Below are 214,422 nucleotides of genomic sequence, written 5' to 3' on the forward strand. Positions count from 1 at the left end.
AGAACCAAATTATCAATTTAGCATGATTACTCAAGGATAAGGTGTTGGAGTGATGGCTGCTGGAAATGGGGTCTGTCTAGATTTAATCAAAAATGACTTTTTTCAAATAGTGATGGTGCTGTTTTTTACATCAGTAATGTCCTGACTATACTTTGTGATCAGTTGAATGCCACTTTGGTGAATTAAAGTGCCAATGTCCTTCTGAAACAGCTAAATCTGTACATTATTCCAAACTTTTGGCTGCCAATATGAAATTTCAGTATGGTCCACCAGCATGCTTCCTGAGAATGAACCTCCTAAATAATAGCTATCACAAATGAGTGATTCTCAATCAGGGTCACTACTTGTACTACTTTACATTTACACTTGTACGTTTACTTTCCAGTCAGAGCCTGTCTTCGGCCAGGGTCAGAAAAAACAGGCAGCCTTTTCACTTGATCCATTAGAAGGTCATAACCCTATCCCATTAGTGTTTTATTCTACAAAGCATTACTTTGTTTAAGTGGACATGCATTCCCTGCCTTAATCTGACTTAATCTATGTTTTGTTTTGATTTTCAAGATAAATGTACTTGAGAATCAAAACTGCATAAGATATTAAGACTTGTTTACAGAGAATATATTTTTCAGTTTATTTTTCATACCCATGGCAAATTGCTTTTATCGTTTTAAAATTAAATCAAAAAATTTTTTTTGGTGAGGTTTATGCCCTAAAAAAAAAAAAAAAAAAAAAACGATTTCCCAGTGGGGTAAAATTATTTTAATTCTAGATAACTTCTGATGAATACAAGACTTAAGTTAAGTTGCCTCACAAGTAAAATTCATCTAGCTGGTTTACTGGAAAACATGACAAAACACTCATTAACTGAATGTTTTGGTGTGTTTGGACACACTTTTAATACATGTGGCTGATTTAAAAAAAAAATGGCTTTGATTAAATCAAAGCTCAAGCATACTGCCTGAGTGCTAACTTCCTGTCTACACTTCATGTGGCTGTCGCTTTTGCTCATGAAATGCTATAAACGCAAGAGAGGAAACCAAGCCATGGAGATACACTATAGGGACAAAAGACACTCAGCTTTCTTGAGAGCCCCATGACATCAGTGCTCTCTGTTGGCACAAGATAAGAGAGGGTTAAATAAACAGAGCCAATTGCTAGCCGCTAACAGCTAACAACAGCAGCAGCAGCTTCCATACGGATCTCATCTTTCAGCTCATTTAACTGTGCCGGACAATAGTCTGTCTGGGCTGGTTTGTAAAAAGAAGAAAATGTGGAAAGTAAGCTAGCTATTTTAAACTGTCTAGAATGTAAACTGAAACGTGTTGGTGTTACGCCTGCCTGATTAGCATCCGATGTTTTCAACAGGTCGTTAAATACAAACGTGCAGAGCAGAGGGGCAAATGTTTCTAGATATTCAGGGTCTAACTCGGTGAGGAAACTCTCACCAGGTGCAGATAAAGCAGTTTGATGTATGTTTGTAATGTAGATCTGCTTGAGACTCACAAATAAAACTCCTAATAAAATAAAATGATGACCCTATTTTTTCACACAAATCTGAGTAAAACAGCAGATAATCAGTTTATAAACACTTACATTCTGCCCTGTTCCTCACACAATGCTACCTTATGACATCTAAACACTTTACTGAAGTAGGCAATACATTTTAACGTTTGCATTACATAACCAACTACATTTATAAGCTTGTTCAAGGACAATCATATTTGCATGGTAGCTCAACTGATAGAGTGTTGCATTTGCGATGAAAAGGTGTCCTGAAGAGCACACATGAGTCGACACATGAGCCAAACGTGACATAGAAGCACCATAAAATGATGTGGTAGTTTTTTTTTTATCTCAGATTTCCTTAAATGACACTATCGGTTAGGTTAAGGTTCATGGTTTAGGGTTGGTAGGTTGTTTTTATGTAAAAAAAAAAACTTGATTGGGCAGTGACCTTAAAAAACCTGTCTGTTTGTAATATGTGTAATGAAACACGTGTTATAATTTTGTCAAAATGTTGCCAGAGTCACGTTGCTTTCATTATATCAGGCTCATTTGGTACAAAAACAAAGTTAATAATGATAGACATTTTCTGGATGAACCATTACTTTAATATATGAGCTTGTTTGTTGCTCCAAAAATTGACAAGTATGTACTCCTGATGATGTGTTTTGGGTCACAGCAGGACAAGAAAGACAGGAAAAGGATTTGGATAACCTGGGATGTTTGGCCCATATGATTAGTTTGCTTGTGGTCTCCAGGAAGATCATAAGGATGTTGTCCGCACTCATGATCCTGCAATCCTGTTTTTAACTTATCCAAGCCCACACTAATCGCATCTCCATGCAGTTCTGATTTTAACTTGAAACTTCTCTCAGTTTGGCTGAAACTTATGTAAAACAAACAACCACACCTTCAATACGCTGCCGGGCACAAGGAAAGTGTGCTCAAGGGGTGAAAAGAGGTGGATGGTCGACAGTTCGAAGGTGTGAACTCGTTCATTGTCCAGACCCCTGATGCTCAGCCAACCTGGTGTCAATGAGTTGGAAACTCTTTTTAGAATTCGTCAATGAAGTGTGGGTGGGGTGCCATAAAACACCAAATAGGCTGACACACCTTATCAAGTGAAGAGGAATAGATTATGCATTTACAAATGCCTCTACATGGTCGGCTTTTAAAACTCAGAATCAAGAGACAAATCAAAAAAGTTCCTCACTGTTCGTTGTGTGCTTTCACTTTAGGATGCATTTGATGCCAGAGATGTGGGTCAGAACATATCAGCAACTTAGGATGCTGCTGTCACATTGCACAGGAGCCGCAGATGGAGTGTGTGACACACATCAAACAGACTGGAGACCCCCCCTTAAACTTTGTTTTACCATGCCAATAATATGGTGACTAAGGCAGTGGGGAAGTCCAAAAGTAGAAATCCAATGGAAGTCCATATTGAAAATCTAGGATTCAAAATGTAATTTAAACATGTTAACTCTATACAAAAGGTCAGACGAAATACCAAGACGTCCTGAAATTCATGTCAATATTGTACTTTTACACTCATATATACTGTATATATCACTCACTGAGCACTTTAGGGAACACTATAATATGAAGTGCCAGACAGAGCTGTTCAGCTCACTACAATTGTACAGAATGGTTATCTGAGTTACCGTAGCCTTTCTATCAGCTTAAACTAGTCTAGCCGTTCTCTGTTTACCTCTCTCATCAGCAAGGTGTTTTCGTCCACAGAACTGCCGCTCACTGGATATTATTTGTTTCTGGCATTATTCTGAGTAAACTCTAGAGACTGTTGTGTATAAAAATCCCAAGAGATCAGCAGTTACAGAAATACTCAAATCAGCCCGTCTGGCACCAACAATCATGCCACGCTCCAAATGACTGAGATCGAATTTTTTCCCCATTATGATGGTTGATGTGAACATTAACTGAAGCTCCTGACCCATATCTGCATGATTTCATGCACAGGGTTGGGAGGGTAACTTTTTTGTATTCCACTACAGATTACAGAATACATGCTGTAAAATGTAATTTGTAATGTATTCCATTAGATCACTTAAGGTCAGTAATGTAATCTAAATACTTTGGATTACTTCTTCAGCACTGGTAGATTTTTTCACTTGTTTTGACTATAAAAACTCTGCCAGTACAACAACACAAAATACACAAATTAAAAATACATTCTCTGAAAAACCTAAATAGCTTATTTTTTGATCTTGTTTCTTAAACAATATCAATCTAATTTATCTTGTTTTAAGGATTTTTAAAATATTTTTACAGGAAAACGACACAAACATTATTATCAAGAATAAAACAAAATTTGCCCTAATATCAAGGTCTTACTAGAAAAAAAAAAAATTAGGATCCAACGAGAATTTTCTTGATAAAAAAATATGATCGTGTCTGGTAACATGTGCATGTAAAATGGATAGAAACAGCATTTTAGCTTAGTGTAAAGATGACAATTTACACAAGGCTTATTTCTATTTCTTCTGCTCCAAACTTAAATTCTCTGTCTGCTCGTATGAATGTAACACATCATAAGAAATTGTTTCACCGCTGTTCAAATGCACTTTGAATCACATCATTTAAATGTATAAATGTTTTCCATCTGAAAGGACTAAATATTAAATTAAACTAATGACAATAAAATGCAAAGTAATCTCTTCAGTAATCAAAATACTTTTTGAAGATAACTGTATTATAATTACCAATGATTTAAATCGTAACTGTAGTGGAATACAGTTACTTATATTTTGTATTTTAAATACGTAATCACGTTACATGTATTCTGTTACTCCCCAACCCTGTTTATGCATTGCACTGCTGCCACACGACTGGCTGATTAGATAACCGCATGAATAAGTAGGTGTATATATCTTCCTAATAAAGTGGTTGGTGAGTGAACTGTATAACTTTATAACACTAAAATCATGTTATCAGGTATAATGTGGATACTTTTGAAACAGTGTGTATTTTAGCGTTAATGGACTCGCCCCATTGACATGCTTTGTAAGTGCCTTACTGTAAGGGATGAGATGAAATAATTTTTTCGGGTAATCAACATTATGCCTATGCATTATGTTGTTAACTGTGCTTACATTTTATTGAACATTCTTTTAAGTAATGAAGGCAAATGTAAATTGCCATCTGGTCACTTCTTTTTTAGTAAGATTTTATTTGGCTCTAAAGTAAATACACACAATTGTTGTCCTCTGTCAAGAGGCTCTAAATGTTTTCTCAGGTGTCTAGCATCACAAATAGGCTTATTACTCACCTACATCTCTGTAGCTCTCACACAAATGATTTGTATAGATTTGCTCTTATCAAGTGGTGCATTTGCAGTGCAAGTTGAGTCAGTTAACTCATATTATCCATGGGCAAGGTCGAGCAGCAATGATCAAAGAGGCTGTGCTCATTCCAGCTGCTCAGAGAGGTCTGTCTTGACCTCTTTCTCTCTCTCCCTATGTGTGTGTGTGTGTGTGTGTGGTCTAACACTATGCTTGCCTTTCATTCCATGTATGGTTCGCACATACAGTACAAATGTTGAATTCCAAGCCACATCAAATTTTGTCATATGTCAACAGAGCAGTTTCAGTCCGGTCATTTTACATTTAAACAACACCGCACTATTTAGAAATTAATATAACATGCTTTATTTTGGATAGAGGTCACTTGAGACTTACTGGAAATACATTTAATTGCAGAGTAATATAGAGCTAGTGAAAAACCTGTGCAAAACATTTAGATGGTGCTTAAAGGGATAATTCACCCAAAATGAAAATTCTTTCATCATTTACTCACCCTCATGCCATTCCAGATGTGTAGGACTTTCTTTCTTCTGCTGAACACAAATTAAGATTTTAAGAAAAATATCTGAGCTCTGTTGCTCCAGTTTCCAATTCTTCTTTAGATTTTTGGCAATTCACATTCTTCTTACATATCGCCACCTACTGGAAAGGCTTAAGACTAAGACTTAAATATGAAACTGTTTCTCACCCACACCTATAATATTGCTTCTGAAGATATAAATGTAACCACTGGAGTTGTATGGATTACATTATGCAGCCTATATTTGCTTTTTGGAGCTACAAAGTTCTGGCCACCATTCACTTGCATTGTATGGACCTACAGAGCTGAAATATTATTCAAAAAATATTAATTTGTGTTCAGCAGAAGAAAGAAAGTCATACACAACTGGGATGTCATGAGGGTAAATGATGAGAGAATTTTCCTTTTTGGGTGAATTATCCCTTTAAATTATTTAATCCATTAAACTGCAAGCAAATACAAACTCTTTACTCCCCCAACCATCATCTTTGCATTCTGCAGCACATGTTAAGCTCTGACACTTGAACTTCCAAAAAGCTGAGCCTCCCGTCCTGGGCTTGATCAATGCACATGTGAGTGTGTGTGTGTAGGAGCGGGTCAAGAAGGGATAGTTGTGTCTGAGTGGGTCAGGTCCTTGGCGCCACTGACGCCTCGATGTTGAGAGACGAGGAATGGTGCCGAGTGAAATCTCCAGTCTGCTCCTTCATTCAGTCCTAATACTGCTCTGGCTCTACATGTCATTTAAAGTTTGGCTTAACTGTAGAAACCTCACTATTCTCATGTCTTTGTTATTTACAGGATGTATATGATAATGCAATATATAATGGAATATCCTATAGATTACCTTTTCAAGACTTCATTCTAAATATGAATAATACGTTTCCCTCTGTATCTCCTTTAATTATCTTCCAACACTTTTGCCCCTTTAGACCTGATGCAAGAATAAGGCATATTATATTTGGACTATATCTCACAATCAGACATAAAGTGGGTGGGATGTTGTTATAAATTATGTAGCAATATGAATGATCTGTTTCATTAGTTTCTAGAGGATAACTGGGTTCATTTACTATGTGAAATCCTAATAAAAGCTGAAAAAGTGGTAACAGTTTATTGGGTTTAATTAAGCCATTAGTATTAAAGTATAAAAAAGAATAAAACGCATGCATTCTGCTCTTAGGCTATAATATTTTTTTTATTTATTATTACTGACACAGTGGCAAGTTATGAGACACAGTCAGTTAAGCACAAAGCATAAATAGGATATTTTCATGTGTATTACATTTAAATTAGGTTATTATTTTATTAAACGTATTTGGAATTTTACTAATAATACTGACAATATATTAGGCTTCAATAGGCTATTTCTAACAGGATTGTTCATATTGATAAAGTCGAAATTTGTAAGCTTTGCTCAAAAACTGCGTTGAGAACTGAAGAATGGTCTTATGCGCAACCAATTTGTATTTTGGATTGACTCGGAAATATTTGTGGACCTGCTCGGGCAAGTCCGAGCGCGAAGAGTGCTGAAGCATCTCAAACGCATTCGGATGGAAATTAGAGCGCTTGAATCATCCAATTAATAGCCTGTTGTTCACACGTTCACATCCCCGCATTAAAATATAAATGAACTTTTATAAGGCTAAAACTCATGTCCTGACATGCCATGATGGCCATCGACAACAGTTTCTTATGAGTCGCCTTTATAATAATAATATTAAAGTCATTTTAAAAGTAAAAACACCCGAAAATCACAATATATCGTGAGAACAAACGCTTTGAAAACACCTATATAGGCTAATTTATATAGAACACACAAATTCTTCCGAATAAATATAAAAACCTAAATAAAAAAGTATCAAGCGAATTTCTTCAGTTCCACCTTTTACGACACTATTTAAACTTTACGTTAACAACTGATAATTACTTTACGACATTTTTTTGACGTTTTAAGTTGTTACGATTTTCAGTTTTTCTCTAAACATATATATAGAATATATATTATTCAAACTTACTTCTTAATTATTATTTGTATATTTACTAGGCTAATGTCCTATGTTTTCCTTTGGAGATGGAGCAGAGGCTGCAGTCTCAGGACGTTTCCTTTTTGAGGGGAGGGGTCAGGATGACTTTGGGGAGGGTAGTGGAGGGGGGTGTGAGATTGGGAGGGTTTAAAAGCCAGAGTTTGTCCGATTTGAGAAACATTCTGACCTGAACACATCACAAGCAACTGGATCATTCCATTAAGACTACTTCTAAGATCACATTGATCTAGACATTTGTTATACTTTTTTGCATTTTGTCAACTGAAATTTTAGACAACAGAGACTATTTAACGTTTTAATACGTTATAATTTTTTACATCAGTTGGAGGAATGAACGCTATGGATAACATGACTTATGATTTCAGCCAAGATGACTACGAGGAGTCTGCAAATAACTCAATGTGTGACTTTGATGAGTGGGAACCATCATATTCTTTGATTCCAGTGCTCTACATGCTTATCTTCATCCTGGGCCTCACTGGCAATGGTGTGGTGATCTTCACCGTATGGCGGGCCCAGTCCAAGCGTAGAGCTGCCGACGTCTACATTGGAAACCTGGCTCTCGCTGACCTGACCTTTGTGGTTACACTACCCCTGTGGGCCGTCTACACAGCCCTGGGCTACCACTGGCCCTTCGGTGTGGCCCTCTGCAAGATCAGCAGCTATGTGGTGTTGCTCAACATGTACGCTAGCGTCTTCTGCCTCACCTGTCTGAGCCTGGACCGCTACATGGCCATCGTTCACTCCCTAACCAGCACACAGCTCCGTACCAGAGGACACATGAGGGCATCGCTGGCTGCAATCTGGTTTCTCTCAGGTGTGTTTGCTTCACCCACTCTGCTGTTCCGTACTACTGTGTATGACATCGAAACCAACCTCACTTCCTGTGCCATGGACTTCAGCCTGGTGGTGAGTAAACAAGGCCAGGAGGTGTTCTGGATTGCCGGCCTCAGTATCTCCTCCACGGCTCTGGGCTTCCTGATCCCCCTTCTGGCCATGATGGTGTGCTACGGATTCATCGGCTGCACCGTGACACGTCACTTCAACAGCCTGCGCAAGGAGGACCAGCGCAAGCGTCGCCTGCTGAAGATCATTACCACATTGGTGGTGGTCTTTGCTGCCTGCTGGATGCCATTCCATGTTGTGAAGACCATGGACTCACTCTCGTATCTGAATCTGGCACCTGACTCCTGCACCTTCCTGAATCTTCTACTGCTGGCCCATCCCTATGCCACTTGCTTGGCCTATGTCAACAGCTGCCTTAACCCACTCCTCTATGCCTTTTTTGACCTTCGCTTCCGTTCCCAGTGCCTCTGCCTCTTGAACCTGAAGAAAGCTCTGCACGCCAGTCCACCCAGCTCCCTTTCTTCACAGAAAACTGAAGCCCAATCGCTGGCTACCAAGGTGTGAGAAGATGTGTGGAAGGGTGACACAGAATCGGGGGTAAACAAGTTGGCAACTACCCTCAAACTGTCAAATCCTTCCCTTATTGGGGACAAACAGACTTTCCTTTTGTATCTGACTGTGGGAACTTGAGGAATCGGCTTATTTTGTCCTGCAACTACACTTTGGTACTCTATGAACTAAGAGTAACAAATGTAGAACATTCTGGTTCTGAGGAACTGATGCAGTCACTTTGTGCTGGTGTCTTTAAGAACAGATGCAGACTCACAGAGATGGAGCTCTTGAAAACACATCCAGAGAGCAGTTCCCCTTCCGACAGCTGCACTCCAGACGTGTGGAGTTGAATGTATGGGTTTTTGCTGCACTCCGCGTCTGCACCTCATATTGCTGCCTTTGGAGACTGAGGTTCATAGACTTAGTTGGAGTTGCAGGGGAGGGCGGTGGGTGGTCCACGGAAGGGTTTTGAGAGCAATTTGTGAAGTCTTTACTTTTGACACTGCATAAGTGTATGTAACCATGCTTGTTTTTTATTTTTCAATTGGTTGTTTATTTTTGTCCTTTTAGCACTTGTTAATAAGTGACAGAGATAAGAACTCTGTTGGCCAGTCGGTCTAATCTTAACCGTTACAGTAGGGGAGGGAGGGAGGGATGGGTGCATAATTTGAGAAGAAGTGTTACAGCTTGATTAAAGACTTTTTCGTAGGAGACAAAACCATGGGTTGGGGGGTACACTCAGACAGACAGATGGCAACTGACAAATGTTGTCGGGGAAGGAGGCCCAATTAATAGGTGGCAGTTTCGACAGATGAGATACTGATGCTTGTGTTTGTGTGTGAGTGTAAGCTAAAGAAATCTGTGTAGATGAACACAAAAAAAATATTTTTATTTTGGCACATAATCTTTTGGTGAAACACTGCTGTATGATGCTTTTATGCAGTACTCTATGAATAAAATGTGTATTAAGAATTTCTCTTGTTTGTGCCTCATTTTGTATCAACTTGAAATTCTTGGATTCATTTGGAATATTTGTTGAATTGCATCATGTGTACGGTTATCCTGTTAAGTCTGGGGTGAGGATGGTTGCTTAGCCTCTTATTGTCCTCTGTCAGTTCAAAATCAAAGCAAGTAACTGAAAGGAAATGCATGTTTATGGCTGATATCCGTTTCTGTTTCTTGTTTTGTACTTGGCTGTCTTTATTGCTTACACAGACTTAACAGTAAGGATCAATTTAGTACACATTTTGTTTTTACACTAGTACAGGGCTTCCCTACAGCCTAAAATATTTACTTGAAGTACGCTCAATGCAAACCTTTCATTACATTTTAATTTTACAAAAAAAATTAAAAAAATATATATATATATAGATTTTCAAATAATTAAAACAAGCTATTTAATTTGTATTATGTTCAAGTAAAGGGTTCTTTTTGATAGTTTTGATTTTACATTATTATTTAAAAATGTATGTTATTATTTAAATGTAAATAAAATGTATTTATTTAAAACAGACCTACATTTATTAAATAAAAATGAATAACTGACAGATATTTAAATAAAAAAACTTTTTGTATTTAAGGTTTGTGATTTTATTTAGAACAAATCATTTTTAACACTTCTTTCTCCTTCAAAAGTTATATTTGTTTTTGCATTGATTTTGACCCTCATTTAGTAGCAATATTGGGCTATATTATAAATATCAGATTCATGATTCATTGAAAATCTACAGTATCTTTTTTCCCTTGGTATACATTACATATATATATAATGCCTATATTGCTGATACAATTGCTTACTCTTTTTGGCATTTTCCTTTTAAAAGATCTGCTTATGGAGGGTCACCAGCCCGTAAACAGGGGCTCTAGTAAGCTCTAATAAGCTTTGAGCCGGACATAATCATTGTCGGAGGGACTGTGCTAATCTGCAGTAATTAGTGCCACTGATGTCTCAGTTTGGTTTAATATATTTCCTTCATAAAACAAGGCTCTGGTTATTATAAATGACTGAAACAGCATTGGAAACTATGTGTACAATGGTTATTTCAACATAGACACTGCTAAATACAATTTTAATTGTATTTAACCAAAAACGATTGTTTTCAACAAGATCAGAAATGTATTTGCTTGAGTATAAACTTCTTGTTTCTAGTCTAATATACTTAAGCCTGTCATTAATGTGTAAGTGCTAGAACACATACATGTATTTCTAACCAAACACATTTTTAATTACGCAATATGTATGAATTCTATTTAATCTGAAGATTACTGCATAATAGATGTGGGACAGACTGAATCGATATGGTACAGAGATTACATGCTGGGCAAAAATGCATCTGTTGAGCAGGTATATAAAACAGAGGCAAAGAGGATGGAACATTCAGATAGGAGAGAAAAGTGACAGAATAGATGGTGTTTCTATTATATAAATGGCCCGTAAAGATAGCACATGTGTGTGTGTGTGTGTGTGCACTTGCACTGTGTGTGGGCCAGTGGCCATCTTTGTGTTTATTTTGGTTTGTTTATTTGTTTTCTGCAAGTCCTTAAAGTGTGAGAAATTTGCAAAGGAAAATGTACAATAAGAAAAACAGAGTAATGTTTTTAGATGCACAGTAAATCATATACCACTGCTTATTTTGTTTTACATACATTTTGTGAATGTTATTCTATGATTAATGCTTGTGCTAACATAATTCCTTGGCAGATGCATGATCAGAGCCCAAAGATATACAAGAACCACCTGATGCACTTAGAAATGGTGTATACCAGTCAAAGAGAAAACAAGATAATAATGTAAGGGAGACAATGTTCAGGGCAATTCCAGCATTATGGATGTGATATTTGCAGTGAAAATGTGAAATTTAACTTCATATATAAAGCACTCATTTCTAGTATATCAAACAATTTATATGCATAACCATAGACCCCTGCGGATAGTTCCCTGCGGGAATTTTTTTTTCCAGTTTAGATTGGGAACTTGCCTTATGGATGTGCCACAAATGGACACAAGTTTTTGGGAGACCACACACTTTTTAAAAACTCTTTGAATTGAAGTGCACAATCCAGAAATAATAATAGCCACATAATGTAGGAGGTTTGGCACTCCTAAGAACAAGTAATATTTATTTTTATTCATTGTTGTTTTCACATAAATGTGGAAAACCCGGCATTATGGACGTGAAATCTCTTCATTACGGACGTGACAGTTGTGAAAGCAGCTCTTACACCAAGAGAGAAAACCATCCAAAATGCTTTGACCTCTTTTATATGATACCCCTCAAGGCATGATGAATTGAAATAAGATTGAAATTGCCATTTTCCATGGTGTGATTGACATTTTAATGTATTTGTCCTACAGTATATAGCACAAGTATAGGAAATGGTGAGGAGAAGAGTACAGAAATAAGAACACGGCCAGACTCAAACCTGTATATTTCATATCAGAATCAGAATCAGAATGAGCTTTATTGCCAACTGTGCTCATGTACACAATAAAACAAAATTGGTGATAGGAGAAACAAGCAAGTGCACTCAGGACATTATAGTGAGACACAGTGTATAAAACAAGGTAAGAGTATAAATAGGCATACAAAAAATAGGACATATAACAGAATGGCATAGGTACATGTGCAAGTGGTAATATACTATGTGCAATATAGGGGTATGCACAGCTATTGATTAAATTTATATATGTACATGACATATTTATGCATTACATTGCACTATGGGAATCCTGAAGGCAGTTTAATTGTTCATGTGGTAAATGGCCTGAGGGTTAAAAGTGTTATTTTGCCTGGTTGTCCTGGTGCTCAGTGCTCTGTAGCGCCGGCCAGAGGGCAACAATTAAAAAAGGGAGTGGGCAGGGTGTGTGGGGACCAGAGTGATTCTACTAGCATGTTTACTCACTCTGGAGACATACAAGTATCGGAGGGTGGGAAGGGGGGCACCAATAATCCTCTCAGCAGTCCTGACTGTCTGCTATAGTTTCCTTCTGTCTAATTTGGTGGACAAACCAAACCAAACAGTTATAGATGTACACAAGACAGACTCAATGACGGCTGAATAGAACTGAATCAGCAGCTCCAGTGGAAGGTTTAACTTCCTCAGCTGGCAAAGGAAGTACAACCTCTGCTGAGCCTTCTTCACAATGGTGTCAATGTGGGTGTCCCATTTCAGGTCCTGAGAGATGGTAGAGCCCTGGAACCTCAATGACTCCACTGCTGCCACAGTGCTGTTCAGGATGGTGGGTGTGGGGATTTCTCCTGAAGTCAACTATCACCTCCACTGTTTTGAGCGTGTTCAGCTCAAGGTTGATGTGACCGCACCAGAAAGCCAGCTGTTCAACCTCCCGTCTGTATGCAGACTTGTCACCGTCGCAGATGACGGCAATGACCGTGGTGTCATCTGCAAACTTCAGAAGCTTGACAGTGGGGTCCTTTGCAGTGTACATTCTTGTACAGGTAGAAGAGCAGTGGAGAGAGAGTGCATCGCTGAGGAGCGCCAGTGCTAATAGTGAGGGTCCCAGATGTGATTTTCCCCAGTCTCACTAGCTGCTGCCTATCTGTGAGCTTGTCCAGGTCTGTGGCTGCAGCTTCAAAAACACTCCAATCAGTGCATTCAAAGTAGGCTTGTAGTTTCAGCTCTGCTTCATTAGTCCATCTCTTTACTGTCCTACGACAGGCTTAGCTGATTTTAGTTTCTGCTTTTAGATCAGAAGAAGATGATCTAGACTGTGATCAGAGAGTCCTAAAGCTGCATGTGGGACAGAGCGATAGGCATCCTTTACTGTGATGTAGCACTGGTCCAGTATATGTCATTCTCTGGTGGGGCATGTAATGTGCTGTCTGTATTTTTGAAGTTCACAGGTGAGGTTAGCTTTATTAAAATTTCCCAGAATAATGATAAGAGAGTCTAGATGTTGTCCGTGTTCTCTGTGATGTGAACAGCCAGGTTTTGCGTTCACACATGCTTGTGGTGGGATGTACACACTCACTAGAATAAACAAGGAAAATTCCTGCAGTGAATAGAGTGCTTCTAAATTAGGACAGCACATCTTCTTCAACGCTTTTACATCTGTACACCAACTTTTATTGATGTAAAAGCATGTTTCACCGTCTCTCATTTTCCCTGATTATTCCACAACACAATCCATTTTGAACAGCCAGAAGCCCGGCAGATGTAGCACGCTGTCCGGGATGGCTTCATTCAGCCAGGTTTCCATGAAACACTGAGCAGCGGATTTAGAAAAGTCCTAATATGTTTGAGTGAGAAAAAGCAGTTCATCTGTTTCATTGGCGAGGGAGCAGACATTCGCCAGATCCTAAAGCTTCGTAGACGAAGCTTCCCAAGCGTGCCTTATATAGGAGCACCACAGCTCAAGGAATGCTAGTTACTAGGCCACGAAACAGAATGTGATCTTCAACTGATTATTAACTGCAGGGATATACTGTAAATATTTTCAGATTGATGAATGATTGAAAAAAACTAAATGTATACATGGAAGAACAACAATATGGTAACAACATGGTAATGTAATGCAACTCAACACTGAAAAAAATAATCCTTTGTGGTGAAGTAAATATAGCAGATAAGATTAAATATGTGTAACATGAAATAAGTTAGTTTATGCTTGAAATTAGAAAATATTAAGAAAATGCTACATTAGTGCTCAATTTAAACATGTAAAAATGAATGCTCTAGGTGATAAGTAAATATTATTTATGATTGTTTGTTATCTTTACAATGTGTCATCATGTATCAATCTTAAAGTAGAAAACCTTGTCACATATATTTGCTCATTTGAGTACATTTTACAGGTAAATAAAATAAGTACATTTTACTTAACTTTTCAAAGCTGGTGTTTCCAGCATGAATAATTACTTGTTAAATTACACAGTTTTTATTGTTGATTTTGTGAAGTCAAAATTACACTTTCAGGATCAAAAATGTAATCTGTTGATTGAATCGTTGTGTTTTGCGCACCAAGTGTTGAGGTCTGTGTGCGCGGCTTTGAATCTTTTTCTGATGCCAGTAATGCAAGATGTTGTCTTATATGTGGTACAAGACTCGTATGTTAGAAAAGCATTTAACTCTAGTACATATTTAAACTGTACAAACATAGAGTGAGTAAAATGTATTTGTGAATTTCTAATTGAAGACACCAAGTTTGTATCCTTTACTTAAATACGGTCTGTTAAACGTATTAGTAGTTTATTTTTTTCAGTGCATGTTTTCTGGTGTCTGTTGCAAACATGTAAGTTGCTAACAGCTGCAGAATGTGGGCACGGATCAGATGTTCGTCTCAGTCTTGCCCACAGGTGTCAAATTATCCCTTAAGTTTTCAAGGAAAATCTGGACATTATTTCTACAAACATTTATAAAGATGTTGTAAAGATTTAGAACAGTAATTTAATCTCCCTGAAAATGTTGAATTTCATGGTGTGAATTGAGTTGTTTCCTGTGCTTTAGAGTCAAACATTATACAGCGATGAAACGAAACCTGAGAGGTACATTGTGTAGTCTTTCAAACAAAGAGAACTTGAAGAGAAACATCAAAAATAATAATGTTAAACCTGTTTCCTCTAGAATTAAGCAACATTATTTGAAGGACATCATTTTATTTAAAGAAAAAGAAAACGATGGTTGAGTAAGTGAAGAAATTAATTGTAATTTTGAAAAGTATTTACAAAATCATGAGCACTCACATGCGATGAGGACTCCAGTCAAATCAGTAACCTTATAAAAGCTGATTTATTCTACATGGAGAGGGTCCGCCATGTTAGAATCACATGACCAGCCTTAATATCAGTAACTACCCTGTTATTGGACACTTTTACTTATAGATTAAATTGACTACGGCTGACTGTGTATAGTGGATTTCTACAATGGCATCGATAACTGAAAACTAGTGTGTTTGAACGATGCTGCATCCACACCCCTAGATGTCAGTGTAAGTCCAAGACGACATGGATTAAACATGACTGAGTGCACCTTTAAGCAGTGTCCCCTCCCTGATAGTCATATAGCAGCAATCAAAGGCAGCAGACTGACTGATTGCCCACTCCTCTCTCCTCTGTGACTCTAATGACAGATGAATCACTGCTGATGTGTATTTGTCTGTCCTCATCAAGGCCCCAGACTCAAACCACTGCTCTCTTTTACTCAATTACAGAAGCTTTCATCTCCTTCCTTTGACACTTTAGTCAGCAAACACTGATATAAGGTGTCTAATCATAATATCATGTTGCCAGGTCACCAAAACTCAGTTGATGAATGCTTTCTTTGTTTGTGAGGGATACCTACTGTGACAGGTATAGTTTGTTGTTTTCCATTCTAAATGTATCTAGATAATAATTATTCATGTAGCAGATGCCATACAATTATGCAAAAAGAATGCCTCTTTTAGAACAGCATGACCAATCAGCGTAAGGCAAATTTACTGTCCTGTCTCCCTGTCAGTCTGGATTTTGGTCTGACAGGGCCGTGGCATTATTCGTCAATGTCTGTCTTTGTGTAAGCACCGTGTCGGGACCCGGGCATTTATACTCCTTGTCTGTCTGTTATTGATGTGGGTGCATCGCGCTTGTGCCATCTTGGCTGCATGCACTCAATAATCAACGTCGATCAGCAGACGCTCATTGCTCTCGCTTTGCGTGTGCCCGGGTCGCGAGCTATCTTCAGATTTGTGCTGAGGTTCGTTCACTTCGGCAAGGTGTCAGGAATATGCATGGCTGAACTCTCACACAAGTGTCTTCTCTCGTCATGTTTATCAATTGGCGTGAGTGTATATCGCCTCTTTGTCTGGGCGATGTGCCAGTCTGATGTTTTGCCTGCTTGTGAGAGCACGTGGCTTTGCTATTGTTTCTGTAGCTTCTCGGTCTTAAGTCACACCCCGCCTCCTTGTTTGCTCATTATTGTTTCATTAGTAACACCTGCCCTGTATTAACCCGCTTGATTTCTCTCCCCATTTTAGTCTCCTCGTGTTTGCTGTCCAGTGCCATTTTGTCTTGTTATTTTGACAATCCTGTATGTGTTCTCTTGTACTCCTGTCATCCTCATCACCTTCCTGGTTCTAGTGCAGTCTGCTTGGTCCTGTTCCCCGTTATCCATCTGCCTGTTCCCTGGATTACATTTGTGCCCTTCTGGTTTGTGTATGTTTTCCCGCTTGTGGTATATATATTTTTTAAGCTTTTGGGTCCACTTGGGTCCTGTCCCCAAAACAGTGACAACAACAAAGCATTAAGCTTACAGTATCTCTTGAAAAGCATAATAACAGACTTTTAAGGAGATGAGCTATTTAGTACATAATAGACTCAATGGCTAATAAACATCACAATATCACACTCCACTTATCCTACCTTACAGGCAATTGCAAGTCCTGCCTTAAAAGAAGCAGAAACCCAATAGAACAGAATTGATGTAACACAACTAAACACAAATAGTCTTAAAATACAGGACACATTCTGGTTTTCAATTTCTGGATGTGGAACATGTCCATAGTTAATGTGATAAACTAAACCTGAGATTAGAATGCCTCTGTGAACTTTGAGAGGAACTGATTTCATATAACCACTTAAAAACCTTGGGAACAATTGGTCAAAAGTAATTGCAAAATCAGAATAAATGAATAAATCTGGCATCATTTATTAAGCTTTAGATGTGATATTTTATATCTAATGCAATGAAGATCCTTTGGAACTTTTTACTATCTGCATCAAAATGTAATGTTCATTTAAAGATGAATCATTTGTGTTATAGCATTGCACATTTATAAGACCATTTGGATAAAAATGTCTGCTAAATAAATAAACTTTAATGTAAATATTGTTAATGTCCATATATATAATCTGCTACAACCGTATGATTGCTTGTGACAAATACAAATGACTCCATGGTATGGACCATGCTTACATATTCATTGCATACTATTATGGGCTATTTATTTCATAGCACTGATAAAGCTATTCCAGTAATTGTCAGATGTGTCAATCAAAACGAGGCTTTGTTTTGATTGCTTCGGTGTTGCCAATGCCTAGATCACTGGTGAGCATATGGATAAGAGGTGAGCTATATTCCCGATGGCTCAAAAAGACTCTTGACTCTCTTTAAGCAAGGCCCAAACTTAAAATATACAACCACAAATGGTAATTATCGGGGTCCAAGCGCATAGGAAAGCAGGGCATGAACAATGTTGTGTGCCATGGATGCAGTTTTTAGTAACTTTACAGGAATGTTCCCATTTTTAATTTTTATAAGAGTTCATTTACAGATGCATTATAAATCATCTATATGCATTTTTAGTAACATCCATAAAAAAGGTTGAATTTCCTGTAAGACCTGCCAAATAGTGAGCCATTTCCCTCATGTTATAAATGCTTAATAACACTTTATCAATATTAATAACCTATGAAAATATACCTTAATATAAAGTGGACACATATGAAGAGATTTACTGAGGAGTTGCCAAATTTAGAAACCTATGCAAATATGGTCAATATGGTGTAATGGTCATCAGGTCCTAGGTATCTAGGACTAGGTAAACAGGGACAGCACTCGGAGTAGCACCATTCTTTTGACATCAACATGACAAGATAAGTGACAACATATGTGAGTTAAGACATTACAGTTATTACAGTTTTATACAATCGCTTACACATTAAAAATGGTACTTCAGGCACACTCAGTGAAACCATTAACTCATGTACCTAATCTTCAGACCAAGTCGGCAAAACTACAAGCACATTATCTGCTTTACACTCAGTTTGCAATTGTAAAACACACTTTTTGCAAAACACTAAATACAGTTCTCTACTTTAGACACATCGTTCAAAACTAACAGCTCTTGTGTTTCATTTGCAAAACACTACTATTCTAAATGCCGCACTCATTTATCGATTACCTACACCCGGTGTTCACGTGTCAAAACACTTAAAGCTAATTTCTTCGCTTAGAAATCAGAGCTTGTAAAACTGTAATTACAATATTTACACTATAATAAGCTATTTTTGCTACATTGTGAAATAAATGAATGAATTAGGGCATTTTGAGTTTTTGATTAATTTAAGTATGAAGAAGTGTGTTAATTAAGCTTTTAAAACATGTAATTTAAAAGCTCACTGTTTGGCAAGTATTGCAACCATGGTACCTTTTTATTTATGTTGTTGTAACTGCATATCAATGATATTTAATGCATTAATGAACCCCTTTTATAAATCCTTAAAGGGATAGTTCACACAAACATGAAAATGATCTCATCCTTTACTCACCCTCATGCTTTCCCAGATGTGTATGACTTTCTTTCTTCTGCTGAACACAAACAAAGATTTTTTTCAGAAGAATATTTCAGCTCTGTAGGTCCATACAATGCAAGTGAAAGATGAAGATGAACTTTGATGCTCTAAAAGCACATAAAAGACGCATATAAGTAATTCATATGACTCCAGTGGTTAAATCCATAATTTTAAGGATTGTATCGCTCCCTACCATTGGACATTTCTGAAATTTGATTCAAGAAACTTTGTTATGTTTGTCCACTTATATAATTATATCTGCCAAACAACTTAAAAAAATATTTTCTTTATTTTTTAAAATTTTGCCAGGATTTTCTTTATGATATGCAACATATTTAGCTCAAATTAGTCTAACACCCTAAGATAAGTTTAGAAAAGTAGGTTTCACAGATAATTAAAAATGGTTAACAATGAATTTCACTTTTGCGTCCGTATCCACTGTTTTTCAATTGCTTTTCTAGGAAAACATGCACTAGACAGACATCTTTGACAATTATGCCACGGCATGCTGTTTTTGCAGTGTCTTGCGCAGCAGAATATATAAAGTTATAAACAACTTTAACTGTTAAAAACTTGTTCTACTCATTGAACTGAATCAAGCTTTTTCTAGCACAAGAACACATTTGGTCAAAACGGCACATTACAGCACCAGGTGCCTCTTTACTTGATTAGTTGTGGATGGGACTTGTGACCGTCCCATCAAGTTTGGTGTCTCTGCAATTTATGCTTTTGACGGCCAGACAATTTTAGGGCAGAAAAGAAGAGAAAAGAATAGAAGAACAAGAATTCAATCCAAACACAACAGCATCTTCCAGCATTTATAATCCTTGAACCCCTAATAATTATATAGTTATAAATCAGGACAGTAAAACTTATATTACACAATGCTATAAAGATGAACAATGTAATAATTCTCGTGATAAATGAAACCCATTGAAAAACTCCCGCCTTACAGAAAAAGGGAAAGACCCAATCAAGACACAATCCACTATAAATCAAAGCAACAAAGCAGGTCAGACAAAAATAGCTATTAAGGAAATGTGTGTGGCTTTGCTGGACCAGAACAATGGGAGGAGAGGGTGGTTCAAGGAACTGCCTCGATCTGGAGCCCAAAGAAGTCTACACAGCGGGAAAGTAGAGGGAAACAGTGGTGACCCCCAAAGGAGCTTGTGGAAGACTTGTGGTTTCCTGATCTATACCACCTGCACTCCCTCCATCTCACTATTTTGCAGAGTGTGATGGGGGGCTTTGCTGCACAAGATAGGGGTCGCAAGGCCAAAGAAGGTTGGGGATACAATGAGGGAGAGGTTCCTGTCCAGGGAAATCCTGTCTTTCAATAGCATTGCTGCAGTGCATCCACACGGTTCAAGACCTTCATGGGGTCTCCGGGCCCTTAGGGATAACTCTGCAGAAAATCTGATAAAGCAGGCCACACTCCCTTGATACTTTGTGATCGACCTCAAGGCCATGGAGAAATGGGAGAAATCCAGTAGCTGGCCAACGTTCATCAACACCTTGAGCATAATCAGGGCCTTCAAACACCCGAGGATCTAATCAAAGGTTCTTCCTCAGAATATGGCACATATAGAGGCATGTTGGCAGTATGCATGATGCGATCCCACCGGATCTATGGGTGTGAGACCAGGAGGGCTCATCCTCCCTAGTTCACAAAGCATCCCTTCATGAGCTGCTCTATTCTCTCCATTGTGAGTGCTGGTTTTAGAGCAGTCTCAAGCTCTCCCTCTCTCAGGCCTGTCACTGAAACTAAATAAGTTCCCTGTCATCAGTTGAACTCACAGCCGGTTCAGCTGCAGGCATTCAGGCTTAACTGAGCTGATCACAGAGGCTCACAGAGAGAGGCTGATCTTAAATGGTATGCACTAAATTGAATGAGGCTGAGCTAAATTATGTTGTCTTAATGGGAAACGTTACCTGAATGTCAAAACGAAAATGCCACCTTGTCTAAAAACAATGACACATTGAAATAAAGAGGCATTGTTCTGATTGTGGGTCATTATGTTGTGGGCATGAACGATTATAAAAGAGGTCAGGGTTTTGTCACAAAGGGAAGTTGTCACAGGGACTGTATCTCATAGGATTTTGAAACACAAGTTGAATTACATAAACATGACTTCTTTCTAGAAGTGGTATTGTATGTTAGTTTGAAACACCGAGGTAAATGTCCCTTTTTCTCAAACTACTTCAATTGAGCACTTGATACTTAAAAAAGATCATAAATTGGACTAGTTTCTCAGGCTACTACAGAACAATGTTACACTGATGCAATAGTACCTGTCTTCGGTAAGAAAAACAAAAAAAGGTACTGTAAATAATACATCCAGGTAAAGGGAAATCAATTTATCGTTGCATCCACGCTCTAAATTATGTGAGTAGTATCCCTCCCATTTATGTGACATAAATTTGAGTTTACAAAACAAACCATCAGTCCTCTGTCCCTGACGTTATATGTCAGTAAACTTAGTATGTGATGAAAGATTGAGATAAATGTATGGGAAACAGAGACATCTGCTGGTGCATCTGCAAACCTGGGTGTCAAACTACCTTTTACTTATTTTAAAGCAGAGTTGAAGTCAAGGCCAGAACCCTTCTAACAGCCTATAATAGCATAACGCTGCGGTCCCAAGCACATTCTATGGGCAGTCACCAGTGCTAAGCTATGCTTCATCTATTCTCCGGGCTGGGTATGGCCACAAAACTTCTTCCACATCACAAGATACGTTTTCTTTTGCCAAACATCGAGAGAAGTATCTCCTAGCATGGCATATCAAACATTGGACAGAGGCAACCTCTATGTCCCCACATGCGTATAGGGTTGGCAATCATACACTTTCCAGCGCCAGGCTGAGAAGAATTCCTCTATGGGATTTAGAAAAGGTGAATATAGGAGTATGTACAAACTACAAATTGTGGATGGGTGGCAAACCAGTTTTGCCAACATTGTCCCATATAACCACAAATCTAGCAGGCTCCTGATCTGGATCAGGGACAAGCATTGTGTAAATTGCATTCAGAAAAGTGAGCATATGGCCGGTGTTGTACCAGTGTGGCATTGTGATGGAGGACCTCGTTTTGAGGGAAGGCAGCACACATAGATATATTACCCCCACGCTGTCCAGGGAAATTGGTAATTATGAGTATACATTTTTATATCAGTGTTGCAATATAAATCAGTTCCTAAATCCATGTAAACATTGCATTAAGTGCACATGTCTTGTGCTTTGCGGATCACGTGCTTGACTTCTGGAGCATGAGCTGACAGTATGTCTGGGACAGATGCAGCGTGTTTTTCTCATGAGCTCTGAACTTAAATACGCATAATACGCTTTCAAACACAGAGATAAGGTGTAGTTTACCCTTAGTGTACACAACTAATGATCAAAATTATTTAGACACTGATCTAAGAATACATACAGGACTTTAAAATAGTGTCAGTTGGCTTCAATAAAGCGTGATCTTGCGTTTTTTTTTTTTATTCAACATTACAAATAATTGGTCCTGTGGGACATTGTTCATGTTTTTCACCAGAATTATTAGAAACTGGTTTCCAAACTTCTCTTCTAATTGACAGGTTCATCCAAAAGTGACAAGCGGCCTTAAAGTGATGGTTCAACCATAAATTAATGTGCTGTCATTATCTCCCGCCCTCACGTTGTTCCAAACCTGTGTGACTTTGTGTATTTTGTTGAACCCAAAAAAGATATTAGACATTAAGTTAGAGACCGACAGTCTCAGTCACCATTCCCTTTTAATATATGGAGGAAAAAACCTGCAGTGACAGTAAATGGTGACTATAAGGCTAACGGTCGTCTGACTTCTCTGCATTGAAGAAAGTCATATGGTTTGATTCAACACAAGGGTGTATGATGACAATTTCCATTAATAATAATAATAATAATAATAATAGTATATACACTGTAATACTTGTTAAATATGTATTATGTAATGGAATATTGGGGAGTAATCGTCCATTATGTTTTATGTGGAAGTAACTAGTTACTCGCTACTTGAGTCTTAATTTAATTAATTACTTTCTTACTCATGAGTCATTTTTTACATTACTATTTTTCTTCTACTTGAGTAATAATTTATTTAAAGTAATTGTACTTTTGCTTGAGTAAAGATTTTGGGTTCTCTACCCTCCTCTGCTCTTAAATATGAGTGACAACTACACACCAAATATTGATTTTGTTTATGTTTACTACACTTTGTATGAAGTTACTTGATAAGTCAAACTTATTCATGGAATATTTTTTTTAAAATATCCTCACGTGTGTGTGTTTGTCAGTTCAAGCTGTCATGTGGGTATTTCCAGACATTTGTTTAAACGTAGTGAGAATAAAAACAAGGAAATATTTACTTGTATTTTTGCATTTTTAAAATCTCATTTATTCAAAAACATATTGCATTGTGCAAAAAATTATGTGCATATTGCTAAAGGAGAATCAAACAATTGAAAGAAGATTGATATAAAACTAAAGATAATCACATATATTGAATATAATAGCAGCACACAGTCCTTTAGAGATCATCACGGCTTCTGTTCAGTGCTTTCAGGATTGCTGATCAGTCTTGTGTATTTCAGTGCTGTTGTTTTCTGTCTTCACAGCTTCAGCACAGTCAATGGGGATCATCCTCTCAGGTGCTTCAGATATCTGATTCACTGGTGCCCGTATGTAGAGCTTTCCATCAGTCATGGAGCAGGTGACAGTCTCAGGGTTCACTCCTTCAGGCAGATCAAACACCCGTCTGAACTCTTGCACTGTGTGAGAGAAGGAGCCTTTCCCATCCTCCTGCTTCTTTTCTGTTTTTCCACTGACCTGCAGCTTCCTGCCCACCTGTTTGACTGACAGTTCTTCTGGAGAAAAGTCTTTAGTGTCCAGTGTCAACGCAAAGCCACTTTCTCCCTCTTTCTCCATCGTGCTGGTGACTGGGTAGATCTCCTCCGAGTGTGGAGTCTGCTGGATCTCCTCAAAGATCTTGTGCTGAAGTTTCTCCAGCTGCTCCAGGCTGCTCCTCACCTCCTGCAGTATGTCTGTGTGTCTGTAAAGAGGTGAGATCTGTGGCCACAGACTGTGCACTGGACAGTCAATTGGCATGAATGGTCTGAAGGAAGGCTGGAATCCATGCAGGCTCAACATTTTCACTGCAGACTTTTGTGTTGTTGTTTTGCTGCTCAATCGCTCTGTCTCTCTTGAGGTATCGTAAGTCTGTTAGATTTGACTAGAGAGCTGTGAGTCGCTCTGCTTTATACTGAGTGTTCAGCAGCACCAGCAACTTCATGAACTTTCCAGATTGTTTCACATTCCTCCACTGGGGCGCAGCAAAGAGAGAGTGGATGACGTCACTCCAGTCACTTTCTCTTTCTGAGAGATGAGGCTTCAACAATCATCTATATGTTGCTTTCTAAGTTTACAGGTGTTGGAAAAGAATGTGTTGAAGAATGAGTTTTTGTAAAAGCATGGAAGAATCATTGTGTCATTTATGATGGTCAAATTTAACTAAATCTCTTCTAGCTCATAAAACTTTTTGTAATGAGATTGTCTCTTCAATACAAACTCTGAAACGAACCAATAATGTCGGAATTATGTCTACTGTTTAAAATTATGAATCTGTATTTGACATTGCATAAATGTTTTTTGTTGTTGTTGTTTTTACTTATTTTTTTAACTCTGTCTTTGGAGATACTTATTGTTGTCTGTTATTTCATTTTTTCTTTGCTTATGTTCAGTAAAAAGTATCAACATTGACTAAACTGACTGACCAGCCATAGCTGTATTTATTTATTTATTTTATAACAGTACGTGAATGTTTGAGGCCTTTCACATTGTACCGTAATAATAAAAATATATTTTATAAATTATTTTAAAGATTCTGTATTTTTAAGATTAAGATGAGGGATCAATATCACTAAGCAAACTCAGTAACTAGGAATAATATATATATATATATGTAAGGGATAATCCACGGCTAGCCATGCAGTAAAGGATTTTAATGCACGACGTAGAGGCGAAGAACCACCCGACGCGAAGCGGAGGGTGGTTGCCTCTACGTCGTGCATTAAAATCCTTTAATCCATGGCTAGCCGTGGATTATCCCGCTTATACCACGGTTATTTGAAAATAAGTTAAAGCTGTAACTGATGTTAATTTTGTAATAATAATGTAATTTTTTAACAGACGTGTAAAAATGACGGTTATTTTCTTAAGTTCCCTGGTTAGGGAGTCAAAAATAGAAAATGACTGGAGTGACGTCATCCACTCTCTCTTTGCTGCCCCCCAGTGGAGGAATGTGGAACAACCTGGAAAGTTCATGAAGTTGCTGGTGCTGCTGAACACTCAGTATAAAGCAGAGCGACTCACAGCTCTCTAGTCAAATCTAACAGACTTACAACACCTCAAGAGAGACAGAGTGATTGAGCAGCAAAACAACAACACAAAAGCCTGCTGTGAAAATGTTGAGCCTGCATGGATTCCAGCCTTCCTTCAGACCATTCATGCCAATTGACTGTCCAGTGCACAGTCTGTGGCCACAGATCTCACCTCTTTACAGACACACAGACATACTGCAGGAGGTGAGGAGCAGCCTGGAGCAGCTGGAGAAACTTCAGCACAAGATCTTTGAGGAGATCCAGCAGACTCCACACTCGGAGGAGATCTACCCAGTCACCTGCACGATGGAGAAAGAGGGAGAAAGTGGCTTTGCGTTGACACTGGACACTAAAGACTTTTCCCCAGAAGAACTGTCAGTCAAACAGGTGGGCAGGAAGCTGCAGGTCAGTGGAAAGACAGAAATGAAGCAGGAGGATGGGAAAGGCTCCTTCTCTCACACAGTGCAAGAGTTCAGACGGGTGTTTGATCTGCCTGAAGGAGTGAACCCTGAGACTGTCACCTGCTCCATGACTGATGGAAAGCTCTACATACGGGCACCAGTGAATCAGATATCTGAAGCACCTGAGAGGATGATCCCCATTGACTGCGCTGAAGCTGTGAAGACAGAAAACAACAGCACTGAAATACACAAGACTGATCAGCAATCCTGAAAGCACTGAACAGAAGCCGTGATGATCTCTAATGGACTGTGTGCTGCTATTATATTCAATATATGTGATTATCTTTAGTTTTATATCAATCTTCTTTCATTGTTGTTTTGTTGTCCTTTAGCAATGCTTAAAAGTTTAATGCTTAAAATAAAAAATGTCATTTTTTATACAAATGTTTAGAAATATCCACATGGCAGTTTGAGCAGTCAGAAATACACAATCAGACTCTTTGTCAAGTTGACCAAGCCTAAATTTCTTTGAGTTTTTCATAGATGCTTTTATAAATGCTTTATTAACATTAAAAATAAAAAGGTTTAGTCAATAATGATGAATGCTGTTGTACATATGCATGAAACTTTATAGTTTTGGTACAGTTCATAATGATTTGAGAAAACAAACAAATAAATACATCTTTCTCACACTTTGTTGTGTTTATATTTATTACATTGATTTTTGATAACTTGGTTTAAACTTATTTACAATCTACCGAGCAACATGAGTCACAAAACATATTTTTAAACTCATTATTGAACAACAACATTTTATTGTAAGCTACAACGTCCTGATAAAGAAAAGCCATCAAAATATTTCTTGAATGAATAAAATAATTAATACATGGAATTAATTGAATAAATATTTGTATTACGACTGGTGAATCGGTATAAACAATTTTGCCCCCTCAACTTACATAATCTTACAAGAAGTTTAAAAGAAATGTCAGCAGTGATATTTTCTTTAAAGTACAGTATGGTTATTTTTTTACTTGAAAGTTAGATATGTTAACATTAATTAATGGAATATGAACTAACATAAACAAACAATTAACGTTACAGTTACGACTGAAACTTTGGCGCCTTAAAGGTTGGAACGAAAGGCTGCGTCAGTAGCAGACGCTTACAGATGCTATGGGAACTCCCAGGAGTGATGATCTCTGAAGCTTGAATGGAATCTTATTGGCAGATGAGGCTTGGCGCTCCGACTCATATGTGCGTATGATCGTGGGCATGAAAACTGGAGAAAAGCACAATTTTGGTCATCTCTCTGCCCCTTAACAGTGAGAAATTAGTGGTGCGACAAACTATTCTTGTTGCCTCCTTTCAGGGAATCCATAGGGTCATGTCTAGCTTATTATATGATGTCGAAATCTGGCCCGTGACAACCCCTGAGTGTCTGAAGAGCCCCATTCAAGGGCCAGACATGAAGTCTCCACAGCTTCATCTGGAGATGCTAGGGAATGTTCAGATTTTCTCTCCTCAAGGGAATTTTCAACGGAGGAGCATCCAGCAGCTCTACTAGTTCTGGAAATCAATGGTGTTTTGGCAATTCCAGCGCATCCAACAGCCCGGATTCCCTGTCTTCTCAAACCTTGCACAACACTTGGGGGTAGTAAGCAAACAGGGGAAGACACGTACTTGCATTTCACTGGCACTTTGTGAGCTAGGGCGTCCACGCCAAGTGGATCTTTAGTCATAGAGTACCAAAGGCAACAATGCGTCATCTCTGGGGATGCAAACAGGTCCACCTTGGCTTCCCTGAATACCTCCCAATCCTCTTAACTGTTTTAGGATGAAGTCTCCACTTCCCAATTCTGAATCTTTGATGCAAGAGCAAATCTGTCCCACAGTTCATCTGAACGGAGGATGTATCTCCAGGAGATGAGCCACGCTCCAGATGAAACTACGCCAGGCCAGTAGTGTCTGTACAAATCATAGAGAGAAAACATTGCATGTCTGCCTGAAAGGCTCTCAGAGCCAAGAGGACTCCAGGCGATTCTAGGTGATTTATGTGCCACAATACTTGCACTTGGAGTGGCCAGGTGCCAAAGGCCAAACAATCGTTGCACAGGGCACCCAAGCCCAAATTGGACACGTCCATTGTGACAGCTGTGCATCTGAGCGCTTGGACCAGCTCAACATCTCTCTGATAGAACAAGGTCATTCTCCAAATTACGAGTATGGCTACACAGTGGCGCGTCACAAGGAAACGCAAGTGACAGTTTAGCCACATATGACGTGGTACTCTCAGCTGACCCAGCACTAAAGATGCCACATGTACAACAAAGCTAGAGTGGTAAAGGCGGCCACGACCAGGGGTTGCGTTGAGCAAAAATTCTCCATCATTTGCAGATTATTTTAAACATTGACAGATAATACTAAATGTTTCGGTTATATTGATCTATCTATCTATCTATCTATCTATCTGTCTGTCTGTCTGTCTGTCTGTCTGTCTGTCTGTCTGTCTGTTTAAATACAAAAATAAACAGAGTCAGTTTATCCAATGTTCAATGCACGTTATAGCGCATAGCGAACGTTGTAACAGTATTTGTGTGTGTGTTGCTCATCCATCATTGCAAAACTACTGAAAAAACTCTACAACAAATAAATAAATTTCAAAGTTGTTACTTCTGACATAGTCTCTCCCTCGTCTGACTCCGGTTCAAACAGATAGGGCTGAACACCGCTATTTTCACTGTCAGTCATATTACTTATGATGTCTAGTTATCCGAAACAGAGATGTCAAAACTCCGCCCTATTCTGGATATGGGGCGGGGAGCACCAGCTCATTTGCATAAAAAACACACACACACACACACACACACACACACACACACACACACACACACACACATTGTGTTTCCATGGTTTATGGGGACTTTCCATAGACATAATGGTTTTTATACTGTACAAACTATATATTCTATCCCCTAAACCTAACCATCACAGAAAACTTTCTGCATTTTTACATTTTCAAAAAACATAATTTAGTATGATTTATAAGCTGTTTTCCTCATGGGGACTGACAAAATGTCCCCACAAGGTCAAAAATTTTGGGTTTTACTATCCTTATGGGGACATTTGGTCCCCACAAAGTGATAAATACACGCTCACACACACACACACACACACACACACACACACACACACACACACACACACACACACACACACAGCTATTTATTATTGTCATTTTCAACATGGTATAATAAATGATCTGTGTGCTATTTTGAACTGAAACTTCACAGACACATTCTGGGGACACCAAAGATTTAAATGACATCTTGTGAAAAGGGGCATATTAGGTGCCCTTTAAGTAAATTCAGCTTATGTTCATTTTATGTCAGCATAAGTAGAAATTGTGTTAGATATACACAAATGTATCAGTTCACTTAACTTTATTAACTTAAAAAGATTGATTCCCCAAAGAAGTGCAGATAAAGCTGCACATCAGCGACCCAAATTCACATTGATCCAAGATGGCGGCGCGGTAGCACGCAGCGGCCACTCCGGATCCACAATGGTGCTATTTTTGTTAAAAAAGCCCGACTTTTGCAACACATGGACATCGGAGCAACCGGTGTTCGTGTCTACCATCGCCAGACACTACTGAAATATAAGACTCATGCAAAAACCAAGCTGCATGATGACCTGCAGGAGGCGCTACGCGTACTCGGCTTGCTGCGGAGACCAGGCCTCCAGCCCTCGGCGTCGCCTGATGCCGGTGGCCGGGGGAGAGGACGTCGTAAGCGGTGTGCGAGAAAGCGGAAGCGCGGAAAGAGGGCGGGGGTCCATGCTAGGCTAAAAACAAACCCTAGCCGGCCGGCTCTCCCGTCTATCCTGCTCTCAAATGTTTGCTCCCTGGACAATAAACTGGACTATATCCGACTCCAGCAGGCTACGCAGCGTATGAGTTTAGAGACTGCTGCGTCTTTGTTTTCACGGAGACGTGTCTCAGCGACAGAGTTCCGGATGCCGCCATTCAGCTAGACGGGCTCGCCTCGTTTCGTGCCGACAGAAATACAGCTCTCTGCGGTAAGACTCGCGGTGTGGCTTGTGTGTTTACATCAACACGGAATGGTGCAAGAACTCTATGCTAGTCTCTAGTTACTGTTCATCGCTGTTGGAGCAAGTGACTGTTAGATGCAGACCTTTTTATCTACCACGGGAATTCACCACTGTTTGCATAACCGGAGTTTACATTACCCCCAGCGCTAACGCTAAGGAAGCGCTCTGTGAACTGTATGGGGCTATGAGCGAACTGCAGAACGCTCACCCCGACGGACTGTTTATTGTCGCCTGAGATTTCAACCATGCAAATCTCAAGACAGTGCTCCCTAAATTCCATCAGTATGTGCACTTTGCAACGAGAGGGGCGAACGCGCTTGATCTTGTTTACACAAACATCCCAGGCGCGTACCGGGCGGTAGGGATGGGCGGATCGATCCTTAAGTATCGATATTTTCGATACTGCCTTTGTATCAAAAGGATCGATTCTCAAATAAAAGTATCGATACTATCTGTTTGTTTAGCCGCCTATATCAAATACGTCAGAGCGTCCACAAATTGTCGATAGCGCTGTTGACAGGTTGGCCAGAGCAAATTGTGACGCGCTTGCCTCAATTAGTACATGTTCTGTGAATTCCTACTGACCGCCAGAGGCAGTAGGCATATAAACACTCTGGCGATCATCACTAGGAATTAATGAAGCAGAACGTACGGTCAGTTAGCGCAGACAGGTGTTCGAGTGCATGACTGCAATGAGTGAACGAAAAAGAATTGTTATTTGGAGCTATTTCACTCCAGTAAATACTGACGAAGCCTCGTGTGACATTTGTAAAAAAAAAAACATACGCCACTGTGGTAATACCACAAATCTGACCAAACATCTGAAAGCAAAACACCCTACAGAGCACGACGAGGTGCAGCTGAAACGAGCAGAGGAGTCAACACAGACACGACCCACATCTTCTAGCTCGAGGAAGAGTTCACTAGCAGAATGCTTTCAGAGAGGTCAAAAACGTTATCCAGGTATAAAGTGGTGGTTAGATTATTTGAATACAAAAACCAAGACCCATTAGTTTGGTGGAGAAATCATGAACAAACCTTCCCAGCTCTCAGCAAACTAGCTAAAAAATATCTTGCGGTCACTGCGTCATCTGTCCCGTCAGAGAGAATTTTTTCTAAAGCAGGGGAGTTGACTAGTCAAAGAAGAAACAGACTAAAGGGGAAAAATGTCAACATTCTAGTATTCCTTAACAAAAACCTATAAATAACACATGAAGATTCCAATTAAAAATTCTGTTCAGGTTCAAGTTTTACAATTAAATCATTTGAAGTGTTCTCAGCCGAACTGTCATCCCTGGTTTGATTTCCAGTGCATTCCAGTCTTTTATCACGGGTTTATTTAATTTAATTTAATTTTTAAGTTAAAAATTAACTTAATCATTCATAGAAAAAACAGGCTCAAGAGGAAAATGTTAATGTCAACTTGTTTGGAAGAAATGTTGTAAAAATTTTCAGTACTTGTTAATAAATGTAAGCAAATCGTTGTCATGTCCATGTTATTTATTATTAATAATGTTGCAATCACAATACTCTATAAAATCACTTACATATAAATAATTCATAAAAGTATCGGTATCGGAATCAGCGATACTTGTCTTCAAAGTACTTGGTATTGGATCGAAAAGAAAATAACTGGTATCGCCCATCCCTACCGGGCGGAGCCCCGCCCCCACCTCGGCTACTCAGACCACATCTCTGTTATGTTAATTCCAGCATACAGACCGCTCGTCAGACGCACAAAACCGCTTCAGAAGCAGGTGAAAACCTGGCCAGCAGGAGCCATCCCTGCTCTTCAGGACTGTTTTGAGTGTACTGACTGGCACATGTTCAGGGAGGCTGCAACATATGGCGATTCTACCAACTTGGAGGAATACACAGCATCAGTGACCAGCTACATCAGCAAGTGCATTGATGATGTCACTTTCTCCAAGACCATCACCACACGCTCCAACCAGAAGCCATGGATGACTGCGTGAGGTGCGCACGCTGCTGAGGTCCGAGACTCCGCCTTCAGAGCAGGCGATAAGGCAGCCCTAAGAACAGCTAGGGCCAAACTGTCACGGGCAATCAGAGAGGCAAAGCGCCTGCGCCCAGAGAATCCACAGTCACTTCCAGGACAGCGGTGACACGCGGCGCATGTGGCAGGGCTTCCAGGCCATCACCAACTACAGGACAACATCAGTTGCCTGTGACAAAGATGCCTCCCTTCCAGATGCGCTGAACGACTTCTACGCTCGGTTTGAAGTGCAGAACGACGTGATGGCGAGGAAGTCCACCCCTCCTCCCAGCGACCAGGTGCTCTGTCTTACCATGGCAGATGTGAGGAAAACTCTACGTACAGTCAACCCACGGAAGGCTGCTGGACCAGACAACATTCCTGGCAGAGTGCTCAGAGGATGTGCAGACCAGCTAGCAGATGTTCTTACCGACATCTTCAACATCTCTCTGAGCAGCGCCGTTGTTCCAACGTGCTTCAAGGCCACCACCATCATCCCCATGCCAAAGAAGTCTTCAGTGTCCTGCCTCAACGACTACCGTCCCGTCGCACTTACACCCATCATCATGAAGTGCTTGAGAGGCTCGTCATGAGGCAGATTAAGACCCAGCTGCCCCCTCACTAGACCCACTGCAGTTTGCGTGTCGTTCAAACCGTTCAGCGGACGATGCCATCACCACAACCCTCCATCTGGCCCTCGCCCACCTAGACAATAAGGACTCATACGTTCAAATGCTGTTCATAGATTTCAGCTCAGCATTCAACACAATCATTCCCCAGCACCTGATTGGAAAGCTGAACCTGCTGGGCCTGGACACCTCCCTCTGCAACTGGATCCTGGACTTCCTGACTGGGAGACCTCAGTCAGTCCAGATCGGGAACAGCATCTCCACCACCACCACACTGAGCACTGGGGCCCCCCAGGGCTGTGTGCTCAGTCCACTGCTGTTCACTCTGCTGACTCACGACTGTGCAGCAATGCACAGCTCGAATCACATCATCAAGTTAAGCTGATGACCACGACCGTGGTGGGTCTCATCAGCAAGAACAACGAGTCAGCATACAGAGAGGTGCAGCGGCTGACGAACTGGTGTAGAGCCAACAACCTGTCCCTGAATGTCGACAAAACAAAAGAGATGGTTGTTGACTTTAGGAGAGCACAAGGTGAACACACTCCGCTGAACATCGACGGCTCCTCTGTGGAGATCGTCAAAAGCACCAAATTCCTTGGTGTTCACTTGGCGGAGAACCTCACCTGGTCCCTCAACACCAGCTCTATCACCAAGAAAGCCCAGCAGCGTCTCTACTTTCTTCTGAGGAAAAGGCTGAGGAAAGCACATCTCCCAACCCCCATCCTCACTACATTCTATAGAGGGACTATTGAGAGCATCCTGAGCAGCTGCATCACTGCCTGGTTTGGGACTTGCACCGTTTCGGACCGCAAAGCCCTGCAGAGGATAGTGAGGACAGCTGAGAAGATCATTGGGGTCTCTCTTCCCTCCATCAAAGACATTTACAAAAAACACTGTATCCGCAAAGCAACCAGCATTGTGGTCGAACCCACACACCCCTCACACAAACTCTTTACCCTCCTCCCGTCTGGCAAGAGGTACCGAAGCATTCGGGCCCTCACGGCCAGACTGTGTAACAGCTTCATCCCCCAAGCCATCAGACTCCTCAATACTCAGAGACTGGTTTGACACACACGTGTCCTGAGTTGCACTTTAATTACTGTCACTTTATAACTGTCTGCTACCTCAATAACTGCTATGTGCATAGAACATTATCTCATAGTATGTTATGTTTACATTTTAGAAACTGTCATCTTTTTGCACTACTGAGTACTGGTCGGCGCTGCACTGTCTATTGTCCTGTTCATTGTCAGTAATTTGTTGTACTGTCCTGTACTTTTTGCACATGTTTGCACGTGCACTTTATATAGGTATATATAGGTAGTTTATACAGGTATTTTATTTCGTTGTGTAGTCTCATGTGGTCCTATGTTGGTCCTTTGTTGTTTTTATGTAGCACCATGGTCCTGGAGGAACGTTGTCTCGTTTTGCTGTGTACTGTACTAACTGTATATGGTTGAAACGACAATAAAAACCACTTGACTTGACTTGACATAAGCATGCATAATTACATGGATTGATCAGATCCAACTTCATCAATGGGAGCAGTAATCACACTAATCACCCTAAAGTTAAAAAGTAGGTAAAGGAAGGAACCTATTTGAAATAAGTGGTCTATAATCTTAAAAACATGATTAGATTTAACTTAGCTTTTAAAAAGTTAAATGAGCAGCTTATGAGCACTAAGAAATACCTCTTAACCAGACGTGGGTAGTAACCAGTGTTGGGTGTTATTAATTACTGTAAATAAATAGCTTTTAGTAATTGAATTACAGTTACTTCTGATGTAATTGTGTTACATATTGTATAGACTATAGAACAATTCTATATAAAACAATAGTGAATTTAAACTCAAAATGTAATGTCTAATATTAAAATAAATGTTTTCTAATTTAATGCAGCCCCCTGAAAATGTTCATGAATAATTCATTTGATTTTATATGATTTATTTGAAAGAAATAAAAGAACAGTTTCATGTTTATCCTTGTATTTTTCATCTGGTCGAGGTTGATAAAGGGTTAAGAATTAATAATAAGTAATGCAATTACTTTTCAGACAGAGTAATTAGTACAGTAGTCTAATTACACTGTGGAAGATGTAATTAGTTTTTAGTAATGAATTCATTTTTTAGAGTAACTTACCCAACGCTGCTAGTAACACACTACATTTACTCTGTTACATTTACTTGAGTAAGTTTTTGTGGAAAAATATACTTTTATTAGTATATTTAAAGGTGGGTACTTTTCAATCTTACTCAAGGAAAATTGTTATGAAAATGTTTTACTTTTACTTCGTTACAGTGGGCGTTACATTACTGGTTTTAATTTAATAAGTGTAAATAAATGCAGAATTTATTAAAAAGACTTTAATGACAGCAGAACTTCACATGGAGTCGAGTCCATCACTGTTGCAGCAGCAAGCACACCAAATAAACATTTTCTTCGCTCAACACCATGAAAAAGAGTACATTTGTCATGCAGTGCCTTCATTTTAAACCAAGACATGGTTTATGACCTCAGTTTATAAGTATACATTTTTATATCAGTGTTGCATTATGTCAGTTCCTAAATCAAATGTAAACATTGGATTAAGTGCACATGTCTTGTGCTTTGCGGATCACGTGCTTGACTTCTGGAGCATGAGCTGACAGTATGTCTGGGACAGATGCAGCGTGTTTTTCTCATGAGCTCTGAACTTAAATACGCATAATACGCTTTCAAACACAGAGATAAGGTGCAGTTTACCCTTAGTGTACACAACTAATGATCAAAATTATTTAGACACTGATCTAAGAATACATACAGGACTTTAAAATAGTGTCAGTTGGCTTCAATAAAGCGTGATCTTGCGTTTTTTTTTTTTTTATTCAACATTACAAATAATTGGTCCTGTGGGACATTGTTCACGTTTTTCACCAGAATTATTAGAAACTGGTTTACAAACTTCTCTTCTAATTGACAGGTTCATCCAAAAGTGACAAGCGGCCTTAAAGTGATGGTTCAACCATAAATTAATGTGCTGTCATTATCTCCCGCCCTCACGTTGTTCCAAACCTGTGTGACTTTGTGTATTTTGTTGAACCCAAAAAAGATATTAGACATTAAGTTAGAGACCGACAGTCTCAGTCACCATTTCCTTTTAATATATGGAGGAAAAAACCTGCAGTGACAGTAAATGGTGACTATAAGGCTAACGGTCGTCTGACTTCTCTTTAATTTATTGCATTGAAGAAAGTCATATGGTTTGATTCAACACAAGGGTGTATGATGACAATTTCCATTAATAATAATAATAATAATAATAATAATAATAATAGTATATACACTGTAATACTTGTTAAATATGTATTATGTAATGGAATATTGGGGAGTAATCGTCCATTATGTTTTATGTGGAAGTAACTAGTTACTCGCTACTTGAGTCTTCATTTAATTAATTACTTTCTTACTCATGAGTCATTTTTTACATTACTATTTTTCTTCTACTTGAGTAATAATTTATTTAAAGTAATTGTACTTTTACTTGAGTAAAGATTTTGGGTTCTCTACCCTCCTCTGCTCTTAAATATGAGTGACAACTACACACCAAATATTGATTTTGTTTATGTTTACTACACTTTGTATGAAGTTAATTGATAAGTCAAACTTATTCATGGAATAATTTTTTTAAATATCCTCACGTGTGTGTGTTTGTCAGTTCAAGCTGTCATGTGGGTATTACCAGACATTTGTTTAAACGTAGTGAGAATAAAAACAAGGAAATATTTACTTGTATTTTTGCATTTTTAAAATCTCATTTATTCAAAAACATATTGCATCGTGCAAAAAATTATGTGCATATTGCTAAAGGAGAATCAAACAATTGAAAGAAGATTGATATAAAACTAAAGATAATCACATATATTGAATATAATAGCAGCACACAGTCCTTTAGAGATCATCACGGCTTCTGTTCAGTGCTTTCAGGATTGCTGATCAGTCTTGTGTATTTCAGTGCTGTTGTTTTCTGTCTTCACAGCTTCAGCACAGTCAATGGGGATCATCCTCTCAGGTGCTTCAGATATCTGATTCACTGGTGCCCGTATGTAGAGCTTTCCATCAGTCATGGAGCAGGTGACAGTCTCAGGGTTCACTCCTTCAGGCAGATCAAACACCCGTCTGAACTCTTGCACTGTGTGAGAGAAGGAGCCTTTCCCATCCTCCTGCTTCTTTTCTGTTTTTCCACTGACCTGCAGCTTCCTGCCCACCTGTTTGACTGACAGTTCTTCTGGGGAAAAGTCTTTAGTGTCCAGTGTCAACGCAAAGCCACTTTCTCCCTCTTTCTCCATCGTGCTGGTGACTGGGTAGATCTCCTCCGAGTGTGGAGTCTGCTGGATCTCCTCAAAGATCTTGTGCTGAAGTTTCTCCAGCTGCTCCAGGCTGCTCCTCACCTCCTGCAGTATGTCTGTGTGTCTGTAAAGAGGTGAGATCTGTGGCCACAGACTGTGCACTGGACAGTCAATTGGCATGAATGGTCTGAAGGAAGGCTGGAATCCATGCAGGCTCAACATTTTCACTGCAGACTTTTGTGTTGTTGTTTTGCTGCTCAATCGCACTGACTCTCTTGAGGTGTTGTAAGTCTGTTAGATTTGACTAGAGAGCTGTGAGTCGCTCTGCTTTATACTGAGTGTTCAGCAGCACCAGCAACTTCATGAACTTTCCAGGTTGTTCCACATTCCTCCACTGGGGCGCAGCAAAGAGAGAGTGGATGACGTCACTCCAGTCACTTTCTCTTTCTGAGAGATGAGGCTTCAACAATCATCTATATGTTGCTTTCTAAGTTTACAGGTGTTGGAAAAGAATGTGTTGAAGTATGAGTTTTTGTAAAAGCATGGAAGAATTATTGTGTCATTTATGATGGTCAAATTTAACTAAATCTCTTCTAGCTCATAAAACTTTTTGTAATGAGATTGTCTCTTCAATACAAACTCTGAAACGAACCAATAATGTCGAAATTATGTCTACTGTTTAAAATTATGAATCTGTGTTTGACATTGCATAAATGTTTTTTGTTGTTGTTGTTTTTACTTATTTTTTTTAACTCTGTCTTTGGAGATACTTATTGTTGTCTGTTATTTCATTTTTTCTTTGCTTATATTCAGTAAAAAAGTATCAACATTGACTAAACTGACTTACCAGCCATAGCTGTATTTATTTATTTATTTTATAACAGTACGTGAATGTTTGAGGCCTTTCACATTGTACCGTAATAATAAAAAAATATTTAAAAAATTATTTTAAAGATTCTGTATTTTTAAGATTAAGATGAGGGATCAATATCACTAAGCAAACTCAGTAACTAGGAATAATATATATATATATATATATATATATATATATATATATATATATATATATATATATATATATATATATATATATGTATGGCGGGCCAAATATCTAAAAATTAAAGCTTTAAATAAAAATAAAAAATTCAATAAATAATGAGAAATTATTTAAACTATTAAACATTTAATGCATCATTAAATCAATAAATGTATTCCATGAATTGTATTTTCTAGCTTTGCATGCATTTTAAACCTAGCATTAGCTTTCAGTTGATTCTTATTTATGCACAAGCTTTGCACTTTTAGTAAATTTTACACAAAGGTGTTTTTGAGTTTGTTGCGGTTGGTTGAAACAGCTCGTCAACACAAACTCTCGGGAAAACAAAGAACTTCACGTGAGTGTATTAAAGTCTTAAAAGGGTCCTGAGCGCAATCACCGAACTGAATCTTAAATAAATAAACAAATAGGTACATATACATTTCAATCCTTATATTTTCTTTAATATGTAATAAATAAAATTCATATAAATATTTTCACATAATTTTAATTAAACCTGGTTATGGAGTCAGATATAGAAAGTGACTGGAGTGACGTCATCCACTCTCTCTTTGCTGCGCCCCAGTGGAGGAATGTGGAACAACCTGGAAAGTTCATGAAGTTGCTGGTGCTGCTGAACACTCAGTATAAAGCAGAGCGACTCACAGCTCTCTAGTCAAATCTAACAGACTTACAACACCTCAAGAGAGACAGAGCGATTGAGCAGCAAAACAACAACACAAAAGCCTGCTGTGAAAATGTTGAGCCTGCATGGATTCCAGCCTTCCTTCAGACCATTCATGCCAATTGACTGTCCAGTGCACAGTCTGTGGCCACAGATCTCACCTCTTTACAGACACACAGACATACTGCAGGAGGTGAGGAGCAGCCTGGAGCAGCTGGAGAAACTTCAGCACAAGATCTTTGAGGAGATCCAGCAGACTCCACACTCGTCGGAGATCTACCCAGTCACCAGCACGATGGAGAAAGAGGGAGAAAGTGGCTTTGCGTTGACACTGGACACTAAAGACTTTTCTCCAGAAGAACTGTCAGTCAAACAGGTGGGCAGGAAGCTGCAGGTCAGTGGAAAGACAGAAAAGAAGCAGGAGGATGGGAAAGGCTCCTTCTCTCACACAGTGCAAGAGTTCAGACGGGTGTTTGATCTGCCTGAAGGAGTGAACCCTGAGACTGTCACCTGCTCCATGACTGATGGAAAGCTCTACATACGGGCACCAGTGAATCAGATATCTGAAGCACCTGAGAGGATGGTCCCCATTGACTGTGCTGAAGCTGTGAAGACAGAAAACAACAGCACTGAAATACACAAGACTGATCAGCAATCCTGAAAGCACTGAACAGAAGCCGTGATGATCTCTAATGGACTGTGTGCTGCTATTATATTCAATATATGTGATTATCTTTAGTTTTATATCAATCTTCTTTCATTGTTGTTTTGTTGTCCTTTAGAAATGCTTAAAAAGTTTAATGCTTAAAATAAAAAATGTCATTTTTTATACAAATGTTTGGAAATATCCACATGGCAGTTTGAGCAGTCAGAAATACACAATCAGACTCTTTGTCAAGTTGACCAAGCCTAAATTTCTTTGAGTTTTTCATAGATGCTTTTATAAATGCTTTATTAACATTAAAAATAAAAAGGTTTAGTCAATAATGATGAATGCTGTTGTACATATGCATGAAACTTTATAGTTTTGGTACAGTTCATAATGATTTGAGAAAACAAACAAATAAGTAGATCTTTCTCACACTTTGTTGTGTTTGTATTTATTACATTGATTTTTGATAACTTGGTTTAAACTTATTTACAATCTACCGAGCAACATGAGTCACAAAACATATTTTTAAACTCATTATTGAACAACAACATTTTATTGTAAGCTATAACGTCCTGATAAAGAAAAGCCATCAAAATATTTCTTGAATGAATAAAATAATTAATACATGGAATTAATTGAATAAATATTTGTATTATGACTGGTGAATCGGTATAAACAATTTTGCCCCCTCAACTTACATAATCTTACAAGAAGTTTAAAAGAAATGTCAGCAGTGATATTTTCTTTAAAGTACAGTATGGTTATTTTTTTACTTGAAAGTTAGATATGTTAACATTAATTCATGGAATATGAACTAACATAAACAAACAATTAACGTTACAGTTACGACTGAAACTTTAGGCCCTTAAAGGTTGGAGCGAAGGCTGCGTCAGTAGCAGACGCTTACAGATGCTATGGGAACTCCCAGGAGTGATGATCTCTGAAGCTTGAATGGAATCTTATTGGCAGATGAGGCTTGGCGCTCCGACTCATATGTGCGTATGATCGTGGGCATGAAAACTGGAGAAAAGCACAATTTTGTCTGAATTTTTTGAGTGAAGAAGGTAGTCATCTCTCTGCCCCTTAACAGTGAGAACTTAGTGGTGCGACAAACTATTCTTGTTGCCTCCTTTCAGAGAATCCATAGGGTCATGTCTAGCTTATGATATGATGTCGAAATCTGGCCCGTGACAACCCCTGAGTGTCTGAAGAGCCCCATTCAAGGGCCAGACATGAAGTCTCCACAGCTTCATCTGGAGATGCTAGGGAATGTTCCGATTTTCTCTCCTCAAGGGAATTTTTAACGGAGGAGCATCCAGCAGCTCTACTAGTTCTGGAAATCAATGGTGTTTTGGCAATTCCAGCGCATCCAACAGCCCGGATTCCCTGTCTTCTCAAACCTTGCACAACACTTGGGGGTAGTAAGCAAACAGGGGAAGACACGTACTTGCATTTTACTGGCGCTTTGTGAGCTAGGGCGTCCACGCCAAGTGGATCTTTAGTCATAGAGTACCAAAGGCAACAATGCGTCATCTCTGGGGATGCAAACAGGTCCACCTTGGCTTCCCTGAATACCTCCCAAGTCCTTTTAACTGTTTTAGGATGAAGTCTCCACTTCCCAATTCTGAATCTTTGATGCAAGAGCAAATCTGTCCCACAGTTCATCTGAACGGAGGATGTATCTCCAGGAGATGAGCCACGCTCCAGATGAAACTATGCCAGGCCAGTAGTGTCTGTACAAATCATAGAGAGAAAGCATTGCATGTCTGCCTGAAAGGCTCTCAGAGCCAAGAGGACTCCAGGCGATTCTAGGTGATTTATGTGCCACAATACTTGCACACCACTCCAGGTGCCAAAGGCCAAACAATCGTTGCACAGGGCACCCAAGCCCAAATTGGACACGTCCATTGTGACAGCTGTGCATCTGAGCGCTTGGACCAGCTCAACATCTCTCTGATAGAACAAGGTCATTCTCCAAATTACGAGTATGGCTACACAGTGGCGCATCACAAGGAAACACAAGTGACAGTTTAGCCACATATGACGTGGTACTCTCAGCTGACCCAGCACTAAAGATGCCACATATACAACAAAGCTAGAGTGGTAAAGGCGGCCACGACCAGGGGTTGCGTTGATCAAAAATTCTCCATCATTTGCAGATTATTTTAAACATTGACAGATAATACTAAATGTTTCGGTTATTTTGATCTATCTATCTATCTGTCTGTCTGTCTGTTTAAATACAAAAATAAACACAGTTTTGTCCAGTGAGTCAGTTTATCCAATGTTGAATGCACGTTATAGCGCATAGCGAACGTTGTAACAGTATTTGTGTGTGTGTTGCTCATCCATCATTGCAAAACTACTGAAAAAACTCTACAACAAATAAATAAATTTCAAAGTTGTTACTTCTGACATAGTCTCTCCCTCGTCTGACTCCGGTTCAAACAGATAGGGCTGAACACCACTATTTTCACTGTCAGTCAATTGCTTATGATGTCTAGTTATCCGAAACAGAGATGTCAAAACTCCGCCCTATTCTGGATATGGGGCGGGGAGCACCAGCTCATTTGCATAAAACACACACACACACACACACACACACACACACACGTTGTGTTTCCATGTTTTATGGGGACTTTCCATAGACATAATGGTTTTTATACTGTACAAACTATATATTCTATCCCCTAAACCTAACCATCACAGAAAACTTTCTGCATTTTTACATTTTCAAAAAACATAATTTAGTATGATTTATAAGCTGTTTTCCTCATGGGGACTGACAAAATGTCCCCACAAGGTCAAAAATTTCAGGTTTTACTATCCTTATGGGGACATTTGGTCCCCACAAAGTGATAAATACACGCTCACACATACACACACACACACACACACACACACACACACACACACACACACAGCTATTTATTATTGTCATTTTCAACATGGTATAATAAATGATCTGTGGGCTATTTTGAACTGAAACTTCACAGACACATTCTGGGGACACCAAAGATTTAAATGACATCTTGTGAAAAGGGGCATATTAGGTGCCCTTTAAGTAAATTCAGCTTATGTTCATTTTATGTCAGCATAAGTAGAAATCCTTTGTTAGATATACACAAATGTATCAGTTCACTTAACTTTATTAACTTAAAAAGATTGATTCCCCAAAGAAGTGCAGATAAAGCTGCACATCAGCGACCCAAATTCACATAAGCATGCATAATTACATGTATTGATCAGATCCAACTTCATCAATGGGAGCAGTAATCACACTAATCACCCTAAAGTTAAAAAGTAGGTAAAGGAAGGAACCTATTTGAAATAAGTGGTCTATAATCTTAAAAACATGATTAGATTTAACTTAGCTTTTAAAAAGTTAAATGAGCAGCTTATGAGCACTAAGAAATACCTCTTAACCAGACGTGGGTAGTAACCAGTGTTGGGTGTTATTAATTACTGTAAATAAATAGCTTTTAGTAATTGAATTACAGTTACTTCTGATGTAATTGTGTTACATATTGTATAGACTATAGAACAATTCTATATAAAACAATAGTGAATTTAAAATCAAAATGTAATGTCTAATATTAAAATAAATGTTTTCTAATTTAATGCAGCCCCCTGAAAATGTTCATGAATAATTCATTTGATTTTATATGATTTATTTGAAAGAAATAAAAGAACAGTTTCATGTTTATCCTTGTATTTTTCATCTGGTCGAGGTTGATAAAGGGTTAAGAAATTAATAATAAGTAATGCAATTACTTTTCAGACAGAGTAATTAGTACAGTAGTCTAATTACACTGTGGAAGATGTAATTAGTTTTTAGTAATGAATTAATTTTTTAGAGTAACTTACCCAACACTGCTAGTAACACACTACATTTACTCTGTTACATTTACTTGAGTAAGTTTTTGTGGAAAAATATACTTTTATTAGTATATTTAAAGGTGGGTACTTTTCAATCTTACTCAAGGAAAATTGTTATGAAAATGTTTTACTTTTACTTCGTTACAGTGGGCGTTACATTGCTGGTTTTAATTTAAAAATGCAGAATTTATTAAAAAGACTTTAATGACAGCAGAACTTCACATGGAGTCGAGTCCATCACTGTTGCAGCAGCAAGCACACCAAATAAACATTTTCTTCGCTCAACACCATGAAAAAGAGTACTTTTGTCATGCAGTGCCTTCATTTTAAACCAAGACATGGTTTATGACCTCAGTTTATAAGTATACATTTTTATATCAGTGTTGCATTATATCAGTTCCTAAATCCATGTAAACATTGCATTAAGTGCACATGTCTTGTGCTTTATGGATCACGTGCTTGACTTCTGGAGCATGAGCTGACAGTATGTCTGGGACAGATGCAGCGTGTTTTTCTCATGAGCTCTGAACTTAAATACGCATAATACGCTTTCAAACACAGAGATAAGGTGTAGTTTACCCTTAGTGTACACAACTAATGATCAAAATTATTTAGACACTGATCTAAGAATACATACAGGACTTTAAAATAGTGTCAGTTGGCTTCAATAAAGCGTGATCTTGCGGTTTTTTTTTTTATTCAACATTACAAATAATTGGTCCTGTGGGACATTGTTCACGTTTTTCACCAGAATTATTAGAAACTGGTTTACAAACTTCTCTTCTAATTGACAGGTTCATCCAAAAGTGACAAGTGGCCTTAAAGTGATGGTTCAACCATAAATTAATGTGCTGTCATTATCTCCCGCCCTGACGTAGTTCCAAACCTGTGTGACTTTGTGTATTTTGTTGAACCCAAAAAAGATATTAGACATTAAGTTAGAGACCGACAGTCTCAGTTACCATTCCCTTTTAATATATGGAGGAAAAAACCTGCAGTGACAGTAAATGGTGACTATAAGGCTAACGGTCGTCTGACTTCTCTTTAATTTATTGCATTGAAGAAAGTCATATGGTTTGATTCAACACAAGGGTGTATGATGACAATTTCCATTAATAATAATAATAATAATAATAATAATAATAGTATATACACTGTAATACTTGTTAAATATGTATTATGTAATGGAATATTGGGGAGTAATCGTCCATTATGTTTTATGTGGAAGTAACTAGTTACTCGCTACTTGAGTCTTAATTTAATTAATTACTTTCTTACTCATGAGTCATTTTTTACATTACTATTTTTCTTCTACTTGAGTAATAATTTATTTAACGTAATTGTACTTTTACTTGAGTAAAGATTTTGGGTTCTCTACCCTCCTCTGCTCTTAAATATGAGTGACAACTACACACCAAATATTGATTTTGTTTATGTTTACTACACTTTGTATGACGTTAATTGATAAGTCAAACTTATTCATGGAATAATTTTTTTAAATATCCTCACGTGTGTGTGTTTGTCAGTTCAAGCTGTCATGTGGGTATTTCCAGACATTTGTTTAAACGTAGTGAGAATAAAAACAAGGAAATATTTACTTGTATTTTTGCATTTTTAAAATCTCATTTATTCAAAAACATATTGCATCGTGCAAAAAATTATGTGCATATTGCTAAAGGAGAATCAAACAATTGAAAGGAGATTGATATAAAACTAAAGATAATCACATATATTGAATATAATAGCAGCACACAGTCCTTTAGAGATCATCACGGCTTCTGTTCAGTGCTTTCAGGATTGCTGATCAGTCTTGTGTATTTCAGTGCTGTTGTTTTCTGTCTTCACAGCTTCAGCACAGTCAATGGGGATCATCCTCTCAGGTGCTTCAGATATCTGATTCACTGGTGCCCGTATGTAGAGCTTTCCATCAGTCATGGAGCAGGTGACAGTCTCAGGGTTCACTCCTTCAGGCAGATCAAACACCCGTCTGAACTCTTGCACTGTGTGAGAGAAGGAGCCTTTCCCATCCTCCTGCTTCTTTTCTGTTTTTCCACTGACCTGCAGCTTCCTGCCCACCTGTTTGACTGACAGTTCTTCTGGGGAAAAGTCTTTAGTGTCCAGTGTCAACGCAAAGCCACTTTCTCCCTCTTTCTCCATCGTGCTGGTGACTGGGTAGATCTCCTCCGAGTGTGGAGTCTGCTGGATCTCCTCAAAGATCTTGTGCTGAAGTTTCTCCAGCTGCTCCAGGCTGCTCCTCACCTCCTGCAGTATGTCTGTGTGTCTGTAAAGAGGTGAGATCTGTGGCCACAGACTGTGCACTGGACAGTCAATTGGCATGAATGGTCTGAAGGAAGGCTGGAATCCATGCAGGCTCAACATTTTCACAGCAGACTTTTGTGTTGTTGTTTTGCTGCTCAATCGCACTGACTCTCTTGAGGTGTCGTAAGTCTGTTAGATTTGACTAGAGAGCTGTGAGTCGCTCTGCTTTATACTGAGTGTTCAGCAGCACCAGCAACTTCATGAACTTTCCAGGTTGTTCCACATTCCTCCACTGGGGCGCAGCAAAGAGAGAGTGGATGACGTCACTCCAGTCACTTTCTCTTTCTGAGAGATGAGGCTTCAACAATCATCTATATGTTGCTTTCTAAGTTTACAGGTGTTGGAAAAGAATGTGGTGAAGAATGAGTTTTTGTAAAAGCATGGAAGAATCATTGTGTCATTTATGATGGTCAAATTTAACTAAATCTCTTCTAGCTCATAAAACTTTTTGTAATGAGATTGTCTCTTCAATACAAACTCTGAAACGAACCAATAATGTCGGAATTATGTCTACTGTTTAAAATTATGAATCTCTATTTGACATTGCATAAATGTTTTTTGTTGTTGTTGTTTTTACTTATTTTTTTAACTCTGTCTTTGGAGATACTTATTGTTGTCTGTTATTTCATTTTTTCTTTGCTTATGTTCAGTAAAAAAGTATCAACATTGACTAAACTGACTGACCAGCCATAGCTGTATTTATTTATTTATTTTATAACAGTACGTGAATGTTTGAGGCCTTTCACATTGTACCGTAATAATAAAAAAATATTTAAAAAATTATTTTAAAGATTCTGTATTTTTAAGATTAAGATGAGGGATCAATATCACTAAGCAAACTCAGTAACTAGGAATAATATATATATATATATATATATATATATATATATATATATATATATATATATGTATGGCGGGCCAAATATCTAAAAATTAAAGCTTTAAATAAAAATAAAAAATTCAATAAATAATGAGAAATTATTTAAACTATTAAACATTTAATGCATCATTAAATCAATAAATGTATTCCATGAATTGTATTTTCTAGCTTTGCATGCATTTTAAACCTAGCATTAGCTTTCAGTTGATTCTTATTTATGCACAAGCTTTGCACTTTTAGTAAATTTTACACAAAGGTGTTTTTGAGTTTGTTGCGGTTGGTTGAAACAGCTCGTCAACACAAACTCTCGGGAAAACAAAGAACTTCACGTGAGTGTATTAAAGTCTTAAAAAGGGTCCTGAGCGCAATCACCGAACTGAATCTTAAATAAATAAACAAATAGGTACATATACATTTCAATCCTTATATTTTCTTTAATATGTAATAAATAAAATTCATATAAATATTTTCACATAATTTTAATTAAACCTGGTTATGGAGTCAGATATAGAAAGTGACTGGAGTGACGTCATCCACTCTCTCTTGCTGCGCCCCAGTGGAGGAATGTGGAACAACCTGGAAAGTTCATGAAGTTGCTGGTGCTGCTGAACACTCAGTATAAAGCAGAGCGACTCACAGCTCTCTAGTCAAATCTAACAGACTTACAACACCTCAAGAGAGACAGAGCGATTGAGCAGCAAAACAACAACACAAAAGCCTGCTGTGAAAATGTTGAGCCTGCATGGATTCCAGCCTTCCTTCAGACCATTCATGCCAATTGACTGTCCAGTGCACAGTCTGTGGCCACAGATCTCACCTCTTTACAGACACACAGACATACTGCAGGAGGTGAGGAGCAGCCTGGAGCAGCTGGAGAAACTTCAGCACAAGATCTTTGAGGAGATCCAGCAGACTCCACACTCGGAGGAGATCTACCCAGTCACCAGCACGATGGAGAAAGAGGGAGAAAGTGGCTTTGCGTTGACACTGGACACTAAAGACTTTTCTCCAGAAGAACTGTCAGTCAAACAGGTGGGCAGGAAGCTGCAGGTCAGTGGAAAGACAGAAAAGAAGCAGGAGGATGGGAAAGGCTCCTTCTCTCACACAGTGCAAGAGTTCAGACGGGTGTTTGATCTGCCTGAAGGAGTGAACCCTGAGACTGTCACCTGCTCCATGACTGATGGAAAGCTCTACATACGGGCACCAGTGAATCAGATATCTGAAGCACCTGAGAGGATGGTCCCCATTGACTGTGCTGAAGCTGTGAAGACAGAAAACAACAGCACTGAAATACACAAGACTGATCAGCAATCCTGAAAGCACTGAACAGAAGCCGTGATGATCTCTAATGGACTGTGTGCTGCTATTATATTCAATATATGTGATTATCTTTAGTTTTATATCAATCTTCTTTCAATGTTGTTTTGTTGTCCTTTAGAAATGCTTAAAAGTTTAATGCTTAAAATAAAAAATGTCATTTTTTATACAAATGTTTGGAAATATCCACATGGCAGTTTGAGCAGTCAGAAATACACAATCAGACTCTTTGTCAAGTTGACCAAGCCTAAATTTCTTTGAGTTTTTCATAGATGCTTTTATAAATGCTTTATTAACATTAAAAATAAAAAGGTTTAGTCAATAATGATGAATGCTGTTGTACATATGCATGAAACTTTATAGTTTTGGTACAGTTCATAATGATTTGAGAAAACAAACAAATAAATAGATCTTTCTCACACTTTGTTGTGTTTATATTTATTACATTGATTTTTGATAACTTGGTTTAAACTTATTTACAATCTACCGAGCAACATGAGTCACAAAACATATTTTTAAACTCATTATTGAACAACAACTTTTTATTGTAAGCTACAACGTCCTGATAAAGAAAAGCCATCAAAATATTTCTTGAATGAATAAAATAATTAATACATGGAATTAATTGAATAAATATTTGTATTATGACTGGTGAATCGGTATAAACAATTGTGTCCCCTCAACTTACATAATCTTACAAGAAGTTTAAAAGAAATGTCAGCAGTGATATTTTCTTTAAAGTACAGTATGGTTATTTTTTTACTTGAAAGTTAGATATGTTAACATTAATTAATGGAATATGAACTAACATAAACAAACAATTAACGTTACAGTTACGACTGAAACTTTGGCGCCCTTAAAGGTTGGAACGAAAGGCTGCGTCAGTAGCAGGCGCTTACAGATGCTATGGGAACTCCCAGGAGTGATGATCTCTGAAGCTTGAATGGAATCTTATTGGCAGATGAGGCTTGGCGCTCCGACTCATATGTGCGTATGATCGTGGGCATGAAAACTGGAGAACAGCACAATTTTGTCTGAATTTTTTGAGTGAAGAAGGTAGTCATCTCTCTGCCCCTTAACAGTGAGAACTTAGTGGTGCGACAAACTATTCTTGTTGCCTCCTTTCAGAGAATCCATAGGGTCATGTCTAGCTTATGATATGATGTCGAAATCTGGCCCGTGACAACCCCTGAGTGTCTGAAGAGCCCCATTCAAGGGCCAGACATGAAGTCTCCACAGTTTCATCTGGAGATGCTAGGGAATGTTCAGATTTTCTCTCCTCAAGGGAATTTTTAACGGAGGAGCGTCCAGCAGCTCTACTAGTTCTGGAAATCAATGGTGTTTTGGCAATTCCAGCGCATCCAACAGCCCGGATTCCCTGTCTTCTCAAACCTTGCACAACACTTGGGGGTAGTAAGCAAACAGGGGAAGACACGTACTTGCATTTCACTGGCGCTTTGTGAGCTAGGGCGTCCACGCCAAGTGGATCTTTAGTCATAGAGTACCAAAGGCAACAATGCGTCATCTCTGGGGATGCAAACAGGTCCACCTTGGCTTCCCTGAATACCTCCCAAGTCCTTTTAACTGTTTTAGGATGAAGTCTCCACTTCCCAATTCTGAATCTTTGATGCAAGAGCAAATCTGTCCCACAGTTCATCTGAACGGAGGATGTATCTCCAGGAGATGAGCCACGCTCCAGATGAAACTATGCCAGGCCAGTAGTGTCTGTACAAATCACAGAGAGAAAGCATTGCATGTCTGCCTGAAAGGCTCTCAGAGCCAAGAGGACTCCAGGCGATTCTAGGTGATTTATGTGCCACAATACTTGCACACCACTCCAGGTGCCAAAGGCCAAACAATCGTTGCACAGGGCACCCAAGACCAAATTGGACACGTCCATTGTGACAGCTGTGCATCTGAGCGCTTGGACCAGCTCAACATCTCTCTGATAGAACAAGGTCATTCTCCAAATTACGAGTATGGCTACACAGTGGCGCATCACAAGGAAACACAAGTGACAGTTTAGCCACATATGACGTGGTACTCTCAGCTGACCCAGCACTAAAGATGCCACATATACAACAAAGCTAGAGTGGTAAAGGCGGCCACGACCAGGGGTTGCGTTGATCAAAAATTCTCCATCATTTGCAGATTATTTTAAACATTGACAGATAATACTAAATGTTTCGGTTATTTTGATCTATCTATCTATCTATCTATCTGTCTGTCTGTCTGTCTGTCTGTTTAAATACAAAAATAAACACAGTTTTGTGCGGTGAGTCACGTTATAGCGCATAGCGAACGTTGTAACAGTATTTGTGTGTGTGTTGCTCATCCATCATTGCAAAACTACTGAAAAAACTCTACAACAAATAAATAAATTTCAAAGTTGTTACTTCTGACATAGTCTCTCCCTCGTCTGACTCCGGTTCAAACAGATAGGGCTGAACACCACTATTTTCACTGTCAGTCAATTGCTTATGATGTCTAGTTATCCGAAACAGAGATGTCAAAACTCCGCCCTATTCTGGATATGGGGTGGGGAGCACCAGCTCATTTGCATAAAACACACACACACACACACACACACACACACACACACACACACACACACACACACACACACACACACACACACACACACATGTTGTGTTTCCATGTTTTATGGGGACTTTCCATAGACATAATGGTTTTTATACTGTACAAACTATATATTCTATCCCCTAAACCTAACCATCACAGAAAACTTTCTGCATTTTTACATTTTCAAAAAACATAATTTAGTATGATTTATAAGCTGTTTTCCTCATGGGGACTGACAAAATGTCCCCACAAGGTCAGAAATTTCGGGTTTTACTATCCTTATGGGGACATTTGGTCCCCACAAAGTGATAAATACACACACACACACACACACACACACAGCTATTTATTATTGTCATTTTCAACATGGTATAATAAATGATCTGTGGGCTATTTTGAACTGAAACTTCACAGACACATTCTGGGGACACCAAAGATTTAAATGACATCTTGTGAAAAGGGGCATATTAGGTGCCCTTTAAGTAAATTCAGCTTATGTTCATTTTATGTCAGCATAAGTAGAAATCCTTTGTTAGATATACACAAATGTATCAGTTCACTTAACTTTATTAACTTAAAAAGATTGATTACCCAAAGAAGTGCAGATAAAGCTGCACATCAGTGACCCAAATTCACATTGATCCAAGATGGCGGCGCGGTAGCACGCAGCGGTCACTCCGGATCCACAATGGTGCTATTTTTGTTAAAAAAGCCCGACTTTTGCAACACATGGACATCGGAGCAACCGGTGTTCGTGTCTACCATCGCCAGACACTACTGAAATATAAGACTCATGCAAAAACCAAGCTGCATGATGACCTGCAGGAGGCGCTACGCGTACTCGACTTGCTGCGGAGACCAGGCCTCCAGCCCTCGGCGTCGCCTGATGCCGGTGGCCGGGGAGAGGACGTCGTAAGCGGTGTCGCGAAAGCGGAAGCGGAAAGAGGGCGGGGTCCATGCTAGGCTAAAACAAACCCTAGCCGGCCGGCTCTCCCGTCTATCCTGCTCTCAAATGTTTGCTCCCTGGACAATAAACTGGACTATATCCGACTCCAGCAGGCTACGCAGCGTGAGTTTAGAGACTGCTGCGTCTTTGTTTTCACGGAGACGTGTCTCAGCGACAGAGTTCCGGATGCCGCCATTCAGCTAGACGGGCTCGCCTCGTTTCGTTCCGACAGAAATACAGCTCTCGGCGGTAAGACTCGCGGTGGTGGCTTGTGTGTTTACATCAACACGGAATGGTACCGGGCGCAGTGTTGCCAACTATTTTCAATGGAAAGTAGCTAAAGCCTGCTCGAAAAGTAGCTAAATGTCGCCAGATGACGTCATGCGTCATTAGCATATTAATGACGTCATCGCGTCGTATTTGCATTCTGCCTAATTTGTCGGTACTGTAGCCTACTTCAGTTTATAATAACGGTTATCTCCCCTAAACCGTGCTCATACTATTTTTATATAAGTATATAGCCGAATGTCCATTAAAACGGTTCTCAATTACATATTTTCTGTTAGACAACGGCAGCTGCTATGTGATCACTGATTGGTTCCTGCTAACACAGCGTGCACATGCGCAGCTCATTCATGTCTATGTCCGCTGGCGTGCAGTCAACGGAATGTGCTGCTCCTCTCAGCCACTCACTGAACAGAGCAGACGCAGCGGGGAAGTAAGACCTCACGCTTGCAGTACTGGCGATATTTGGAATTTGGAAAGTTGCTAAGGTTTGTCCAAAAAGTTGCTAGATTTGTCGCTAGTCGCTTTTTTGAAAAAATGTCGCTAAAGGGGTCTGAAAAGTCGCTAAAAATAGAGACAAAGTCGCTAAGTTGGCAACAATGACCGGGCGGAGCCCCGCCCCCACCTCGGCTACTCAGACCACATCTCTGTTATGTTAATTCCAGCATACAGACCGCTCGTCAGACGCACAAAACCGCTTCAGAAGCAGGTGAAAACCTGGCCAGCAGGAGCCATCTCTGCTCTTCAGGACTGTTTTGAGTGTACTGACTGGCACATGTTCAGGGAGGCTGCAACATATGGCGATTCTACCAACTTGGAGGAATACACAGCATCAGTGACCAGCTACATCAGCAAGTGCATTGATGATGTCACTTTCTCCAAGACCATCACCACACGCTCCAACCAGAAGCCGTGGATGACTGCGGAGGTGCGACGCTGCTGAGGTCCCGAGACTCGCCTTCAGAGCAGGCGATAAGGCAGCCCTAAGAACAGCTAGGGCCAAACTGTCACGGGCAATCAGAGAGGCAAAGCGCATGCGCCCAGAGAATCCACAGTCACTTCCAGGACAGCGGTGACACGTGGCGCATGTGGCAGGGCATCCAGGCCATCACCAACTCAGGACAACATCAGTTGCCTGTGACAAAGATGCCTCCCTTCCAGATGCGCTGAACGACTTCTACGCCGGTTTGAAGTGCAGAACGACGTGATGGCGAGGAAGTCCACCCCTCCTCCCAACGACCAGGTGCTCTGTCTTACCACGGCAGATGTGAGGAAAACTCTACGTAGAGTCAACCCACGGAAGGCTGCTGAACCAGACAACATTCCTGGCAGAGTGCTCAGAGGATGTGCAGACCAGCTAGCAGATGTTCTTACCGACATCTTCAACATCTCTCTGAGCAGCGCCGTTGTTCCAACGTGCTTCAAGGCCACCACCATCATCCCCATGCCAAAGAAGTCTTCAGTGTCCTGCCTCAACGACTACCGTCCTGTCGCGACTTACACCCATCATCATGAAGTGCTTCGAGAGGCTCGCCATGAGGCAGATTAAGACCCAGCTGCCCCCTCACTAGACCCACTGCAGTTTGCGTATCGCTCAAACCGCTCAACGGACGATGCCATCACCACAACCCTCCATCTGGCCCTCGCCCACCTAGACAATAAGGACTCATACGCTCGAATGCTGTTCATAGATTTCAGCTCAGCATTCAACACAATCATTCCCCAGCACCTGATTGGAAAGCTGAACCTGCTGGGCCTGGACACCTCCCTCTGCAACTGGATCCTGGACTTCCTGACTGGGAGACCTCAGTCAGTCCAGATCGGGAACAGCATCTCCACCACCACCACACTGAGCACTGGGGCCCCCCAGGGCTGTGTGCTCAGTCCACTGCTGTTCACTCTGCTGACTCACGACTGTGCAGCAATGCACAGCTCGAATCACATCATCAAGTTCGCTGATGACACGACCGTGGTGGGTCTCATCAGCAAGAACAACGAGTCAGCATACAGAGAGGAGGTGCAGCGGCTGACGAACTGGTGTAGAGCCAACAACCTGTCCCTGAATGTCGACAAAACAAAAGAGATGGTTGTTGAATTTAGGAGAGCACAAGGTGAACACACTCCGCTGAACATCGATGGCTCCTCTGTGGAGATCGTCAAAAGCACCAAATTCCTTGGTGTTCACTTGGCGGAGAACCTCACCTGGTCCCTCAACACCAGCTCTATCACCAAGAAAGCCCAGCAGCGTCTCTACTTTCTTCTGAGGAAAAGGCTGAGGAAAGCACATCTCCCAACCCCCATCCTCACTACATTCTATAGAGGGACTATTGAGAGCATCCTGAGCAGCTGCATCACTGCCTGGTTTGGGACTTGCACCGCTTCGGACCGCAAAGCCCTGCAGAGGATAGTGAGGACAGCTGAGAAGATCATTGGGGTCTCTCTTCCCTCCATCAAAGACATTTACAAAAAACACTGTATCCACAAAGCAACCAGCATTGTGGATCGACCCCACACACCCCTCACACAAACTCTTTACCCTCCTCCCGCCTGGCAAGAGGTACCGAAGCATTCGGGCCCTCACGGCCAGACTGTGTAACAGCTTCTTCCCCAAGCCATCAGACTCCTCAATACTCAGAGACTGGTTTGACACACACGTGTCCTGAGTTGCACTTTAATTACTGTCACTTTATAACTGTCTGCTACCTCAATAACTGCTATGTGCATAGAACATTATCTCATAGTATGTTATGTTTACATTTTTAGAAACTGTCATCTTTTGCACTACTGAGTACTGGTCGGCGCTGCACTGTCTATTGTCCTGTTCATTGTCAGTAATTTGTTGTACTGTCCTGTACTTTTTGCACATGTTTGCACGTGCACTTTATATAGGTATATATAGGTAGTTTATACAGGTATTTTATTTCGTTGTGTAGTCTCATGTGGTCCTATGTTGGTCCTTTGTTGTTTTTATGTAGCACCATGGTCCTGGAGGAACGTTGTCTCGTTTTGCTGTGTACTGTACTAACTGTATATGGTTGAAACGACAATAAAACCACTTGACTTGACTTGACATAAGCATGCATAATTACATGTATTGATCAGATCCAACTTCATCAATGGGAGCAGTAATCACACTAATCACCCTAAAGTTAAAAAGTAGGTAAAGGAAGGAACCTATTTGAAATAAATGGTCTATAATCTTAAAAACATGATTAGATTTAACTTAGCTTTTAAAAAGTTAAATGAGCAGCTTATGAGCACTAAGAAATACCTCTTAACCAGACGTGGGTAGTAACCAGTGTTGGGTGTTATTAATTACTGTAAATAAATAGCTTTTAGTAATTGAATTACAGTTACTTCTGATGTAATTGTGTTACATATTGTATAGACTATAGAACAATTCTATATAAAACAATAGTGAATTTAAAATCAAAATGTAATGTCTAATATTAAAATAAATGTTTTCTAATTTAATGCAGCCCCCTGAAAATGTTCATGAATAATTCATTTGATTTTATATGATTTATTTGAAAGAAATAAAAGAACAGTTTCATGTTTATCCTTGTATTTTTCATCTGGTCGAGGTTGATAAAGGGTTAAGAAATTAATAATAAGTAATGCAATTACTTTTCAGACAGAGTAATTAGTACAGTAGTCTAATTACACTGTGGAAGATGTAATTTGTTTTTAGTAATTAATTCATTTTTTAGAGTAACTTACCCAACACTGCTAGTAACACACTACATTTACTCTGTTACATTTACTTGAGTAAGTTTTTGTGGAAAAATATACTTTTATTAGTATATTTAAAGGTGGGTACTTTTCAATCTTACTCAAGGAAAATTGTTATGAAAATGTTTTACTTTTACTTCGTTACAGTGGGCGTTACATTACTGGTTTTAATTGAATAAGTGTAAATAAATGCAGAATTTATTAAAAAGACTTTAATGACAGCAGAACTTCACATGGAGTCGAGTCCATCACTGTTGCAGCAGCAAGCACACCAAATAAACATTTTCTTCGCTCAACACCATGAAAAAGAGTACTTTTGTCATGCAGTGCCTTCATTTTAAACCAAGACATGGTTTATGACCTCAGTTTATAAGTATACATTTTTATATCAGTGTTGCATTATATCAGTTCCTAAATCCATGTAAACATTGGATTAAGTGCACATGTCTTGTGCTTTGCGGATCACGTGCTTGACTTCTGGAGCATGAGCTGACAGTATGTCTGGGACAGATGCAGCGTGTTTTTCTCATGAGCTCTGAACTTAAATACGCATAATACGCTTTCAAACACAGAGATAAGGTGTAGTTTACCCTTAGTGTACACAACTAATGATCAAAATTATTTAGACACTGATCTAAGAATACATACAGGACTTTAAAATAGTGTCAATTGGCTTCAATAAAGCGTAATCTTGCGTTTTTTTTTTTATTCAACATTACAAATAATTGGTCCTGTGGGACATTGTTCACGTTTTTCTCCAGAATTATTAGAAACTGGTTTACAAACTTCTCTTCTAATTGACAGGTTCATCCAAAAGTGACAAGCGGCCTTAAAGTGATGGTTCAACCATAAATTAATGTGCTGTCATTATCTCCCGCCCTGACGTAGTTCCAAACCTGTGTGACTTTGTGTATTTTGTTGAACCCAAAAAAGATATTAGACATTAAGTTAGAGACCGACAGTCTCAGTCACCATTCCCTTTTAATATATGGAGGAAAAAACCTGCAGTGACAGTAAATGGTGACTATAAGGCTAACGGTCGTCTGACTTCTCTTTAATTTATTGCATTGAAGAAAGTCATATGGTTTGATTCAACACAAGGGTGTATGATGACAATTTCCATTAATAATAATAATAATAATAGTATATACACTGTAATACTTGTTAAATATGTATTATGTAATGGAATATTGGGGAGTAATCGTCCATTATGTTTTATGTGGAAGTAACTAGTTACTCGCTACTTGAGTCTTAATTTAATTAATTACTTTCTTACTCATGAGTCATTTTTTACATTACTATTTTTCTTCTACTTGAGTAATAATTTATTTAACGTAATTGTACTTTTACTTGAGTAAAGATTTTGGGTTCTCTACCCTCCTCTGCTCTTAAATATGAGTGACAACTACACACCAAATATTGATTTTGTTTATGTTTACTACACTTTGTATGAAGTTAATTGATAAGTCAAACTTATTCATGGAATAATTTTTTTAAATATCCTCACGTGTGTGTGTTTGTCAGTTCAAGCTGTCATGTGGGTATTTCCAGACATTTGTTTAAACGTAGTGAGAATAAAAACAAGGAAATATTTACTTGTATTTTTGCATTTTTAAAATCTCATTTATTCAAAAACATATTGCATCGTGCAAAAAATTATGTGCATATTGCTAAAGGAGAATCAAACAATTGAAAGAAGATTGATATAAAACTAAAGATAATCACATATATTGAATATAATAGCAGCACACAGTCCATTAGAGATCATCACGGCTTCTGTTCAGTGCTTTCAGGATTGCTGATCAGTCTTGTGTATTTCAGTGCTGTTGTTTTCTGTCTTCACAGCTTCAGCGCAGTCAATAGGGATCATCCTCTCAGGTGCTTCAGATATCTGATTCACTGGTGCCCGTATGTAGAGCTTTCCATCAGTCATGGAGCAGGTGACAGTCTCAGGGTTCACTCCTTCAGGCAGATCAAACACCCGTCTGAACTCTTGCACTGTGTGAGAGAAGGAGCCTTTCCCATCCTCCTGCTTCTTTTCTGTCTTTCCACTGACCTGCAGCTTCCTGCCCACCTGTTTGACTGACAGTTCTTCTGGAGAAAAGTCTTTAGTGTCCAGTGTCAACGCAAAGCCACTTTCTCCCTCTTTCTCCATCGTGCAGGTGACTGGGTAGATCTCCTCCGAGTGTGGAGTCTGCTGGATCTCCTCAAAGATCTTGTGCTGAAGTTTCTCCAGCTGCTCCAGGCTGCTCCTCACCTCCTGCAGTATGTCTGTGTGTCTGTAAAGAGGTGAGATCTGTGGCCACAGACTGTGCACTGGACAGTCAATTGGCATGAATGGTCTGAAGGAAGGCTGGAATCCATGCAGGCTCAACATTTTCACAGCAGGCTTTTGTGTTGTTGTTTTGCTGCTCAATCACTCTGTCTCTCTTGAGGTGTCGTAAGTCTGTTAGATTTGACTAGAGAGCTGTGAGTCGCTCTGCTTTATACTGAGTGTTCAGCAGCACCAGCAACTTCATGAACTTTCCAGGTTGTTCCACATTCCTCCACTGGGGCGCAGCAAAGAGAGAGTGGATGACGTCACTCCAGTCACTTTCTCTTTCTGAGAGATGAGGCTTCAATTCTTGCTCATTTTGTGGGAATAAGGATGAAACGCTGATCCATTTATTTTTCCAATGTGAAAAAACCCAAAACTTCTGGAATAGGTTATATCTTCATATTGGCAAGCACCTTGATTCTTCCAAATCCTTTCAATTAAAGGATATAATTTGTTACTATAAAGAAGATAAAGCTAGTACTTCAATTAGTTACATTGTTAATTTTTGTATTTTGTTTGGAAAATTTTTTATTCACAAGCAAAAATTCTCTAAATCGCAGCCTACTTTTCCACATTTCTTAATCGAAATTGATACATTTTTGAAGTCTCTAAGGCTGATTAAAAACAAGAAAAGTGACAGATTCTTGAAATATTATGATGATATTTTTAATAATACCACTGATGCATAATTTTTCCTCTGTGTATGTCTTTTATTTTATTTGTTTATTTTTTATTATTATTTTTATATATATGACGCTTTATATATATTTGATATAATTTAATTTATGTAGAAGCTCTATGTGTTTTATGATTTATACCTGCTTGTTATTTGAAACATATTCAATAAAAAAAAAAAAAAAAAAAAAAAGAGATGAGGCTTCAACAATCACCTATATGTTGCTTTCTAAGTTTACAGATGTTGGAAAAGAATGTGTTGAAGAATGAGTTTTTGTAAAAGCATGGAAGAATTATTGTGTCATTTATGATGGTCAAATTTAACTAAATCTCTTCTAGCTCATAAAACTTTTTGTAATGAGATTGTCTCTTCAATACAAACTCTGAAACGAACCAATAATGTCGGAATTATGTCTACTGTTTAAAATTATGAATCTGTATTTGACATTGCATAAATGTTTTTTGTTGTTGTTGTTTTTACTTATTTTTTTAACTCTGTCTTTGGAGATACTTATTGTTGTCTGTTATTTCATTTTTTCTTTGCTTATGTTCAGTAAAAAGGATCAACATTGACTAAACTGACTTACCAGCCATAGCTGTATTTATTTATTTATTTTATAACAGTACGTGAATGTTTGAGGCCTTTCACATTGTACCGTAATAATAAAAAAATATTTTAAAAATTATTTGAAAGATTCTGTATTTTTAAGATTAAGATGAGGGATCAATATCACTAAGCAAACTCAGTAACTAGGAATAATATATATATATATATATATATATATATATATATGTATATATGTATGCAGGCCAAATATCTAAAAATTAAAGCTTTAAATAAAAATAAAAATTCAATAAATAATTAGAAATTATTTAAACTATTAAACATTTAATGCATCATTAAATCAATAAATGTATTCCATGAATTGTATTTTCTAGCTTTGCATGCATTTTAAACCTAGCATTAGCTTTCAGTTGATTCTTATTTATGCACAAGCTTTGCACTTTTAGTAAATTTTACACAAAGGTGTTTTGAGTTTGTTGCGGTTGGTTGAAACAGCTCGTCAACACAAACTCTCGGGAAAACAATGAACTTCACGTGAGTGTATTAAAGTCTTAAAAAGGGTCCTGAGCGCAATCACCGAACTGAATCTTAAATAAATAAACAAATAGGTACATATACATTTAAATCCTTATATTTTCTTTAATATGTAATAAATAAAATTAATATAAATATTTTCACATAATTTTAATTAAACCTGGTTAGGGAGTCAGAAAGAGAAAGTGACTGGAGTGACGTCATCCACTCTCTCTTTGCTGCGCCCCAGTGGAGGAATGTGGAACAACCTGGAAAGTTCATGAAGTTGCTGGTGCTGCTGAACACTCCGTATAAATGTGGGGAAATCTAGAATATACATTGATAGAATAGTATAATTGTTATAAAATAATTGTGAGTTAAAAGCTAGACCCCCCCCCATGTAATAGTTTTTGTCATTTCAGTTATTTGATTAATAATGGTTATTTAATTATTCAGTACCTGCATGTCAACTTGTAGTATACAGCTATGTGATGGGTGTCCAGTGGGTGGCAGTAAGCCAGAGGAATACCCCCGGAGAAAAACCTAGAAGAGGAAAAGAAAAGTTAGTTCACGCGAGGTTTGAACGGGACTATGAGTATTGAGTTATGTTGTACTGTGTGGTACGGAGCTGTTGCGAATGACGCTGGCTGAATAAAAGAACCCAACCAATTCACACGCTTGTTCATTCATTCAAGTGTGCTACAAAATACTGGCGACGAGGATGGGATCAGCGGTGCCGTTTTGAGTGAGTTGTCTACTGAAAACGCTGAGCATGGACATTGAGCAACTGCAAGATCAGCTGAGCGCGGCGTTGCTCGGCTGCGGCTCGATCAGCTGCACGAGGTGTGTGTGTATGCAAAACTATCAGTGGAGGGACAAGCCAAACGGCACTCGCTGATCAGATTAATAAGTGAAGCAGTAGAGAGTGTTATAGAGACGGAAGACGATGATGTAGCCCGTCAACATGTGAACAATTTGTTAGAGTTTTCAAGCGGGATAACGCAAATCTGTGACCGCGCGGTACAAGATGGCGGTGGTGACGCAGACAGAAATTCGGCGGAGCTCGCGCGATTTAAAGAGACAGTACACAGAATTGCAGCATCAGTTTGAGTTGTCAACAAATGGGCTGAAAAACGAAATTCAACGCCTGAGTTTGAAAGTTCCTGATGTGTCAAGTCCCCTGTGTTTCCCCAACATCATCATGCAGTTCCTGAAGTCACCATCCGGCGTGATTTTAAGATTAATGGACAAATTGGAGAACGTGGTCAGAAAGATAAGCTGTCATATAACAACTTGATGCACCAAATTGATGCTGGAGTGAACAAGGGACACAGAGAGTCTGAAATAATTGATGCTGTGATAAGAGCAGTCAGTCCCGGTATGAGCCTGCGTGATAAGCTGGAGATCAAGACAGATTTAACCCTTTCCCAGCTGCGCACAATTCTGAAAGGCCATTATAAGGAAGAAAGCTCAACAGACCTGTATCATCGACTGATAAACATCACTCAAGAGAGCCGTGAGTCACCACAAAACTTCCTATTCCGTGCCATTGAGCTGAAGGAAAGACTTTTAGCTGCTGCTCGAGAACCGGATGGAGAAGAATCGTACAGCCCTGATCTCATACAGAGAAGATTCCTGCGCAGCACTAGGAACAGGGTTATCAAACCATCACATTAAGTATCAGTTAAAAACCTGCCTTGATGATCCTAAAATCACAGATGAGGTTCTCATCACAGCTATGAACGAAGCTGCAAGTCTTGAGTGCGAACGACAGCAAAAGTTCAAGAAAAATGCCAACATCAAAGAAACTAAAGTCAGTGAGGTTCCAGTAGAACTACGTCAAAGTCAAGAGAGAATGGGTTATGCTGTTGGAGGTAAAGAACAGTCCACATGCACACAATTAAAAGCTTTGAAAACTCCACAAGTCATGGACAAGAAAGACTCTGAGCTCTATGAGGTCGTTAAACAGCTGAAAGAGGAGATCGGAGAAATGAAGAAAGCGATGAGTACTTACCGTTCCACGCAGCCCAGAGAAAGGAAGCGAGGATGCCGTGGATGTCAAGATGATGGCAGAGGTGACCAGTGTGATCATTGCTTTAAATGTGGGCAAAGTGGACATCTTTCCAGAGGGTGCAGGGGACCACCTGCAGGAAGAACAGACAGAGGACACTCAGCTAGCAGTATGGTGGTAACAACTCACACTACATCATCACTGTGGCCAGAACATCAACGTGAACTCCTGTGTGACAGCATTAAGCAGCTGGAAGCTCAGGAAGCAGCGAGCGAAAGGAGAGCCCCTGCAGCATATCAGATCCATAACTGCTAATCAGCTGTCCACCAAACGTAATGCACAGTTATTGAATTTGATCGGAGAAAAATGTATGGTGAACTGTTTCTTCGATGGGGTAGCAACAAAAGCGCTATGGGATACTGGCTCACAAGTCTGTCTCATGAATGAAAATTGGAGAAAAGAACATCTCCCACACACAATACTACGTGGCCTTGAAGAGATCCTAGGCCCTGGAACCCTCACCGGTCGAGCAGTGAATCAAACAGTGATCCCGTTTGAAAGCTGGGTCGAAGTGACATTCAAGCTGGGAACAGACAAAACCACACCTTTGGAACTGGAGGTACCGGTTTTAGTATGTGGTGACGATGAAGTGGCAGAGGAGCCCATCATTGGTTACAATGTCATTGAGTACCTGTTGAACAGTGGTGTCGAGCGACCTACCAAAGTAAAGACCAAAGCCATGAGTACTGCACTGTCCTGTGACTGCAAGAAAGCTGAGGTTTTGCTGAACTTAGTGAGAAGCCAAGACGAAAGGTTCAGCGATGGAGTAGCGAAAGTAGGACGGTCAGTAACAAAGATTCCTGCCAAACAGACTAGAGCTGTCAAATGTTGCATTAAAACGGGCCCTTTGCTATCTGATCAAGATGCTCTTTTGTGCCGGATGAGTGCGCGAAGTGGCCAGATGGATTGAGGGTGGAGGAAAACATCGTCGGCCTCCAGAGAGGGACATGTTCACGTATCTGTATCCCTGTGATCAATGATACTACTCATGACATCGACCTGCCTCCACGGGCAGTTCTGGGCCATATCCAGCGAGTAAAAGCCATCTACCCCGCCGAAGTGAGACCGGTGACCGCTCAGAAAGAGGTTGCATGTGCGACTGTTGCACACACCAGCCAAAGCCTGTTCCAAAAAGACGGTGAACAAGTCAGCCAATCTACAGAAAACGCAAATACAACGCCAACGGCTAAAAAAAATAACCTATGGGACCCTCCTGTATGCGTTGATCACTTAAAACCTGAACAGCAGCAGAAAGTGAAGCAGCTTTTAAGGGATGAGAGTGGTGCTTTTGCTTATGATGACAGCGAGGTAGGATGTATTCCATCTCTCCAGCTAAAAATCCGCCTCCATGATACCACATTCGTGAAGCACACATACATGTCCGTCCCGAAGCCACTTCACAGAGAGGTTAAAGAATACCTGGAGGATCTGTTAAATAAGGGGTGGATTACTAAATCTAAGTCACCATATTCTTCACCAGTAGTCTGTGTGCGTAAGAAAGATGGAACTCTCCGCCTCTGCTGTGACTATAGGGAGTTAAACAAGAAATCCATTCCAGATAGACACCCTATTCCCCGCATACAGGACATGCTCGACAGCTTGGCAGGCAACACCTGGTTTTCAGTCCTTGATCAAGGCAAAGCCTATCACCAGGGTTTTGTAGAGGAATCCAGCCGACCTCTCACTGCGTTCATTACACCGTGGGGACTATATGAATGGGTGAGGGTCCCTTTCGGATTGTCAAATGCACCTGCTGAATTCCAAAGGAGCATGGAGGAGTGCCTGAGAGAATTGCGTGATGAGGTATGTCAACCATATTTGGATGATAATTTAGTTCATTCTAAAACATTTGATGATCATCTTCAGGACCTTAGAAAAGTGCTGCAGTGTTATCAGAACCATGGTGTCAAGCTAACGCCTCGAAAATGTGAAGTGTTCGAAATCAGGTACGATTCCTAGGGAGGCTGGTGACAAAAGATGGGTACACGATGGACCCGGCTGACGTTGCTCCTGTCCAAGCACTGAAAGAAAGGACCCCTAAGACAGTTGGTGAGGTGAGAAAGTTGTTAGGATTCCTCTCCTACTACCGGTCATACATTGGAAACTTTTCCCGCAAGGCCGCACCTCTTTATCTGCTGCTCGCTGAAAAAAAGACACCAACAGGGAAAGTACAGATGAAGCGGAAAGGAAAAGGGAAACATGGCCAAGGACAGCTTGCTTCATCACATCCAGTCACGTGGACAGATGAACATCAAAAGGCCCTCTGTGAGTTAATTGACTATTTATCTAACCCACCGGTGCTGGGATATCCAGATCTGGATGAACCTTTTGTACTCCATTGCGACGCTTCACAGGAAGGCCTTGGTGCGGTGCTTTATCAAAGACAAAGAGGCAAGTTAGTGGTAACAGCGTATGGATCAAGAACCCTAACCCCTCCTGAGAAAAACTACCATCTTCACTCAGGAAAGTTGGAGTTCTTGGCCATGAAGTGGGCTATATGTGAACGGTTCAGAGACTATGTCTATCATGCACCATCATTCATTGTGTACACGGACAATAACCCTCTCACATATGTGATGTCAACCGCCAAGTTAAATGCCACAACGTACAGGTGGGTAGCGGAACTTGCTGACTTTCGATTTACCATCAAATACCGCCCAGGAAAGTCAAATGGGGACGCTGGATGGCTTGTCGCGTATGCCGCTGCATATGGAACAGTACATGAAAACCTGTTCAGAAGAAGTGCACCCTGAAGTCATGGTCAGCTTATCTCAGTCAGCGGTAGTACAGAGTCTGGAGAGAGGGCCGTGGTTGTGTCCACTTACAATTGAAACTGCGTTGTCGGGAGAACAGGAGGAGGAGCTGTTCACTGCAGTTGCAGAGATCCCCAAGGAGGTACTGAGAAAAGACCAAGAGGAAGACCCTGATATCAGAGAAGCCGTTACATACCTAAAAGTGAAACCGCGGCCTGTGAACAGAAGTCAGGGTAGAGAGGTTCAGGGACTGATGAGGGAAAGAGCAAAATTATACCTGGATGAACATGGTCTCTTGTTTCGGAAAACAGCCACTCGTCATCAGTTGGTATTGCCTCGGAGATACCATGAGCTCGTTTATAAGGAGTTGCATCAAGACATGGGCCACCTGGGAGCAGAAAGGGTGCTGAACTTAATCAGAGATCGATTTTATTAGCCCCACATGCAAAAGGAAGTGGAACACTATGTCACACGTGTTTGTAGTTGCTTGAGAAGCAAGCGTCCAAACAAACTGACCCGAGCTCCTCTGATAAACATCACCACCACTTACCCATTTGAGCTGGTCTCTATTGATTTTCTGCATCTAGAGAAGTGTAAGGGAGGTTATGAATACATTTTAGTTGTGATGGACCACTTTACGCGCTCAGCGCAGGCGTACGCATGCAGAAACAAGAGTGCCAAGACAGCGGCTGAGAAGGTGTTCGGGGACTTTGTTTTGAAGTTTGGGTTCCCGACAAAACTGCATCACGACCAAGGCAGGGAGTTTGATAACAAACTGTTTTCAAAGCTGCAAGAGTACAGTGGTGTGCAAGGCTCCCACACGACACCGTATCACCCGCAGGGGAACGGTCAAGTTGAGCGGTTTAATCGGACTTTGCTAGCAATGCTGAGGACCCTACCGGAAACCGCCAAAGCCGACTGGAAGACATCACTTGCAAAAGTTGTGAATGCATACAACTGTACAAAAAGTGAGGCGACAGGGTTTGCTCCCTATTATCTCCTGTTCGGCCGTACTCCTAGACTGCCCATTGATATCATGTTTGGCGTACCAGCAAAGGACCAAAGCTCCTCTTACCATGACTATGCTGAGGATTGGAGGAAGAGAATGACAGAAGCTTACAAGTTAGCCTCAAGAGTGTCACATAAAGAGAAGGAAAGAGGTAAAGCTTTGTATGATAAGAAAGTACACGGAGCTGAACTGATCCCTGGGAACAGAGTACTTGTTCGGAACTTCAAGGAAAAAGGTGGACCTGGGAAGCTTCGATCATTTTGGGAAGAACAAGTTTATGTCGTCACCAAGAGGAAGTACCAGGACAGTCCAGTATATGAAGTTCGACTTGAACATGGGAAAGGGAAAACAAGAATACTACACAGGAACCTACTGTTACCGTGTCACTACTTACCTGTACAGAGAGAATACTTACCTGGAAGACCTGAAAAAGAAAACAAGAAAAGAGGCGAGAATGAGAAAAAAATCGACACAGCAAAATCAAACATTCTGTGACAGTTCAGATGGTGAGGATGATTGGAAATGCCTGGTTGGAGTGCCAGTCGACAAGGAGAGTCGGAGCGCCAGAAATGGTTTACAGCCAAAACCTCCAGAACCTCATTCAGAAGACACGGTGATGCTGAACGATGCAGAACCCGAGGTGGAACGTGAACAAGGTGCAGGACAGGGAGAAGATGATGTGTCATTCTACAGAGAAGAGGCTGAAGAAACTGGTGATGCCGAAGAAAGTGATGGGGAGCCTCCTTCAACACCTGTCTGCAAAAGAGTATATCCTTTGAGAAACAGAAAACAAAAGAAAATGTTTACTTACCATACTCTAGGCCAGCCTAGTATCGAAGATGGGTAAACTGCTGAATTAAATCACAGTAATTAGTTCTAGTTAAAATGGTAAGAAGTTAAAATAAGACCAGAATAAGATTGAGTTCATATTTTTGTTTTAAAGAGAAAAAAGTTACCATAACATTCCAGAAGAAAACATAAAGTAAATCGTTTCAATGGTGTAAGGTTAGATTCCTTCAGTGAAAGTACAGATTCCTGTTGATAAACAGCGATGGTGGTAGAAGATCATGGTGCACAATGATGTTTGCTACAAACACACTGCATGGAAAAGGAGATACATGTTGTGTGTCGGGTGACAGTATAGCACGAGTACTAAAACTGTTGTATCACTGACTCCTACCAAAGAAATGATCTACGGGTAGATAACCAGCAATTTATTCTGAGAATGTCGGGACTACATTCTGTTTTGTAGGGGAGAATGTGGGGAAATCTAGAATATACATTGATAGAATAGTATAATTGTTATAAAATAATTGTGAGTTAAAAGCTAGACCCCCCCCCATGTAATAGTTTTTTGTCATTTCAGTTATTTGATTAATAATGGTTATTTAATTATTCAGTACCTGCATGTCAACTTGTAGTATACAGCTATGTGATGGGTGTCCAGTGGGTGGCAGTAAGCCAGAGGAATACCCCCGGAGAAAAACCTAGAAGAGGAAAAGAAAAGTTAGTTCATGCGAGGTTTGAACGGGACTATGAGTATTGAGTTATGTTGTACTGTGTGGTACGGAGCTGTTGCGAATGACGCTGGCTGAATAAAAGAACCCAACCAATTCACACGCTTGTTCATTCATTCAAGTGTGCTACATAAAGCAGAGCGACTCACAGCTCTCTAGTCAAATCTAACAGACTTACGACACCTCAAGAGAGACAGAGTGATTGAGCAGCAAAACAACAACACAAAAGCCTGCTGTGAAAATGTTGAGCCTGCATGGATTCCAGCCTTCCTTCAGACCATTCATGCCAATTGACTGTCCAGTGCACAGTCTGTGGCCACAGATCTCACCTCTTTACAGACACACAGACATACTGCAGGAGGTGAGGAGCAGCCTGGAGCAGCTGGAGAAACTTCAGCACAAGATCTTTGAGGAGATCCAGCAGACTTCACACTCGGAGGAGATCTACCCAGTCACCAGCACGATGGAGAAAGAGGGAGAAAGTGGCTTTGCGTTGACACTGGACACTAAAGACTTTTCTCCAGAAGAACTGTCAGTCAAACAGGTGGGCAGGAAGCTGCAGGTCAGTGGAAAGACAGAAAAGAAGCAGGAGGATGGGAAAGGCTCCTTCTCTCACACAGTGCAAGAGTTCAGACGGGTGTTTGATCTGCCTGAAGGAGTGAACCCTGAGACTGTCACCTGCTCCATGACTGATGGAAAGCTCTACATACGGGCACCAGTGAATCAGATATCTGAAGCACCTGAGAGGATGATCCCCATTGACTGTGCTGAAGCTGTGAAGACAGAAAACAACAGCACTGAAATACACAAGACTGATCAGCAATCCTGAAAGCACTGAACAGAAGCCGTGATGATCTCTAATGGACTGTGTGCTGCTATTATATTCAATATATGTGATTATCTTTAGTTTTATATCAATCTTCTTTCATTGTTGTTTTGTTGTCCTTTAGCAATGCTTAAAAAGTTTAATGCTTAAAATAAAAAATGTCATTTTTTATACAAATGTTTGGAAATATCCACATGGCAGTTTGAGCAGTCAGAAATACACAATCAGACTCTTTGTCAAGTTGACCAAGCCTAAATTTCTTTGAGTTTTTCATAGATGCTTTTATAAATGCTTTATTAACATTAAAAATAAAAAGGTTTAGTCAATAATGATGAATGCTGTTGTACATATGCATGAAACTTTATAGTTTTGGTACAGTTCATAATGATTTGTGAAAACAAACAATAAATAGATCTTTCTCACACTTTGTTGTGTTTATATTTATTACATTGATTTTTGATAACTTGGTTTAAACTTATTTACAATCTACCGAGCAACATGAGTCACAAAACATATTTTTAAACTCATTATTGAACAACAAATTTTATTGTAAGCTACAACGTCCTGATAAAGAAAAGCCATCAAAATATTTCTTGAATGAATAAAATAATTAATACATGGAATTAATTGAACAAATATTTGTATTATGACTGGTGAATTGGTATAAACAATTTTGCCCCCTCAACTTACATAATCTTACAAGAAGTTTAAAAGAAATGTCAGCAGTGATATTTTCTTTAAAGTACAGTATGGTTATTTTTTTTACTTGAAAGTTAGATATGTTAACATTAATTAATGGAATATGAACTAACATAAACAAACAATTAACGTTACAGTTACGACTGAACCTTTGGCGCCCTTAAAAGTTGGAACGAAAGGCTGCGTCAGTAGCAGGCGCTTACAGATGCTATGGGAACTCCCAGGAGTGATGATCTCTGAAGCTTGAATGGAATCTTATTGGCAGATGAGGCTTGGCGCTCCGACTCATATGTGCGTATGATCGTGGGCATGAAAACTGGAGAAAAGCACAATTTTGTCTGAATTTTTTGAGTGAAGAAGGTAGTCATCTCTCTGCCCCTTAACAGTGAGAAATTAGTGGTGCGACAAACTATTCTTGTTGCCTCCTTTCAGGGAATCCATAGGGTCATGTCTAGCTTATGATATGATGTCGAAATCTGGCCCATGACAACCCCTGAGTGTCTGAAGAGCCCCATTCAAGGGCCAGACATGAAGTTTCCACAGCTTCATCTGGAGATGCTAGGGAATGTTCAGATTTTCTCTCCTCAAGGGAATTTTTAACGGAGGAGCATCCAGCAGCTCTACTAGTTCTGGAAATCAATGGTGTTTTGGCAATTCCAGCGCATCCAACAGCCCGGATTCCCTGTCTTCTCAAACCTTGCACAACACTTGGGGGTAGTAAGCAAACAGGGGAAGACACTTACTTGCATTTCACTGGCGCTTTGTGAGCTAGGGCGTCCACGCCAAGTGGATCTTTAGTCATAGAGTACCAAAGGCAACAATGCGTCATCTCTGGGGATGCAAACAGGTCCACCTTGGCTTCCCTGAATACCTCCCAAGTCCTCTTAACTGTTTTAGGATGAAGTCTCCACTTCCCAATTCTGAATCTTTGATGCAAGAGCAAATCTGTCCCACAGTTCATCTGAACGGAGGATGTATCTCCAGGAGATGAGCCACGCTCCAGATGAAACTATGCCAGGCCAGTAGTGTCTGTACAAATCATAGAGAGAAAGCATTGCATGTCTGCCTGAAAGGCTCTCAGAGCCAAGAGGACTCCAGGCGATTCTAGGTGATTTATGTGCCACAGTACTTGCACACCACTCCAGGTGCCAAAGGCCAAACAATCGTTGCACAGGGCACCCAAGCCCAAATTGGACACGTCCATTGTGACAGCTGTGCATCTGAGCGCTTGGACCAGCTCAACATCTCTCTGATAGAACAAGGTCATTCTCCAAATTACGAGTATGGCTACACAGTGGCGCGTCACAAGGAAACACAAGTGACAGTTTAGCCACATATGACGTGGTACTCTCAGCTGACCCAGCACTAAAGATGCCACATGTACAACAAAGCTAGAGTGGTAAAGGCGGCCACGACCAGGGGTTGCGTTGATCAAAAATTCTCCATCATTTGCAGATTATTTTAAACATTGACAGATAATACTAAATGTTTCGGTTATTTTGATCTATCTATCTATCTATCTATCTGTCTATCTGTCTATCTGTCTATCTATCTATCTATCTGTCTGTCTGTCTGTCTGTCTGTCTGTCTATCTATCTATCTATCTATCTATCTGTCTGTCTGTCTGTCTGTCTGTCTGTCTGTCTGTCTGTCTGTCTGTTTAAATACAAAAATAAACACAGTTTTGTCCGGTGAGTCAGTTTATCCAATGTTGAATGCACGTTATAGCGCATAGCGAACGTTGTAACAGTATTTTTGTATGTGTTGCTCATCCATCATTGCAAAACTACTGAAAAAAACTCTACAACAAATAAATAAATTGATTAAATAACCATTCAGAAACTTCCTGGTTAATTCTCAAAGTTGTTACTTCTGACATAGTCTCTCCCTCGTCTGACTCCGGTTCAAACAGATAGTGCTGAACACCACTATTTTCACTGTCAGTCAATTGCTTATGATGTCTAGTTATCCGAAACAGAGATGTCAAATCTCCGCCCTATTCTGGATACGGGGCGGGGAGCACCATCTCATTTGCATAAAACACACACACACACACACACACACACACACACACACACACACACACACACACACAGCTATTTATTATTGTCATTTTCAACATGGTATAATAAATGATCTGTGGGCTATTTTGAACTGAAACTTCACAGACACATTCTGGGGACACCAAAGATTTAAATGACATCTTGTGAAAAGGGGCATATTAGGTGCCCTTTAAGTAAATTCAGCTTATGTTCATTTTATGTCAGCATAAGTAGAAATCCTTTGTTAGATATACACAAATGTATCAGTTCACTTAACTTTATTAACTTAAAAAGATTGATTCCCCAAAGAAGTGCAGATAAAGCTGCACATCAGCGACCCAAATTCACATAAGCATGCATAATTACATGTATTGATCAGATCCAACTTCATCAATGGGAGCAGTAATCACACTAATCACCCTAAAGTTAAAAAGTAGGTAAAGGAAGGAACCTATTTGAAATAAATGGTCTATAATCTTAAAAACATGATTAGATTTAACTTAGCTTTTAAAAAGTTAAATGAGCAGCTTATGAGCACTAAGAAATACCTCTTAACCAGACGTGGGTAGTAACCAGTGTTGGGTGTTATTAATTACTGTAAATAAATAGCTTTTAGTAATTGAATTACAGTTACTTCTGATGTAATTGTGTTACATATTGTATAGACTATAGAACAATTCTATATAAAACAATAGTGAATTTAAAATCAAAATGTAATGTCTAATATTAAAATAAATGTTTTCTAATTTAATGCAGCCCCTGAAAATGTTCATGAATAATTCATTTGATTTTATATGATTTATTTGAAAGAAATAAAAGAACAGTTTCATGTTTATCCTTGTATTTTTCATCTGGTCGAGGTTGATAAAGGGTTAAGAATTAATAATAAGTAATGCAATTACTTTTCAGACAGAGTAATTAGTACAGTAGTCTAATTACACTGTGGAAGATGTAATTAGTTTTTAGTAATGAATTCATTTTTTAGAGTAACTTACCCAACGCTGCTAGTAACACACTACATTTACTCTGTTACATTTACTTGAGTAAGTTTTTGTGGAAAAATATACTTTTATTAGTATATTTAAAGGTGGGTACTTTTCAATCTTACTCAAGGAAAATTGTTATGAAAATGTTTTACTTTTACTTCGTTACAGTGGGCGTTACATTACTGGTTTTAATTTAATAAGTGTAAATAAATGCAGAATTTATTAAAAAGACTTTAATGACAGCAGAACTTCACATGGAGTCGAGTCCATCACTGTTGCAGCAGCAAGCACACCAAATAAACATTTTCTTCAGCTCAACACCATGAAAAAGAGTACTTTTGTCATGCAGTGCCTTCATTTTAAACCAAGACATGGTTTATGACCTCAGTTTATAAGTATACATTTTTATATCAGTGTTGCATTATGTCAGTTCCTAAATCAAATGTAAACATTGGATTAAGTGCACATGTCTTGTGCTTCTATGGATCACGTGCTTGACTTCTGGAGCATGAGCTGACAGTATGTCTGGGACAGATGCAGCGTGTTTTTCTCATGAGCTCTGAACTTAAATACGCATAATACGCTTTCAAACACAGAGATAAGGTGTAGTTTACCCTTAGTGTACACAACTATGATCAAAATTATTTAGACACTGATCTAAGAATACATACAGGACTTTAAAATAGTGTCAGTTGGCTTCAATAAAGCGTGATCTTGCGTTTTTTTTTTTTATTCAACATTACAAATAATTGGTCCTGTGGGACATTATTCACGTTTTTCACCAGAATTATTAGAAACTGGTTTACAAACTTCTCTTCTAATTGACAGGTTCATCCAAAAGTGACAAGCGGCCTTAAAGTGATGGTTCAACCATAAATTAATGTGCTGTCATTATCTCCCGCCCTCACGTTGTTCCAAACCTGTGTGACTTTGTGTATTTTGTTGAACCCAAAAAAGATATTAGACATTAAGTGAGAGACCGACAGTCTCAGTCACCATTCCCTTTTAATATATGGAGGAAAAAACCTGCAGTGACAGTAAATGGTGACTATAAGGCTAACGGTCGTCTGACTTCTCTTTAATTTATTGCATTGAAGAAAGTCATATGGTTTGATTCAACACAAGGGTGTATGATGACAATTTCCATTAATAATAATAATAATAATAATAATAATAATAATAATAGTATATACACTGTAATACTTGTTAAATATGTATTATGTAATGGAATATTGGGGAGTAATCGTCCATTATGTTTTATGTGGAAGTAACTAGTTACTCGCTACTTGAGTCTTAATTTAATTAATTACTTTCTTACTCATGAGTCATTTTTTACATTACTATTTTTCTTCTACTTGAGTAATAATTTATTTAAAGTAATTGTACTTTTACTTGAGTAAAGATTTTGGGTTCTCTACCCTCCTCTGCTCTTAAATATGAGTGACAACTACACACCAAATATTGATTTTGTTTATGTTTACTACACTTTGTATGAAGTTACTTGATAAGTCAAACTTATTCATGGAATAATTTTTTTAAATATCCTCACGTGTGTGTGTTTGTCAGTTCAAGCTGTCATGTGGGTATTTCCAGACATTTGTTTAAACGTAGTGAGAATAAAAACAAGGAAATATTTACTTGTATTTTTGCATTATTAAAATCTCATTTATTCAAAAACATATTGCATCGTGCAAAAAATTATGTGCATATTGCTAAAGGAGAATCAAACAATTGAAAGAAGATTGATATAAAACTAAAGATAATCACATATATTGAATATAATAGCAGCACACAGTCCTTTAGAGATCATCACGGCTTCTGTTCAGTGCTTTCAGGATTGCTGATCAGTCTTGTGTATTTCAGTGCTGTTGTTTTCTGTCTTCACAGCTTCAGCGCAGTCAATGGGGATCATCCTCTCAGGTGCTTCAGATATCTGATTCACTGGTGCCCGTATGTAGAGCTTTCCATCAGTCATGGAGCAGGTGACAGTCTCAGGGTTCACTCCTTCAGGCAGATCAAACACCCGTCTGAACTCTTGCACTGTGTGAGAGAAGGAGCCTTTCCCATTCTCCTGCTTCTTTTCTGTCTTTCCACTGACCTGCAGCTTCCTGCCCACCTGTTTGACTGACAGTTCTTCTGGGGAAAAGTCTTTAGTGTCCAGTGTCAACGCAAAGCCACTTTCTCCCTCTTTCTCCATCGTGCTGGTGACTGGGTAGATCTCCTCCGAGTGTGGAGTCTGCTGGATCTCCTCAAAGATCTTGTGCTGAAGTTTCTCCAGCTGCTCCAGGCTGCTCCTCACCTCCTGCAGTATGTCTGTGTGTCTGTAAAGAGGTGAGATCTGTGGCCACAGACTGTGCACTGGACAGTCAATTGGCATGAATGGTCTGAAGGAAGGCTGGAATCCATGCAGGCTCAACATTTTCACTGCAGACTTTTGTGTTGTTGTTTTGCTGCTCAATCACTCTGTCTCTCTTGAGGTGTCGTAAGTCTGTTAGATTTGACTCGAGAGCTGTGAGTCGCTCTGCTTTATACTGAGTGTTCAGCAACACCAGCAACTTCATGAACTTTCCAGGTTGTTTCACATTCCTCCACTGGGGCGCAGCAAAGAGAGAGTGGATGACGTCACTCCAGTCACTTTCTCTTTCTGAGAGATGAGGCTTCAACAATCATCTATGTAGTATCCTGAGTCACCACTAGGTGTCATTGTATTACAAGTGTTGCGTTCTATCCTGAAAAAGTCAGTTGAAGAAGATGTGCCATGCGGGATGTAGGCAGTGTTTATGTCTGTTGCTGTGCTGTTGCAAATAGAAGTAAAGAAACCCTTCAACTCTATATTCATGTAGTAGTCTTTATTGTAGTGATTCATAGTGAAGATGCTACAATCTATATGTTGCTTTCTAAGTTTACAGATGTTGGAAAAGAATGTGTTGAAGAATGAGTTTTTGTAAAAGCATGGAAGAATCATTGTGTCATTTATGATGGTCAAATTTAACTAAATCTCTTCTAGCTCATAAAACTTTTTGTAATGAGATTGTCTCTTCAATACAAACTCTGAAACGAACCAATAATGTCGGAATTATGTCTACTGTTTAAAATTATGAATCTGTATTTGACATTGCATAAATGTTTTTGTTGTTGTTGTTTTTACTTATTTTTTAACTCTGTCTTTGGAGATACTTATTGTTGTCTGTTATTTCATTTTTTCTTTGCTTATGTTCAGTAAAAAGGATCAACATTGACTAAACTGACTTACCAGCCATAGCTGTATTTATTTATTTATTTTATAACAGTACGTGAATGTTTGAGGCCTTTCACATTGTACCGTAATAATAAAAAAATATTTAAAAAATTATTTTAAAGATTCTGTATTTTTAAGATTAAGATGAGGGATCAATATCACTAAGCAAACTCAGTAACTAGGAATAATATATATATATATATATATATATATATATATATATATATATATATATATATATATATATATGTATGTATGGTGGGCCAAATATCTAAAAATTAAAGCTTTAAATAAAAATAAAAAATTCAATAAATAATGAGAAATTATTTAAACTATTAAACATTTAATGCATCATTAAATCAATAAATGTATTCCATGAATTGTATTTTCTAGCTTTGCATGCATTTTAAATCTAGCATTAGCTTTCAGTTGATTTTTATTTATGCACAAGCTTTGCACTTTTAGTAAATTTTACACAAAGGTGTTTTTGAGTTTGTTGCGGTTGGTTGAAACAGCTCGTCAACACAAACTCTCGGGAAAACAAAGAACTTCACGTGAGTGTATTAAAGTCTTAAAAAGGGTCCTGAGCGCAATCACCGAACTGAATCTTAAATAAATAAACAAATAGGTACATATACATTTCAATCCTTATATTTTCTTTAATATGTAATAAATAAAATTCATATAAATATTTTCACATAATTTTAATTAAACCTGGTTAGGGAGTCAGATATAGAAAATGACTGGAGTGACGTCATCCACTCTCTCTTTGCTGCGCCCCAGTGGAGGAATGTGGAACAACCTGGAAAGTTCATGAAGTTGCTGGTGCTGCTGAACACTCAGTATAAAGCAGAGCGACTCACAGCTCTCGAGTCAAATCTAACAGACTTACGACACCTCAAGAGAGACAGAGTGATTGAGCAGCAAAACAACAACACAAAAGCCTGCTGTGAAAATGTTGAGCCTGCATGGATTCCAGCCTTCCTTCAGACCATTCATGCCAATTGACTGTCCAGTGCACAGTCTGTGGCCACAGATCTCACCTCTTTACAGACACACAGACATACTGCAGGAGGTGAGGAGCAGCCTGGAGCAGCTGGAGAAACTTCAGCACAAGATCTTTGAGGAGATCCAGCAGACTCCACACTCGGAGGAGATCTACCCAGTCACCAGCACGATGGAGAAAGAGGGAGAAAGTGGCTTTGCGTTGACACTGGACACTAAAGACTTTTCTCCAGAAGAACTGTCAGTCAAACAGGTGGGCAGGAAGCTGCAGGTCAGTGGAAAGACAGAAAAGAAGCAGGAGGATGGGAAAGGCTCCTTCTCTCACACAGTGCAAGAGTTCAGACGGGTGTTTGATCTGCCTGAAGGAGTGAACCCTGAGACTGTCACCTGCTCCATGACTGATGGAAAGCTCTACATACGGGCACCAGTGAATCAGATATCTGAAGCACCTGAGAGGATGATCCCCATTGACTGTGCTGAAGCTGTGAAGACAGAAAACAACAGCACTGAAATACACAAGACTGATCAGCAATCCTGAAAGCACTGAACAGAAGCCGTGATGATCTCTAAAGGACTGTGTGCTGCTATTATATTCAATATATGTGATTATCTTTAGTTTTATATCAATCTTCTTTCATTGTTGTTTTGTTGTCCTTTAGCAATGCTTAAAAAGTTTAATGCTTAAAATAAAAAATGTCATTTTTTATACAAATGTTTGGAAATATCCACATGGCAGTTTGAGCAGTCAGAAATACACAATCAGACTCTTTGTCAAGTTGACCAAGCCTAAATTTCTTTGAGTTTTTCATAGATGCTTTTATAAATGCTTTATTAACATTAAAAATAAAAAGGTTTAGTCAATAATGATGAATGCTGTTGTACATATTTAAACATAAGCAAGATACTTTAAAGTTTTGGGACAATTCATAATTATTTTCATACAAAAGAACAACAAATAAATAAACATTTCTCACACCTTCTAAAGGACTGTGTGCTGCTATTATATTCAATACATGTGATTAACTTTATATCAATCCTAATTCAATATCGTTTAATTCTGCTTTAGCAATTTGCACATATTTTTTTGTATGATTCAATATATTTTAGCATATATGAGATTTAAAAAACACTTACAGTTACATACTTCCTTATTTTTATTCTCCCATTTAACCAAATGTCAGAAATATCCAACAGGCAGCTTGTACGTGCGCGCATGTGTGCGTGAGGATATTTAAAAACATAATGCCATTAATCTTTCTGTTTAGAACTTAACTTCGTACAAAGTGTAGTACACATAAAATACATTACAAATATTTGGCGTGACCACGCTATGCTTTTAATGGGCCAAACCATCTATTGCAAGACCCCTTGTTCTACTTCTGTTCTTTTCTGTTCATTATTTAGCAAAATATTTCCTATTGACACACTAAAGCAAAAGATATAAAATAACATCTACTCTTTTAGATATATATACACAAATGTGTAAAATTTTTGTACAATTATTTTACACAACTTGTAAGATAATAATAATAAAAAAACATTACATAAAAAAACTAAACAAAAACTAAATTGGAAATGTGACATTTTTTGTCCAGTTTTGATTTACCTCTGTAACTCTTTGGCCAATAAATCAATTGAGAATAATGGCTAAAACTGTATGTTAATAAATATAAAAATCACTGAAATATGCTGCACAAAGTGTCAGACTGAATGATCAGTAAAGTTGGGTATGCAGAGCAGCAGGTGCTACACAGAATAGCACAACATTGGCAGACTTTCCCCATGCCACATCTAACTCAATACATGGAATAATTGTGTCTTTTTGTGATGTTTAGGAAAATTATTATCTAACCTACTTCCTCATTACTTTGACATGTTCTCTATACTTAAATGTGTGATTTAATTGTTAAAGTAATAAACATTACTGTATGTTTACATTTCTTCTTCATTACACGGTATATCTGTCTTAGCACCATCAAGAAAACTGTGAATGTATCACAGTTCAGATGGTTTGACATGTTGTTCAAACACACTGTAAATGTGTGTTGGATTTACTTAAAATATATATGTGTCACTTTTGCATCACGCTTTTTAAAGGGGATATATTGTGCAAAATTCACTTTTACATGTTGTTTGAACATAAATGTGTGTTGACAGTGTGTGTACACAACCACCCTATAATGATAAAAATCCACCCAGTCCTTTTTTTAATTCCCATTAATCATAAACATTGTCTCAGAACAACCCATTCGCAGATTCTGTACAAAGTGACGTCACTTTGTACAGGCCCTGCCCACTACTGTTGATGGACACTGCCGAAGGACATGTTTGTGTGTGTTGTTTCGTTATAGCGCATAGCAAACGTTGTAACAGTATTTGTGTGTGTGTTGCTCATCCATCATTGCAAAACTGCTGAAAAAAACTCTACAACAAATAAATAAATTGATCAGATAACCATTCAGAAACTTCCTGGTTCATTCTCAAAGTTGTTACTTCTGACATAGTCTCTCCCTCGTCTGACTCCGGTTCAAACAGATAGGGCTGAACACCACTATTTTCACTGTCAGTCATATTACTTATGATATCTAGTTATCTGAAACAGAGATGTCAAATCTCCGCCCTATTCTGGATACGGGACGGGGAGCACCAGCTCACACACACACACACACACACACACACACACACACACACACACACACACACACACACACACACACACACACACACACACACACACAAACAGCTAATTTTTATTCCCACCAAAAAATTGGCATTTTCAACATGGAATGATTTCAACATAAATGATCTGTGGGGTATTTTGAACTGAAACTTCACAGACACATTCTGGGGACACCAAAGATTTAAATGACATCTTGTGAAAAGGGGCATATTAGGTGCCCTTTAAGTAAATTCAGCTTATGTTCATTTTATGTCAGCATAAGTAGAAATCCTTTGTTAGATATACACAAATGTATCAGTTCACTTAACTTTATTAACTTAAAAAGATTGATTCCCCAAAGAAGTGCAGATAAAGCTGCACATCAGCGACCCAAATTCACATAAGCATGCATAATTACATGGATTGATCAGATCCAACTTCATCAATGGGAACACTAATCACCCTAAAGTGTTTTCACCCTAAAGGGACTTTTTTTAAAATCCCCCTTTTCCCAATTTGGAATGCCAAATTCCCACTACTTAGTAGGTCGTCACAGTGGCGCGGTTACTCACCTCAATCCGGGTAGTGGAGGACAAGTATCAGATGCCTCCGCATCACGTGGCTTGTTGTGCATAACACCACAGAGACTCACAGCACGTGGAGCCTCATGCTACTCTCCGCGATCCACACACAATTTACCACACGTCCCATTAAGAGCAAGAACCACTAATCGTGACCACGAGGAGTTTACTCCATGTGACTCTTCCCTCCATATCAACCAGGCCAATTTGGTTGCTTAGGAGACCTGATTGTAGTCACCCAGTATGCCCTGGATTCTAACTTGCGACTCCAGGGTTGTAGTCAGCGTCAATACTCACTGAGTTACCCAGGCCCGGATGGTGACTTAACACAAAGCAACTAATTACAGTAAAATAACAGCAATAATAATAAAACAAGCTTAAATCTGTATGAATTCTTAATAACAGCTAATTAAAAGCCCCAATGAGTTCCTTTTGACCAAACAAACTTGCTTAAATTATTCAAGCGCACCGGCTTATGGGTGTTCCCCACAACTTGATCGTTTGAGTTAATAGTACTTCAATATTTACTTTTATGGATTGTAATCCAAAGAATTTCAAGGATCTAATAATTATTCTTTTACTTTATGTATATCTCTCTAAGTTCACGTTATAATAAATATTTTGTGTTGTACACATTCATGCATATTAATTAAAGCTATAAATGTTATAAAAATGTACTTTTCAGAGTAGAAGCGATTTATTTTCTTATGTTATGCTTGTTGAGCCAACTAATCACATTTAACAGGTTCTTAAATAGAGTTTTACTTTTATTTATTAGCCTACAATTTCAGAAAATACCATAAACCTGATGTCCTGAATTCTAAAAAACACCATAAAACCGTAAGCCTACATTGGGTCCGTGTGGCAGGGCGGAGGGCGGGGCCGGGTTGTGATCCTACCCACCCAGTCCCGCCCTCTGCCCTGTGACAGTCAGTTAGTATCTGTAACAGATACACTACTGTGTTTATGATTCTTCAAAACATTGATAAATGTTACCTACACACATGATAATGACATAATAATCTGTTTTTTATGGAAAACAAATGCTGTGCATACAGATTATAGAGACGAACACAATGGACTGTTTGTGAGCCAGTTTTTTTTTTTTTTAGAATAACAAAAGATAAGGTATGCAAATGACGTTACCATTGCTGCTCACCTCAACCAATCAACATTGAGAAGAAACACTAGCAGGAAATTAGTCATCTGAGTGAAGCAGTTCCAAAAAAAGCCTGAACAAGCAAATGGTTTCCCATAAATGGAATGACTGCTTTTTGGAATTTTAACATTTGATCACCTGATGTTGATGGAAAGTCTGCATTATGTATGACAGAAAAATAAATACCTTACAATGAGACTAGATGGGGTATTATATAATATTTGAAAGTGTCTTATTAAAAAGATAACACAAAACAACCATGATCTAAACCATATATTGTGACAGTGTTGAAATGTTTAGTTCTACAGTCACCAAGTGTTGTTTATGATTTGAAGGTAATTTGAGTGTTCCAAGAAACAATACAGATTCTTCAGTTACTTTTACTGTTATCTTCACTGTTATTTTCTAAATGTACAGGGTGCGCGCAGGTAACTAAGTTCTTATGTAAGTGCATAAGGTGGGTCGGCTTATCGGTTCAATAGGGATAGCCTTTCTCTGGCGAGGCGCCATGTAAACAAATACGGAAGATTGTAAAAAATGACGTGGACGGGGATTCTGACATTGTCATTGTGGTTACCACGTCACAACATTCTTTTTAAGCTCCGGCTCCTAACTATAAGGAAGGAGGAAGTTTTACAGCAGTCATGTGCCTTAAAAGAACTGGTGCAGTGAATGAATCTAGTCTTTAACTGAAAATACGTTTGTGAAACACTGACAGGATTACGATCAGATCTGAATATGGCGAAAACAGGTAAAACTGACTCGGTCAAATAAGTTTTATAAATAAATACAGTTTAAATTAAAAAGTAAATGTATAAATAATTTATATTTCTGCCATTTAATTACCTTTCGACTTTGACATTTACAGAGCAAACTATTGTCATCGAATGTGCGCGCGAGTTACGCAGAGTTGGAGATCTGTTGAACTGGAAATACAAATTACTGGAACTCATCGTAGCACTGAAGAAATCAGAAAAAGACGGTAAAAGCTGAAAAATACAATATTTGAAAGCTGTGACATTAACCTATACGCTGCCGATTTAGACACGCGTCTGAAGAGGATTTCCAACGACATGTGAGTCGTCTTCCAAAAACAACAACAACAACATATTAACACGGAGAATTATGGCAGATATGAAGAATCGGAGACCCTTGTGGACATAGAAACACAACGGGACATAATTTGTGCACTTAACATTCTGGCCATGTTTATTTCTGGAGTGCACAAGATGCCTGAGAGAGGAGTTTTGGACTGTGTTGAGGAGGGTCTCCATCCATCCATTCATCCATCGATCCATCGTCAAATATCGCAGAGCTCATTCTATTACACTGGACATAATTTCCTTATAAACAGCACTATGCACGCAGGGAGCATTGACCTTTCTGATTAAACTCTTGCTGGGTGAAAGCTGGGGCGCATATGATATTATTTTTTTTTATCTTGTGTATTATATATATATTGCCTTTGTTAAAATGTAACAAATTTGCAAAAATGTAGCTATACTGCCATTTTCATTATGACATGGGTACTGTAAGTGTATGAATAAGCACAATAATGCACTGCTAATTGTGAACTGTAGCTATATCTGACTTGGATGTTATTTGTTTTCTGAAACCAATTAAAATGTAACTAAAACGGCAAAAAAGAAATTCCCTGCTTATATTATCTTTGACTGCATCACACATAATTAATTGTGTTCTGATAATCTGTCCTACCTCCGTGTTGTTGGTAGAATGGGCTACCTTGCCTTAAAAATCACGAGTTTGGGTGAAAAAAATGTAAGTAAAATCTTGCTGAATAATAACAATTAGATATAGTATTTTATTGTAAAACATTTTTTTTTGTTTTAAATCTCTCAATAATTAATCTGTATTGTCTGTGATAAAAAATATAGGCTACGCTCAGAGGTGTAGTGGTAAAAAAAGAGGTGGGTAAACTATAAATTCTGGTGGACCACGACGTGGTCACCCGGTAAGGTGGGCCACTGCCTACCGGTGTATGTGTATCCTGATGACATCGCTATAGGCTATCATTTGATGGTACTACCAAGGGTATTACTGGTTGTTCCCTCATCATAGGTCACACAATCACTATTCAATTCATACATTAATCTAAGTTCTTGTTAAAGAGACCCAAGAAGGAATAATATGGTTGAAATCTATAAAGTTTACTAAATGACAAAACAGAGAGAACAAAAATATTTAAGAGAGATAGAGAGGGAGGCTTATATCCAGGGCTTCCAATGCAATGCACTTGTACATAATGATTAGGGATTATTTTCATAGTCGATTAATCTGTTGAATATTTTCTCGATTAATCAATTATTTGTTTGGTCTATAATATGTCAGAACAATGTGGATCAGTGTTTCCCAAAAGCCCAGGAGGATGACGTCCTCAAATGTCTCGTTTTGTCCACAACTCAAAGATATTCAGTTTACTGTCACAGAGGAGAGAAGACACTAGAACATATTCACATTTAACAAGCTGGAATAAAATAATTTTTTACTTTTGTCTTAAAAAATGACTCAACCTATAATTGATTATCAAAATAGTTTAGACTGCTTGAGGTTGTTTCATTGAAGGTAACTCAGGAGGATACATTCTGTGAATCCAGCTACACTTTCCCCTAAAAGCATTTAGACACTTAAACCACACCAGAGACTATTTAGCAGAAAAGGGCTACTAGCTACTATAAAAATAAATGGGAGAAATTAAAATGCCCAACAGTCACCGGATGTAGAAACCAAGTCCCGCCTTACAGGTAAAAGAGACAAATCTCCTTTTACATACAGATATCGGCTGTCAATCAACTCGAGAATGCGCGTGTGCATTAAATATACGGGGTAAAACAGCACAATTTATGATTCCAGATTTATCAGATTTTACTGCTGTGTTGTCAGATTTTACTGCTGATTTCAAATATGTTCTTTGATAGTAATCTTGACCAACCGTTTTAGAGATTTCTGTGTTCCCCAATTCAAGTAGATACGAGCTGCACTTTCATAACAGGAAATAGCTTCCCGAGGGCATTCCAAAGATGGCTGCCAGTGGACTGACTTGCTGGAAAGACTTTTGCCACAATTCAAATATCTGAATGTTCGTACTAAAAAAATTATTATTTTTTTTTAAACCTAGAGTTCTGACAAACTTGCCGCAAATTTCCCACTCATTATTTTCACATGCAAATGAGCTTGTGATTTGCCGCAAATGTTTGCCAGAATTGTAGAGTGACAATGAATAGTTTGCCACAAAGCTCATTTGCATGTGAAAATGAGTGGAAAATATGCAGCAAGTTGGTGAGCTCTCTAGACATTTGTAAGGGTGTTTTTGCATTAGATACATTTTAAAAGCAAGTGTCATTTAGTTTTTTTTTTAAACTGCACAAGCACACTTTAAGAAAATAATTTGACATACATGCGTGTATATATATATATATATATATATATATATATATATATATAGGACTCCAATAATAATACAATTTATAAACAATAATAAAAAAAGAATAAAAACCAATCATCTTTGGTCAATTTCTGGTTGTCCAATATAAATGGAACTTCACACACTTAAAAATTAAACCGTTAAATGTCTGCAAAAACATCTAAGAAAAGTGAAGTTAGATCTGACATAATTTATTGCATTCCATTTGGTTTGATCATTTTGTGACATTAATACTTTTTTACAAGTCCAAATTATTTTTGGGAGGACTGTGCATGATTGTACTGAAAGACCAATAAACACTTTTGTCATTATTTCAGCCTCACAAAATTGCCTATATTTAATACTATATAACAGTGTTGATTGCATTATAATACCAAATTCATCCATAGTTTACCATACTAGCAGTCATGAATGTTTAAAAATAAAATGTCAACTTATTTCTTGAACTAAACATCTAAAGAATACAGCTAAAAAAAAATGAGGACAGTTAATATTCATGTCTACCAGGCACTTTGATAATTCTTTATTATATGGTAAAAAGCAGATGTATAAATCGGGGCATCCATTCCAAACTTCTCTACTTTTACAGCTCAGTAAGTATTGTGCACTAACAATAAAACAACATGATCAAACATCTGCTTAAACTCAGTTAGGAAGGGTATGTCCCTGTCCCATTCTTTACCCAGCCTCTTTCAGGACAGGAGACAACCAATAAACACCAGACATGGCAAACCATGACAGATGATTGAGAGAAATACTGAGCTAATAGCTAAAGAAAGGAACAAAATAAACATGTTTAAATGATTGTATACAAATTTGAAAAATAGTGAGAGGATTATGAAATTAACAAAACCATATGTAAGAGACAGTAACTTAAATACAATGACAAAAATAGAATGGCCTCAATAATACACGCCGTCATTTATTTTGGGCCACTGCAAGCTCTAATAGTGTTTTGCCATTCTCTTGAAATTAATTAAACTCATGAGGCAACTTAAGTCTTGAGGTTGGACTTAGGGTATATAAGAGAGCACATTTTCTTGTGGTGTATTACGGCCGAAATACTCTTCGCAAGAACGTGAACGCAGATGCAAGCGCTTGACCACCACATTGTCAACTTGTGGTCCGGCATTCTTGCGTTACCGTGGTGGGAACAAACCTCTGTACTCAAGGGGGCGATATATTTACCTTCAAAAGTCTGTGCCATTAGTCTAGATGTGTTCATATTTTCGTAAGTTCCTTAAATTTATGCCCCACCATTACAGTTGACTTGAAAGAGAATACTCACTATAGAAGTGGACATCTCACACTCTCACTAAAGCTACCCTTGTGGCAACGTTTACAATGCAACACATACTTGAGTTATGTATTGCACTCTGACACATTTTGAAACAACTACAAACGAAATCAAGCTTGCATAGCTAGAAACAACTGCGTTCATGTACTTGTGTAGGGTATGTTTCAGGACCGTTCAGACCGAACGCATTCTTGCATTAAAAAAAGCTAGACACAGTGCAATGAATAGAGCAGAACTTAGGTGTCTCAGGACGCGTTTTTTAAAGCTGATGTTCTTTTTAGTTGCAGACAGCGCTCATGGGCGAGATGCTGAAAAACAGCGGGACGACGCCATCTAATGCATGCTTAAATAGAATAATTATTTAGAAAACACAGCATACTGATACAAAAATTTGTTCGGTGTGAACGGCTACTTAGGCTATAAAACTACAGCCACAAATTGTCACAAACTAGTAAGTAGAACCCAGTAGCTGTGAATCTTGGACTTTTGCAACATGATCCACACTTGAGAGATAAACTGGATTTCCTGATCAGTTGAACATAGAACAAAAAGGCTGTCTGTAAAATAACAATATCCATCAATGCTTTTAAGTTATACACATACTATACATAGGGCGGTGTGAAACGCCAAGCAAATGTCTTTGATTTAAAACTGATTTAGCACACATTAGAACATTGTTTTCTTTGAGCATTCTTGAAATGTGGAAATAAATTCTGGAATGAAGGCTAGCAAGGAAGTAGTCATGATACCTTTAAAAGCACTGGAGAGAAATGGATGCTTTCATTTCAGTCTTTTGAATTGTGAAATTATTTATTTTCTTTCAACTCAAGATCTTCCCAATTTCAGGTAGCAAAAGGTAATGGAACATTTCCAGTTGAATATTCAAAAGCAATCGAAAATGGACCTTTTCATTTCTTAACCATGTCAAGGAGAGGACACGGATCATCATGCCTAGGTATTCTGAAGTAGTGGCTGATCTCCTTATTGAAAGCTAAATGGAGACTGAGATTATAGTAGAATTATACCAGGATGTGAATTACAATTAGAGTCGTTGCCTAGTCAACTACAGAACCAAACAACTCTTTACAAATCACCTCCTTCAACACCCTCACTTTTGTTCTTACATGAACTCTGTTTATGATCTAAGTGCATGAACTAGAAGCCTCACAGTGAATTGCAATCATGTAGCAACTATTGGCCATGTAAAAGAAGACAGAGCAACACCTTTGTGAAGGTCAGAAATAGATCCGTGACTATAAGAAAAAGCTGTCTTTTGCAATGTTTCATCATCGCACTCAGCATCATAATCTCCTTCATAATTTGTATTACCATCACCAATATTATTCCGAATTAACCAAGCTTGGGGCCAGTGGTCTGAGTCAGATGCCATTAGCAGAAAGTTGAGTCCCTTTCTCACTACTCAAATGGAGGTTCATTTGGTGAAAGCAGCCACCACTGCCCACAACAGCTCGTTGGAGCCCGACTTGGCAGCCTCCCCCTCGGGGTCGAGATCCAGAAGCAACCGCACCCTTTTCATGGCCAGATCGTACTGGTCATCCAGAAGAGGAGCGAAGGCGTTTTCTAGAACATCAGAGGAATGTGCCAGAAACAGCAGGGCCAGCATGCGCTTATCCATCCGTTGGGGCTCATTTACCCATTTCTCCAGGACAGCTTCCTGGACCTTTCGCACCAGCCGCTGCTTGATTGTGTTGTTGGTGAGTGGGTGGGTGGTCATGTCAAAAAGCAGGAAGTTTTGTTTCTCAGTTGTGAGGACGCCCTTCTCCACCAAGTTCTTAGCCAAGCGCTCTCGCACATTTCGCAACTGATAGTGCAGCTTTAACGGATTCCATGTTTCACCTACAGAACATGAAAGGGGTCTCATGAGTGGCAAGAATAACTAGACAACACAACATGTTTTTTTGTTATCTACAGCACATTTAAATCAAGCACACAATCTTTGAATATTTTTCTAGACTAAAATCAACATGAACTCAAAATGGATCCCATGTACTTTTGATCAGGGTTCCCATGCTTTTTGACCTACTACTGTTTCAAGTCCTATTGGAAATACTAGAAATAACATCTTGACAAATTTTATTTGTATTGTTTTTTTTTTTACAAAGGCTACGCTCAAATTACTGTAAACTTTACTTCTCAAATATGTTTTATTGAAGCGCTTCTGCAAAATATATGCAACTTTTCAGCATATTACATTTTTTCAGTAGACCTGGCTTACCTATTGTGCCAACTATTACATGTTGGGTAAATATCACATCCCTAATTCTCAGTCGTTAATGATTTCTAAATAATGATTTTTGAGATGGGTGGGCGGATTTCCATTGGTGATTAGGATTCTTTTGCAAATGTAGGAGGCAGGTTTTTAGTCATAAACCACATCTCTGCATGAAAACCTGTAGGGCCCTATGAAATCTGTTTTATTAGTTTCCAAATTCCATTTTATTTTTCCAAAATTTTTTTGAATTCCATATTCAACAGTTTACTTTGATTTTTTTGATCAAATGAAGGTTTTTTTTATACAAATACTCACAACACAATCCAAAGTACAAGTTATTTTTGTCAAATTAAGTGCTGCACAACAGAGCATCACAAATGGGAGATATTGCTTACAACACAATTACTATTGATTTATTATTATACATATTGTTGTAATTACAGTGAATATTACATAAATATACAGTAGTGATGTTGTTTTTTTTTTTTCTAATTTAAATCTAGCTTTTATTTTGGCTGGAAAATTTGTGAAGCCCTTTTAGTTTCTGTGTTTTAGACGGTAGCTTCTCACCTCCAAAATAGCAGATTGCGGCATGACCCAGTGTGATTATTAATCTATACAAAGCTGCGATTTAATTAAATAAATATGTAGTCTGTATGTGCACGTGATGCACATGATGCCTGTATTTATCTGATTAAATTGCAGCCTTTGCGGTTTAATAATCACACTAGGACATATCTCGATTTTAATTTGTAAGATGAATGTTTACACGATGACAGTTGATTGTCAGATGGTATCAGTTTTCGGTATCAGAATTTTTTTAAAATGAGCACAGTTTTGGACCCTGATATCAGTATTGGGACGTCCCAAATTACATGATTTTTTAGGATTCTACTTATTTCTATAACTGGTCTTATAGTGCATGATTCAGCAATTCAAAATAAAAACTTTTTGTATTCATAATATTTTATCATAATGTAATAACTTGCACCACTTCTGAAATTAATGTCCATTTCAGATGTCGTTATGATTCCCTGTAACTCTTCAACCCAAGCACCTGGCTCCATTCTAAAGTTTCACAATCCAACCAATTCCTGATGGATAAAATCCCACTCTGTATCTCCCAAATTAGTATGGGTGGACCTAGTATATACATGTGCCAAACATTTTACTATAACTTACCACTTAGCAACTCAATCCAGCTTTGGACTGTCTCTGGCGGTTGGGTCTCTTTAATATGTTTCAATGCCTCGTCCAGCAACATATCTCCAGTAGGGGTATCAGATTTACATATAACCTGTTAAAGCATAAAGCATAGTGTTAAAGAATGAGAATGATCTGAAAAGAAATACCCCAGATTCACAGACCTTTCTGGTAAGCAGGCTTTTCCTCCTCATTCCAGATGCCTCCAATTGCAGACGTCCCCTTATAGCCAGCTCAATAAGCATACAACCTCTCAGTCCTGAAGAGATGCAATCATTCCAAAATGACGTGTAACCCTAAACAAGAAATAACAAAAATGTTATTCTAATAATCTGTAGACCTCATAATATATTTGTATTTTTATTTATATGCTCAATATGAAAAATTGGCACCCTTCCCTAAACTAAAAGGTGGTCAACATTTACAAGACAATGATGTCTGACATCAAAGTGTGAAATTATGTGAGATCATGGAGATAATTGAGCTCGTTGCACAGACCAGAAAGGCAGTTTAGCTTGTTCCAGTACACACTGTAAACTTAAAACTACTTGAGACATTTGCCTGTTTTTTTTCCACTAAAGCACGATTCGGACGCTCGATCGGGCTCGACCATAAGAGAGTCGTGAAGGTGTCCTGGATCAGTTGTTCAAAAGGCACTTAATCTCTCGTTTTAAAGGATTTATCTAGTCATCTTAACCAGACGCACCCTCGCAACCATTTGACTACCAAACAACGCCAAAGTTGCGTCAAACCTCTCGATCCTTCAGTCCGAGCAGCAGCACCTCTTCCATCAAAGTCAGTCGTGTCTCTTTGGAGTCTCCCTTGTCGTCTTCCTCCTCCTCTCCGCGGCGGGAGTCGAACTCATCTTCCCCGGGGCCTCTCTCCTTATCGGCGGCAGCGGCGGAACGCGAGGCCTCGGTCCGTCTCTGCACCAGGCCCGAGTTTCTCTGTGTTAAGGAAGTCATTTTTTACACAAGCCTAAAAACACCAGCGTGTTCAGCAGCCTTTCAATTACACATCAGCCGTCGCCGTTAATGACTATATTAGCACTGTTTCTGGCCCCTATAACTGTTTCATTAATATACTCTCTGTTGACGTGGATGTTTACATGCATCCGGGTCCGGGATGCTCCTCCAACTCCACTCTTGTTTCCTTAGTCAATATGGCGGACATTGATGACGCAATGACGCATATGATGTGACGCCAGCACCTTCTTATTCTATTTCTGTAAGAAATGCACACAGAAATACATATGTATAGGTTTGATAGACTATCTGGCTTAGTTGACAAAGCTGTTGTGAAGCAACAGAGTAATTCTTACTTTTTTAAACTACATCAATCTCTATCAAACTGGTGTATGTCTAACCTACTTATTCAAAGGCGTACAATTGTTAGTTTTATTTTACGATACTACTAAATATGTATAACTAGATAAATGGACCAGAGAACACTGAAGGTCCGAGCAAATATAAAAGGGTTCCTACAGTCATGGAAAACCTGATGATTTCAGCCCTGCATAAGTCCTAGAAATGAATGACTATTATTACTGTATGTATTATGTACATTCTGAAAGAGAATCTTGGTCTGTTCTCACCCCAAACCGATTGTATAACTTTTATGTGCTTTTTGGGGCGTCAACAATCTGGCCACTGTTCATTTGCATTGTATGGACCCACAGAGCTGAGATATTCTTCTAAAAACCTTCATTTGTGTTCAGCAGAATAGAGAATGTAATACACATCTGGGATGACATGAGGCTCAGTAAATGATGAAAACATTTTCATTTTTGGGTGAACTATCCATTTAACTGTTTCTTATGGGACACAAATTGGTCTTCCTCAAGGGGGAGGGCTGCATGTAATATGTCCTGTTAAATTCATAAATTATTTGCATTGGTTCCTAGATATGAAAATATCCTCATGCTGTAATCACAAACAACTGAAAAGTTCATGGAAAACTGTAGTGCTCAAAAAGTGTCGTAACTCTGAAACTACATTACAACAAATTGGTTATAGTATAAAATTAAATAAAGTGTGGAGAAAAAAACTCAGATTTTGCACATAAAGGTATAGCAGACAAGACTAAACCTGCTGTGCTTTGTGACAAAAGTATTTGTTCAGTTTAAAAATAAAAGTTAAATAAATGTTTTATATTTTTGTTCAAGTGGTCAAGAAAAGCTGCATGTAAGCTATGCTTACAATAGTTCAGTGGTTCTCAACTAGGTAGTCAGGGCCTCAACAAACTTCCAAGGTGGCCGTAAGATGATTATTAATGAATTGTATTAAAATAAACTTAATTGAAATAATTAAATAAAATAAATAAAATCAAGATAGAGGTCTACAACTTTTTTAACCAAAATAAAGTGTGATTAATTATTGTAATCTGTTGACAGACACTCTTAGTTTCTGAGGAAAGGGGCTTTAATTGGCCACTGGCCTAGTTGTATGCACTTTCAATTCTTAAAGGTGCTGGTTACACTGACACCTGCAAGGATTCAGCATCATTCAAACACAATCGTTTTCAGTTACAGCGACAGTTACAGTTTTCAGTAATGCTATTGTAGAAATTCACTATTCTTAGCCATGATTAATTTAATCCGTAAGTGAAAGTGTTCAATGGCAGGACAGTTACTGAGATTAAGCGAGCGATTCTGGCATGGCAGCCCTCATGTGCGGATCCTCACCATATAGAATAAAACAGCTTTTATAAAGTTACTGATATGACTGGATTCCCATCTCATGTGACTGGTCATGATTTTATGCACATATTGCAAAATAACTAGGAATTTATTTTTAATCAGGAAAAAATTACTGAGTGCACCTTTAAGCGCCAATAGTGTTTGAACGACATTATATTTAAATCAATATAAACACATATAGGCTCTCTATTCATTAGCAGATTTGCTTTAATTGGTTACCTAGCCAACTTAAACACAAAAATATAATAATCATAATTATTTAATAATATAATATACTCTATTTACTCTTCATACATTCTCTGAAAATTATTTTCGTTATGTTTCATTAATGAATCACCAGCGAAAAGCAACAAAGCGTTTCACCTGTTGACAGTGGGCGTGTCGGAGTAAAAGAGGGTGGGTAATGAGATTGAATATTACATGAGCTCTCGTTTACGTCATATCAAAATAGCTTCCATAAATGCACACTAAGCGAGACGTACCATTGTCGTCCCGATAAAGTGTGAGCGTTAAATTATATTTAGATGATAACGACACTTCGCTTACCGACATGGAAGATCCACTAAAAAGTATGTTGTCAAAAAAAAAAAAAAAAAAAGTGTTAAACTAGCATTAGGTGAGAAATCACCATACAGATGAGTAGCTTTATTAACAAAATCGGTCTTGTTGTTAAAAATGTCACTACGAATAATGAACAAATTGGAAAATAAAAATAATGTCGGCATATATGTTTTCTTAAAGGAAATAAGCTGTCTTCATACTGCGTGGGATGTGGGCATCAGATCCTGGATCGCTTCATCTTGCGGGTTTTTCCTGATCTGGAGTGGCACGCGGAGTGTCTGAAGTGCGCAGAGTGCCAGCAGTATCTGGACGAGTCCTGCACGTGCTTCATCAGAGATGGAAAAATCTTCTGTAAAGAACATTACAGTAGGTGCGTGTTATTTTAAGGGAATGCTGAGCGATGCTATGCAGAGAATGAGTAATTTTTTTTATTACATTTATGTATAAGTACAGTGTTCACGTGTGCACCGATTTAAATAATAGCCTACTGACTATTTATGTTACAACGTAATGTGTACATATTTTGATGAGCTGTTATTGTTATTACTATAATAATTATATATACAAACACACACATTTTTTATATATATATTATTACTATAATATATATATATATATATATATATATATATATATATATATATATATATATATATATATATATATACACACAAAAAATGTAATTTGGTTTGTTTTTATGTTTCAATTGACCAACTACTTAATCCAAGTGCATTAGATTTGAATAGGTTTAATTCACCTGCTTATATCTTATCAGTTACTTACAACAAATCGAAAGGATTGTTTGTCTTTTTACTGTTATAGATGTTTGGACCTATATTCATTTTTAAAAACACACTAATATAGGATTTGTTCACAGTTTGCATTATATTCTTACATTTTACAGTGTAATAACACAAACACTGAGTAATGTAAATGAACAACGTGTACTTAAAATGTAAAGATTTTATTTAGTAACTTCTAAAGAGACTTTGTTAGTAGGCCTATTATTACTAATGTAGGCTCATTAATTATATTTACAATTGTAATGTCAAGTCTTAATACAGTATACAGTATGTTTAATATAGGTTATTTAATGTTTACATGTTATTATAAAATTGTTTGTTTTGTAAAATATAATATTATTTGCCTAATATTCAGGAACAACTCAAAAATCTCCTGACTCTATGTTTGTTTCATTATTCTCTGTCTTTCAGATTATGCACTATTAAATGTGCAAAATGCCTCAAAGCCTTCAACAGAAACGAGTATGCCATGCAAACACGAATGAATGTTTATCATGCGCAGTGTTTTCTATGCGAGAGCTGCAATCGTCAATTACTCCCTGGAGATGAGTATGTTCTGCAGGACAGCCAACTGTTCTGTACAGACCATCAGAAGCTCTCCAACAAATTAATGAGTACTTCAAATAACCCACATCTCAAAACTCAGGACCCTGTTTATGAGTCAGGTAAGTCTGGAGACTAAACAGTTCAATTTGAGAAATGTTTTCAATGCTTAACTTGAGAGAAAAGACATATTGGTTTACATGGTTTGAGGGAAAGCCTCTCTCTGTCTATCACAGAAGACATCAAATCTGCATCACGGTTAAGTCCTCCCTGGTCTTCAAAGCAGAGGTCAGAAAGGGCTACCCGCGTGAGGACGGTTCTCAACGAGTCCCAGCTCCGCATGCTACAGACCTGTTACAGTGCTAATCCTAGACCCGATGCCCTCGTGAAAGAACAGCTGGTGGAAATGACGGGCCTCAGCCACCGGGTCATTCGAGTCTGGTTCCAGAACAAGCGGTGTAAAGATAAGAAAAGGAGTCTAATCATGAGACACACACAGAAGCTGTTTGAGGGCTGCCTGGTGAGTGAGCAGATACTTCATTACTTCCCTTAGTAACACTTATGTCCCTGTAACTTTTTTCATAAATATTTTTAACAAAATATTTTAATTCAGTACTGCCCCCTTAGATTTGCCTCAACGCCGAAACTATCAACGATGTAACCTCCAAAACATACAAGTGCCCAACCAAAGATTGCATTCTAGTTCTGTCCCTGGCTCTTAGCCACATGTTCAACATGATAGGGTTTATGACCAGGGGTTAAATTGGAGCTTTTGGAACCCTAAAACATATTTGAAATTTTGTTTTAATTGGAGGTGCCGGAATGCCGTTCTGGACCAATTTAACCCCTGCTTATGACATAACTTAGCCAATTGTTATTAAAATGTGTTTAAAGAGAACATCATCTAATGCTACAGGAAAGTTAGATCTACATCTAGATTGTAAAAACTGACTTTGACATTTTAAAATATTGAACTTGAGCATGGTTTGTTCATCATTTAGGACATTTCTGAGGAGCCTCTTCTTCCAGAGAGTCAGGACAGTGACATGTTCATAAGCTCACCATGGAAACTACTCACCTAAATATCAAGACAGAAAGGATTACTTTTACTATGAATAATCAATAAAAGATGCTGTATGTGCTGTTGTTAACATGTTTTGATTTGGTTCCTAGCTCTCTTTATCCAAGGATGATTCCTGTTCTGCTGGAAATGAAGTTAAGTCAGTATCAGCTCTGGTACCCGACACTATGGTTGTGCGGTATACTGGTACTACTTAAATATCACAATACCAAAACATTTAAATGGTGCGATATCATCTTGTTGTTAATTTAAGAACCATAATAAATGATGCTGCCATTAGCAAAATGTAATATAATGTGAGATTTTTTAGATGAAATCAAAGACCATTTGAAAATAATCATAAAAATGCATCTATATGGCCAAGTGTGATCATTTAACAGCAGAAGGATGTAATTTAATTAAATAATATACAGTCACATTCGCTGCGTGCCACAGTATGAATAAGTGGCGCCTCTCTGCCCTGTCATTTCCTTCACACACAAACACACACAGTCACGCACAAGAACACACACACCAATGCAACACACACACTACTAATGCTTGATTTTCATGCAGTGTGTCCAATAGTATCCATCTGTAGAGCCACAGATCAGTGTGTTGAGTGTATAAACAGCTGTGAACTCTATAATGAACTCTTTCTCCATTGCAGCTCGGAGATTTCAACTCGCGAGTCACGGGAAGCTTGATATAAGAAACCCTTCTCAAACAGGAAGAACTCCAAAGATCTTTCAAAATAAAAGTCCCTCTGAAATTAGAGCTCTATTTAACTGGATTTGTGAAATTGAAGACATTATGACAGAAACATATTACTATGTATAAAAGTATAATATACAAAGCTGTTGCAATAATACTCATAGTAAAAATAAAGTAATATTAAATGGTTATATTAGTAGTATTATTATCTGTAAGCAATATATATCACATAAGAAAGTGTACTGAATATCAGTTTGTTGTGATTCAGCCATGGCAGGCTTTTGCCTCAGACAATCAGATTGTTTTCATTGAATGTTTTCATCAATACTGTAAAGCTCTATTGTGCATTTGTATTTTTTTCAACTATATATATATATATATATATAGTATGAATAAAAGTATTATATTTTAAATTGATTAAAGCTGTACAGTATGCATTTGATTAAACACAATTTGATCATAACATTTAATTAAAATATTTAACATGGAATCCAGAAAAATTCAAACAGAAGGCATAATTCATATCTATAAAACCTTATGCAGTAGACAATTAATTTCATCAAAAATCGGAGTTTTTTTATTTGTTGCCTAAGCATCGAGTTAGTATCGATACCGAGGTAACAGGGCTGGTATCATACCGAAGCCAAATTTTTGGTATCTGAGCAACCCTACCTGACACCCAACAGCCTGTCTGCTAGTCCCACCGGAATGAATGAGTAAACATTTTTAAAAACAGAGCAATACAGTGAATTAATTTTCTCCTACTATAAAACAGACTCTGTTTGACATTTAAACACTGTGAACATTATTTGTATATAATGGGATTTGAAGGACTTGTATATAATTATCAAGCTGACTTATTCAGTTTATTAGGATTTCTAAAGGTGTCATACAGTGTGCATTTTATTTGTGTCTGTGTTATTATGGTGTGTTTGATGTACATAATCTCTGGCTTTCCATACAGGGATAGAAGGTGAAAAAGTATTTGTCTTTATGGTCAATTTCTATGTATTTTATTCCTTTTATATTCTAAGCATATTACGTTTTACATGGCTTGTGTATGGACCTGTGTGCCTCATTTAGTGTATATACTTGATAAAATGTATTGTCCATGTTTAGGTATTTTATTGTATTACATAGATTTAATAGAATATTTATTGTTCAATATTCTATTTATTTCTGAAATATTATGTAATAATGTCACATTCTAAATATTGATGTTGTTTTGTTCACCTGTCATTTTGTTATAATAGATACATTTCAATATATTTATTGATTACTAGACACTTTTTCTACAATTAAAAAATTGGATGGGTTTACCATTTATAATTTTTTTTGTCTTATAATGTATCAACCAAAAATCAATGTGTTAAACAAAAACTCCAAACAATCATCTAATAAAAGTGAGGATTGCCACCTCTTTCCAAGACTGCAATTTTTGGGATTTTTAATTGACTACTGGCAGAATCAGTCTATCACCTTGGTTCTCTTGATCTTTGACCTTTATCTAATACATTTATCTGATCATTAATTGTAGTTTGACCTTCATGGACTTCATTAACGTCCCCATCGCATTTATGATCAAAGAGGTGAAGTAATTCCACTCACTTCCACAAAGATATTCAGATTCATATAAATGGAAATGATAAAGTCATTTCAGCACATCACCTAACTTTACCTACCGAACATACCTATGAATCACGAAGGCAGCAGATAGCACACACAAATCATTTACATATCAGGTAACTTCAATTGTAAGACAATCCATTAAAGCGTATGAAAATGAGATCTGTGAAATGAACAAGTCTCCCTAGGGCAGATTTCTGTATTTAAGACTGTTCCATTAAAGAAAATTGAAGTATTTTTTGTGCTCGATTTTCAGTCTGTCAGTGTGCTGTTCTATGGTGCAATTTACACTGTGGGCACATATCAAGAGCCCCTCCAACATTAAATCTGTGTTTTGAACTGAATCACGCACCATAATCAAATCAATGCATCCTCCAATTTCCCCCATTTCTGTGCTGTTGATCTGCATGAGGGTGAGTTGAAAAGATCTTGTTTAGAGATGGTGCTTTGTACCATTGGTCTGGGCTCTCAACCTTTTGTGCTCCAGAGCAAATAATGAAAGTGGTGCTGCACTTCACTGGGGCAATTCACCTGGCAGAAAGAGATGAATTAATGGATCAAATCTCTACTTTTTGCTCTCAGAGCTTTCATCTTTGCCCCGACCTTTTTATTTGTCAAGTTGCTAAAAGAGTGAGAAATATCAAGCCTCTACCATAATTAGCTAGATATTTGAAAAGGTTTCATTAAAATGCTAATTTAGTGAATGTGCCATAACAAGGAAAGTACATCTATTATTAGCATGACAAACAAGATGTGGAAACACTGATCAACCATTTTCAGAGAAACGTTGAATGCAGCATTTTCACGAAACTATATTTTATTTTTTATTTGTTTGTTAACTTTCTGAACTTAATTTTTTACATGCTGTATCCCAGAATGGATGTAGTTTAAACTCTTTTTAAGAATTGATTTGATTAAAATATTCATGTACATCTCCATCTGTTTTTTATTATTATTTATTTTTTATAGTTCTGTGAATAAAAGTCATGTTGTTGTCATTTCATTAGATCTTACCAGCTCTACTTATTAAAGTAGCATCTTATGCTTCTGTACAGGAGTTTTTTCTCTAAAGTATGGGGGTTGTTTGGTATTCTGGTGTGAATTTCATAACTATTCCATCACAGGCCTTTCAAAATGTTGTTGGATGGCAGCTCAGAACAAGAGCAAGAAAACAATCGTAATAATGAGCCATAAATATCTTGTTCGTGACCATATGTATTTCTTTCTTTCTTTCTTTCTTTCTTTCTTTCTTTCTTTCTTTCTTTCTTTCTTTCTTTCTTTCTAAATATGAGAAAAAAAGTGGCAATTATGAGAAATAAAGTTGTAAAAAATGAGACAAAGTTGTAATTACGAGAAATAAAGTTGCAATTATGAGAAATAAAGTTGCAAATACGAGAAATAAAGTTCCCTATCTGTCACTCACTCGACGTTGTGTCGATGAGTTGACACTAGGGCTCCCTCTACCAGGCAGCTTTACACCCTAAAGTGGCGTTTGTTCGCAAATTGGTTTTCTTCCCGGTCTGAAGACCTGCAGAGATGCGCAGTTCGGTCAGTGCTTTCATTCCTGCAAGAGAGGTTGGAGGGAAGGCTGTCCCCCTCCACCTTGAAGGTGTATGTAGCCGCTATCTTGGCCCACCACAACGCAGTGGACGGCAAGTCCTCGGGTGAGCACAACTTGATTATCAGGTTCCTTAGAGGCGCTGGATGCTGAACCCTCCCCTGCCAAGCCTGTTCCCCTCCTGGGATCTCTCAGTGGTCCTCTCGGGCCTTCAGAGATCCCCCTTTAAGTCTCTTTACTCAGTTGAGCTCAAGGCCCTCTCCTTGAAGACAGCCCTCCTGATAGCGCTTGCTTCCATCAAGAGGGTTGGGGACCTGCAAGCGTTCTCTGTCAGTGACACTTGCCTGGAGTTCGGTCCGGCAGATACTCACGTCATCCTTAGACACGACCGGGCTACGTGCACAAGGTTCCTACGACCCCCTTCAGGGATCAAATCGTGAAACTGCAAGCGCTTCCCCGGGTGGAGACAGACCCAGCCTTTTCGTTGCTGTGTCCGGTTCGCGCTTTGCGTATCTATCTGGAAATCACGCAGAGCTTTAGATGTTCTGAGCAGCTCTTTGTCTGCTTCGGCGGACAGCAGAAAGGGAACGCCATCTCCAAACAGAGGTTAGCTCACTGGGTCATTGTCCCTAGCCTTCTGGCCTGCGAATTCAGTGGCGACCAGAATCACTAGTGCTCTTTACTGGGGTAGGGCTCCACAGGCTTAATTCCCTTTTCAGGCAACTCCCTGTGATGTATTTTCCGCGGTACGATCCCACTGTCGGCGGACCCGCGTCTCCCTTGGGCAGTCCCTCTGCCCCCAGTCGCTGTGTTTGTAGAGCTCCACCCTCATCAGGCAGGACCTGCCAAAGCATCACTCCCATGTGTGGCTTAACAACCCATGTGGTGTATTGGCCACATGTCACTTCCCCCTAGTCCGGGCAGGATGTGGTCTCCACAGGGTCTTTTCCCCTTGAAAGAATAGGATCGGGAAAGATCGCCTTCCCTGATGCAATTCATAGCGTTAAGATAGCAGCGTTACGCTCTATTTGAGAAACGGGGAATGGCCACAGCTGGCTGGCTTGCTCCCATGATGGTCATGTAGCGCCTGTTCCCCCCTTAGCGGTGCTGGGAACCTAAGGTCTGTATAAGACACCTTTTTCTGGGGGCATTGGGGAGGGTTACGTGCGGCCGGTACAGTTGCTTCTAGCATGCAGCAGCCTGCTTGCACCTGTGTCAGCAGTTCACGTAACACGGTCTAGTGCATGGCGCTTTGAAATGGGACACCTTGTGTCACTACATTCGACACAACGTCGAGTGAGTGACAGAAGGGGAACGTCATGGTTACTGTTGTAACCTCCGTTCCCTGATGGAGGGAACGAGACGTTGTGTCCCCTTTGCCGCGACACTAGCCCTACCACTGTGATTGGCCGTACCTTATTCTCGGCTCCTCAGTGCAAAAACAGATGCACACCCGCTTCCCTTTATACCCGTATGTCCGGGGGCGGAACATGCAAATTCTATCTGCCAATTTCTCATTGGCCTTTTCTCAAGTTCAGAGGTATGCAAGGCTCTCAAGAAAGACCCCTTGTGTCACTACATTCAACACAACATCTCGTTCCCTCCATCAGGGAACGGAGGTTACAACAGTAACCATGAAGTTGTGAGATATAATGTCGTAATCGTGAGAAATAAAGTCACAATTGAGATATGATGCAATTGGGAGAAATAAAGTTGCAATTTTGAGGTAAAAAGTCATAATTACGAGAAGTACAGTCGCAATTGCGAAAAATGTCACAGTTTGAGATATAAGGTCACAATCACAAAGTCGCAACTGCGAGATAGAAAATTGAAATGGCAAGATATTAAGTTGCTATTGTGAGATAAGTTGCAATTGTGGGAAATAAAGTCTCAGTTGAGATAAATAAACTTGAAATATGAATTTGCTACTGAAAGATACAGTATAATCTCGAAATTGCAAGATATAAATTTGCAATTGCAAGAGATAAAGTTAGAATTACCTTGTTTTTACTATTTTTTTCTGTGACAGGATTAAAGCACCATATTTAAGCTTGGTCTACTCATTGATTAAACCTCAAAATCAGATTCAGAGTTCTAGAAGTCATTTGTAAGACAATGTAAATGTACAAAGCACTGAGGTCTTAGGAAATGTTGCAGCCAACCTGTCTCCATGAAAAATTAGACAGGCCAGTATTAGGCTATTTTTAATGGCAACTTCAATGATAGATGCAGAAAATCATGCATTACATTAATATGCACTGTCCATTGTAAAAATGATTAAAAAGAAATGGATGTAGACAAATATAAAAGGAGTCTCTCTCTCTAGGACAAAGGATTTCTGTCTTCAAAATTGTTCTCTCAGTGAATTCTAGTTTATATGTTTTGTGATCACAATGCAGGATGTTTCTAATGCATTATGTTTTAAACTACGAACCATGATATAATCAGATGGGTGCATTCACTAATTTCCCTTTTCTCTCTTCTGTTGGACTTGATGTGGGTAAATTGAAAAGATCTTGAATGCTTTATACTGTTGCTCTGGGCTCTCAACCCCAAACAGACACCTTTTGTGCTCTAGATCAAATAATGAAAGAGGTGCTGCACTTCAACAGGGCAATTCATCCTGCAGAAAGAGATTCATTAATTGATCAAATCTGTGTTTTTTTTTTTGTTTGTTTGTTTTTTTTGCTCTCAGAGCTTTCATCATTGCCCTGGTGTATTTCTTGTTCATTTACACAATGAATGAGAAATATGAGGTCTCCTTTGACTAAGTGTAATATATTTCTAACACAGATATTCTTTATAAGCTTTGGCAATAACTACAACTACATTTAGCTCTTATTATAATGCAATAAAATGTATGTTAAAACCCATTGAACCAATCAATGCTTTGGTAAGGTTGTTTATAAGTGTGCAGCTTACACAATCCTACAAATAGGAGTCTTGGTTATCTTGATATCTACTACAATTGTCATTTGATTAAATTTACACATGAAAACTTCCCACAGTCATTGTGTATTTTTTCATATGTTTACATAATATGTTTTTGACAATATGCCTATTGTATATTCTTTGAATGTTTATGGTGCACTCAAAAAACAATATATACTGTCTTTTTGTATGATATACACATTTCAATAGCCTGACAAATTTCCAACAGTATCAAAGTAAATTGAGCAATATTTTTTTCCAACTATAATACTTCACACATATATGCTTAAAGAAAGCTCAATTCAGGTTGAAGGAAAATCATCATAAAATTGAAAATGAAATGCATAGATTAAATCTTCCATTAGACAAACCTTGTGAGTGTTGATATGCATATATTGCTGTGGTAAGCAAAGCAATAATTAATATATGAAAAATAATCATGCAACATATATATTTTTAAATAATTTAACAGTGTAAAACTGAACTTTGTTCATTCAAAAACAAACATTGATTTTCTGAGAAAGAAAAAATAACATTACATATTTCAAGATTGAGATGCTTTTAAAAGTCGGTATTCTGTAAAACAAAGTAAACATCGTGCATACTAGTGTAAAGTGTTGCATACTAGTGTAGTGTTGCATACTAGTGTAGTGTTGCATACTAGTGTAAAGTGTTGCATACTAGTGTAGTGTTGCATACTAGTGTAAAGTGTTGCATACTAGTGTAAAGTGTTTGGTCTGTGGTTAAACACCTTTGCATGAACAAAATACACACGCAGCAGCCTTCTGTGTAAGAACTACTAGCCGCCACTAGATGGCAGACAAAACACCTGCCATTTTTAAAGTTGCGCCTGCAGAACCTGTTGCGTTACAGCTGTTCCGTGTTCAAGACGATAACAATCTGAGGTTAGCAAGTTGACGGGGAGAAAACATTTCAGAAATCTCGCCAAATATGCTTTCATTTATATTTTAAAGGGAAGATAAAGCATGACTAGTACTGTTGGGAAACAAAAACAAAACTTATTCAATCAGGAGGTTTGGTTTAATCTGGTTTTAGCATACCAAGCTGGTGTTTAGCTGGTTTAGTTAGTTGGGCAGCTCTTCTCCCAGCTGACAAGTTGGGGTGTGCAGGGAAGCCATTATCTGTATCTGTATTTGTTCATATGACAAAATTATCTATATCGGTCTCTGTATACAGATTATTATTATTAATTTACAATGATTATTTAATTATATAATAATTTATCATTTTTTGTCTAACCAGATGAATCTGAATTTGTAGGCTACATTAACTGTGGAATATGTTGTGGTTTCTCCAGGTTTTTCTGATATTAATATCTGCATGAAACAGAATTTTCAATTATCTGTGCATGTATAACAACATTATTCTGGAAGCTGAAGGTGTCAACACACATTTTGCAGTGAATAATAAAAACAAATTCAAGCTTCATAAGAAATACAATAAATAAACAGCCCACAAACAGGCGAAAGTCCCGTAAGTCTATCAGGAATTTTTATGATAGGACACCATTATTTAGTTAAATTTATAATATTACAATATATAAAATTCATTGTAATTTAGAATATGTTCATTTTTCAATGTCGCTTTTTGCTTGTGTTTCTTGGATTATCAGTCAAACAAATATTTTTTATATTATTCGAATGAATCCGTTATTAGTTTTGAAGTCATTATTCGTGCTTTTCCGAATAGGGTATTTGGCTTCAGGCACTTCCCTACTGACAAGTACTCAAAACCCCTTTAAAAACAAACAAACTGACCACTAGAACCTCTTTGTGCAGGCTAGCATACCAAGCTAGCTGACCAGCTAAACCAGCAGAGATACTGGACACATGGAGCATATGTGTTTATTTGAAACATTCACATTTTGTTATTGGTTAATTGCAGAGTCTCACAAAGAGACAACGATTAAAAGAGTGGGAAATAATAAGGGAAAGTAAAACAGGAAGAAAGAAAGAGACAGACAATAAGAGGAAGGGTAAGCAAGTAGTGTTCACATCTCAGACACCAGTGTTCCCACAGTGGGTAGAAAACTCACCCTTTGCCCCTTGTGGCTGACCATGAATCTGATAGCTTTAACAGTTGTGTGAGAACTGCAGATATTTTCCCATTCTTATCAAAATGTCTTGTCTGCCAGGCCTCAGACATACAGCTGCCCTAATCATTAATGGTGATAATTAGGATGATTACAGTTGATAATACAAAAGATGGGGCTTTCAGTCCCGGGTATAAAACGTCTCAAGATGGACGTTTTGTTTAGCTTTTCAGAAGTAACGAGACAGCCTAATTGCAGTGCTGTTCAAACTGCTCCGACGAGGGGTAAAACAGTCTAATCTGATTTGGCCAAAGTCTGTGTGGGAGAAAAAAAATCAGAGAGGAAAGGAGAGTTGGTATGAAGATCCAGAAGTACTTTGTAAATACTGCACTGCATAAACAGTCACATCAAAACACATTGCCTCCCTGACCATTTTGGTAACATATTTGTGTGCTATCCAAGAGGATGAATAAACAGACCTTTCTCTGGACTAATTATGTGAAGATGACAATGCTGAAATGTTTCCTGTGCTAATCCTAAAATATATGAATTTAATGCTGATGGATGGATGGATGGATGGATGGATGGATAGACAGATAGCACTTCATTTATACCTGCAGGATTTTTTTCATGCAAGAGAACAGCAACAAATTAGCAGAGTTTGTAATACACATTATGCAATAGATAGTGTTACTATTTGTTTTATATAATGTGTTTATGGATAGTTTTATAGGCCAATATTAATCGTAGCACTACAGTTTAAATGTCAGGAACTATAGTGGAAGGTTCGACTAAATTAATTTGGTTTTAATGAAAATTACTATCCTTAATGTTTGTATGTAGTTTTAGTTGCTTATTTTGTAGTTTTATATTTGGTAATGTAGTAAACATTTTATAAAAGCAATGAGGCACTTGAGGCCATCACACTGTGAATTTGGCAAGTGAGGTCAAAAGTTCTGCTGCTGAAATCAATCCGTGCTTACCGAAATTCGAACCACTGCCCCCAGTGGCCGAAGCTGGATGCATTGTTGAGGTGAAATGTCCACAGGGTGGCGCAGAAAGCAAGTTCTATTTTTATTTGTAAATGCAGTAAAACAGTCAACAGGAATGCAAGCAGTATTTTATACTCCATAATATTAACCTCAACCCTAAACCTACCCATCAGTGGAGAAATGTAGAGCTCAAATGCAATTTTCAAATGTTTACGAGAACATGATTACTTCCTGGTTTCCATGGGACCAGATCAAGCATCTCTTACTAGTACAACAGGGAAAGGTGAACATATTTGAATGAATGCAATAATGAATGGATGGTGGATAGTGCTTGTCAGAAATTCGGCAGAATGGGGTCGATTTCTGGGTACATGAATATTCAGAAGCATCATGTCGATTTCCTGAGTGATCATGATGCTACAGCACAACATCTTGTAACTTAAATTTACAATAGACACTATACATTAAAACATATATTGTTGACTAGAACATGACCTACCCATCTAAAACATTAACATGTCCTTCAGTATGTTCATTTATGGAGTAATGAGTTTATCATAATGGGCAATGAGTATGTGTGGATACTTGATACACAAAGCTACTAAAGCTAGTCAATGATAATTTAGTATTTCCAATGAAGAGTTTATGGTTTGCTCATTTAGTTTCTAGTCCCTGCAGCTGACATCAAAGAAAACAGCCAGATACTCAATATCAGAAGCAGAGAAGCCAATTAACAGGTCCTAAAAAAGAGGACTAAGTTTACTTTAAGCACTTTTGCACACTAAACCCATGATACAGCTTGAGCTACACTGACAGCACCTCTAAATCATTCCAGAAAGGTCGAATCAGAAGACCTCCACTCCTGCCCATATTGGAACCATTTCCTGGCTCATACATTACCCTTTGAGCCCCCCGTGTGAGCCTGCAGACAGCGCCCCTCTTTAAGACAACACTTACATGCTGTGAGATTCTCTTACCCCAAACACCACTGCCCACTGGGGCTCAATTCCCCCAGTGCACGCACAGGATGCGTCAAACACATCAGGAGCCTAGGTAAGCATGCAGTGGCCCCTAATGGCATATGTTAGGTCACTCTGCACTGCAAAAACTATTGTGGATTATTTATGAGCCATGGGACAGCAAATGCAGAGATGATGGTCAGCTTTTTAAAAAGCTTTCTTCTTGCTCTTCTACGTCATAAGTGAGGTCCGTGTAATCTCATTTAGAAGATCTATGAAGAGACTGAAAGACAACATAACCATCTGTGCAAAGCTAAAAGGACTTCATGGGTGAAACTCTCTTAACATGTACATTTCCAGGACATATTGTTTGCCCAAAATTCAAAGAAAGACTGTAATTTAATGGTAAAAGACTGTAAAAATGCTACAGAAATAAAAAGTTCATTGATTAATGATTATTAACTGTAAAATATACAGTAAAACAAAATTACATTTTAAAAGACAATACAGTAGTATTGTTTTTCTTTTAATAATTTTTTTTTTTTTGTAAAAAGTGTAATTTTCCTGTATAATTAATGGTAGGCCTACAAATGTACATTATGTTAAACAAGAGATTACATGTACTTTTTACAATAAATTATTGTTATAATTACAGTAAAGACAAACAATAATCAGGTATTCCCACAATTCCCTGCGTGACCCATCATATTTCATAATATTTTATGGAAATAGTTATGTTTATTTTGAATATAATTTACATACATTGGGGTGTTCTGTTTTATATTTAGTGTAGTTTAGTTAATGTTTACTGCATTAATTGAATCTCACATGTGTTACCCTGATGGTGTTTAGTGTTTGTGTGAGTGACTGAGCTCTGTCTCTACATGTTTATCTCTCACTGCTCATGGAGGAGCCACTGTAGGTGAACTTCATATCATCACGTGCTCTTCCATAGTCTTTGCGGTGACTGACAATATCTTAATAAGTAAAAAGCAGAAAGTTAATATCAAGTTTAATATTTTTTATTTTATTTTTTTTACTGTAAATTTAATAGAATAGTTGTTTTGTATGTTTGTTTGTTTGTTTTACAATGCCAGCCTGGTCATGTAAATTACGACAGTTTTAAACTGTACATTTTATAAATTGTTCTGTAAAGTTGTTTGCATTTTTACTGTATTTTTGATTCTGGCAACCACAGCTGGCAGTTTTTTTTTTTTTTTTGTAAAGCCAACAGGATTGTTTTTACAGTCAAGAACACATTTTTTGCTTAAAGAAACTGTAGCCTATTTTTAAGACCATTAAAGAGACAGCTCACTTAAAAATACAAATTCTGTAATAATTTTTTCACCGTCATGTTTATTTCAAACCTGGATAACTTTCTTTCTTCCATGGAACACATACAGTAAGGAGGCAGAATGAGAGCTTCAGTCATCATTCACTTTCACTGTGTGGAAAAAAGATGTAATGAAAGTGAATGGTCACTAACGTTCTGCCTAAAATCTCCTTATGTGTTCCTGAGAAAAAGAAAGTTGTACTTTTGTATTATTTTCCTTGGCAGTTAAGCATATTTCCCCCAGTTCTTATGACTGTAATGAATGCAAATCTAGTTTTCATACTGTGGAAAAAATTATGGTATATTTTTAAAATGTAAAATGTAAAATAGGCTACTTCATGTTATTTATTTGTTGTGCTTCCTTTATGCTAAATTACATAATAAAAAAGATTGTATTACATAACTTGTTTTATAAAGTTCTATAGTGAAAAATGACTGTATTGCAGTAATGAGAATCAATTGAGAATAATAAGTGTTTAATGAGGAATATGAGATAAATAAAGATCTGTTGATATATAAAAAAAACGATATTTAAAAAAATATATTTTTTAATGTGACTTACATGTTTTCATGAGATTTACCATCATAATTGACCTTATTTACTGTTTAGTAATACTGTTGTCATGTGCAGCAGTTCCAAGTATCACCTTATTAAAGAAATATGAGGTCACATTCATTTTACTGTATAAATAAAACAGAGGGTAAATAGTTTATGCTATATGTACTTCAAAGCACATTATATGTATAAAATGAGACGAAGGGAAACAGGCATGCCATTTCTTGAAAGCATTTCATATGTCATCGGCTTAGAAGGGACAATTAGAGGAAGCTCCATCCTGTTGCTTTTAGAGAACATACTGAACAATCATCAAGGCTTGAACAACAATAACACTGATGCAATCAGAAGAGTTTGACTCAGTAGCACTCAATGGGTGTATTGAGGAAGTGAATCAGTGAATGATACATTTGCTGCTGTAGGCATATAGCAGCTGAACCAGGCATTCCTTGTGAGCTAATTAAAACCTAAAACTTTCGCTCACACTTGGACACTCTACCCCTAGCGGATAGATCTGAACTTACACTGACTTACTGCATTGAGTATGTATGACATACTGCTGCATTGCACAATTAGACATAGATAAGATATGCTGAATCATGCATATAAGACATGCTGCTGCCCAAATCCTCTCAAAGGAGATCTAGAAAAGTAGTGCTGGGGAGAAGTGTTTCAGTGAGAAAACTCTTGTAGCGTGCTGCAAGGAAACAGGCTTACCTGCAAACAACTGAGGCAATTCAAATGTTAGACAAAAACACTAGTTGATTTGCTACAGACTACATGTCAAAGGACCTATTGGCTGCAACATGTGAGCTGATTAGTTAAAGGGATATTTCGTCTTATCATTTGCTCACCCTCATACCATGCCAGATGTGTATGACTTTCTTTCTTCAGCAGAACACAAACAAAGATTTTTTTAAGAATATTACAGCTCTGTAGGTCCTCACAATGCAAGTGGATGGTGATTAGCATTTTTAATGCTCCAAAAAATACAGGCAGTTGTAGTAAAAGCAATCCATATGACTTCATTGATTAAATTAGTGACTATGTTTACATGGATACCAGAAAGTGTGTTATTGCGAGAAAGCGGCATTTTGTGAGAAAGCATTGTTCTTTTTAGCATGCACTGTATAAACGCCATACCCTTTACTCCCGTATACATGCGGCTTGGTCGGTAAGCAGCTTTCTCCAGAGCAATGTAGTTTTGTAAATAACAAACATGGTATCCGAAGACTTCACTATTTTATTATCTGTTGCTTCGCTTTATTTCTAGATATTCCAGAGTTGTTGCTGTGTTTGTTTCCTTACCTTTCTATTGCGACCTGCAATGGAATTGTGCTGCAATAGTGGGGTTTCCCTTTATATAAAACTCTGGGATTCCCTCAGTGTACAAGGGCATATACACGAATGTGAGGGACCGCCACAATTATACAGGGGTGTTTATAAATGGTATAATTTATAGTTTATGTGATTTTCCCACTGCACTCCCAGAAATGTTATGTTGACTTGTTGTTAAGCTCCATCCTATGATGTTTGTTATTCGGTTTGTTCCACGCATATGTGCACTCTTCAAAAACCTGTTAGAACGCTGCATATGTGTTTACATGATCACATAAGCAGCTTTCTCTGGGAGAAAACTAGGTGTGTTAAGACGCTTTCTCTTAATCCCTTAAAAGGCATAAGGAAATGGCCGTTCTAGTTTACATGACGTTTCAGAACGCTGCTTTCTGCAAAAACCCTGGAATAACCCGCATGCCAGCGCGCTTATTTCACACAAGAGGTGGAGGGAACCAAGTCCCGTCGCTGATGCACTTCAAAGAGTGACAGGAAGTAAACAATTATAGTGAAAAATATATTGTTTTCAACCAAAGCGATCGTTTCATTAATTTAACTACTGGAGTCGTATGGATTGCTTTTATTATGATTGTCTGTGATTTTGGGAGCTTTAAAGTGCTAATCACTTATGTATTACCTACAGAGTTTAAATATTCTTCTAAAAATCTTTGTTTGTTTTCAGCAGAAGAAAGTAAGTCATGCACATCTAGGATGGCATGAGGGTGAGTAAATGATAATAGAATTAAAATTTTTGGGTGAACTAACCCTTTAACATTTTACATGTCAAAAGACCTATCAGCTTGGGCCATAACATGCAAGCAGGTTGGATAAAATATTACATGTTCAAAGAACTTATCGGCTTGCTCCATGCAGATTTTCATGACTGAATTATTTAGCCGACAATATTTTTGCATTTTCTGAAAAATTCGGAGTAGTAATTGCCCCTGTAAATGTAGCTGCCACAATGCTAGGGTGTTGTGGGTTGCAACCAGGACATTGTTAAGGAGGTTGCTAAGGTGTTTTGAGTGTTTTTTCTCAGCGTTTCTATGAGATTGCTATGGTATTCTGATGGTTGCTAGTGTGTTGCTATGTGGTTGCTAGGGTGTTCTGGGTGGTTGCTTACTGCCCCATGTCAAAGAGACCACCCTCAAGTTTTCCTATATGGCTTGAGTCCCTCCTTCAATATGGTGTCAGTTTGCATTCGGTATAAATAGCACCTGCCACAAAGCACTGCTAATTTACACTCAAATAGTCTGGTGGAAACACAAAAATTCAAGAATAACTGCACCCCTTATTGTTGCTTAATGGAGTAGTGTATAAAGATGCAGTGAAACAACTTTTTTCATGTGGACAACCCGGGTTTGATTCCTCCTTTTTTCCCATCCCGTTTCCTATCTTCATTCTTAATATTTCCTATAATACTACTTATAAATACAAATTAACATAAAGGTTGATTGCCTCGCCATGATTTGGTCATGGTGACTGGCCGGGTACAATTTACGCTGGTTTTACTATTGTAAAAATACAGGCAAACTGCTAAAAATAGATAGATTTGCCCCTTGAAGGTCTCTGCGTTGTTCTGTCTTTTCTGAGCGCTGAAGTAAAGCAATTATTGTTAATAATTTGCACTTTGCACAAATTCATCCCGTTATTAATTTTATCTGACTCCAATTTTATATTAATCTGACTCCATTTTTAAGTTGACCTGTAATTTAGATTAAGGCTCTAATTACTTTCTGATCATTCTTTTATTTGAATCTTTTAAGTTATTGATTACTCTGAATCCTCTTCTATTCATTTACCTTTTGATCAGTTTCTAATGAGATTCAAACTGATAGTCTTTAAGTGGCTTCCTCCTACATTAAAGATTTAGTTATGATATAAATGATTCTTAAAATTGTATTTTCTTGCTCGGTTCCTCCAGAGCAATTTCTCATATTTTAAAGACCCAGTATTGATATAAATGATTTCAGAGGAATACAGAATAAACAAAAAAGTAATAATTTATTTGCCAGGTAGGATTTAAAACATAAGTTACAGAGGCAAGTCAAAGAACATACCTGGCAGTTGAGAAAAGTACATGTAATTGCAAAGCATGGGAAATCTGAATGCAGATTCCTAAAGTTACACACATTGAGGTGTGGGATCATCTGACTACAGAGAACCTTGAGCTCTGGGCCAGCCTTCCTTAAATATCCAGACAGAATATACATTGTGTACCAAATGGTATTATCCTTTGTTCAATGAGAATTTGGGGGTGAAAGGGTTCTTGGCTTCCTGGTGTTAAACCTTCAAGGAGGGGGATAGACCTCCAGAAATTATTCAGTATTTGGCAAAGACCTTATAACTTTGTTGTCATTAAGTTTTACAAACCTGGGAAAAAGAACACTATACCAGACGCACTGAGATATTTTAAATGATACCAAACATGTTACACTAGTTACATTATTTGTATACATCAGATACGATATTTTGTTACATACAGATCTTAGGCGAGTTTGAGTTTATTCTGAGCTGAAGGGGAACGGATGAGGAGGAGAGGGGAGAGAATAGGACAGATATGGAAGGGCAACAATGAGGTGTGAATTTGCAATCTTCGCTCAGTGGGGTGTGGTGCCTCAGGAAGAGTTGCTAATTGTGAGAAAGTTAATATTTAGATTTTCTCAAAGATCATACATTTGCTTTTTGCCTTTGAATGCAAACACAATGGCACCCCACCTTATACTATAATAATATTGTATTAACCATTGTTCTTTGGCGGATGTCATAGTTTTAATGCAATTAACCATGGTGATAATACAATAATATGGTGTTATTGTTATATGGCAACCATGTTTAACTTTGTGGTTACTATGATTTTACTACAAAATACCACAGTGATACCATGGTTACTGTTGTAAAACCATGGTACATTTGTAAGGGAATGTTAAGGGGTAGGAGTTGGTGTAGGATGTATGTGTGACTCTAAATAAACACAATAAACACACTGCAGTGATAGTTTATGCTAGTATTTAATTAGGAGTGCAAATAGTGTCTATGTTTTGCTATTTACGTTGCTTTTTCTGCAAAAAAAAATACAAATAAAATACCACTTACAATCATCATTCTTTCATATTATAGTTATTAAAGTTGGAATGGCTGAAATGTATGTCACAGGAAGCCTAACCACTAAAGTTACTATTGCATGGAAGTGAAACCTTTTAAAGTGAATGATAACTTTTGCTGTAGAAATTGCAATGTGCTGGTGAAATACACCCTGATTATATCCATCTATGAGCAAAAACTCTTGCAAGTGGCTGCCAAACCACGCAGTTCAAACCTCCTTTTCCTTTTCCCCCAAAGAAGATGTGCAGGAAGTTCTTAACAAAGGGACCCCCTGTCACGTTCCTGTGTTGTCTGACCCGTGTTTTCTGTTTCACATGCAACTTTTCACGTTCCATGTCACGTTTTCCTTGTTGTCCGCCCCGTGTTTCACTGTCTGTGTAATAAAACTACATTTCCCATGGTTCCCGGCTCTCATCACCACTGCCACAGCGTTATTGTGTTCACCTGAATATCGTTTGTTATCTTCCTGTGTCGCTGTATTTAACCCCCTTTGTTTCTCCATTCCCCTGTCGGTCTTTGATGTATGTGGACGCCTGTTACCCGTGCTTTCTGTCTTGGTTAACTCCCCGGTCACCCCTTCTGTAAGCCTTCCGTGTTTTGTTAACCCTTTGTATGCCTTCCATGTTTTGTACCTTTTCCCATCGTGGATGTTTCCTTTGTTCATGTTTTTTCGAGTTGCCTTTTTAGTTAATAAAGTATCGCTGCATGTAGATCCTCGTCCCGTGTCTGCCTTCACCTTCAATCGTGACACTCCCTCTGCTCAAGCCTTGCACCACTTCAGCTGTAAGAAAAGAACTACAGCAAGTGGAACTTACTAACCAACTGTGTCTGGTAGTAAAGCCTCTGTTTACTATTAATCTAGACCAGGTGATGTGCAACTAGGGTCACAAGAGAGAGCAGAAGTCATTGCCTGGTGGTCTAGCTCCAACCTGACTCACTGAAAGATTCTGTCAAGTGAGTAAGTGGGGCCACATGGTCTCCCAGATGGGATTTAATAGCATGTTGAATTGTGTATCGAAGGGGGATGAAATTACACATGAGACGTTCCACATTGATGGAATTTTATCATGGTTCAGAGCGTTAATCAGATGCATTGGGATCACATTATAGACCTTCCACAAAGAATTGTGGTCCTGAATGGTGGTATGGAGTCCAATGTGAGCATTAGATTACAGCAAAAGGGCAACCTGAGTCAACAAGCATATCACCATATCACCCTCTCTCTTTCTGTCTAAGGGCTAGATGTTTAACATTTGCACTCTTGTCTAAAATCAGACCAAAACTCAAGTGTCCTGGAGGAATAGGTAGCTAGATTTTCCTCCACTTCCCTCACCCTCTTTCCTAAATTGTAACAGACATATGCAACTCCAAATCATAAACATGCTCCTTTGGGAGATTGGGAGGCTCCTTTGGCTTCTATGAACTCTGAATTGGTGTTAATAGCTTGGGCACCTGCTGAGATCGGTCAAACAAACAGATCCAAAAGCAATATCATGTTTCTGTTAATCAGTAAATATGACCATTGGACTTAAGTATAGAACTGATGGTATTAAAACTTTGTATGGGTGAATCTTACAAATATACTGTATACAAGACATTCTTTTAAGAAATTGATGCTACTGTTCATTAATTAGTAATGTTGAAAATTGTTATCACTGTTTGAAATAGCTTTTATATATTAAATTTATTGCAAAGCCCAATTTTCAGCAGTCATTACCAAGAAAATACTGTGTCACTTAAGAACCTTAAGAAAACATTCTAATGTGCTAAATTAGTACTCAAGGATCTGTTAACTAGAACGTTTAACTAGAACGGTTGAAAACGGGTGTCTTTTGTCAGTTGTTGAAATATTAATACATTTGCAATTCTGGCAAGTAACTTTATACATCCAAGATACATTTTGTACAAAAATTTACAAAAAGAGTTTATTGTTCATTTAAGAGCTGAAGGCATTTCCATGCATTGCGTCTACACGGCCTTCTCTATACTGGTTAGATCCAGATGCACAACAAGAAGAAGACATGTACATCAGAGTCTCAAGTTTGGGAAACACACCCCTAGTATCCTAAAATTGCAGCTTCATTAAACAGTACATGCCAAACACCATCTGCAACAGTGATAAGAAGACTCTGGGTTGCTTGCAGACTTAAAGAAAAAGCCACAAATGACACTGGCAAATACGAATACATGGGTACAACACACACACACACACACACACACACACACACACACACAGAGAGAGAGAGAGAGAGAGAGAGAGAGAGAGATTAACTCTGTTGTCTCTATGGTAATGACAGTTCCTAAACTGTCATTACCATAATGTAAAACACATAAATAAATTCATAAAAAAAAAATTAAAAAAAGAATAGATCAACCAAACATGAACATTTTCTCATCATTTACCCCTCATGCCATCTCAGATGTGATTGACTTTCTTTCTTCTGCTGTACACAAATTAAGATTTTTAGAAGAATATTTCAGCTCTGTAGGTCCATACCATGCAAATAAATGGGTACCAAAAATGTAAAGCTAAACAAAAATCACACAAAGGCAGCATAAAATTAATCCATATGACTCCAGTGGTTAAATCTTTATCTTGAAGGGTGTGGGTGAGAAACGATATTTAAGCCCTTTTATTACTATAAATTCTCCTCCCTGCTCAGTAAGTGGCGATATGCACTAAGACTGTGAATCACCAAAAACAAAAGAAGAATGTGAAAATGAAAGTAAAAGTGGAGATTTATAGTAAAAATGACTAAAATATTGATCTGTTTCTCACCCACACCTATCATATCACTTCTGAAGATTTAACCACAGGAGTTGTGTGGATAACGTTTATGCTGACATTATGTGCTTTTTGGAGATTCAAAGTTCTGATCACCATTCACTTGCATTGTATGGACCTACAGAGCTGAAATAGTCTTCTAAAAATCTTTGTGTTCAGCAGAAGAAACAGCAGTCATGAGGGTGAGTAAATGATGAGAGAATTTTAATTTTTGGGTGAACTATCCCTTTAATTATAGATTTTCCTAAAACATATCTTTTATTTTTGCAAGATCAAATACAGAGCAATGAGAATTAAAAAACCAACACAGTTGTACAAAAACAAAACTGGTTCTTTGTCAAACAACAAGATTATGTTAATTCAGTATAATATAATAATGACACAATTGCCTAATTCAGTAATAAACTATTATGAAATTAAATGGGCAACCAGCAGCTTAACAGCACATCTTTGTTTAAGTGCATTTATCATACTGCTTACAAAATTGCGTAATGTTTGGGTGAGAATGCAAACCATTAAAAACATTGCTAATATTGCCTGTGGGGGGTGTAGATGAGGTAAACCACAGAGACACAACTCTAGTGTCCACACAATCAATAGTGATCCAAAAAGCAAGACTGTACATTCATGTTGGCTTGAACCAGGATGTGCCTCTTGGGGACACTGTTTATAGAGAAAAGGTGGCCTCAGGTTTGTTGGTTTTCCAGTGTTGGTTTTAACCAGTTCCTCTTCATGAGTTGACATTTAGCTACAGCTGACTACACTTTAAAAAAAAACCTTCCTGTTGACTAAATATGATGAGTCATGAAAAACATGCATTCTCAAAATGAAGCTAAGCTTGCTTCTCTGGTATATAAGCAAGGATGGGGTTAAACTGCAAGAGTTACATTAATCTGAATCAGTGTTGGGTAAGATATTTTGCAATTGTGGCTTGTCAAGCTATTTAAGTATGTTCTTGAATATTACCTTAGTTTGCTTAGCTGTACACCTGAATTTAAAAATAGCAACATAAGTTTGGTCCCGCTATACTGCTACTCTTTGGAAAAAGTAGCTTTAGCAACTGTCATGCTAGTAAACATTTTTGTTGTCACTACTTTGAAAATGTTACTCTCCAACACTGATCTAGTTTGTGCTGTTTTTCAGTTCCTCATTCTGAAAACACATCTATTTAAAATGTAAGTTAAAAGAAGACTCAAAAAGAGAACATAGTTCTTAAAACAGTCATCTGACTGTCCTGGACATGACTAATTGGATTATGTTGTTGTTAGAGGACTCATTGTCCTCCATCAAACATCATTTCTCCCACATTTAGAGGACTTTATTATTTTAAACCAATCTGACTGGCATCTTCTGTAATAATGGCTTATGTACAGCTGTTTGCTGAAGAACAAATGAAGGCTTAAAAGCTTTTCTTTGGTACCAGGATAACTAATCAAGATCATGCTGGGTCCTAAGTAACCAAACAGGCCACAAATTAAATTCCGGACGTTTTTCTTCATGTGGGTGGAAATTGATTTCATGTTGATACTAAGTAATCAACCCCTTTGTCACTAATGAATTCAACAAGACACACAGGTTTTTTGTTAGGTAAATGACAAATTAAGATACCTGAGATCATGAAAAGGAGATTTTTATTATTAAAACATATGTGAAAAGTTCTTAGAAATAACATTTTTGGTGTTGGTTTACATGTGTGAAGAACGTTTATAATTTTTTTTTTAAATGTTCAACCATTTTCAAGTTTGAATGTTCAGACTATAAATTTCAATCCTTTTTGACATTAGAAATCTGCACTAACCTTGACATGTCATAAAACAAAGTCAAAATATCTGATATTTCTGAAGAAACTTACTGATATACAGAGCCTTCAGATGTCCTCCCTACCATATCATTTCATGTTTTATAGTTTGTAGTCTCCTGTTTTATATTCTTGTCTCATCACAATGGCTTCCTGTTTACCCTTTAAGCTTGGATTGGCACTCCGAGAAAAAACATTTTTTGTCAAAATATTAATAACTACAGGTATCGTTTGAAAGCTTAGCAGCTGTTCTTTACAATACATGTATGCATTTTGACCAAAACTGAACAAGAGCTTTGAAACTGCAGACAAGTCAGAATTCTGTTTTGATAATTTCTTAATAATTTTGCACTGTACCTTGTTTTACTCACAGACAAAAATGCAGCTAGTAATAGCTAAATATATGTCAATGACATACTTGTTACATGTAAACATGTGTTGATTATAGGCCACGTTTTCTGCTTATAACTTCACGAAAAATAAACAGAAAATATATAACCATTACTCAGAGGTGGGTATTCCTGTTAAAATGAGCCAATACAATTTCAAAATCAGAAGCATAGATCATTAGATAATCCACACGAAGCACAATGTGCACACAGCACATAATATGCTATCTGGCTAAAAACACATTACCTTTCCTGGATCAGATGACTTCATCGTAAATTATGTAATACATTGTTGTGCATCATGGAACACTATCGTATTAGGATCAGATCGTTGCAATCAGATGTGGAAGTCATCCAAATATGGGCAGAGAGGATCGTTCACTAATTCATATGGCAGCCAGGAGATGGTGCCAATTACATGACACAGACTCAATTATGGCTCTAATGACACAGAATGGAACTGAATGAGATCTCGTTACTCATGCCTGAATGCTTTAGAGAGAGAGCATACCTTTAGTCATTGCTGTATTTGCATGTGTAATTTGTTCTTATGTACAATTATTATGTTTTTTTTTGTTTGGAGAGACTTCTGGACACTTGGAGACATTTTTGAACACTAGGATAAATCATTTTTGTAATGCCACAACTTTTGATTGTTAAGTCATATCAACACAACATTTTACTCAGTTACCTTATTTACATCCTGAGATATATAACATAAAAAATCAGAAAAAATGTAAATTTTTGGCTCAAAAATAGTGTCATCATTTATAACAATATTTATTATAAAACATTTTAACTAAATTATTCTTTAAAATGATACCAAACAATTGATCCTCTGTTTTTTTAAATAAATTATTGATAAAATAAATAAATTAATAATAAACAAAAATTTACAATATAATATAATATAATATAATATAATATAATATAATATAATATAATATAATATAATTAGAAATAATACATTATTATGCAAAACTTAAAAAAAAAAAAATTCAAGAGTTTCAGACTCTTAATGAGACTTTGTTTTTATTATAATTATAATTAACAATAATTATTATTATTATCCTTTTTCTTCCCTCAAATAATAATAATTAAAAAATTATATTACATTCAGAAATTGAAAACATGTCCATAATAGAAGGATTATACTCAAGACATTCTCTGTATGAATTGTATTTTTTGTTTTTGTTTTAAATAATGAAATAGTTCTGCATGGACAAAAAAAAAAAAGAAGAATAAAAAAGAAAAAAAGAAACATTTAGTGTTGTCATTCATTGAGGTAACTGTAAATTTAATGTCCTTTAAAAATAATATGTGCACCATACATTACATAAACATTATTCTTGTCAAAAGAGGGTTTGCTTTATGCTCACACTGACCTAATGAGGGTCAACCCATTGGCCAAATATTAGTCTGAAGAGTCAGTCAAACCCTGCCTTATTTCCTTCAGTCAGGGGGATTTGTTTGGGATATACAGTACATACCTATAAGTTGCTCATAGGATACATCATATATACACTTCTGTAACCTCTCCTCTGTATCAGGCTGTGTCTGCTCATTACAAAGGGCGAGCTTGCAGACGGGTGAGGTGTAGGAAGCTGATTAAAGAAAATGCTAATCAGAGTTTCCTGAAACGAGATTCTGATATCTAGAGAACAGAGGAAGCTGGTAAACTGTCAGTGTCTTCAGAAATGGTTCAGATAACATTTTTGTGTTCCTTTTTGTATCAAAACAGGGCAGGACACAAGTGAACTAAACACTTAATGGCCTCTCATACTCTAACCCTTTGAACTTTTCATTTTTTATGTGACCTCTTGCCATCTGAAAATGTCATTATGTTAGGAAGAATTCTCCAGAACCCCAAGGTCCCGGTTTTGACTTTGATGAAGCGCAGTTTATGTATAGGACACTCTGACCACACTAGTGTCAAAATGACTAATGACTATTGAGATTCACTTTGATATGCCATGTAGCACTCGACAGCAGTGTCCTAACAATGTAAAAACAAAATTTCATGATACAGAGGTAACTAAACAATAGTTAGAAGATGTGATTCTTTTGTGTCACATCTCAGAGGAACTTCAGATCAACAGAAACAACAACAACAACAACAACAACAACAACAACAACAACAACAACAACGTCAGAATTCACATAAATTCTGCACAGATTTGCAGTACATTAGCCAATTAACTAACCATTAAATGTAGGATTGTAAAACACCATGGTTTGAAATTACTTCCAGGCACAAGTTTGTGGGTGTTAAAACCAATAATACTTGGCCACAATGTCCAATATATTATTTTAAAATCAAGAGTCAGTAAGAAGCCAACCCAGTAAAATCCTCCCTCACCCCTACTGCTCTGAAATGGGCTTTGTAAAATCAATCAAGGTGTAAGTTCATGCAAGGTGTGTGAGATCCTAAAATCAACGCAGGCTTTGCACTGGCTTATGGCACATTGACTTTGCAGAGGCAATGCCCTCTAGCAAACTCTCTGAGTAATTGAATCAAGTATTTTCCTCCAGAGACTCGAAGTGCTGCTCAGTTGAGCCTCTGCGCTTCCAAGGAAGCATCGTCGTATCCAGGCTCTTACAGGGAACGGAGAAGATGCTTTCTGGAGTCCGTCATTTCAGACTATCAGCAATTCTAGGTACGTTTTTTGTTTTATTATGTCTTATTCTGACATATTCTCGAATACATTTGTGTTACATATAATGTCAAAAACCTGAGTGCAAAACTGTGCGCATCTCTGTATATTCGTTGGCATTAGCTGAGGCAGAGCACGCATTATAATATATTATTCATGATCTGCTGTAATATCCACTTTGACATAATGCTCCACGGTCAATAAACAATAAACATTATGTTTATGCGGCGTATAACGGGTTTCCGAAACTACGATTTGGGATTTACGCACAACATAGCCTTTGTACACTATCTGTCGCTTTTTGTGTATATGTATTTTAGCCTAATCTTAAAACGTAATTGTACAACTTTTAAGAAGTTATTAGAGACGAATATACTTGTAGTGTTGTAAAGCGATGGTTGCCATGACATTAGGTGTAAATGCTGATATTGCTGTTCCGCATTATAATAACAATACTTTGATGTTCTGAATTTGATTCATGCGTAAATTCAAAAATAATTCAATTCAATATTTATGACTGTTTTCCACCAAAGTGCATATGGCAAACTTTAAACACTTTATGTTTACTTTTAATGCACGTTATTAAGAAGCGGAAATTGACTGACGTAGAGCTCTGTTTATGAGTAGTCCGAAAAGCAATCGATGTTGGGCTCACTACACCAAATGAAGAGAGCTCAGATGTCTCCTTGGGTTCAGATTCTTAGGAATGCATGTGATGCATGCTCGTGATCCGCGTTAAGGAACAGAGTTGAGGATGCAGCTCATTAGAGGTTCACTTGGACTCATATTAGGTACAAAGCAGGGGCGTGTCCAATATTTTTTGCCAGGGGTGGCAAAGGCGTGGGGGGGGAGGGAGGGGAGGTGCTGTCCTCCCAGACATGGGCAGAATGTTGTTATGGACCATGCATGACATGGATGGTTAAGCTGTTGCACACTGTCTCCAGGACGCGAGCGGGGTCCGAGTTGGGGTGGCAAAGCTCACCCCGTGGCACCCTTCTGGCCCACGCCCCTGTTGCAAAGCACATCACACCATTGCTCCAGTCCTGCACTGAGCTCAAGTCCAGAGCCAGCCCACTTAGTGTTTATTATCATCACAATATACCAACCAGTGCATATACCTTCTTTTTTCTTTTAGTTGCAATGGGGACCCATTATTGTTTCCAACAAATGCCGTTGTTCACAAAATTACAGTAGCAGTACACCGATAAAAGTTTAAACATGCAGTTTTACCCAATATAGCCCTTCAAATTACAGTGTACCATGATACAATTATGGTAAAAGATGGTAATATTATTCTACTTTGATATAGACCAAGGTACTGTATGACATTTAAAGGTGCACTCAGTAATGTTTTCCTAATTATAAACATTTTACTCCAAAAGAAATGAACACAAATTTACCATTAAATGTATAAAATAATAACCACTGACATGAGATGAAAACACCAGTCATATCAGTAACCTTATAAAAACTCTTTTTATTCTACATGGAAAGGGTCCCCTCATGGGAGCTGCCATGTTAGAATCACATGAAGAGCCGAAAACCACTCGCTTAATCTCAGTAACCACCATGTTATTGGACAATTTCACACATGGATTAAATTCATCATGGCTTACTGTGAATAGTGAATTTCTATACCCGCATAGAGAACTGAAGACTATTGCGTTTGAATAATGCTGTATCTACACTGTTATGTGTCAGTGTTAGTCCAACACATCATATTTAAAAAAGTACTGATTGCATCTTTAAGCAATATCACATAAGCAAGAGTGCTGTTGTTTCATATATATCATGCTTATTGTATTTCATTCGTAAAGGAATACGTAATTTGTCTACATCCCGCAAGACTACAAGGAAAGCACTACGACTCTAAATATGACAAAGAATAACTTTAATAATAATAAGTATATCATATTATTAAACCAAGGCTATAAATGGTGAAATTTCCTGTAGTTCGTTTAAAAGCTAACTGGTTAACCTATTAGCTTAGCATACGCTAGCTTATTAGCTTGCTAGCTACACAGTAGTTTAGCTTCTTCTCCTCCTTCTCTTCATTGCTTTTCTCTTCTCTGTTGCCACATAGCACTATGATGGTATAATTGTTTTAACTAGAACTTTTAAGATGTGGTATATAATTTTTAATATTTGTGGTTAGGGTTAGGTATAGGGAAATGGTTAAGGTGCAGGGTAGATGCAGGACTCTGAATAAACACAGCTAACTTTGTGTATGAATGTGGCATCCAACTCTTGCGAGGCCTCAGCATTTCGCTGGTTATTTGAAAGGGTCATTAATGGTAGTGGGTGGCGCTTGCAGTAGGTGTAACTTCTAGTCTTGTAGGACACAAACAGACCAAAATGAACAATGAATTAAACTCCTAGCCACTATTTGGCAAGCCATGAACATGGATAAGTGGATTAATACAAATAGTGGAGCGTCCCTGTGCTGTTGGGTTATATATCAGCACTCTTGGGATGCAGCATGTCCAATCAGATTAGAGGACCAGCACAAACTGTTCTATAATCATATTCATGGTCCATGGTATTTTTGTGGTATTTCAAAGTATAATATGGTACTCTTCATGCCATGGGAAATGTCCAGAAAGCCATTGTATTACTATGGTACAATGTCTAAAAAAACATGGTATCACCATGGCACTTTTGTTTCAGTGCAGGTAATTTCCTTTACTTGCTTTTGGGTCCTCCTAGTTATTAGCACACACACCTTTGTGGATACCACAGAGAAAACGTCTCGGTTACCTGCGTAACCTTGGTTCTCTCTAGATGAGGGAAGGAGTATTGCGTAAGCTAGCTTACGCTACGGGAAAGATTCATCTTTTCTGAGATATTGAAGCCAAAAAATTATCCTTAATTTTGTATCATTTTTCAACGCAGTGCAGCAACTGCAGACCTTGAGCGGGCTAGCTAGCGAGCTCATTGGTTGCTCTGCGGGAACTGCTGCAGCCTATAGACGAACTTGCGTGAACTCGCGCCCAATGAGAGGCGCCCGCACGCTCACTGTCCCAAAGCCCGCCAGAATGGGCGTGGCTAGGGTGCATATAAGCGCAGTTCGTAGGCTGGAACCCTGGTTTTCATGGAATGAAGCGAAAATGCGCTAGGTGAGCGAAGCACGGCCAGCTACGCAATACTCGTTCCCTCATCTAGAGAGAACCGAGGTTACGTAGGTAACCGAGACGTTCTCTTACGAGAGGTTCTCTCGTGATGCGTAAGCTAGCTTACGCTCACGGGAACCCATTGCCAGCGCCGTGCGCTCAAGCATCCACTGCATGAGCCCCAGGGGGTGGGGGACCGGGGAGCCCTTGTGAGTGGGGAAATAATATTTGGCCGGCAAGAGTGTGGGTCAGTGTGTGTGTGATACATAAGCACTTAGTGGGAAGGGACAAACAGAGCGGCGGTGCCGGTCTGTGTGGAATGTGTCCCATTAGTGCAGCTCACCAGGGGAGCTGTAGCGTATTAAACCGCTAATAGTTTTGCCTGCAGAGCGGGCACTTCCAGATTGTAAAATCTGACAAAGGTGGAGGGGGAAGCCCAGCCCGCTGCCACACATATGTCCTGAATGGAAATCCCACTGGACCATGCCCACGAGGAGGCCATGCCTCTGGTGGAGTGAGCCCTAATGCCTAACGGGCATGGCAGGTCTTTCGACGCGTATGCGGCAGCAATAGCATCCACTATCCATCTAGACAGTGTCTGTTTTGAGGTGGTGAGACCCTTGGTGCGCCCTCGAGCGAAGCGAAAAGCTGCTCAGCTGGCGTCTGAAAGAGGCGAGCGCGCAGTATACAATCTCAGTGCTCTGACTGGGCAAAGGAGATTTGTGTCGCGTTCAGCTATCGGATGCTGGCAGAGCCGATAGGGAAATAATCTGTGCTCTGAAAGGAGTACCGATCACCTTGGGGACATAGCCGTGTCTAGGCTTTAAAATGACCTTGGAGTCACTTGGTCCAAACTCCATACACGCAGCTGACAGACAGCGTGAAGGTCTCCCACACGTTTAACTGATGACATGGCAGTCAGAAAACGGTTTTGAGTGAAAGGTATTTCAAATCCGCGGATTCAAGCGGTTCGAAAGGGGGCTTTCATAGCTCGAGAACTACAGAAAGATCCCAGATAGGAACCGATGGGGGCGCGGGGGTTTATCCTTCTAGCTCCCTGAGGAAGCGGATGACCAGCTTGTTTTTCCCGTGACTGGCCGTGCAGGGGTTCGGCGACGCCGCAGCGGCCGCCACGCATACACTTTGAGCGTGGATGGGGATCTGCCCTTATCCAACAGCTCTTGTAAAAACACGAGCAGTGACAACACCCCACATGTCCGTGGGTCCAGGTCTCTGTCGGTGCACCATTTTGAAAACACCGACCATTTGGACGCATAGAGTCTTCTTGTGGAAGGGGCTCTAGCGTGTATGATAGTGTTCATTACTCCTTCTGGCAAAGCGACGGGTAGTCGTTGATCACCACGCGTGCAGCCCAGCGCTCTGGGTGGGGATGCCAGATCGTGCCGCGAGCTTGAGAGAGGAGATCTGCTCTCACTGGGATGGGCCACGGGGCTGTCAGTGACAGCTGCGTAAGCTCCAGGAACCATGTCTGATTCTCCCAGCGGGGCTATGAGGAGCACCGAGTGGCCGTTTCCCTGATCGTCTGCATTACCTGTGGCAATAGCGAGGCGGGAGGGAAGGCATAAAGCGGGCGGTTGGGCCAGTCCTGGGCCAGCGTGTCCTCGCTTCGAGAAAAATACTGGGCAGTGAGAGTTCTCTTCTGGCCGAAGAGGTCTATCTCTGCTCTGCCGAATATTTGCCATAATTTCTGGACTGTTTGAGCGTGCAGGGACCATTCCCTGGGGAACATTGTCTCTGGACAGTCTGTCTGGGTCGTCGTTCAGGTGGCCTGGCACGTCGCGTCGCCCTCAGCGAGCACAGGTGGCCCTGGGACCAACTTAGTATGTGTTTTGTCAGATGGAAGAGGTTCCTGGATCTGACACCGCCCTGACAGTTTAGATAGGATACCACAGATCTGTTGTCCGAACGGACCAGGACGTGGTGACCCTGAATGACCGGGAGGAAGCGCACGAGCGCGTACTCGACCGCTATCATTTCCAGACAATTATGTGAAGGAGCTTTTCCTGAACTGACCATAGGCCTAAAACCGGCGAGCCCTCGCAGACCGCGCCCCAACCCGTGTTGGACGCGTCTGTCGAGATACAGCTCCCATCGTCACTCCCCGCTGATACCATTCGGCCACCGTCCAAGGCTGCAGAGCTGATATACAGGTCTGAGTCACTCTGATCGGCTGGCGGCCTGTGGCCCACGCCCGGCGAGACGCTGGTGTTTAGCCAATGCTGAAGCGAGCGATGCACAGTAAACCCAGCTGAAGTACTGCTGTGGCTGAGGCCATGTAACCTAACACTCTCTGAAATTTTTTCAGAGGCGTGAGGCTGTTCATCTGAAAAGACGCGCGCCGTGTAGATAAGCGAGCCGTCATTGCCACAGAGTCTAGTTCTATTCCAAGGAAGGAAATTGCCTGACTGGGCTGTAGTGAGCTCTTGGTCCAATTGACTGCAAGACCCAGACTGTTCAGATGACTGAGGAGAACTGTCCTGTGAGACAGAAGCTCCGTATGTGACTGTGCCAAAATCAGCCAATCGTCCAAATAGTTCAGAATTCGCAAGCCCTGACTCCGCAGGGGTGCGAGCGCCGCATCCATGCACTTCGTGAAAGTAAGCGGGGTGCTAAGGACAGGCCGAACGGCTAAGGACAGCTAAGGACAGCCGCGCCCTGAAGCGGGGAGGGCGGCGATCGAACTGTAGCAAATAGCCCTGTTTTATTGTGCTTAACACCCATTTGCATATCCCTGGGATAGCTTCCCACGCTTTGAAGCGTAACGCTAGAGGGTGAATGGCCGAGTCGCCCTGATTGCCGTACACAGCGGGCTGAACAGAATGTGTGAGCGCGCTTATTGTGCTTATGCATGACTGCTCGCAGACAGCAGGGACATGCTGTTCCGTGAGTGACTTCCCGATTGAGATGAATGGGGAAACAGTCACATCTGTTAAGTGATGCTTGCGAGCATAGTCACGAGCACGGGACTTACACATAGAGAGGTGTTTGCTGGCCGTGTGACAGAGCGGGCAGAGAGGGACAGCGCCACGGGCTCGTGGGCGTTTATTGACTCTAACACTCGAGCGGGCTGTGCCCGCTTTATGTGAGTGTGCTCTGATAGGAACACGGAAGTGTAATGCTTGTGTGTAGGGGTGAACCCTGGATTGTGGGCACATTTTCTACACATAAGACATGTTTGCTCTCTGATAGGGACACGGAAGTGTAATGCTTGTGTGTAGGGGTGAACACTGGATTGTGGGCACATTTTCTACACATAAGACATGTTTGCTCTTTACAAGATCTTTTTGTGTCGCCGTGAAAGCGGCGTTTGAGTGCAGGCAAGCGGGTAGTAACACCGGCTTGTTGGCTGCTGAATTCACCACTGTAGTAGCCTGAGAGAAGGGGACTGACAGGGGCGAAGCTTTGACGGTGGTCCGCCGCGGCGGGACTGAGCCGTCGTTTTTTCAACAAAGCTAGGAGGACTTTGGTTGTTCAGGTTTCAGCGCAATCTTAGGCCGAGGCCCGCGGGGGGGCGGTGGTCTGCGGCGGCTGTCTGAGCGCGATCTGGGGCGGCCGCCCTGTCGACGCTGGGAAGTCTGGCTTTGTTGAGCTGGGCGCTGTGAAGATGCTCGTGCAGGAGGCTGGTTACGTGGGCGGCCTGCAGAGGAGCTAGCGCGCGAGGCAGGAAGAGATTCATGGCTTGGGTGGCTTTCTGGACTTCCAGAACGGTCAACAATGCCACTTACCGCGGAACCGAAGAGACCGGACGGAGAGAGCGGCGTTGAGGAACGTGGAGCGCTCAGCTTCTCCCATGTCGGCTAGCATTAGCCACAGGTGTCTCTCGGTTACAGTCAGCGAGGCCATGCACTTCCCTAGGGCTTGAACTGCAGCTTTGGTGGCTGAAGGGCGAGGTCCGTCACGCTCCTTAGATCTGTAACAGCCTCTGGGTGCCTGCCTTTCTCATCCCATTCCTGAAGAAGGTCCGCTTGGAGGATCTGCAAGGCGGCCATGGAATGCAGAGCAGATGCGGCTTGGCGGCGGCGGAATAGGCGCGCCAACACAGGCGGAAGTAGTTCTGCAGGCCTTAGGCGGAGCACTGGCTTAGACCGCCATCTCGCGGAGGGCGGGCAAAGGTGTGCTGCTACCGAATCCTCGACCGGGGATGGAAGAGTAGCCCTTCTCGGTGGCGCCGTCCACTGAAGCGAGAGAGGTGGAGACGTGGGATCGAATCCTGGCCGAGAGAGCGCGTTCCACGATTTAGAGAGCTCGGCGTGGAGTTCCGGCAGGAAGGGGCGGCCGGACGCGAGCCACGCGGTGATGGCTTTGAAGAAAGCAGCCGTCGAGTCTGTTGGGAGCCTGCTCAGGGGCGGTGACCACTCGAGCCCGAGGCGGTCGGCGGCCTCTGTGAGGAGGCGTATCAGTTCCGCTCGACTCGGCGCGGGTCCTGCTGGATTCCTGGGCCGATGAGGAGGCTTGTGACCACTCCTCGCTGTCGAAGCCATGATGGAACAGCAGCCCTTGTCCTCCGCCTCGCTCTCGAGGTGGCAGCAGCGCTGCCGCTCGGCGGCAACTCGCGTGTCCCGGGGCGGGGAGGGTGAACGCGATGCTCGAGGGAGAGGCTCCGGTGAGACAGTCGCTTCTAAACCCGGTTCCGGCAGCCTTTGGGAGCGGCGCTTCTTCTGGCGTGGCGAAACAGAAGGTGGCGCAGCGGCTTCTGTCCTGAGCGCTTCGAGTCGAGCCCGCAGGGTCGACATCGGAAGCTCCTCGCAGAGGTCGCATCCGCTGTCAGCGGCGCGAGCTCTGCATGCCCCAGTCCCAGGCAGAGAGCGCAGATGATGTGGCGGTCTCCGGCGCTGAGAGGGGTGCGGCATGAACCGCAGGTGCGAGGCATCTTTAAAAAGACGCTCGTGCTCTTTTGTGAAGTTCACTGAGGAACTAGTTTGCTTTAAAAAGGATACGTCGCCGGATGGTGTAGCTCGCAGGATGGCTGAAGGTGGCGGCGGCCGGCTTCTTCGAGCGCTGTCCAAGCTTGCTTGACGCCCCTTGAACGGCGACGCGGCTTCTTGCAGTTTCAGAGATGTGAAGAGCTTCGCTGAAGAGATGAAAATCAGGGTTCCAGCCTACGAACTGCGCTTATATGCACCCTAGCCACGGCCATTCTGGCGGGCTTTGGGACAGTGAGTGCGCGGGCACCTCTCATTGGGCGCGAGTTCACGCAAGTTCGTCTATAGGCTGCAGCAGTTGCTGCTTACAGAGCAACCAATGAGCTCGCTAGCTAGCCCGCTCAAGGTCTGCAGTTGCTGCACTGCGTTGACAAATGATACAAAATTAAGGATAATTTTTTGGCTTCAATATCTCAGAAAAGATGAATCTTTCCCGTAGCGTAAGATAGCTTACGCAGTACGAGAGAACCTCTCGTAAGAGAACCCACGTTTGGTTATGAGAACGTCTCTCCTCCTTTGACCCAAAGACCCCAGATGTGATCACTGTAGTGGTGGCATTTAAGCTGTGTGAATTCCTAATGGAGATGAGCATGCAGGTGTTTTTGGTTTGAGATCCTTTAGAGAGTGCATCTGGATTCAATCTGCATGTGTGGGACAAGCGGACTTCATACAGATGCATGGAACCCCACACAAATACTTGTTCACATATATACACATCCAGTCTATGGGCCGTGTAACATGGGATTAAAAGATGTGCTGTACATGTTGATTATTTGGTAATTTACCTAGAAAGATGTTTTGCTGGCTCTCTTGGGATGTGGCGATTGTTATAAATGCTCAATCAATGGATAGGTGGATTTATGATTAGAATGAGACACTTACCATGCTGTTTTCTTAGATAAGTAGGTAAAACTAGATAAACTTTTGGTCTTTATTATGGCATTTACAAATGCCTCAAATCTCCCAGAAGACTTCTGTCTTCTTCCATTCTTGGAGTCAAGCCAGATAGCTTTTCGTTGCTGATCACAAACCAAAGTGTGGTGAAAACTACCAAATGAAACTGTACTTCAGTGTAAACATACACACCTACACAGATTCATGTGTGTGCAATTAATGGTCTTTTTTCAATGCTTGGGATTTTCTTGCTTGGATAAACTCTGTCCACAGTGCACTCGGTTTTAATTAGAATGCATTCATTCTGTGTGTGCTGTATGTACAAAACTCCTGCACTGTCTCAAATAAATAATCAGTGTTAGTTAGTAACAGATTACATGTAATCCAGATTATGTAATCAGATAAAAAATAAGTAATTGTAATTAGATTAGTTATCCACCCAACACTGAAAATTATTATTTAATTGAACGCATAAATGGCAGAATGTTTGGATGCCATCTGTCTTTTTGAATTTATGGCATCTTCATAACAGACTCATTAAATTGGTTTCAATCACTTTATTAATTGATTTGTCTTGTAGCCTGTGCATCTAATATGGCTGACTGTGGATTCAATGAAACCCTTTGCAGATAATTTAATAATGTGCATCAAAAATAGAGTCATCAGGGATAAATGCTTCAAATGTAGTCTTAGGGGCTGAAGTTAATCGTCTGCCACTCCCATCTCACTGGCATGAAGATTTTCGCAGTTATAAATCTAGAGCACTTACTGGCAAATGCTTCAAATCTCCCTGAAGACCTTGCTCTGAACTGTCTTCTTCCATACTTGGAAACTTAAAAAAGGCATTCCATTACAGGCAGACAGGCCCCAGTCCTCTCAAAGGAAACACACTGACTCATAATTATGGTAGAAGATTGTTGTAGACATGGCATTTACACAGTTACGTGCACTTTGAGAAAAAATTTCCAGACTGGGCAAATTAGTGTGGGTTGATGGTACCCAATGGAAAGTTCAAGAGCACATGCATGGATGTTGTATTTTGGTTTCGCTATATGAAACACATAATTGAAATTTATTTTAACCGAATAATGCCAGTTCAGGAGACTCTGTGCTGTCAGTAAGTGGTTAAACTTTACAACATAGCGCCGACCACAGCGGAGGTGGTCTTTGATGGTCTTTGGTGTGATGCTGCACACCCAGCCCCTAATCAGGCTAATCAAGCCCTGGATAGGGATAAAGTCCACCGGAGATGGCAGTTCCAGAGAGAGAGAGTTACGGGCAGCTGCCTGACGTGTTTGTGTTTGTCTTTTTGTTTAATTTACTATTAAACTATTATTTATAGTGTTAATCCGGTTCTCCCCTCGTCCTTTCCCTTTTATCTTGTTACACTGGTGCTGCATCCCGGGAAGGAGGAGGGTTGCGCTGTAGTAGAGTCCTCACCACTACCATCCACCCCAATGGAGCAGATGTGGCCATACGCCGAGGTATGGAGGAGCCCGGCCGCCTGAGAGCGTAGGAATGGCCACCGACCACGAGGGGAGGAGGGGCTCCTAATCAACCACCTGGAGCAGGAGAACCTTTGCCAGGGGCGGAGGAGACCCCTTCCATCCACCAAAATGCAGCTGGGCTTTCGTCTGGCAGGGGGCGGAGGACAACCTCCGAGAGGCGCTGCTGTCATCCACTAGATGGAGATGACCTGCTGGCAGGCGGAGCCGGAAAGGCCTCTTCTTTGCCTCTATTTACCAAGACTAGGGGTGTTAAAGAGACATGTGTGATATTTCATGACACATATTTCAAACATTTAGAGCTTTATTAATCCCCATGGATCAATTCAGTCAGACTGTCATGGTGCTTCACATATACAGACAACACTGAATACACATACATACAAATACTGAAAATACATAAAATATATAAAGAAGAAAGAATTTCAGTGATACCTGACACTTTCAGTACCTTAAATGTAATAACATTCATATATGTTTTCAAGTGTGACTTGAAAACTGGAGCCATTAGATTAGGTTTGAAGAGGGTAATGGAAAATCATTTACTCTTCTGAAAACTGGCATAGAATGTGGCAGTGCAGTTTAAAAGAATTGCTAATATGATCATAATAAGCATTTACTTGTTTGGTCAGCCTCCGACTAAAACAGGCCAATGATTCAACAAGCTATGAAAACATCTTGGTTACTGCTGTAACCTCCGTTCCCTGATGGAGGGAACGAGATGTTGTGTCGATGTAGTGACACTAGGGGTCGGACTTGGGAGCCCCAACCACTTCTGAGATTTGAGAAAAGGCCAATGAAAATTGGCAAGTGGAATTGCATGCCACTCCCCCAGACATACGGGTATAAAAGGACGTACTTACAATGGGAATAGGCCGCATCACCTATTTTGAGCTTTTCTCATTTTTCCTCTTTGAAAATGAAAATTTACTTAGCTGGGACCAAGATATATTTGCGCTGTGGAAGGTGTTCTTTTCCAACACGGAGAAAGGATAACTGATAATTATGATATCTGCACTAGAGAGAGCACCAGGTCGTCCAGATCGTCCTGACGACGGGTTGGAGAGCACTAACCACACCTCCAGACTCCGTGCAAGGGGCACCAAGGGGACAATCGTCTTTGACATACTTGCAGATGGGGCCTCGCGGCAGGGCGGAGCAGGAGCTGCCACGTCAAATGATGTTAGAGCACTTACCTCGTTCCGCATACCCACTATAGGATCGGTCTGTGACAGGAGAGGAGTTTGGGCATCCTCGTGGTGCATCGCATATGCCTGATCGTGGATATGTGAGTGTCGCAGCTGGGTGTGCGAAGGTAGAGGACTTGCGAGTGTTGTCATGACAACGACGCCTTTTGACACCGAGTGTGTGACCCAGAGAATGAGGAAACCAATCTTCTTTTAAATTATAAAGTGCCGGTTCCACTTGGGCATGCGGCGAAATTATAAAAAAAGGGAACCAAAGATTCCCACCAGGGGACGGAGTGGTCTGTGTACCACCTCCTGGTTGACAACTCTAGGTCGCCTGTCTCAGGGACACTTTGAAGACCTCCTTGGGTTCTTGGCGCCAGACCGAGGGACGGGGGGCCTCAACTTCCTTCGGGAGTCTCTAGGCTAAGGCCAAGCCGTCTGCTGCCGTAGGTGGACACATTCGGTGATGATGATGACGGGATCTCGGCTGCCTGCAGGTTGAGGAGGAATCACGCTGGGGCAGGAAGTGCTGGATCGCCTCCGTCTGCTTCTTGACTGCTGAGAACTGCTGGGCAAAGTCCTCGACAGTGTCACCGAACAGGCCACCTTAAAGATGGGGTGTCTCCTGGACCATTATAGTGGACATCGCTTGCCCGAGAGCCCGCGCCATGACCTTCGTCATCCATAATCGCCTGCTCCACCCAAGGGACCTCCATGTACTCCCTGGCCGACGGTAGTGAGAGCAGAAGAATCCATGAAACGGGACCAGCAGTAAAAGTTGCCCGCCAGGAATTCATGAGCTCTTCATGCACCTCCAGGAAGAAAGGAACTGGGGCAGAGCATGGCTGTGTGCGGAGCTCTGAACCCAGGAACCAATTGTCCAGCCACGAATGCTCTGGGCAGGGTGGACGGTTCCACTCCTGCCCGATGCTCGTGGCAGCCCGGACAAGCATGACCATCAGCTCCATATCGGCCTCTGACTTGGAGATCGCACCAGATGGAGATCGCACCAGACCGGCCGAATCCTCAGCGTCAGACTGTAAAAGCCCGCTCTCCGATGCTGTGATTGATACCTCATCCTCATCGCAAGCCCCGAATTAACTTTCCATTCAATTTCCAAATTTAGCTTCCTGAAGTTCAAAAACACTTCAAAAAGTGATTTTGAAAGCAGTTATGTGTTTCATTTTTAAAATTACTGTCTCAAATCATTCACTGTCTCAAAGTGTACAAAAAGCAAATGTGCTTATAGAATGGTGCACATATAATGGTGTGGTGTAGAGTTATCAAACATAATTGGTAAAGTTTCATTTGAAGTGTTTCTAGCTGGTATAAATGCTTGAGAGACATCTTGATATTGGCCACCAGTGCTGAGTAGTATCTGATCACACGTAATCTGGATTATGTAATCAGATTGCAAAAACTAAAGTACTTGTAAATAGATTAGTTTTCATTCTAAAATAATTGTAATCAGATTAAAGTTACTTTTTAAGGATTACATGATTACATATTAATCAGGCGAAGGCAGTAACAGCTTCAAAAATGTACATGAATGCACGTTTGTGATACTTTTCAGATTTTGATTCACAAATATAACTGGTCTGATCTGTTCCACACATGGATGGCATTTTAAGTGCTTTCTTATTTCACACAAATATGTATCCCAGGGCATTATATTTACCATAATCTAGCCCTGCCTAGAGAGATTGTTGTCCTGAGGAACCTGTTAGAGTAAAATAATGTGGTGACAGTGCAGTAAAATAATATTGTGACAAAATAAATGAACAGTTTTGGGTAGATTACTTCTTAAATGTAATCTGGTTCTGATTACATATGACTAGAGCTATCAAAATTAACGTGTTAATGCATGAGATTAATTTTAAAAGTTTAATACGTACAATACATTTTCTTAATCACAGTTAACTTGAGTTGGCGCTATTTTAGTACATTTCTATCTTAATACTGTGGAAGGCTTTGTTTGGAAAATGTTACATATTGTTTTGCTTTCTTTCCCGAAAGGAAATAAATACATTTTGACAAGAAAATAAGCACTTAATTTTCAAGTCAAATTTCAGTACTTTCTAAATCTGTGATTAATCGCAATTAACTCTAAAAATAATTATGCAATTAATCACTATTACAAATTTTAAAAGACTGACAGCACAAAAAATTTCACTAAAACTGTAAAAAGTAATGTAATCGTTTAGATAATCTGATTATGCAAATTAAAATTCTGCACTTCATAAAAGACACATGCACAGGAAGTAACATAAGAACATGATACAATTTTTTTGAGAATTTGCTCTTGTATGCAAGGAGTAGAGTTGTTGTTGAATAGGGAAACATTGCATTGTTGCATTGGGCCTCATGTTATTTTATAAAAGTTATTTTATTGTCATCAGATATGCAGTGGCCCCACAAGTATTTTGGAGCCTTAAGCAACACTTAAAAATGTAAGAATGTCATTGCATAATAACTGTTCAAAAAAAGGACATAAGTGTATTTGGACACTTTCTGGTTGTCAAATGTTAGTGACATTTTTTTAAGATAATGTGATTAACCACACCTGTGGTTTCTCTGCTAGATCACCTGTGTGAACTTCAGAGGATATTACTTTAAACATCCATTAATAAACACAGTGGGACCAGTTGGTTATTTCTGAGAAAAGGTTTAGCATCCTTTATTTGCCAATGTCACTTAAATATTTTGTTCTATTATCTCAATCAATTTCATTCATATATTTGTAAGTGTAGCTTACAGGGGTCGGCAACCTATGGCATGCATGCCAGCATTGGCACGCGGAGGGGTAATCACTGGCGCGCCAGCAATGGCGAGAGAGGAGTAGACTATTTTATTTCTATAAATTCCGCACCTGCATTCCAATCTACATCTTGATGTAATCCTTCCTCATGATTATGCAGCATGTATTCATCAGCAGAATGGGAAACAGTATTAAAGTGTGATGAGACTCGCTCTGCATGTGCAAGCCATTCACAAATCATGAACCGTCAGCGCTTCACTTTTGGTTAATTAAGGAGTAAACACGCCCGCTTTGCTTCGGTCAGGCTGAGCTGATGACAGCCTACATTCCGTGTTTAATTTGTTTCTTTTTGCTTTCAGAACAACACATCATGTAATAAGGATACATTATAAGGACTATTAAACACAGCACAGCCATTGACCAAATAAAAAATGCCACTCCATGTCAAAATGGTTGCCGATCCCTGGCATAGACCCTTCATATGACTTAAACATAATACAATTAAGTACATATTTCAAAAGCAATGGTTTGAGCTTGAGTGGTGACAAATATTTAATATGTATTGTTCAAAGCAGCAAAAAGAGGAAACAACCAGGAAGTCACATTTGTTCTTTTAACCTAGTTTTCCTTGAAATGAACAGCATTGTAATGAAAGATAATATGTGTTCTCATAAAATGTTCCACATAACATAAGCCAAATGTGGGGCACAGCACATTTAAAACAGACAGAAGAAAATGGCCTCAGGGGCACAGCCCTGTGACCTTTTTCTCTCAGGTCATAAACCTCACAACAGAAAAATAATGAGAGAACAGATATGTTACAGGTGCTATTACATATGTGCCTCTCTGCTTATGAGCAGGCTGGGACAAATATTATAGGGCTCAATAGTAAGGCCCTGGGCCAGTGTGAGAGAGTTTCAGCCCTGTTGATGGATCTGTCTCTTGTCCTATTGGGTGCTGTGTTGTCGCTGCCAGGACCATTTCTAGCTATAAGTGGTATAAGCATCCGCTTAGGGCCCCCAAGCCACAAGGTGGTCCTGCAAATCAAGGTTGGTTTTTAATTTTTAAATAAAGTTTAGTGATGGTTACGGGAGGAATGTGTCACAACACACACAGTGAATCGCACCCTGCTGCTTATGGGGCTGCGTAGCTGCAGACTGGTCAGGGTATGTGACTGGGGAAGTGATGGCTCCAGGATGCACTGTGGGAAGACAAGAAGCCGGAGAAGGGAGTGTGATGCTCTGGGCAATGTTCTGCTGAGGAAACCTAGGTCCAGTCATTCATGTGGACGTCAATTTGACACGTGCCACCTATCTAAACATCGTTGCAGACCAGGTACACCCCTTCATGGCAATGGTATTCCCTGATGGCAGTGGCCTCTTTCAGCAGGATAATGCGCCCTGCCACACTGAACACATTGAATGGGAATGATTTGAGGAACATGATGAAGAGTTCAAGCTGTTGCCCTGGACTCCAAATTCCCCAGATCTCAATCTGGTTGAGCATCTGTGGGATGTGCTGGACTAACAAGTCCAATCCATGTTGGCTCCACCTCGCAACTTACAGGACATGAAAGATCTGCTGCTAATGTCTTGGTGCCAGATACCACAGGACACCTTCAGGGGTCTTGTAGAGTCCATGCCTCTGTGGGTCGGCACTGTTTTGACGGCACACGGAGGACCAACAGCATATTAAGCTCATCAGTGTATGTGACTTGTGATATATACATGAATTTGAATCGAAAAATTGGTTGAAAATTATTAACAAATCAGTAATATTTTTCAGCAAAAGTGTTTATGAATTAAATCTGTTGTGGAGTTATGGCTGTATAATATTAAGGCAATTACAGAAAATAATACATTATTTGTTTTTTAATTAGTTGTATACATAAAAATATATTTAATGTAAATACAATTATATATAAATTGTTTATATATAAATAACATATATACATGTATAGATATATCTAAATGTATATGATAACACATATTATACATAAAAATATTTTCTATAATTGTCTATATATATATAAATATAAATAAATTATATTTTTTCAAATAAGAATTATATAAGGAAAAACTATATAAATATATTTTCTATTATTTTCAGAAATATATTATATATACTAATATACTTGTATTAGAAGTATAACATGTACTGTATATCACAGGAGAAGGATAACAATGTTAATTTCCGTGGGTCTTTTTTTTCTATCATGTGATTTGACTTGAAATCCATCAGTGAAGAAAGGGGGAGGAGGACCATTTGATCGTATTATCTCCACTTTAACAACAAACAACACATCTCACAGGCACATTAAGCCTAAACTTTCAGCCTTGTAATCGTGTTGGTGTGTTATACAACACAACAAAACTCAATTGTCCTGAGAGTTTTATGAAACCTCTGTGGCACATTTAATAGAAATATCAATTTATTTAGCCATATCCATGAAATCTGATATTTGCAGAATGGTATCTGAAGCATCATATGTGCATATGTTACAACACCGTCCATTTTCAGCCCATCCATAAATTACTGTAGCTTTCTTTTCCTATCTCACCATAATATTGAGCTTGACCTTTGCCCTCTCCAGTGATTTCATCCCAAGACACACATGAATCATATACTAAGCAAGCTTTGCCATTAAACTGTCACTCCAACTTAGACATCAGTTAGTCCTTGATCATGATGCAGGTCTATTTGAATTTCAGCTGGATTGTCTATGTAAAACGGCAGTCCCAGGGAATATTGGCACTCCGCACAGCTCCAGGAAGTGAGCTGTATAATGTCTGGAGCAGAGAATCAAACTCTCCTTCTGCGGACAGGCAGAATAAGCTAACTATTTCCAGAGCCGAGCTAGCACATGTGACATTCTGTGATTAGCCGCAGGGGGATGTTTCATTTTATTCTCATGCTGCAGAGACACAGCCTAGATGTTTCCTTTTGGAATGAGGACAGTGGTATTTATTTAACCGAATGTGCAAGAATTACTAAAACATAAATTGTTTGTCTTTTTGCCCTATATTTTCTTGTCTTAGTCAAGTAGTCTTCCTTGAATACAGCTCTGTGGGAGAAACAAACCAAAATGCAGGTCACCAATAACTGAACATCTCTCAAATCTGTTTCACAATACATTTTAAGCAACATAAGGGTGCACAGATGATGACAGATTTTTCCTTTTAAGGGTGAGCTAGCACTTTTAAGTTCATGGAGTGCTTCACATAAAGAGGAAAGACAATATACTGTAAATAAAAATGTAATATAATTTATTGTCGGCTTATGGATGGTGAGTATAATATTCATACTTGTGTTCAGTCTTGAAAGGTTCTCCTGCTATGGTTTGTTGGTTTGGATAGTTACTTCCCAGATAGGCTACTATTTTACAGCTATTAGGCAGATCAGGTTTTTTTATTTATTTTCCCAACTTTCACTCACATAGAGAAAAACTGTCAATGTCAAGTATACTGTAATGACAGTTTATACACAGAATATCCATTTCCCTACTGTATATTATAGTATGCTCTTGATTATTTGTCTTTTATTTCTTTATTTGAGATTCAGTAAGTGACCCGCTTTGCCCTGCCCTGTGTATTTTTAGTCTTAAAACAGTTCTGTGTAATGTTTAAGCAAGGATGGCTTCCTGGCCCATCTGTGCATTCTGTGGCTGACTACATATGAAACTGTGTGGGAACAGCAGTTTTTAGGGAGTGCCTGGGTGTGTTTGTACAAAGTGGGCGTCCGACCAAACATGATCAGGGGTCCAGTTCCCCTGTTAGTGTGGGATTCTATAATCAGCAGGAAGTATTATGTCATTCTGTGGGCGGACTTTTACATGACCAATAAAATGCTGGCCCTCCAGAGGAGGTAGAAGCAGACTCTGAACAGGATATTGGGGCTGTATTAAGTGCAATAATCCCCACTGGTGATCGACAAAACCTGGTGTTGAACATGTGTGCATTTGTGTCTAACTTCTCATGTCTTTTTAATTAATTCTGTGAGTTACGTACAAGATATAGAATATACTGTATGGATGCTAGTAGGCTTGTGCAGTGAAGCCATTATCTGTGTCTGTATCTGATGCAATGGCAAAATGATCTGTTTTTCTGTATTTGGTTATAACCGGTTATGGGTGGGGCTTAAACTGGAAGTCAATCAATACTAAATGAAAAGCTCATTTTAAATGTGTCTATTCCATTTACATTTAATGGGTGGTACTGTGGCTCAGTGGTTAGCACTGTTGCCTCACAACAAGAAGGTCTCCGGTTTGAGGTCCGGTTCACCCAGGGCATTTCTATGTGGAGTTTGCAGGTTTGCGTGGGTTTCCTCTGGGAGCTCCGGTGTCCCCCACAGTCCAAAAACATGCAGGTTAAGTAAATTGCCCATAGGTGTGAGTGAGAATCTGAATGTCTACGTCTGTGTGTGTTAACCCTGTGATGGCCACCTGTCTGGTGTGTTTCCTTGCCTTTGGCCCGAGACAGCTGGGATAGGCTCCAGCACTTCCTGTCCTACATAGGACAAGTGGCTATAGAAGATGGATGGATTATATAATTTTGATTCTTTTTTCTAACAAGATATAACTGATTATGTGTTGCCAACCATGGATTGCTCCATATTGTTAAACAAATAAACAAACAAACAAAAACGCTTTGTAGGTGCATATTGTGGCCCCCTTTGGCATTAATGTGGATTATTGTATTATTTTGAGGATTAGATTTGTTTTAGCCTATGCAATAGTAATTTTCGCACCGAACCGCTCTGAGCATTTACATTCTCATTTATAAAGTTTATACTTTAGTCATGTTGGCTTCACAGACTCACCATTACGTTGCCATTTTAGATATGTTTATATAAAATATTGCTCTATCCTTGTGCTCATTGGATAATCAGTCTAACATATATATTTTCTATTATTTGGTGGAATTCATTATTCGTTCTGAAGTCATTTGTGCCTTTCTGAATAAGGTATTCGGCTTCAGGCACATCCCTAGATACTATTGTGTTCTGGGTAGTTGTATAATACATTAGCTGTTTTCTTCCTCTGACCATGCTATAAAATTAGCTCAGAACAGAATGAAGCAGTTGTATTATAAAATTAAATAAATAACTGTGCTAAAATATATTTAAGCACACTACATATGTTTAATCTATTTAAAACGTTATAACTCATTATCTTTAGCAGATCTTACTTATGCTTTTGCATTTCAGCATTTATCGATATACAGTACTTATCAGTGAAACAGTGACACAAAATAAAGATTAAAACAGATATATAATAAAAACTGGGTGAAGCATTCTTTCATTGCTTTTCTCTCCTCCCTCACACATGGAGTGTAACAGTTACTGAAGCACGTTGTTGTTTAATTCAAAGAGTGCTGCTGGTGCTGACGCCCTTTGTCTACTTCCACCTTTTGTCATTTGTGTTTTAAGCTGATCTGTGGTTAAATGTTTGCTACAGACCTCTATGTGACTCCATTTCAATGGTGAAATGCACTGGATTGGAGTATATAGCAGCCATTGCTTTCTCAGATTGGCTCAGCCTGAATTAAAGCTCTGAAAACTGTTCGTATACTGAATTTTGAAGAAGGTGTACATGGTAATGTTCAGAATATTTCTTCTCCTATCCCTGAAAAGATCAGTACTGTAAAATATTCTTTCGATCACTAATTTTAAGTGTCATTTCAAGAACTAGGCAACTACAATGCATGTAAATACATTTAACCAGAAAATAGCAGGCCACATTATTTCAAAGCGGAAGTATGTCATGAAGCTCAGTGCAAGTAATCCGTTCTGCGACAGGAGGTTGAAAGTTCTGCTGCTGAAATCAGTCTGTGTTTACTAAAATTGTAACCACTGCCCCAGTTGCCAAATCTCAGAAGTGTAGTTGACCCATTTCTGGGTTAAATGTCTACAGAGTGGTGCCAAAAGCTGGCTGGCTTTTTAGTTGTTAATGATGTAATAGTCAAAAGGAATGCATATATTGTTAACCCTACTCACTAATCCCCAACCCTAAACTTAAGAGTAAAAATGAGTAAAAACGTACTCATCATTGTCTATGTGTTATGAACGCTTTTACTCTGGTTTTCATGGGACCAAAACACAAAATCCGAAACTAAAGGTACCGTAACTGCCTTGTTGCCTCGCTGACCAATCAGTCAATGACTTAACAGACAGCATTTGCATAGGAGGGTACCTCTGGAAACTGGTTTTGGACAGGCTTCCTAGGCAGCACTACGCCACATCGTTGCTAGGATACCAGCATTCATTCAGTCCAATGGAACCACAGAGGTATAATAATCTAGAACAAAATCAAGAGAGTTTTGCTGATAACTAAGTGTATATTTACTATGGCTATCAACTGCCTCTTCGCCTCCATTTTCTTTCTTCAGCTCAACCGTTGTCAGGATCCACACGCACATGATTGTTGTTTGATAGGCAATGAAGGATACATCTATGCTGCCTTAAAAAATTATCAGATGACAGTATCTCAGCAAACAGGATGTGACGTGAACATTGGATTCGGACATGCCGTGGTACTTTGCAACCTCCGTATACAGCCTCTGGATGTAGCATTTTCCTGGTTTTGAACACAGCCTATGTCTCAGAGTAAACATATTTACTTCCTGGTTTCGAAGGGACCAGAACCTGTGTCTCTGAGATTGCTTACACACCCAGACACGACGCAATAAAGCGATGCACGTTACAACGTATCTTTTCCATGTTAATCAAAGTTTGTCCTAACCAGCCGCAGTGAGCAATTCTGACAATAGCTTGGTTACTTTTTCGGTAACCACACCCTCTGTGATAGTGAACTCTCATTGGTCCAAATTCCAGCATCTCATAACGGTACATTAAACATCAAATACTGTATGTTCTGATTAGCAGTGATTATGTTGCATTCAGTGTGGACAGACAGATTGCTTGTTGCTGAAATTCTATAGCATCGACTCTGGTTAGGACACTGTATAGGGCTTTGAAAAATTATAAATAAAATATATAAAAAATACGAGCAATAGTAATACTGATGATTGCTTTAGCAACCTTCTTAAGTGCTTTTGTGTGCACTTAGTGTCCAAAGAAGTGCATTCTACATTGTGTGCATATGAATGCTTGAATTCAGTCTAATAAATTAGCTGAACTCCTAAATATGTTTTACAAAAAGAGACAAGGAGAGGAAGTGCATAAGACGCATGAACTTGATTATCTTAAGATCTGCTTTGTCATGCAAGAGCATGTGTGAGCCAGACAAGGTCTTGGCACAGGCGTCATTTTTCATTATCACTGAGAGCTCCCTCTGCCAAATGGACTTATTTAGAAAGAATCATAGCATAGATAAATCCAACACATTGCAGGCATTGGATGATTGCAGTTTTGTTTTACAACTCCATAATATTAATCACATTTTGGCATTGTCATATTCCACATGATCAAACCTAAAGAGTGAATACAGTGTCATTTAATGACTTGGACTGCAGTATCAGTATTGTGCTTACCACTTCAAAGAGCTTCAAAGAGCTATCACCATAGATACCAAAGACTTGCGCTACAAGCATTTGTACATGATCATGATGCATTCTGATTATGTCATTATGAAGTGTCATCAATCTACTGGAGTTAAAGCATATGATATGGTCTGGCATAGATTTTTCACTCCAGATTCAAATGACGCCTTTTACCCCATAATTTCTGAAAAGTTTTGCAAGCTTACAGCAATTACCCTTCATTGAATATTTCCCTTCCAACAAGTAAGACAGCAAACCAATCTCTGTCATAATGTGTAATGTTTTATGTTAAAATAATCTCCTATCCCATCTTAATGTTCAGAGACAACTATAAGCCAGCAATTTGTAAGTAGGAAAGTGTAAACATTGAGTCTTTCTGTCACCAGAGACTGTTCAGCCTGAGACAGGCCATTACATTAAAATGAATAGAAACAAATTGAACATCAAATATGGCAGATGAAGAAAAGGAAGACCCACCTTACTGGTAAAATAAGCCAATCACCTTTTAGATGGAGACATTGCAGTTAGTTAACTCTAGAAGGTGCATACGCATTATCATTTTTAGCATGATTTGAGCTAAAACAAAGCACAGTTTATGATACCATGTTGTCAAATTTACTGCTGATTTGAAATATGTTATTTGATCATAATATTGACCTACCGTTTCGGTCTTTCTCCATTTAAGTAGATAGATGCTGTACTTTTATGCAGCTTGTATCCATAGAAAATTGCTGCCCAGCAGTGTTTCCAAGATACCCATCAAATGGACTGAATTGCCTTGAAAAGAACTTTGGTGCCACTTCCCATATTGCTCTGTTTGTTTGAACATAGCAACATTGGGTCAATCAATAGCATGAGTTTGGGGAGGGACTTCCCATTTGAACAAAAATGGGCAGATGGGGAAAGGGTGTGGGAAACCTGTTTGAAAGCAGTCATAATTTGTATAATTACATTTAGTACCCTTAATTTAGCAGAAGGCATAAGCTGTACAACTTTAGATGGTGGGTCAATGAGCAAAGTTTTCCTGCAGGACTGACTCTTGATTTGGTCAATCAAGATCTCATCCAAGATCTCACTCCAGATTAACTTTGTAGCAATTACACTTTGAGTGATCTGTTCTGTTCTTGGAGTGCCGTAATCCATGTGTCTGGGCATCTTCCCCATTTGTGATCAATGCAAAAGGCCTCTTTGGCCGGTCGCCATCTTGAATCAGCTAATTGAGCAAATATTTTCTCTGACATAGTTGAAATCGATCATGTCTATTGGGAGAAGGCTTGGATTTCCATCCCAGGGCTGCATGACTGATTTTGCAGTTCCTAATATAGATGGGTGAAAAAGTCTCATTCACTATTAACATGAATCAAGCATGATTGAATGAATGGATGAAATCCAATGAAACTGGCAAGAGGGTCTAAGAGGGTCTTTAGTGCCTCTTTTCATTTATTCCCAAGATCCTCAAGAGAATTCATGTGTGTCTGTGTGTTTGCATAAACACTGAGTGTGTTTGATTTGTAGTGTGTTTGCAAAGTATTTGCTCACTGTGTTCAGAGTGTGTCCTGCATTCAACCTCAGCAGGAAGTTGTCCCTTTTCCTCACAGCCCCACATTACAAACACCCACTTCATTAAAAGAGGAGTCAGTTATCCAGGTTTAGAGGATGGGTGTGTGTGTTTGTCTGTGAGGAGATAGATGTGGTCGAGGAGGAAACCAGTTGACCATTTGCCTTTGGCCTGTCTACATGTCTATGTTTACAGAATCAGTAGATTACATAGGAAATTTGTTCAGCTTATCTAACTTTCAAATCTGACCGGAAACATAACTGCTGTCCCCCAGGGCTAGAAAACACACAGGTTGTCACGTCTCTAATGAGCATGCTTCTTCTGTGTCTTCTTCTCTGTAGCTTCTTTTTTGTCTTCTTCAGCTTCTCGTCATGGTGTTCTTGTTCATCTTCTGCTACTTTGTCTTCAGATTCTTCTTTATCATGGTTTTCTTTGTCTTTATGTTCTTCAATGTGGTCTTCTTATTCATTTTCAACTTCTTTCTCTTCATTGTGCTCTTTGTCTTCTTCAGCTTATTCTTTGTTGTGTACATCTTGTTCATCTTCAGTTTCTTCTTTATTGTTGTTTTCATCGTCTTCTTCAGTTTCGTCTTTATCATTGTCTTCTTCAGCTTCTTTGTCATTTTGGTCTTTGTCTTAGTCTTGTTCATTTTCAGTTGCTTCTTCATCTTCAGCTTCTTTGTCATGGTCTTCTTAGTCTTCAGCTTCTTCACTGTGGTCTTCTTCATCGTGTGATTTATTTTCCTCAGCTTCTTCATCTTGATCTTCTTTGTCTTCAGTTTCTGCTTCATTGTCTTTGTTGTCTTCTTCAGCTTCTTCCTCATTGTGGTCTTCTTCATCTTCTCATTCATTTTCAGCTTCTTCATCATGGTCTTCTTAGTCTTCAGCTTCTTCACTGTGGTCTTATTTACCTTCTTTATCTTAGTCTTCTTATTGATTTTCTTCAGCTTCATTGTGGTTTTCTTATTCATCTGCTTTAGCTTCTTCTTCATCCTCTTCTTAGTCTTCAGCGTCTCTTTTATCCTGGTTTTCTTTGCCTTCTTCAGTCTCTTTGTTGTGGTCTCGTTTGTCTTCTTAAGCTTCTTCTTCACCATGGTCTTCTTCATCTTCCTTAGCTACTTCTTTGATTTCTTCTTTAATGTGGGCTATTCTCTTCAGCTTCTTAGTGATCTATGTCTTCTTCACATCTTTTGTCTTTATTTTCTTCTTTGTCCTTAGCTACTTCTTATTTGCCTTGGTCTTCTTCATCTTGTTAATCATCGTGTTCTTCTTCGTTTTCTTCAGCTTCTTCTCTTCTCTTCTCTTCTTCTTGTTCATCTATTTTAGTTTGTTCTTTGTTGTTACATTTTTATTAATATTAATTCTTCATCACAAATGGGTTTTGGTAATGTTTTTAATTGACAATCATTGTTAATGGATGACAACTGATTGATCATTAACAATAACCAAGGGTGTAGATTTGGCTTGAATATTGGGGGGGTGTTGTACTTGCTTGTTTGATATTGACAAGGGCGAAGTTTCCAGGGGAATACCCCCTGGAAACTTCGCCCCTGTCAATATCAATAATAAACTGTAAGTGGTGAACAGCTTGAAACAAAAAAGAAAACATGTCTTGTCTGTCACTGTATAAACAGCCTCTGGTCTCTCAAATGGTCACCCATCATGCACACCCTCCTCAGAGGCAAGACTCAGTGGAAACAGAGTTTGGAAACTTGGCTGGAAAGCTTAGTTACTGTTGATGGCTTTTTGGATTTTAATTTAAGGCAAGCCTATAGACAGTACACTGCCTCCTCTGTTTCCTCTGCTGAGACATGGCATTAGCAGTGCACACAAATCTCTCTCTAAGACTTTTAGTGAAAAAGGTGACTCCTATGGCTGTCCTGTATATTATACATTAATTTGCTCAGAACATGACTGTTATCAAAAACAGTCATAAGGGAGTACAACTGGCTACTGTCTCTTTGTGTTCTCACACATATCCAGAAATCTCCTCAACACCACAGTGATTTGTTTATCTTCAGAATTCCCTTCCAAATCCAAGAATTGAATAAATCATGACTGGAATTCTATTGCACACAACATGTGAAAAGGCTCTCTGTGGCATTGGCACAATGGAGCATTTAAACACTATATTTAGTTCTTCTTTTATATACAGTACTAAATGACAGACTCTGGTGGAATTAATGAAGAGGACATTGTCCAAAAGGCCAGGATGGCTGCTCCACATTGCTCTGCGAAATTCCTCAGCCTACTTCACATGTATTGCTCCCCGTAGAATACAGATGATTGATTCCCACACAACTGGGCATGCACTGCACAACTGGGACAATTATGGGTTTTTTTTCCTTTAAAGAAAAGGAAATAGAACACTTTTTGTTTGTTTCTTAAGGAAAACATTATAATAATAATTGTATGTTTTTACAAGCTTAATTAATTTCTATTAAATATTAGAATATCTATTAAATTATTCATTTAAATTCTAAATAACTGAAATAAATATAGTTCTTGCTAAGGCTCTATCACTATTAGTTCAAATACCCCTAAGTATTAAACCTTCGCATGTAACCAGTTTCTGGATTATTTGTGTAATTCAAAATGAATGATGACACAAATTGTGCAACTTATAATCATTCTGATAATTAAAGGCCAAAAAATCCAAAAGACTTATATTGAAGGAGGCACCTAAGACATATTTAGGGACCAGATTATCATAGATATCTTGAGGCAAGCCATTTAGACAAGTAAATAACCAATTAGCAATGCCCAGAGCACATTAAAAAACACATAGAAACACACTGAAAACCACTTAGAACACCTTAACAGTCACATAGCAAAACAATGTTTGTTCTCGCAATTTGCCAGAAAATGTAACATCTAGTTTCCAGTCATTATTTACTTATTTCCAGTTATTTTTTATAGTAGAATTAGGCTACTATGTCCTTACGTGGGGAATTTCGCTTAAAAAATGACCTAAAAGCACCATAGAAGTATCATAGGTTAAAACAAATGTCTCTTTTTGTTACAGTGCTGCTGCCATGTTTATTATGTTTCAATGTGGACGAGAAGAACAGGATGTCGTTCAGTGGACCAGTGGAGGACATGTTCGGATACACCGTCCAACAATTTGAGAACAGTGAGGGAAAATGGTAAGTTTCCTTTAATGTTTATAATAATGCCAGATTGCTTGTGATTGCATTGACCATTTGTAAAAAATCAGCGCCCCCATTCCCTCTTTTCACTCAAATAATACTGTACCTATAGCTATATCATGCTAAACAGAACCATCCCCTAATAATGCCAGAATTGCTATGGTAAAACTCTGAGCACCACTGATGTAGCTTGCTTTTTTTATGGCCCTTGCTTTTATTCGAATGAAGAAATCAAGCTAATACACTCAGGTCTGCTTTCTCCATTAAGCAAATAAACAAATGGGAAATATTCCTTATCTAACAGCTCCTTTCAGTAAATCCTTTGTGAAATCAGACATCCGTGGCCCCTCTTTAAATTGTTCAAGCACACACTTTAGCAGTGCTTGTAAAGGTTAACCTCTTACCTCCAGAGAACACCTCAACTGGCGTGAAACCCTCAAGACAGCTTTATATAAACCTCTCACAGGTGGCCCTGATTGAATTGTAAACCTTGCCAATGATATGTTCAGGCTAGTTGGACAGATTTGATTTGGATGGATTTTCGTAAATACAGTAGATTCTTTTTTTGTAAGGCTTACTGTGTTTTAATTAAAACTTTGCCGTAGTAAAATCATTCATCTATCATGATGAAGCCAGTTGACAAGTGGCATAATGACTTACATGGAAACTGTTAGCGTGCGTTAGCTAGTGAAAGCCACTGAGAAGACTATAAATTATTGTATTTCATTTAATTAAAAAACCATACAGTCGGATGTGACCTGTCTCTTACTGTGTCTATTGTCCTGTTCATTGTTAATAATTTATTGTACTGTCCCGTACTTTTTGCACACATTTGCACGTGCACTTTATATAGGTATGTTACTGTATTTAGTCTGTGTAGTCTCATGTGGTTCTGGGTTTGTCCTATGTTGTTTTATGTAGCACCATGGTCCTGGAGGAACGTTGTCTCATTTCGCTGTGTACTGTACTAACTGTATATGGTTGAAACGACAATAAAAACCACTTGACTTGACCCCGTCATAGTAAACTTAATTTTACTGTGCGCACATACACAGGAGGTTGGAGCATGCATGCTACAACTGCTATGAGATACTGGACTATTTCTCCTCAGGAGTTTGGACAAATAAAGATGAGTTTATGTTCTTCAGACTCAAGTTATACAAATGTAGATATGTCCTGACCTCTTCACACATGCGTCTTGACTTGTGCATCCACTGTTGTTGTTTCCACATTTGTCTCCAGTTGTTTTACCAGCGATTACATCTTCTATCCCTTCTTGGTGACAGATACATTGTGAGTGTTGCCACCTTGTGGACCCACTGATTAGTGCAAATAATTCCAGGCGCATGCACATTTATTTAGAAAATCAGGCTTTTTAAAGCTCAACATCCCCCATTCATTTTCATCATATGGAAAAGAGCGCTCAACAACTCAACTTATTTTGTGTTATACAGAAGAAAGAAAAACCTCCAGATTTAGAATGACATTAGGGTGAGTATGTCCATGATGACTGAATATTCATGTTTGGGAGATAATTCCTTTAAATGGGCTTTTCTTGAACCTTTAAGGCTCCAGGGTACTAATATCCTATAGATTACAAACTTCATTATTTCTACTGAATGATTTGGGTGAACTAATATTTTAAAGTCAGTGCTATAATATATTCCTTATTGAATGGGAGGTGACTAGTGCCTACATTCAGAGTTGTAACTAGGAAAGATTGCATGGGCTCCTGGTTGTATCCACTACAGCGTCAAGGCCCATTTGTGCACAGGAATGTTAATGACTTGAGTTGTTTACATGCTTACAGAAGGATGTCTAGTTTTAGCACTGTTGTCAAAAACCACCATTAGAAACCGTATACGGTGAATGTTCTCTGTTCAGCTAAGTGCACTCAGATGTACCACAGAACGTAACACGTAAATAACCTTGGGAGCGAAAGAACGCAAATGTTATCTCACTATAAAGTACATAAATCACAGAGCAGTTCAACGGTAAAACCCACCATATATCTGTCGATGTCATTTTTAAACTTTTTAACTTTATTTCTTTATTGTTTTTGTGACAAAAAAGAACTACTTTGTCCCACACTGAACTGACATTTCACATATGTTCCATTTTACTGTAATATTAAAAATAAGCATGTGCATGTTTATTTTATGCTTTTCTTTCCCACTGGAAAACTGGTGAATCAATCAACTGAACTTTGACTCTGTGAACTTAAACTTTCTCACAAATCCCATAGATTTTCATAGTCCAGGCATATGGTGTTCTTGTAGCTGAACTGCTGGACCATGGGGCTAGCAATGCCAAAGTTGTGGGTTTGATTCCCAGCGAATGCCTGGACAGATTAATGCCTGAAACATAGGAACTTCAGGAACACATCTACACAAGCCTAATTTTGTGTATCGTTCCATTTTTAAACATATCAGACAGCATTTATGTAATGCAAAGCAAGGACGTGTTGCCGCAGGGAGTTGCTAGTGTTGTCAAATGTGCAGATACTTCAGTACCAAGTCGAAACTAAAATAAAACACAATTTAACGATACCAGTGATTCTACAGTAGGCTACTGGAAGTACCGAGCACCGACTTAATTTGGTACTTTATCTTAATTCGGTCTTACTGACACACGACTGCTTACAAATGCTCACCCATTTTTGATTATGAAATTAAATAAAAATGTAAAACATGGAAATCTAGAAAAATCATAAAAATAAAAGAAGGATTTGGGAATAAATAAAAACGATTTCAGTAGGGCCCTGCTTAAAAACAAACAAGTTTTAGAAACATTTGAAAGAAACATGCATATCTTTTCATTTATTATTTACATTGAAATGTTACTTTAAATAGGCTAAAGGAGTGTGTTCAGTAGCACATTATCATATTAGCCCATTTTTTCTTTGGTATCGAAATGTATATCCTCTGGGTATCAATCAGTTTCCTAGATCTCTATGTTGTGAATCAGTATATCGTGAACATGAATTCGGGCACTGGTAAGGATGTTCATCCACTGCACATTGGGACACTCATGACTCAGTCACCCACGACACAATAAGTCCTGCAGTTATTAATATTGTTGAAGATATTCAATCGTACAGTGATATTATAACAGATAAATGGCATAAATAAAGTAATAAAATATATAGGAGTGTACTGAAATATTACAAAGATTGTTTCACTTTCATGGTAATTATAAATGAAAGACATTACAAAAGACATTTTCGTTACAAACATCTCTTTTAAAGAGAATATAAGACTTGGACTTCATAGTTTTACACTTGTGCTCGTCATCTAACAACTTGAGAGACTTCTGAAGACATGATGAAGTTTCCAGCAATGATGCTCCATGGTTTTTACGGTGCATTGTGGGATTTTTTAGGGAGCGAATATTTCAGTACCCTGGAACGATTTTGCGAAAGAGACCGTCCTAAAAATGTCCGACTCAGTGCCCTGACTACTGAACCAGGGAATTGCACCCACCGAGAACCGTGAAATTTCACGGTTATCGTTATCAACTACTGAAATTTTGGTACCGTGACAACACTAGGGGATGCTATAGTGGATGTTAGTTTACACTTTCAGGTTAACTACTGTCATGTGGAGCAACAGTTTGAGAATAATCTTGTTAAGATGTTACAGTCAAAATGTTTAAAGCTAGCTACCTGAATAACAACATACACGGTTAAATGGCACAGTCATTTGAAGGTAACTCTGTTTCACCGATGAGGACTGAGGTTTGTTAGTTTTGTGAACGCATGCGGTACTGTACACTTACAATGCGTTGGCCAAGAATACACGTCGGCCTATGCGTGCTTGTGCACTGGCCTAAATGTGTGCCTGAATGTATAAATATTCTGTAAATGACTCCACCCTCTACTTCCCTACTACTTTCTTTTTCCTCAAGGGTTCTGATTGGTTCTCCTTTGACCGGACAGCCAGCCAAACGGACTGGAGATGTCTACAGGTGCCCTGTGGGACAAAACAAAAAAACTGGATGTGAAAAATTCCTTTTGTCAGGTGAGAGGCAGCCTTCCTGTAAATATGTGTTTGTATGTGTGTGTGTGTACTTAGAGTACAAGTTTCCGTAGACTATTTTTGTGAATTTCTGAGTACCCCTAGCCTGTATTCACAGTAGGCTATTTACTGATTGTTGACTGCCTATGTCTTTTTTACTCTGTGTCTATGGTATACTAGACAAACTGTCACAGGAAAGGGCAATGCACATTACCTTTTGGCTCAAGGGTACTAGCGGATGTCAGAGGAGGAGTACACCATGCACCAGCACAACATTATTTTATTCTTTAAATAGGTGTGCAAAATCCTCCTAGGATGAGTTAGAATGAGTTGCTCAAATGTTCTTTTCTTTGTTCTTCATTTTTCAAAACATCACCTCAAGGGAGTGGAAATAGTACACAGATATTCACTCCTGGAGCCTCTTTAGTGCATTTCTTAAAGACCCCATGAAATAGCTGGATTAATGCTGTTTTCTTTCCAGTCTTAAAGGAACATTCCAGGTTCAATACAAGTTAAGCTCAATTGACAGCATTTGTGGCATAATGGTGATTACCACAAAAAATGATTTAGACTCGTTCAATAACTCTAGATTACAAAAAGACACTTTACACAATCCAATCACTTCCCAATAGAAATGGAAAAATGTGCCTAATTTTTTTTGTAGTTGAATATCCTGTTTCAAACAGAAATACATCATATTAAAAAAGTGTGGGGGGCCTTTATTGCCCCTCCTTGACATTTCTGAATAACAACGCCACAAATACGATCAAGGGGGACCAACCTAAAATAAATTATCAAGAAGGAGAACCCCCTGGTCCTCCCGGATCATGTCCTAGAACCGCACCTGATAATGAATGCCATTTCCGTTAAAAGTCTATTTACAAGTTGCTTGTCCAAAGGATTAGACTCTCAAAAAAAATCAAGTTATTAATAGTCAAAGGAATGCATTCCACATATTTAAAGGCACCTTTAAGGACAAAAAGGGCTTTGAGTTCCATCCTTCTAAATTCAGGATCTAGTGTGATAATTTAATTTAGGAAGACTTTACAGACAATTGTGTGAGTTCTACTGGCTTGATTAATACCATCTGATTGCAGCTGAAACTGTGTGTAGTTTCTCCTTTCTAAAGGTGTTATTCTGAAAATAAAAGAAGAGAAAAAGAAGACTAGCGTTTCTTGCTCAAAACTATCGCATACAACACCAGTTCACACTGAAACTGGCTAGAGGGACTTTGGCCTTGACTCATTGGTCATTTACATTACATTTACATTTATTTATTTAGCAGATACTTTTATCCTAAGTGGCTTACAAATGAGGCATGATACAATACAAGTGATATATATTCTTAAGGTGAGTGTAACATTAGAAGGGCTGTAATACGAAGTAAATACGAAAATTTTAATAAAAATATTTATTTGTGTTCAGCAGAAGAAAGTCAGTCATACACATCTGGTATTGCATGAGAGTCAGTAAATTCAAATCTAGGACCAAATGTTTGTTTGTAAGTGTCATTTGCCTGTGTGTGTGTGTGTGTGTGTGTGTGTGTGTGTGTGTGTGTGTGTGTGTGTGTGTGTGTGTGTGTGTGTGAGACCACTGTATGAATGTCTGACTCTCAGAGGCCTACACAGGAAGCGAACAAAAAAAATATTATTTTAATGTATAATCTATGCATAATTATAAAATCCTTTAGCAGATAACTCAGTGTTGCATGTCGTCTTTCATTAGGCTACTCTGGCGATCTACCTCAATATGAGACACATTTGAAAGGAATACTGAACTGATAGTACTTAAAGTGATAATTCACCCAAAAATGTAAATACTTTCAGAATTTACTCACTTTTATGCCATCCTAGATGTTTATGACTTTCTATCTTCTGCTAAACACAAACAAAGATTTTTAGAGGAATATCTCAGCTCTGTAGGTCCATACAATTTAAGTGAATAGTAACCAAAACTTTGAAGGTCCAAAACAGCACATAAAGGCAGCATGAAAGTAATCCATACGACTTCAGTTGTTTAATTTACATATTCAGAAGCTATATGATAGATGTGGGTGAGATACAGATCAATATTGAAGTCCTTTTTTGCTAAATTCTCCTCCCGGAGAATATGAATTGCCAAATACAAATAAGAATTTGAAAGTGAAAGTGTATGAAGAATATGAATTGCCAAAAACAAATAAGAATTTGAAAGTGAAAGTGGAGATTTATTGTAAAAAAGAACATATTAATCTGTTTCTCACACACATCTATCATATCACTTCAGAAGACATGGATTAAACCACTAGAGTCTAATGGATTACTTTAATTCTGCCTTAATAAACTTTTTGGACATTCAGTGTTCTACATGAGGGTGAGTAAATGATGAGAGAATTGAACCATCCCATTAAAAATCTCCACTCAATCTTTCCATTTTCTCTATTTTCTTGGAACTGTGGGTCTTCAGGAGTCATAATGTGTCTGTCTCAATGTTAGGGTTAAAAATCACAATTATTATATTATCTTAAGCCTGGACAATGTTGACCCTAAATGGCTTTCATTTGTTTTTTCATGGATTGTTTGTGAAGCAGGAAAGGACAAAGACACGGCCAAAAAAAAAAAAAGAATACATAAAATAAAAAAAAGAAATCACCTCCAAATCTCCTTAAGTCTTACAGAGGAAATGAGTTACACCCCAAATATAGGACAGTTCCTTTTGTTTTTTTTAAGACAAAATTTAAGGGCATTCTCTAAGGAAAACGAAAGGAAGTTTTTGTTTAGATATTCTTTTCATAAGACTTTTATATGATTGCTTATTTGTCTATTTTTTCTTGCAGAAAACACAACAATTCCTAACATACATGAAGTAAAGGAAAACATGACTATGGGAACGACGCTGGTGGTTAACCCAGATGGCAATGGATTTCTGGTAGGAAACATTTTCAGATGTATTTGCTCAGTTATTTTAGCCACTGTACTCATTGAATACATCATTGTAATATTACATAAAAAATGCATAGAAACATGGAAACATGAAATTGTTCCAGATTCTGTTTGTAATTATAGACCTGTAATGACAGGCTGGTCTTTGGTAGGGAATTTGTTAATGGTTTATTTTTATGACTGAACAAATTTTCTGATATGTGATTGCAGTTCATGAATAGTCAGCTTTTCCAGTAGTCAAAAATCCTAAAAGTATGCTAATAGAATCCCATTCATTGGTCTCAAATTATAATAATTAAATAGCACAGAACTTCGCTGAATCTATTATTTCCCCAATGTTTCTCTCTCTCTCCCTGGACAGGCCTGTGGTCCTCAGTATGGATACATGTGTGGAAAGCAGCAGTACATCACAGGGATCTGCTCCAATGTTAGTTCCTCTTTCAAAGTCCTTAACTCCATCGCTCCAACTGTACGAGGTATGATACACACGTGGTGTGAGTGTACATTAGCACATTCCAGCCATGTAAACCACTGCCTGTCCTCCCTGCCCTGTATGACCATGTTAGGACACTGTTTAGGAGAGTTGACATCTTCCAACACACCACAGAGCCAGTGACTCATCATAAACACAGACACACACATATTGTATGAACTATATAGCCAGGAAAGACTGTCCCAACATTCATTTTCTTAGGTAGTTAGCAGTCCCACAGCCTATAGTCGATGAGCTATAATATTTTTCAGAAGAACTGTTTAGTCCTATTTTTATTACTAATAAATGACATTGATGTTGCTGATATTTTATAAAAGCAATAAGCTCATTACCAGTTCAGTGGCTCATTTTACCACAGGTAAGGGGTTTTAGACACTCCACTTCACTTCACTTTGTACCTAAGCACAGACTTGAAGGGCTTATTGCTTAATTTAATGCAAGGATGATCAGGACCCTGACATGGAGCTCTTGTGTCACCATTTATGGTTTATTTTGCTATAATGGTTGGCTGACTGTATATTGACCCTCTTATTAAATGGCTACTTACCACGTAAATAAATAAATAAATATATGGACATAAAATATGAATTTGTGTTTAAATTATTTCATTAGTTTTTAGGGATGTTGCTTGGGACAATGGCCAATTATACAGTTTAGCAGTCCTTATACCAAAACAATTTAACGCAGAATGCTGCAATTGACCAATTAGAATCAAGTATTCCAGAGAGCCATGTAATAATGACATGTTTTATAGGAATGTTTCATGCTCAATACAAGCTTAGCTCTGCAAAATAAGCGCTGCAATGAGGCACTTAAATTGAAAGTTAATAGAGCCAATCCACAAACATTAAAATACTCACCGTTTCAATGGTATAGTCACAAGACGGAAACATTATCCTCATACGTGAGAAACAGCAACAAAACTACATCTGGTAAGAAACCTAATTGAGCTTTACATTTAAACATACTTGAGTCAAAAGAAGTCTCTAGTTTTATCCAGGGTGCCATTTTTAAAAGTTTTAGCTGTTTATTGTGAAATGCCACGGTGCTAAACACAGTGTACACCATAGTGGACAATAGCACAAGGTTTTCATTAGAAATCCTATATTTACTGTGCATTTTCACATTGAGGAACTATTTTGCTCTCAGAGGCTGTATATGGAGTTAGGATGAAAATAAGATGACTTTCAAACTGTTCTGAGACCTGTGCAGGCAAACAGCTCTCTGGAGGTTAAGTCATGCATTTAATAGGGAGCAAGGGAGCATCCTATAGCTTTTCTGTGAAGCCAAGTGCATTCAATCCAAGCTTTTGAACAAAAGTTCAGTTTCAGGCAGCAGATGATGTTTGAACCACACAACATGTTTGGCAGATATGGGACAATGATAATCAGTACATAGATTCAGAATTTTACTTTAACATGGTTGGCAGTGATTTTTCTATGTTGGCCATTACTTGTATCTGAATTAATTATGCCAATTTCTGATTTGTAAAATGCTTTAGCACTGGCTATCATTTGTATGTTTGACATGATTTTATAGCAGTAAAGTAGAAAATAACATTGTAACTTAAAAGCCAAATCATTTTTATTTGTTTTTTTATTTGTGCTTTTCCCAATACACATTGTTCTAATCATTTAGCAATTTCTAAAATATATATGTATATATATGAATAACCAACACTCCTGGAAACAATCTGTTAAAAAAATATATTCTATAGCTTTTTATTATGTAAAATTTCACAGCTAAGTCCTGCTGTCCACATATGTGGACATCAATTTTTAGGAAAACTATTTGCTCTAAAAACTATGTAATTTTTTGTTTTATTTTGCATATTTATTAGGTGCTTCTAGTTACAAATAAAAAAAGGGAAATGGAAAATGAACACAGCTGTCACGCTCGAGTCTCGGGAGGTTATACGTGTTAACATCATTATAGTGTGATAAAATCGGTGATTTACCAGCGTTACAGCGTTTACCAGATTACGGAGTTTACCGGGGAAATGTCGTCAGATTAATTTTACATAGAAAAGGTTAGTAAGCAATTCTATCACACTTAAGTCATGTTAACACGTATAATGTTTACGTCTTGTGGCTATATTTTTAAAACAGTGTGTATTTTAATGTTTATGGACTGGCCACCATTCACTTCCATTGTAAGTGCCTCATTGAAACCATGATTTGTGCTTCTTTTTTATATAAATAATTGCATAAAAGACAAAATATTTCTGTTATGGTAATCAACATTATGCCACAAATGCTGCTGAATGAGTTGAACCTGCAAAATTCCTTTTAAACTTTGTTTCTGATGAAAAGTCAAATACATTTGTAAAATGAATTTAAAATTTACGTAAAAATGTATTGGAAAAACACCACAAGCTGCATTTATTCATAGCTTTACCATATCACACAAGGTCAATGTCAGTACAGTATGTCACTTTCTATTTCATGGTCTGTGCATTTCATATCATATATTTTATGAAATGTGCACAGCATAAATTAAGATTTTTACTGAGCAGTGTAATATATGTTTCCTATGTAAACCTACTAGTGGCTGTTGGCAGTCAGCTGCTTCTGGAATGTTCATGTATGTAATGTGGTATTTGTTTCTTTTTCTCACAAGTATAATTGTAATGAAGGTGCTCATTAAGTTTATTTGTTTCTTTGTGTTATGTTTCAGAGTGCAAGCAGGAAATGGACATTGCCATAGTGTTGGATGGCTCCAACAGCATCTATCCCTGGGAACATATCACTGAATTCCTTGTCAAATTTCTCCAGAAGATTGAAATTGGACCAGCCCAGGTTAGATTTTCTGAATCATATTTCTGTATATAACAGAAATCATATTTCTGCACAATAATAATATTGTGCAGATAAAACAAAAGTCATACATCTTGTTAAGGAGATGGGTGCTATTACTTCTCCAAGCAAACAGACATGCAATTTTCCCCTGACAGAGAATAAAATGGAGAAAAAAATCCCATAGACTTTCATTGGTCTAAGCAGTATCTAAGGACCAGAATACCACACAGAAAACCCTAGCAACCCCATAGCAATGCATTAAAACACTCAGAACAAAACATCTTAGAAATTACAAGTCCAACAATATACATCAACATTGTAATTTGAAGTTTTAACACAAGCCATTTTCAGTGTAAAGGCGTCTAAATTATGATTTATAGTGGTTGGATCTAAAGTAGTTACAGTTACTTTTTACTTGTTGAAAACCAAGAGAAATTTGAATTGTCAAAATCGTCTGCTGCTGGTCACACGTAAGTAGAAATGTCATCAGCTTATACTAACATTATTATGAGAAGAATGACATCAACAAAGAGTTTCCATGGAGAAGCTACTGGGTGGTTTTATAAGGGGGAAATAAAAGCTTTCTTGAGCATGGTACTGGAAAATATGGCTCTAGAACGTTAAGCAGGGGAAGACCGCATATTCCATGGTTAATTAAATGTCACTGAGCTTTTTTAAGAGGATTACATCACATTTGAATCAGCACAGACTGAGACATTTAACAGAGTATGAGAAGAGTGTGAATGTTTGTCTGGAGGCCACCCAAAGTGGCCATGTTTGGTAGCATCTCCTGAACTTCCTGTGTGAATTTAATTCCAGGTTTTTGAGCCATTTGGAATTGAATTGAAAATGTCATTTAAAATTCCAATTCATTTCCTAAGGCCATGTCCACATAATTTGTTTTTGTTTGAAAACTAGGGCCGTAAATGTAATGTGTTGCTTTAGTGCAATTAATTGTATGAAAAATAATATGTTAAAAATAGCAATTAATCATGATCTGTATGCTTGCCATTTGACAAATTCAGGCATGATATACCACCTGGGGGCAGTCATTGCTCCATTTGTACAGGCAACGTGCCTTGTCTGCTGCTACAATATGTTAGTAGAGGTAATGTATTTAAATTATAATTTAAATTATAATATATATTATATGTTTTATTTATAATTATCACATACTAAATTATCTTTATTTGGAGGCCTTTCTCAGTAAATATATGCAATTATGTACGATGAATTAATCATCACATCATGTAATTCATTTGATTAAAATTGTAATGAATTAACAGCTCTATAGAAAGCATATTGTAAACATTTACTATAGAAAACATTTTACTATGTTACATCTCTCATCCAGACTAGAATGGTATTTTTACTTTTGAAAACACCCCTCCATATTGTGGAAAATGATGGCTTTAGGAAACAGAAAATAGAGGCTTATAACTTGTGGAAGTCTACTAGTTTGAATTAGATGAGGTAGCAAACAGGGTCCATTTATTTATTTATAATATGAAAATGAAATGACCAAAAGGTACATGTAACACATTTTTAATACATTTTATAATTTAAAGTAGAATTCAAAGGAATTCATAAAACAATTGTGAATATAGTTCCCCTTCTGTCACTCACTCGACATTGTGTCGATGTAGTGACACTAGGGGTCTCTCTTTGAGAAAAGGCCAATGAGAATTGGCTAACCGAATTTGCATGCCCTTCCCCCGGACATACAGGTATAAAAGGAGGTAAGTGTGCATCTGATTCAGATTTTTTTCTTCAGAGCAGAGCGGTTGTGTTTCAGTGAAACCCACTTCTGTTCCACTCACCTCTAAAGAGCATACGCTGTTGGAGATATGGTGCATTTCAGTGGCTTTCCTCTTCCTCTGCATGCCAGTGCTGATTATGCCCCCGGGTGCTTCGACAGCCCTCAAAAAAAAAAAAAATATGACTTATAAAAGTCATGACTCAAAAATATATGAGTATATATTTCTCTAAAAGATTAAGCACATTGACGTTGAACGTCTTTTTAAAGATGCGTCTTTTTCAATGTGCCTTTCCGTATTTGTGCCATTCCTAGATGCGGTTGTTACCGCTCCGCTTCTGATGGCCATGGGCGCTGCTTCATGTGTCTGGGCAGAGATCACACTGAGGCAGCGTTTGTGGATGGTTCATGTTCTCACTGTGAGAACATAACCATGGCAACGTTGCGGTCGAGGCTGTCCTTCTTCCGGGGGAAAGCCACTCCAGCCGCCCCCTGCATAGTGCCTTCTACCCACAGGTATAGGGCCTGCGCGGCTGGCACTGGAGGTGATTTTGGGAGTTTAATAGGCAGCCCGGGTAAATCCCCGCGGACCACCTGTCCCCCAGCCTGCTTGTCTGCCCCTGTCCGGTCCCAAGATGAGCGAGCCTTACGGCCAGTCTGATTTCTCTTTCATAGCCCCCGAGCTGGATGAGAGTTTCGCTCCTGCATCGGAGAGCATCTTGGCAGACTCCGGTGGTGAGGACTCAACTGGGCTAGCGCCTTCAGGTGTGCCAGCCCAGTCTGAGACCGACGCCGTGCTATCCGCTATACATGCCTGGGCCGCCGCGAGTGTGGGGCTGGATTGGAACCCTCCGTCCTCCCCTCAGCCCTCGCGGCTAGATTATTGGTTCCTGGGTTAACAACAACAAACAAACTTGAAGTCGGCTTATGAAATGGAAACCTTGAAGTTGCCTCTTCTTACCAATTTTGTTGTTGTGTTGTACTAATAAAATAAATCTGTTTTGTGACTGTTGAATTTACTTCAATTCAGTTCCTCTTCATGACATTCCATTTCAAAGTCCAGTTTAACATCTTGGAGGGCGTGGCCAATTCAATTCATGAATTGAAAGGGAGAATTTGTTAAATTCTGATTTTGACCCACCCTGTTATATTCCACCCTTTTTCTTATGTAGGTGGGTATCGTGTCATATGGAGATGATGTTGGCCATGTTTTCAACCTCAGCCAGTTCAGTAACACAAATGATCTTGTAATGGAAGCTGCCAAGATCCACCAAAGAACCGGCCACAAAACCATGACGGCTCTCGGCATTGACACAGCAAGGTGCTGCACTTACACTATGTTTTCATAAGAATGTGGACACCCAAATCACACACATTTGAACAATTAATTTTCAAAATAATTGACATTAATAGGGAGTTGGTCTCATCTAAATGCTTCCATAAACTTTTTCCACAATGCTGTTAGAACATAATTTACTAGAATGTCTATTTATGGTTTTTAGATTTGTCTTCACTGGACTTAAGGGGCCTAGCCAATCCTGTTAATTAGAAGGTGTATCCACATACTTCTGGTCATATATTGTGTGTTTCAGAAAACTCATAATCAATCATCACTTGCAAAGCTTCTAATCAAACAAAGGACATTGTAGAATTTGAAAAAATAAACCTTGACCTAAAGGACAGTTGTTTATCCTTTAAAGGAAAGAAGCCTTCACAGTGGAGCGAGGGGCGAGACCAGGCGTCAAAAAAGTCATGGTGATCATCACAGATGGGGAGTCACATGACCACCACAATTTGCAATCTGTCATTGCTGACTGTGAAAAAAATGGTATCGAGAGGTTTGCCATTGCTGTACGTATATTCAACCATGTTTAATAACAGTTGACAAATACTAAATACAGTGATTTGTGGATTAAATGCTTTCAGTAGGGTAATTGAAACCAACAAATTTAAATAACCATTAAATAGTGCATGTGCTGTCTTTTATTGCAGGTCCTTGGTGACTATAATCGTCAAAATAAAAGCATCAGCCAAGTGAAGAAGTTTATTGATGAAATTGAATACATTGCTAGTGATCTAAAAGAGGATCATTTCTTCAATGTGTCAGATGAAAGAGCACTAGTGAACATTGTCGACGCCTTAGGAAGCAAGATCTTTGCCTTAGAGGGTAATGACCTGATAAATCACAATGACAAATTCCACATTACATATTGTTTTCTTTCTTAATTATATCATGAATAGTCTATATTCTGTGTGTTTAGTGCTGCTTGCTTAGGCTAAGGTCAGAAACATCTTGGTTACTGTTGTAACCTCCGTTCCCTGATGGCGAGAACAAGACATTGTGTCAATGTAGTGACACTAGGGGTAGCTCTTGAGAGCCCCAAAACACCTCAATCTTTGAGAAAAGGCCAATCGGAATTGGCGAGTGGAATTTGCATGCCACTCCCCAGGACATAGGGATATAAAAGGAGAAGGAATGCCCACTCTCATTCAGGTTTTGTGCTGAGGAGCTGAGACAAGGTCCCAGCCATTTCAGCGGCTAGTACAGCTTTGGGGCAAGAGGGACACAACGTCTCATTTCCTCCATCAGGGAAAAGATGCCGCGGAGACCACATCCTGCCCAAAAGGGGAGGTCAACCTGTGACAATACAACACATGGGCTCACCAGTTGCACATGGAAGAGGCGTGGTGGTAGGTCCTGGAAAGGGGAGGAGCTCTACGAACACAGCGACCGGGGGCAGAGAGAGCTCTGCCCAAGGGAGACGCGAGTCTGCTTACAGGGAATCACAGGGGGTTACCAGAGTAATCAGCACCTGTGGAGCACCTATCCCCATACAGGGCATATTAGTACCCATAGTGGGTGTGGCTGCAAACTCTTCCGCCGAATTCGTGAGCACAGGGCTAGGGAGGAAGGACATCCAGGGTCCATGACTTTGTGAACTAGACTGGGGGTAAAAGTGCACATTTTCGCCTCAAGGGAGGGGAAAGGCGCTATACGCAAGCAATAAACCCGGCCAGCTGTTCCGTATTACCAAACTCTACCTGTTCGTACCTGAAAAAACACAGGATAAATCCGGCTCAACCTGGAGATTGTAAAATCTTTCGAAGGTATTGGGTGTTGCCAGCCCGCTGCTCTGCAGATGTCTGCTAGAGAGGTGCCATTGGCCAGTGCCCACAAGGATGCCACACTCCTTGTAGAGTGTGCTCGCAAGGGGGCGGGCACGGCCTGGGTCTGGTAGGCCAATACAATGATGTCCATGATCCAGTGGGCAAGCCTCTGTTTGGAGACAGCGTTCCTTTTCTGCTGTCCACCAAAGCAGACAAAGAGCAGCTCAGAGCGCCTAAAGCTCTGCGTGCGATCCAAGTAGATGCGCGAAACCACTGAGAACACCTTATAAACCACATAGCAGTGACCTGGCAACCACAGGCCACATCACTCATTCATTTTCACTCTTTTTACAAAAGTCTTAATAAGTTACATATTGTAGTAACCGGAATAAATCTGATGAACTCATAAATATGTAAAAATGTCTTTAACAGCCACATCAGGGACTCACACCTCTTCTTTTGTGATGGAAATGTCTCAGGCTGGCTTCAGCGCTCACACATCGAAAGTAAGTATCTGTTTGCTTACTTGATTAAGCGAATACTTGTGCCATTAAAAACATTTACCGATCATATCACATCAGATTCTATGATTTACCTTTTCTAATTCTGATATTCTACTGTTAGTATGTGCAAAGGCCTACTGTCAGTGGAAACAAGCAAACGGTTGAGTGGTATTTGTTGTTGTTTAAAATCATCCTAGTGCTCAAGAGCATGGTGAACTTCACACATACACGTCATGAGAGGTGTGACCGCAAGCCCACATCAAGAGTGCTTTTTGGGACATGACCTTTGAAAAATGCTGTAGTCTTAAATGGAGATCATATTTCAAATCTATTGTGAGGAATCTCTAAACACACTGCATATGGTTAACTATAAACAACTGAGATGTTAAAATACCTTCCTTCTTTAAATTCGGAAGGACTTCCCAAATATATTCCAAATAAATGCCAGCGTGAATATGTAGAATAACCTACATTGACAGTGTCAGATGTTGCATTGTCCTGCTTGGTTCTCATCCTTGTATTTGTATGGTTTTCTTTTGATGAATGTCTTTCTAACAGGCAGGTGTGATGCTGGGAGCAGTGGGTGCTTTTGATTGGAACGGAACTGTAGTGATGCAAGTGGACAAAGAGTTTATTGTACCAAAAAAAAACAGCTTCCATGATCCTGAGGTGGATAGGTACGAAGGCATGGCAGGATACGTAGGTAAGTACTTTAATGAGCAATTTTAAGTCAAAATGTAATCTAAAACACCCTGTTTACTTTCCTAATACACATTGCTGGACATTTTGTGCACAATTTATCCTATACAAATATTTTAATAATTTTATTCTGATTGGTCAATGGTGCCATCTAGCAGTAGTATTCACTCACCTAAAGTATTATTAGGAACACCTGTTCAATTTCTCATTAATGCAATTATCTAATCAACCAATCACATGGCAGTTGCTTCAATGCATTTAGGGGTGTGGTCCTGGTCAAGACAATCTCCTGAACTCCAAACTGAATGTCAGAATGGGAAAGAAAGGTGATTTAAGCAATTTTGAGCGTGGCATGGTTGTTGGTGCCAGGCGGGCGGTCTGAGTATTTCACAATCTGCTCAGTTACTGGGATTTTCACACACAACCATTTCTAGGGTTTACAAAGAATGGTGTGAAAAGGGAAAAACATCCAGTATGCAGCAGTCCTGTGGGCGAAAATGCCTTGTTGATGCTAGAGGTCAGAGGAGAATGGGCCGACTGATTCAAGCTGATAGAAGAGCAACTTTGCCTGAAATAACCACTCGTTACAACCGAGGTATGCAGCAAAGCATTTGTGAAGCCACAACATGCACAACCTTGAGGCGGATGGGCTACAACAGCAGAAGACCCCACCGGATACCACTCATCTCCACAACAAATAGGAAAAAGAGGCTACAATTTGCAAGAGCTCACCAAAATTGGACAGTTGAAGTCTGGAAAAATGTTGCCTGGTCTGATGAGTCTCGATTTCTGTTGAGACATTCAGATGGTAGAGTCAGAATTTGGCTTAAACAGAATGAGAACATGGATCTATCATGCCTTGTTACCACTGTGCAGGCTGGTGGTGGTGGTGTAATGGTGTGGGGGATGTTTTCTTGGCACACTTTAGGCCCCTTAGTGCCAATTGGGCATCGTTTAAATGCCACGGCCTACCTGAGCATTGTTTTTGACCATGTTCATCCCTTTATGGCCACCATGTACCCATCCTCTGATGGCTACTTCCAGCAGGATAATGCACCATGTCACAAAGCTCGAATCATTTCAAATTGGTTTCTTGAACATGACAATGAGTTCAATGTACTAAAATGGCCCCCACAGTCACCAGATCTCAACCCAATAGAGCATCTTTGGGATGTGGTGGAATGGGAGCTTCGTGCCCTGGATGTGCATCCCACAAATCCCCATCAACTGCAAGATGCTATCCTATCAATATGGGCCAACATTTCTAAAGAATGCTTTCAGCACCTTGTTGAATCAATGCCACGTAGAATTAAGGCAGTTCTGAAGGCGAAAGGGGGTCAAACACAGTATTAGTATGGTGTTCCTAATAATCCTTTAGGTGAGTGTATGTCTGAATAATAACCGCACATCCGTGTATTAAGTCATATTGCGAAACAGCTTTCCTACTAATAATAATTTCAACTCATTTCAGTGTTTCATGTCCATTTATTTATTTATTTGACAAGTAGTCTTGTATTAAGCTGGATAACGAGCAGTCAGATGGTCATTATTTATAAAAGAAAAAACCCAACAGAACTCTGATCGCGAATCAGATGTTCAGCAATTTCTTTCTTCACATAATAATGTCATTTCAATGCAAATCAATATTTCATGTCCATTTACTTATTTATTAGGGAAGTATTCTTGTAATAAGCTGGATAATGAGAAGTCAGTCAGGTCCCATTTTCGCAGAATAAACCAGAACTCCGACACAAACGAATGTGCAAATCATCTGTTCAGTGGTTTCTTCTAACATATTAATATCATTTCAGCACAAATAAATATGTCATGTCAATTTAGTTAGTAGCCGTGTAATAAGTGGTATAACTTACAGCCGGCCAGTATTTATTGCAAAATAAACCCTGACTGTACATTATCCCTGACTAAAAACACAGATTTGTGTTTTTATATGGAGCTATTAGAACTGAAGGTGTCAGAATATACATGGTATGCCTGTCATCATTGAGAGTCTGGCCAATTACGAATAAGATCACTTTATATCTCACTTTCGTGGTACATTGATGGCATAAGTTAAGCAGCTGTGTCTATAAATGTTCAACAAAATTTCTTACTGTGTTGTGCCGAAATCTGACTCCCCGCTACCTGATTGGTCCATATCCTTAAAGCCCAACCCTAACCCTAACCATAACCATAATTGGGAGTCAAAAATCAGCATGTCACAAGCATGCAGTGTATCAAGCCAGCCACCGATCAATCTGTGCAATGCTGCATGAAGTTGAACACACCTTTTCTTTTTGGGCTGACATCAACTTGTACTCTTATTTTTCAACAAAAGATGTAACAGCATCTTTTCTTTGGCAAATTGTTTCATGTTGATTTTAACCTCTTTTTTGACCTTTTTGCCACTTTAAATTAGTGAATAGTAGAAAGAGGATAGGAAATGATGGGCAAACTCAAATGGGAAATTTTATAAGTCAGATTTGAAATCATGTTGCCAACAGCAGCACCACTGCTCAATGTGTAGGAACATATTCCTCGGCACAGGCCGCAACACCTTTTTAGTGTAGATTGCCTTGTCAAAACTAACCATGTAAAATTTGATTTCTGAACCTCATTCCCAGTTGATATTGTATTGTACTGTATTAAATATTGGTAAGTCTTGGGTACTACATAATCAACAATAAAAATGAGAGCACAACAGGAATTTTATATCCATCATAATACTCAGTTCAGACAGAGAGGGCATTTAATAACAAATGGGTGTATCTCAGTAGCAGTCTAAACACATTGTCATGATCAGCTGCCATACTATAAACACCCACATGCCAAGTGCAAACACTCACACTCCTCTCACATCCCCTTTTAAGGATGTCGCTTCAGAATGAAACAAAGAGAGCACAACTTGACATGACTTTGTCTGGTAAAAGTGTTCAAAAAATGAGCTGGATGGAAGCAATGTCTGAAACATTTCACGAATGCTGATTTGACTGAACAGAATTACAATTAGTCATGTTTGTTTATCCTAAGATGATCCAAATGTCTGTGTCTCTGGCCATAAAACCATTTATAATTTCAGCCCCAGCTGTTTTTTATTATGTGTGCAGACTACTGTAAATTACATTTGAGTTTAGTGAAGCCGTGTGAGGGGGTAATGTGGCACTGTGGTTTTGCATGCAGGTTATGATGTGCAGTCTGCATACACATCCAAAGGAGTGCTGTACATCACAGGAGCCCCACGGTTTAATCACAGCGGGCGTGTCACTGTGTACCGCTTTGATGGAGAAAATATCACTATTACACAGACACTGAAAGGAGAGCAGGTATCTGAATCTTCATCTTTATCATTATCATTACAATCTGATTTATTTAAAATATGTTTAAAAACATATTCAGGTCCCATTTTACCCCGGAATCAAAAGAAAAACTATGTTTTGCATAAATAAAATAAAGATTTATTTGCATCGTGACAATATTTTTATGACAAATAAGCACACTATCTCCCCAAATTCTCATTACCAAAATGAATCCGGACGTTTTATTGTATTCTCAACGGTTCTTCTCATTACTATAAAACAGTATTTTTTTTTACTGTATCATGGTAACCAATACTGAATGTTTTTTTTTTCTTCTGAAATTATCATAAATTAAAGCCAATACAAATTATACCATTATGTTACAAGTACATATACATAATAGAAATACTATAAAATTACTTTTTTCATTTTACAGTAATGAGATTTTTTGCATCACAGTAATGAGAATTAAAGGGGAAGGATTATTTAAGAATAAAGTAATTGTGTAATACTGTACTTTGCTTTATAGAAACTAGTACCAACTAATAAACATGCAAACAATAATAATTGTTTCTAGAGCAAATTGTTTTTTTCCTATGAATGTTTGGCATTCATAGGAAAGGATGGAGTGGTGGTGGCGTAGTGGACTAAAGCGCATAACTGGTAATCAGAAGGTTGCTGGTTTGATCCCCACAGTCACCACCATTGTGTCCTTGAGTAAGACACTTAACTCCAGGTTGCTCCGGGGGGATTGTCCCTGTAATAAGTGCACTGTAAGTCGCTTTGGATAAAAGCATCTGCCAAATGCATAAATGTAAATGTAAATGTAACATATGTGGACAGCGGGACGAAGTTGTGAAATTGTAAATAATACCAAGCTATAAAAATCCGATTTTTTATAATTTGTATATTATGTTTCCAGGAGTGTTGTTTATTTATTTATATTTTTTAGATGTTACAGACATCACATCATAAATTAGCATAATTAATTCTGATTTAAAGTAATGTCAACCATGTAAAAATAAAACTATACATAATAAATTCTGAATCTATGTATTTATTATAATTGTCCCATATCTGCAGCATGAAACTGAACTTTTGACCAGATTTTAGGAGTCGAACCCTGTTCTGCAGCGCCCAGGAGTAAGGTGTTTACCACTAAGCTACCTCCCCAATAGTTAAACTCAAGAGCAGAAGAGCAATGAGCCAGGATATTTGTGCATCTTTCCAAAAATATAATCTTTACTTGAAGAAAAAATTAAAAGTACAAATAAACAAGGAAAGCCGAGCTTCCACAAAACAGAGAAACAAAATAGACACAAGGGTGAAAAGGTATAATAAAGAACAAACTTAGCTTGAGAGCTGGACACAGGAGGCACAGAGTACCTAGGCTCAAGACTGAACACAAAGGCAGGGAACAAACAGTCTTATAAAGGTCTAGACGCAGGTGAAGGGAATGAGAGTTAACGAGCAGAGTACTTAACAAGGTTAGGGACATTGGCGCCATCTGCAGGTGTGGAGAGGACAGAGCTCAGGGTATAAGTGCCATCTGCAGGCCTGGAGGGAGCATGGCATAGAAGGGTCAAGGAAAGCCCCCCTGCTGGTCAGGAGGGGAACAACAACCCAAAGATTACAGCGATACTGTACAGTAATTAAAGGATTTTTAGGTACATTAGTGTACATTGTGTTTAGCAGAATTTCGTTTCATGATAATTCACTCAAACATTTTATAAAAATATTTGAAACAGTTTCTTACCAGATGTAGTTTTGTTGGCATTTCTCCAAAAGACAAACTCTTCTGTGGTCTGCACCATGTTGTTTTGTCACATGACTCCCTGTGTCTAAAGTTTAATCCTTTACTGACAGCAAAGAGTCTCCTGAACTGAGATCAGTCAGTTTAAATGTATTTAAATTATGCGGTGTATAGCAAAGCCAAAATATAATGTCCACACATGTGTACGTGGGGTCACATGAGGTTAAGTAAAAAAATAGTTTAAACTACTATTTTCGTTTTATTTTCTAATATCAGAAAAAACTTTTTTATGGACTATTACATTATAATGTATACTAAGAACATATTCTTGACAGGTTTGGTGACATTTGCCCTCCTACAATTGTGTTCTTGATATCATATGTATAAATTTCAACATGATAGCTTTATATTTGCCATTTACAGTACATACAGTTAAGTGTAATGTGATGTAAATAGAATGTACATAATATACATAGAATATCTGTGATTTCACATTCTTTAAGGTTTCATTGCCTGTTTCATATAATTTGCAAAGGTATGAAATTGATTTGTCTTGAATGAAATAGGCTTGATTAAGTGTTTCATATCGCTCTTAGATCGGCTCCTATTTTGGCAGCATTCTCCAGACACATGACATTGACCGTGACAATTACACTGACATCCTTCTGGTAGGAGCTCCAATGTACATGGGTCCAGAGAGGGATGAACAAGGTCAAGTCTATGTCTACAAACTCAATGAGGTGTGTATGTGCCTTTAATCTGTACACATGTGTGTGATGTGCCCCATTCCACATACTGAAAACATGTGTAGGGGAGTGTTTTACCTGCATTCCACTCTGAGAGCCTATGGGAGCATTAAATATGTATCTGTCTTCTGGGAGTGTGTGCGTGTGTGTGTGTGCTCATGCGTTTGAGGTAAGTGCTCCCAGAAGGAGCAGAAGGAGGGTTGGAATGAAAGAGAGAAGGCAGCAACTTGGCATCATGAGTATGGAAATCTAATGAAAATTTTATATCTTCCTCAAAAACACCAGCCTCTGTAGAACACCTGCTCTCAAGAGTTTCCACATTGTGGCCCTAATGGAGCAATTGCTATTGGTTTTGATCTTTTGCCATTTGTTAAGTGTTTTTTGGTTAGACATTGTTATTTAATTAAGACTTGAATTGAGACTTAATTCATAATTTCACAATCAACTTTGTTTTTGTTTTTTACAAAGTTTCCTAAGTTGCTCAAAGACTGAATAGTGATTGTTCATTGATCACTTTGAACTAGTCTAGCATAGCCAGAGTTTATTTTGGCATAAAGTCTGCTGCATATTTCAGCTTGTTCTGGTCATGAACCTCTAACTTAGATTGTCATGTGTTACTAACATAGCTGCCCCCATGAGGCACCCTAGCCCCATGTAGAATAAAAGAGCTTTTATAAGAATACTGATATGACTGAACTCTTCATCTCATCTGACTGGTTAGAACTGGTAAGTTTTACTTAAAAAAAAATAATTGTATCAGCCTGGTACCTTGCGAACACAGCTTCATTTTTAGTGCATCTGGCTGCTGGAAATTGCTGGAAAAAACAATCATATTGGAACTAGCATTATTCTGTCTTCTTGTTCCCTTCATAGGATGGACTCTTTGAACATGAGATGACCCTCAAGCCTGAGAATCAAACATGCTGTTCTGATCACTCACGTAGTAGATGTAAAAATGTGAATAAGAACGAGCCATGTGGTGCACGATTTGGTACCGCGATTGCTGCTGTACCTGACCTCAACCTCGATGGCTTCAATGACGTAGTGATCGGATCACCCTTGGAGAATGACCATCGAGGAGCGGTGTATATTTACCATGGTTCTCAGCAATCAATAAAGAAGAAATATGTACAGGTAAAGTACGGAATTTCTAAGAGTTGTGTCTAATTCCTGAAAAGTGCTGCCATGTCCACTTTTTATAATCAACCTTAGGCTCATTTCTTCATAAAGTTACTGATAAATATGGACAGTCATTGGTTGCATTTGTTGGGCTTATATTCAGAATACAGTCACATATTTGGACCAGTGCTTAGCACAATAAAATGTTACCAACCACTAATCCCCCCCTGCTATTCAAGCCGCACTTTACATAATGTCTTTATTTATTGATATTGTCTATTTTCCCTTACCTCTCGTGTTTTTGCACTTCTTAGTCCATCCCCTAGTCTAATATATGAGGGTGTATTTGTATATATATACTTTTCAAGCAGAAAAGTACTTTTATACTTTTTAAAGTTCAAATCGTTGCTTGATGCTAGCATTGACACCCCGACATCAGTCGTAAATGCGGCTACACAATTGCTGTAGTAGAGCGGAGAGCCATAGTCTAACGGCTGATTCAAATTGTGGAGGATGAAAGTTTAAGAGATTTAATGCCCATTGCAATGAAAATACAAACTTTGTGGGGACTAGTTCTTTCAATTAGTCAACCTCCCACTTAGACTTTGCTAAACGTTTAATTTTACATTTTTCATATTAGTGTTATTTTAGCTGCATTTCTATCTTTATATTTTAAAAATGTTAATTTTAAAAGCTTTATAATGTTACATATTATTTTAAGAAGAAAAGAAATGAATTTTGACAGGAAAAGAAGTATACATAGAGTCAAATATCAGCACTTTAAAAATCTGTGATTGATCGCAATTAACTATGAAAAAATTCATCAAGATTTAAACATTTAATCGACTGAAAGCAGTGCATCACTAATATGTAGTATACACTGTATACACGGTATATATATTTCGGTTAGGTAAGTGTGTTATTTTGGGCTTGTTTTGTAAGACTATGTTAGTTGTTTTACTACCAAGTTCTGGCAACACTGATTTATAAGCACCTATAAGAATTGCCGTATTTGTGTACTGTGTGTATATCGCACACTGGGCATGTTATGTATGGTCTATACAGTATATGTTTTTGTTTAGCGAATTGCTGCTGGAGGAGATGGAGTGAGCATGAAGTTCTTTGGCCAATCAATTCATGGCATCATGGATTTGAATAATGATGGCATCATTGATGTCACTATCGGAGGAATAGGAGGGGCTGCACTTTATTGGTAAGTGTGGCTGTTTCTGTTTTGATCAAAGCGTCATTTTTGTGTTTGTGACAGTGTATCCACAAAACAGCTGTTTGGCTTACATTTTATCTCATGGCTGGTGCTAAAATAATTTGTTTGGAACTTGAACACAATATCCTCTGGATGTCTAGCTTCCTCATTCCCACCCACAGCAGCTGTCTCAAATTTGGACCTGAGCCTAAATATCCCACACTGTCCGGCAGGCCTTGTCCATTAGGGATTGTGTCCCTCAACTACAGCTAGTTTCTTTTGGAACATTGGTCTGAATATGTGTGAGAGTGCCTCCAACCACAAAGTAAACTTTTGGCAGCATTTCCTATATAAGATCCCCCTATAGAGATCACAGTCACTCCCTGATTCCAGAACGTCCACAAAATGGCCCAAGTGCTGAGACTCAGCAACTGCCAAGCAAAGCCATAGAATCTAGTGCCCCCTACATCTCGACTCCCCAAACGGCACCACCCAGCCTTTTAGGAGTTCTCCACTTGCTTGCATTTGACATCATATTACATTTCTGGAGACGATCTGAAGTGTTTGGTTGGACTGAGATCTGTCAGTGATCTATGAACCAGCAGTTGTTGTACTGAAGGATTGAAACAAATATTAATACTCCAAATGCTGCTCCGTTTGTGTAAACATCTTGTGAAAATATTACTTTAATCCAGGTCTCGAGATGTTGCAGAGCTTCTTGCAGAGATGACCTTTGACCCAAGCAAGATCAATCTGCAACAGACATGTCAGGTTCATGGGAAGACCACAGTGTGTGTGAAGATCAATGTGTGTTTCAAGTATCGGATCAAGTCTGAGAAAGACACCAACACAGGGACTGGTAAGTCATGATAACACAATGGGGCAAATCCATTTAGCACAAAAACATGCTCTTATTTGCCCATAATGCTGTTTTAAAGGAATAGTTCACCCAAAAATGAAAATTAGGAGATATATGAGAAACAGATCAATGGAGAGAAACAGATCAATATTAAGTCCTTTTTTACTATACATTCTCAACTCTAAACAGTAGGTGGCAATATACATGAAGAACACTGTGACATGTCTCTAGCACTTTTATGAAGGAGGAAGCAGGAGCTGGGCAAACAATACAATGTAAATCTTTTTTATTCATACACTTTTCAGTCTACAACCAATGGTTTGCTTTTTAGCATAACACATAAACGCACAGATCAACTCTGCTGCGTGCGTCTCCCTCTCTCTCTCCCCTACGGTGGTCTGGACTGCCCATTTATCCCTATCCAGCTCTCACTGCAACACAAAACGGCTTTTAGAGGTGATTTCCCACCGTTCTTCCTCTCCCGGCCTCACTCTCCAGAGATGTCGCTCGGTCACACCCACATCACTACAAATGCGAATTGCCAAAAACAAAAGAAGAATAATGTGGAAGTGAAAGTGGAGATTTATAGTAAAAATAACTTAAATATTGATTTGTTTCTCACCCACACCTATCATAGTGATTCTGAAGATATGGATTTAATCACTGGAATCGTATAATTACTTTTATGCTGCCTTTATATGCTCTCTGGAGCTTCAAAGTCCTGGCCACCATTCACTTGCATTGTATGGACCAACAGAGCTGAAATATTCTTCTAAAAATCTTAATTTGTGTTTAGCAGCAGAAGAAAGAATGTCATACACATCTGTGATGGCATATGATGAGAGAATTGTAAGTTTGGGGTGAACTGTCTCTTTAAGGAATAGTTCACCCCAAAATTAATATTTGCAGAACATAAAAAGAGATGTTTTAATGACCATCGGGATTCATCGTTTCAATACAATGCCATTGGACAGTACCTCATTTTAAAACTTCACATTTTTTAAAATGTAGACTGAATGCGCAAATAAATAATGCTGTCAGCAGGCTCAAATTATTCTAAGTGAATTCCCTCTTGCATGTTTTGCCTTTATTGACCACATTCAAACCTGGTTTACACAACTTCCATTAGAGCAAAGCATTTGGAATTATTATTAAGCATTTGACCTTAAAATGGTTTTCTACTTTTTCAAATAATCTTTACCTCCATTCAGTCATCAGGTACACTTTAATGCTGGACTCTCTGAGAGTGATTTCCAGAGGACGTTTTAATGAGACAGATGACAGAAGATTGCAGAAGAACGAGTCTATCAATTATGAGCTTTGCAGAGGACACACCTTCTACACGTCGGCAAGTAAATCAGTCTTTTCATACACAAGAACTGAGCAGTAGAGGTGATTCGTGTGTACAGTATTTGTGTGCATGTGTATATGGTGCAAATTTGGTATGTTTACACCATTGGTTCTCAGCTTGTTTTGTTTCAAGACCTAGATTTTACATTGGGCATCAAGTGGCAACCCAAAACTGTGCCAAAATAGTTTTTTGTACAAAAGTAAATAAAAAGTCAAACATTCGAAATATTAATATTTTAAAATAATGTTGAATTTTACTGGATACACAGTCGTTGACACAATCAGAATATGATATGGTAAATTAATTGCAAACTTTTAGCAAATACTAACTATGCATGATTATACAGATAGTTAGTATTTTATTATATGCATTATGCATTTTTTCCCTGCATTCCATGACCCAATCAGAAAAGACCTGTGACTCATTTTTGGCTATGATCCACTAGTTGAGAACTACTGGTAAACAATGTAGGTCAGGGTTATTTAAATCCGGTCCTGGAGGGCCACCATCCTGCAGAGTACATTTACAACCTCAATCAAGCACACCACAACAAGCTAATCAAGGTCTTCAGGATTACTTTAATATTATAGGCAGTTGTATAAACCAGAGACGGGACAAAACTCTATAGGACAGTGGCCCTCCAGGACCGGATTTGAATAGGCCTGCTGTATGCAATGTGCCTCTTTTGCAACAACCCAAACAAAGACATTTTTTAGTTGTCAACAAGACAGTTTGGCTTTTTGAGTTGGGCTAACTCGTTTCCAAATGAAGAGCAGATAGCCCTCCTATAAAACCCTTCCCTCTTCTCTGAAGCCATTTACTGTGTATCTTTTATGCCTCTGATCTAGATTACATGACATTCAACATCTCTCAGTAGATAAGAGCAGAAAACTAAGCGTCTGAAACTAAGAGGACTTGAGTTTAATAAAATCCAGAAGTTCTCTGATCAAAGGCCTGAGAAAGTGGCCTGACTGCTACAGTAAAATCAACCCCAGCCCCATTGAGAGACTGCTTGCATGTCCCACTTCAGTGCATATTTGGCCTCAGAGGTTAAGAGGAATGGAATTGTACATGAGTGCAAAAAAAGAAGAAAGAAAGAGAAAAAAAGTATAAAAAAAAACACCACAAAAACTATAAGGCATAAGGGACACCCTCTGGTGTCTGTGAGGGACAAACATAAAATCCCGTACAGCATGATCAATATGAGAACATTTGCTAGATCTCTGATCATTTAATGGTCAGTATTTTCAACAAAGCAATAATACATACATAGAGCTTTTTTATGTGTTTTTTTAAGTTATGTTGTTATGACAAAATGTTGCTTTTTTAAGGTAATAATAATAATAACTACGTATTTTGGTACATTCTTTGCTGATTTTAAGCCAACGGAGTCAACTGTTTAATAAGCTTTGTTTGTTTGGAAAAAATGTAAACATAACATTCCACAAATGTAATGTGGCCTTGTATTATTTTGGTCATAAACATCTGTTCTATAAACAAAAGTATTTTCAGAAGTTTTTTTTTTGTTTTGTTTTTTCATAGTTTTTTCATGTTTCATTTAAATGTACATATTATATTATTGATCAACAAAACAATTCACATAATTCTGCAGTTTGGTCTAGTTTTTTATAAAGTTTTTTGAGTAGGGAAAAAATATTTATACAAATTACATCAAATAAATTAACCTTGGTGAGTATTTAGAACTTTCTCTTTCTTTCTTTTTTGTTTATAATGTGTCTGTGCAAGATGAACGTATAAAGGGGGATACTTGTTAGTGTTTAATGTTTTATTGTGTTATTTAAAAGAGTTTTTGTTATGTTTGAGTAACATTATGGAGAATAGTGGTGATTGAGTTTACACTGAGGACATGAATAAAGTTCTATATAGTTTTACACATTGAGCCACTTCTAAGTGAATCAAAGTATAGTGTTACCAATCAGCATGCATTAGCATGCTAGAATTCACTGTACTAGTTAATTCTAGCTAGTACTAGCTAGGTTTCTTCTAATTGAAGTAGTTAAATTGAGATTAATTGTTAATTTTAATTTCAGCCAAAGAGTTAAATTTAAACTTATGTGCCAACAAAAAGTATGAGTTAGCTTACTTACTATTTCAAGTTTTATTTACTTATAAAATATGACGTACCTGATTGCACTGGCGACCTGTCCAGGGTGTCCCCCGCCTTTCGCCCAATGTTAGCTGGGATAGGCTCCAGCCCCCCGCGACCCTGTACACAGGATAAGCAGTTGACGATGGATGGATGGATGGTACCTGATTGCATCACATTTTTAGTAATTAAAAACCAACATTAATTTATTAGAGTTTACAGTGTGGATTAATGTGAATCAAGGGCGTGGGTTTGGTATGAAAGTTGGTAGGGACATATTGCGAGGAGGACGATTTTCAAAATGTTGGTATTTAAAAAACATCTAGACCCTTACCTGACAGTTGTTCATTTTTAAAGGTGTTTTAGCAGAACCATTAATTGGGCTTTATGCAAACTGAGTTTTCTTTTTTTTTTTGGAAATCTGCCTTCATAAAAATGGTTTAAAAAATATTTATGCAATAATCACAAACAACTGTGACTGGAGCAGCATAAACAGCCCTGAGAAAATGTACAGATGGCATGTAACAACACCTTTTAATGCGTATCTTCAGAAGAGTTAGGACAATAATTTACACATGAATAATTACACTAAGAAATTTGATAGATGTTATAAAAATAAAAACTTGGGGTAAATTGCCCAAATGTTGGTCAGGAAATTTCTGGAAGTTGATAGACACATGTCTCTACCATCCCTACCTAAATCTAAACCTGTAGTGTGAATATGCTTTATATTGATGTTTTGAGGCTACTTAAAAAAAAAAATGTAAATAAAAAAAAAGTCTAGTTAGGTATTTACATGACATTTCCAAAACAATGTCTTTGAAAAATTTACTGTGATGTAACCTAACTGCAACCAAAATTCAATGTTGCAAATTTTGTTTGAGTTTGCTGGGTAAATGCTAATAGAGGAAAACTAGCAACACAATGAATTCTTACTGTTTATTTATGTTGTTTGAAAAATCTTGAGCTGAAAAAAATCCGCAACATCCTCTGTTATCCCCCACAGGATAAACTGGATTTCAGAGATCCCATTATGGTCACGTTGGAATTTGGTTTAGCGGATGAAGACAAAGGTCCAGTCCTGGATGGGGAATTACCGACATCACTCAACAAGACCGTAAGATCCTGTTCTCTCTTCTACTTGTGTCAGTGTCTTTATTGCAGGGGTGAAAGTTTACAGTCAATATACTGTAAGTCTAAGTCACTGCTCCAGTAACCGCTAGACTGTCTACTGCAGTAATAATGCTCATTAAAAAGCATGAGTAAATGTGGGTGGCAGCTGTAAGTTATCCAAATGAAATCGCTCTAATTTTACAAGTGCTGAAAGACTTTCACTTTGTTGAGGAAAACGCTCTCATTATGCACCTCTATAATGAGATTTTGACCACAAGTCTCAATGCAATATAATGAGATTAAGAAAAATAACAACAGAAATATTTCACAAGTGAACACACAAAGATGTTGCACAATACAAGGTTAACGTTACTTAAAATATCAGGGGCTTTAAGCTAATTATTTAGGTCATAGTGCTTCAGCTGAGCAAAAAACAAAAGAAACACGTTTTGTAATCTCTGAATTAAATAATGAATTAAACAGTAGGCAGTAGTTTGTATTATATGCATATTTTATACATATATTGAGCACTTATGTGCATTGTAATGTCCCAGTGTACTGTAGATCCCTGGCTGTTTTTAGTCCGTAGTCATTCGCTGAGCAAAACTGGAGGTTTGTCATAACTTTTTGTTTTTTGAAGAGTCTGTTTCTCTCTGCACACACACACAGTAATTCCCAAGCAGACAGCTTTGCATGCTCACGAGATAAGATTATCTGGATGAGAAGCACATTTTCCTGGAGACATCACAGAGTCATCTCTGCCAGTACTACTCCCTCAAGTTCTGTTGTTCTGCAGTTTAAGTACTCAGGCAGGAAAGCAACACTTGGCAAAAATATTCGTGGTAAACATTTGAGTTGGTGCTCTGCTTGGTGGTGCAATTAAACTACATTATGGTATTTAACTAGGACTTCTAATGAGCTGTTACTGTATTGTACAGAAAGCAGGACAACATTGCATATATACACAGTATTTTTTTAGATTAATCACTAGATACAGTATATGTTTGGAATGTTCTGCAAACATAAAGTGATGAAGGTTTTTTTTTATTGTCATTCAAACAGTGTAAAACTTCCTTTCTTACTATCTCTTCATATTGTCTTTAATTTAAGATTGCATTAGTGGACTGTGGGATCAATGACAAGTGTGTTGCTAATCTACACCTTAAAGCCACTGCAAACATCTCAAGGTACATTTACAATCATATTTATTAAGATGCCTTTATCTAAAGTGACTTCCGGTGCATTCAAGTTATACATTTATCAGTATGGGATTATTAGTCATTTTTATGGTGGTATTATTTTAATCATTTAAATATGTGTCGTTCTGTTCTTTTTCTTGGATATCATTTTTAGATTTAGAATAACAATTCAGATACAACTATGAGAGGAAGATGTCTTGACAGTATGAATAGTTGTACTGATAAGAAATGTTCAGTTTTACTGCCTCCTTGTGTTGACTTCTGAAAGAGTAAACATTCCCTCTTTGATGCAGCAGAAGTTCTGAAAGTCACAATATTATAAACGACCATCTAATCTAAAGCAGGGGTTTTCAAACGTTTTGATACCAAGGACCCACAAATTTGACAATGCCCTTCGTGAGGGACCCCTTCCTAAAATATAAATGCTGCGATCTATTTTATGTATAAAGGCCCATTCATACTGTGTGAGAAAACATTAACATTATAAAGACATATTTTTTGATTCCTAAATTAAATAATAATCTTTTATAATAAGTGAATAAAATATTACTGGAAATTACTGGAAAATATTTACTTTATATTAAAGGGATAGTTTTCCCAAAAATGTAAATACTCTCATATTTACTCATCCTTATGCCATCCCAGATGTGTACAACTATGTTTCTTTTGCTGAACTCAAATTAAGATTTTTAGAAGAATATCTCAGCTCTGTAGGTCCATATAATGCAAGTGAATGGTGACCAAAATGTTGAAGCTCAAAAAAGCACATAAAGGCAGCATAAACGTAATCCATATGACTCCAGTGGTTTAATCTATATCTTCAGAAGTGATATGATAGGTGTGGGTGAGAAACACATACATATTTATAAGTCCTTTTTACTATAAAACTCCACTTTCATCTTTTAAAATCTTCTTTTGTTTTTGGTATTTGGCATTCTTTGTGCATATTGCCAACTACTGGCCTGGGAGGAGAATTTATAGTAAAAAAGGGCTTAAATATTTATCTGTTTCTCACCCACACCTATCATATCACTTCTGAAGTCATGGATTAAACCACTAGAGTTTTATGGATTACTTAAATGTTGCCATTATATGCTTTTTGACATTTTGACGTGTTTTTTGAGCTGATATATTCTTCTAAAAATCTTCGTTTGTGTATAAAACAGAAGAAACAAATTCAATTACATCTGGGATGGCATGAAGGTAAGTAAATAATGAGTGAATTGTCAGTTTTGGGTGAACTATACTTTTATGTTAACAGTATCTTTTTCTATGACCCAGCGAGCAAGCTAAAGACAAAACACAAGAACAGACTATTCTTGAAAGTATGTAGGTTGCAAGGAAGAAGGGATGAATACTTATAAATATGGAATATTTTTTTCACACCTATATGCTAATTTCTTTTTATTTCTTACTGCTGAAAATGATGTCTGTCAGTAGAATAAAATGATTTCTAAACAGATTTAGGAGGCAGAATTTATTTGTTTTACACTATTTTTCTCTGGAATTTTCTGTGGATCACTTAGCATCCCCTAGTGGCACCCTGGGGGTCCCTCAGACCTCAGTTTGAAAATCCCTGATCTAAAGCACATTTCATGTCAGTCTCAGATTTGTCTGCAGTGCATAAGCCTAATAAATATGTTAACTGTATTTATCTCATATTTCTGTATTTCTGTAGCCTTTTCATAAAAAGCAACCAGGAGAAATTCTATGTCAGCATCAACATCCACAACAGCAGAGACAATGCTTACAACACCAAGGTTTCACTGACCCACACAGAAAATATCAACTATGTAAAAATAGAGGTAGATGTTGTTCTCTTCATAATATGGCATGTATGTAGAAGATTTTGGATCATTTTGTGTTTGCCATTTGATGGTAACAATATGTGACAATATATATGAAATTAGAAAATCAATGCAAAAGTAAACTTGAATTTTCAATATCAACTTAAGGTAAAGTGTGTAATTTCTGCATGGCTAGTGCCACCAACCAAAGCATAATTGTCGTTTGTAATTTATTTCAGTTTTAGAGTTATGAAAATGTATTTTCCAAATGTTTTCAGTAAATGAAAATGTATTCATTTTAGTTAGTTTTTGTTTTTGTTAACAATAATACCACTGGTAATAACCCACCTGTGAATGAACCGTTAAACAATATGCACTAATATTAATTTTTAGATTTTTGTTTGTTTTTACTTTCTTTGCAGCCTAAAGAGAAGGACTGTGAAATTAATAATACCAGAATAGTGTGTGCAGTTGGATACCCTTTCCTCAAATCTGATAAAATGGTGAGATTTGCCTCTGCTATTGAACTGACAAAATAAAAATTTCTTATAAATCTGTTTACATTCATGTCAATGTTAATCCAACAGGAAACGTTCAGTATCCAATTTCAGCCCAATCCTTCTCATATTCGTAAGGACATTGTGATCAATGTTACTGCAACCACGTAAGAATTACGTGCACATTTTCCTCTAGGAAGTCACTTTTGTAATATTATTATTTTTACTGCGTTTGGTCACTTTATTAAATACATATCAGACAAAAGAGATGTTTTAGATGTGTTATCAATATTTTCTCTGCAGTGATAGTGAGGAGCCAGCTTCTGAACTACAAGATAACTTTGTGAGCATCGTCATCCCTGTAAAGCATGAAGCCAACCTACATTTCACTGCGTAAGTGAAGCCAATCACATTCACCATCTTATTTAAACCAGCCAATCAACTGAACTGTAGCAGCAATTTAATGAACCAAGTGTTTGAATACCTTGTGATATTACGTGCATTACAATAAACGCAATGTCAATACACATTTAATACTTTGTGTTGATAATTTTGAGGAGCAATCCACTTGGTTTAACATAATTTTAACAAATAGTGTTACGGCTTCGGTGAGTTTGCCGATTTGTTTTGTAATTTTCTCTCTCCCATGTCTCGCAGGCGCGGCCAGCATGCATGATCGCCATTTCCATGGGAACATTGATTGTTCCTAGAGGGAAACGTTGATCATGCCACTGATTTGCGTGCCGAGCAACACCTGTTCTCCTATAATTCACACTCTTCTTAAGCCCGTCGTGTTCTCAGTATCTGCTAGATTGTTGTTTGATGTTGAGTACTAACCTCGCTCTCGAACAGACTTTTTTTGGTCCTGTCGGGCTGAGGCAGCGTTTCCAAATTAAAGGAGCGGTTTACAACCGCACCCATCCTCGTTACTCCCGACCCTGCAAGTCAGTTTGTGGTGGAGGTGGATGCATCTGAGGTTTGTGTTGGCATAGCTTTGTCACAGCACTCTCCCAAGGACAAAAAGATGCATCTGTGTGCTTTTTATTTGCACTGTTTAACATCAGCTGAACGAAATTATGATGTCAGCATCCGAGAATTATTGGCTGTCTGGTTGGCCTTGAATGAATGGCATCATTGGTTAGAGGGTTTGGGGGTACCATTCGTGATCTGGACAGATCATAAGAACCTGGAGTATATTAGTTGTGCTAAACAACTCAACTCTAGACAGGCTCGCTGGTCACTTTTTTCACATGATTTAATTTCGTCCTGTCATATCATCTGGGCTCTAAAAACGTCAAGCCCGTCTCCCCCATTTCAATGTTTTGAGGATGAGACCTCCACCACCCCACCAGATACCATTCTACCATCCACTCGCATGATGGGCATGGTATCCTGGGAGGTGGAGGCTAAAGTCCATGCTGTGCTACAAAGCACTGTGCCCCGCCACATGCCCAGCAGGCCTTTGTTCTGCAATCTGCCCAGACACATGTCTTACAATGGGGTCATCAGCTCGTCCAACGTTGCTTGCCATCCAGGGGTAACTCGCACCCAGACACTCATTAGACAGTGATTTTTGTGGCCATCCCTAGCACTGGACGTACGTTGATCCGTAGCCGCTTGCCACATTTGTGTGACTAATAAGACATCCTGTGAACTCCCAGCCGGGCTCCTCCAGCCACTGCCTGTCCCTTCGAGACCTTGGTCTCCCCCCCCTCCCATGGCAGCACGATTCTCGATGGTGGCTCATTTTATTCACCTCCCCAAATTACCTTCAGCGAGGGAGACAGCGGTAGCAGTCATTAACCATGTCTTCCAGATTCATGGGCTCTCGGTCTATGTGGTTTCTGACAGAGTCCCCTAATTTGCGTCACGTTTTTGGGCAGAGTTCTATTGACAGCTGGGGGAAAGCCCTGTGCTGTGTGGCCTTCCGTAATCAATCTTCTTGGAGCGATCATTTAGTCTGGGGTGAGTAAGCCCACAACTCCTTGCAGACATCATCTACAGGGTTATCACACTTCCAGTGCAGTCCCGGTTATCAGCCCCCTCTGTTCTCCACACAAGAATCTGACGTACTGGTTCCATCCACCCACGCCTTTACCCAGAGTTGCTGACGCACCTGGAAAGCTGCCAGAGAAGACCTCATATGGACTGGTGCTCACGTTAAGAGGTCGGCATACAGACACCGGGCTAAGGCCCCAGCTTATGTGCAGGCAGAAGGTTTGGCTGTCCTCTAAGGACATCCTGCTCTGACTCCCCTCATGTAAGCTGGGTCCCAAGTTTTTGGGCCTTTTCCCATCACCAGGGTCATTAGTATAGTAGAAGTCCGCCTCAAACTACCTCCTTTGATGTTGAGAACTAACCTCGAGCTCTCTGTCTAGTTGGTTCTATCTCATGTATCTGTTGGTTGCCTTCCAGTATGGCTGTGTTTCAGCTGGTCTTCCACAGAGGATACCTTGTCTCTGCATGCATGTCGGGAGTAGTATCGCCCTCTTCAGCTGGGCGCTGTTCTGCACCTCACTAGCGTCAATGGAGGATTCATCTAATCTGTTCCTAACTTCCACAAATCACACACTCATCCTACGAACACACTCTTCAAGGATAGTTCCCGAGCGTGGCCTCAGTGCGCTCACTTCCCTGTTGCAGCCGGTGCCGAGATCCTCGACATCCACAGTGACTGCTTTTGGTTATTAATAAATTCCCTAAAGGTTTCGTCTGCTCTTGGGTCTGTTTGTTCTCCCTATAGCATCTTTACAGATAGTTCTGATCTGTGGCTAGTAATACATTTTGTAGGCAAAATATCATATGCACCAGAACTACTAGTGATAAGACATAATGTTATGTGGAGAGAGAGGGTTAATGGAATTGGGAAATGTCGCAAGACATATTTAAACCTGCATGAGAACAACAGCTTGATGTTTTCACACATACTGTAGACACTCACCTCAAGGTCATGGATCTTACAAAATCTGACTATTTTATATATTTTTCTTCTAGTAACAAGTATATGAAGGAGGACTACATCATATTGAAAGAAAAGGAGAAAATACAGAGTGTTTTCAATCACACTAGTTTGATTGGGGATGAAGTGAAAATCAGTTACACGGTAAGACACAGAACTTCAGTTCTGCATTCATTTAAAATACCTCCTTTAGGGCAATGCCCTCTACCTACCCTCAATGCCTTGACTATTATGCGAATGGAAAATAAGGAAGAACTTTTAAGCAGAACTATGTCCATGTCATGGTAAAGAATAGAAACATTTGATGTAAATTATAAAAACTAAGAGAATAGAATCTGGTGCCAATGTGATTCAGTGTTCCCTGTATGCTGAGAAATCTTGTTCGGGTGCTGATTAATTTGCAAGAGGATTGAATCGCGAACAGTAGATTTCCAATTCATAGTGGTGCAGGAAAATACAGAGGCCCGTAGAGCTCATATATCTTTACGATATATTTTTGACTCGTGTTTTTTGTGATGTTAACAAAACAATTATGTTGTAATTTGCTCCCTTTTGACAGAATTATTTCAGTAATGTATGACATTATTTAATATTAATTACACAACAGTTTTGGTCCTCAAGTTTAATTGGACGAGAGGCATACCAAGAGTGCTGAATCACGGTCCAACAGCACTTGGGACCCTTCACTTTTTGTAACACTCTGCATTTTTGTTTGTGGCTTTCCAAGTAGTGGTGGAGATTTTGATTCATCGTTCATTTTGATTTATTTCCCTGATTCACTCAGTGACATATTCTGGAGTTTGCATACGTACTCCATCCAAGTATGTTTTGAGTGAGTCATTCAATCATTGATTAAAAAACAGTGTTGTTCATCATTGAAACAATTGAATTGAACAAAACAATTTGTTAATTTAAAGGGATAATTTCAATAATTGTATAATTATAATTCTCTCATAATATTCTCACCCTCATGCCATCCCAGATGTGTATGACTTAATTTCTTCTGCTGAACACAAACAAGGTTTTTTGAAGTATATCTCAGCTCTGTTGGTCCATACAATGCAAGTGAATGGTGGTATATAAATTTTAAGGACCAAAAAGCACATAAAGGCAGCATAAAAGCTATCCATATGACTCCAGTGGTTAAATCCATGTCTTCAGAAGTGATACGATAGGTATGGGTGAGAAACAGATCAATATTTAAGTATTGTTTTATATAAATTCTCCTCCCTGCTCTGTAAGTGGTGATATGCACAAAAATATGAATCACCAAAAACAAAAGAAGAAGAATGTGAAAGTAAAGATTTATAGTAAAAAAACGACTTAAATATCAATATTTTTCTCACCTGCAGCTATATATAATATATAATTAAATTATATAATCATATAATTTCTTACCACTGGAGTCTTATGATGCCTTTATATTCTTTAGGAGCTTCAGAGTTCTGGTCATCATTCACTAGCATTGTATGGACCTACAGAACTTAGAAACTTTTCTAAAAATCTAAATTTGTGTTCAGCAGAAGAAACAAAGTAATGCACATCTGGGATGGCATGAGGGTGAATAAATGATGAAATAATTTTCATTTTTGGGTGTGAATTATCCCTTTAACAAAAAAACAGATGATGACAGCAGTGCAGAAAGTGGAGTTGTGCTTGATGCTTTGGCTTCTTTTGGATTATTTTCAATGGCAGAGAAGAAATGCACACACTAACTGGAGAGTTTTTGTCTGAAACGCAAGTTATTTTATATTATATACTTGTTTGTTGAAATGTTTTATACCATTAATATCACACTGGCAATCACAACTCTTGCTTGTATGATATTTCTTAATTATTTAAGTATTATTACAGTAATTTCATATCATTTAATCATACATACAGTATGTCATGATTGTACATAAATATTTCATATTTTTAGATATACTGTATGTGTGTTTCTACTCAGGTGGTCGAAGGGTTCACCCAATAGAAATAGGTTTTGCTCAGTAAGAACAAAAATCAAAGGGAAAATTTGTCACAATCCAGATTCACATAAACTGGTTCACTGATTCAGGTGTGAATGCTCTGTTGATCCAGAATTTACTCTCTGATTGTGTTAAACAGATTGCGAGAGATCTAGAATTGCAGAGTCCACAGTTGAAGCTCACAATAACATACCCGCATCTCACATCTGCAAAAAACTACCTGCTGTACTTCACAGATCTCTCGCACACAGGGGTAGGTGCTCGGATTCCTCAGTTGCTATTTGTGGCATAGATGACTTAGCCCTGACTGCCCATAAGTGACACTGAACTGTCTGATCTTCCTCAATTTTATTTATTTTTTTGAAGAACATCAAATGTGAAAGCAGTGAATTGATGAACCCTTTAAACATCAGACCTGACAATCCATACAAGGTGAATCCTAAAACAGAGACCTTGAGCACCTATATTTTGGTGAGTAGAAACAGCTTTGCCAGTAAATACACTGGGGTCCAAAAGTCTAAAAGCACACTGAAAATCTGGGATTCAATATCTGATTTAAACCTTGGGATAAATCGAAAGAATTAGGATTTTGAAACATGTAAAACAAATGTTATGATTCAAAATGATTAAGAATTATTTAAGATTCTGCACTATTTCTAGGTCACTAATCAAATAAGCACATTTATAACAATAATGCTAACTCCTTTTTGCAAAAGGTCAGATTTCCTTACTTCCATTGAGTTACACAGGATGCTTTTTAGAAAGTTCACATTGCATGCTAAATTGGATCATCAGGTTTTGCACAAACTTCATGTCAATTCGAATGCATGCTGTCGTTAAAGCAAAGTGGGGGCAAATCAAATATTAAAGGGGTCATGACATTTGTTTTTTTATTATTTTAATATGTTCCTTAAACTTCACTTATAATATTAGTAAAGTTATTTGCTAAAAATATTTGTGAAACATGATAAGTTTCCACCCTCATTCTGACCCTCTGACAGAAATGCTCAGTTTTGGTACTGCTTCTCCTTTAAGACTTGACAGTAAATGCCAACAGTTATGATTGGTCGTTTTTGCAGCTTGGTTTCAACAAATGCTCTTTTTGCAGTGAGGAGGATATTTGAGTTTTGAAACTTATAGTACAGTGACCTCTTATTTGACAAAAGATCTTAGAAAAATTTTATTCCTCATATCATGACCCCTTTAAGAAATAAAAAAAAATGATGTATTCATGTTTTTAAATTCAACTTTTGACTCTTTTTATGCTGTAAAACAATTTGTATTTCATTAGAAAATGTGAAATAAATGCATTTTACCTAGGCTTTTGGACCCCACTGTTTGTGAATAAATCTGATAGAAATAGATATCCTGTGAAGACTAACGGCAATCTTCTCCCTGTCCCTGTCTCTCAGAGCTGTAAAGAAGAGAGAAACCCCTGCAAGTCATTTAGCTGCAACATCCCTCCTGCTGATTTCAACCAGATCAACACCACTTTCAGAGTGTGGCGGCCCACTTTTATCCAAGTATGTCAATCTCACTGATCTTTTACTTTCAAGATCCCGTTGAGTGTGATATGCTTCTCAATATGCTTGAGTAATACATGTTGCCAATTATATGTAACCTTCTGCAACATGAATCATCCAGGGAGAGTTTTCCACTATCTACATGGCTGTTGATGCCAAACTGGAGAACATGAACACTGACCTGTTTGTGTTAAATGAGAATGTCAAGACACGAGAGGTATGACAACTGTTCTCAAAAACAGGGGGTCTAAAATCTGCAGTATTAATTCAACCCAGCATTAAATATAATATTTTTCTGTACCATTATGTTTAAATGTAGCTCAGCCTGTTTTTAAAGTTGTTATAAGCTATATTTTAATACCACACACAAAAAGGTCCCGACTACATTACAGATATCACAGAAATATGTGTCATGAGAAATCACACCTGTCTCTGTGATAGCACTAGTCTCTGCATTTCTCAATTTTAGCATTTAAGTCATGACTATTGTTATGTCTTTGCTACAGGTCAGGATTCAAGTCACCAAAGACATACAAAGTGGAATCCCACTGTGGATTATTATTCTTAGTATTCTTATTGGACTTTTAATACTGGCACTTGTTATCTTTGCATTATGGAAGGTAAGTATCATTATCTGGCTTGTGTTAGCTCCAGTGTTGCGGAAGCTACTTTGAAACTGTAGTTTTCCATGCTATAAGCTAATCATAACTTGAAGTAGTTAAACTACAGTCAAGCTACATGTTAGCTACACTACAAGCTACTAACAAAAAGTAGCTAACTAGATTGAAGCTATTTTAAAGGTGCAGTATGTAAGATTCAGAAACCCTTGTTATTAATGACACCTGTGGCCGTTAAGTGAACTGCAGCAGCTACCTGTTGCTCGTGCACACACTCCATAGGGATGCCAGTGATCAATGACCAAAACAATGACATAACGTACAAAGAGGCTGAACGTGATTTGCCAACATCATGCTGACAGATGAGGAAGCATAATTAAAATTACAGAAATATGATTGTTTTATTACAAACTTTGAGACTGCATATTATATTTGACTCTCCAGTGCTGTAACAGGGCTAAAACTAAGTGTGGATATAGGTCTGACTATGAGAGACTGTAGTTTGAAGTAATCACTTTTCTTTGCATGATACATTGACTGCATTTATACGATAGCCTATGTCAGCGTTAGCCAGCTTTATCAATAGCTGTTAGTTACATTTGGTGGATGATGACAGTAGCGGTTTATAAAATAGACTGTACATTATAAATATGTTGACACAATTCAGTATTGATGTGATTCCATCACAACTGTCATTTTGATATCGATGCGCTCTTGATTTATTATAATAGATTGTATATATTTTCTGTATAACCAAGTAACTTTACACTAATGAATGGAGCTTTCTGTATTATCTCAAACATTGTCTAGCATTCATTTCATGTGTTATTGTAGTTTAGCTAAAATTTCACAGATCAATCCTTATGGCACTATATTTCACATGCTTTGCAGTTATGTAAGCTCACCTGTCCAATAAGAAGAACGGCAATTCAGGGTCGGTTTTGATACCAAACATACCTGTCAACATTTGGGTAGCAAACTGAGCGGGGGTTGGTGGCGGGGTGCTGGATGGCAGAGGCAGTCTAAAAACATACAAATTGTGCCGTTGTGATTTAACGTGCTGAGTAACGTCATTTTTCCCACCATGTCCGATATTAAAATCAGTGCGACACACTTTGCAAAAGGCGTTTGTATTGTCAATATGGTTTTGAGATATGTTTTTACATTTTAAATTAAATACTTCCGTCCAGCTGTTGTTAAATTTACATGTATATTTTGTTAGTTTTTTTCGCCGGTGCACCACCTGAGTCTTCTACTCCCATCTACCAGTGCGTACACACTGCCAGCGACATCGCGCGCGACAGCGACTCAATGTCATTCATTTTCAATGCGAGCACAGCGACTTCTGGAGAAAGCATTTTATGTACTGATTCCATTTATATTTAGTCTTTTCCCTCCAAAATGTTTGTTTTTAGTGGCAAGAAAAGAGATTCGCTGTCAACAGCAATGGAATGACATCCGTGAATGTCATTTATAAACGTTACTAGGCAACCAGTAGTGGGAACACCCACTAGCGACTTCACCGCCAGCCACTGGCGACCTGCAGCGATAAAGTCGCTGGCAGTGTGTACGCACCTTCATGCTTGATTCAAAAACGACCTGCGCAGATATCAACAGCGCAGCTGGGTTGCAGGTTGCCAGGTTGAGGTCACAAATGGGTTGAAATTTGTATGATGTGTCGATTGTGTGAGTAGGATGAGATTCATACAAGATCTGGCAACTGGACAACCTTTGGAATAATATATTGATGTGATTATAATATAACGAGGTTTGGGCCATACAAATTACGGGCGTTTCCCGGTAGAAATAACAAAACGGGAGGGGGGCGGGAAAATGGGTGTGAAATACTGGAGACTCCCGGGAAAAACGGGAGTGTTGACAGGTATGTGCCCAAAATGTGCCAGATGGGATTCAGTAGAGAAATGTTTTTTTTTTTGTTTGTTTGTTTTTTGTGGCTTACTCAAGAGTTTGTGTAGTGCTGGGAGTCGGACGTTTGCTGGATTCCATCTCTAAAATAACTTTACCTAGTGTTGCAGACAGGTGTCGCTGTTGAACAGCAGAACAGACGCACTGAGGCAGCACACATAAACGTCACATTCTTTGGATTTTCCATTTTTTGGGTCAAAAGGGACCTGCTCCCTTCGCATGAAAAGCAATCTACAGGCAACCTAGGAAGTCCGGGAAGGGCTCATTTTTTAAGTTGCATTACAAGACGTTCACACATTGGCAAAAAAATAAAAAATAAATAAATAAGGCGAATATTACATGAAAATGGTTTCATATTGCACCTTTAAATATATAACAATGGGATGAAATTATTTAACCATATTTAACCATAGTTTAACCATTATATTTGTAGTAAAACCATAGTAACCACAAATTTAGCCATGTTTGTTACAGTCACGGTTACTATATTACAATAGTAAAACTATGGTGACTATATGGATACTACAGTATAAATTTAGAAAAGCCATGTTTACATTTATACTTAATATACACAAAAAAAAAAACTATTTAAAAAACTATATTATATGACTGAATAGAAATATAATGATAAATCCACAAGAGGTTCAGCCTACAGTGTGACTATGCATTTCTGTTCTCTTCCAGGCTGGATTCTTCAAGAGAAAATCAATGGAAGACATGAAGGAGGAAATGAAGGATTCTGATTGAGTACTGCAGTTCTGTTGTCCCTGTCCCTCGGGTCAACTCATACTACACATAGCCAATGTCATCGAGATTACATTTTAGAACCAGAGTCTCACCAAAGATCCCACACCCAGCACTTGGGTTGACACCTTGATTTATCTTCATGTGATCATGGTAAACTTTAACTGTTGAATTGAATGTAAACTCAATGAACCTCTGAAACACCACAAGATATGTGGTGGACATTTTGCCAAACCGTTGCCCATCTTTTTCAGCTTTCGAGCTTTATTCAAACAACAGAACACCCATCATCTTGAAAACCACAGACCATCTTCCACAACCTTCAGCATTTATCATCAGCAAAGCAACGCTCAGGAGCCTATCCTGGCCTTACATACCAAAGTATGCAGTGATCTACAGCCTTGTAATCAGAACCTTACACTCTTATGAGTAACAGGTTTATATATGGAGAGTTATTCCAATAGCTTGTTTTAGAAAGCACTGTACAGTTATGTTTTTGAGTTCAAAGCATTTTTTTATTTAGCGTTTTGTCGTGGGCTTTTGAATAGAGGCACATTCCTTTTTGTTCATGAAGTAGAACTTAGGTTTTTAGCACTGATGTTTTTCACACTTTTTGTCTTCATCCAAGAATGAAGAGGAAAAGGTTTGTTTGTACTGTAAATGTACGTAAAGCTCTAAGTGTATATAAAGTTATGTTTGCAATATCACTTTAAGTTACTTCAGGTATTCCAGATCGTTACAATGTTGTTACAATGTCTGGAATCATAAAATTGGACAGTTGTCTTGTCAAGTTCCTAGCCATATGTAAATATCAGAAATACTTGACTCAAAAAATATTTTAAAAGGTCAGTAAACACCCAAAAAGTTAAATTATGTAATAATTTATTCACCCTCATATCGTTCCCAACCTGTACGATTTTCTGTCTTCCGTGGAACACAAAACCAGAAAATCTTAAGTATGTTCAAGCTGCTCATTTCTTTCACTTTTTTTTTTGGAGATGATCAATATATATTAATTTCATTGTATGGAATAGAACAGCAGGAGTATTGCTGGAAATTTCTCCTTTTGTGTTCCGCAGAAGAAAGTACTGTAAATTATACAGGTTTGGAATGACATGAGTGTAAGTAACAACACAACTTTCATTTTTGGGTAAACAATTCCTTAAAATATACACATAGATAGGTGTGTATGATCCTTAAGGGGAAATGCAGTGTGAAACAACAGAAACATAAGACACAGTGTACACAGTGTACACCAATGCATCGCTAAACATACTGTATTTATAGTGCAGTTAATCATGTACAGTGCAAAACATTAGACTAAATTACACATTTTGCAAAGGGTGCAATGAAACATGTAGTATTCAGTATGAGTGCCTTAATTTGTAATGCACTGGGTCAATGAATAGGAAGGAAAACGCTTTCTTTGCAATTCTCTGTCACACATTTATATGAAGCTGTGTTTTGAAACATTTCATTGCATTTGTATTAATGATGCATTAAACCAATGATTTAATATGTTAAACAGAAACAGAATTTTTTTTTAAACATACCACCATCTGTCTGTCAATTTACCCAGAACAGAAGAATGGGGAAGTACCTTATTAGGTCAGTATGATGAAAAATTTCAAATTTACATTGTAGAATTTTGTGCAGCACAAAGCACCTCAATAGGGTTTTTTATCCACATAGTACTCTTTATTCGCTTCAAGGACCGTTGGATATGTAATTTATTTTAAAAATTGGTGTTTTTCCCCATTCTTTGTGTTCCATAGAATTATTCTTTTCCATTCATATTAGTAAATGTTTTTATATTTGTCACAGCTATTGTTAACTTTAACATTCACTGTCAACGTTTTTTATAACCATCTACCAATGTTTGCTTGTTTTTTGGAATAATTTGCAGTCAGTTCTTGCCAGCCATGAGATTCTAGTATATATAAGATCGTAATCATCAGCATTCATGATTCGAGCACATACGTTTTTATTTAAGCTAATGAAGGATAATGTAAGGATAATGAAGACTCACTCTCAAATGTCTTGGGCACCTGTCAGACACTCTGCTGTGAAGTTTCTATGTAATGCACTGGTTTGTCATATTGTACATACTCTTTTCAGCACGGATTTAAAAAGCGTTGCACATATTGTCAAGAAAACGTGCGAGAAAATAAATGCTTATTTTGTCATTTAGACAATTCAAGAGACGTGTGAGTGTTTATTTATACAGTAATAGACTGCTGTCATTTATAATCACATGGATAATAGTAACAGACAACTAATGTACAGACACTTATCAAATTACTGAATCAAATAAAAATATCTTGATAAAGATAATTAATGATAAGTGTTTCTAAAAACATGTGTCTCATTTTCTTAAATATCAGTGTCCAGTGAACAGCCACAAATTACAAATTAATTAATCATATTTGATTGATTTGTATAGATGATACAAAGTATCCTGCTAAATATTTGAATTAATTCCCAAATATGTTCTGAAACATCAAATATTAAAAACATATGTTTCCATTAACCAGATTCCAAGAACTAGTTCACCCCAAAATTAAAAGGGTCATGAAATGCTATTTCTTATAATCTTTCTATCTTCTCTAAGGTCCAAAGATAATGTTTTAAAAGTTTTTTGCAGCAGATCCTTAAAGTCCTGTAAGTTGCGAGGTGAGTCCTCCATGGATCAGACTTGTTGGTCCATGATGTTCAGTCGGATTGAGATCTGGGGAATCTGGAGGCCAAGTCAACACCATCAACTCTTTGTCTTGTTCCTCAAACCATTACTGAACAATTTATGCAGTGTGGCAGGGCGCATTATCCTGCTGAAAGTGACCACTACCATCAGAAAATACCGTTGCCATGAAGGGGTATACATGGTCTGGAGCAATATTTAGGTAGGTGGTACGTGTCAAAGTAACATCCACATGAATGCCAGGACCCAAGAATTCCCAGCAGAACATTGCCCAGAGCATCACACTGCCTCCCCTTGCCTGCCTTCTTTGCATAGTGCATCCTGTTGCCATCTCTTCCCCAGGTAAAGGAGGCACACGCACGTCGTCCACATATGTAAAAGAAAACGTGATCCATCAGACCAGGCCACCTTCTTTCAATGCTCCATGGTCCAGTTCTGACACTCATGTGCACATTGTAGGCACTTTTTTGCAGTGGACAGGGGTCACAATGGGAACTCTGACATGTCTGCGACTACGCAGCCCCATACGCAGCAAGCTGCGATGCACTGTTTGTTCTGACAACTTTCTATCATGGCCAGCATTACGTTTTTCTGCAATTTGTGCTACAGTAGCTCTTCTGTGGGATCTGATCAGACAGGCTAGCCTTCACTCCCCACACACATCAGTGAGACTTGGGTGCCCATGACCCTGTCCCTGGTTCACCGGCTGTCCTTCCTTGGACAACCTTTTGGGGGTACTAACCACTGCATACCAGGAACACCCCACAAAACCTGCAGATTTGGAAGATGCTCTGACCCAGTCGTGTAGCTATCACAGTCTGGCCCTTGTCAAAGTCGCTCAGATCCTTATTCTTGCTCATTTGTCCTGCTTCCAAAACATGTTATTCAAGAACTGACTGTTCACTTGCTACCTAATATATCCCACCCCTTGACATATGCCATTGTAACAAGATAATAAATGTTATTCACTTCACCTGTCAGTGGTTTTAATGTTGTGGCTGATCAGTGTATGATCATTTTCCACCTGTTTTTGGCCCTGTTTGAAATGCACCCTAAGCACTGCCTTAAAACTTCAACGTAAACTCAAACAGTCAAACAGTCATGACATTTTAAATATTCATTAATGAAATGGTTTACTTATGTTTTTTATAGGGTCCAAGTGTTTTTAACTGCCCTCCTTCAATAACACAAATAGACCAGAGCAGTGAAACTCTTTTTAGACTGGGGAAGATGTTTTGAATTCTAAAATGTACAAGATGTTTTTATAGTACAGTTATCTCTTATGTTTAAACATCAAGGAAATTTAATTGTCCATTTCATGACCCCTTTAGAATTCTGTCATTGTTTACTCAACCTCAAATTGTTCCAACCCCCATATGATTTTCGCGTCTGCCGAACACATAAGGATATGTTTAAAAAACATTTGACCACTAATTTCATACAATAGAGTGCAACAATTTGATAAAGATTTTGTGACCACTGATATGCACACACACATTTTTTCATAAAAGAGATCTAAGTCATGAACCAAACCAGATTTTCAAATACTTCTCCGTTTCAAATAAAAGTTTGTAATGTTTTGATTCAGAGCAGTCCTCAACAAGTGCTTTGAGTGAGAAAAGAACAAAATCCTTTTAGAAGGGAATGCATGAGGTACAATTTTGGAGAGATATAATGACATAAAGAGAAACGAAAATAGATTTTTACAGGTGTACTTTTATTCTAATACTTTATTCTAATTATATATTAATATAAATATACGTATGTTATACTCTGCACTCATCTACTGAGGTACTTCAACTTGGGAATTAAAATTCCTTGCATTTGAACATCATATTTATGGGCAAATTGGCATAATTTATTTTAGACATTTCCGTTGAAGCAAAGTATTGTGGGTTATGAGTGCCCACGAAGGATACGCCTCATGCATCCTCCGAGTTCCCGTGAAAGAAGGTCGCATTCGAAGTGTCCTACTCGCTTTTCTGAAACGAGACAGCCTTGATGACGTATGCAGCCGACAAATGCGACCTCCGGAGGATGCAACCTTCCAAAAGAGACACAGCCATAGAGTGGAGAACGTAACATAGCAACATTGTTACGTTCCGTTTCTGTTTGTCCTACAAAAGCCATCTTGTTTAAACAAGGCTTGATTAAAGGAGGACACTCGGTATACTGCAGCCTTCAAAGGACGTCTCCTACCCAGCACGCAGCCTTCGAAACGAGACACAGCCATGCACTACTTCAAGTCCGCTTCAAAATACCACCCCCCCACACACACAATCACTTTGTATGATGAACAGAACAAAAGTTACATTGTTATCCACTCTCAAATGACAGATAAACTCTTGAGTAACATCAAACCTCATTGTTTCTTGAGGTTTAATGTTTTTGACATGTTATGCAGAAGAGAGCAAGCCATAGTTTGAAACAACTTGAGGCAAGTAAATAATGACAGAATTGTAATTTCTGGGTTAACTATTCCTTTAACATAAGTGTCATGATAATTCCATGTAATTTTGGAAACTTGTGTCTACTTCAGTTGAATTTAGATTTCTGTACAAACAGAGCCGGTGTACTGGAGTATTCATTAAATATTTCCTTTTTGCTTTGAAACAATGTCAGTGAGGAAAACTTCTCAATTACATCCCTGTCTAGGAGATAGAATTGCTCTAGACAGGCTTAATCATTGTTTGTATGAGTGGAAACACTCATGTATGTGATTAACAGCGTGCAAGAGAGCAATCTTTCCTCAATCGTTTTAACTCAGCCCCTCTGTCCACCAGACCATGCCCAGGCTCATGATGTTCAGCAAATAGGAGTGCACGAAAATATAGCCCCTAGGCGACATGGCACGCTTGTGTAAAATGTGTCCTCAATAAATCTGTCATAAAGACCATCTGCCTAATGTTGTGTAAGTCACCCTTGTGCTGAACGTAGTGCCAACACGCATTGAGATGAGATTATTCTCACCACAATGAGCGGCAGTTCTGTGAATGGAAATGCCATGTTGGTGAGAGAGGTCAACAGAGAATGGCCAGACTGGTTTGAACTGACAAAGTCTACGATAATTCAGATAACCACTTTGTACAATTGTGGTGAGAAGAATATAATCTCAGAATGCTATTCTGAGGTGTGGGTTGGTGCTGTTTTGGCAGCACGAGGGGGACCTACACGATATTAAGCAGGTGGTTTTAATGTCAAGTCTGATCGGTGTAAGCTTCTCCATTATGTATCTTGCTACCTCCACTATGTCTGTCTTCTTTGTCTGTTATAAAATCAGAAGAGTGTGCATCTAAGTTTTTTGTCTTCCCATCTCCACTTTAAACCTTACTCTTCCCTATTATTCTTATGACAATTTTCTTTCTATAAAATAAATGAGTTAAATTCCATTCAAAGTGAATAATGTGTGAAATAAAAAGGGTCAATTTTACAGAACACACTTTTTGTTCATATTACCAAATATTTGGACAAACACATAAGACTAGAAGACAGTTCCATTTCTGTCACTCACCCACCATTGTGTCGAATGTAGTGACACAAGGGGTCTTTCTTGAGAGCCTTGTTTACCTCTGTACTTTATAAAAGGCCAATGAAAAATTGTCAGACAGAATTTGCATGTCCCCCCCCCCCCTCCCCCCCCCGGACATACAGGTATAAAGGGAAGCGGGAGTGCGTCTGTCAGTAAAAAATTTTCTTCTGAGCAGAGTGGTTGTGCAGCAGCAAGATAAAGTACATTACTGTACCACTCACCTCTGTTGGCCACCGCCCTGCATGCGATGTCTCTCCTGCAGGTCCACCAAGCCAAGGCAGTTAAAGAACTGCGCCTGGGTATTCTGACCCCGATGTCCTGAAGGAACTGCGCTCTGCTACTGACCTCACTATCAGAGCCACGAAGGTCACTGCGCGGGCACTCGGGTGGGCAATGGCCACCCTCATGGTCCAGGAATGCCACCTCTGGCTGAACATGGTCGAGATGCACAACATTGACAAGGGCCGCTTTCTCAACGCCCCCGCGGGCACTCGGGCGGGCAATGGCCACCCTTGTGGTCCAGGAATGCCACCTCTGGCTGAACATGGTCGAGATGCGCGACAAGGCCCTCTTTCTCCCAGCTTGGCCTCTTCGACGACACCATCAATGACCTTGCCCAGCAGTTTTCACGGTAAAGAGGAAGACGGAGGCTATTTCTCACATCAAGCACGCCTGCCTGCCGGGAGCGTCACCCTGCATCCAAATAACTGACAGCTCCGCCTCAACCCAGGCCCAGCTCTCAACCCCAGCATCGAGCGCCCCAGCGTCGTGCGCCCCGCAGGCGGTGTAAGCCCCCTGTCTCAAGGACCCCCTATAGGATCTGGAAAGCTCCTAAGTGCTCCTGAGACGGAAGACCCGGGTAGTCAGATGTTCACTACGGAGCTGTTATCAGGACCACTCTGTCCCCCGGTGGAGGGCCTGGAGGAAAGTCCGTATTTTTCTTTGCAGCACCCCCTTCGGGCTGCGGTACCTACATTCTCAATAAAATCCAGCCGATGCGTGCCGTTATGATGGCACCCCAGCTCCAAAATCCTACAGTCCTAGTTCCCCGGTGCTGACGAGTTCCAAAGAAGCCTCTCCAGGACCTCTTCCTCAGTCTCTAACCGGCAGTTTGCCTCCCGACGCGTTATTACTGGCCCCCCCCCCGGTGAGAAGCCCCACCCGGTACGTCAAAAACGATCGTCCCTCTAATGTCCCTCTCGCACCGTTTGGCATGGCTTTCACTGTCCAAACCATCGCATTGGCTGGCTAGGACCATCCGACTCGGCTACATGATTCAATTCACCAGGCTCCCACCTCATTTCAGTGGTATTCGCTCTACCTTGATGCACGGCAAAAACGTCAGAGCCTTACGGGCAGAGATTTCAAACCAGCTACTCAAGGACGCGATAGAGCCCGTCCCTCCAGCCGAGATGAAGAATGGTTTCTACAGCCCTTACTTCATCGTACTCAAAAAAGGCGGTGGGTTGCGGCCAATCTTGGGCTTGTGAGTTCTCAACCAGGCTTTACACAAACTCCCATTCAAAATACTCACGTAGAAACTGACCTGTGTTCGGCATCAAGATTGGTCCACTGCGGTAGACCTGAAGGACGCGTACTTCCACGTCTCCATCTTGCCTCAACAATGACCCTTCCTATGTTTTGCGTTCAAAGGCCAGGTGTATCAGTACAAGGTCCTCCCCTTGGGCCTGTCCCTGTCCCCTCGCATTTCACGATGGTGCAGAGGCAGCCCTTGCCCCGCTATGGGAAGTGGGCATCCGCATACTCAACTACCTCGACGACTGGCTCATTCTAGCTCACTCTTGGGAGTTACTATGCGCTCACAGGCACCAAGTGCTCAGGCACCTCAGCCGTCTAGGGCTTCAGGTCAACTGGAAAAAAGTAAGCTCCACACCTACCCCCTGCAGTCATAGACATGATCAACTAAGCCAGTGCTCCCTCTACCAGGCATCTTTACGCCCTAAAGTGCGCAAATTGGTGTTCTTCCCTGTCTGAAGACCCGCAGAGATGCACAGTTCGGTCAGTGCTTTCATTCCTGCAAGAGAGGTTGGAGGGGAGGCTGTCCTCCTCCACCTTGAAGGTGTATTTAGCCGCTACATATCACCTCCCCCTAGTCTGAGCAGGATGTGGTCTCCGCAGGGTCTTTTCCCCCTGAAAGAATAGGATCAGGAAAGATCGCCTTCCCTGATGCATTTAATAGCGTTAAGCCCCAGCCGCTTACCCTCTATGCGAGAAACATAGAGAGAGAAAAGGCCACGGCTGGCTGGCTTGCTCCCATTATGGTCATGGGGGGGTCATAGTGCCTGTTCCCCCCTTAGGGGTGCTGGGAACCTAAGATCTGTATATGACACCTTTTTCTGGGGGCGTTGGGGAGGGTTACGTGCGGCCGATACAGTTGCTTCTAGCACGCAGCAGCCTGCTTGCACCTGTGGTCAGTTGTTTGCATGTTGTAATGTCAACATCAAAGGCAGATGGAGATCTGCCCAAGCACTAGTATGACATCACATCCTGTCACAGTCATTTTAACCATGAGCCATGGGAAAACACAGGTTGTTTCATTAAGACTGTGAGTCTGAAGTCATCAATATCTGCTCTTCTGTCCGAACAACCTCTCCCAACATGGAAAAGATGGAAATAGTTGTGATACTACTGTTATTGCAGGGTGAGTACTTGTGTTGTTTCATCAAATGATAAAACAATTATCAATGGTAATCTTTCTAAGGTTCTCCCATGCTTGAGACGCTGGTTCGAATCCTGCCCGGAGCAGGTCGATTAGGACCAATTACATATACAATGACAGAATAAAATTATATTAATTAAAAATGTACACACATTCAAAGGAGTATTGCAAAATAAAAACTAAAAAAATCTGATTTTGGCTGATAAAGTCTAAATCATTGAGGCACACTCACAATATATTCATTCAGTGAAGTATAAGAAACAATGACCTAATAATAATTTCTTGTCTAAAACCACTTGGGTTAAAATTGCATATCCTGTGTTGACCATACAGTAAATAAGAGAATCATGTGGCTTGTTGTTCAACTCGTCATAGACACTGGCCTTATTTTAGCATGCAAATTTGTTTACATTATCTTGCATTATTCTTTGAATGTTAAGACAAATTCTATTATTGCTCCTCAGGCTGCTGGTGGATTCTCCCTGGAGTGGTTACCCAGAATAGAAAAGGAGACATCTTCAAGTGTGAGACTGGTGATCCTAGAACCCGTTTTGAGAAACTACACCTCCTTCACAAAAGTATCATGGTATTACCTCCATATTAGAGTACCTTGTAAATACTGTGGTATACTGTATGAAAATAATATAATGTTGGCTTGATGAAGCCGACATAGTTATTCTACAAACTTTGTTTGTTTTTTTCAAAATTAATAAACCAAGACCAAAATTTAAAACACACTCTCTGTAAAACTTTCAAGCTACACTCACCAAACTTGGCACAGACTTTCAGAATGTTCTGGAATAGTGTTTTATAATTTTTTCTAACTGATCAGATTAACATTTTTCACACAGCGGATGATCATAAATTAGAAAAATCACATTGATTTACATGGGATAGGCTCCAGCCCCCTGCGACCCTGTACACAGGATAAGCGGTTGACGATGGATGGATGGACATTGATTTACATAAATGGAATATTCAACTAGGCCAACAGAATGTTTGTTAATTCAAACATTAAACTTAATTAAAAAACGATTTTAACCTCCTGAGACCCAAGCGTGATGCTGTGTGCATTTTCCATTTACCTTTTTGATTTGTGACTAGTAGCACCTAATAAACAAGCAAAAAAATTAAAATCTAGAACAAATAGGTTTCCCTAAACATTTATGGCAACATTTGTGGAGAGCGGGACTAAGTTGTGAAATTGTAAATTATTCCAAACTATAAAAAGTCAACTTGTTAATTATGTTTCCAGGAGTATTGGTTATTTTATAAGATTACAATTTTTGTTGATTCAAAGCATACAAAGAAAAACAAAACATATTGTGGCAGGGCGGAGGGCGGGGCCGGGTCGTGATTCTACACATCCGGTCCCTTATCAGGCTAATCAAGCCTCCAAGAGGGATAAAGGCAGACTGCGGAGGATTGTGTGGGAGAGAGAGATAATTTACGGACATGTCCATCATGTGTGAGTGTTTGTCTTTTGCTTCAGTTTTATATTAAACTATTATTTATATTATATATTACCGTAGTAGAGTTGTCGCTACTACCGTCCACCCCAACGGAGCAGCCGTGTCCATCTGCCGGGGGATGAGGAGCCCGGCCGCCTGGAAGCGGAGGATGGCTGCTGACCGCGAGGGGAGAAGGGGTTCCTAACCGATCGCCTGGAGCGGTCAGTGCCGCTGCCAGGGGCGGAGGAGTCCCCTACCAGCCGCTGAAACATGGCAGGGGCTCGCCGCCAAACGCCTGGAGCAGGATAACCGCTGCCAGGAGCGGGGGAGACCCCTTCTGTTCCCCAAGAACGTGGCAGGGTGTTCTGTCAGCCAGGGGCTGGAGGACTGCCTCCGATCCACCCGGAGAGGCACGGCTGTCATTCGTTAGAGGGTGGAGGAGTGGCCGAGGAACAAGCTACAGCATATTGGAGAACTGGCGAGTAAGTGTTTTTTTTTTTCATCTCTCTCTCCTCTCTCTCTCACTGCTGCTCCGTGTTGGCCTTTTCCCTCTCATTTAAATTTTACAGTGTTTTTTGGGGGGCCATTACACTGTTACAGGAAGTACCCCTCCATTTTTATTATTTCATTTTCCCTCTCCTTGTCCCCTCCCTCATCCAGGTGGACGGGGATGACCTGCCGGCAGACAGGGCTTTGGGTGCGCCCTACCCCAGGGAAAGAGGGGGGGTGTACGTCATGCCGGGGGCTCCCCTGCCTGAGCGAACGAGGGAGGAATGTGGCAGGGTGGAGGGTGGGGCCGGGTTGTGATTCTACACACCCTTATCAGGCTAATCAAGCCTCCGAGAGGGATAAAGGCAGACTGCGGAGGATTGTGTGGGAGAGAGAGATAATTTACGGACATGTCCATCATGTGTGAGTGTTTGTCTTTTGCTTCAGTTTTATATTAATCTATTATTTATATTATATATTACCGTAGTAGAGTTGTCGCTACTACCGTCCACTAACGAGCAGCCGTGTCCATCTGCCGGGGATGAGGAGCCCGGCGCCTGGAAGCGGAGGATGGCTGCTGACCACGAGGGAGAAGGGGTTCCTAACCGATCGCCTGGAGCGGTCAGTGCCGCTGCCAGGGGCGGAGGAGTCCCCTACCAGCCGCTGAAACATGGCAGGGGATCGCCGCCAAACGCCTGGAGCAGGATAACCGCTGCCAGGAGCGGGGGAGACCCCTTCTGTTCCCCAAGAACGTGGCAGGGTGTTCTGTCAGCCAGGGGCTGGAGGACTGCCTCCGATCCACCCGGAGAGGCACGGCTGTCATTCGTTAGAGGGTGGAGGAGTGGCCGAGGAACAAGCTACAGCATATTGGAGAACTGGCGAGTAAGTGTTTTTTTTTCATCTCTCTCTCCTCTCTCTCTCACTGCTGCTCCGTGTTGGCCTTTTCCCTCTCATTTAAATTTTACAGTGTTTTTTGGGGGCCATTACACTGTTACAGGAAGTACCCCTCCATTTTTATTATTTCATTTTCCCTCTCCTTGTCCCCTCCCTCATCCAGGTGGATGGGGATGACCTGCCGGCAGACAGGGCTTTGGGTGCGCCCTACCCCAGGGAAAGAGGGGGGGTGTACGTCATGCCGGGGGCTCCCCTGCCTGAGCGAACGAGGGAGGAATGTGGCAGGGTGGAGGGTGGGGCCGGGTTGTGATTCTACACACCCTTATCAGGCTAATCAAGCCTCCGAGAGGGATAAAGGCCGACTGCAGAGGATTCTGTTAGAGAGAGTGATCGTTTACGGACATTTCCGTCATGTGTGTGTGTTTGTCTTTTGCTTCAGTTTTATATTAAACCATTATTTATATTATCAATCCGGTTCTCGCCGCCTCCTTTCCATTGAACAACGTTACACATATATACAATGAAAACTCCCACTACTACCCTCCCCCTCCCCAATAATCTACCTAACCCCAACCCCAAACGAACAACCCCATGGCCTCACATAAGTACACAAACACACAGAAAAAAAAATTATAATAATAATAAACATAAAAATATAATAATCATACAGATCTAAAACGATGCCTCTCTCTCCACATTCCCTCTCCGAGAGTTCCCCAAAAACATCAAATAACTACCCCATTACCCATTAAATGAATCCCAGATCCCCAGCCTTCTACGCAACACCTCCTTGAAAGCTGGCACTCTCCACATCTCATTGAACCACTCCTGAAATTGAGGTCGCTTCAACCGACTTCCATCCTCTTAAAACAATCTGCCTACCTATTATAGCACTGGATAGGACCCAATTTTTCTATGTCGATGACTGTCCCATCACCCAAAACACAGAGTCTGGGGCTAAAAGAAACCTGAGTGCCCAACATGTCCGAACACCACCAAAAAACATGGGCCGTGTCTCCATCCTCTGATTGGCAATGCCAGCAGGTGGGTGTGTCTTTAAGACCAGACCTACACAATATAGAGGGGGTCCAATATAATCTATGTAAAATCTTGAATTGCATAAGGCGCAACCTTCCATCTCTAGATACAGACTGGACATTCTTTAGAATCCTAGCCCACACTCCCTCCTCCAATACCAAATTAAAATATTTCTCCCATAATCTCTTGATAGATGTTAAAGCTCCATCCCCCAGACTCTGAAAAAGCTGGGAGAAATACACTGTTGCCTCATGACCTTTTCCAAAAGCAGTAATAACCACTCCCAGAGTGTCTGCTGCTTTAGGGATGTGCATGCCACTCACAAAAATAATACAGAGCAGGTGGCCCTACTGTAAATACCTAAAAAACTGTGATCTGGGAATCCCAAAATATTGAATAAAATTATCAAAAGATCTCAACACTGCAAATGCAAGATAACGGTGTGTACCTTCACTTCTCTGGGTAGTTTGATAAAGAGGCTTTGTAATGGCAAAACAGGGGCAAGATATTCCTGTTCAATACAAAACCAGGGAGTTGCACTCTTAGGTGGAAGTGACCAATGAGTCACATGTCTGAGACCGAATGCATAATAATAAAACAAAATCTTGGGTAGGCCTAGCCCCCCTTTGTCAGTCGGACTATGTAATTTGTTGAAATGCAGTCTGGGACGTTTACAATTCAAAATAAATGTCTTCGCTATGCTATCAAATTGCTTGAAATAAGAGAGGTGTACATCTATAGGGAGAGACTGTAGCAGGTAGTTGAGTTTTGGAATACAATTCATTTTAATAACATTAACCTTCCCAATCATAGATAAATGTAATGAAGCCCACCTACTCACATCACTCAAAGTTTTTTTATTAAAGGGTCAAAATTAATAATAACTAAATCACACAAATTTGCTGGGAATAAAATGCCCAAATACCTAATGCCCTGTTTGGGCCACTGGAAGCCATTGAAAAGCCATTATTGGGCAGTATGCTGTCAGAGCCAAAGCTTCAGATTTAGACCAATTGACTCTTGTATTCTCAAAATTTAGAGAAGGAATTAATAATCCTTTGGAGGCAAGGCATAGATCTAGTGGGGTCAGAGACGAATAACAAAATATTATCTGCGCAAAGCAAAAGCTTATGCTCCACAACTCCCACCATCACCCCTAGAAAATCATCCTCCTTTCTCGCAGCTGCTAATGGTTCCAGGGCAAGCCAGAACAATAATGGGGAAAGAGGGCAACCTTGCCAGGTGCCCCAATCCAGAGTAAAATAATCTGAAATTAATATATTTGTTTGTACCGCAGGTACCGAATGTCTATAAAGTACCTTAATCCATTCAATAAAAGTTTTTCCGAACCTGTATATTTCCAAAACCTTAAAAAAAAGAATCCCATTCTATCATATCAAACACCTTTTTGGTGTCAAGTGAGATGGCAGTGACCGGAGTCTGATCATTCGTCACTGACCACATGATATTGATGAAATTCTAGCTAATGTTATCAGAAGAGCTATGGCTCAGAATAAATCCCACCTGATCTATATGTATAAGAGATGTCATACCTTTACTTAATCGGTTTGCCAAAGTTTTTGACAATTTGAATGTCTAGCTGAATCAGGGAAATTGGACAGTAACTCTTACACTTTTGTGGGTCTTTGTCCTTTTTAAGAATCAGACTGATCTGTGCTTGTGTCATGGTTGGCAGAAGCTTTCCATTATTTAATGATTCTGTATAAACTAACAGTTCAGTAACATAAGATAAAAAATATTCAGCAACAAAGCCATCTGGCCCCAGAGCCTTGCCTGTAGGTAAGGGCTTAATTACCTCATCAAGCACCTCCCAGGTTATCTCAGAATCAAGATAATTTTTTGCTCAGCCATCAGTTTAGGGAGATCTAATGGTTCCACAAAGTTTCTAATATCTTCATCAGTAGATGAAGACTTGGAACCATAAAGATCAAGATAGAATTCTTTAAAAGCATTATTAACATCAATGACTGAGGTAAATATTTAATCATTGGCTGTTTTCACTTCAGGAAATGGTAGAAAAAGACACCGTCGGTGTATATATTTATACTGTATATCTAGCCAAAAGCTCCCCTGCTTTATACACTGACCCTGAACAGCCAAAACTCCACCTTCCGTGACAAAACAGCATGATATCTGTAATTCAGTCGGGTCAATTCTCTGAGGCCATCAGATGACATTTGGCACTTCAGCTCTGCCTCATCATTTGTAATATTCCCTTCTAACTCATCGAGTTCTCGTGCTTTGGATTTTTTGATGAATGAGGCATACTGTGTCATCCGGCCCCTAAGAACGTTAAGTGCCTCTCAAGTCACTCCCACAGAGGATACTGAGGACCAGTTGGCCTCAATATAAACATTGATTTCAGCCTTTAACATTTGTTGAATTTCAGGATTTTGCAGAAAGGATACAAATAAAGCAGCAACTCTATGATTTTTTTTTCTCTGTATATGGCAACATCTCTAAACACACCAGGGCATGATCTGAGACTAAGATGTTTCCAAATGATCAATCCACAATAGATTAAATTAGGGACTCAGATACAAAACAAAAATGTTTTATTCTAGAATAAATTTTACGGACTGATGAACAAAATGTATAGTCCCTACCAGATGGATTAAAAGATTTTTACACATCCTGTGAAGCATCAATGTTGCTCTAGGTGTTCTTACACACATTTGCTTCACTATGAGTCCATCAAAGGATTAAAGTCTCCTCCCAATATTATATCATGAGGGGTGCCAGCGTCTTGCAAAATCCCTTAAAGATCTATATGTGACAGGGCGGAGGGCGGGGCCGGGTTGTGATTATACACACCTGGTCCCTTATCAGGCTAATTAAGCCTCAGAGAGGGATAAAGGCCGACTGCGGAAGGTGGTGCGACAAGAGAGAGATCATTTATGGTCAACTGATCGTCACATCTGTGTTTGTGTCCTTTGTTTAAGTTTGCGTCGAGTAAAACTGAGCCGCACCCAACCGATCGAGTAACTCATCAATCCGCAGTAAACAAATTTGGATACCACGTTCACTTTCCGGTAGTCAACACAGAAACGGACCGAGCCGTCACTATCGTCTTCCTGAGCACAAGAAGAAGATTGTTAAGGAAGAATTTGAGGCAATGCTCGAAATGGCTGTAATACAAGAGTCGCCCAGCGATTGGGCCAGCCCGGTAGTTCTTGTACCGAAGAGCGATTGCTCGGCCCCGCCCTCTGCCCTCTCACACTATAAAAAAGCCATGATCATCAATGACAGGTGCCTAAATATTAGACAAAATCAACCCTTGCCCCTGAATTTCTGCGAAAACAATAATGACTCCTAATTTATCATTAATCTGTTTGAGACATTTTAATTGAATGTTTACTTATCAATGTAATGACTCCCCAGCTCTTACTTGAGCCAGCACTAAAGAAAACATGTCCACACCATATCTTCCCAAATTTTTCAGCTTCCTTTGGGGAAAGATGCATTTTTTGATGAAACACAATATCATATTTCTTACGTTTAAGAAAATGAATAACCTTCCTTCTTTTTGTGGGGTGCCCCAACCCATTCACGTTCCACGTTGAGAGAGGCAATCCACTGATATTAACATTTGACAATTTTACATATTAGAAAAAATAGATTGTGTGTCAAAAACTAAATTATAAAGACTACATTCCAACATTAGAGCAACAAACAAACCACAAACTTCCCCCAGAACAAAACAAACAGGACAAAGAAAAATGTGCACATTAACCCCATGCACAACTGCACCAACCAGCGTCCGTATCACTCCAATGTTTTGCAAGAAATATTCCACAGAACAAACTCCAACCAATAGGAGGCGTAAGAACAAAGAACATGCAGATTCATCTACAACTGTGCCGAAGGAGTGTTTTCCCACAAAACAAACTCCAGCCCCTAGGCGGAAGCAGCACCTAAAGAAACAAAGAAGGCACTCAGTTTCCTCGGACAAACAAGTAAATGTTCAGTGAGTCTGGTCCACTCGGCTGCATCACACATTGACTTACTCAGTCCATTGAATCTATGAAGGACATGCTTGCTGGGGACATGTAAATACTGTGCAGCCATCCTTAGTATCTATTCTCAGTTTGGCCGGAAACATCAGTGCAAAAGCGATCTTCCGTTGATGTAAGAGTTTCACTGCTTGAATCAATCATGTTTCTCTCTTGTTGAATTCGCAAAGTCTGGGAACAAGAAAATATTGTGGTTCTTCCAAGAAAGCCTTCCTTTACTCCTTGCCTCACTTAACACAAGATCTTTATTGGATGATCTCAGAAATTTGGCCAGAATTGATCGGGGCCTGTCTCAATCCGCGAATCTCCGAGCTTATGGCCTTTTATTTTGATCAGACTCGGGAAGAGCTCGTCTAGGAATTTTACCAAATCTCGGCATTCCTCATGCTCAGGAATTCCAACATTTCAGACATTGTTTCGCCGATCACGATTTTCAAAGTCTTCCAATTCTACTTTGGTCGCTAGCTTGTTAGCAGATAATTCCCTCTCCAGATATTTGATCCATTTCTCGATGTCCCCGATTCTTGTAACAACTCAGAGAATTTTGCCTCCATGGCAGTGATCGATCTACGTATTAGAGTAAGATTCTCCAAGTCAGCCACGACCTTTGTCAGTATTGCTGACATGCTCGACAGTTGACGTTGAATCTCTCCCACCGCACCATCCAAACGGAGTCCCCGGTCTGCGGCCCTGTCTGGGGCATCAGCTTGAGCACTTAAGTGTATTTAAATATCTCCAGACCCCGAGGATTTTGAATTCTTTGACATTGTAATGTTTAATGTGTGTGTTCATGTTTATTCTGTTGGTTCATGTTTTCATGTCTTTTATTTTGAAAAGTCTATTTCCTGGTTCTTGTCATGTGGTTCCCTTTTCATGTGATTTCATATTTCCCTCTTTGTTCATGTGTCCTGTTTTCATTGGTTCATTGGTTCTTTGTTATTAGTTCTAATTTGTCATTGGTTTTAGGTTATTAGTCTTGTTATCTTGTTCCCCTTCTGTCACTCACTCGACTTTGTGTCTTTATAGTGACAAAAGGGGTCACTCTTGGGAGCCCGATTCACCTTCAGCTCTAGGAGAAAAGGTCAATGAGAAATTGGCAAGTTTAATTTGCATGCCCCAAACTTACGGGTATAAAAGGGAGACCGGTATGTGGATTCATTAAAGACTTTTTCTTCAGAGCCGAGTGGTTGTATTGACAGCAAGCTGAATACACTGTTCACCAAATTCTACAAGCATTGCTGTTGGATATATGGTGCATTCCAGCAGTTCTCTCTCCACTCTGCACTCCACTGCAGACTACACCCCAGGGCAAGAGCTTTTCCTCTAAAAGAATGTGTTTCCTCTATTAGAGTAGGCACAGTGATATTGAACGTCTTTTTAAAGACGCGTCTTTTTAAAGATACCTTTCCGTCTCTGTGCCGTTCCTGGATGCGGTCTTTACCTCTCTGCCTCTGACGGTCACGATCACTGCCTCACGTGCCTGGGCCATAAGCACCTCGAAGAAGCGTTCATGGATGGTTCATGTTTTCACTGCGAGAACATGACCATGGCAATGTTGCGGTCGCGGCTGTCCTTCTTCCGAGGGAAAGCCACTTCAGCTGTCCCTCTCACGGCTACTTCTACCAACAGGTATGAGGTTTGGCTGACGCTGAAGGCGATTTGGGGGCTTCAGTGGGTACGGTTACACCGGGTAAATCTCCATGGACCGCCCATTCCCTGACAGCTCATTTGCTTCCGTCCAGCACTGGGATGAGGCAGGCTTGCCTCACTGCCAGCCTTGCTCTTCCGAAGCTCGTGAGCTGGACGAGATGTCGATCAATGCATCGGAGAGCGCCTTGGTGATGTCAGACGCCGAGGACTCGACTGGGCTGCCGCCTTCAGGTGTGGCAGCCCAGTCCGAGGCCAACACAGAGCTGACCGCCATGCTTGCCCGGGCTGCCACAAGTGTTGGGCTTGAGTGGAACATTCCACACACCCCTCAAAAGTCACGGCTTGATGACTTGTTCCTGGGTTCGGCACGCTGCTCGCAGCCACACCCCCCACAGTCCCATTCTTCCCGGAAGTGCACAACGAGCTGACGCGGTCATGGAAGGCACCTTTTATTGCCCGAACGCGATCCTTTGGCTCGTCCACTCTCACTACCCTCAATGGGGGGATGGCTGAGGGTTATGCCACGATACCCCAGGTGGACAAAGCGATCCCCCTACAGCAACCCAAACCCAAGCGAGGATAGAGACGCCTGCGGAAACGCCGGAGCTGGTGAACAGACCACTCCTTCCCCCGGTGGAGGGCCTGGAGGTAAATCCTTTGTTTTCTTCTTGTTTGGGCTGCGGCACCCACATTGTCAAAAAAAGAGCAGTTTCCTCCTTCCTCGCATCACACCGCAGTTAGACACGTGGTTATCGCTCTCCAACCCATCGCGCTGGTTGGCCAGAACCATCCAAACCATCTCAATAGGGGCACAAATGAAGTTAAATGCAAAACAGCTGAAGAAAATGATGAGGGAAGACAGATGAAGATGATAATGGTACATCTTGGGAAATGTAGTGAAGGTGGTTTCTTTTGATTAGGTTTCTTACTTGATGACATAGTTTTGTTGGGGTTTCTCCAAAAGACAAACTCTACTGTGATCGGCACCAAATTGTTTTGTCACATGACTCCATGTATGGAAAGTTTAACCCCTTACTGACAGCACAGAGGCTTCTGAACTGAGATTAGTAAGCTTAAATGAATATAAATGATGCGTTGCATATAGTGAAGCCAAAATACTACGTCCACACATTTGTACTCCAGTAACTAAAAGTAACAGATTTATGGTAAGCTTAATATAAATAAGTCAGTGCGCACATACTCAATTGTTATGCCACAACACCAGAGGGCACAGTCACCAGAATCTAACGATTCTGAATATAAATCAATTGTCTGACACCCCCAAAAAACTATCATAGATTAAGCTGTAGAAATGTATTGAATAAATTAATAGAATAAATATGTGCGTGCTTCAGACATGTGGTCCTCTGTGGGCTCAACACTGTGGCAGTCAGTACTTTTATTCAGGTGTCTGTGCTGAAGTAACAACACAGTTTTCTCTTCAGTCGGCCTTCTCCCCTGCCCTTCAAAGTATGTACACCGCTTTGTCTATTGTCTTACTATGTTTTGTGAGAAACTTACAAAAAACCTATGTTCTTACAGTAGATTAGTCATTCTTAATAATTTCTCATTCAGCATGTGGTGGGCCAATGGATGTTGCAATTTTTTTGGATGGAACAAACAGTATAAATCCTTGGAGTGATGTTAGAAACGTGCTCCTAAAACTTCTGGAGAATCTTGATATTGGACCAGATGAAACTTAAGTACTGTAAGTAGTGTGATCCTGATCCAGTTCTTTCTTTGGGAATATGTATTTGATCATTTGATTTAATTTGGATTTACATTTTTTACAGGTTAGTATTATGCAGTACTCAGAGAATTTGTCCTTTCATTACAATATTAGCTTTGACCAAAATAAAGACAAAGTTCTCTCAGCTGCTTCCATCACTGGCCAAAAACATGGACTGAAACCAACAATTTTGATGCAATTAACAATTCCAGGTACACATTGATAGCCATGTTTCACTCAGGAGTGAGGCCTTTTGCTCTCAATTTTACATAAAGTCTTCCAAAAACTTTGTTGAATTACATTAAGTTTATGACTTTTCTTTGTTAATTGATGTAAGGCACCAGGCAAGGTCAAAATTTCCAATTGGAGATGTTCCATGTTTGATTCAGTGCACACCAGACCAAAAAGGAGGTGGCTATTAGGGATCTATCCACAAATCATGTGTCTGATAAAATTTTCTTACAATCCTTAAAATGTACCACAGTTATTAACAAGAAACAAAAGATGCATTTTTTTTACAAGGTTTGACATGGATGTCATGTTATTGCACAGGATATGATCGTGCTGGGTGCTGTTGGGGCATATGGATGGAGTGGGACTGTCATCCATCAAATTGTTTGGGAATCCCACATTTTCCCTAAAAATGCTTTTGAGAAAATCCTGGAAGACAGAAACCACAGTGCATTACTTGGTGAGCCAACATTGTACCACCATTATCCATTATCCGCTGTCCATATCTTTATCTGGACAGCTTCACTGATGTGGTGGTTGGAGCTCATTTGGAAGGCAATGGCCAAGGTGCCATTTATATCTACTATGGAGACAGAAAAACCATCAGCAAGCAGAGATCATTGGTATGATGCAAAGTTGAAGTGGACTTTCCATTTTAGACAAGTATGTATTTCTATGCTGGACCAAGCTGGTTTATACTGGTTTGGGGCTGGTCTAACGTATGGAAATGCAGTTTACCAGCATAATCAAGTTGTTGAAGCAAGTTGACCAAGAAAGTCTTGTTGGTTAAACTTTTAAATACGCCTGATAGTCCCATAAACATATCAAGCATCCCATTCTGGGCCCCATCATTCAACACAGCTGGTGACTGGCCATGCTGGTTTGTTCAGCAAATATGTAGTTTACATATTGTACATATTTTTTTAACAAATTAACAAAGTGGTCAAAAAATCATATATTATCCAAACATTTTACTCTCTCCAACTTCTTCCACCGGAAGACTGGCCCTTTTTGCAGTGACTTAAAAATCACTTTACCATAAATTGTAAACACAATTGTAAATATACAAGAATAATAATACATATAAACATATCAATAATATTAATTGGAAAAAATAAACCATGACCTCTAGAAAGTTTATATAATTTTTTGTTATAACAAACGGCTTCCACATCTAGATGTGTTCATGTTCATGTTTTGTGTTTGATTTTTGTTTTTTTTAAAGTGGTTTCCATGCCATGTCATGTCATTTCTGTTTCTATGTCAAGTCATGTGATTTATCCTGTTTCCCTCATGTTCATGTGTCTTGTTCCTATTGGTTCATATTCTTTCTATTAGTTCTGTTGTGCCATTGGTTCATGGTAATTGTCTTGTTATCTTGTTTATAGTTCTGTCTGTTCATTGGTTGATGTTTCCCATGCCCATGTACTTAAGCCTCATGTTTTCCATTGTGTCTTGGTCAGGTAATGTGTGTTAATGTAACATTGTTTGTGCAATGTTGGTTCTATGTTCAAGTCAAGTCAAGTCAAGTCAAGTCAAGTCAATTCATTTTTGTCTGTTTTGTTTTCACGTTTGAATTCAAGTTTTTGTATTCCACATTATTAAATAAACTGCACTTGGGTTCTTCACATCATCTCGTCTTCATCTGCATTGTCATTGCCAGCACCAGCGACACGTTACAGAATACCTGACCAAAAAAAATTAACCCAGCAGATATCCTTATATGTCTACGTCAAGGAAATTGATCTATAGAAGATTACGTGGAGGACTTCTTCATTTTGGAAGACGAAGTAGGGCTTCAATGATATCACCCTTAAACACTTCTTTCATGCAGGCTTGAATGAGGTGGATGTCTGGCAGTTGGAATAACTTCAATCTGGCTCAATATATCGACCTGGCCCTGAGGATAAGTGGTTCAACTTTCACTGTGGGTGAGGCGGATAATGAGCCAAAGTGCCACGTCATGGCCGCCGAACCAGAGTGCCACGTCATGGCCAAGCCAGTGTCTCACGTCATGGCTGCCGAGCCAGTATCCCACGTCATGGCAGCCTCGAACTGGGAGGGCCAGCCCGAAGGCAGCAGCCCATCTGAGTCCTCCACGTCACACACCGCAACGCTCTCTGATGCAGCAGCGACGTCATCATCCTGCTCCATGGCACCAATGGAGACATCAGACTGGCCATGAGGTGAGCCGGTCTCACCTCGAACCAGAACAGAAGCAATCGAGCGTGCTGGGGGGCAGGTGGTTCGTGGGGACTTACCTGACAAATCCGTGCCCACTGAACTCCCCAAATTGCCTCCATCACCAGCCGGGTCATCCTCAATACTGTGGGAAGAAGGAGCAACTCGGGGGGTGGCTAGAATGGCGTTTCCCTCTAGAAAGGAAAGCCGTGACCGCAACTATGCCGTGGTTAAGTTCTCGCAATGAGTAAATGAACCATCCCCAAACTCTGCCTCTATGTGATAACGACCCAGACACACAAGGCAGCGCATATGGCTGTCAGAAGCGGAGAGATATCTACCGCATCCAGGAACAACAAAAAGGCAGAAGGGCATATTGATAAAGACGCATCTTTAAAAAGACGTTCAACGGCAATACGTTAACTCTTCTAGAGAAATAATGCTCTTTTAGAGGAGTTGTTTGCTCTTTTAAGAAACTGTCGAAGCGCTTAGGAGCGTGGACTGCACTGGCCTGCAGAGGAGGGATAAAAGCCGCTGGCAATGTGCCGTAGATCCAACAGCAAAGCTCTCTTAGAGGTGAGTGGAACAGAAGTGAGGTTTTTCAGCTCACTGAACACACACAAGCGCTCGGCTCCGAAGAAAGAATCTGACTGAACAGATGCACAATCCCCACTTTTTATACCCATGTCCGGGGGCGGGACATGCGAATTCTGTTCGGCAATTTGGCATTGGCCTTTTTAATATTCAGAGGTGTCCGAGGCTACCGAAAGAAGCCCCTTGTGTCATTACAATCGACACAACGTCGAGTGAGTGACAGAAGGGGAACCATAGTCTACCTCTACATATTAGATTAGCTCCCTCAAATTCAAACATTCAAGTCTACTCTAAAGACATCATTTTTCTCTTTGGCTTTCAATGCTCTTTAATTATTGTGACCTGTTTTATCTTCATTTTATTTTTTATCTACTTTGTATGTTTTATTTTCTTGTAATAGCCATTTTACCTTTTACAGCACTTTTGTCAACCATGGTTGTTTTTAAATGTGCTTTATAAATAAATATTGATTGATTGATTGATTGATTGATTGATTGATTGATTGATTGATTGATTGATTTGTGGCCACAGGAAAATGACACAGGACCAACAAATACAAATGGGGTTCTTATTTTATTCCTTATAATTAGTTAGGAGTTTCTGTTTCTCTTCTGGCAGTTACAGGCAGAAAACTCACAATAACACAAAATACAGTGCCAGTGTATCTTTAAATCACACAGCAGATTGTTTCCCAAAAAAATAAAGGAAAATGTAAAAGAAAGTACAACGTGTCACCTCTTTTTGGGTACAATAATCAAAAAGACAATACAAATACTGGAACACCAGTGACAATAATACGGTAGTGGTACTTTTTTTCCCGTGTTTCTCACGTTACACACTGTTAAATCACTTCAACGCAAACAGGCCTCGTCTGTACATGCGGGCGTCAGCTCAGCCACACTCACACATTCACGCAATCCTGCGTAAACATCCAACTCCCTGAATGATGACAAATTAGACTCGAACAGCAGTCATACACACATGGGCAGCCTAACTCTGCGACTTCCTCATCAGCGTTCACGCTCATTTGTTCATGCGATACGCTAATGACGCCACCCGATGCCTCTTAAAGGACCCTTCAATACATATAGTACATATTCTACAGATATGTCTCTTATTCAAATTAAAAGCATAAAGGACCCTACCTAACACCTGGTTACATTCTCCCCTGCATCAGAGTAAGCGGCCTCGATTACTCATTAAAGGTCAGAGTATTCTTAACCTCCTTAACTGCTTCCCGGAACAGAACGGAACTCAAATCAGCCAATATCTGTGAAACTACTGCCGGACTTATAGACGTACAATCTAAGACAGACTTTGGCTCATGGTGCACATTTGAATGCCGTCCAGCATTTGACCTCCTACTACATCTGCGTGGTGCCGCAACAGGGAGAGTTAACACACTAGTAGCTGCATCCAGCCTTTCCGCAGTCTCCAAGGCCTCAGCAGGCTCTTGTTGGTCAACGGACTGGGTGCTAAGACCTCTTACTGTAGGCGTAAGAGATCTCTCCTCCCTCAAAACGACACCCTCCTCTGAATCCTCAGACTCCACTTCACTAAGGGACTCAGACATCTCCTCCCGCACCTTAGGCAGTCTCCTAGGGGCGGGAATAGGCGGACTCACACAGGACCTGATGTCTACTCTGTTAACTCTCTTTGTAGGCCCTCCTTCCAACGGCTCCACTGTGTAGGTGTTGTCCACGATTCCTACTACTTGATATACGATTGGCCCCCAGGCATCCTGGATCTTGTGACGGCCTACTGGTCTGCTCCTCAGGTACACGAGTGCTCCAACCTCGATCTTTGGGCAATAGACTCTATCCTTTTGCAAGGAAATGCGCTCAGCAGCCTTCTGTTCAGAATATTCTCTTGCCCTGGCATGAGCATCATTCAGACGCCTTTGGTGAACCAACAGCCAGTCGTGTTTCTGGTCAAAACCTCGCTCTTGTCCTAGAAGGGCATCCACAGGCAGGTAAGGATCAACCCCAAACAATAAATAATACGGAGAATACCCAGTAGTCGCGTGAGGCGTTGCATTGTACGCAAAAACCAACTCTGGTAGGTATTCAGGCCACCGTCGTTTCTTTTCAGGTGGCAGTGTTCTCAACAGGTCATGTAGCGAGCGTCCTGTTGAACCGCTCACACTGAGCGTTGCCAGTGGGGTGATATGGTGTGGTGCGGCTCTTTTTCACCCCATAGAGCTTACAAAGTTCAGCCACAACCTCGCTCTCAAAATTACGCCCCTGATCAGAATGCAGACGTGCAGGAATACCATACTTCATAAACCATTCCCGAAGCAGCACCTTGGCTGTGGTATCTGCTTTTTGATCTCGGGTGGGGAAGGCCTGAGTGAACTTCGTAAAGATGTCAGTGACTACCAGAACATTCTCCAGACCATTGGTTGCGGGTTCCAACACCGTAAAATCCACAGCAATCACCTCAAGCGGTCCAGAAGCCAAGAACGATTTCATGGGAGGGTGGACCCTCGGCTGCGGCATCTTGGTCATCACACAACGTTGACAATCTTTAATCCATTTGTCCACATCGTGGTGCATTCCTACCCAAAAACACCGTCGCCTCAGCAAGTGGAGGGTGCGCTCGATACCTTGGTGTCCCATAGAATCATGCACATACTCCAGAACAGGCTTCTTCAAATTGAGAGGTAACAAGAGCTGATAACATTCCCGTGTCTCACATCCTCAAAGACACGGTACAGTAGACCCTGGCGCTCCTTCATGCTGTTCCAGTGCTTCAGCATTGACCGAACAGGTTTTGGTAGAGCTTTTAGTTCTTTACCATAGGGTCTTCTCTTTTGATCCCAAAACTTCCTGAATCCGCCAATCACAGGGTCTTGCTGTTGAAAGCGGATCAATTCATCATTTGAATAACCTGGAAAGGTGGGTGTATTTCCTTGACCCAATCCATTACCATCATTCAGGGAGTTTGGCACTACAGCCCGCATTTGCCTCACTTGACAGCTGTGCATCCCAGCAGCCACAAGTGCTGAATCCAGGTCGGAACCTCTGTGAATCCAACCGCAGACGGCCACACATCCATCGTACTCTGCATCCT

The 214,422-nt window shown here is 39.2% G+C and overlaps 14 protein-coding genes across 15 annotated transcripts; 8 read left to right on the plus strand and 6 right to left on the minus strand.

Moving 5' to 3' along the window:
• The first annotated feature begins 7,565 nt into the window (after positions 1-7,565).
• On the plus strand, positions 7,566-9,423 carry LOC127636902 (apelin receptor B). Its single transcript, XM_052117695.1, has one exon. The coding sequence runs from the start codon at positions 7,722-7,724 to the stop codon at positions 8,799-8,801; it is 1,080 nt and encodes a 359-aa protein (XP_051973655.1). The 5' UTR covers positions 7,566-7,721; the 3' UTR covers positions 8,802-9,423.
• Positions 9,424-23,468: 14,045 nt separating this feature from the next.
• On the minus strand, positions 23,469-24,318 carry LOC127637004 (heat shock protein 30-like). Its single transcript, XM_052117837.1, has one exon. The coding sequence runs from the start codon at positions 24,232-24,234 to the stop codon at positions 23,647-23,649; it is 588 nt and encodes a 195-aa protein (XP_051973797.1). The 5' UTR covers positions 24,235-24,318; the 3' UTR covers positions 23,469-23,646.
• A 1,168-nt stretch (positions 24,319-25,486) lies between these two features.
• On the plus strand, positions 25,487-26,520 carry LOC127637096 (heat shock protein 30-like). Its single transcript, XM_052118006.1, has one exon. It carries the CDS (start codon positions 25,548-25,550, stop codon positions 26,133-26,135), a length of 588 nt encoding a protein of 195 aa, XP_051973966.1. The 5' UTR covers positions 25,487-25,547; the 3' UTR covers positions 26,136-26,520.
• A 9,859-nt stretch (positions 26,521-36,379) lies between these two features.
• Positions 36,380-37,243, minus strand: LOC127637097 (heat shock protein 30-like). The gene has a single exon (XM_052118007.1). The coding sequence runs from the start codon at positions 37,152-37,154 to the stop codon at positions 36,567-36,569; it is 588 nt and encodes a 195-aa protein (XP_051973967.1). The 5' UTR covers positions 37,155-37,243; the 3' UTR covers positions 36,380-36,566.
• A 1,409-nt stretch (positions 37,244-38,652) lies between these two features.
• On the plus strand, positions 38,653-39,723 carry LOC127637095 (heat shock protein 30-like). The gene has a single exon (XM_052118005.1). It carries the CDS (start codon positions 38,727-38,729, stop codon positions 39,312-39,314), a length of 588 nt encoding a protein of 195 aa, XP_051973965.1. The 5' UTR covers positions 38,653-38,726; the 3' UTR covers positions 39,315-39,723.
• Positions 39,724-44,794: 5,071 nt separating this feature from the next.
• Positions 44,795-45,626, minus strand: LOC127636262 (heat shock protein 30-like). Its single transcript, XM_052116708.1, has one exon. The coding sequence runs from the start codon at positions 45,561-45,563 to the stop codon at positions 44,976-44,978; it is 588 nt and encodes a 195-aa protein (XP_051972668.1). The 5' UTR covers positions 45,564-45,626; the 3' UTR covers positions 44,795-44,975.
• A 1,428-nt stretch (positions 45,627-47,054) lies between these two features.
• On the plus strand, positions 47,055-48,110 carry LOC127636264 (heat shock protein 30-like). The gene has a single exon (XM_052116710.1). The coding sequence runs from the start codon at positions 47,113-47,115 to the stop codon at positions 47,698-47,700; it is 588 nt and encodes a 195-aa protein (XP_051972670.1). The 5' UTR covers positions 47,055-47,112; the 3' UTR covers positions 47,701-48,110.
• Positions 48,111-56,851: 8,741 nt separating this feature from the next.
• LOC127636263 (heat shock protein 30-like) lies at positions 56,852-57,685 on the minus strand. Its single transcript, XM_052116709.1, has one exon. The coding sequence runs from the start codon at positions 57,621-57,623 to the stop codon at positions 57,036-57,038; it is 588 nt and encodes a 195-aa protein (XP_051972669.1). The 5' UTR covers positions 57,624-57,685; the 3' UTR covers positions 56,852-57,035.
• Positions 57,686-66,846: 9,161 nt separating this feature from the next.
• Positions 66,847-67,863, plus strand: LOC127637020 (heat shock protein 30-like). Its single transcript, XM_052117863.1, has one exon. It carries the CDS (start codon positions 66,908-66,910, stop codon positions 67,493-67,495), a length of 588 nt encoding a protein of 195 aa, XP_051973823.1. The 5' UTR covers positions 66,847-66,907; the 3' UTR covers positions 67,496-67,863.
• A 5,010-nt stretch (positions 67,864-72,873) lies between these two features.
• On the minus strand, positions 72,874-73,699 carry LOC127637019 (heat shock protein 30-like). The gene has a single exon (XM_052117862.1). The coding sequence runs from the start codon at positions 73,636-73,638 to the stop codon at positions 73,051-73,053; it is 588 nt and encodes a 195-aa protein (XP_051973822.1). The 5' UTR covers positions 73,639-73,699; the 3' UTR covers positions 72,874-73,050.
• Positions 73,700-75,351: 1,652 nt separating this feature from the next.
• LOC127637016 (heat shock protein 30-like) lies at positions 75,352-76,271 on the plus strand. Its single transcript, XM_052117857.1, has one exon. It carries the CDS (start codon positions 75,413-75,415, stop codon positions 75,998-76,000), a length of 588 nt encoding a protein of 195 aa, XP_051973817.1. The 5' UTR covers positions 75,352-75,412; the 3' UTR covers positions 76,001-76,271.
• A 7,232-nt stretch (positions 76,272-83,503) lies between these two features.
• Positions 83,504-89,207, minus strand: LOC127637046 (Golgi phosphoprotein 3-like). Its single transcript, XM_052117894.1, has 4 exons — positions 88,789-89,207; positions 88,201-88,332; positions 88,016-88,130; positions 83,504-86,457 (listed from the first exon to the last, which is right to left on the minus strand). The coding sequence occupies exons 1-4, from the start codon at positions 88,999-89,001 to the stop codon at positions 86,033-86,035; spliced, it is 885 nt and encodes a 294-aa protein (XP_051973854.1). The 5' UTR covers positions 89,002-89,207; the 3' UTR covers positions 83,504-86,032.
• Positions 89,208-91,191: 1,984 nt separating this feature from the next.
• LOC127637055 (insulin gene enhancer protein isl-1-like) lies at positions 91,192-93,731 on the plus strand. The gene is made up of 5 exons (XM_052117910.1): positions 91,192-91,303; positions 91,476-91,665; positions 92,510-92,763; positions 92,878-93,161; positions 93,643-93,731. The coding sequence occupies exons 1-5, from the start codon at positions 91,285-91,287 to the stop codon at positions 93,721-93,723; spliced, it is 828 nt and encodes a 275-aa protein (XP_051973870.1). The 5' UTR covers positions 91,192-91,284; the 3' UTR covers positions 93,724-93,731.
• Positions 93,732-118,336: 24,605 nt separating this feature from the next.
• Positions 118,337-190,352, plus strand: LOC127636662 (integrin alpha-1-like). Of its 2 annotated transcripts, XR_007969628.1 has the most exons (31): positions 118,337-118,492; positions 144,971-145,091; positions 149,001-149,113; positions 151,926-152,017; positions 152,393-152,507; positions 155,201-155,322; positions 158,251-158,399; positions 158,779-158,929; positions 159,071-159,245; positions 160,619-160,692; positions 161,248-161,392; positions 164,566-164,708; positions 167,031-167,174; positions 168,054-168,314; positions 169,382-169,512; positions 170,199-170,362; positions 171,574-171,710; positions 174,827-174,937; positions 176,044-176,120; positions 177,811-177,937; positions 178,342-178,422; positions 178,507-178,583; positions 178,720-178,809; positions 181,411-181,519; positions 183,482-183,595; positions 183,709-183,813; positions 184,755-184,865; positions 184,987-185,082; positions 185,372-185,485; positions 188,093-188,305; positions 188,407-190,352. XR_007969628.1 is itself a non-coding variant. In XM_052117321.1 (30 exons), the coding sequence occupies exons 1-30, from the start codon at positions 118,450-118,452 to the stop codon at positions 188,153-188,155; spliced, it is 3,555 nt and encodes a 1,184-aa protein (XP_051973281.1). In that variant the 5' UTR covers positions 118,337-118,449; the 3' UTR covers positions 188,156-190,352. The 2 variants fall into 2 exon arrangements, 1 of the variants encoding a protein (XP_051973281.1); XM_052117321.1 differs by having other exon boundaries at positions 188,093-190,352.
• The last annotated feature ends 24,070 nt before the right edge of the window (positions 190,353-214,422 follow it).

This window comes from Xyrauchen texanus, chromosome 44 (genome assembly GCF_025860055.1).
Source record: "Xyrauchen texanus isolate HMW12.3.18 chromosome 44, RBS_HiC_50CHRs, whole genome shotgun sequence".
Taxonomy (NCBI): Eukaryota; Metazoa; Chordata; class Actinopteri; order Cypriniformes; family Catostomidae; genus Xyrauchen; species Xyrauchen texanus.

Bases quoted from the DNA above. Each gene is read 5' to 3' on its own strand.
- LOC127637019 (XM_052117862.1), bottom strand. From the start codon at position 73,638: ATGTTGAGCCTGCATGGATTCCAGCCTTCCTTCAGACCATTCATGCCA.
- LOC127636902 (XM_052117695.1), top strand. From the start codon at position 7,722: ATGAACGCTATGGATAACATGACTTATGATTTCAGCCAAGATGACTAC.
- LOC127637016 (XM_052117857.1), top strand. From the start codon at position 75,413: ATGTTGAGCCTGCATGGATTCCAGCCTTCCTTCAGACCATTCATGCCA.
- LOC127637055 (XM_052117910.1), top strand. The intron at 91,666-92,509 runs GTGCGTGTTATT...TCTGTCTTTCAG, and splicing joins TGTAAAGAACATTACAGTAG to ATTATGCACTATTAAATGTG. The intron at 93,162-93,642 runs GTGAGTGAGCAG...TTCATCATTTAG, and splicing joins AGCTGTTTGAGGGCTGCCTG to GACATTTCTGAGGAGCCTCT.
- LOC127637097 (XM_052118007.1), bottom strand. From the start codon at position 37,154: ATGTTGAGCCTGCATGGATTCCAGCCTTCCTTCAGACCATTCATGCCA.
- LOC127636264 (XM_052116710.1), top strand. From the start codon at position 47,113: ATGTTGAGCCTGCATGGATTCCAGCCTTCCTTCAGACCATTCATGCCA.
- LOC127637095 (XM_052118005.1), top strand. From the start codon at position 38,727: ATGTTGAGCCTGCATGGATTCCAGCCTTCCTTCAGACCATTCATGCCA.
- LOC127636662 (XM_052117321.1), top strand. From the start codon at position 118,450: ATGCTTTCTGGAGTCCGTCATTTCAGACTATCAGCAATTCTAG. The intron at 145,092-149,000 runs GTAAGTTTCCTT...TTTTTCCTCAAG, and splicing joins GAGAACAGTGAGGGAAAATG to GGTTCTGATTGGTTCTCCTT. The intron at 170,363-171,573 runs GTAAGTCATGAT...ACCTCCATTCAG, and splicing joins AGACACCAACACAGGGACTG to TCATCAGGTACACTTTAATG.
- LOC127637096 (XM_052118006.1), top strand. From the start codon at position 25,548: ATGTTGAGCCTGCATGGATTCCAGCCTTCCTTCAGACCATTCATGCCA.
- LOC127636263 (XM_052116709.1), bottom strand. From the start codon at position 57,623: ATGTTGAGCCTGCATGGATTCCAGCCTTCCTTCAGACCATTCATGCCA.
- LOC127636262 (XM_052116708.1), bottom strand. From the start codon at position 45,563: ATGTTGAGCCTGCATGGATTCCAGCCTTCCTTCAGACCATTCATGCCA.
- LOC127637004 (XM_052117837.1), bottom strand. From the start codon at position 24,234: ATGTTGAGCCTGCATGGATTCCAGCCTTCCTTCAGACCATTCATGCCA.
- LOC127637020 (XM_052117863.1), top strand. From the start codon at position 66,908: ATGTTGAGCCTGCATGGATTCCAGCCTTCCTTCAGACCATTCATGCCA.
- LOC127637046 (XM_052117894.1), bottom strand. From the start codon at position 89,001: ATGACTTCCTTAACACAGAGAAACTCGGGCCTGGTGCAGAGACGGACC. The intron at 88,333-88,788 runs GTTTGACGCAAC...TTTCTTGTTTAG, and splicing joins TCGGACTGAAGGATCGAGAG to GGTTACACGTCATTTTGGAA. The intron at 86,458-88,015 runs GTAAGTTATAGT...CATGTTCTGTAG, and splicing joins CTGGATTGAGTTGCTAAGTG to GTGAAACATGGAATCCGTTA.